The 221,291-nt window shown below is 38.7% G+C and overlaps 7 protein-coding genes across 7 annotated transcripts; 6 read left to right on the forward strand and 1 right to left on the reverse strand.

The window, feature by feature from the left end:
• The first annotated feature begins 1,209 nt into the window (after positions 1–1,209).
• On the forward strand, positions 1,210–15,209 carry c2h10orf90 (chromosome 2 C10orf90 homolog). Its single transcript, XM_087782972.1, has 12 exons — positions 1,210–1,269; positions 1,334–2,015; positions 4,391–4,457; positions 6,542–6,633; positions 7,504–8,575; positions 9,318–9,492; positions 9,562–9,593; positions 9,676–9,794; positions 11,064–11,217; positions 12,152–12,209; positions 12,772–12,856; positions 15,125–15,209. Exons 2-12 carry the CDS (start codon positions 1,449–1,451, stop codon positions 15,161–15,163), a joined length of 2,460 nt encoding a protein of 819 aa, XP_087639098.1. The 5' UTR covers positions 1,210–1,269; positions 1,334–1,448; the 3' UTR covers positions 15,164–15,209.
• Positions 15,210–17,824: 2,615 nt separating this feature from the next.
• On the forward strand, positions 17,825–118,381 carry adam12a (ADAM metallopeptidase domain 12a). Its single transcript, XM_087784250.1, has 23 exons — positions 17,825–17,940; positions 34,741–34,856; positions 37,895–37,968; positions 67,498–67,576; positions 72,588–72,664; positions 77,632–77,818; positions 83,852–83,917; positions 85,995–86,066; positions 86,444–86,613; positions 88,121–88,205; positions 91,674–91,822; positions 98,556–98,733; positions 101,666–101,755; positions 102,734–102,929; positions 102,992–103,100; positions 103,430–103,628; positions 105,121–105,198; positions 109,507–109,615; positions 109,727–109,862; positions 109,933–110,098; positions 112,990–113,244; positions 115,793–115,953; positions 116,448–118,381. The coding sequence occupies exons 1-23, from the start codon at positions 17,847–17,849 to the stop codon at positions 116,515–116,517; spliced, it is 2,916 nt and encodes a 971-aa protein (XP_087640376.1). The 5' UTR covers positions 17,825–17,846; the 3' UTR covers positions 116,518–118,381.
• A 1,236-nt stretch (positions 118,382–119,617) lies between these two features.
• Positions 119,618–126,588, forward strand: dhx32a (DEAH (Asp-Glu-Ala-His) box polypeptide 32a). The gene is made up of 11 exons (XM_087782974.1): positions 119,618–119,905; positions 121,046–121,239; positions 122,039–122,414; positions 122,475–122,714; positions 122,790–122,883; positions 123,822–123,971; positions 124,896–125,087; positions 125,186–125,326; positions 125,554–125,744; positions 126,032–126,222; positions 126,300–126,588. Exons 1-11 carry the CDS (start codon positions 119,618–119,620, stop codon positions 126,478–126,480), a joined length of 2,238 nt encoding a protein of 745 aa, XP_087639100.1. The 3' UTR covers positions 126,481–126,588.
• A 212-nt stretch (positions 126,589–126,800) lies between these two features.
• Positions 126,801–129,357, reverse strand: bccip (BRCA2 and CDKN1A interacting protein). The gene is made up of 7 exons (XM_087784244.1): positions 129,190–129,357; positions 128,589–128,663; positions 128,441–128,521; positions 128,282–128,368; positions 128,021–128,205; positions 127,579–127,741; positions 126,801–127,497 (listed from the first exon to the last, which is right to left on the reverse strand). The coding sequence occupies exons 1-7, from the start codon at positions 129,328–129,330 to the stop codon at positions 127,327–127,329; spliced, it is 903 nt and encodes a 300-aa protein (XP_087640370.1). The 5' UTR covers positions 129,331–129,357; the 3' UTR covers positions 126,801–127,326.
• Positions 129,358–130,668: 1,311 nt separating this feature from the next.
• On the forward strand, positions 130,669–132,173 carry LOC148086079 (uroporphyrinogen-III synthase-like). Its single transcript, XM_087782849.1, has 9 exons — positions 130,669–130,731; positions 130,802–130,885; positions 130,955–131,051; positions 131,125–131,199; positions 131,385–131,459; positions 131,529–131,612; positions 131,744–131,829; positions 131,888–131,986; positions 132,051–132,173. The coding sequence occupies exons 1-9, from the start codon at positions 130,669–130,671 to the stop codon at positions 132,171–132,173; spliced, it is 786 nt and encodes a 261-aa protein (XP_087638975.1).
• A 588-nt stretch (positions 132,174–132,761) lies between these two features.
• LOC148086080 (uroporphyrinogen-III synthase-like) lies at positions 132,762–135,701 on the forward strand. The gene is made up of 10 exons (XM_087782848.1): positions 132,762–132,894; positions 133,000–133,076; positions 133,141–133,224; positions 133,285–133,381; positions 133,446–133,520; positions 134,059–134,133; positions 134,203–134,286; positions 134,428–134,513; positions 134,595–134,693; positions 135,390–135,701. The coding sequence occupies exons 2-10, from the start codon at positions 133,011–133,013 to the stop codon at positions 135,510–135,512; spliced, it is 789 nt and encodes a 262-aa protein (XP_087638974.1). The 5' UTR covers positions 132,762–132,894; positions 133,000–133,010; the 3' UTR covers positions 135,513–135,701.
• A 220-nt stretch (positions 135,702–135,921) lies between these two features.
• Positions 135,922–140,113, forward strand: mmp21 (matrix metallopeptidase 21). The gene is made up of 7 exons (XM_087782847.1): positions 135,922–136,055; positions 136,146–136,954; positions 137,535–137,674; positions 137,886–138,027; positions 139,176–139,433; positions 139,496–139,668; positions 139,781–140,113. Exons 1-7 carry the CDS (start codon positions 135,922–135,924, stop codon positions 140,084–140,086), a joined length of 1,962 nt encoding a protein of 653 aa, XP_087638973.1. The 3' UTR covers positions 140,087–140,113.
• Positions 140,114–221,291: the final 81,178 nt, after the last annotated feature.

Raw genomic sequence — 221,291 nt, forward strand, 5'->3', positions numbered from 1 at the left:
GGGGAAATTCAAAGACAAAATAAAAAAAATTACCCTTAAAATAATGTTCATGTGATTTTTCTCGCTGACACTGAAACTTGATGAGTTTGCTCAATGGCCCTTGAATTTGACACGCTTTAAAACGAAACTCAGATTAATGATTGACTTGATAATGATGTATTGACATGATAAACAAAAAAAAAACATTTTGTCAAAAAGTTAAAATAAAATCAATATATGGGATTAATATGTCTAAATTGGTGAAAAAGGTTTTTTTTTTTTACCTTACTTAGTTCCTGTATAGTATTAGAATAGGATTTATGTTTCTCTTTAAGTAGCACCCACTGTTAGCATATTAGTTGATCCTTTTTAGATCACTTTGAATGGACAACTACTACCCTGACAAAAAAAAAATCAAAACTTGCTATTTGTTGGTCAAAGTAGCAGGCTGTCATTTTTGGCTGATGATGTTGATGTCAAGCCACCAGAGGACTCTGTTGCATCAAATCATATCGTTTTTATGTAGCATGCGCTGTGTCAGTAATTTCATATTGCAATTATTATATCGCAATAACTAAGTTATCTCACAGAAGAAAAAAAAATGAGGAGTCCTGGAAAGTGCTTTCATAAGTACATCTGTGTTCATTTCTAAAGTGTAAAGACGATTCAATTAAACCATTAACTGAACTGAATATGTTTATATTTTTGTCAACACCATAATCACGTTTAAAAATAATCCTCTATGGATGTGTGAGGTCATGCTGTACATTCACGAATTCCACCCAGTTTTCTATACGACCAGTCTCCGCTGATGTCACATGGCCCCAGCAGACAGACGTCATCATCAGGCATGAACCACGAGATCACAGGGGAAGAACAACACGAGGCCTTCAACAAAGAGCATCTCATCGTAGCACTGAGCTAATCAGCTCATTAGTTCCGCTTTTTAAATTCCCCAAATTAGATTTTCCATTGACAAAGTGTTGCTTAAGCGCTACAGATTGAGTCATATACTAATTAAATGGAGTTTTCAAAAATACACACAGGCCTAAAAAAAAAAAAGGTTATCCTTCAACTTTTTTCTTGGAGGTCCACCCCCATCTCCTCCCTACTGTATCGCTCAATCCCTCCCTGCTTTGGATGATCATCCCTTGTGCTCAGTAAGTTCTTTGTTCAAGCATCCCTCACATTGCTTTATGCCTGAGTGGCGACAGAGCCAACAAGCACCAAGTGAAAATGAAGACTTGTTTAAAACACTAAAAGTGATTTATGGATGAAAGTGACGTTTTGGTAAGTTACTATCATAACTTATCCTTTCTTGATCTCGTCTACTAATTTTTTCTCTCTGCTTTAGGTCCTTGTGTATTGCACCGGTGCTTAATTCTTACCTTATTGGAATTTAGTCCTGTTGAAGGAACCTTTTTGTTTCAGACTGAAACTAGAGAACTGGTTATCTGAGCTGAAGAAGGATGGCGCTCCGAAGGCCAGCTGCCCACCTACGAAGGCCTTCTGCCATGAGGCTGTCAGGAGACCAGTCTTATTGGGACAGCCTTATGTCTGAAGGGGAGCCGGACCATACACGGCGTCCTCCTCGCACAAACAGGCCCCAAAGTGCCATCGAAGGAGGCCAGTTGGACGGTTGGCTGGAGCAACTTTACAGGATGCAGGGCAATAAGATTTCAGGGCTCAGCAGTCGGACCTCCTCCACAACCACCCTTGACAGAGAGCCAAGTGGATTTAACTCCAGACAACCGATGACCTCTTCGGTCAAAAGGGGCTCCTATTCATGTGGTACCCCGAGTCAGTGTGCGAGTTCGTTGGGCAGCCAGGAGTCCCTCCAAACTGGGTTAAGCTCCTCATCACATCGCAGAGGCAGCTGGGAGAGAGCTCGCATTGAGGAGGCCCCGACCAAGGAGCAGACTCAGCTCAGTGATCTGTCCCCGGTGAAGATCGGTTGGCTGCCAATCCAGAGACGAGTGATGAAGGTGTCTGACGCTACCGGACAAAACAAACCTTCGGATCTCCCTTCTAATCAGGTAACATTGTCACTGCCAGTCAACGAAAGCGTTACAAACAGACGGATATAAAGCCAGTTGTTTGAGTTAAAGTTAGCATAAGATTAAATTAGTGAAGACATGATGAGGGTTAAAGTGTTGAGCTAAGAGTTGAGGTTGCAAAAATAGAAAAATGCTGAAGAAAGGTTAGGGTCTGACAAAAAGTGTTTACCGAGTGTTATTAGAACTGATTATACATTTTTCTTGTTTTTAATATAATAGCAATTCAAGTTTTTACTTCAACAATTATGACATCACTGATCTGATCCAGCCTTATACCCCAGCTTGGGCTCTGAGGTCTGTGGATCAGAATCTACTTATGGTTCCTCGCACACGGTTCAGGACCAGAGGAGAGAAATCCTTCCAGGCTGTTGCTCCTAAGCTTTGGAACGATCTTCCTCTCTCTTTGCGCTTGATGGATCTACTGACTCCTTCAAGAAACATCTTAAGATGTTTCTATTTGTTCAGGCTTTTCCTTGATTTTCTGGAACTCCTGTTGTGTTATCAGTTTTATCTTGATCTTTAAAATATATACTTTATTGAATATTGTTTTGATTGTTTAAGCGCTTTGTGACCCTGGTCTGGAAAAGCGCTCTATAAATATAAATTACTTACTTACTTACTTACTTACTTTTACATTTTAGTGACAGTACTCTGTTAGTCACATGATACAAACAGCAGTTACAACATTTGATAACTATCAACTAATCAAAGCTGCAATAATCAGTTCCATATATTTATAAGCCGCAGTTTCCAAATTATTTTTAAGACTCCAAAGGGAAATTAAGTAAAATATTGGTGTCTCCTAATACTACAAGACAATAACTCTATCCTTGCGTGTGAAACCTCAGGCCCAGGCAGGGAACACACTTTGTCTTCTTTGAATCTTCCATCTTCTGAAGCTGTGCTTTTCATGGAGTCCAGAGACAGATTAGGGTTTAACAGAAAAGTGTTTTGTAACAGAAGTGATGTTAAAGCCAGACAGCCATTTGCTGTCAAGTCTCAGCTGCTGAGGGAGAAAGTGAAGCTGCTGCACAGTCTTTTAAAAAGAAAAAAGGCCTTACACTGCAGAAACTCACTACACATTTTCCAAATGGTTTACGACTCATTTGGAACTGTAACAACAGAGATTGAGCATCAGGCCTGAAAGTAATGCATTACAATATAGTGCCAAATTCATTGGACTGGGTTATCGAGTGAGAACTAATGATATAACTTCACAATCGATTGGTCACTGTAAGCTGCAGGCTGAATGGACAATGCTCACCGGGACACGAGGGACACAGGCATTGTTTTGGTCGTGCAACTCCAGCTCAGGATGAAATTCCTATGGGAAAGAGATGAAAGATTGTTTTACTTTCCTTTAAATGAGAAAGAAGACTATAGTAAATGACAACCGGACCTTTTTTTTAATGGAAATACAAATAAAACCTGTGGTGGTGGTTTGGAACAAAATTCATTATATGTTATTACTTGTTACCACAAGCTTCATTGTTTCGCAAGTGGAAAATTGAAAAGTTAAAATTTAATATTTGGTGGACAGAAATAACAGGTACATACTTCTATGTGCACATGGACGTGGAAGTAAGACAGTTTACCACTGTATTCATAAAAAGTTCCACTTTATTTATATTGCTTGATAGCTGAACATTTCTGCTATAATGACATGAAAAGATTGAATCACCTTGTATAATTTTAGCATTTGAAAGGGATGTCAAAATGATTCAATATAATGCGTACTTATTGACAAGTGCAAACTAGTTTACAGGCTACTAACATTGTGCTATGATCTTCCTCTCCCTCTGTGTTCGATGGACTCTTTCAAGAAACATCTAAAGACCTTTTTATTTGTTCAGGCTTTCCCCTGATTCTCTGGGACTCCTGTGTTTGTCTTATGTGTATCGGCCTTTTAAAGTTTATGTTTTAACTGTGTATTGTTTTTGATTGTTAAAGCGCTTCCTGAACAAGGTCTGAGAAAGGTGCTTTACAAATAACCATACTTATCACTTACTTACCAATGCTTAGCTAAACTGTGCAAATGGGAGAAAAGTGCTTATTTATTGGCACAAATTATAGAATCTTGTGAATATTGTAACATAAATAGACCTTGTTTAATTTTATATCCTTCTCATTTTGCCATTTTCTTTATAATTTAAGTGAATTTTTTGCTGTGACCTAGCCACAAGGGCAGCAATTGTAGCCACGGATAGTTAACAGTTACTCTCCGGGACTTAGGTAAATGATTAGCTGTGTGTCTTTTAATATTTATGTAATATGTTTGTCTAATATTTACTTTGACCAATAACTACTCAAGACCCCACTTTCAAAACATTGATTCAATGTATTCATGTTAACAGGTGAAACTGAAGCAACCAATCGCTCCTACATTACAGCGGGGATGTCCAACGAACAGCATCTATCAAGGTTGGTACATAAAAGATCAATCATTTAATTTAAACCTAACTGGAGTATATTTTGATAATATGGATCAGATGACAGGTAGTGGAGGTTTTTCCACAAAAACCAAATTGCACAAAGGTTGTATTGGCCTTGGGTAGAACAACAAACATCCTCTGGGGGGGAAGAGAGTGTGAATAAAAACTAATTTCAAGGATGACAGGCCGCACGTGTTTACCTGTCTCTAATCAACCCATTGCAGCAGTGTTGTCCTTGTACTCCAGCAAACACTGCCTGTCTCCACGAGCCAATCACAAAACCTCACATTTCACAATAGCTGACCTTTACTTTTGGCCCCGGCAGAATTAGAGGTGAAATCAAATTTTTGAGAAGCGAAGCAACTACTGTTTGGAGTAGAGGAGATCAAACATGGGTGTTTTCACATATCTGCTCAACACTAATCGAAAGTATGACCAATGATCAACGTCTTTGTTAATAGTGAATTTCCACTTTTCCGTAATTCCAGTTCAACTTGGTTTTGCTCAGTTTGTCGATTTTTCAACCGTTGGTTTCGAAGGCAGTCCGTTTATACAGATCAAAGTCAGAGAGTAGAACCATATCGTTGAAATATTGAGACATGTAACTTTTTGAAAGTGATAGGATGTGTGAGAACAAACCATTCATCCAGCAGCACGATAGAGATGATTCTGTGCTCCGTGGTGGTTGAAACCGAAACCCAAAAGAACTACAAACGTATAAAACCATGAGATAAGACTCTAAAATTAAGGTAATAAAATAATTTTAAGAATTATGAGCAGTTGTTTGGATAAAAGCCAAAGAGTAAAAAAGTGTGTTTAAAGATTTGTTTTCAGTCTCACCAATTCAACACCCTCCGTCCACACGTATATAAGTGTAAAGTAAATGAATCAACATTCTATATTCTTGATTAAAACAGCACTATGGCAGATTGAACAAGTTTGTTTGTGGCTCCCCCTAGTGTAAGAAAAGTATAATTGTACTGTTATGACAGCTATAGTGGATCAAAATTTGTTTACAAAACAAGAGAAAGCGTCTTGTTTGGTCTTTTTCCTGTTTTATCTCCCTGGTAACTTAAAAATAGTCATATCAGTACTATTTTGGAAATGAATGCAAACTCTGTCTCTGACCCACTACCTTGAAGCAGTTTGTTGGTCATGAGGGCGACTTTCTGGGTCACCAAGTCAAAGTTTCATTGTGAAGAGCAACATCAAGATAATAGCTCAAGTCATGTCTGTTCAAAACTAAACTAATTATCAAAAATTTTATCACTCCAGGTTTCGGCAATTTTACCAAAAATAAGCATGAAGAACAACTTGAATTAATAGGGCACATTCCTGGTTGATTTAGAAGTCTTAATGTGACCTTTGATAATTCCTCTCAACAAAAAAGTATAAATCTTATCTGGTTAGAGTCATGGTTGTGCACAGATTACGCTTCAAATTAGTAGTTCTTAGGTACATACTTTGGCTGGATGATGATAAATTACGGATGCACAAAAATCGGTCACTTAAAAACTTTTAAGTTTTTTATTACTCCAGACTTGTCGAAGTACAATTCCTTTTTAGCACATCCCTTAATATGATGTGGCAAAACTTTTTTGTCTCACAGCTTCTTCAATGCAAACATGCACCTCAATTTTTATTCAGCTCACACCAATCCTTTGCCAAACCATGAATCTGTTTTCGTAGAAATGCATCCAGCATCTCTGGATAGGCATTTTGGTGTTTTTCAGTATTAGGAACCAATTTGCAAAGTGGTGTTATTTTCAGCTGCCTTGTTTTTGCTCTTAAAAACACCTTGTATCACTAAGTGACGGACCTGTTGTCCTGGAAACAGCAGCAGGTGAAAATTCAGCCTTGCTTGATTTATAGTGGGGACACAGTCAGAAACTATTGGGGTGACAAGTGTTTCTTGACCATTTTGTGAAATAGCTTCGAGGCCTTTTTACAAAGTCACATGTCAACATCCGTTATTGACATTGTCAATATTGCCATACTGTCAAACACAGTTTGTACGAAAGAGAGGAGGTTTTTACAAGAATGTGACGTTGATTGTTTTGGCTTGATACATAGGTAGTGAGGCGGAGAGAAGTCACTCCAGACAAAGTACCGCTGGGAGAAGCACATGGCAGACACCGGATCAAGGATCTACGAAAAATCCACAGGTACATTTCTGCACCCTTTCTCTTTTACTTAATCTTTATCTGTTATCTTGTAAAATATGTTTGTCATTTATTTATTTACCAACACACTCTTTGATATTAAGGTTGCGTTATAATCAAAGTTGCACTGAGAAATGCTAGTTTGAAAAACAGAAATCTTGTAGTTCATGGGAATCTTTCATTACCAGAATGAAAATTAACTAAATCCTCAACATCAGTCTGTGAGTTTTGTGAAGGCGTTTAACTTGGTAACACCTGATGATAACATTTTAACAACTTAAACAATAACGCAATCTCGAGTAAGAGAAAAAAACGTCAAATTCTTATTTTGGAAAACGTACTCTGTCTTTTTTGAAAGAATCTTCAAGTTTCAAATATTTTTTTTGTTTTATTGAAGGTTGTGCTTTTATAGAGGGTAACATCTGGTCCAAAAGTTATTCTTTTTGAATGCTTAATAAAAACATCCTGCTGAAGGATATGCAGTGTTTGCGCTTTTACGCCCGTTGTTTGAGACGGAGAAAGAGCCTCATTGTTATTCTGTGAGGGATCAGTCAAGCTATGTGCTGGATCTTCCCCCATCGAGGCCTTTGGCATTGCTAAAGCATCTACAGGGTCGCGCATAAGGGAAATCATCTGACTTAAGAAAAAACCGCGAGGCCTTAAGGGACAAATGTCATCTGACCTCAGACAGATGTAACACCCATGAATATCTAGTTCCCATTCGTCTCGTAATAATGAAGTGGTTGACAGAATTAAGTGCAGGAATTAATAGCTGAACACGTCGACTTGAGACATTAGCGACAACACAAGGGCGCGATAAAGTTCACATGCATAATTAAGGCCATTTATCACTTTGAATCTGTTTGTCCACAGGTGCCAGAGAAACAATGCGCTGCTAACCATGAAGTCAACAAACCTGTGGGTTGGCAGGCTCTAAGGAGAGGCTGGAGATTTAACCAGCAGCCGAGTGTCCCTGCAGCGAGTCCATCCAACTCGGACCAGCAACAGGTGCTGCAGCATACACCTGAACCCAACAAGCAGCAAATGAGCCAGGATTCGTGGGCTTCTATCTCTAGGGCAAGAAGTGGTCAGCCTTTAAAAGCAACAGGTCCAGTTGGTGCTTTTAACAGTGGCTCATCCGTGACTACAATTGTCCCCCAAAGCAAAGGGAGCTTCTCCTCCATTACCATCAGCTCGAGAAGGGTCAGCCGATCTGCCAGTTTACCCGGATCAGACGACTGTCATTATACAAACTCAGATTCTAATGCCGGGAAGTTCACCATGCGGAGAAACGCAACAATTGTTAAAGTGACGGAGCAAAGGACCATCGAAGAACGGGTTCCCCCACTGAATTCTTTGGACGGAATTGTACAGAGAAGAAAGGCAACCATTATTAAAGTGACTGAACACAGAGAGAGCTACAGACCAGCCACCACTGGAACTGGTACCAGGCACCCAGTCTACAGACACAGCTATACAGGAGGCAGTCAAGACAATATGTGGGGTAGTTCCGAACATAGAACAGTTCCATACCATAGGGCCGATTCGGCAGAGTCAAGTGATGCACCAAACAATTCAGGGCTGGTCAAAAATGGCGATCGACTCCACACGTCCACCATTAGAGTTTTTGTGAACCCAACTCCAGCAATAGCTGCACCAGCAAGAGAAGTTACTCCAAAGAGATCCCCAAGGCCTGTGAGCTGCTACGCTAATGTGTTCGAGCCAAAGACTGAGACTATCGAACATCCTCCTGTCTGGAAATGGAGCACTGAAAACCTAAATGGCACTAACAGCAGCCCGGGAAGAAGTTTTATCAGACCTGGATCAGTTGGTCCTGTTGTGACGAAGCCAACTATCAATCATAAAAGCGACAAACCAATCTTACCTCAAACTAATGAGGTGTTGAAGAGATCATCCTCAAACCTGACACTTTTCAAGGAATCAGGTACGCCCTCTGAAACTCTTGTGTACACAAGGCACTGTCCCAACAATCTTCCTGTTTGTTCTAACACAGTAAGGTCATTCAATAACTCTTTTAACTTGGTCTTTGCTGGTCACAAGTTGCTTGCACAGAAGCAAAGCAAAATGCATCTCAAACTTGAAAAGGATTGAAATCAATATTTACTTTTAAGATTTAAAATGTTATTGATTTAGCTCAATGGGACACAAGTGTCAGTTGTGTAGTTGAGCGAAAGTCTTGGCCTAAATACTTTAGAAATAGTGAGTTTCAGATGAATGAATGCACTGAGCTGTTAGGACTGACCTCTCAGAGCTAACTTTTCCTTTTTACAACAAAAGCACTATTTGAAAGCCGCAGAGAGATTTTAAGAACAAAATAAACTCTTTTGTTGAAAACTTTAGCACTTTTCGTCAGATTCTGCCACGTCCATCCGTCCCTTATCACAAGTCAACAACAAATTTTCTACTATCACCGCTCAAAAAAACTTGTATCAAAACTACCGAGGAAGAAGTGAAAGCAAATCTATGAAAGGATTTATTGAAGCCTCTGATTGTGTGTTTGATAAGTTGACAGAAACACTTTGTGTTTGTCGATGACTCATCTCTCGCTGTGTCAATCACATTCATTAGCAGTGTCATTATAAATCACCGGCTGCATCACTTTAACTTGGATTGACGGATCCGCTTTATAAAGAAGTGTTGGAGTCTAAAATGATTATCTCTTTCAGATCCCCAAACACCTCAGTCTCCAGAGGAGGTTCTGGCCCTCAACGCCGCAGCTGTCATCGCTAGCATCAAACAGCTCAGCAGTCAGAGGAAGAAAACAAACGGCTCTTCAGAGAGGGACTCAAACGCACCATCAAGGGGAAATATTGGTATTGTTGCTCCAACGTTCCCTCAGAAGTCCCATTAACCATATTCACGACAGAGCCCCTCGCATGATCTTCCTCATCTCTCACTGATTCAATAAAGATTGTCAAATTACTCCTGCATGCTGAGCCTCTGTGTGTGAGAGTGTCGTGTGTCTGCAGGCATGCTAAACCAAAATCAGGTGCCAGTGATTCAAGAGATTTGATTTCCCCTTAGTGACACATGAGGGGAAATGTGTGAAGATCCAGCAAAGACCCATCCAGAACCAACGTTCGCCTCATGCTGTGTTTCTACCATTGTACCCTGAACGTTCAGGTGAAGGCGTTTCTCTCCAGGTGAGTCTGAGGTTTTGAAAAATAACATGGTCAATATATAATTGTTTGTGGAAATATAATAGAAATTAATACATGAAATAAAAAAATCCAATGTTATTAAGCCACATTACCTGGCTCAAGGTTCTGGACATGTTCCCCTCAAGAAGCCTCTGGTTGCAGTTGGGTTTTAGAATAAAGGGTAGGGGTGTGTACAAAGCAATGGTAAATTATTTCAAGAGCAGCAGCTTGTGACTAAAGGCAGAAACATCTTCAACTTTTTTATAAACAACTTTATACTGAGACTGTGTTGGAGGGTCCGGAGCTCACCGGATTCTTCGTCTCAAGATCCTTATCTACAGTCACCTTCCACCTCGACTATTGTAACTCCCTCCTCTTAGGCCTACCTACACAGTCCCTCCATAAACTCCACCTCGTCCAACTGCCGCCCCTATAATCACTAAAACACCCTCATCAAACCATATCACCCTCATCCTCCAGCAGCTTCACTGGTTCCCATCAATCCGTGCATCATTTACAAACTTCACCTCTACACCTTCAAGTCCATCCAACCTCGCCCCTCCCTACCTGGCTGACCTCATGCCCATCAATACCTGTGCCTTCTGCTCGCCTCAGCACCGTGGGGCACCTTCAGTCTCTCTGCTCCCAAACTTTGGGACTCTCTTCCACCAGACTTCCGCAACTGTGACTCTCTTCCCTTCTTCGAATCTAATCTAAAAATCCAAATGTTCCTCACTGCCTACCCCTCTTAACCCCTCTATCACCACCTTGTCTTACTATGATGTTTTTATTCTCCACCCCCTGGTTTTATTGTATTGTGTGATTTTATTGTTGGTCTCTGTGAAGCAACCTTGAGTTTTCTGAAAGGTGCCTTTAAATAAAATGGATTATTATTATTTATTAAGATCAGATCGGTCAACTAATAACATGTACAGTTAGGAGTACGAGTTATAAGTTTGACGCCTCTAGTTAAGATTGGTCAATAAAGCAATTGAAAATGTACGTCATCACATCTTAAAGTTATCCACAAACTGTCTTATGTTTTAGACAGTGGTAGGAAATCTTAGATGCCTCAAACTGTTTTGAAACCCCCCCCCCCCCCCGGTGCTGCCAGTGTTAGTAGTTAACACAACTGGGTAATAAAGAGATTACAGCAGCAGCAGTTCAGCATCAGGACAAGATGTTCTTCTGACATAATAACTCCGGAGTGTGACCCACTCGGCTTGGCTTGGCTCATCAATATTTTGGCAATATTTCTTTTGTGGTCGACAGGAAGCTCTGAGGAGGTCCAGGCCTCAGTTCATAACCCGCTCTCAGACCAGGGTGCAGAAGGTGGCGAGACGGGCACGAGAGAGGAGGGAGCGAGCCAAGACCATGAACCCTCAAAGGAAGAGGGACGGCCCCGCCAGGACCACCGCCCTCCAAGGTACTGAGGGAGGAAGTCATGTGGCTGGTCTGAGCTCTCCGCCCAAGTATTCATCCTAATTTCCAAGAAGGACAACACATGACATCAAATACACAACCTCAAATGTCATTTTATCGAGGATCAAAGAGAAAACAAAAGCAAAACAAAGCCTCTGGAATTGATTATTCAATTGTGAAGTGTATTTTTAAAATGCCACAACATAAGAGAGAGATAAAGGGACATTTAATTGAAAATGTTAATCGATTAAAAAATGTAAATACTAAACAAAGGAAAGTTTTCAATTTACTAGGAATATTCTTTATTTTGTAAATGACATTAACTAAATAAAATGACAAAAATGCTATTGAAAAAGTGGTTGATCACAACCAGTCGTCTATAGAACAAACAGAGATCTAAATAATTAAATCAGATGTTAATGAAAATGAAAGCACACAGGACGTGACGTTAGAAAAAAAACTGACCTTTAATTTAAGCATTTACTCGCTGCCAAAACCACATAGAATAAAAGCAATGAGAACCTCGGGTGTCATGGAACTCTTCAAGTTTCTTACCCAGCTCACGACTTCACAATTTGTAGCTCACTCTGGCCCCTACTGGCTATTTGCGGTACTGCTTTAACAGCACAGGGAAACGCTTTTACACAGGCTGTACCAGTGGTTATAGTCATGTCAATTTAAATGAAATTAATTTGCCCTTTTAATAAAAATACATACATTATTTTCTGCAATACGGAATAAGCGCTTACTGCTGCAATTATTTGCGAAACCTTGTTTTTCCTAACTCTAACCATAACCCAAACCCTAACTCTAACCCTAACCCTAACCCTAACCCTAACCCTAACCCTAACCCTAACTCCAACCCTAATCAAATATTTATGTTCAGGATATGAGAACAAAACTAGAAACTTAATTAACATTCTGTGTGTTTATTGCAGCTAAAGTCTTTAAGCCCATTGAAGCAAGTATAAAACCTGTCCACTTCACATCCACTTGGTAAGTTTCATCTCAAATTCTGTGTTCTGCCATCAATGTTGTTACGTACTTCACTGTACTTCACTGTACTGTTAGAAGAATTCCGAATAAGTCCATCATCATGCTGTTGAAATCAGGCGCTGAAGAGGTTATTTGCACTTCTGAGTGCGGCCTTTGATAAACAGGAAGATAAACGCCCTCGTTCTGAAGAGACACGACATGAAGAATGAGCGCATGTGTTGGGAAATGTCACAAGAAGAAGATGTTGTCTTTTGTGTGCACTAACTTTCTGGTTCAATTTATCAGAGTGGAAGCACCTTTCCCTCTAGTCAAACATATCTAATCTAAGACATGGCGCGCTCAGACACATCTGCTTCTATATCTGACATCTCCACTGAGGAAAGGCTCTTTTTCTCCACTTTGTTTTGCTCCTGCACTCCGGGCTTGTTTTTTCCTTCACACAGATCCTCTTATTGATTAAGTCAAAATGAAAGCAGAAGAAAAGGTTTTGAGAAACGCATCCCAGCGTTAGGGTTCTTCTCAGGAGCGTTTTATATGGTTTGAAGGCAATCAAATGTTTCAGGACACATGACGACGTGAAGTCAGAGGAGAAGAAGAAGAACGAGCCTCTTCTGACCAGCAGACAACGAATAGAGTCCTTCAAGAAGGTGATTTTGTTTTTTCTCTCTATCGTGTCGTACCTAATATATAATATTCTCGCCTTCATCTCTGAACTATTTCACCTAACCCTGACCTCATTTTGGAGTCATGACATAACTATGATGGTAAATTAAATTGAATTATTATCAATAAATAATATATATATATATATAACATTTGAAATCTATTTATTATTTGCAGAAGAGAATTAAGCAAAATGAGAAATACTGGACAAACAAGGATATAGCGGGGGTCAAGATGTTGTTATTATATTTAATGGCATCATTTGAATGTTTTCATGAAAACTGAAAATGTTATTCACCACACATGACTTGTTAAGGACAAGGATCCTTCAGAGATGTAGTGTAAACCCTCAAGCACCAGTTTAATTTGAGACACTGTGTAGTCATTAAGGAGAAAAATGTCCTCTTTTCCAGAACTCCTCTATGAAAACACAAAAACATTTTATACTAAATAGAAAACTCTTGATCCATACTGTGTCAACATTAAATTATTTAGATGATAATATTGAATAGTAGCTGGAGTACATATTACTTAAAATAATCAAAAAGCTGAGGGATTTAAAATAGATTTTACGTTCTTTATGTAGCATCATATTTAAGACGATATTTAGTACAAATGCATAATATAACCTGAAATTTAAATGACATGTCAGACGGGACAGGCGAGACATTTTTAAAGTCAACATCATAAGGAACATAAACATTTAGTAAAGCAATATTAACAGGAATAACTGGAAATATTATTTCAAATACACAAATTCACAGTAATTCTTCTGAGTTCTATATTTTCAATACATACATACAAGAAATTACAAAAAATAGAACATCATTCGAAGTGAACGTTTTCCATTTTTTAATTTATCAACAATGCCTTGGAACCACTTTAAAGTCCCCGAACTATAGTTATTTTACAAATATGTATCAGCATCAAATCATCAAAATTAAATGATAGTTATGAAATAAATAGATAAAACCTGTTATATTTTAAGCCAGAAGTGATGTTGTTTTAGTTCATCCAATGTTCAAATTGATAATAAATGATAAAGATATAGATCAGAAAATCGACCCAAGTGAACATTATAATACACTTAATGTAAATTATAATAAACTGTGAGTTCATGAAGTGAATTTTAACACAAAATAATTACACACTTTCCTCCTCACTGACCATTATGTCCACAAAGGTTGTAGCAAATAAGGGTCAAGTCAGGGCAGCAATTTTCCTCTCCACAGCAGAGCTGATATTTCAGAGAGTGTTTGAGAGCTGTCTGGGTATTCACAGCCACCGAGGACAAATAACACTTATTTGGTTGTCATGGTCACTAGAAAGTTGCAGTTAGAGACATTTTTGTATATATTGTAAATATGAACAATCTTCTTGTCTTAAAATGAGGTTGATGTTGAAAAAGTAATTTGAGTTATTCTTTTAATAATGTGTTATATTTAGTGGTATTTAGTGGCTCTAGTTGTGTTTCATAGACTTTCTTTAACCTGTAGATTTTTGGTTTTATTGGATTTAATTTGTTTTTAATGTGAATGTGATTTTATTTTTTACTTTTATCTGTTCAGGGTGCTTGTCTGTCCTGCAAGTCACTATTAAATATAATTAATTAATCATCATTATTATTATTATTTTTATTATTATTATTATTATTGAATAAATAATTATAGGTCGGCTTTGATTTCCGAGGTTCCTTGAATTCGATCTTCGACAAAATAGCGCTTGTAGAAGAAGTTAAAAAATATATATATAATCGTTGCAAAAATATTGAAAAAAAGTCGTGCAACTGTCTTCGGATTATTTATTATCTTTGACAATAGGATTCTCTTTGCCTGTAATATCATTCCCAGTTCCACCACTAGAGGGTAGTATTGTCAAATGTTTGAGTTGAGTGAAACGCAGCGCTAAGACTATGAGATAACTTTTGTTTCATAAGGAAGATTCTGCTTTAAATGACGTCTGTATATCGAATTTATTTTTGAATTATTTAGGTATTTTACCATCTCACTGCTGCACTGCTCGGCCTGTCCCTGCGAGTGTGAAGTGTGAGTGACGTGTGTGAGACAGAGACGAGCCTGTGGCTGAACAAAAGGCCTTCAGTGTGAGAGATGCACTCGTGAACACTCAGATGCTCTGTCCATGCTTCTGCCGTGACCCCAGGAAGACCGGGGCCACAGCCCTGCAGACAACAACGTCTAGCAGGATCTCTGCAGACCTACAAGCCTGTTCACTGATTTGTTTGTTTATTACAGAGACTGTGGGATCAGCTGCTCCAAAGAAGCAACAAGTAAACAACCGTTGAAGACTTTTTAACCTGTGACTTAAAGACACGTTTTGATCTTATTTCCAAACTAGAAAAACACTTTCTCTCCATGTTTATTTATCCTGCTGGACCCTCACGTCGAGAAGAATCTTCACCACGTCTTTCTCATTACTCTGGGAAAGACCAGAGTTGCCAAATAGTCTTTTGTCTCCAGTAATGTCTTGTTAATGAACGCTGGCAGAGTCCATTAATCCAAGCCCGATAATCACACTCAGGAAACGATCGCTCGGCTTCACTGAGCGTATATACCAAGGTGTGGGAAAATGTCCTTCCATCGAAACAAACTGCTAAACTCACCATCTGACTATTTTGAGTAAGGAATTGAGAAACAAATCAACCAGGAAGCCCCTTGATGCAACAAATCATAACATTGAAAATATTGTTTCTGGCTCCCCCCATTGTCAGAACAGAGTAACTGCAATGTACTTTGTTACTGGGTTGTTTTATCTTTCTGGTGATTTAAAAATACGATCTCAGTAATAATTGACTCTGATTTACTTTTGTAAAGCAGTTTGGTGGTGATGTATGTCCTGGTAAGGATTGTCGAGATCATGGCTTGATAATTCATTATGTTAAAAAAATGACAGAATATACTGTATGGAAAATGTATAAAGAGAAAAAATGCTACCTGTTAGTGCTTTAGTAAAGAAAAAATAAAATACAATGATTAAAGCAAACATGTCCAGGGAATTATGTGGGGAAAACTGTACAGTCATTAAAATATCTTCTATTGTACGACACAATGAGTAGAGTTTTACTAATAATGTTTTCTCACGTTTCGTCCCTCGACTACGTGCTGGGTTGCATCTGACTACTGAAATAAAATGTTTCATCAGAGGCAGGACTGAATGTGCTCTTTGTGTTTGGTCTATTCACTGGAGGAGGATCTGGCGGCTCTGGGTTGATGCTGGATGAACGTGGTGTTTGTGAACGTGGTGCTAATTGTGCGTCAGGAGCACAAGTTGTTACATTTATGAGGATCATTGTGTGTTACTTTTATTATGAGACTGATTAAAAAACAAACATGGATGTTCACGCCCAAGATCTGAGTGGACTGATGAACTCAATCTTACAGTGACTAAAACATTAATATTATGTTGTAATATCTTTTGTACAAAGGTTGTCAAAGCACATGTGCAGTGCATTCGAATCTATAGTGAAAGACATGGAGGAGAAAAAAGAGGAGCTGGAACATCAGGGAACAGCAGACATCTGGCAGTTGGCCAGCAGGCAGACGTGTGACACAGAATGAAAAAAAATAAATAAAAAAATTCAGAACAAAGTCAAACACACATTGTATTTTTTTTTAATCTCCAATCCAAACAGCAGCTGTCATGTCTGCGGGTCATCTCCTCCAACTGCACATTTCTGTTTGTGTACATCTGAACATATGTGCTGCAAATTGAATGAGTCAAGTTGACTGTATCAAGGCGGAAAGTATATTTTAGAAACAATTTAAGATTTTGTTAAATATCAAGGACTTAAATGAAAATAACTAATATTGCATAAAATGTAATCTCACTTGATTTTCCAGCTAGAAAAAGGATCAATAAGAAAAATACCCTTTGTTGAAGTTTCGCCTTGTACAGGAGACTTATTCCTATAGTTTAAGGAGATTAAAAATATAGTGTCGACGTACAAACCTGTGTATTTCTTCTTAATCATTTAGATTTAGATTTCCTTTATTAGTCCCACGAGGGGACATTTTAGTAACAGCATTATCAGGGGAAAAAAGAATACAATAAGTGAAGCACACACTTAGGCACACAAAAAATATATATATTTTAAATAAAATACTTAAATACGAGTACAATATTAATAAATTCTAGATTTAAATACTTGTCAAGTTCACAAATACACAAAAATGACCATATATACAAAAATCCCTGTTGTTATTTCCTGTTACGAGAACTTTGTCGTGGTGAAGAGCTGAGCCAAAAGGCAAGGCTTTGTAGACCTTGGGGAAAGCAGCACCATTTTCCCAGAAGAACTAGAAGAGGTTTCTGTCGAGGACAACAACACAACGTAAGGTAGGTTTAGAGATATTATTATTTATTTGAATTGTCATTTATTACATGACAAAGGATGAAAAAAGCTGATTTTAGTGTAGTTATTGATCTGGTGCTTGGGTGTTTCCCTCCCATAAAAAACATAGAGGTTTAATTGAATACTTATTTGTTAGCAGGTGTGTTTCCAAATAAAAGTATTCAAGCAAACCAACTTGTTTTATAAGGAAGGTTTGTGAAGGAAGTTGAACTTTTCTGCAGCCGTCCATGACGAAACATGACGGGCTCTAGGACCCAGCGGGCCTGCACGCTGAAGCACATGGTCGTCAGTCAGAAGACAACAGTTCTTCAGTCATAGTCCAGAACCACAGTCACACCAGGCTGGGCGACACTTTCTCTGGACCCTCGGTGTGTGACCCCCCACAGCATTGAACACTTTTTCTCCCCCCTCTTTCACGTCCGCACACTTTTCTACCCATCCCTCCCTCCAGTCCTCGGACAGAGGTCTTTGAATGGGGATCGGAGTCAAGTGTGGTCGGGGTCTCCTCAGAGCCGGCGTGTGATCTTATCACAGGAAAGACATTTTCTATATGTTTTTTTTCACCCGTCAGCTGGTGTACGATGGTGGAGCCGCAGTGAAGCATCATGAGCCCTGGAAGTGTCAAGCTGACTCTTGTGCTCCAGGCTCTGTGGGTCTCGACGTGCGCGTGCGAGGATGTCCTGTCCGGACCTCCAGCAGGTAAACATCTCACCATTCTGATGTTTACGAGAACTTCCTGAAACATTCATGTGGACAAGAGACGAGAGAGTGTTTACATGACCCGCGATTTGTTTGCGAAACCCCCGAGAGAGTGAATGAATTGTTGATGATGTTTCTGCTCAAGTTCAGTAGAAACGAGTCATTTATTATCATAAGTACATTTTCTTATGTTGCTTTTTTCATATTCATTCATCACCTGTTTAGATCTGATCTATAGCTGTACTGTATCTATTTAGATCAACTATTTTTGCTTATTTAAATTATATTAAATTGAAATTTAACAAATGGTTTTTCATTTAATATTTATAAACCTTGTGAAAATAAGTAATGCTAAAAGATGTATAAATCTGCCTTTTTAAAACATTTTAAAATGGTATTTAACAGATTAAAATGGAGTGCTTTATATGGGTATTTTATAAATGACTAACTGTCCTGTTTTTTTTATGGTTATTTTCAGCTAACTCTAAACTATACAAATAAAATGGTTGTTATCGTTGTGAAAGTGCAGATTTAAAAATGTCTCTTTGGCTCTGTGATGATATTATAAAATTAAGTAAGTAAGTAAGTAAGTATTTTTTATTTATATAGTGTTTTTCCAGTCCAGGGTCACAAAGCGCTTAAACAATCTAAACAATATTCAATAAAGTATATATTTAAAGAAATCAAGATAAAACTGATAACACAACAGGAGTTCCAGAAAATCAATGAAAAACCTGAACAAATAAAAACGTTTAAAGCTATAATAATTGCATATATCTATCCAAAACATATCCACAATTCTTAAGGTGTATTCATGTAATAAATCAATCTAGTTCAAATCTAACATTTCTGTTATTTAAAAGTCTGTAAGCTCACACTAAACTTACCTTGTTCTTTTGCTATTTAAAAAAAAGAAATATTGAACGTAACTCAACCACAATATCGGTCTTACTGCTCATCTTAGTTTCAAAGCTCAGCAGGTCGTAGATCAGCATCAGCACTTCATAATTCTCTGTGTTAATTCCATGCCAGTGCGGGGCTGGTCTGGTTAAAAAAAACATTTCCATCTTCGTTCATCGTCAGTATTGACACAGACTCGGAATCCTGGGAATTAATTACGAGCCGAGGCGAGTCAGTATCAGTGTGACTGAAGCTCGTGGAGGTTATTCATTTATTCATCAACAGTGCCGCGTCATAAGAGGAGAAGGATGCCTTGATGTGTCCTCCCCACGGGCTCGCACACTCGTCAAAAGTCTTCAGTTCACAGACAAAACCCGAAGCGAATTTCTGTGTTGGAGGATTTATTTACCTTCTCGGGGAAGATTCGGCCCAACGGTTACTATAAAAAAAAATGGCTGAAAAATCTCCTAAACCTCTTAAGTGTGGCACTGTTGTGACCTTTTGAACCAGGATGCTGGTCAATATAATGTTCACTAGTTATTTGCAGTTTATTTCCAATTAAAGCAAAATAGTAAAATCGTGTTGACAGGATCAATCAATTTTCACTGAGATTATGTTAGAAAGTAGTTAAATTGTTTGAAAAGAAAGTGTTCATCACTAATATATCCATTTGTATAAATAATATTATAAATTAAACCTGAGATTATATTAAATGTGTGGAGATATTTGACTATTCTATAGATCAGACCTTTTTAAACCTAGTGTTATCTCAGGGTCAAGGTGACCCACAGGCCCGATAAACAAACGTGTTCATGGTATACCTTGTGTTATCTCTGGGTCAAGGTGAACGACCTCCACCACTGCATATGTATTTAAGGAAGTCAGGGAGGTCGTTCATCTTGACCCAGAGACAACACAAAACAATTGCAATTGTTTTTATGCCTCTGGGTCACTTTGACCCTGAGATAACACAAAGTTTTATGCGCGAAAAGTAGTGATGGTTTGATGAAGTTTCATGAAGCGGTATCATTTTGTTTGTCCTTTGTTTTAAACAACTGTTCTAATGAAACATCATTTTTAAACTGATGGCGCCACCTACTGAGCTCTAAACAACATGACACTGCTTCATGAAGCTTCACCAGCCCATCACTACCGAAAATGACGCTTTCCTGTATTTGTACCTCAGATTCAAGAGTAGCATTGTACGTTTTTGGCCTGAATGTGGACGAGCTGTTCAGCATTGGTAGGACATACTGTAGCTCCATCAATTAACTTGTGTTTTGTCGACTTCTGTGGAAGTGAACCATGTTTATCTAGGAATCGTGGAGGTCAGAAATCCTTTACTTTCAAGGACAGGAATAGGCCAGGCAAAAGGGCAGCTTTTGCACAAGATTGGTTTTAGCCTATTGTAGTGAAATTGGGTTGGAGGTCACCTCGTCCAAGATGTAGACCTTGATTCTGAGTTGTAAATGGGTACAATGTCCAAGGTTGTTGAAGGTATGAAGAAGAAAGTGTCTTTCAAGAGTCGATTCGGAGTGAGGGATTGATGATTGAATTATAAGGAAGCTGAGTCGCAAGTATGATCCTACCCACACCAGCATTGAGAAAGAGATTGTGGTCAAAATAGTTTTTTTTACCCAGAGATAAGGTGAATAGCACATGCACATAAACTCGTTTCCCTTGTCTTTCTGTGAAAAGGGGAGCTTCCAAAGTAGAACTACCAGACTGACGAAAACATTCTATTGAAACGTGGTCCTTGTCTGTAGACACATTATTTATTACTAGTACCACCGACGAGTAGATTCATGAATATAGTTACTTTATTATTTTAATTACCATAAGGGCATATGATCTATTTGTCCGGGGCAATATCTCTCCATTCCTGGTGAATTAAATCTAAAAAAAAAAAAAAATCTTCATATCCTCGAATTTGGGTTAACCAAAGTTAAGTTAAGTTAACCCTTGTGTTATCTCTGGGTCAAAGTGGCCTGAAATCCCGATAAACAAATATATTTGTGGTATCCCTTGTGTTGACTCTGGGTCATGGTGAACGACCTTCACCACTGCATATGTATTTATGGAAGCCAGGGAGGTCGTTCACCTTGACACATATATTTTCGGGCCTTCGGGTCACATTGACCCTGAGATAACATAAGAGTTAAGTAAAACATCTAGCTCAAAGAAGGCCAACTGGGATTTTCTAATTAGTTTATCAATTTGAAAAAACAATTAAATAGAAGATATAAAAATGTTGTCCAAGGTTTTCTTTTTAGTAAAATGAGTGAATCAACTGGCTGAATGTTCTCCAGATCCAAATCTGGCAAACATGCTCTGCAAGTGAGTGAGAAGAACGAGTCGGTCGGAGTAATGAGTGGGAATCATTAAGTGCCCACTTTCATGAGCTCGGAGCTTCGTCTCCTGGCTGTCAGGAATCCAAGGCTGTGGAGGTGAAGATGGAGCTCTGCTGCCCCATGCGAGGCATGTTTGCGAAACATATTTCACGACACAGGTTCTTGACTTTTATCGCCTAATCGGACCAGCACCACGCCCCCTCCATGTTTCTGTCCTCGCCAGGGCTCATTTGCGAACAATTTCCTCTAATGGTTGACACGTTGAGTGTCGGTCGGTGTTTTACTAGCCGGCTGCCGAGGCTTGCGTGCGCTGTGCTCTCGCACAAATGAAAGTTGAGCCCGAGAATGTATTTTTGTGCTGCGGTGGAAGATTCCTCAAGTGTCACCCATGTCATGTCAGAGGAGTGTCGTCCCCTGTGAGGTTCGACTCGCTTTTTCCAGATGAGATGTATTTTAGAGAAGCCTGTCAGATGCGATTTGAAATGTTTGGATAGAAGGAACGTTTTGCTCTCCCTCTTCTGGGATCCCGCACTAGGACAGCAGTCATTCCTCTCGGCGGCGAATTGGACTCGTATGAACCTTCCAACAACCTCCCTGCAAGAAACCTGATGCTGGCTCTGGCTATTCTCCCTGGATGTTCACACCCAGACAAGTCAGAGCTGAGGTCAGTGTGCTTCTCCCCGAGTGTCTTCAGTGGGCTGAAATACTTCCATACACCCCCCCACACCCCGAATCTGTCAGAGTCATTTTCACATCATCATAATCCAGGTTTTGACTTATCGTCTGCTTGTTGAGGCTTATTTTAAGGCGTGCAAGCAGAGGTCGGTTATGGAACAAAAAATAAATTGTATTGAATATTATATTTATATGTAACATAATCACCAGTTCATATGAGAGGTTCATGGCTTTTCCATCCAAGCCAGGTGGTCTTGATGATGATGATCTTGAAGTGGTTCAGTAATTGTATAAACTTGTTAAAATGAATGTCTGGTACAAGTAAAGGTACATTAGGTTGTACAAATATAACAATAAGAGGAAAAATAGTTTAATTTAAGAGCTGATATCTGAACATTTTCCATGTTCCTACATTAATAGCTGTGACATTTCACTGACAAAAGCATTATTCATCTGACTTTATGGAAAGAGGAAGAACATCGGTTCACCTCAACAGTGGAGATGATTGTTATTGTGTTTATTTTAGGCTGTACTACTTCACAGTACTAAGTGAAGACAATTTATGTTAGCTGAACATGGTGTACCACCCTTGAGCGTCACAAGACTCTCTACATAGAAAAAAAAAATGATGCCAGTGGACATGAAAATTGTTGCTTAAATACACTAAATTATAGTTAGAAGGTTGCAAAGAATGTTCTTTTTTTCTCGAGTCTTGTCTTGCCTTGAACACTGGACTACACACTGCAGAGGAAGAATAAGGCAGATTGAATGGATGGTCAACAACAGGATGCAAATTGGAATGTTTGCAGGATCTTAGGTAAAAAAAATGAAGACAGTTGATGAGTCAAACATTTCTGTTTGGAAAAGATCATAAATCAACTGTCACTATAAGTCGACGAGTTGAACTGAAATAGTTTTTCATTGGTTGATGATGTTCTTACACGTTAGCCGATGAGGAATCGATAAACTTGTGTACTGTGGTCGATTACTTCTGCCCTCTACCAGTCTCAACAATAGAGGTTGGCTTTAAAATGGGTATTGGATTTCAATTATGGCTTCCATTGATTACGAAAACAAGATAATCAGCAGTAAAAGATAGTTTTGCTTCTAACACCCTGTTCTTGTTCTGTGCTGCGTCCACTGACACTAATGGTACTGTTTATTTAAGAGAATACGTTTCTTTAGCCCAAAGTAAGGTCTTGTGAGAAAGACTGTGAATGTTGTTAAGAAACTTAAAGAATTGAGAGATTACGTAACTATAATTTGTATTTAATTCATCTAATTAATTTGATGCTTAAGATCTGCCAACAAGGCTGAGTTATTTTGTTCAAATCAATGTTTAGGTTGTGTAAGTAAACACAACAATAAAAAGATTTTAAGTTTCACCAGATGAAACAAAGTCCAATTCATGGTGTGACTGACCAAGAACTCAAGCACAAGAAGACTAACACACAAAACCAAAAACGTTAACAAAAAGTCAACATTCGAAAAGAACGAGTAAAGTCTGACGACTGAAAAATAGATGAGATAAAAAAAAACACTATTTTTTTTAATCCAACTCGTATTTGATACCTGTAAAATGAAAAATGAGACCCGAAAAACAGAAAAGTAACAACTTATTACTCAATTCACATTCAATACAGGTATACATTTTATTGGTTTACTGTTCACGATCAAGGTTGCGAGTTTGCTTCCAGCTTGTACAGCTTGCTTTCACTCTAAATTGTCAGAAGTTGTGTGTGATTGGTTGTGTGTGTGTGTGTGTGTGTGTGTGTGTGTGTGTGTGTGTGTATGTGTGTGTGTGTGTGTGTGTGTGTGTGTGTCCTCGCCCTCCCCTGCAGTGGTCGGTGAATCAGTGGTTCTCAAATGAATGAATGAACGTTTACGATCAAAGTCTGTTACAAGTTCATTACCTCATAGGTAATTATGCTTCATTTTAATGTGCATAGATGTTATTATGATCTATTCTTTCCCAGTTTATTCTTGAATAAAGTTCGGTAATCATTTAGGAGGAGTAATTGGAATAGGAATGGAATGTAAATATACATATAATGAGCTGCGAGCCTGCCGAGCCTTTTTGTTTTATTGATGTTTCATCTCTTCTTTGAAGTGCCTTCCTAGAAGTGGACCCACCATGGGCTTTATTTGAATTCTATAACGCATATTCTGATTCGAGCGGGCACAAATTGTAGGGTTGAGCTCATGAATTATACAGAATCACTATAATCATGAGCTATTTAGCAGCTTTGCTCTGCTGCCTGAAGGAGATAATCATTTCATAGATTATACATCGCCTGCTGACCTCAACTTTTTCTCCACTTCTCCTCGCTCCGCTCCAGCATTTTTATGTTCTGAAAACTGCCGGCAGACTTCTGATATCCGAAGGGGGTTCCGTGAGGCCGTAAATGAAATCCATCATTCTGACCAATTAAAAGGGCTTCATACCAACCCGCTCCAGAAGAGACTTTGACCTCTGTCGCCGAGACAGACTTCACGCCGGGCGGCGAGAGTCGTATCCACGGGCGCTCGTAACGGTGTCACCTACCAGTCGGTGCAATAACGCCGTGAACATTAACCTCCTGCTGAGAAGGGGGTGGATTTTGCCGCAGGGTCATTTATTTCTCGCGCACTAATTATGTGCTGACATCCACTTTCTAAATGAGTGGTGCTGGATGTGACAACAAATGAAAGCATTAACTAATTGTCCTCCATTTTTGAATTGGACTCCTGTTCTAACCGTGTCACTCAAAGGTCACGGGGACTTTCGGTGGAGCCCTCAGGCGTGTTGACACAATGTCTCGGTAATGGTCCTTATGTTTATTGTGGAGCCGAGCCAAGATTACCGGGCACTTTTCACCTCTGCTCTCTAATCCTTGTGCACCGTGAACAGTGGCTCAGGTAACAAATGACATCCAGCCAAGGTTGAAGTTCCTGAATGGTTATTCATACAAAAAGGTGATTGAATTTGATGGGACAATAAACCATATTTTATCAGAAAATTCTTGGAAAAATTCAAGGAGAAAGGGACGAATGAATGAAGTGAATAACAAAAAAAAAATCATTATAATTCTTTCCTTCAGGCACAATGGATGTTCCCTTTTTTTTCGATTTTCAGAGAACACTGCTGTGTGCTGACTGTTTTTCAGCTCCTGCTGTCCTTCCCAAGGTTCCAAAGAAAATGTTTTATCTTTTCCGATTTGCTTCTTCATCTTCTGCGACTGTGGTCACCTTAGTGTTTAAAGATTTATTTTACTTTAAGTTGTAGCTATTCGGTTGAAAAGTGTAGATATCATTTTAAAGTGATGAATGTAGGGAGGCGGTTTGAGCTTTATAAAGATTGAACCTTTTGCGTAATTGGTCTTAAATATGGATGCAGTATCTCTTGCGTCACTGGTTTATTAGTAACCATGGTTTTCAAACCATTTGGGAAATGTAGTCTTCCGATTTAGGCAGACTCCAGTCAAGAGGCAGAGTTTGGTTGGACTAAATTATTACTGGGCAATGAAGCCACACCCATTTTTGTAAAGAAAAAATAGTCCCAGATAGTGAAATTAGTATTTAAAGACCAAGACTTTTTTTTAACCATTTGGACACTACATGAAATGCAGCCCTCTGTATATTGTCTTTACTATTTAAAAACCCTGATGCTGCACCTTAGTCTTCCATAATAAATTCATATAAAACAGGATTTAAAACTAGCGTTCTGTTGGAATGTTACCAGTCAATCATTCTTACTGATAAAGACCTTCTGTAATTCATTGATGAAGCAACTATTTAGCCCCCAAACGTTCATTGATCTGGTTCCAAGATACCTTGATTAAAGACTTCTGTCTAGATGAAAGATCATGAGGTCATTCATGTTCAAAATGCTAAGACATGCTTTTCGTTTTAGTTTGCTGTGTCTGTCGTCTAAGCCCTGGAAAGGGACAATCATCACTTTGTCCTAATTCAATCCGTGTGCTGTTTCTTGGAAAATCCCATTTTTTTGATTTGAGATTGTGTTTCTGGGATCACATCTGCTTCATTTGTTTGGAGTGTTCAATATTTTTTGGATGTAAAAAAGTGTCCTTCAGGCTCACTTTCATCCTTGTTCAGAGTTTAACCATTAAAAAAATCCCTTTTAAAATAAATTGGGTAAATAAAACTGTTGACCGATGTGCAGTGGAATATGTTTAATCTCTGGTAAACCTCTCACTTTTTGAAGGGCCGTCAATCCAAATGAAAAAAGGGACGATAATAATAATAATAATAATAATAATTGATAGGTTTTATATAGCGCTTTTTTGGAGGTCACTCAAAGACGCTTTACATTGCATAGAATATACATAAAAGAAAATAAAAAACACGAAAACAAATTCAAAATAGAGTCAGGTATGGTATGGGTGGAGTCAGGGGTCGTATGCTTTCTTGAAGAGGTGAGTTTTGAGTTGGCTTTTGAATGAGTTTATGGAGTCTGAGTTTCGGATGTTTGGGGGGAGGGAGTTCCAGAGGGTTGGGGCAGAAATGGCAAAAGCTCTGATGTTCATCTCATGATGAAAAAGAGCTTCATAATAATTATAATGGAATAAAAAATATATAATACATAGACCCAGTGCCATTATGACATTCTTCTGATTCTTTTCTTTATACTATTTATAATATTTTACTTTGTATACATTGTATTTATAAATGTGGTTGCATGTTTTTTCCCCACAATGACCTTTTGATATTCTTTTAAGTTATTTTGATAGCCAATAAATACTCAAAAGTAGAAAATAATACATTTAAAGAAGAAGAAGAGTTATAAAGTCCTAAAACTAATTATTGATTATATTTATTGTTAAAATAGTAACGAATAGTAAAAATGCAAACTGTCAAGGACCGGATGTGGTCCCTAGGGTCATACTTTGTGAAGGTATGAGCAACAAGAGGCAACTATGGTTCCTTCAATTGCCAAGTTTGTGCGTACATTTTGAATACCTGACTCAAATAAAATTATATTTTCAAAAAAAGTAAGTTAAAAAATATGGCTGCAGTTAGTACCGACTGGCTCTTCTTCATCCCTTCATCTGTTTCCTCAAAGACTATCCATAAATGGCTCAAATGTTCTGATATCACTCACAACTTCATCTGCTTCACTTGTTGTTTAAATCTGGGCTTCATGTGAACTAAACATTAGAATTATCATGGTGTAATGCATTGTAGTTTATTGATATTGTCAGCACAGAATAAAAACAGTAATTCTTTTTTTTAAAAAATGAGAATAATGTTTTAGAGGAAGCATGCGACCGCAAAAGAGGTTTAAATGAATTTCAGGATCAATAATCCCTCATGATCACATTTCAGTAACCGAGAGGATTTCCAGTCCCGCAATCCTTTCACCTCGGTTTTATTGCAGCAGTATAGAAAGCGCTCCTTGTGTCCACCGGGGCGTGAAGTGAGCTGATCTGGGCCAGGACTTTGCTTTATTAGAACTTGTGTTTACACTCAGCTTTATTGAACTTATAAATAACATGTTGGTCCGGGTGCCACTTTTACCGCTCCCTTACTACTGCTGGTGCCTCGCACAAAAGCCACGTCCACATATCACTATGGATATGACCAAATGTCACACGCATGTGGAAAAGAAATGAGCCTTTTCCACTAATATAATTCCATTTATAAGCTAAATTAGACCTCAATAGAAAACCACATTAACAAAGCGGTTATTCACGTTTGAAGTTGTAGAACTAAATGATGTATGGTTGTGAAGTAAGTCTTTAAAATTGACGTGGTAAGTTCTTTATTGAAGGCGATGGCCATTCCAGCTGCGAGTGTTAACTTCATAATCCAGGAATACTGTGTGGTTTGCTGCCGTGCTGACTCTGAATGTATATCATGGGCTGGTTCAATTATGCAGGTGTCACAGTGTATCATCGTTGTGTTAACATCTGTGCATTCAAATGGCTCTTTTACTGTTCTTTAAGTACAGCTCACGTGTCATGTTCGCCGAGAATGAAAGTCTTTATAATTCATAGAGGTTTCTGACAAAACAACGATAAACCTTAATCTACGATTTACAGATAGTTGGAAACATCGACCATCTGGTCAGGTGAGTTCATAGATCCAGGCTTCTTATGGATGTAGGACATTACTAAAGTGTTTATCGTCTATTGTTGATAAGACGCTTATATGGAGGTCGTTCCTGTGGTATCTTTTTTAAATATTCATCTAGGACGAATAGTATTTTAATTTATTCATATTATGTAAGACACATAAAGACATGTAGAGAAAGGTTATAGCAGCCTTGTTTTCTTCAGTTTATTGTACATTTGCATGTCTGGTTCAACTAAAGGTTCATTTGTTTGTACAAATATAATGAGAAGAAGAAAAATAGATCAGAGGAGTTTGAGTTTGAGAAGTGATAGTTACAGATTTTACATGTTTTTTCTTAATAATAACCACTTCTTACATCAATACTTTTAACATTGTCCTGACAAAAACAGCGCTTTTAGGCATTCCATATTTAATTTACCGTCATGATACACATAGGAGTAACTACCATTGTTTTATTATCTTTTTCTTTTACAAGTCCTACAAAAATATGAAATTATCTTTCATACAGGAGATACATTTTTTTCTTGTTCTTTAGAAAAAATGTTTACATTTATTTCCCTTCTTCATTTTCCTCTCGTAACATATCCACAATCTTAAAACCGTTCTTTTGTTATTTAATTGGACGTTTACAAAATGTAGATGTTAATCTTGAAAGTGACAAAGACATAAACGGGGACGATTTATCGTTGTCTCCAGGCGCTCAGTAGAGCAGACTATAGAGGAGGCTGTTTTTCAAAAACTACCTTACCTTCCTGCAGCCTTATCACAATGACCCTTTGGGGTACATCCTAATCTAGATGATGGGTGAGTGCTGTGGTTGACTTGGGGTTGGGGGGAATTTCAAGACTTTGGTGCACCATAGTAGCGTCTCATGTCAAACCAGAGGTTACCTGATTCATAAACTCATAATATAAAGTATCGTTATCCTCATCCAGTCCAAGTTAATTTGTCGAAAATTCACTTTCCCCTTTAAATATATGTTCCTGTCATTTGTGACCTTTCTGGGAATCTCTTCGCCATATTCCCAAAACACATTTTTCCAGATTGAGCGATTTCTATGCGTGTGGTAGAATCCTTTCTTTCTTTCTTTGCCTTCGTCTGCTTCTCATCATCACGCTAACACTAGGTGACGAATGCTGAGCTGGTCAACTTTGGCTCTCCACTATCAGTGGTGGTAGCTTTGTGATGAACTCCAGACTGGGGGGTTTTTCGGAGAAGAGGACCAAAACACGGCTCAGCTGGGGGTGTTTGACCCCGGTTAATAACGCCGGATAATAAGCAGACTCAGCAATTTTGGCTGGGTGACGCATGCATCCTCAGACACATGTGAACCTTGAAGAAAAACCTCCAGGGTGCCTGTGATAATAACATTAATCTGGGATGAGTTTGTTTGACTTCAGAGTTCAACCTTGCAGTCCAAACAGAAATGAATGGACCTCTCCCATCACTGGATGCTATTTGCTTTGTGAAGATATCCAAGTGTGCTAATATTTACAAGTAAATGTTTGTTTCATGTACTTTACTTTTCATTTTTTTTTTAAATCTTGGCTTCTCAAGTCCTTTCCTTTGAGTTATTACAGGGCTAAATGAATGAAACTGCTACTGACGGTGTTTTATCACGACTAATTCTGATAATGTGAAGTTATTAAATACTTCACTGCGTGCCACTGGACTAGAAAGGCAAAAAAGGAAGTTCAGAAATCACATTAAATTTAAAAAAGTTTGTTGACAAACCCCCCAAAGTATGACTCTGTTTCCCTACTGTTTAGAAACACTCAATTGAGCATCCTCGGAATAAAGCACGGAATAAGCAAAGATTTGATTTAGGAAGTTTGCATGAGAACAAATGAGGCGAAATAACTCCAGCTGTGTCAGGAAGGGACCAGAGCTGCCAAATGGTCTCCCTGCTGTGTCAGCCTGATTGCTGTGACTTAGTTTGGCTTTCCTGACTGTTTATGATGCACTTTGTCTTTCCACCTCGGGGAGGTTGTTTTCATTGGCATTTATTTGATTGACTGGTTGAAGCATTGCACACAAACAACACAAATTGGTTCGCATGCATCAAGCCTTGATATATCGGAACGAGCTCTGGGACATTGTTTCATAACAATGTGTCCAGAATCAAAATGCTTTATTAAGCACGACTAGCTAATAATAATGTTCAGCTCAGTTGTCTTTGTCTTTATCCTTGTCCAAAAACACAACTTTAAAAACATCCAAATACCTATTATAACGATAGCAAGGGATGCAAACGGGAACAACTCCAGGTAAATATCGCAAGACAGTATTTACTGAGAGTACTTCCTGTTTGTATCCCTCGCTATTCTATAAACTTCTGCTACAAACTAGCTTAAAATATACATGTATTTTTCGGAACAATTCCTCTTGTCGAGGTTCAATACAAGATGGACGTTACAGAAGACCAGTATGGAATGGAAGTATATCGGTGCCAACAGAATATTGAAAGGTTGATTCAGTATATTTCAATTATTCAAAACTTTTCATTCGTAGGCTTTAAAATTCAATACTAAACAACTGGAAGCCTTTTAAATTCAAAAAAAAAAATCAAAGCCTTGCAAATTCAACATAAATTCAGATCTACTTGATCGTACTTTCAGTCAATCATACATAAACGATCAGGTGACAACATTGAAGCACTGTCGCGTAAATTTAGGTATTTTTCCTGAAAAAGTGTCAACTTTGTTTTAACGTCTTAAGTTCAAACATCATACACAACATCTCACGCTCAATCGGTGGTTTCTGGGGTCAAAAGATTTAAGCAGGAACAATGTTCACGCTGACGGACAGATCCTTCTGTATAAGACGGTTTGTAGAAGCCCCGCCCACAATGTCTGTAGCTCAGTCAGTTAATGTGTCCAGACATTAGTCTTCTGGAGTTGGGGGTTCGAAACCTGCTCTCAAACTTTTTTCAAGTGATGTCATGTTTCAGAATTATCTGGTGAGGCAGACTCTTGATAACGCTTGTTCTGCGAAAAAAGGTACTTTCGTTAAATGAATCACGATGATTTTCCTCTTCGCGATCAGAAAAAAAATGCAATGAAATCATCCATTTCGACTGTATTAACAGTTTATATTCGTTAATTTGAAACATTTCTGACATGGATCACACTGATGTTAATGAAGACGAGCTCCGGTGTAAATGTTAATATTTTAAATACATTAACACAAATACTTTATTTACAGATACGATTTGGGGCTTGATTGAAACATCTTGAGAGGAAGTTCAACAGAAATAAAAACATGTTTTCGATATCCATCTTGCACGTGCCAATATCAGGATATCGATATTTTTTTGATATATCGTGCTGCCTTAGATCTGAGCAGTAAATATGTGGGACACCTTCAAACCTGTCAGGATGTTCACACATTTTCATTCTCTTTTTATTCTCTTTCAACGTTGACAAGTAAAACCACTCGTGCACGCTCTCTTAGTACATGAGGCTCCGGCTTCATTTTGGCTGCGACTCTAAATGAACAAAGTTTCGGTGCATTAACTGAGCTAAACAGTCGAAGCGGGGCTTCAACAAATGGTCTTACCGAGAAGGATCTGACCGTCATAGAAAACTATCGTTTCTGTTAAAATACTTTGATGTCAAAATCTACTGATTGATCATGAGATGTAGTTTAAGATGTTGAAACTCTAGACGTTAAAACAAAGTTATACTTTGTCAGGAAAATACCTAAACTGATGTGGCAGTGATGACATCTGATTGTTTAGCACTGTAGACCTGCTTTTATGTTGAATTTGCAAGGCTTCGAAAAATGTTAATATTGAATTTAAAAGGCTTTGAATTAAAAATATTGAAAAATTAAAATCGAAATACAACAAATTCAACCTTTCATCATTTGAAATATTAAATTCAACCATTCAATATTCTGATGGCACTGATATATTTCAATAGCAGGGAGATATTTGGATGTTATTTAAGTGTCTTTTTGGAGGAAGGTGAAGACAAAGACCACTAAGCTCCAGTCGCTAATAAAATGAACATACATTTTTTCCTATAACATTAAAAGAAAACAGAATATACTGAAAATAACCCCAACCCTTAGTCGACTTGAGTAGAAGTGAGTGAGTTTTGGCTAAACTATCACTTTATGACCTCCATACCTATTGTCTCAAACAAAATCAGTTTGTCATTTTTTGGTCCTGATGGGCCACCGTAGTTCAATTTGGTCACCAGCGATCTTTCACCTCTGTTGGGCTTTTACTTTTTTTTACAATTCAATCTGTTGATATGAGTTAATTTATAACATACTTGGTATGATACGGTTTTGGGACTGGGGCAACAGTGTGTGTTTTAAGGTCCAGTTTTTATTGGACTTGCCCAATACCAGAGATATCTTTAGAGATATCTCCAAGAAAAAACACGAGTGATTCCACTCTGATGTTTAAATACGACTTACTGTTGTCTGACTTTGTTCTGGCAGAAAATATGGATGCAATCTTTAGGTATTCCTGATCCAGAAATAATGTATTTAACATCGTTCAGGATCACCTCTGGTCTTTCTAACATATGCTACAAGTATTAGATAACATACCTACGTTAAGCCAAGACAGCCCTACCAGAGAAGCAGTAGCTCCGACAATAATCTTAGATGTAAGCTTAAGCACCTCTGTCTTTGTTTTTGAGTAGATAACATCCCTATGTTCCCTGGCTGAAATATAGGGCCTTCAAAAATGCATGCCTGGAGGAAATGTCGACCCAGAAATAGGAACGTTGACTTGGAAACGGAGTGAATGGACACAATGAACTCTTAATGCCATCAATAGTTATGACATTGTACTGACAGAAACAGTGTTTTTTTTTTTCTTCTGTCTGTGAAGATTGTATACATTTATGTTATCAGTTTCCCCAAGACTGTAGATGACTATCGTACTGAGCATGGAGCTTTGAAACCCATTGTACGATGTTCCAGGAAGTAATACACAGTCCTTTGAGGAAGTCCTTACTCTTTGATTGAAATATATTTCACTTTCTGTCACAATTCTCCTCTCTGTTCTCCGTCAGCTTAACTCCACTTTACGCATGTATGGGGACAATATCGCATTTTCCTGAATTAAACGTATCCAATTGTGTCCATTCTGGACCGTGTTAGAACTCTGTCAGAACAGACTGAGCACAGATAATGGCGCACTGGGAACAATTCCCTGGAGCTCTGCCTAATCCCTCGTCGCATCCTGGACACTTGCCTTGTGCTGTGTGTTATCATGTCAGCAGCAGCTCCTCTCGGCTCCTCGTGCTTCATTGCCGGGAAAAGAAGATGGAAGTGGGGCTTGGGAGGGGGTGGTTCCGGCTCGTCCGCGAGCTACCGGCTCACATTGCTCGAGAGTACCGATTAGCTCTATTCATGTCGTTATGGCAGAGGCTCAATTTCACCAGGGGTTGATGAAAAGAAGGCGGACAAGTGCTGGAGTGGAGTGCTCTGATGAAACGACTGGATACTGAGGGACAATTTAAAACACGGGGCTTCACATCACAGTTCTCTAACTCGGCAAAAGAGAAGCACCGTCTCTGAATATGATTTTTGGGGCGCTGGAAAAAGTGATGATTGTCACAGCTAATGGTGAACGTTTTCCTTCAGTCACAAGTTCCGTTAGTTCAATTGGTAAATTGAAAGTTTGAGTTTCGCCGGTTCAATTCTCGCTCTCGACATTTTAATTTTACTTGAGTTTTTTTAATTTTATTTTATAAAAACATTTTTTTTTAAGTGTATTTGTGTGTGTTTGTGATAATTGAGTAGAAAGTATCTCTGATGTCAGATGACAGGTTGTTAATATCTTTAGTTTTTAAATCATTTGGATTATTCTGTATGATATACAGTATGTGACGGCATATTTAAAATGTGTTTTCATTTGTTTCTAAAGAAGGAGCAATGCAATGTTATATGCAGAAAAATGTACTGGAAAAGAGCCTCACCCGGAATATTTTTCACCAGCCGCCACTGCATGTGGGCCCTGCTTGACTTCACTGCATCATTTGCTCCCTTTAGAATTTACTTTTGACAACTGTGTTCTCCACTAAATTTATTCCATCACGTTTAACATCAACCAAAACTGTTGTTATCTTAGAGGTAAGGTGAGAAAATAGGTCTTTAAATGATGTGAAAAATTACAAAAATATTCAAGTAGTAGATGCAAGGATGCCTTTCTTTAGTAAAGCATTATATTTAATTATATCAATATTTTAAGTTAAGGTAAGATAGAACTTAAATTGTTTCCAACTAGCCACAGCAAATAAAGCAATTAAAAAAAACAATTAAAAAAACAACAAAAATAACATAAGAACAAGAACAAAGAGAAATAAAGAGAAAGAACAAGATGATACAATCTAAGGCTAAAGATAAAGATACATAATAATAATAATTTACACCACCATTTAAAGCATTTCATTTAAAAAGATTTAAACACAATCAATTTTTATTTCTGACCTCATGTTGTTAACATAATTACAAGCAAATCCTGTCTGGAATCAAGCAATCACTGTGTTTCTATAAGAATGAAAATAGTTGTGGATAATACTCTTAAACCCTGAGACCAAATCAAGATAAACCCAAGAGACAGAGACCAGGGAAAAAAAGATCATCAATGGCAAATAAAATCTCAAGAGAACTGAAAAGTAGTAGAATATTGAGATCAAAACAAGATCAAGTAAAATGACTGCCCCAGTATATATATATATTTGATCTAAATATATCCACCTTTTAAGTAACTTCTCTCTCCTTCATCAATCAGTATGTGTTAGTTGAGTTAAGGGTTCTCACTTGTCCTCCACAGGAAAACCTCTGAGTGATTATCACCGACCAACAGTGAAGCAGAGGCACTATGGGACAACTGTTCCTCTTCAGTTCACCGGACAAGACTGGAAACCCTTCACCTGGTTGGACTCGCAGGTAAAGCATAATTTCATCTGAACTCTTGACCATTTCTAGTCGGTACACTTTACAAATGTTCTCCTCAAATAGAAATAATTGATCTCTCTTCACAAGTTCACCTTTGTAATCCCATCAACTAAATATATACAATTTTATTTTTATTATTCTTGTAAACTTTTTGAAGTTCAAGTAAAGTCGTCTTTTTGTTGGCGAGTGTCACGTCTTCATCACCATCAACATCATTCTCAATCATCCTCTAGTCTTTGTGATGTAACCTTTGTCATTTTCCACGCGTCATTTACTCTGTTGAATCTCATTTATATGCCCACATCTAAATATTTCATCCTGGACTGAATGTAAGACAAGTTTTACTGGTTTGAACTTTTATAGAGCGTGTTGAGGTGGCACAAAATTTAGCTGTGTGAAATCAGCTTTTTCGCTGATTCAGCTTTTGACTCACCTCATTTATTTCCTCTCCCTTCATATCTCCTTTGGCTTTATGAGCGCAAACACCACATGGTACGACCAGAGATGGCTCTTATTTCTACATTGACCCAGTACCCTTGATTATATTATGATTTGATGATATATTATATATGTATAGGATTTTATATACCTAAATAATCAATAACCGTAATTGCATTTTGCATTTTCTGAGGAAAAACAAAGAAAACAATAAAAATATCAGTAAATAAGAAATCATTTTGAATCAAATTTTGGTACCCCCTCCTCAAAAAAAGTTAAAACAGACGACCTTGAAAACTGAGTTTAAGTAACAAAACATTTTACATTTCTCTTTATTTATGTCTTCCCATTAATTGCCATTCATCTTGGTTGAAATATTTAATATAACTATATATATATTTTTTAAATATAAAAAATACATTGAGAAGGTCCAAAGATGAAGATGATACTAATAATTATTACAATATTTATTTCTATCTTGGTAATAGGTGGTCAATGTATCTATACATGTAGTTATTTGTATTTAAGAATGCTAAAATACAGGTATTTCATTTAAATTAATAAAACTTAATACAACTTTAAATTTGTTCAATATAAATAATACATTTGTCCTGATACAGCAAATAATTGTATATATTTAAGATACAAAATGTATTTTACTGATTTACTGATTTGTTGCTTTTTAATTATTAAAATGACTCATTTTATTTTGATATTAATTTAATGTAATAACTTTTGTGTTTTCCAAATGTTGCTATATACTGTATGTATAAAATGAGTTATTAATAACATTTAAGTAAGTAAGTAAGTAAGTAATTTTATTTGTATAGCGCTTTTCCAGACCAGGGTCACAAAGCGCTTAAACTGTTTTTATCATCAAAACTCTTCATGCTGACTATCATCCTCAATTGGTTTTTTAGCAGTTGCATCCTGTTCTACGTTTATCATCACAGATAATCATTAATCTTTGAAGGAAACAAAGAAAATAGTTTGTGTCACCGTTAACTCTGACCACCGAAGAAGAAAGGTGAGACTGCAGAGGGAAATAAAAGACTGATCAAGGACTACAAAAGAAACATGTCCACATTTTGAACCTCTGTCTGTCGCTCATTGTGCAGCGTTAAGTGAGTCATTTTATGATCCATCAGCATACTATGTGGAGATGGATGGCACCTTGACCCCTGACGTCCCCGCTGACCACAGCTGACCCAGATTGAAGTGTGCGATGTGGTCGAGTGTGATCGCCGGTGGACATGAGTGTGATGATTGATATTGAGCCAGAGAGAAGTCCAGGGAGGAGGAGGTGTGGAGTTTGTCCTCTGGAAGAAAACACAACCACTTCAAAACCACTTCGATATGAAGTGACGTGAGATTTGGCTAGATTTACATATTCCTTAAAGGTCAACTAATGTGAAAACTCTCCTGACTCACTCACATGTTTCAAATGTTGAAGTCTTCCTCTCCAAGATGCAGTAAGTCTCTCACCATGACCATGTTTTGAACTTTGAAACATGATCAGCTGGTCCTGGTTCTGTAACATTACTTTATAAATTTCTCCCCCGTATGAAATCTCTGCAAACAAGAGGTTACGAGAGTGGAGTCCATTATGACATAATGATGGCTTCAGTCCTCATTATCAGCTCCTCCATCCAGCTTTAATCACACCCGCTTTGTTTTTACAACAAGTCCCTTAGAGGTGGAGACTTCCTGGATTGATGACCGGCGACATAAAAACTTCGAAACATTTTCTAGTGTTAATTTTTCAATGAAAAAATAGTTTTGTACAAACAGACACATACAGAATCAGGTCCACGATCCAGTTAAAAGGCGATTAAATCAAGACATTAGTTGACCTTTAAATACTTTTAATTTTTGGAAGGTTTGCTCTTTTAACAAATTTGTCGCGAGGCTAGGTTCACCTATCTTCTTATGGGTCCTATGCACATCAAACTTGACAATGCAGTTGTGTGTATGTGTTTTATTACTCAGAATTTGTACTTTTGTACCACACAATGTTGTGTTTATACTTTTGTTTATGATATTTCTGAAGCTTATACATCTGTAAGTGCCTGAACTTAAGGTCCGCCATGACTTCCCGGTGCAGCCTCGTAGTCAGCAATAATCACGTTTGACTTTTCAGTCGAAAACTACATTTAAAATTAATCAATTCATCGAAGAAAATCACCAGAGTCAAATTTGCATTTTTTCCAATGGATCAGAAGCAACTCATGGGAGAATTGTGGACTTTGGTTTATGGGCTGAACCGGTACTTTTCAATTCAGATCGCTAATCTAATATGAGATTTCTAAATGACTTGACTTCTTCAAAACCACTCACTGTGACGCATTAATAAAACATTTCTATTTTTTTTAAACCTCTGGTGGAATTAACCAACATACATAGGTTTTTTTTCTACTCCTTGATTTTCCTTCCAGTGTTAATCTTCTCGCGTCACTGTGTTTGGCTGAATGTTCCACGTTTTTTCCCGTTCTGGCTGGAGCTTCACATGTTTAATGGGAAGCACTCGAGCGTAATGATCTCCCTTTAATCAAACCTCTTCCTCCTCTCAGCCTTCTATGTTATCTCCACAGCATCACCCCAAGTCACTGAGGCTCTTGATTGAAGTGGATCGCGATCAGCTGGTCCTGGTTCTGGAAAAAAACGAGTGAGTACCCTCCTGTCCTATTTATGGATTTCTTTTGCAAGCGAGAGGTCTCCGGACTATAATTATGACAACAGATGTCGCGTCGAGGCTTGACTTTGGCGACGAGGACGAGTCATTTTCCTTCTCCTCGTGTTCGCTTGTCGCGGCTCGAGACTTGAAAGACTCGAAGTTGTGCATACATCAGTGAGACGTTGATGAATACCGACGTGCTCCCTCTTCTTGTTCCTTTGTCTTCTTTATTTGATCTGTTGGAGGAACACATGGGAGAAGGCGGCTTTGTTGGAGCGCCGCTCGCGGGCTGCTCTCCGAGTGTTAAGATACTGTCAACAGAGTGTCAGTCAAAGAGACTCTTAAGAAAGGAAGCAAAGCTAGAAGGAAGACTTTGTCTGACATCGATCCATTTAAAGTATAAACTGGATACATTATTAAAAAAACTAATTAAAATAACAATGTGGCTAGATGGGGAAAAAAAAGGAGAAAAGTATTTTTAAGATTGACACCATCGATGAAGTACAAACACATCTTCTCCAACATCAAATATGAAGTGATATATAATATTATAGAAAACAACCAATTACTACTAAGAATAATGACACAGAATGACAATTCAAAGCTCCTGGACTACTGAAACAATAGTTCGGGAGCTTCCAGGTGTAAAAGAAAACTATGTATATTGTTCCATCTTATTTGTCTTTTTTGTTTGATCCTTATCCTCATGTATACATTGATAGATGCATTGTCCTCATGGACTGTCACTCCGGATCCAGAGCCATCTTGAAGCCTTTTCCGCTGCTTCAGTGATGTTCTTGACGCTCTGGTCCTGGCTCCACCTGATGCCCACTACACTGAGGGATCTGTAGAGTGACTGGCCCACAGAACCTCTGCAGCCTTCCTCAATTGGCATGCATGTTGCCTTCCAGCCCTGCTCTCGACAGCCAATGAGCAGATGTTCATATTTGGTCCTCTTACTCTCATGGGCCTCACCCCGGTGGTCCTTAGATTTGTCATTACTTTATTCTTAAATAGATGTTGAATGTTTGTATCAGTGGGAACATCATCTAAATGAATAGGAAGAACTAAAATCTGCATAATTTCTGTTCTGGTTACTGTACATCAGTACATTAGAACATTAGCCTTGTTACTGTACATCATTCTGTACAGTACATTGTGCATTAATTTGGTTACTGTACATTATTCTGTACAGTACATTAGTACATTAGTTTGGTTACTGTACATTATTCTGTACAGTACATTAGTACATTAGTTTGGTTACTGTACATTATTCTGTACAGTACATTTGTACATTAGTTTGGTAACTGTACATTATTCTGTACACTACATTAGTACATTAGCCTTGTTACTGTACATCATTCTGTATAGTACATTAGTACATTAGTTTGGTTACTGTACATTATTCTGTACAGTACATTAGTACATTAGCCTGGTTACTGTACATCATTCTGTACAGTACATTAGTACATTAGTCTGGTTACTGTACATTATTCTGTACAGTACATTGTGCATTAGTCTGGTTGCTGTACATTATTCTGTACAGTACATTAGTACATTGTCCTGGTTACTGTACATTATTCTGTTCAGTACATTAGTCTGGTTACTGTACATTATTCTGTACAGTACATTAGCCTTGTTACTGTACATCATTCTGTATAGTACATTAGTACATTAGCCTTGTTACTGTACATTATTCTGTACAGTGCATTAGAACATTAGCCTGGTTACTGTACATCATTCTGTACAGTACATTAGTACATTAGCCTTGTTACTGTACATTATTCTGTACAGTACATTGTGCATTAGTCTGGTTGCTGTACATTATTCTGTACAGTACATTAGTACATTAGCCTTGTTACTGTACATTATTCTGTACAGTACATTGTGCATTAGTCTGGTTGCTGTACATTATTCTGTACAGTACATTAGTACATTAGCCTTGTTACTGTACATTATTCTGTACAGTACATTGTGCATTAGTCTGGTTGCTGTACATTATTCTGTACAGTACATTAGTACATTAGCCTTGTTACTGTACATTATTCTGTACAGTACATTGTGCATTAGTCTGGTTACTGTACATCATTCTGTATAGTACATTAGTACATTAGTCTGGTTACTGTACATCATTCTGTACAGTACATTAGTACATTAGCCTTGTTACTGTACATTATTCTGTACAGTACATTAGTACATTAGACTGGTTGCTGTACATTATTCTGTACAGTACATTAGTACATTAGACTGGTTGCTGTACATTATTCTGTACAGAGCATTAGTACATTAGACTGGTTACTGTACATTATTCTGTACAGTACATTAGTACATTAGACTGGTTGCTGTACATTATTCTGTACAGTACATTAGTACATCAGCCTGGTGACTGTACATTATTCTGTACAGTACATTAGTACATCAGCCTGGTGACTGTACCGACTATCATCACTCTGGTTTACATGTCAAGTCAAATGCTCTCTGTGATTCTTTGAGGCAGTGGGTGATTCTTATGACAGATACAAAAACAAACACTGAAGTTGAGAAATCTGAACAAGTTGTTCCACGTTAACCATCAGAGACCAGATGTTACAATGACATACGCAGGGCGGGACGATTCCACAAGAATAAGACAGAGCGGAATTTTTCTTTTTTTTAAATTAAGATCGGCCATTTTGACTCTCCGATGACATTAGACCCCAACAGAATGATCTACTTTAGCATATCGTCAAGGTCAACATTCATGCAATTCAACGGATATATGCCTTTCCATACTAAGAGATTCATTATAAACCAATGATAAGGGTTACTTGAAAAAAATAAAAATCAACTGCTGTGTTCTCTTCCCCGTCATAAAAGTCACACATGTTCCCTGTGAAGAACAATCTGCGGTTTTAAAGTGTGTTTGTAATCACAGAAACTGGCTAACTAAATGTGTCTCTGGTTTGAGTCACTGATGTTGTTAAGAAGAACCTGATTTGATTGATGGAGCAATATGTTTTCCATCCACTTCTCCGGCCACACATGAGCAGCCAAGCAACCAGCCAGTGTAATAGAAGGAACAGAGAGAGACAGCGGATGTGTTTCAGAGCCAGACTCAGCACAAACCCCACTTCTTTCCTTAAGTTAATATATGTAAATTCCAGCCGCAGACAAAGCTTTCAACACCAGCTGCTGCAATTTAACGTCTGGGAGAATATTTGGAAACTCGTGGCTCGGGTCTGTCAAGGTACATGTTCCTGCTTTTGCACAGGTATTCGAGCAAAGCCGACTCACCGATATGTGTCAAAATTCTACTTGCGCGGCGGACTAGACTAGAGGGTCGGATAAACAGCTGAAATCATGTTTTAATAGCACTTATTTCCAGTGGATTGTCACAGGTGCAAAAGCACCGTGCCATTACAGCTGCTTTAAATCCACTCTGGCTGTCGTCTCTCAACCATCGTGTTGGATCTAAAGTCCACATATCACCGCCGGAGCCAAGAAGAACATAGGTGATGGATTGAGCTGGTGGAGTCCAATGAGCCTGAACACCTTTTGTGCCAACCTTTGGGCTCCTTTCTTGAAGGACACCGATGAATGAAAAACGCTCCCTGCAGAAAGTACAGTACTGTTGTTCAACTTATGTAATCCATATCGCCATCATACACATTTATGAAGGGTATTTTGGTAAAGAAATACTGTTTGCTTTCAGACTTTAGTTCTTATTTGACTACAATAGCTTTAGATCTGTTCTTGAGCTCCTTGGCCTGTTCCACATCTGTTAAACTCAAGGCCCGGGGGACAAATACGGGCCACCTGATTCATTTTACGTGGCCCCTGAGATGGTCGGCTCAAAATCAAAGTACAAAAATGTTCCTGTTGACTTATTGATCTATAAATATGTGTGTTTAAGATGATATGAGATTGATGTCAACAATTATAGATGTTCATTAAGAGTTAACCCGAAAACAAATGTGTTTGTGGTATCCCTTGGGTCGTCTCTGGGTCAAGGTGAACGACCTTCATCACTGCGTATGTAATTATGGAAGCCAGGGAGGTCCGGGTCACCTTGACCCAGACACAACACAAGGGATAAAACAATGAATTTGTTTTTGAGCCTTCGGATCACCTTGACCCTTAGATTCCACACGGTTTTACATATTTTGATATATATTATATTATATATTTATTTAGCTTATTCTGTAGGATCAGTTTCTTAAAAGATGATATCACAATCAGACCCGTACTTAATTTCAAAGACACTAATTTTTGTTCTTCCCTTGATCTAAAACTGCAAATTGATTGTTGCCCCTTTCGGCCTATTCTCTCAACGTCAGTCATGAGAAGTCAGTGCTTACACAAGGCATTCTGTTTCTACAACATGCCGAGTAACGGTGTGATCCTCTGCTTCACACAGCCATAGAAACCTATATACCTAACCTATAGTAGAAGAGCGTTCAGGTAGAAAGTCAGACGTTGAAAAGCAATCTGGTATGTTTTAATCAAGAACTATGTGTTTTGTAATGGATTAACATTACGTCAGGCACCAGACTGTTAGGCGAACGATGATCTCGGTAGACAACCGTTGCCAGGGACGATGATGAGAAGGTGATCAAATGAAGAGCAATCATGTGTCCATGGCTTAAGGGTGGATCAGAGACGGGCTGTTGTCACAAAGTAAATAAATCCATTCTTTCAGCCCAAGATACGGTGCTGTTGTTGAATGGCTTTTAAAGCGTTTAAAGCTCTACAGGGTCATTTGTTTTGTTAGACACCTGCCATTTCTTTTCTGGTTGCTTTGTACTGATATTACAATCATGACCACCAAGAAAAGTGCCTGCTTAGAACTAAAAGATACATCAATAGACATTGTTCAGTATACAATTTACAAATACAACATTTGCTATTATGTGTTTTCCGTGACTATTATTGCAGTTTAACGTTCATCTCATTGACATTAATGTGTATCTAAAGACACGTTTTAACATATACACATAAGCCTTGATTTCCATTGTGGTTCCTGCTGGGAGTAAAACGAACTAAATCTATTTTAATTTTTCAATTAAGCCCAGCCGTACTACATTTAACCCTCTGATGAATTATGATTGATCACAGAGCCGTCTGAAAATGTTAATAAGTGCTCACTGCCCGCGGCTGAAGGGCCACGCATGCTTGACAAGATGGATGACAAGTGGGACGAGGATCTGAAGAAGGTTCTGTTGTGCTTGGTGGGTGTGTTCTGTGGATCCAGAACCCAAAACCCGCTGTGCCGACATTCAGCGAGAGCTCTTGTCAGGCCGGCTGGCTGTGTGCCATTGATGGAATCCAGTTGTTCAAACACAGACAACATCTGCAGAGGGAGGGAAAGAAGACATTAAGAGCCAGAGTGAAATGATTTAAATTAAACCTCTTGGATTTGTTTTCTCTGGGTCTGTTAATATGCATCGCCTGCCATGATTGGTTGCTGAACTGAAGTGAACCTTGTTGGTGTCCTCGATTTATGACGAACACTTAAATGTTGTTGCGGCCTCAGAGGCCAAGTAAGTAAGTAAGTAATGTTTGTAGAGCGCTTTTCTAGACCAGGGTGTAATTGTTCTGTTGTTTTGATTGACCTTTTCACATTTTTCAATTTTAACTATAACAATTATAATTTTATTATGTCCTCATTAAATCAGGACTAAAAATTATCATCTTCTAATGAAAAAATGGCAAGCTTTTCAATAAAACATTTTTAATTAAATATTTTGGATGTTTTTTAACCTTTTCTGTCACTTTATAATACCTTGTCTCTTTAATTTTCTCTGAATTAGAGTTGGGCAGAGTTAAGCTGGCGACTGATGCAGAGAGACTCGAAAAGAAAAGTTAGAAAGCTAGGTTACATTAGAAATGCTAACAGTTGTATGTATTATAATCATTTGAAAACATTGATACATTGATATATCGCATTTTTTCCCCCACAATAGTGTATCGATATAGGCATCAATTTCGATTTTTTTGGTTTTCAAATGATATATTTTTTATATACTGTATATTTACATATATTTATATTTTTTTCCTTTATTTTTTATGGTTTATATGTAAATAAAGTTTCTGTAAAATAAAATATGTCATTTTTTAAAATGTAAAATTAACATGCAAGAATCACGGCATTTATTCATTTTCGTGTTTCAATTAAACTTTCGGCCTCTTGGAGGCAGCAGTCATTACGTCCTCCATAGCTAAAGGAAACACCGCAAGATCTCAGGGATTACTGAGGACGAGAGGATACAGTGGACTCAGGCAGCTTTTAAAACTGATTTATTTTTATATATTTTGATTTAAAAGAAGATGTAAGCAGTTACGACTTCGTCAAGAGTCATGTGGTCTGTAAATTCTGCAACACCAGAGTCAAGTACTCGGACAATACTACAAATATATCCTTGTTACTACAGTATATCGCAACATATCACAATAAAGCATATCGTGTCACTGAAGCGGTCATGTTTATTACGTAAAAATGAACACCAGTGTCATCACGTACTGTCAAAGTATTTGAAGCTGTTCAGAGGGATCTGTCAGAGTAATATTGGAAACGACCTCCTGAAGGTGGCTTCGATCTAGTTTTCTATAGAAGCTTTCTATATATTTTTCACCTGCTATAGTACCTGAGCAAAGTCACCCCTGCTTCTATCAAAAAAAGAAAGTGTGGTTTCTTTCCTTATGAGGCTTTTGTTCTTTCTGTGGACCGTTTCCAAGCATGTCCAACTTGCAGGAGACCCTGAGGCCGACGGTGAGGAAGATTAAGTGTTTTATACTCTCACCGTCTTACACTTGCAGCTTGGCTTGGAAAATAGATTTGAAGGGATAATGAGGGCTCTTTTACACATCTATACATGGTGCAGGATTCCCTCTTTCTCCCATTCATCTTTATACATGAGCAGCTGGGATTCATACAAGATTCATTTTCAGTTTGAAACTGCAGGTGGGCTGGAACTACCATTTTCAAAATCCCATTTATTCAATTAACGTTTCTTGTGGTAATGCAGTATGTTTCTGCTAATTGGTTCTTAATTTAATTATGTTTTAATAACATAATAGCAATAATTATTATTATATTATTAAACTGAATTAATTATTATTAAACTGAATTAATCCAAACTATTGTTACCATTTTTTTTGGTTAACGTACAGTAAACTGTATTTACTTGATCTTCATCTCAGATATCATGCATCATATTTGGTTATTTATGCTTAAAATTACATTATATACCTAAAAAAAACCGTCGCTGGTTCATACATGGTGTTTGTTTGGTTTTGTGGTGGAAAATGTGTCAACATAAAGTACAGATCAATATGTTTATAGACGTTGATTTTGTTGGATTGAAGGCAGACTTCCGTGTCGTCTTTATGTGAAAACTACGTGTCACTATTGTCATGTGACAAAGATATGATTATTTCATGAAGTGAATAATAAGTCGGGGTGTCTTGAGAAGCCGGGATAGGCTTCAGCCACCTGTGACCTGTACTTGGAATAAATGGAAGAAAATAAGTGAATGAATATATACTGTAGATAGACAATGTTTTATTCAAAGAAATACATAAATCTTACGATGCACGGGCAACCTGTGCCTGTGTTGGTAGTTATAGGCTGCAGCCCCTGGTGACCGCTGCATCCTGGAACAAATGAATGAATGATGCATAAACAAAGAGGCGAACAGGACGAACTCACATCAGCTGGGAAAGTTGGATGTCTTGTGGTGAGACGTGGAAGGCATTTAATATTTAGAATTGAATACGAGGAAGATTTTCTGGCTTTATATTTCCAAAACTATTGCTACATGGTGTTAATATAATGGTTTGAAAATTATTTTCTGTTCGGTTGAATAGTCATGTGTTTATATTATTGTTTATTTGTGACCGATATTATTCATTCCTATACAGTGTTCATCAGCGCAGCCTTGTCAACAATGGTTGTCAATCAAGTAGGATGTATCCGACAGAAAGAAAAGTACATGGAATACCAAAAAGCGTTTTGTGTCAGTAAAATCTCATAACTATTGATGTAAGAACTTGTCAGTTGTATTATTCTCAAGAAAAAATAGAAAATGTCATCAGTTCTTAAATGTAACTTTTCTATTTTTCAAATATTGTTATATTTGCACAAACAAATGAATATTTAGTTAAACAAAACATTAAAATCAAGTAGTAATTAAAGATGCAATTATCAGTTTTTAAAATGAATGTATTACTAAAATGTCACTTTCATCCTGTATATAGTGAGGCTACTTATGCTCTTGCATCTGTTGCTTCTTCCTGTCCTTATATATAATGCCTTGAGGAATATAAAGAACCAGAGACGCCGCACATCCTCCATCTCCTGCACTAATGGAGTGTAGGATCTGTGAGTGAGGCCCCAGGCTCCTCCTCCAGTCACATAGAGGATGTCCTCAGCTTTATGTGCTTGGTTTTCACTCCACTCAACGTGATGTTTAGTCTTGATGGTCCTTAAGGGTGGGCCATCCATCTCCCGAAGTCCTTTGTTGTTGCTGGATAAACAGAGTGAAGTGAACTCTCACAGATGCACACTCTTCTGGTCTTTCCTCCAGACAAGAGGGCGAGCAGCGGTTACGTTTCCTGAATGACAAGACTGACTCCAAGCTTTGTGTCTCTGGATATGATCCAATCACACCGCCTGTATTTGTGTATTGGAGATCCGTCTGGTCTGCTGCAGCGGAGACATCCTTTGGTCTCATTGAAAGCCGCTGCTGGGAGAGTGAACGAGTACAAGGCAATAAAAGCTGCTCAAATAATCAACCTTATCTTGGTTAAAAACAGATCAGTGTGAGCTCATTTAAAAATATATGGCTTCACAACCACAGATAAAACCATTAAATAACCCAGGTGGTCATGTGTGTACAATACTTTCTCCTCATTTAAAGCCAGGTTTGTGTATTAAAAGGAACTAAAGTTGTATTAATAAATAAGAGTAAACAACAGTTTCTTAAAGTAACTCAAAAAGTTACCTGAGACCTATATATGTAATGAATAACACACAAGAATGATGATTAAAATACATTTTAATAGTTTTTATTTAATTCCGCTTGGTCATCAGATGGTTGAGACAGATTTTAAGGGGGGACTCTAGACATTTATTCCTATTACAAAAAAAAATTTCAATCGATATTTAAGGACGATGGTTTCTTTTTTTTTTGCTGTTGTGTAAAATGTCATTCATCTTTTGAAATCGGGCCAATCGTTCAGACAGTATAAAGGAAATGAATGATAACAAGGATAAAGGTAAATATAGAATATTTGTGCATATCTACAAATATAGCAGGTTATTTTAATGTTATTCCAATTATTGGTCAATGTTTGTCTTTTTTTTCCAACTTATTATAGGCTCCACACAACGTTTTTAAAGAATAATGTGGAAGCAGAATGTAAATCAAGGAGGTTTTGTAAAGGAGTTGGCAATGAAACAATATAAAGCGTAACACGGTGGTTTTCCTTCCATCAGAGCAGCGATTACATCGACTGTCTTTGCTTCTTGGATCTTGATTTCTTATCTGTTGCAAACTGGTCATACATCTCTTGTCGGCCGATAATCGGACTATTAGACACACGTTTCGAGATAAAGAAAGACGTATTGACAGCGAGATAGTGGCGGGAGAAGTCTGCTGCGGACGCTTTGTAAATATCAAACCTAAAACAATTCCGCCAGCCTTCTGATTAAAATCTTAAGCCAATAACCTGCGGTAACAGTTACACTTTTAACCCGGCAGCCAGTGCTGTGTTGAGCAGACACTGACAAACTAATACCAACAGATGCTTCATCCATTAAACACTCTGCTTATTGTGTTCTTAAAATGCTTATGGTAAGTTTTAGACTCGATCCATTGATTGCTCATAAGAAATCATTAGTTTGGACGAATCTCTCTCTATGAAGGCAGCATTTACATTCCCGTACAATAATAAGCTCGAGCTGCTTATATTGCTTCAAGCGTGAACTATTTTCTCTGATGTCTTTCTTCATACCTCGAATTTAATTACTTTCCTGGTGATGCTTGCATGTCATTGTTACTCTGCAGCGCTACATCTCTACTCGAGCAGCAGCACCTCACTACTGTTTACTGCCGCGCCTTCTCTGCGGATGTGTCGCTGTGCTCACGTATTCCCTCTTTTCACCACCTTCCTTTTATCCCGAATACCTCTCTTGAGCAAGACATACTAGCATATTTTTGAAATTCGCTCAGAACCTCCTGAACGTTATATCCCATTAAAGGATACACAAAGGTTACTTGAAGTCTTTGTACCTTCCTTCATGCGCTTCCGGCTGCAAGACCATGATACACTATGATTCATTAATTTCAAAGAAACAGGCCTGTCTTACCTTCGTAAGCTCCTACAACAACTACCTTCAAAGGTGTTTTTTTTTTTTTTGGATGGTTCCTCTAGTGGGAAGCGCCAATTATTTTAGAGCTCACAGCAGTAATTAAGAAGTTGGACAATCCTCTTCTTGTGTCTAAGCCGAGGAAACATCTTTTTTAAGAGTCGAGCGTGTTCTAGATATTTTTCTTAAAAACAAAATTCTGTTGTTTTGTAACCTTCTTATGGTAACAGTACAGTGAGTGTGACAAAGACGGACACACGGCCTTTAAGATAAAAATGATATACAAATATGGAGGCAGGTTTTTTTAAGAAATCTTTTCCACTGCTTTTTCCAGCCTCCAGCTGGTACATCTATTCTGCAGCTTCCTTCCGTAACACACAGCCAAGTGAATCGTAGTGTACGCTGCAGCAGGATCTCTCGGGAGAGGACATGCAATCACTCACTCACCTGACTTCACTCGACAGTGCCTGGTCTCACTGATAAAAAAGACTGCTGGGAAATTGTCATCCGGCTAAATGATCGCCATATTTATTATACTTGTCATGTAAACACAGATTTCTTTCAGCTAGTGTCGGTCCTCCTGACTATGTCTGGCCGTAACAGTTTCTTTTATTGCTTCTGATAGGTGTGTGGGCTTATCCCGATCAGATCTCCGTATTGTTTTACCGTTGGAACATGTCTTCTGAGGTTCATTGGTTCTCCATCCATCCAAAGTGGATGCAATCTCCACGTCTGCTCGATAGTTTTCTGTCAAATGTTTAGAGAGAAGTAACTGCCGGGGTCTTTGACCGTTCTTGCAGTGAACTGCAAGGATAATAATTCCAGGCTCACACTTGTTGTCTTGACGGACGTGCCCGTACGGAGGGAAGTCTTTGGCGTTCCGTTCCGTCCATTTCCACACTCCGTCAGCCGTCTTCTGCGAGCTGGGTCGTTGACCGGGTGGCAAGACTTGCACACGGTCATTAATCAGAGGGTGACAGAAACGTTTCCTTTTTGGAATATGAACGTTAGCATGTGCTCCTTTTTGAGCGGCTCAGCAAAACCGGAACTGTTGAATGTTGACTTTGTTGGCCTAATAGAGCTGAGGGAAATCATTTATCTCGGAGGAAAACATGGGAAACTTACCCCCGAAAAACTTGTAGCATATGGGCGACTCGCACCGAAAGCAGTTTTCTGTCCACAGAGTGATGAGGCTGTACCTGTCATCCATTATTCCTGTAAGATAAAGCATTCCTGTCCTTTGTGCTTTGTCTTTTACTTAATGACATTAATGCGAGTACCTTTATAGGTTTATTCTCTATCAATATACATTGTCATTGAATCAATGTTTGTGTAGTTCCAGCTGATTGGACCAGACTTCTACTAGTTACAAAATGAACCAATAGGCCACTAGCTTTATAAAAAGGTTATTTTTTTTCTCCATTATTCAATTACCTGCTCAAATTTCCCTCATTTCCTGCCTCAATCCTATCAACATTGCAGCAGCAACATGACGCAAGTAGAATAGAAGTTAATCCTTTTTTTGCGACAGCTTTTGGAGGCTCCGTTGTAACTGTGTTAAATGATTACAACTAGAAAAGCACAGACGCTATGCACACCGCTGCATTTCTCATGTCTTTAAAGAGTAAAACATTGTGAATTATTCAAGGTTCATATTTGGGAACAAAATTAAACATGAATGTTGAATGAATACTAACAGCACTCACAAGCAATGACAAAAGATACAAATAGAATTACAAAACCAGACCAAGACCAAGTTTTTTTTTCATCTGTTCCTTGTTCTCTCAATCCAGGGAGTAAATGTAAAGATACGAGTGATAGAAATACAACTGATAGAATAATAATGTATTTTGTAGAGGATTTTGTAAGATTCTAGTCATTCCAATTTCCTTTGAAAAGTGTTAAATTAGTTTCCGTGTTCGGACAATGACAGCAATACAACAGGATAACAAACAATGTAAAACATGAACAAAAATAAGGAGTAGGTTGGCAGAAGTCCTGAAAGTTGGAATCCCTCAGCACAGAAGAGCCGTGAGGCATCAATCTGTTCAGTGTTGGGTCTTGGAATGATGCGCTTTTTCACAAAATTCAGATCCCATCGAGCCTGGAATGTAGTTCTTAGCCGGAAAATGGTGAATTTTCCTCTCCTGGCTGTAGGTGAGGAAATGGATTGTATTGAACATAATTTAGGGGAGGAGATCCTGGGGCAGACCCAGTACACAAAGGAAGTTGATCTGCAACTTATAATTAAAAGAAGATGGATAGATAAGCAAAATTCACAATTCTTAAAAATAATCAGAATGAAAATGTTATTTATATTTTAATTATATCATATATACATACCATATTTTCCGCACTATTAGGCGCACCGTATTATAAGGCGTACCTCGAATGAATGGCCTATTTTAGAACTGTTTTCGTAAACAGTTTGCACCGGATTATAAGGCGCATAGAATAAAAGATACGTTGACTGGGGTTGCGTTATGCATTCACTAGATAAAGCTGTGATAAATGGAATGTCAACAAAACAGTCAGATAAAGTCAAACTTTATTAAGAGTTCTGACAACTCCGTTCACTCCCATGGTAACGATGTTCAAATGATGTTTAAAAGGCTCCAAGCAGCAGCGCGTGAGACTGGTGTTGTGAGCAGACAAATATTGAGCGAGCAGCAGTGAAGTTGAGCGCATGTATGACAACTAGAGCGCGCTTGTATGACATATTGAACGCATGTGTATGGCTGGTTGAGCACACAGCAAAGTGATTTTGAGTGTACAACAACCAAGACACTCTTGCTCAAACGGGTGGCGGTAATATCACTCCATAGTCGTCCACCATGATGTGAAGTGCGTCGTAAATCCCACCCGTGATGGCGCAATGACGTAATCACAGAGTCATGCGAGTGCTTGTAAACAAGTCACCCACCAGGTAATGTTTATATATAAGACACTCCTGATTATAAGGCGCACTGTCGTGTTTTGAGAAAATTAAAGGCTTTTAAGTGCTCCTTGAAGTGCGGAAAATACAGTACATAAGAGGAATTTGTTTAGCATCAAAATTGCCCTCACATAACTATGAGCGTGGTAACAGACAGGCTATCGCAGTAAAATGAAGGACCAAAGAAACATTGGACTTAATTTGTGTCAAAGAAGATCAGAAAGTCTACATTATGTTGAGGCAACTTTCCGAGAAATGGTCTGGCCTGGAACAGTGAGTCCCGGTCTGACCTAATAAAACAAAGAAGAAAAAAAAAAAAAGCCGTGTCTCCTCTGATGAACCTCTCAGACGAACCTCTCGGACAGAACATTTGTCATCTTTATTTTCCCTCCTTATATCCTGCCTTTGCCTCATTTAATATACCGACTGGATGGGAATCCGGTGTTGGAGCCTGACACTTCTTTCGTCGCTAAATTTAGTTTTGTGATAAACACCAATGGTGCAGAGCAAGGAGCGACCAAGCGGAGTCTTATTTCTCTGAGTCATGGAGAAAGCAGATGCTTTGTTTCTCCTTCCTCACTCCCCGGTGCCGAGAGATGGACACACAGGGAGCACAATGCGACCGAGGAAGGTGGTTTTTGGTGTTGCGCTTCATCAGATGAGGCGTGAACCGAGCCCCCCTGATCTTTTGTCCACCTGACCTCTTGTCCTCCCCGCACTTATTTCCTCCCTGTCAGCAGCTTGTAATAACTCCCTGATGGGGTATTGGACATGGCGGGGTCTCCTCTCGCTGGCCGTCTTGCTGCTTCCTCACTCATACTCACCTCATTCCTCCGGTTCTGGGGACAGCAGTGGGCGGCCAACAACAATAGGAACTGCCAGGGTTTGATGAAGCAAGTCTGGACTATAGTATGGAGCAGAAGCTAGTGTAATCTAGGTCAGGGCATAAATCATCAGATTGGTTTTAAGGCAGGTTATATTCAGGTTAGAAAACAAAGGCCCACATTTATTAACCTCCTGCATTCAAGTGGTAAATTAAGTGTGAGAAAAAAAAGTTCCAACCTTAGTAACAGATCTTGAGAAAGTAACAATGTTCTGTAGAAGTGGCAGAAAGTTACACTTGTTTTACTTTTAGAATTTTTCCCCCACTTTCCAGTGCTGAACTAGTTTTTCTCTGGCATTTGAAACGTGAATTACAGCAACTCTTTTTGCCTTTGTTTTAGCCTCTTTTGTGTGTGTTTTCCAGGCACGTCATGCAGGCCAGACAGATTACCAAATAAAGTCATTCCAGTGCTCGGTTTCACCAAAAGCTTTTGGCTGAAAGTTGGTTGTATAAACTCTCATTTGCAGCTAAAGTTATTTTTATTAACCGTCATCCATTATGTGTGTTGGTCACATGATACACGCAGGAGTTACTACTTGAAAACAAGGCTGTAATCATTTTTTCAAATGACTGTATGTATCCTCTTGAACCGTTTTTTTTTTCCATCAATTTCTTTGATTATTTTCAAACATTGATTAACAAACACAAGTTCATGATAAAGACACAATCAAAAAGGACACAGAAAAATAATACAAAAAGAAGGATAAAAAAACATACAAAATGAGAGTGAAATAACAATTCCATGAATAAATTAAAGTCCAAGAATATATTATATGAAAAATAGTTATAATCCAAAACTTTAGTCACAATTAACAGCAATCACACTTCATCAGGTCACGATACGTCTTCCTCAGGTACGTCCATCATGTGAGAGATGTCATTATATGTAAGGAACCCACAGAAGGGGGCTAAGTTTGACTAGTGTCATATAAGTGCACATTAGAAAATTGTATTGCAACAATTTAAGGCATGTGTTCACAGTTTGTGACTGAGCTTTTGTGCAGGCCCGTTCCCATCTGAGATAATGACCTTAAGGTCTTCTCTCCAAGAATTGAGTCTGCTTGTTGATGATTCTGGTGACTGACCAACCAGTTCACCATATAGTTTTGATATTAACCCTCTTCCTTGGGCATCCTTTAACATCATTTCTTCCACAGCAGTTCATTTAGGGATTGATAATGACTGTTTTTGTTGAGATCTTATAAAGTCTCTTATTTGATTTTTTTTTTAAAGAAGTGGCTGTGAGCTGTTTTGTAGAAGTTTACAGCTTTTTATATATATATTCACTCTGCTGTGTTTTTTAATGGTTGCCAAGCAACGAAATTTCGTTGCCAGTTTCACTGCTGTGTTTTCTGTGCAATGACAATAAAAGAAAGTCTAAAGTCTAAAGTTGTTTGTCATCTGGGCTATAAAGATCTCCCACTGTTTATAGACCCTTTTTTCAGCCCAAATGTCAAAACCTCCCTCACTATTTCCTGGGGGGAAGTGGTCATTTCCCCATATTGGACTGAAAAGCGAAAGCGAGTCCCCTTCTTTTTAACTTGAGCCCATACGTTAATAATGTTTTTTTTACCGCAGGATTATTTGTATGCGTTTTTAATCTTTTAGAGTTAGCTGAATACAAAAACATGGGGAAGGGCAGTTTTAATGAACTTCCCTCCATTACCCTCCACAACGGCACATTATCTTTTGGCACTCATTGGACTTTAATTAACCCAACTTTGATGAGCCCATTTGTGATCTCAATAAGAGAAGAACAACAACATCAAAGTAGAAATATTAGTCAAGTTGGAATATTAACCACCATATTATAATAACCATCTGCGTAGAAATATGAAACATGTGACTTACAGAAAATGAACGTAAACTTGCATGACCGAGTAGTTTTCACCTTAGATTTGATGATGAGCTTCAGTTAATTTCACCTCTCGTTTCGACTTGACAGCACGCATCACCAATTCTTTTATCCCCTCTGCTCAGAAACCTCATTATGAGCGTTCGACAGGTGGATTTGGTTGATGATTATGGTCCGTGTCTGTGTTCTCTCTCCACTGCCAAACCTCTGCGTACAAGTCTTCAATAGGTGCGCCTCGATCTGGTCTCCAGGTCAAGCAGTTGTTCTTCAAGTCCTTTATTTTTGTTTTCGAGAACTCTGACTTTCGTTTGAAGAGACGACACGTCGTCCTCAACTGACGAGATTCTTGTCTCCGCCTCCGTCACCCGCGCCCAACAGTCAATGATGTCTTGAAGTAAACTTTCAATAGAGGACAAAACTCCATCAAACCTGGACGAAAACTTCAGTTTTCATGTCCATGATCACCGTCAGAATCGCCGTAGATACCGAGCCTGTTTCTTCCGCTGTTCCATTCGTGGAGATAGCTGGAAGTTTCTTGCTAGGCATCGTGTAGTCCGGTAATTTTCGGTTGAGTTTTTCCTCGCCGCCCTTGATTCGCTTTTAGAGACATTACTACATGCTCATATTCGTTTTTAGCATCGATGAAACAACCTCAAACCTGTTAAAAAAAACTGATCCACGTGTTTAATGATAAGAAATCATATGTTTGGATGTAAATTGACACTTTAAATAAAAAAATATCAATCAAATATTACATTTTATTTAATATAATATAATAATTTAAAGTCAATATTTGCGTAAATCATTATTACTTTGAAATCCATCTCCTCGTATATTGAGATACTCGCGTCCAGCCGCTGACAATTGAAACAACGGAATATTATTTCTTGCCTAATAAGCTTGACAACCTAATTGATTTTGCTCTGTTACATGTTTGAAAAATGTAACGCCTCAGTCCCGTCTCTCCTGGTCGCACTGAACATCCTTTATTGGCAGTCTTTCATTTCAGATCTTGTGTCCGAGAGACTGCGTATATAAATCACTTTCCTCAAGAAAGCGGGAAGACACCTCACTGGCGGACGCAATCACTGTTAAAAAGACATGGACTATAATTATTTGATTTCCCTGAAGGCAAATACAGACACTTTTAATTAATTGAAACGCTGCTTTGTGTGCGTCCATTTACCTTGTAAAGAAAACGATAGTCTCGGAGCTCCCTAGTCACTCATTAAAGCTAGCACGCCGTTGCAGTGAATATAGATGCATTAGCTTTGTGCCGGGAGCCGGTTCTGTGTGGAACATTGAAATGAGTGCGGAGACTTGGAACTCATTGATGATGAGTCTGTATTCTGACCTCCCGGGGTTCCACTTCAGTGTCTGACTAACCCGTGAATAGGGATTTGACGTAAAACAAATAAACCTTTGTCGAGAGATTCTTTGTGTAAATTCGTCTCCTGACAAGAGTTCTGAATATCCTTGAATTCTCCAATAGCAATTATACGAGGGGGAAAAGCTACATTAGCAGATTGGTGACTGAGCCGATGTATTCAGGAGACACCCACTGTACGATCTTCAGCTCATAACTGAACTTGGCAGACGGATTCTCCGGAGGACATCGGCCTGGTGCACTGCAGCATGGAGATAAAAGACCAGATCAAAGCAATGTGGAAGGAAAAAAACATTGCTCATGGATACAGAAGACAGGTGAGCAGGCTAGCTTGCAAGGGAAGCTGGATGATAGCAGTCCAATAATTCCACCAACATGCCATGATTAGCCATATGATGGATAACCGCTTTCTGTGTTGACTGAAGCCTACTTTAGGACTAGAACAGTGCTACTCTGATCTTCAATGTTTTAACTATCCACCGAATTAACACCCAATTCGTGCACACGCATCCATTCATTTTCTACCGCTTTATCCCGTTATGGGGGTCGCGGATAGACTGGATCCTATCCCAGTTTCATTGGGCGAGAGGCAAGGGACACCCTGGACAGGACGCCAGTCTGTCGCAGGACACACAGACAACCATTCACTCTCATTCCTATGGACAATTTCCGCAAGTTCTCAATCAATCTCTGTATGTTTTTGGACTGAGGGAGGAAACCGGAGTAACCGGCGTAAACCCACGCAAAACGGAGAATATACGAACTCCACACAGAAAGGTCACAAGTTGGCTCGGCCTGGAAGCGACCGCACTAACCACTGCGCCACCGTTCGCCCGCACACAAACACAATACAGGCTAAAAGTTTGGACACACCTAACTGGCTCATTCAAAGTTTTAGCTAATTTCTGGACTGACTGATTTTGTCATAGCGGCCACTCATTTCTCTTTGCTTAGCTGATTGGTTTTTTTCATAAAATGAATTATAAAGTTGTACAATAGGGTTGTAACACCACTATTGGTCATAACCCCATTAAAAATGCAGAACAGATAACCCTGGAAGGAAACACCTGTGAATTAAAAACTATTTCACGTGACTATATTTTGAAGTTCGTCAAAAGAATGACAAAAGTTTTCTCACTTTTTTTTTCACGTACATAATTCCATGTGTGTTCATTCATATTTTTTATGCATTCAGTAAGATTCTATGTTGTTAATAATCATGACAAAAATCATTGAATAAGAAGGTGTGTCCAACATTTTGGCCTGTACTGTAGATCACTCACTTCAACTGGGGTAAACATTCCCGATTTTTCAACCATACATGCAGTACTTAGTTTTGTTGGATAAACTAAACCTAGGCTAAACAAGAGTTTGTATAGCCAGTGTTCTCAGTAGTAGAGGGACTTTTTTAATTCATATACTGTATATATATTTGATTTTCCTCAAGTCTTTGAAAAGTGCAGTAAAACCAAATAAATTTGCGCTGAATCCTGACCATGGAGGCGCTGATCCTCATCCCTGCTACATCTAACTCACCTACAACCGACAGAAAGTGAACAAACAGACACACATCTCCACCCAGAAACAAAGGCGTTACAAATCAAACATGCATCAGTGTGAATGAGAAGAACGGGGGGGGGGGGTGTGTAACTGTCCAGATCACAGCAAACACGATCTGCAACATTCGACAATTGTCGACCGACGGACGAGCTCCCGCGCGGAGAAGCATAAATCACGGCCGAACTGCCGGCATATGTGATCCGTCCGCACCACGAGCCGGGCCACACTCTAGCCTTCCCACGTTGCCGCACAATGACACGCAAGCGAGGCTGTCCAGAGGGAGATGGAAGGCAGAGCAGAAACCCTGCAGGCACATGAGGGAAGAGAGCAGAATGAAGGCTCTTCCCTTCAGGGATCCACGGCAACAAAGGGCGATTTCAGCATCCGGCATAATTATTTCAACACAAACAACACCGTCTCTGTGCCTTACCGTGAAAATAAGGTGGAATACATTCCTAACAAATGTTTAGCTTAAGAGTTCATGCGGCGCTGATCCACCTTTATGAGCTTCTCTGACTGCGTTTGATCCGACGGGGCCTGAAAAAACATGATCAAATAGGTCTCTTAGAAGAAGAGACCACGATGCTGACACAATTGATCCATGTATTGAACGCCTGTTGGCGGCGTGTCCGAGTGGAAAACATCACATGAAAGCCTCATGTGATGTTTTTGAACTCGTAAGACTTCAAACCGCTAAAACAAGTTTTTCATTTCAATCTTTAATGATCCGCTGCACTCCTAGAAGATTATTCATAAAAACCGGCAGGTCATTAAAGTTCTCGTAAACATTGTTTTTATTGCGACATTACGGATTCATTGTTGGGGATTTATTGTTGAGGCCACGATGGACCGCGAAAAGTCACGCTGCGCCGCTCGCAATTAGTCTCGGAATCCTGATGCTGGAAGAGATACTATCGCAACAACGATGAGAAATAAAAAGTATTGTTCACTGACTTGGTGTTTCTCATCGGGAAGGTTCAAACTGTTGGATGGGGAAAAGGTTTAAGAGTGAATGTTTAACGCCTCGCACAAGAATCACTCTCTAAATAGTAATCAATAAATCATGTGTGAGCTTGAAAGATATTCATCTCGTCTCATCCCTTAATCGAACGTATCAAACTTTAAATACAACACGCCAACTGGTTTTACGTGGCCTTTGCCATTCCTGGTTTCTGTCGGCGAAGATCTCAAATGTTCACGATGAATCTGGAAACTTTTAAAAGCCTTTAAAAATGGATGCACATGGAAAGGATTTCAATAAAAGATGGAAAAACAGAGGCACTTTGAAGGGAAAAAAAACAAGTGAGTTCTGTATTATGAAGGGCGGGTCAGTGAAGAACAATGATCACTTTCAGATTGTGGTACAAACCGTAGAGATGCTTTAGATACTAAAATCTTTCAAGGTCAACTAATAGAAGATACATTTAAGTGACACTTAAATCAACCTATTGTATCATCAGTAGGTGTCGGTTTGATTGATTGATTGAAATATTTACATTACAAAATGTGCTTAAGCCCCGCCCACTGAAAACACTTTGTTTATCTGGAGATTAAATTTTGTTAAACATAACACACCCACTCTGCTGTGATTGGTCAAACATTGAGGCTCGTCACCACAGGCTCCAGCTCCAAGGGACCCATTGTACAAACAAAGCAGGGCGTGATCATAGCTGGTTGGAGGAGGAGTGAAGCCATTATTACATCATAATGGACTCCGCTCTCGTAACCTCTCGTTCGCTGAGATTTCAGACGGGGTAGAACTTTATAAAGTAATCAGTTCAAAACATGGTCATGATGAGAGACTTACTGTGTCTTGGAGAGGAAGACTTCAACATTTGAAATATGTGAGTGAGTCAGGAGAGTTGGGTTTTCACATTAGTTGCCCTTTAATACATTTGTTTTTTTAGTTGAACACACTTTGCAGCAATGTGACCAAACAGATGGTACTGCTCCGAGCACATACCACTACATTTCGAATCATCGTGTGAACAATCTTTTCCAGCGTATTCGCTTAGTTAGTCAGAAGAGTTTGAGAGAAAACGAACGTGCTTGGCTTCCAATCTCTCCTCTTTGTAAGTCATTTTTTTGCACGTCAGAGCCAACACACATTTCAGATTGATAGACTTATATGTTTACCAGTATAGTCAACAGCATCATGGTCACGCTTAATCAAATCTACACGTCGGATCTCCTTCCCGTCCTGTATTAGCTCATCCATTGTCGACGTGTTGTTCATCATGCCGTCAGTGTAATTGGGCGCCGACGGAGTCATCCATCTCGCAGACAGTGTGGAGAGATGACACTCTATTGATTTCATAGTGCATTCCTGCGCTTCACCGCATCAATCTCTCGGTGACAGCCACAGCTATAATTGCGTGACACCGCCGCTAATGGCTGTTCTGTTTGACCATCACGCCGACCGGTTAACCACAATGTAGGTTCGTCGCATTATAAAGACTGAAGGTTTCATAACCCCTACTTTAGTTTCCAAGGAATTCCCGACATATTTCATGTACAGGAGGTTCTCTGCATTTGATTGGATGCTGGCAAATTATTTTAAGGAGACATTTTCAGTTTGACTGTTGGCCTCTTTTTTTCGTCTAAACCATGTCAAGGTGTGAGAGCTCCTTGGGTGTAGAAAGTAGGTTGAACACATGAGTCACGAGCGTCTGACTCTTTTTGTTCCTTCGTGCACTTGTGTAGAAATCATTTGTCTGGCAATGCTCTAACGGCTGCGTTCGCGACGTGCCTGGTGGAAGACTTGCGTGGAGATGAGGGGAAGCAAAAGGGGAATTCTGCTTCTCTGCTCTACTTGGCGGCCGACTGATGTCAGGCAGATCACAGCCAGGCAGCCTGGCCCTCTTCCCTCGCTTCTGGAAAATGTTTTAAACTTGGAAAGCTTTTATCCCTGAGATTTGTGAGTGATCACTGTTGCCTGTTGCACATGACTATGTTTCTTCCGTCCGCCGCATGGAAATCAAAGACAGTCGGGACAGTATTATTACTCACGTACTGCATCACAATCATCCCAAATGAACTCATCAGGAACCTTGATTAAATCACGTTTTAATGTTGGGTTTGGTTTTAATGCCATCAGGAAACACCTGGCTCCTCAGATTCCTAGGCCTGTCTCGTATATCATGGTTAACGTAAGGATTTCTTCGGATTAGCTTGTTTGAATCTAATGAGATGTATCGGGAACCTGTGACAGAGAGATCCATGAGCATTGATTCCACTTGTATTTGGAAGCTGTCACTAAAGAGGCTTCTGTGGCAAAAGGGGTCAATGAGTCGATCAATTATGCAGCCAGTGTTCTCCGGGAACAGTCAGGTTATTGTTAAACGCTCAAAGAACTGTACAGTCCTTTTAAACCTTGATTGAGTGAAAGAAAGGTCCAACTTTTGCACGGCACAAAGGACATCTTTTGAAATAAGAACACTGCAACCAAATCATTAACTAAAATGTTTCTGTCAAGGTTGTCAGACGGAACAATTATTCGCACACCTTTCTCCTCAACAAATTCCTTTTACTTTCCTTCCAAATTTGAAACGTTTTTTAGAATGTATTTTTAATGGTTTGGTTTGCCGTGCATTGTTAACAATTGATCGTTGTGGATGGAACAAAGAGGATGCAAACACACACACACACACACACACACACACACACACACACTGGTGACAAATGTCAGCGTGCACGACCTGTCGACAACAATAAGAATCTATACCAACTTCGAACAACTTTCACATTCTTATGCTACAAACTTTCAGAACAACTGTCACTCAAAGGAATAACACCTTTTAAACTTTGATTATTGTAACATTCCACGAACTCGCGATAAAAACCTTCCATGATCTAAGATTCCAAACACGATCGCAGATGGTGGCAGAATAAGAACTGATTGTTAAAGAGGATGAAGTAGTCATGTGATAAAGATTCAGAGCAGCTTTGTAAATCAAAAACAATAGCCGTAACACCTGTGTGTATCAAAGAAAATAAAACGTTATAGATGCCTAAATGCACAGTTTTAATATATTTTATTTTAATAATATTATAATATTTTATTATCACTATTGATGTAAGAACTGAAGCGGTTATTATTAAGAAATGTATACAGATCAGTTCTTAAATTAAACTCTTATGATATATTTTTCTCATTATTATTATATTTGTATAAAAGGTTGAGCCTTACGTGTAACAGACATTCAAATCAACGAGAAACTTACATCATTTGTTTGACACAACTGTAATAAAAGTGTTTCACAGGTAAACCACGTTAATATTTTAGATATAAGTTAATGTATTTGACCTCATTTAAGTCCAATGTTTCATCTGAAATCACAGTCGTGTTTCGCCGTTTGCTCTGTGTTCAATACATAGAGTGTGTGTCTTTCAGGTGATCTTCTTCCAGGTCATTCCAGGACTCATTAATTACAACCTCCCGAACGATTAGTCACGACTCCATCAAGGCTGGTGCTCCGATGTCCCGGACACACCTCTCCACTTAGTCTCTCGTACAGGCAGAACAAACTCGGCAATTAAGCCCACGCGAAATGGAAAGATGTTGTCGTATTAAAATGTTGTCGTATTAAAATGGATTAATCTTCGGAGGTCAATGCATCTGGATCCTGTCAATTAGCTCGGAATCTGATGAGCTTCATGCTGCATGTATCTGCATTATTTTCACAAATACATGTATCCAGACGAGTTTGAGGATCTGGGTGTCGTTCTGTCTGTCTAGCAAATCCAAAGTTCCTGAAATATCTTGAAAAGATCTCTCCCAGGATGTAGACGAGGTGTCGAGGTGTCAACCCAAACGACACCAGGGCTTATTTATCATATTTAAAGCACTGAAACATGTCTAAGAATACGTCGTCGGCAGATGATATTTGGGATGATCAAGATCTCGTCATTTTAGAGGTTGAACTTAATTAAAGTCTGTATCTGATTCATGTCATCTATATATGTGAAAATGTAATACTGAATGGAAGAAAATAAAGATTTAATTTGATATTTTAGGAAGGAATTAAAGTAAAACTAGAGCCCTTTTTCCGCAGTTCCCTTTCGCTAAATCCTTCATAGACCTCCTGGACCCAGATTACCACCTAAAATTGGTAATATTTACTGTTCCTAAAAAGTTTCTTTGGAATCAGCTCATGAATTTAATTCATTTTATTCCTTCATTTTGAAGAAGATCACAAGCCAGCCTGGTGAAGATAACAATAGTATATATATTTACACAAGCATACCTGTACAATACAATCTTCAAAGGTTTCATCATAAAGTTTTAATTCATATTTTTAACCAAATTAATGAGGCTTGTTGTTATAAATACGGTTAAGAAAACCAATTTCTAAAGCTTGATTTGTTTGTATAAATTGATTAAAAAGAATAAACATAAATTATCCACGTTTAATTGAATGTTCTCTTGATAATCACGTAAAAACGTGAGTTCTTACAACAATAGTTATAACATTGTACTGACAAAAACAGTGCTTTTAGGCATTCCATGTTTTCTGTTCGGTCTGTTAGTCACATGACACACACAGCACATACCAGTGTTTGAAAAAACAAATCTGATCTAATGATTTGAAATTGATGTCAAACAAATAGAGCAATCATAATAAATAGTATTTTCAGCCTTATAGACAAAGGCTTGTTGGTTTAAACGAGGTAGAGAAAGAGGAAAAACAAAGAGGCTTGTGGGAAAAGAACCTTGACTGAGTGGACAGGTGAAGCAAACGAAAACTGCCACAGAAATCAGCATCATTAAAATATGCCTCTCCTCAGCTGTCAACTCTTTTGAAGCGGCTTGTGCGGGTCTCAGCAGGACCGTGACATCTTGTTGTTGACTAATGATCTCCTTCAGCAACGCTGACTTCCTGTCAGCCCCGACTCTGTGGGAGGCAATCTTCGTAATGTCGTTTGGACGGGCCCGTGTCAACCCTTGTCCATCACACCCCATTAGTGGGTCAATAAACGGAGAAGGTCAACTCCCAGGTCAGCAGCCGACTGGTGGGTCAAGTGTAATCTCTGCGGTTTCCTTACATCTTTATCAGCAGAGCTCACGTCTTCCCTCCCTCGCAGTACGTTGGTAAACATCACCGTGATCTCTTTCAAATCCCTCTGCTGGCCTGTTTTTCAAAAACTTGCTTTTTTCTCTGCTCATTATACTTTTTCTCAATCTTGCCCAGAGTCGGCCGTATCCTGCTTTTAGTGTGTGTTCTATCAGTTGTTTCATGGTCTAAAGTTTAACCACATAATGAGCCGCGAGTGTCTTTCCAAGACCGTATTTGAACTTGTTCGCAGCAACATTCACTCGAACGCAGCCGGAGCTGTTATTGTTCCGTACGAATGCAGAAAGCGTCGACAAAGCTTTCTTGGAACATTCTTGTGTTTGGTTACCAAAGCGTTTAGGATTTTTCATGAGAGTCTGATCTTTTGTACGCTGCACTTACGATCGAGCCGCGGCGCAGCTGTTTCAGTTTGTCATTATTTCAATATTCATTTGGAAAGCTGCTTTTCTTTAAAGTGTATTATCCAAGTTGACAAGTGCTTTCTGGTGCTGTGCATTCATTCAGCATTAAAAGGCTTGAATACACATAAAACGTTTTTTTTTTATTTTGTTGTTGGCACAAAGTGAGTACATTTGTACATTTGTTCGGAAAATATAATGATAAGAATAAACTCAGACCATGAAAGTTTAATTTTAAAAAATAACTGATGTCTAGACTTTTTCCATGTTTTCTTGATGATCACTTAAATCAAGGTCTGCTAACAGTTTTTATATAACTATATAAACCTAGCTTTACTTCTGTAAATCCTCCTGTTATTTTTCAAGGTGACAGATCACCAGACGACTCTTTCACTGGTAAATCAATTGAGCCTTTAATGCTGCAGAAGGTTGAATTAGTCACAGAACACCTACAGGCAAGTTCAAAGACGAATGTGCGTTTTAATATTACGAGGCGACATACATGTGACCCCATTAACCCTTTAATGTCATAATTATCTTCAGTCCATTCATGTTTTGCAAGTCATTAGAAGGTAAATATAACTGTTAATGGCAGAAAACAAGTATTTTGGATGAGTTTTAAATGCAAATTTGCAGGAAACGTTTATCTCGGTACAAAGAATAGATGATATATTTTTAAACTGTTCTTTAGTTCCATCTGGACCCATTTTTTTTAACATATCTACACTCATTAAGTGTTTTTCAATTTTATCTTTTGTTCTTAAAAACCCATCCAAAAAAACAATCGTTAGAATTTGTTCTCGATTGTAATTTCATATAATTAATTGTTTGCTAAAGATCTGATCGGGACAAATCTCTCGGCATCTCATTAGTTTGTTTTACTAACACATCTGAAGCCACAGTTTGTTGCCAAAGCCATGAGAGGAAATAATGCATGCAGCGATTAAAACGTTGTTCCACTCTTAATGAGGGAGACGCATTTTACTTGACATGCAGACGCCATTCCAGCGCGTCTAAGAAATAATACAACCCAAGAGGAGTCGGAAACAGAGGAACAACACAACTTCACCTTGTCCTTGTGTACATTTTTTTATCGTATTCCCAAAATATCTCATTATAGAGTAAGAAAGCTTTCGTCTAAAGTACTTTTTAGATGTTTTTGCTTAGAAGTGAAATCACACTCGCATGAGCGAACTTTTATTTGATTGACATGTAACACAGTTTCCATCTTTTTAATCATTTACGTGTGAAGGTGTCGAGCATTTTTTTTTCAAATTAAGATTAGTTTGAAATTCATCATCACTCCACGATGCCGTCAAGCTCATTTATTCAATTAGGCTTAAATAAACTGTCACATCACAGTCTTGTTTGTAGCAAGAAATCCACTGGAATTACTTTTCAACGCCCTGAATTTTTCCAGATAAATCCCTTTTTCCCCTGAAATATTTACTAATCGTTGGCATATAACCTGGAATATGTACAACTAATTAAAAGATTATTTAACTCATTATGTCTGTAAAACGTTGTCGCTTACTGGAATAATATTTGAGCTTTTTTTTTTTTACTCATATCTTTTCTTTCTCTCCTGGAGGTCGCGCTGCCATGTGGCAACGGGTAAGTGGTTGTGTCTGTTCCTGCGTCAGCGATTACATCCATGAGCTTCGAGGTCGACAAAACAAAGCGAATGTCCATTACGAGCAGATGTTGTGGTTGTGTATCCAATAGTCCAGCAATGCTAATTAAAAACCCCAGAATCACATCATTTTATTTGGCGCCCTCGACATCCCTGGCCGGGGCTTTGATCCGGTAATCAGGACCACTCTTGAGCTCCTCGGAGAAAGGCGAGGGTGGGGAAGCATCTTGTGTCACGCTGACAGCTCCGAAGCAAAATAACCCCCGTCTATGGATTTAAACAGCTGACACTCCCAGCTGTGTTGTCAGCGCTGATGTAAGTAAAAGAATCCAGCTGTGGATTGTTCTCTCACCGGATTAGCACCATCCAACATCTGCCGATGTCGAGGAGCCTCCACATGCATCCTGGAAAGTTACATTCTTACTAGTACAAATCATAACACAACGGTCCAGGATGCTATCATTTTATAGATCTTTTTTTTTCCTCCTCCATCTTTTGATCTCCCTGCTGTTGATCTTCTGTTCTCTCCCGCGGAGTGCTGTTGGTCTGGTTGGAACACTTTAGATCATATTTCCAAGGACACATGAAAAACGACCTGTTGCAGACGGGAAATAAACCCGATGAATCTATCGTGTCTTCAAAGAACCTCAAAGTTTTCGACAGTTCATTCATAGTCTTAATGTTTGTATATATTCATGCTTTTTGGTCACTTTATCTTTCCTTGGGTCTGCTGTTGTTGATGCTGTTGTTGGCTTTTTATTCAATCAGGGATCAGTTATCAGCACATTAAAGGACCACATATACACCAACCTTTGACCAAAGAACAGAAAACTGTAGTGATTTTACTTTTTTCCTAACACACAACTCTCTTAACTTTTAACGTTTCTATCTTACTGTTGTTGCTTTTTATGGTGTAGTTGAAATGCATTTTGATTTATACATATATTTAAGATTTAATAATTTATAATTAATGATTAACATTGCATAACTGTAACAAAGTTTGTGGAAGCCTACACTGACAACTACAATAAAAAAAAATCTGATTCTGGTGAGTGCTGTGAAAAGATGCCTTATAATGATTTAATTAATTAATTAATATTATTACTATTAAAACCCAATTTTGCTGCTTGTATCCTTCATGACCTCCTGTCATTTTGTGAAGTGTCCCAGCTGACCAGGGATGAGGGTGTGAAATATGATTGATCAATCACAACAAAGAGACATGGCAACAGTACAATGAGAGCTAGTATTTGTTTAAGCTTAAATCTCACATTGAGAATTAAATCAAAAATAGTTATTGGTAGACATACACAATAGCTTCGTATCCGACACTTCTTCTCTAGCTGTCTATTATGTTTCTCTGGTAATTTGAATTACACTTGCAGGAACTCTTGCAGTTTCCAGGAGCCCTGTTGCACTCAAGTGTTGTTGGAACATTTGATTCTTTCTTAAACGTCCTTAAAATATCAAAAGTATACAAGGCCATTTTTTATCCACATTCACATGAAAGTATTTTTATTAATTTAATCAGAATCTACTGATGGTTCCTGAACACGCTTCAGACTGTTGCTCCTAAGCTTTGGAACGATCTTCCTCTCTCTCTGTGTTTGATGATCTACTGACTCCTTCAAGAAACATCTTAAGACATTTTTATTTGTTCAGGCTTTTAACTTGATTCTCTGGGACTCCTGTGTTTGTCTTATGTGTCTTGACCTTTTAAAATATATATTTTAACTGTATTTTTTGATTGTTAAAGTGCTTTGTGACCCTGGTTTGAGAAACAAATAATAATTAAATACTTACTGTGTGTTTTATAAAGTACCATGTTTAGTTTTTTGTCCAGAGCATGACATGATATTGCCACTTTGCCTTGACAAAAATATATTCAGGAAATAAGTATCTGACCTTTGTGTTATTTCCTAATAATAGAAAAATGTAATCTTTCATATTATGATTAACAAACACAGAAAAATGAACACTTTTTGTAGATGTAACTACTATAGTGAGTTTGAGTCTTCTCTGAATATATTCAAATGTATTAAAAGTATGATTTAACTTTTTCAGTTGTGTAATATACACATACATTTCTTAAAAACCTACAGGAGAAGACCTTCAGTTAGTTCTGTTCAAAACATCTCACGAGGACACATGGGTGATGATATTTATTCTTTTATCTGACTTTAACATTTGTCACATCGTCAATCAGTCCATCTACATGATTTATTGTGTCACATTGAACACAAATTGATCCGTTTATATCTTTCCTTAGATATTCATTCTCACAACAATTCCTGCTCTACAGTCGCTGGGTTTTCTTTGAAGTGACTATTTGTCTTCCACGCAGGGCTGACTGGAGTGGATTGATTTCTTTGTCTTGTTTTCTTTAACTTACTTTTGATTAAGTCCCTTAAGGTAACTCTGGATCTTCTCCTGTCGTGTCTTTCCAGGGGACTGTTTGCGAGCAACTATAGAGAAACTCATTACCTGGAGGACGGCCGTGAGGTCACGGGATCACACAACGTTACGGTCGGTACTTCTTATTTTCCTGTGTTTTAAGGAGGTGTGTATGATGTCTTCACTACTTACCCGTCAACTCCTTCCGTGAGCCATCGTGTGCCTTTAGGAAATCACGGACGACAAAGAGTAGAATCGTGGTTGGGTTTAAACCACCTGGAGTAGAACGTGCGCTGCAGTCGTGTGAAAGGAAAGTGTATTATTGTATGTGAGTAGAGCCATTTTTACGCTCTGCTTCCTGCCTGCACCAGCAGATTTATATTTGATGGAATAAAAGGTTGCCAGGAGTCAAAGAACGGGCTCATTTTGAGAGAACAGCTCAAGTCCTCTATTATGGATAAATTTAACACTAACCAAAAATTGCTTTGTTAGATGAATTTTAAAAGAAGGTTTTACGAACAGCATGACTAAGACGTCTTCAGGTCCAAGTCATACTAAAAGAAAATCTTATTTGTCATACCCTGAACACAACACACACTTGATAACACAACAATTGAACGCCAATATAAAAAACGGCAATACTTGTTTTTGGCTGTTTCTAACGTTTATTTTGAGTGCATGTCTTCACTTCGTTGATTTCACACTCATGGGATTGCTTCTCCACATTTTCTACAGTAGACTTTAAGATATAACCGAATATTCCCCGAGTTTTATTCATAGCTTCCCCCTGAGATTCAGTCTCCATAGAAGTTATATTAGAGTCAAGCTAAAATGCATGTGGTCGCCCTTATGATAACGAAAGTTTAAGAATGAAAGGTATAGAATTAAACAGAAAAGTAATCCTGTTTAGTTCACTTTATGATGTCTTTTACCTCTCTGCTATATCAAGTTAACGGGTTAAAGCAGCAATAACTAGGAATGAAAAGATGGCTTCAGGCCCCTCCCAGTGTCAGGAAGGTGAGCCTCTGTTGCCAAATACAGCATGTACTGTACTTTAGCACTATTGTCTGGCTTTTATCTTAAATATATATAATATATATATCGTAAATTCCAAAAGTCTGGTGGTGACATGACACTCACGGACTGTCCAGGTGGGTCGTCCAGATAAAGTTGTGTAGTGAAGAGCATTATTAAAATGATAGCCAAAGAGTTCTAGAGTAATGAGTGTTTTTAAATTAAATGGTTACAGAAAATATTAAGACAATTTCAAAATGTTGCCAAAATAGGTTTATTGAATCATTTCTAGATTAGATTAGAACAGTGCAAGTCAGACATTTCATACTTCTCTTGAAAACAGCACTCATTTCTAAAAGGGTTGACATGACCATTATCTACACTCTATATTTAAGTGTGTCTTAAATATATGTTGGACTCTATTGTTCTCATCAGTATGTGTCTGTTTGTACAAAACTCTCTTTTCGTTGAAATATTTACATTACAAAATGTGCTTAAGCCACGCCCACTGAAAACAGTTTGCTTTTCTTAAGCTAAAATCTAATTTACAGTAACTACACCTGCTGTCATTGGTCAAACGTTGAGTCTCCACCTCCAAGGGACTCGTCGAGATTTCTGACGAGAGAGAATTTTAAAGTAATAAGTTCAAAACATGGTCATGATGAGAGACTTACTGCATCTTGGAGAGAAAGACTTCAACATTTGAAACATGTGAGTGAGTCAGGAGAGTTGGTTCTTCAAATTAGTTGTCTTTTAAATAAAAACAAAGCATCTAAGGGTTGCTACTTTTACATCAGAGGGTTTCTTACAGAATGTACTTTACTTTCCTCAAATAAATACTATAATTGGTCAATTAAAACCGTTTAATTACAGAAAATATTTGCTGAACGACCATTAAAGAAAGTATTTAAAACACTACGTAGACAAATTGGTGTAATGTAGCCAGTATTTCCCTTCTGCTTTGAGATTCAGGAATTTAATCTTTTGTTGGGAAGCAATTATAGTTTTTTCTTTCCCCCCTTTATCCCACATGAATGATGATATTCTGCCTGTGAAGTCAGTGTTGAGAACGCCTGGCCTACTTATGGCTAAAAGGCACAACACTGGAGATTAATGTAATTCAGTAATGTCTGACCCACACAGGAAGATGAGCAATATTTTCCATACCAGAATTCTGCGCGACCTAATCGTGGCCGTTAATGGTTTGACTTGGCCGACTTCTCTGGATTTCTGTAATTCCTAAGTGAGAAGACAATGAATAAGCTGTAGTGGGTCGTCTGCTAGCAAGGCTCTGGTGAAATAGACTTTTCATGCATGGTAATGACAAATAAGTCTCACAGGCCTGAGCGTACACTCGCATACACACACACATGATAACAGAAACACAACCTGAATTTCACCATTTTATTTAGACAATTTAATGCCAATTCATTTATTAGTTTCTTAGGCACCACAATGAAAACCTACAGAATTCTCTCTGAAGGTCAAGTCATGATACATTTAGAAACTTGATGTATCTGGATGCTTGTGCTGTGTCAAACATGCCTTAAGATTGATCTTGCAAGTTATTTTAAATACAAATGAAAGTAAATGTATCTGTAAGTTAAAGACTGGAGATTTAGCAACATTTGGTGGCTAAAAAAAACACAAACTTTTTAAGAAGCATGAAAAACGAGAACTGCAACATACAGCTGACAATCGTGAATTACTATAAACTAGCTTAAACTTGAACACGGTTTTCAAACGTTGTATTTATGATTACAAATAACTGTTACTTACTTCCTGGGTAACTTTACCTGGTGATGAAACAAAGAGAGGGCGGGAGAGGTGGGAGATACATTGATTCATTGATGTGCACTTCTGACTCCTGATGCAGATATTTTATACAAACATGACGTAATTGAACTACTTTCTATTGTTCCCTTGGGAACCCAACACATGTTTTTTTCGGATAGCAATAAAAATCCCTAAAGATATCATTACATCGTCAACATACAGTCGTGTAAAAAAAATAAGATCCATCAATGTTTTCTTCAATCAACCATTGTAGTAGTCAAGTTAGTCTAGTAACTTCTGTGTGTATCATGTGACTAACAACTTTTATTATCAAGAAAACATGGAATATGTCTAGAGATCAGTTCTTAAGTGAAACTCTAATTATCTTCTTTTCTTCTTATCATTTTAGTTGTACAAACAGATGTAGCTTTCGTTGAACCAGACTGAAAGCTCATTTAATCATATTTTCGTGATTGTATTTGACAACCCAGCTTTATGTTTTAGAATTCAGGATTCATTTCTTTTACAATCCTTGGCCCACCACTTTGGTCCTTGGTTGGGGCCCCTCATATATTGCCTGCTCCTTGTCATGGCCTCATGAGGAGTCGTCCCACCGCTGCTCTCCGAAGTATTAAACGAGAAGAGCCTCTCCCACCCTGGACTTGAACCCCACCATATTGCTAATTAACCCATCGACACCTTTTAGAATCCATCCAAGCTTTTGTTCCGTTCTATTACAACCATCTGGCAGTTCTGGTCGGCGCTTGTTTTCTTGGAAACGCACGGATCCTGTGAGACTGACCTGTAGTTATTATGTTTGTCCTGCCAGCAGGGAGGAGCAGCACAATGATCTCCGAGCGAGGGTTTTCAAAAGTTCAGCTGCGTGTCACAGCCGTCCTTCGCTCCTCCTATAGGTCCGAGTCATTGTTTTTTCAATACCGAATCCAGTCAATCTAGAAGACAATAAATAATTATTAGCGGTAATGAAATCCATTTACTGGGAATATGAATCACTGGCAGGGCCCGGCAAGCGTTAACTGGGAATAATAAACAAGTTCACGCCTACACTAATCCTGGTATCAGATATTAATCTTTCAGAATTCATACATGCAGGCGTAAGCACTTTCCTCGCTCATTTATCTTTGGAGAAAAAAAGTCTATTCATATCCAGAATATCTATGCATCACAGTCATGATCTCATCAAAGAAACATGAGGCGATAGGATTAACTCTCGGCACTAAACTCTCCGGCTCCTCCCTATTACACAAAAATGTCTCACTGCCTTGAACGTGTCTCCTGTCTTGCAACCTTTTACCTGAAGGTAATGGAGTGTTCTCTCTGCCGACATGTCCGGAGGCTTTCAAGCCACAAAAGTAAGAGGTATTTTAGCATAAATTAGTTCTTCTCTAGGACTAGCATATGAAGCTGTATCTGGGAAGAGATGAGTGATGACCTGTTTGGGTCAGAGACATAAAGGTTTGATTTTTCAGTATTCTTGTATGATAAAACCCTCAAATTATTAGATTTATTTTTTTAAATCTCACTCACTGTTTTCCATTATCACATGCTTTCCCTATTATAAAGTAGTTCACTGAACTGATGGTCTAAATTTAAAATCTGTTTTTTTTTCTCTGGACAAATATAATATCAATTTTTAGAGTTTAGGAGAACATGAAGTGGGCTGCAGAAACACGGTTAGATTTCAAATGCGAGATGAACCATTTGGATCTCGGAGCGTTAAAGCCGCGGAGAACATGACTTATGATAATTGAAATGCAGAATTAATGCGAGTTGAGGTGGTGTGATGCAACGCACGGCAAGACTCCCCATTAAACCGACTTTCTACATTCTAAATCCCACGTTCGCAGAGGAAGTTTGACATTTAAGTTTGCTATTTTTGGGCAGCAGGTGGGTTTTCCAGCACCGGCGGTGAAGTGTGGTGCGCGACAAGCCTCACCTGAGTCCCGGCAGGCAGCTGTGGCCGTGGAACTGTTTTCACAATAAACCAGACATTTCCTCCCCGCCCTGCTTCTGCCAGGGACGTTTCTATAAACATGGGCTTAATTCACTTTCTACACTCCCTGTGGCGGCTTGACAGGTGGTCCATGTAACTGAGCACCTGGGACAGCTGCAGCAGAAGCAAGATGGTGATGGGAAGATGGATTTCAGCATGTATTAGCTGTTGTTGATGAGTGTGAATGACTCCCGCTGACCCCCGAGGAATATGTATCACACGGACGCCCGGGCTGTCTAACTTAAGTGAAACTGAAAGGGTTTATATTTTCACCAAAAACGAGGATTAAACAAGCCTTTGATTTTAAATGGTCTTGTCTTCTCACTCTTGCTCCCTCAGGCCAACTGTTACTACCACGGGGAAGTAGAGCATCACGAAGACTCGGACGTCAGCCTCAGTACCTGTGCTGGGATCAAGTGAGTGTTTGTAACAGCCTCCTGTGTGCTTCTGTAACTCTTGTCCGTCAAGCCAAAAAAACATACAATGAATTGAGAGTCAAGGGGGGCGGGGGGGGGCGGCAGTCCCCCTTTAAGAATTTACAATTCAATCAGAAAATTTAAAATATAGATTTTAAAGATTTTATTTAATTTTTTTACCCTTAAATCCTAAGGAAAGACTTATATATGCTCTTGGATTAACCACTATTCTTATAAATTTATAAATGTCATATGCTTTATTTGAAAGGTCAACTAATGTAAAAACATGATGTGAAACTGAAAACATTCCTGACTCACTCACATGTTTCAAATGTTAAACTCTTCCTCTCCAAGATGCAGTAAGTCTCTCATCATGACTTATAACTTTATAAAGTTCTCCCCCGTCTGAAATCTCAGCAAATGAAAGGTTATGAGAGCGGAGTCCATTATGACGTAATAATGGTCTACACTCCTCCTCCAGTCAGACGTAATCACACCCCACTTTATACAGTTTATACAACGAGTCCCTTGGAAGTGGAGACTTCCAGGATGGATGACACGCAGTGACAAGCCTTGATGTTTGACCAATCAGAGCCTAGTGGGTGTGGTTATGGTAAACATTATTTAATCACCAAAAAAAAGAAATGTTTTCAGTGGGCGTCACTTAATTTTCTAATGTCAATATTTCAATGAGAGTTTTGTAAAAACAGACACATATTGATGATATATTGATCCCTTTTCAAAAAACTCCCTCCTGGTTATTTTTCCTTGCATTAGCCCCTTTTATTATAACATTATATAAATATCATTAAGTTTATTTAAATGTCATGGCTGTAAAATTGTATTTTTTTTCCAAGCACTACTGTGTGTTTATAGTGTGTAAGAACAGATGAATAAGACAATAAATCATGATAAATAACTCTGAAATGACATGAATAAGCAAGCCTGGTTCTCTGTTGTCTGATGGTAAGAGACAAGGTGCATGTTTGCAGGATCAGGGTTGTATAAGTAGAGTTTTAGAGGCACTTTACACAGACAAGGAAGTAACTGAATGTGTCGTGTCTCAAGCCAGTTGTAGTGTTCGTCTACACACTGAGGAATAAAGGTATAATCATCATCATAACACAAACGGGTTCCTAAATGGAAACCGTGGTTTTCATCATCCAGGCACTCATCTGGAAACAGGACCGACGCTGAGGAGTTTATACATTTCAACCATACGTACTTGCATCGATTCATCCCATCACAACAACATTAGACGGACAGAGAAACTGCACAGCTTCTTCTTTTCTTTCCCTGTTGTCTGATGATCTGGTGTCGCACATCTTTACGTTAACCCCCCAAAAATGCACTGCCACTCAATGGCCAGGCATAGCTACTGCAACAACTGACCCTCAAGTCTGGGGTAACTGTCCTGGACTGAAAACACCAGGATACGATTGTTCAACAATAACAGACGTATCAACAAGTCTGGCTGCCCTGGTGTGTAAAGTTAGCAAACAAGCTATTGCTAACGTCAGTTATCTGTCAGTTGTCTGCACAAATCCTGCCTCGATCGTAGTTTATCAGCTGCTTAGCTAAACCCTAGAGTGACTTAAGTGCTCCGCTGAGTTTGTGTTTTCCATATGTGTCAGGATTCAATCATAATCTCATTATTCTCTTGTAATCCAGTATTCTTCACTAAAGCAGGCTTCAAGCTTGTACCTTTCCCTTCACCTGTGTTCTGAACGACGGCGCTGGATCAACGCCGTCATCCTCAGGAGGTCGTCATAAATACGCCAACGCCATTAGTAACATCCTATCTGGCGAGCACCGATGCAGTGTGACTCACGGACTCAGACAGCAGCCTCGCAGAGAGAGATGCAGTCAGACGTCCACTCACCTGCCTGTACTTACGTTCAATTGCCCTTTTTCAAACTCTTATTAATTAGAGTGTCTTTTTCCAGATGCTTTCGTTTAACCAGCCATCTGGTCGCACGCCGGCTTTTGTTCCTCTTCCAGGATGATTTGATTGTTAGACGCAGTCGTCGCCTCTGGCTCTGTTGTGACTCAACGATAATAGCATCCGTCCACCTTTAGGATAAAAGGAAGGAACGTGCTGAACAAGCTGGACCGAAGAAATAATGAGGCAGTTGACAAGGATCTCTGCAGATGTCCAAGTTAAAATGAATTCCCAATGTTCAGAGCAACAGTGTCCAACAATGTTCAAAGAGAATGAAGCGAGTCAATGTTGTGTATCTAAATAGTGTTTGTACTGGTCACGCTGTTGGCGTCCTAACCAGGGCTTTGACCCAAGAGTTTGCAATTTGCTTTTGAACAGATGAATAATGTGTCAATCAATTGTAATTTCTAGGTTGTTATGAATGTTGTCATGCAGAGTTGCAACCGTCAGACGACTCAATTTTCACTGAACATTTGTTCGCTTACTGTAAAGCTGCCAAAAACGGTTACTAGTGTGCCTATTGGACGAAGTCCTGACACCAAAATCAAATGCTATTTTGTTTTAACACAGTACCTCTAATAATTGAGTATTAAAAAAAGCTTTAATGTTCTCGACTTACATTCATTTGATAAATATTATTAGATCATTTTTTAGCATTTGAAATTTTATTTCCTAAATGGTGGGATTCTAATGACTTCAGTGGGACAGCAGTTGGCAGCAGCCTTCTGGATCTTGCTCACGCAACCCTCTAGATACAAAGGAAGATGCAGTCTAATAATAATCATTTCAATAATGCAGAACATTCTTCCAATAAGCCTCTCATATTTATATATTCTCCTTACACAATATTATTGGCCTGCCTTTATTCTAAACTAATGTTTTTTTTTTCAACATTATATGTGAAACTTGCCAATTTAAAGCCTTTATATATATATATATTTTAATTGTCAGGAAAATTAAAATATATATATATTGAAACGCCAAAACAACAACCACAAGATCAATAAAAGCTGTAACAATGGGAAAAAATATCAAAAAAAATTCAAGATTGAAAACTGATAAATTAAGAATATAGGAATGTGTCTGAATACTATCTTTTCACTAATAATTTTTTCAGTATTTAATAAATAAAAAGATTTAATATATTTACCTTTTGGTATATGGTATCTTTTGGAGAATGTTTTAAAGGAAAACTACTGTGAAAACTCAACTCTCCTGACTCACATGTTTCAAATGTTAAAGTCTTTCTCTCCAAGATACAGTAAGTCTCTCATCATGACCATGTTTTCAACTTATTACTTTATAAAGTTCTCCCCCGTCTGAAATCTCAGCGAACAAGAGGTTATGAGAGCGGACTCTATTATGACATAATAATGGTTTCACTCCTCCTAACTTAACTTTTAATGCAAATAAAAAGCAACAATGCAAATGAGTGACATTCACAACAGAAAAAACCTCTACTAAAATCAATAATGAATATTTTTCTCAAGTCTCCTTTGAGATGCATTTAAGTGTTGGAATTGGACACCAGGATAAGCAAGAAGACCAGATGTTTTCTTTTAAAAAAAACAAACATTTTAAGATAAAAAAGAATCCCCCAAAGAAAGATGACGATAAAGAAAGATGTTTCAATCCGGTCATTTATCTGGACTCTTTCACAAAAATGTTCAAACTAGGCCAGTTTTGGATAAATCATCTGCTGGAGAGCTGACAGAGCGGCGTAAGATGAGTGCAACATGCTTATGGAATTCCTTAAAGATGCATTTGTTCCTGATTTGGACAGTTCTGCTGATGCTTCGGGGAGGGCGTTTAACGCGAGTTCATTCGGTTTGAACATTGTGCAACGTTTAGTGAATCTTGCCGTTGCTCCAGGAACAGCCATTTCCAATCAAGAGAGGGGGGCAAAGATAATACTTGAGGAAAGAGTTATAAGGAGCTAGGTTGGAATTAAGAGATCTAATGGAGACTTGCTGTTTATCTGCGTGTTATTGGAGCGGTTGAGATGATTACTATCAGGTGTGGTTTGAATTAACTAGCATGTGACTTGTGTTGTTTTTTTTCACTTCATTGTTAAAGAGTTATTTGGTTTGTTTTCCCCCTCTTAAATATTCTAGTTTGCAAAAACATCAGCACATTGTTAGTGCATCTTGTGTTAGCCTCTTCAGTAATTGGTTTCTTTTTTTAGATGCAGAAATAAATCCACACTTGTGACTTTAGCAATTCTCCTGGCGATTGGGCTTAAAAATAAGAATCATTTGTGGATCCCTAATCCACTACAAGGGCCTCTAAAGGGTTTAAGCCAGGGGGGGAAGGAAATGCATGAAATCATTTTGGCTAGCCAACGAGAGATGTAGAAGGTAATGAGGATGTTGCTGCTCTGTGGTGTTTTTTTTTTTATTCAATTATAATTATTAACAAGCATAGGTCTAAAAATGGAGTTGGCGTGCATCAATGGAGACTCAAGTAAACCCATCGGTGGCTCAATCCACAGCTGATGATTCATAAGCGGTTGAGCCAAGGTTCATAAAGAGAAATGTATATATTTAATCAAATCCGGACCGGAGTGACCCCTTATGATGACAACGTCAATTCCAAAACTGATAACTGTGAAAGTGTTTCTGACAACTTTTGAAAAATGATCTATTTCTACTTAAATTTCAGTGTCATTCCTTAAAACTATTTTCGTTTTCCATCTTTCAAATTGTCTTTCTTGTTGGTGTTTCTTATCCCTCAGAATACATTTAAAAATATAGGTTGAAATTAAGTGTTCATTTCATTAGGGTTTTAAATAACTATATTGAATTTAATTATATAACTATAAATATTAATTCAAGCTTTATTATGTGATTATCATCACTTTTGGAGTTCCTCTTTCTTAAGTATTTCCCCTTATCATACCACGTAAATTGTGGCCCTTAGTCCCAAACTAATACTTAGTTATGCAGTTGACATGAGATGATACATTGTTGATATGTACAATCATCACTGACGCCTCCGTCGTTGTGTCTTCCTCTCCTCTCTGCAGGGGTCTTGTGTTTCTCAAAAACACATCTTATATCCTGGAACCATCCACCGATCACACGGACGGAACTCACTGGATCTACACAACCGAACACCTCAACCTCACTGCGGGAACATGTGGCCATGATTTCAACATATCGCACCCATTCGAGAACTTGGCCAGCAGTCCTTTCATGGCTTTCAACACAAGGGTAAGAACACTGACGTCAAGTTAAAGCATATTTAAATCATTTCATAGGGTTCGAGTGCCAGTTTAATAATGAGGAATGGACTGGAAATAATGCAGAAAACGTTGCAGGATTTGGCTCTTGTTCTCTTCTTTGACCTCTGGAGAGTCATATGTCTTTGGTTATTGACATGTCACCCACTTGAAGAGTTGAAACTGTTTATTTTATAGTTTTCACTTCAGTGGTGAGATGACATGTGCTCGTTGCATATCTTGCAGAGCAGCCTGTTGTCATTTGAAGGTGACATTAGTATTGATGAGAGAAGAGAGCTGGGACACTTTAACAACAGTTAGCAGCCCTTTAGAAACCAGAAAAAAAGAATAAAAATGATCATTTAGGATTTTTTTCAGAAACTAATCACTAGTTCAACTAAAAATATTTTAACAATAACCATCTTTTATTCATCATTATTTTGTCAGTATTTCTTCAAAGTTAAAAAAAGATTTTACATTTTATTTGCCTTTTGATATATAGAATGTTTAAATGGCAACTAATGTGAAGAACCAACTCTCCTGACTCACATGTTTCAAATGTTAAAGTCTTTCTCTCCAAGATGCAGTAAGTCTCTCATCATGACCATGTTTTGAACTTGTAACTTTATAAAGTTCTCCCCCGTCTGAAATCTCAGTGAATGAGTCCATTATGACGTAATAATGGCTTAAATCCTCCTCCAGCCAGCTTTAATCACGTGCGGTGACAAACCTTGATGTTTGAACAATCACAACCGAGTGGGCGTGGTTATGTTCAACAAGATATCATCTCCAGAAAAACCATTCCAAAAAAAAAGTTTTCAAGTCAAGCACATTTTCTAATGTAGATATTTAAATGAAAAGAGAGTTGTGTATGTGTCTTGGCCTTTAATAGTATAAAGTTTTAACTGTGTATTGTTTTTGTGTGTTTTTGCGCTTTGTGACGCTGGTCTAGAAAGACACTTTACAAATAACCATTTCTTACTTAATAACTTACATGATGAGTACAATAGAGGTAAAAAATCTATTTAAGACACACTTAAATCCACAGATTCAAATAAAACAAACTTAAAATGAAATCTTAAATGATAAACTAAAAAAAAAATATTTTATGTTTTCCCATCATGTAAAGACTCCTTTTCTCTTTCACAGTATGTATAATGTCTGCAACGTAATGGGAATAGAAGAACATGCACGTAAATCTGTATTTTAAGGGAAGATTTGAGATATTTTCACTCCTCTCTCCACATCATGCATGTCTGTGCAGAATAAAACAAACTGCTGATTTCAGACTCCCTATCTGGCGAGCAACACCTGGTCCCTCGCTTCTTTTGCTAAACAGATAAATCATCATGGTACTGGAGAGTCTCTGGGATGGGATTGAGCAGGACTTTGCAGATTATCACAGTGATGGTTGGAAAACAGACTGTGGGGATTGTTATCCGGTGTGAAGTGAAGGATGAAGAAGTGGAATAGCTATGGTACATCATGTGCAGTTGAAAACATGAGGTTGTTAATCCTTTAAAAGATACATTTTTTACACATAATTCAGCATCAACGTGTTTGTAGCTGTACCACATTTAATAAAGGAGGATCTCTAAATGTATTTTAACAAGACATTATCTTTATTGTAATTATTAATCAACATGAAACTTGTTTGATTAGTTCACAAATCATCTAAAATACGGGCGGCGTAAATGAGTTCCAAGTTGGACTGGATATCGGCGTCTTGTATTTGGGTGTGTTGTACGACGGCAGGAACACGGCTGCACTCGCCAAGTACTTTTGAGGCAATAACCATATAAATTAGATGTTTTACAAGCACACATGGTAGAATCCGAAAACAAAAGAAGGGATGATTTATTGGCCCTGAAGCAACAGATGAGAATGAGATCACCAAGACTTGATGATTCATGCCAGTGTGGGGGGGGGGAATATGGTTTTATTTTCATGCATGGAAATGTTTTGATCCGATCCCTCAGATATCTGCAGACTCCACCTAGAGCACTGATAGATTAGAGAGTTGCAGGGGAAAACCTTTTGTCTAAGTGAAGACAGATGGCTTGTGTGATGGATTGCAAATACACATGATTTAGCATGAAAATGAAAGCAGGGGGGAGTTTAACAGGGAAGTCGACGCTGCAGAAATGTTTCCCCCGGTTCTGGTGGCGTTCAGTCTTCATTGGCATGTGACACTCGGGCACAGCGGAGTTCAGATAAGCTGGGATGTGTCACAACCTCCGGCTCTGGAGATAAAGAGCGGTGCTGGCGGAGCGCCTCTGGACCAGGAGAGTCCGACGTTCGGGAGGAAGTTTGGGAGAGATAGGATGGTCCGGTGACGCAAGCTGCACAGCAACAACCTCAGTGGCCGCTAATCTTTGGCAGTTTAGTACTAAACTGCAGCAATATTGCAGGATAAGTTTAATTGGTATTGACTAGATGGTCTCGCTGTACCTCGGCTGTTTTACTCTGGGAACCTTGATTTACAACAGTCCGAATACAGAGGTTTCATTGTGTGTGTGTGTGTGTGGTTTTGTGTCTGTGTGTCCCCTGAGACAGGGCTGCAACCTATTCAGGGTGTTGTCTGCCTCTTTCCCTAAATAGCTGGGACAGGCTCCAAGCCCCCATGACCCCGATAAGGGACTCAGTGGTAGAAAATGGAAAGAGAGAAAAGAATCAGTTCAATTATATACTGTAGTTGGTTGTAGGTGATGAGATGGTGAAGCTAGCAGACCAGTTACTCTGGTGTTCACCAGCTCACGTATTGAGCGTCTCTCACATGTCTCCTCTCCTGGAGACATTGACTTTTCCTTCACTGGATGAGCGTCTAAACTTTAACCCCGTAAGAAACCTCATTCTTGTGTTTGATTCTAAGGTTCCTCAAACTACAACTGCAACCTTTGCTTTCTTGTTTCAGGATCTTTCACTATGTGACAAATGGTGTGAAAATTATTATCGTCACCCTAAGATCTCAATGTGAAGTAGTTGTGAGTCTGTGCATGTGTACATGACAAGCCGGCAGCGACCGAAACCGCCTTCCAAAGTGGGGAAGTTTGGTCCCAGAATCTGGATCTGGAAACGGTGCCAGCGCCGATGAGATCGTCAATGACACAGAATTGGTGTATACGCCAGATTCATCATAACAACAGTGACTGCAGCGGTTGTTAGAATCACAAATTGTTAGTGGGGTGTGTTGTATTGAGAAGACCACAAATTACTAAATACACCAGCTTCTGAACAGTGCTTGTCATTCAGAATTCTGAATTTGTGGCATTTTTGGACAAAAAACATAGTAAAGCGTCAGGAGGGACAGCATTGAAAATGAATCAAAATGGAGAATTCTTATTAACAGCTTAATATTTAATAGAAATGTTCGAACGATGTTTTGGTCGGATAGATAGTCAGCAGAAGGTGTTCTTCTTTAAGATACATGTTCCCCTGATCCCCATATGTAGGTACTACGACAATATAAGCCATTTTTGCCCGGATTGATAAACGACTATGGTTCTTTGTCAGGGGTCTCTAACTCAACTGGCCCGGGGAGGTCAATTCTTGTGGGCCACGGGCAAGCAGGACCTTCTGTAGTTTTTCAGATTTTTAATGTTTTATTGATATATTTGTATGGTTAATTTTGAATTTGGTCCATTATTTTATATTTTGTTAATTACGATGGCTCTTTGATATTTTAGCTTGGACATTTATTTATAATTTTGTCTTAAAATCCCCTTCAATCCCAGAGTGCAACAATTATTTTAACACTTTAACATTGAAACCAAAAAAAAAATGTAGTCACTCGTGGTAGATAGTGTATTAAAATCATTGTTCGACCATTTTAAACTATGCAGTGACGGACAAAAGAGCATGAATCCTGCACAGGTTTGGAGATGTTTTTCTTTTCATACAAAGTGGTTAAAAGAAATTAAAAAAAAATTGTTTAAGAGCAAAGAAAATATCTTACAGAATCAAAATGCAAGCTAGCGATTAGCTTATCAGAACCTCTTGACATTTTGGAAATAATTATGAACTTGGCAACAAAGTACTATAAACCTTAAAACTCCAATCATACATGACAATGAAATGTTTTAAAGATCAGTTTAGCAACATTACATGAGATAGAAAAGTGCTGATAGTACACAAGTGCTCTCAGTATTTGTAGACAAAGCTTTAAACCATAACAATTTTATTTTTTAGCTTAAATGCTCGTACATTTAATTTACCAAGAAAGCTTAAGTGATGATGTGTTGACCCAGTAGCTTTACTAACTTCAACTAAACTTAAACTAAAATAACTATTATTGAATACTGATATTAACGTCTAAACATCCTGTGTGAAAAGCAATAAATTAACGTTGAATTTAGAAAGTTGGTCGAAAATTCTTTTTGTTTTTTCGTCTGCTCCTAAAGAAGAGATAGTCACCGCAGGCTTCATTTCCAGCAAGCTGGCCTGTTCTAGCTTATCTATGGAGGCGACTGATAAGAGAAGAGGACCAGGGTCTGCCAGGCCAGCGAGGATAAAGAGCCTCAGGTTGAATCAGGGCCATGATGTGAAGGCGAAACACTCGCCAGCAGGAGAGCGGCAGATCTCTGCATGTCGGAGAGGATGAAGTAGTCCAAGTGTGTGTTTCCCCCCCGATGTTAAACACTACTACCCGACTGTTGCAAAAATAGTTTGTTTTGTGAAAGTTAATCAGTGATTTAAAGAAAACCTTTACCCACAGCGATTCTGCCTCTGTCTGTTTTTTTAAACGGACAAAAGTACTGAGCCTTTAGTGCCTTTAAGCTCAAAATGTTCCAATTATCAAACACTTTTTTCCACAATAAATCCTAATTATTTACTTAATTTAAAAAAAAATGTTTTTATTATATTTGGTAAATAATGATTTGATGTTATTGAGATGATAATATATATGTGGCTCATTGGATTGTTGTCTTAAAATCCAAGTAGATTCATGTTTATGTTGCTATGGTGACCTAAAATAACAGTGTCTAAAGGGCAACTAATGTGTTGATTTAAGTGTGTCTTAAATATATCGCGGATCTCAATTGTATCATCAGTATGTGTCTGAACTCTCTTTTCATTGAAATATTGACATTAGAAAATGTCCTTAAGCTCCGCCCACTGAAAACACTAACATTTCATCTACCATATCATCACCCACTCTGCTGTGATTGGTCAAACATCAAGGTTTTTCACCACACGGCATCAATCCTGGAAGTCTCCCCCTCCAAGGGACTCGTTGTATAAACAAAGCGGGGTGTTATTACAGCTGGATGGAGGAGGAGTGAAGCCATTATTATGTCATAATGGACTCTGCTCTCGTAACCTCTTGTTTGCTGAGATTTTAGACGGGGGAGACATTTATAAAGTAATAAGTTCAAAACATGGTCATGATGAGGAACTTACTGCATCTTGGAGAGGAAGACTTTAATGTTTAAAACATGCGAGTGAGTCAGGAGAGTTGAGTTTTCAGTTCATTAGTTGACCTTTAACATAAGATAAGAAACAGAGATTATGGATGTCAACAATTACACAGAGGCTTCCAATAAGAGTTAAAATGATGCTAAAGAAAAGGATTTTGATGGTCGTGTTTGTTGAAGGTTTGACACAGATTATAGAACATAACCAAAGTCATGTTGAAAAGAATGCAAATCTTCTAAAAGGTTGTTTTCTTTCATAAACAATTCAATACCCAGTGTTATAACATATAAAACGATCACATATAATCTCATGAACTAAAGCTGTATTTGCTAATATTGAATGCGTCTGTGCCCGGCAGTGATTTATTAGTTAATAACCAGAAGTTTCCAGCCGGATGTTATCGGCGACTGGCCATGTGACCTCAGCGGCTCTGACTGGGTCAGTGTAGCTGAAGGCTCCTCATTCCTGCCACCTCACAAGTGGAGCTGAGGTTAAAAGCCAACTGGAACGGCCGGCTGCTATATTTAGGGCGCGACAGGATGTGATTACGACTCGCCTGGTAATGACGTTTTCTCTTGTCCTCCCTTCTCTGTCACTTCTTTTTCTGCAGCACAAGCGTCATGTGCAGGCGACGACCAAGTATGTGGAGCTGATCATCGTGGCTGACAACAGAGAAGTGAGTCGAGGTCAAAGCAGCTCAGTGTACACATGACGCCATATTCTTCTAATCGTTTAGTCTCGATACATAAGGTTTTACACTGGTAACTCCTGTGTGTATCATGTGACTCACAGAGAGTAAAACAAACATGGAATGACTAAAAGCATTGTTTTTGTCAGTACAATATCATAGCTATCGATGTAAAAACTTGAGTGTTTTTATCAAGAAAACATTAAAAATGTCTAGATATCAGTTCTTAAATTAAATTCTTGTGATCGATTTTTATTTCTATCATTATATTTGTACAAACAAAATGAACCTTTAGTTGAACCAGACGTTAAAATCAACTAGAAAATGTCGAAAACAAGGCCGATCAAGTTACTACATGATTGTATCAGCATTATGTGTTACGTATAACATATACTGTAGTTAGGTACGTGTCCTAGCATTCTGTGGTTTCCTTCAGTGTATTTCACCTTCACAACAAGGACACATCAGCTCTTGGAAAGAGTATAATTGTGTGGACATATTAAGCACATTTGTGCGGAGCCATGATGAGTACATTCACCGGCCAGGGTCGTAGGTGGATTGTCAAGAGAACTGCCTCAGAGCAGCTATAGACGTGCAGTCAGAACATTTTGAACAAAAGTCTACCGAACCTTTCAACTGATCCATTGATGGAAGTGGAAACAGCTCAGTGAACAATATAATTGTTGCACACTGTACCTTGAACATTGTACTATGATTACATGTGAGTCTTTTTTCACATGCTTATAACTTCCAATGTACTCATTTTTAACTGGATTTTTTTCTTTTATTATGTAACCGTAAGTGTCTGTTACTGAGAAAAAAAAAGGGATAATAATGTATTGTATAATGCCATATTCGGCTTATACCACGTAATATAGCATTTCATTATGATGTATATCTGTTTACTGTCCATTTGACATGAACTATTAGCACATGTTTTAAGCGTCACATAAGCCAAATCAATAGTTTACCTATTGTATATTGTAGTAGAATTTATTATGTTTCATTTTTATAATTTTTTGTCTGCACTTGACGAGAGAGACTTGCACACCAAAGTAAATTTTATTATACATAGAGACTGGACACAACAAAAGTTATTTAACAATTTACTTTATTTACTTAACTGTGTATATCTATTTACACACATACAAAGAACAACAAAATATTCAACAACAAATAAAAGCAAGGGAATTTAGGAACCCAGAGAATATGCCTGAACCAAAATTGGGAGAAAACCTAAACATACTTAAAAAAGAAACCACACAGAGACGGTATGAAGTAAAAGACACAAAAAATAAATAAATAACATTGATGTCAACAGACGTGTACAACAGAGGAACAGTAAAGCTTACACAGAAAAATCCATGATAAAAAAAACAAACACCTGGAGAAATCTAGAAAAGCTTGACGGCACTGGGGAAATACAGGCGAACAAACAGGAGAACACCAGAGGTCAACTTTAGTTTGTAGGATCCGACAAGCTGGCTGGAACCAGGAGGCTTTAGTATCGACTACAGGAGCCATGATTGGTTCGGGCCGTGTGTAACAAAATACTTGTCAAGAGAGAACGACGAGAAAAGACACGGAAGGTAGTGGACAAAATAAAACACATGAAACATGTTTTGCTCATTCAGATATTTTTCACTGCTAAAAAAAATGTCATGAGAGTAAAAGCACTTTCATGGGAGATGTAGTATCACATCGACCTGATGTGGCAGCCTTTACTGAGCTTTTAAGAACCATTGACTTATTGTTGGTTCACTAGGTTCTCGTAAACCTTTAGGAAGGAAATATTAGGAGTATTTCTGGTCATTATGAGGTTGTGTTTATGGTGGAGATAGGCTGACCTTCCTACCCTCAGATCTCTGAGTGGAAAAGGGTCACTCATGATGCTAATGTCATGCTCTCTAGTGAGTCCCAGAGGGAAAGCTGTATTTGGCCAGAGCCCCCCCCCCCCGGGGAGCTTTGGCAACGACGCGTGGAAGTGTGAACGTTGTCGATGTCTCTCTTTCTATCAGGGCTTTTTAAACATGCTCATCAGCTTTTCTCATCTTGTGATGCTCAGTTCCAGAAACAAGGCAAGGACATGGAGAAGGTCAAGCAGCGACTGGCCGAGATCGCCAATTACGTGGACAAGGTAACAAAGGATGGTGGGGGGGGGGGGGGGGGGGGGTTACGCAGCGGTGAAACGTGATTTATTAGAGGTCACGTCGAGCCTGCTGAGAATTAACCGGCCCGTGAGCAGAGGCTGATTGGATTATATAAGGATGATCAATTCCATAACTCCGCGCGGAGATGTTGTAGGGGAAAATAAAAAGCGCCGCGGGGGGGTGCTTTAATCAAACGCTCGCTGATTTATTCATCTGGATAGTGGAAGTCTGATAAATGCATATGGATTTTTTTTTTCAAAGCCGTGTTTCACGCTGACTTTTACGAGAAGTATTGTGCTGTCAGATGTGGATTTTAGGCCAGCGTGAGGTTTTTAACTGACATCATCTCTCTCTGCTCGCTCAGTTCTACAGGGCTCTGAACATCCGCGTGGCCCTGGTGGGCCTGGAGGTCTGGAGCGACGTCGACAAGTGTCCCATCACCCAGGACCCCTTCACCACCCTGCACGAGTTCCTGGACTGGAGGAAGGTCAAGCTGCTGCCGCAGAAGCCTCACGACAACGCCCAGCTCATCAGGTGAGATGATCCTGTCTGAAGGAGTAGTCGTTACACAGAACCATAATAATGAACAAACGCTAATAATGATATTTAGTAGGAAATAAACCGAACTGAAAATAGAAACACTTTAATCAACACAAGAAAACGGCTAAAACAGACTGTTGTGATGACGCAAAAGCGAATCCTGTATTAATGTTAAAGAAAACTGATGCAGATGTTTAGTTTAGAAGCGATTCTTTCCTGTGGTCTTCTTGCATTAATACAATAAATCATAATAAATACAAACTGTAATCTTAGGTGATGGAAACACTCGAAGAAACACAATGTCTGTCTTTCTGTTTGAGATTTCTAACTTCTATGATGATTTTATTTTTCTGCTAATTGTTTATTTTTTAACATTTTATTTGTCAATTACTGTCCATTATTTATTATTATTATTTTATATGTTTAATTAATATATACATTTATAATAAAATCCCACAAAACTTTCTGATATGTCAGGCAGACATAGTGTCTTGTGTTATCTAGGGGTCAAGGCGAACGACCTCACTAGCTTCCACAAATACATATGCAGTAGTAGAGGTCGCTCACCTTGACCCTGAGATAACACAAGGGTTCACTGATCAGCTTCTCTTTCATCAGCAGTTGAACTAGTTCTGAAAGCACTTTGTTGGAGTAATTCTATACATTATTGTTAAAATACACTTTTGAAGTAACTTATATTTTTTAAATGTCAGTGCCAAATAAATATTTTTTATAATTTTCTAATTGAGGTAAGGTAAGGTAAAACTTTATTAGCAAATGTTTTTTTTTCCAATAGCCACAGAAAATACAGCAATTTTTCATAAAAAATAAATCAAAATAAAATAAGAACAAGAACATAAAGAGAAAGAACAAGATGATACAATCTAAGTCTAAAGATAAAGAACATAGATCAAAGAAAAATAACAAAGACAAAGTATACAAAGAACAGAACATCCAGATACTTTCACTCCACTCCTGCCCCCGAACTCAGAATTGTACAATTTAATAGCCCGAGGAATGAATGAGTCCCTGAGTCTATTTGTTTTGCACCTGGGAAGGAGCATTCATGCACTCATTCTGCTTCTCTGCTCACTGATGACAGTGTTGAGAGGATGACTGTCATCATCCATGATGGACAGTAGTTTGTTCAATGATCTCCTCTCAGCAACTGATTTACCATTTGAAGTATTTGAAGCTATTATAATGCCTCAATTTCAGTAAAGTACACACTAATACCCATAAGTTAAATGGTACCAATAATAAGCATAATAATGAATGTTATTTCAATATTTCCAGTTTTTTTTTTGTTGTTACCCGATTTCGGGAAAAGATTTAATTTTGCTGCATCCCTTATATTTAGAGCATTAAAAGATCTGAGTTTAAAACAGACAAATCAAGTCAGAAATGTAATTTAAACTTAAGGAAATACAGTTTTCTGCTGCTGTTGTGTTGTTGAAAGTAAGTTTGTTCAATGGTGTCAATACCCGTGTGTTCCCTCCAGCGGCGTGTACTTCCAGGGCACCACCATCGGCATGGCGCCCATCATGAGCATGTGCACGGCGGAGCAGTCGGGCGGGATCGTGATGGTAGGTTCGTGCTGCAGTTAAACAGTTGAGATGCAGTGGATTGTCTCGTGGTGCTCGGTCTGGATTCATCAACGTTAATTACAAACACACAACAAATGGCAAGAGGCGTAGAAGACATCAGAGCCTGAACAAAAGCCACTAGCGTCGATGATTTCTCGTCCTCCCTCCCTGCAGACAGTTATCTATTCTCTCCAAGAATACGGCGGTTTGTCTTGAGTCTGCTCTGGTTTGGCAGGTTAACACTTTTTCTCCAGATGGTTCCTAATTCATGTTCGTCTCTCGCGTGATCGTAACGAGGAGCCTGAGCCGCAAATGTCGGGAAAACAGTGATAACTTCATTTCTTACTTATTTAATGGAGTGCATGGTCGCGCTTTATCTCCTTAGACGGAGAAAATGAGGGCTCCGCAGGTTAACTGGTGTTTCAGCCGTTTTTTCTTCACACGTTCAGCCCTGAAGTAGCTCAACCACAATGATTTAGTAAGATTATATCTGCAAATCCACATCAGCCAAGTGGAAAATAAAGACCCTTTTAAGAGTCTGTGACATGAATTTCAATAAGACATTGTTAGAAAGAAGAACGTCTCTTTTACTTATTCTGTGTTCACTAAAGCAAGTACAATTATTTTCTTTTCATAAATTGTAGCAGATTATTGTGATGTTTGCTTGTCGTAATTTGGTAAAACACTTGTGTCATTCAGTGATGAGTTGGACATGTTTTATTGGAGGCATGTCGGAGTTTATTCATAACCACAAGTAGCATTTTTATAACAAAACAAAAAAACTTCTCTCCACTAATGTTGTCCTCAAAACTTTCCTCTCTTTTCTGTCCTGGGTCAAACTAACCTGCGTTCCTGCCTGTGTCAGGTCTGTATGAAAACCATCGACCAATGACTAGGCTACCCTTTGGTCAGAAGCTTTCCTATTGGTTGACCATTTAACATACATTTTCTGAGAGACACAGAAATACATAAAGTGTATTCTCGACTTAACTGGTGTTGACGTCACATAATGAATAAAATGACTCAGAGACTGCAGACCTTCTCAAACCTGCTCACTCAATATTTTCCCCCTTCTTTTATTTTATCCATATATTTATTCAGATTTGAAATATCAATATCATTATTTATGCAATTTAAACAAGCTGATTCGCCCAGTTCCTTGTCATGTAATCAATTTATCTGTTTTATCTAAATACGTTTTTTTGAGTTCAGTCTTATTTTTCATTTGATCTAGATATTAGAGGTGTAACAAAATATGTATACATCTAAATATCGCAATTTTTTTTCTCTATAGCACTTATATATCAACAACAGTGTATCCCTTTATTTTAATTTTATTTTCATGTTGCAATTAAACTTCCAGCAGCTAGATGGCAGCAGTCATTACCTCTATTGTAGCTAAAGGAACGATGTATGCAATAGCCTCTCGATGACTGAGGACGAGAGGATACAGTCGACTCCAGCAGCTTTTAAAGCTTATGTTTGGACATATTTTTGGTTTCATAACAAATGGAAGCAGTTACGACTTCGCAAAGAGGCATATGGTCTGTAAATTCTTTAACACCAGAGTCAAGTACTCGGACGACGCGACAAACAAATCAATCAAATAAATTTAAATCATCTCTATAGAGAAATCTCACAGAGAAATTAACAGATTATTGTTGCCTCTGTATCGTGATACGTATCACAGGATTCTTGCCAATACACACCCTTGCTAGATATGATGCTGGAAATTTAAGTTGAATCTGAATCTGAACAAGCTCTCGCCAGGATTTAAGTTTGAACCTGAACCAGGAAGGTGCTCTGGCCTGCGACCACGCTGGGAAACAGAACATATTTGAAGGAGCTCTTTCACACCAGCTAAGCTGTTGTTGCTGACACTTGATGGCCGTTGTTTTCTCAAGCCCCCAGCGGAGCTGTTGATCAGTCTGAGCTCTGGCACGACTGAATAATGTACTGTGACGAGAGAACCCGAAGGCGAGGCACTCTGGCGCACAACTCGCCGCCGCCGCTGCATTATTCATCCCGCCTCTTGATGTGTTCATGTTTTACACACCTAGCAGGAAATCACAGATCTTCAGCCAGCAGCGGCTTTCATTTGGTGTGTCACTTAATCTTTCATTGCATCTTCTCATGCTGTTTATGGCTATTTCTCTTCTCCAGCGGCTGATGTGGAGTTCCTCTAGTTAGTCTGGGAGCGTAGGTGGAGAGAAATATCAAATGAATCCGATTAATGTGTTATAGGTGGAATAACTGAAGTAACAAAAGAGAAGCTTGAAGTAAAAAAAGTAAAGTCACTAAAAACTTTAACCTTTGTCACCCTTTAGCTAACATGGTTCCGGGTTCACCTTAAACTTCAGTCGTTTTCTACTCACCCTCATGCCGACTAAAAGTTGGGATCAGAGTAATTTGTTCCTTTTTAGAGATAAAGACAAAAATGTTTGTTCATTTTAATGTAGCGACTGGAGCTCAGTTGTCTTCATCTTCGTCCAAAAAGACACTTAAAAACATCCAAATCCCTCCATACTGCTCGTCTGTAACAACCATATTGTATTGAAGCCTCAACATGGAATTGTTTGGAAAAACTAAGTTTTTGTTTTACGTTCGTCCAAGGCCATCAGCACTGACGCTTGCAATGTGTTTCAAAGAGAATTAACTTGTAGTTGGAGCTGATTGACTGAGACCTTCAGCTACAAACAAACTTATAATATTCAAATTATTTTGAGATTTTTCCTTGTGTCAATACAAGATGGACGTTCGAGACGAGCAGTATATGGAGGTATTTGGATGTTTTTAAGTGTCTTTTTGGACAAAGACTAAGAGAACTGAGCTCCAGTCACTTCATTAAAATTAACCAACATTTTTGACGTCCAAACAGTACTCACGGCTAAAAAGAAGTAAATAAAAGACAGCTAAAATAAAATGGATCTTTCCCCAGCCTTGACCTGCATATCCACAAAACACAGATTTATTTTTCACATGTATTCAAGCAATTATATCATTGTTGACCTAAAATTACAACTTTAATTAAATCATTAAATCATAGAATTAGTTCTGGAGAAATGAAAGGTGAAGATGTAAAAATCTCACTAAATAACTGTTAGTTTCACAGAGAGGGTTGTTTGTTCTGTTTGTTTTCAGCTTGTAAATACATCAAAACCAATTCAACTGTAAATGTGTAAATATAATATAATTTCGGATGGTTTAATGGCACTTGTTATGAGAAACATTGTACCATTGGGTTTAATTTGGCAGGCGTTGCAATATTTCATCACGTTCCATGAGTTGGTAATTAGACACTTTAGATTCTAATTAGCTCATTCCCTGGTTCTGCTGCAGGACTGCACACGTATCTTATCCAGGCACATTGTTCCCTGAAGAATTCTCATTTGGGAACATGCACAATCCAACGAACTGTTGTCGAAGATTAAAAAAACGCAATTGAAAAATTCTCCTCTTTTGTTGAAGGACCACTCCGACAACCCGCTGGGAGCGGCCGTCACGTTGGCCCACGAGCTGGGACACAACTTCGGAATGAACCACGACACGCCGGAGAGAGGGTGTGGGTGCAGGGCCACGGTGGACCGGGGCGGCTGCATCATGACGCCCTCCACAGGGTGAGTCACCGCTTCTGTCCCACTCCAACGGTTTAAGGCTTCACTGGCACAAATCACCGTAGAAGCAGCGTTTTATATCTCATTACAAAACATCTTTTTTTTTGTCTGCTTTCATTGTGTTTTCTGGTGTAAAAGTTCATTGCATCGCATGATTGATGTGAGGGTCGATAGAAGTCAGCACGGGATTCCAACTGCCAGACAAACTGGAGTCCAGTGGCAAACAAGTGGTCATAATGATATGGCTGCTTACTTTTTTAGTTCTAACTATTCATAAAATTGCATTCAGAATCAATTTCTAATTACTTAGTGAGTAGAAATACCTGGGCAAAGTGCGGCCCTTTTGTAGTGTATTTATGTGGCCCTCATGAGGTCAAAGGTCATGCAGAAACTAACAATTTTAATTTGTATTTATTTCTCTTATTTATTAGTACTTCAACCCAAGTAAGTGTTTACATTTTAGGACCTTTGTTCTATGTCTTTGTCATTTTTGTGATTATTTATTATAAGTAATAGGAATATGAAGATGGATTTTATTGGATTTCTTTCTTACTATTTATTTGAATTTTATTCCCCATAATATTTACGCGTTTTACTCATTGATGTTTTGCATGATGGCCCCTGACAACAGTCATTGTATAAAATGTGGCCCTTGAAGAAATTGCCCAGCACTGAAGAAGCGCATATGAGCTAAATTGGCATCATGTTAAAAATAACTAAAAACAATTGCTGTACAAACACAAAGTCACACATGGATCACACACAGGCTTTATTGTGTCTTTTTATTGTCACATGTGATTTGTTTTTATGTAGCTTGTGTTGTTGTGCGATCCTCGTTCACAGCCAATTGTCTCGTCCACGTCTCCCTCCCTCGCGTTGGCTCGTGATTATTATCATTTGGATGCACCAACGTTCACGATTATATCTTCATGACAAACTCAAACAGGGACAGACAGTGGGTCAAGGTAGTGGCCGCTCGGTGTGTGCGTCAGCTTTCAAAACACATTTGGATTTTCATCATCTGCCTCCAAACTATTAGAATCACACAGATTATATATTTCTTTATTTTCTCTGAATCTAAACTCATGTATTGACATCTTCTTAGTTCATCTTAATAGAGAGGCTATCATCTACAGTATATTTGTGTGTGTGTGTGTGTGTGTTTATGTCTGTGTGTGTGTGTGTGTCCACCTTATCCTAATTTTTCCAACTACTTTAAAAATGTTCGTGTAAAGTCGACCACTGAACTGAAGTTTTTTTTTGGGGGGGAGCTTGTAGTAAGTAGTAAAACGACTCTAATTTAACATACCTGTACATGTTGACTGTATGTAATAAGTAATGCTACTCATCTCTTATTATGACCACTATTGCATGCATTTACTGTTTTTTCACTACACATGCTTTTTCCATTTTTATTTTCAATACTCTAGTAATAGTTGTTATTAATACTGATACTAGATCTGGTTCCTTATTGAGCCAAAAAAGAAAAATACTATAAAAGGACAAGAAAAAACTGTTAACTCAACACAGTAATACAATGTTTTTTGGACATTTTCCATGAAAACCGGCGTAAAAAACTACTGTATATAACTGAAGATTAATTTATCAGACTGGTACTCGCCCGATCTGAAGCAAGTTGTGATGAGTAATAAAATGTCCAAATGACGAGCCCCGGTAATGGAAACCCTGCTGAGGACCCGGAACCCTCTAGTAAGACGTCTCTAATGAGGTCCTCTGGGAAATCAGCGTGAGAACGTTCTTCACTGTCTACCATGTAGCATAGACTGACTGGCACCGAGGGCCGCGGCAGATCATATCACGGAAATGTCGTGGCCTGAAGCAGAGGAAGCCGTTAATTTGTCGTTAATGAATTGTTTGGCGAGGGAAGGTCAATTAGAACTGACGTGGAATGTTAAAAGCCAATAACCTTCACTGGGTTTTACGACAATTTTGATTTAAAAAAAGCGAGCCGTCGGATGTCGCTGCGATGTCCCGATAGATTGATACTTCCTTCCGTTAATGAGTCATAATTAAGTCATGTTTCACAGAAAAAGACGGACAGAAAGATGACACCAGCTGCCTGATCGTGCTGGTTTGAATGTTAAAAACCCCAAAATTTAAATTCCACCTCTCCAATGCCGTCGTTCACAGTTTTCCATCCTGACTCCGACAAAGACGCATCTGAAGTTCGCACAGACTGTAATCACATTTGTGTTTGCCCCGCAGTGTTGCACTAACACAGTTAACTGTAATCAAAATGAGGCACATCATTCACGGGGGTGACGCTCCGAGAGCTCTGGCTTCAGGCATCACTGGCGCTGAAAGTGATCCAGCGTCGGACCACCAGCGTTACTCCACCACCTCAATGTCCGCTTGAGGGGATTTTCGGAGGCCTCTGCGTGGCAAAGCTGCCACGGGATGAGGTGATGCTCCTCACTTCACGTTTGGCTACGATTACTGCCTCTCAAGAACTGGGATCAGACCTGGATGTCGGCATTAAAAGAGCAACATAAAGTGACGCGTGTGAAGACTCGTCTTCTACACGGTAATGCACATGACAAGAACGAAGAGGAAGTTGTGAGTAATATCAGAGATTTGCGGGTAGTTTTTGAGGAAGAGGATGGATTGATGAAGAAGAACCAGTTAATACTAAGGAGCGACTGCGGCCATTTTTATGTGATGAAAACATCCTGAAAGTGATGATGAGTCACAGTGAGGAGACGGACGCCTTCAAAACACTCAGCAATAACATACCAATGTAAACTCTTACTCCCAAAATCTAAACCTGCTCCTGAGCATGTGTAGCTTTTTACTATTGAAAATGTATATTTCAATCCGTTCCGCGCTTTTTCTATGTTAACGATACAAAGATGCTTTTGGAAAAACGTGTTTTGAAGATAACAAAAATAAAATAAATCACGTTTAGTGATTAAATTAGTTGACGTTAGCAGGTCTAAAATCCAGATTTTGTTCATCAGTGTGAACTATGGATTTAAATCGACTTCATATATTACACATTGTTTCTATATTTAGGAATAATAATAATAATAGGAATTTATGCTCAAAATAGGCTAAAATATAAAAATATGTAAACAATCGTCAGGTATGTTTCCTAAGTAATGCAAGTGATGCTCTCTTTAGCAGGTGATATTTTCCTGTGACTCAAGTCTTTCTTTTGTGTGTTTATTTACCTTTAGTTTCATGTCAATCACTTAAGTTTCTCCTGCGATATGTAGGAAAAAGCTAACGGACCACAGTGAAGTTAGTTTACTATTGACTATTCGCTCCAGAACCAGTCTTTCGTCCTCTAAACCCGAAGTTAGACGGCGATCACAGCCGTTAAAATGCTGTTTAGCTACAGCGATTTATCTGTTGGGGATTTAATTGGATTGTTTATATAGGAGACCCATATGTGAAAGTCTATGCAGGGATTTACTCGCTCTTCATGTATGAGACCCTTTGAGTGGCTTGCTTCATGTTTTCAAAAGATATTTTGGGGTGATGAGAACAGGCCTGTACAGTCACAGCATTTCTTGAATTGAAGTCTAAATCGTGTTCACGTTGACATCGTATGAATTTGCTGAAAGGAAGGATATCTCGTAGTGCGATACTGTAGTCAATTCCCTACTAAAAAGTTTTTCATGTATTCAGTGTTTGAACTCGACAGAAGCAAATTTGATGATGATATAAGATCATTTCATATTAAAAAAGAAACTCAAGGTTTCCTTCCTCTACTCAGAAAAATACCATCATAGTGAATTCTTCTTTTCTATGTTTCCTTTTATGTTCAGTGAAAGTCCTTCACACATTTATTGATAGTTCTGCTCCGATGTATTTTATACAAAACATTGGGTTTTTTTTCTCCTCAACCGGGGCTTGTGTTGTATCTGAGCGAGATTCTTTCCACCAGTCGGGCAATGACAGAAACACGTTTGGCTCTTGCTCAGTGACAGCGATCTCTCGATGCACCTCACGGATCAACGGCAGGACCTCAGGCTGCTGGATCGATGTGTGGCGGAGACGATGGAGACGAGATATCGGTGCGACCGTTATGAGTCTCAGCGATGAAGGAGACAGAAGCTCCCGCTGTTTTCTTCACCGACACTGGCCGCGACACCTCCGCTGGTCACAAAGATTAATGCTGAGAAATCTTGATGGCTGTTCATCATGTCAGGCGCCCCCCGAGGTGCGGTGAGGAGTCGAAGGGTTTCTTAAGTCAGCTGTTATTTCCTATCGTCACATCTTCCCTCTGATCTCTGGCTTGAACTCAACATGTCCGACGATCAACTTCCTCGATCTCCAAGCTCACCCGGTTTAACCTTCCAGCCGTATTGATGTTGGAGAGCTGGAGGCTGTGCTTGAAGAGTGCCAGGAAGCTGATGTAAGCCCCCAAATCAAAGGCAATGAGAGAACGAGGTCGAGTCGAAGCATTCCCCTCTTGTTCTGTCATGACACATTTAGAGCCGGGGGAACGTGTTTTAAAAGCTCATCAGAGATCTATGAAAGGGCTTCTGACATTAAGTCGCCCCAAAAAAAAAAAATCTCCTGAAATTGAAATAATTAAAAAATGAAAACCCAATTTTCCAGTTTCTTTCTCCAGTAGATGAGTGTTCAAGGCTGCAGACCAACCGATGGTTGCGTCACGTTTAAAAGAGTTGCCTGCAGTGATGTTTTTTAAAAGGCTTTGAGAAATTTCCAGTCCGTCAAGGGAAGTGAAAGTCGTACATAAATGAGACTTCATTACCTAAACCTGTTTATGTCGCTGGCCAGGAATGGTCGGGGCCCAGTCCTTCTTTTTAAAGCATTTAAATAAGAGGTAAAAGACACCTAGATGTGTTTGCAATAAGGTATACCTTTTAGTATCTAAGAAAACCTGCTGTATGTATGTGTCGTTATTGCGTCTTCTGTGGCTAAAATGCTGGAACAATGTTTTCTTGAATATCTTTTGTATTCTTGGCATCATATGCCTACGTTTATATTGTAGGACATCGAAGACAAGATCAAAGTCTCAGGATCTTCAGATATAAATCCTTCAAGGTCTTAGACGCTGCTGTTTGTGGTCGATAACATCAAAGTTCAATAGTTAAAAGTCAGCTTTACCGTCAATTTTCTTTAACTATACCAGACATGCAAAGGAAATTGAGAAAACTTTTCCCATCATCCCGCAATGAATAGATAAGGACAACAGATACAGTAAAACCAATAAAGAACACCTACTGATCCTAATAATAAAATAAAAAAATATAAATATAATGAAAAAATATATGTAAAATCTCCTCCCCAGATGCAACACTAATAGACTCAGGGACTCATTCATTCCTTGTGCTATTAGACTATAATTCTGAGTTTGGGGGCAGGAGTGGAGTGAAAAGAAGATGTTATTCTATGTCAATCTCTGTATCCTTGTAAATGTATTCACATTTTTTAGATCCTAAAAATATATATTTTAGATACATTTTATTTTAATTATAATATCTTCTGTCTGGTTGAGGATATCAAATGGAAGTTTTGAATGAGATAACTCTTGGTTACTATACATTTGGCCCTCGATTCGAATGTGGCCCTCCTCAAAAAACATTTGGACAGCTCCGTCTTGTACCAATTGAAGTGTTCATTCATTTTCAGCATTATCCCATCATGCTTTGCATCAATTTTAGAATGGGTTTTAAATTAAACAATGCCAGTGATGCCCAAAGATTATCCTCGATGAACTAATCTGTACATTAATGTTCGCCTGGATACATTATAGGATTGAACTGAAATGTTTGCTGCTGAAATCACATTTAAAGTGTCTTCAAATAAGATTGTCAAATGTGCGACTAACATGGTGGGATTTGATTAAAGCAGAAAAAAAAAAAAAAACCTTCTCATCTTGTGTTTTGTTCGTCGCAACCCTCATCACACACATGCATAATCTAATACACAGTGCAGTATCATCACAGAAGAAGAGTTCAATAAAACCACATGAGGTTTGTTAAGAAGCTTTTGGCAGATGGAGGCAGCGAGACGGCCTCTCTGTCCAAAAAAACAATATCAAAAAACAAACCATCTCCCAATCCTCTCCGCGAGGAACGTTTCTCTGGGATTTGCAATCTCATAAAATATATGTTATTAGAGCCAAAGAACACATTGTCGGGCGACGACGGAACACGCTTCATATGTTGTGATGAGGTACAAGGTTTTCTGATTACATCCGAATGATAAGAGCCTCCGGGGGGCGGGGGGGCGGGGGATCACAAGACGGGGTCACTGCGGGGTGACCAAGAAAACAATTTATCATATAGATTATTCCTGTACATTTTGATACCTCTCTCTTTAAAAATAGTTAGTACAAGCTCTATGGGTTTTTAACATGAGTAGTTATTTCATATTGTACTGATTGTGAATTATAGAAAAAGTATAATAATGACATAGTGATTTATACACCTTTTATGTCAGAGTCAATTCACAGTGTAAGAATTTAAAGTATTAGCATTATTAGCTACGTTTGGTTGGTGAGACCTGCTGTAGGGTTTTAAGACAGTAGCTCTGACAATGAAAACAAGAATCAGAGAAAGAGCCACATACACTGTTAAATACAAGGTAGAGATTTATTTCAATGATTGTGGCAGTTTTTAAATAAAATGCGTGACTGGAATCAAGTCGGAGACCTTCAATTGTGTGTTGAAAACCCACCGCTTGAGCAGTGGAGCTTGTATTACATGCGGTGAATAATAATAATGTTCTCCATCAACAGGTATCCGTTTCCAACCGTGTTCAGCAGCTGCAGCAAGAAAGACCTGGCGGCCAGTTTTGAAAAGGGCGTGGGGATGTGTCTCTTCAACATGCCCGAGGTCAAAGTGCTCTACGGCGGACAGAAGTGTGGCAACGGCTACGTGGAGGAGGGAGAGGAGTGCGACTGTGGCGAGCCTGAGGTGAGACGACTGCAGGCTGCTACGCTGAAATCTGCAGACCTTTTCGAATGTGTTCCCTTCTCTTGCCAACAATTAAATAACGTCCTCGGCTGTCGGCTATAAATCACTATTATGTCGAGCACTTTTGTGAAATGAAGAAAGCCGTTTCTTTGGATTTCCAGACGGATGCATCATACGAAGTTTTTTTTACGGATGGAATAGTTTGTTTTGGCTTTATTTGCCGTGGCAGCTCTTCAGAATCAGGTTTATTTATTTAGCCTGTGCAGCGTGGACCTGAGGTCAGAGGAAGACTTGTAGTAGAGATGAGGATCAGCACTTCCAGGTCATGTTCTTGATGGGAAACAGATGGGATTTAAGTCCAAGTAGCCGCTCTATGTTTGGTTCTTGGAGACTGAAACGGTGACAAAAGTGGGGATGAGCTCAGAGCTCCCTTTGATTTTTGACTTCCTCACTTTTACGGACATTATAATTAAGTCTAATAATAAAGTATGTCGACTACTAACAAGGTCCATGTGGTATATTAGTGCTGGACTTTCTTAATTCATGAATGTATCAGCGTATGTGTTGCCACATGGGAAGAAATCAAATCTGGAAAAGGGTTACTAGTACTCACATCTCTCTGTTGAACACTGTAGACATGATCACTGGTTTTGAACAATGATAGACTTCCTGGCTGTTAACCAACGTCAGATTTTCTTTCTTTTTTTGAGCTTTTTTATTATTACATTTTCCCAGGGAAGTATTGGACGTTGATATCTGTATTTTATGTGTATCTATCGATCTAAAATGTTATCAGATGTCTTGCTTAGATCCTTTTTTTCATTTGGAAGAGCGATAAAAATAGAGTATTCTGGGTATTTCTTTTGTTAAATGAGTTCATTCATTTTAACACTACGATGTTGAAACTTTGGTTTTGTTAATTGCTAATTTGAATACTTGTTTTGGATGATTCTGTTCGTCTGAAGGTTGTTCACTTCTTTTTCCTGGTTATTGCTCCAAAAGTGAAGAAGAAGTGACGACATTGACCTCATTAGTCCTTCTTTTAAGTGTGGAAAACCAAGACGTCAAAAAGACACAATTTAGTCAAAGAACTGCTCAGACAGGAACACTTAAAAATTCAAACTTTACTCATTTTCTCCTCACCCTCATGTCGACTAAGGGTTGGGATTATTTTTAGAGTAATTTGTTCCTTTTTAGAGTTCAGATCTTCGTCTTTATCTTCCTCTAAAAAGACAAACTTAAAAACATCCAAATACTTCAACGGTGCTCGTCTGTAACGTCCATCTTGTATTGAAGCCTCGACATAAGGAATTGTTCTGGAAAAACGTATACAAGTCTATATTTTGAGCTTGTTTTAAGTTTATATTAAAGAAAAACAAGCAATACAGACAGGAATTACTCTAATATTGCAAGTGCTTCCAGAGCGCATACATTTAAAGTGTCATTTTTGACGAAGACAACTGAGCATCATTCGCTACATTAAAATGAACAAACATTTTTGTTTAAATCTCTAAAAAGGAACAGATTACTCTAAAAATTAAATGACATTCAGAATAATGTCTAATAAATGTGTTTATAACAAACAATAGCAAAATCTGCCCGAGATCCTGGTTGAGCCACACTCTGGACTGGTCGGGCCGGATCAGTAGAACTCGGACAAACTTCCATGATATGTTATTAAAACTCTAGGACGAGATGAAAGAAAGGCTCGTTGTGTGGTGTTTACACATGCTGAGCCAGCAGAGCTTCAGCGAGCTGCTCACTCGTTGGACTGGAAATGCAAAATTTCCTCAACAAAGCGGCGACATGAGCCGCGGTGGCCGGAGCCGACCGCGATAATGAAGCTCGCCACCGAGTCGAGCAGCGCCACGCCAGCTCTGAGCGACGCTCTCTTGTGGAGACCCTCATTAAAAAAGTCCCATTGTGCTCAATCACGGTCCACTTCTCTGTTTCGTCGCCTCCCCTTCATTTGGCCGTGTGGACCATGGGAACGAGCCGGTCTGTTTCTCTGGTTGTGGCTAAAAAGCAAGATGGTGGTCGGGGGGGTCCTGATGTCCCACGAGCCCACAGGTGCATGCAGTCATCTGGTGCGTGCTGGATCCTTATCAGTGCGTTGATTGGTGGGAGCCATGAATCACGATAAGAGCCGACATGAAGCAGATGGTGGAATAAAGAGATGTACAACCGCTGACTCTTGGCTTGGTTTGACTGCATCATGAAAGCAGACGTCATGTCGGAATCATCTTTGATAAGGAATCTCGTTCTTCATCAAGAACCTGCTTTATCAGCATCAGTGAACGACATGGAGCTAAATTAAACACTTTCTTAAACTAGTTTTCAACATGACCAAGACATTATATATGATATACAGTCACGTAAAATATATGATTATAGCATCTGGTTTTTGTCAATTTCCTGTTGATTTGTAATGTCTGGTTCAACTAAAGGTTAATTTGTTTGAACAAATATAAGGATAAGAAGAAAAATGGGTCGTAAGAGTTTAATTTAGGAACTGATGTCTAGACATTTTCCATGTTTTCTTGATAATAACACTTCTTACATAGTTCTTACATCAATATCTATGACATTGTACTGACAAAAACAGAGCTTTTAGTCATTCCGTGTTTTCTTTTCTGTCTGTTAGTCACATGATACACACCGAAGTTACTAACTGATGATGAACTTTGTTTGAAGAGAACATAATTAATTCATTACATGAATGTAAAAATCAAATAAAATACATTTAATTAACTTGCAACATTATAAAAATGATTACACCACGGATGTGCATTCCAATAAAAAACCTCTTCACTCAAGCAGAATGTTACATATTGTTTATTATTTTAAGATCACAAATAGTATTTGGCAAGACTTCCTTTGATACAGTGTTTCAAAAGTGCTCACTGACATCATTTTGTCTTCACGTCTGCAGGAGTGTTTGAACCCGTGCTGCAACGCCACCACCTGCTCTCTGAAGGGAGACGCTGTTTGTGCTCATGGACAGTGTTGTCAGGATTGCCAAGTACGTTTGTTACCCAAAGGTTCAACTTTGCAGGACAGTCTTGAACTGATGTTTGCTCGACCTTTTTATTGCTTGTCATGTCTGTTCAACTACAAGTAGATCCTTTTAAATATGCTCACTTTTCTGATGGCGGCTTGTCTCAGTTTCTTCAAAGTTATTTTCAAATATCATAGTTTTGTGTTTCTGATTCTAGTTTGAATGTTGTGGCACATGAGTCACATTTATACACCATCAAGGAGTAGAAATATTAGGGTCTTTTAAAATATCAAACATATAAAATATGAATTGAAATTCTGATTTTACTCCAGTACAATTTTTTTTTTAATTCACAACTAAACCAATTTTATTTGTTGTTTGTAGAAAAATACTACATTTGCCTTTGTCACTTCTACTCTCCCATGTTTTATTGTTTAATTAATATAGTTTACTTATTAGTTCATGACTATTGTTTAATTAAATGATGTAATGTAATGTATTACATTTTTAAATAATTCTTCATTGTTTATTTTTATGGCATTTTATGTTAACGTCTCTTATTTTATTTTTAATTGATTCTGTTTTATTTCATTCATAATATTTATAATTTCTAAAGCCACCACAACAACACTGTTTATAAACGTTTTCTGATTCTGATATTATTGTTTAAAAATATATATTTTACAGATTGTTTTTTTAAATGGCCTTTTTTTATCTTTGTATTTAATCTTTTTCCCAAAATATTTCCTTATTAGTAAAATAAGCCCCTCACGATAATGCCTGTATTTGAAAAGGCTCCTGGAAATATAACCACTGTATAATTATCTTTTCATGTGTTATTATTAATTCAATGATTCATTTTTTAATGAACACAGAAACTCTTCAAACAACACGCTTGAGGATTTATCTTAGAAACAGTGTGAGGTTAAGCAAACATTTAATATCAATAGAATTATATGATAAATATTTAAAAACAGTTCCTGCCTTGTTGTCGCTCCACAGCTGAAGCTGGCGGGTATTCCGTGCCGCGAGTCCGGCAACTCCTGCGACCTGCCGGAGTTCTGCACCGGCACCGGTCCTCACTGCCCCGCCAACGTCTACCTGCACGACGGCCACGCCTGCCACAATGTGGACGGCTACTGCTACAACGGCATCTGCCAGACTCACGAGCAGCAGTGCATCACGCTGTGGGGCGCAGGTTGGTGTTGGTTTGATCGCCGTCGCCAGCTTTCTCACCGCCTCTGTCTGTGGGTGTCGCAGGAGCCAAGGCCGCCCCGGGCATCTGCTTCGAGCGGGTCAACTCGGCCGGAGACCCCTACGGCAACTGTGGCAAGGACTCCAAAGGCTCTTTCGCCAAATGTGAACCGCGGTGAGACTTGATGAAGATTGAATAGAAGATCGTTTTGGCATTTGAGTGGATCGTCGATGTCATTGTGTATCAAATCCCTTCAACATATTTTCCAACCTGCATGTTTTTAGAACCATAACAACCCATTATCGCATTGCGTCTCAATCCTTAAATGTCACAAACACACTCTTCTGCAGCTCCACTAATTGCTGGGAAATTCAGTTTGTGTAGAGAGAAATAATTGCAAAATATATATATATATATATATATATACGCATGTGTTTGTGGAAAACCACTGTTGCGTGAGATTTAATCACCATATTGTTATTCTCGCTCCGTTGTGTTTGCAGAGACGCTAAGTGTGGAAAGATCCAGTGTCAAGGAGGCGCTAACCGGCCGGTAATTGGCACCAATGCCGTTTCCATAGAAACCAACATCCCCCTGCAGGAAGGCGGGAGGATCCTCTGCCGAGGCACTCATGTGTACTTGGGCGACGACATGCCCGATCCCGGGCTGGTCCTGACCGGAACCAAGTGCGGGTATGGAATGGTGAGTGCCAGTCGTACGAGAACAGCAGATATTGTTGAACTGAAGCTGCAGCTCTGGTGTGCAGTGGTCGTTGCTTTTCTAAATATCCCGGAGGCCCACGTTATATACCGTGACTGTTGTGAAGGCCTGTCAGGAAAGCGACAAGACTAATGGCCTTTAGATGATGGGGAAAGTTTCACAAAAGTCCTGAAGTAACAAGAAAACTTGGAAAGAAAAAATAAAATTTGAAGCTGAGATTTTTAAAAAGTCTAATTATGCAATAGAATTATATAAATAAACTCAACTTGTATTTTTGATGTACCGTTGATTACGTTTGAAATTTTTCTGACGCCTTTTTATCTATTTATTTTAACAAAAACTAATACAGATAAGACACAAAAGAAGAGAAAGATTTGTATGCATTGTGAAATAATCACATTAGAGCATGTGAGGAACTGAAAATGAGACACAACATCCCAGGCAAACACTTTCTCAAGTATCTACAGTGCATTTCTTTTTTTTGGGGGGGGGTAGGACTGGTTTGTCAGATGGAGATTTCTGTCTGAATGTTTTGTAAGAACCTTAAAAAGTCTCAATAAAAATGTAAAAAAAACAATAGTAGAAAATGTGTTATTTAATTTAGCTGTCAGAAACATTTCCAAATGTTTTATAGTTTTATTATGACATTAAAAGGGCCACATAAATACAGGCATAGCGGCCAAATTTGGCCTTTAGGTCGCACTCTGGCAACGTATGGTTCTGTGACTCCTTCTCAATCTTACAAAAAAGGCATTTGCTGTGGATTAGAGGGTCACAGGTTCAAATTTTGATGAGAGCAGACGTAGATGCTATTGTTGAACCTTAGGCAAGACCCTATAAAAGTTATGCCTGTTTTATTTCGGTGCTATACAAGTCAGATTTGTATGAAAGTTGATGGATGAGTCACATGCAAGTTGAATTAATTTTTATTTTGTGTAAACTATAGATTCAGTGCAGGTATTTGATTCTCTATTTGGCTGAAACGATTCCATCCACTGTCAGATTCCTGCCTGTTATCAACCACCTGCTACTTACTGAGGGCGCTCCAGGTCCTTTTCCCGGGTCTTTGTCTTAACACACAATCAAATCACCATTATTCCCTCGGTTCGGCCTCTTTAAGAAGTCATTCATTTTGCCATCAGTCACTACAGTGAAACATGGACTCCATTTAGTGTGATTTACCTCTTTCCAAACCTCCACTCTTCCCGAGGATCCGGCCTCCGCTGTCATCTGTTAAGCATTTTGGCATTAGCTGCTCGCCGCTCTCCACTGCCAGGCACATCTTCATTTCCTACTGGAATATTCCTGGACGCCCACTGGCCCATCATAATGTATTTATGTTTCATTTTATTTCATGCCGCGCTTTTATGTCTGCTGCAATTTAAAAACGCTCCATCATTTGTTCTCTTCTTGACATTCAGTGCTTTGTTCATGAAATACACACTCCTGTGTTCTCTCTCTCTCTCCCTGCTAGATGTGTCTGAATCGTCAGTGCCAGAATGTCAGCGTTTTCGGTGTTCTGGAGTGTGTGGCCAAGTGTAATGGCCGAGGGGTGAGTACACAACTGATGCAGCAGATCTACAAAACATGTCATGTTTCAAATGTTGAAGTCTTTCTCTCCAAGATGCAGTTAGTCTCTCATCATGACCATGTTTTGAACTTATTACTTTATAAAGTTCTCCCCCGTCTGAAATCTCAGCGAACGAGAGGTTACGAGAGAGGAGTCCATTATGATGTAATAATGGCTAAACTCCTCCTCCAGCCAGCTGTATGCCCTGCTTTGTTTATACAACGAGTCCCTTGGAGGTGGAGACTTCCAGGATTGATTATGTGCGGTGACAAACCCTAATTCTTAACCAATCACAGCAGAGTGGGTGTGGTTATAGTAAACAAGATTTTTGCTAAAGAAAAGCATTTTTAGTGTGCGGAGCTTAATCACATTTTGTAATGTAAATATTTCATTAAAAAGAGAGTTTTGTACAAACAGACACATACTGATGATACAATAGAAGATCCATTGAAGACACACTTACATCGACACATTAGTTGCCATTTAAAACGAATAACAAGATGTTAATGGGTTAGATTAGATTGGATTGAACTTTATTGATCCAACAGCGAGGAACTTGACTTGTGCAGTAGAAAACATGTAACAGGGACATAAACAGAACACTTAAAGAAACAAACAAGAACAGAAATAAAATCCAACCTACTATGTACACAATGAACGCTGTGCATTTTGATGTGTACAGTACCCACAATACAATAAATAAATGATATGAAGCTTACATTAACAAAAGCGCCTTATGCTACTGATCATTGCACAGGAATTAATTATTGCCCGAGGATAACTTGCACTGAAAGCGGAGAAAGTTAAGCACAGCAGTTAAAACAGGTTATTGTACAGTCTGACGGCAGTCTGTTCCACCTCAATGGAACAGTATTTAAATGTCAATGTGTGCTTCTCTGCTCACTGATACTGTATATTTATGTATTAACAAGTCTTTAAATTTAGAATTATATTTGTATTGTATTCTTATTTAAGTATTTGATTTGATTTTTGTTGTGTGCTCTTGCTTATTGTATTGTTTTTCCCTGATGCTGCTTTAAACTAAAATGTCCCCTTGTGGGACTAATAATGGAAAATCTAATCTAATGTTGTTGCTTCAAGACATTATACTCGTAGATTTACGATGCATGCGAACATTGCTGTGAAGTTTCTTAAGGATATAAATATCAGCCACAGTCACAGGTTTATTCAAATATGTTCTATATTTCCACAATATTGTGGGCCAGACCTGCAATGCTGTTGTAATCCATCACGTGACACTGAAAGGTTCAGTCAATTAGCTTTAATGGTTTCATTTATGCTCTGCCACAAGTGCCATTCATCAAGCATCCCTGGAGGTTTGTCCTTGTCCCCAAAACTATTCATAATCCAAAGTTCTGGATCCACCTCAGCAGCTGTGGCGGGAATTGAAGTTCAGTGGAATAAATATTTGATGCTTCTTTAATGTCACCGTGGATGTTTTTTACAGTGAACGCTGAACGTTCAGGGTTATTTCGTTTGGCTATGATTTGTTGTTGAGACAGCTGCAGATTTTCATCGTCATTTAGAACTACAAAAGCACTGAGACAGTGCATAGCCCTGCTAAGGAGCTTATTTTGCATGGCTCTTTAAAACACTGAACACAATCAAATCAATTACCTTAACTTCCATTATTTAAGGTTTAAAAAAAACAGTGCATAGAATTTGATTAATTTAAGTGATTTTATGTTATACTTTTTTTTTCAGAATGAGCAGGTGCAGCAAGAAGCCAAATGAAGTGAAAGATTAAACTTAAAATTATCTTCCTAACATCATTACTTCTGAACAATCCTGAAAATGAAAATCCATCTATGTTGTTATGCAAAGAAAAGGGGAAAATACAACCTCCATGGCAGGAGTAATTATGAAAACATTTATGGTGCTGAAATGAAATAGACACGACATGCAACTTTGTAAAAGCTCATTGTTTAAACCATAACACATTCAAAGTCATTTATAAACACCTTCATTAAATTCTCCCACCTTTTCTGATCACAGGAATTCTCCTGCCCAGACCAGGGTTTGAACCAAAATGTTATGAAACCATCAAATTATTTTTCATGACTCACGACTCATTAGCTTTAAGAGTCAAAAACATAGATCATTTGCGGCGACTCTGTCACTTTAAGAAACATCAAACACGTCATTCATGAAGTAGAAGTTGGCCGAGAGACTCAAGAGGAAGTGTCTCCTGGAGGCCTGAGCGCTCCCCTGCATTCTCCGATTAGATCAAGATGTTTCCCTGGATGGTTGCCCTCACCTGCTTCACATTATCATGTTGGGGAATCCTCTCAGACTTTCTTCCACTCGGCATGACAGGAAGAGGAGTGAAAGATTATAAAAGTGTGGTTTGGAGCGACGGCTGTGCTGTGGTTTTTATACCAGACATCTTTACCATGTGGACTTAAGCTGCGGTGGCGGCGTGCGGTGAACTCCGCCTCATGCGTGCATCGTGGGTATTTGTCTGACTCTGGCTCTAATGCGTCATCGGGCTCTATTCAGAACTTCAAAGATGATTATTGTTGAAAATGAATTTGAGAAATTAAGATGCAAAATTGAAAATTTTGTTGCGTATTCCCAGAGTGTCTTTTTATCCTGTGTTCGTCAACACCTCTGTCATTCAGCGCGGCAGTGTGTTGACTTTAATATGATGTGTTCAGCTAATAACATCACTACAGTCTCCAGAGGAACATTCTGTTTTGGCAAAAATCTCTTGTAGGCCGACCAGTTTATTACAACTTTTTTCATTTATTATTCATCAAGGAAAGGAAAAAACATTGATATTATGATGATAATTGTGTTCGCTTATTTAGAAATTAACATAATAGTGAGGAAAGATTATAATGTACAGTTAGTATCCAACAGGCGACAACTACTGTACATATGTTTTTGCTCTTGTGTGTATCATGTGACTAACAGAAAAGAAAATATGGAATGCCTAAAAGCATTTTTGTCAGTACAATGTCATAACTACTGATGTTGGAACTTGAAAAAGTGTCTAGATATCAGTTCTTAAATGTAAAAATCATCTATTTTTCTCATTATATTTGTACGCACAAATGTACCTTTAGATGTTGCAGACAAGAAATTCAAGAAAGGCTTATCTTTTATTTATAACTTAAGCAAAAAAAGTACTCTCCCACAATGCATTGCAACATTCACTCTCAGTCATTTCCTCTTTATTCCTGATCTTGAACCGTATTTTGTTTGTTCTTGTTTGACATCTCCGCTCATTATCCATCATATATATTGATCTAATGCCATCATATTTTCAACAGATGTATAAAAGATGCTCTTATTTTATTAGGGTCAACGGTGTTTGCTGGGTTTGATGTTTCACTTGAGCTTAAACTCCAGTAGATCTCTAAAGAATGCAATAAAATGAATGGAAAAAATCTGATTCGGTTCAGTACGTTTATCGTATTAAAGTGATCAGTTCAGTCCTTTATTGTCATTGCAATGAGAAAAAGGTGTCAAATTTAAATAGATAGCATATCAGGATGGAGATCTCGTTCGGGAAATTTGGTATAAATAAAACAAAAAACATGTTGCGACCTTGATTATTATTAAACTGCACATAACAGTGATAAAAACTCCATTAATAAATAAATAGAAAATAAAAACAGTCCCAGTAAATCCAATAAAACATACGCATATCACCCTTTATTCTGTCCCATTATTATATTATATTGCACGGTCCCACCGTATATTATTGTGTTAAGAGTTTTTTATGGCATTGATGATTGTTATTGTTTGTGAAGTTGGTTGTAAAGTATTGACCAACAGAAAGACTTCTTCATATCGGATCCAATCTTGAGAGCGTTAACACACAATTGTCCTGCTTTTCTTTGCTCATTTCAATCTTCAGAGTATTGATAATACCACTTGTATTTGAGCAGGGTGAGAGTAATGGATGTGTTTGTGTGTCTTTAAGTCAATATTCATTTCAAATGGGTCGAACTGATCAGCCTTCTAATAACTAGGGCATCAGTCGATCCCTCTCAACACTCACGCCATCTATTGATCCCCACGTCCTGTTTCCATAGGTAGAAAACACTATGAAATTAAACCCAAACGCTCATATACCATGGTAGAAAAACAATTTACGCGTTAATAGTCACACGTATGGACTACCTTTACTGACATTAGCAATAATGGCCTTTGTTACATTTATTAGCCATGAGTTAAATGAACATTTTTTGTTTCTGAACTGAATCAAAGACACCTGAGTTTACATAGAGTTCCTCAAGTTTTTTGTTTTTTTTCGTCTAGGTCTGCAACAACAACAAGAACTGCCACTGTGAAGCACACAGTGCCCCCCCTTTCTGTGACAAGACAGGCTTCGGGGGGAGTTTAGACAGTGGTCCAATCAGATTAGCAGGTAACTACACTCTTTTATTCATTCCAAGTGCCAGCACAGACACCTTTAATGTTTGAAGGAAGAAGCTAGTTTTAGATTTGTACGTCTGACTAAACTATCTCTTGCGGACAGACACTGGGGGTCTCACGGTGGGCATCCTGGTGGTGCTTCTGTTTGTCCTGGGTGTTGGACTGGTCGTCTGCCTCAAGAGGAAGACCCTCCTCAGCCTTCTCTCCACCAGTAAAAAGAACCAGATCAAGAAGCTCAGGTACTTTCTATCGACCAATGAAAGCTCAAGTGTTTCATGACGTTTCTTAATCGATCATATTTTAAATTAGATCCGTGAGCGCCACAGTGAGCAGAACGTCCAGTCCACCGACACAGACCTTCAGCGCAGCATCTCCATCTAGAACCACGTCTCCATCCAGAACCACGGCTCCATCTAGAACCAAGCCTCCATCTCCGCCTGCACCACCACTGGTGAAACCTGTCGCCGCCCTCAAGGTTTTTACATTTCCTGACCTTTTTTTCTGCATGTTTTCAAAGCTCTTATTGTGGGAATTAATGCAGTACACTGTAAAACAGTGCACTTACTTGCGCAGTGCTCAAATTTCGACAGGGTAGTTCTGTCTCAAATCAAACACTGCTACACACTTACCGGAAATTACTTGACAGCTTCTTCTTCTACTTCTTTTTAACGGTTATTGCAACCAGCTGTTGGAATCATATCACCGACACTTGACAGCACTTTTCACCAATTGTAACTTGAGATGTGTTTCATTGTGTGATTACTGTTGTTGTGTTGTTTTGTGGTAAAACGAGTGTTTTCTCTAAACTTTTACGCCAGTATCTTCTCCGAGGACGTGTCGCCAGTGACGTGTCTTCCATTTAGCATCATCTACGCCACTAAGATGGCGCCTTTAAGGGTGGAAAGTGTTCATCGATCCACACTCAATTCTCTGGTCATTTGAGTGCGTCAATTGAGTGCTAATTGTGCACTACGTTTTTACACACTGCTCATCGGGACACACTTGTACACTCTAAATATTAAGTGTAAGTGATCCTGCCGGGCCCATGAAAATGACTTTGAGGGTCAAGATTTTTACTTGTGGGCCTTGAGTTTTACTGGAAAAAAAGGCCAAAGCCTTCAAAGCGTTGCTGCCTTAAAGTCAGTGATTTAGTTTAGTGTAAGTAGGTCTACTATTAGTTTAGATGATAACCATAGAGATAACAACAGAAAGAGAAACAACTCCATCCCTTAGTAATTGCTCTCCTCAGGATTGTGTACTGAGCCCCCTTCTGTTCACCCTGATGTCATGAGGTTTTCAGACAACACGGCTGTGGTTGGATGCAACAATGACAGCGATGAGTCAGAGAGATGTCGACACACCTGGAGATTTGGTTTAGAACAAAGAACTTTTTATATCACGAACATCTCAAAGAACGTTCCAGTCTCAAACCACAAGTACAAAAAAAAGCTGCTCTGTGAACTAAAGCGAATCAATGAAGAAGTAAACTGGATATATTAAGAACACTCGCCACTCCATCAAGAGAAAGACGCTTTGTTGTTCTAGTGTCATTATTCTCTCGGGGTATTACATGATATATTGTCAAAATCTAAACAAGTCTTTTAAGAAGTTACTTTTAAATGTTTATCCCACTGAGTTGTAATGTAAAGTCATGTATGTAACAGGAATACGAGCAGGAGTCGTGTTTACATCTCCACCGCCTGTTTCAACTTCTCCACCACGGCCCCGGACATGCTCGCTAATACGAAGTGACCCGTGATCGATGGTGTTTGGAGCTCAGAAATACGATAGGATGTGTCAGAATGGACATTTGTGCTGCAGGGTGGCACACGCACCGGCAGAGCTGCGCCGCATTAGCCTGAGATCCGTGTTTCCAGTTAGGAACATGTGTTCTTCATTTGTGGTAAGAAGAGAAAGGTTGCAGCACTGTTTGATGTAAGAACAGTGCAGGTGAGGTCATTTTCCAGTGGTTCTGTGTGTGTGTGTTATAGCGAGTGTGTGTTTGTGTTGCTCACATCTGGCTGAGTTTAAATTTCTGGATCTCACGTTTCTTACTGTGTGTAATACCTGGTAGCTCCGTCCAAGTCAAGTGCCACAGAAGAGAAGTTGTGTTACGGTGATTGGAACAGTACCGTCAAACTCCAAGTCGTTTCATGCGGTCGGCAAGAGCTTTATATTATAATTATGATATATATTCTGGAATATTTTGATGTTCACCAAAATATAAATCATGTGTTGCTTTATGGGCTTGTTTGCGGAATTTCGTTGCCAGTTTCACTGCTGTGTTTTCTGTGCAATGACAATAAAAGAAAGTGTAAAGTCTAAAGGAATAGATTAATAAAAACTTAATAAATAGAATATATTTAATTATTAAAATGGTATCGAGGAGAAAAAAACATTTGTCTTGTTTAATATTATAATTATGATAAATATTCTGGAATAATTTGATGTTCACCAAAATATAAATCATGTGTTGCTTTTACGGGGCTTGTTTTTCAGTTGGAATAGATTAATACAACTTAATAAATGGAATTTATTTAATTATTAAAAGGGTATCAAAGAGAAAAAAAGGTTTTGTCTTGTTTTATATTATCTATTAAAATTTCTCTGTGAAGCAGGGACTCTCAACTGTTTATTTATCTATTTCTAAACTCCTCTAAATTTTTACTTGTGATGGCCAAATTGATTATTTTTTCTTTCATATATTCTTTTAAAAGCCTTCATTTATTTGATGATTTATGACACCCACAACTTGTCATTTTGGAGTCACTATGGGACCCAAATCCTGAGCAGTTGAGAACCACTGCTGTAAAGTGTTCACTTGAAAACACACTCATGTAATTCTCATTAAGGATTTGTCATATTTTCAGACCAACATAGGAGTTCCTGGTTTTCTATTGTTCTTGAATGCAGAGATCTAATGAGAAAATTGTGTTTAAAAAAAAAAGGCCAATTGCCATAAATTCTAACTACTACCTTGATTATTTGGGTTGGATTAGTGTTGTTAAATGCCAGCGTGGAGCTGAGAGGCTTCCATGAAACATCTCTGGCAGAAGCATGTGAACAACACAAACACACACTGTGTTTGTGTTGTTCACATGTGGCTAAGTTTAGATAGCAAGAGCTCTTCGCTGAAGTGTGTGTGGGCTCCTTCGCTCGGAGCCACTCGTGAGCGAGACCAGATGGGTTCTGATGAGCTGGGCGGGATGTTCTCGCTGATAAGTTACCTGAGAGGGGACGGGCGGGCGGGTCAGGGGCGGGAAATTGATTCCTACATCTTGGAGTTGCACGGAGGTTAATGTGATTCTTGATATGAAGCAGACTCCTTCTTCACTGACTCTTCTTCCTTTCATCTCCCTGCTGCAGCCTCCTCACCGGGGGTCGGAGACCCCGCTCCCGCCGCCCCCCTACCCGTCCCACAGTCTGCACCGGTTGCCCCAGTGCCCCCCGGTTCACCTCAGACATACAGTTCCCGTGTCGCTCACCTTGTCCCTATCGGCTCGACCGCTGCAGCCCAGGATGCCGGTGCCGCCGCCTCATCGCGCCCCCCCTCCTCACATCCAGGTGGCGTCACGGGGGGCGTCGTTCGCGCCTCGTCATCCGTCCTGCAGAATGGTCTTGGTGAGTTTCTCACACCTTTGTCTCCCTTAGATCCTGCACAATTACAGCGAATAAGTACATTGTAAATATGTCATTGTGCCATAATTAATATTAACACCATTTAGTGAGTGTATTAGAAACGTATCACGATACCGGGGCATTGACACCATATATTGTGATACTGTAGTAACAAGGATATATTTGTAGTATTGTCAGATGAATCGACTCTGGTGTTGTATAATTTACAGACCTTATGGCTTTTTAATTTGGAACCGAAATATGCTAAAAAACATCAGCTTTATAAGCTGTATCCTCTTGTCCTCAGTCATCGCTGGGATTCTGCGGTATTTCATTTTCCCTTTAGCTTTAGAGGACGTAATGACTGATGCCATCTAGTGGCACAAAGTTTAATTGCAATTCAAAAACGACAACATATACCATAAATATTTGAATGTTAATTCAAACTACAAATAATCATATTTTATTTAAATAAAGAAATATAAACCTTATAAGAACTTTGATACAATAAAAGGCAAATAAAGAAAGGAAATTAAATGTAAAAAATAGATTTAATTGTTTTTGAAATAACTATAAAGTGCTTGTATATTCATGCAGTATCGTAAAAATCTTTGCGATATCTAAGTGTATCGATATTTCCTGGCAGTTCTACTCCCACTGTGGGTTATGTTTCTCATCACATGATGTTCTCATGGTTGGTTCTGTATGAACATTGACAGCTACTTCCCTTAAAATTAAGTTAATCCAGAAGCAAGCCAGATTCTGACCCTTAAATACGATTAAAGAACTGATAGAAGCCAGTCTGGGAGACCAAAAGTGAGTAAGCAAATTTCACAGAGAAGGCAAATGGACGCCTTTTTTTATCCTGTGGATTTAGGTTGTCGAGATGTTGTCCGTCAACGCCAAGTGTAGAAGTTGCTTGTGTTGAAGCTTTCTTACTCAATGCTTCTAAAAGACTGTTCATGTGGTTGGAGTGGAGCGAGGGATGAAAGGGATGAATGTGGAATTTGTTGGAAATAATGAGTGAGAAGTCGTTAGACGCTAGCAACACACACACTTATTAAAATCTATGTTTCTTTCTATATTCATTATAAAGTCTGTAGATACCAGTGAATCCTGCTGAGCCCGACATTGTCAAAGGACCAGGGACGAGTGTATTACCCCCCCCCCCCATCTTTCTTTTCACCACCTCGACTGTCACTGATGGCGACCCCCACCCGATTATTCAATACGCAAATAAATAATAGATGCTTTCCCACACAGGAGAAATGGCTGTAAAATAAAGACATAATTGATTTGGAGGAATAACCTGCGGAGATCATTTCCGTTTTGACTCCATCACTAGCTGGAGATCTGCAGTCACTTCGGAGCAACAGCATCAAACAATTAGAGGTTCACTCATCAATAGTGATATTTAAGAGTCATCCAGATTAGCAGAGGGTCAGAGAAGGATCTGATTCAAAAATATTAATGAGGAGAAATACATTTTCTGTTGGTCTTATACTGTTTTATTTTTAATGCTTATTTTTCATACTGTTATTTATTCTATTTCAAATATTCATGATTCATTGTTTGATTCGTGTTTTAAATGTAACTGCTGTGTTGTTCTCAGTATTATCTTGACCTTTAAAGTAAATATTTTATTGGGTATTGTTTTGATTGTTTAAGCGCTTTGTGACCCTGGTCTGCGAAAGGCGCTCTATGAATACAAATTACTTATTACTTACTTACTTACTTACTTACTTACTCCTGTTTAAAATAAAATACTTTCATTGTTCTTTCACTTACATCACTTTTAATAAGTTGAATTGTTTCAAAATTAATATATATATATATATGGTCGACATTAGATACATTATGTTGTAATCAATAACTTTAGTCTCATAAATATCGATTTTAGTTCGTTTTATTGAACATTTAATGTGATTTTCCTCGTTCAAATCACTCTGTTTTGACATGTTGAGCCCAATTACACGGGTTAAGTCTTAGGTTTGGCTCTTCTCTGAATGTTCACCAGATGAGACCAGAGGAGTTGCTCTTCATCATGACCTCACTGAGAGAATTAAAACCTCATGATTGTGCTCACTGGCCGCAGAAAGAACACTTTCTACCAGCGAGTGCCACCTAGTGGACTGTCCGAGACAAAACCTTAAAAATATAGACGATTTCAGACTTATAATGAGTATATCGTTTTATACATAGTACTTTTGTAATTAACTATAGTATAATAAATGTTTTATGAGTTAATTTTTAAATGTCGTGTTAATTATTATTAAATAACTCCTCTGGTGTTTCACCACAAGGGGACGCAATTCCTCTGACACCTCGTTCAGTGATGTGTTCGGGGACAATGAACTGGTTTTGTGTTAGATTTCAAATAATAATTACATTTTTTTATATTTTGTATAATCTACAATGTAGAAATATTAACCCTGCATTCAAAAGTGCCTCATAAATGAGAACATCTATGTTGATTTGGTACATTAAATGCGGTGCAACTTGGCCAGACTAAAGAAATCCCTCTTTAATCGTTCTATGTGGTTTTTGTCAGGAGTTGGAGAAGCCCAGTCCGCCTCAGAAGCCTCTGCCTGCAGACCCGCGGAACTTACGTCTGGGAAGAAGTCCGCCCGGGGTGAAGGTTCAGAGTAAAGCTCCAATTGTACCCAATCATGGAGCACCCAGACCCATCTGTGGCGCCCTGTACCCCGAAAGGTGAGTGTGGAAACTTAATAAAAAATGCAGGAAGTGACATCATCACTAGGAAACATCCTTACATATAAACATAAGGATGAAAATGTAATGAAAACAGACTTTAATCTCATGTATGCGCCTGTGACAGTCAATATTTAATATGTTTCTCTTTAATAAATAGTGTTTTTTAATTTAGTTTTTCTTCATTCATCAGTTCCGTTGAGTCATTGAAGCAGCAATAGATGAGAGTTAAACATTGTTTGTAGCTCCTCCCAGTGTCAGAACAGTGCAACTGCAATGTCGTGAAGCCTCTGTTGCCACATAATGCATTTGTTTCTTACACAAGATAAAAGCTCTTGTTTTCAAAATATTACATAGTGCTTCTTTAAAAGACATTATCTTTTAAAAAAAACATTTAATTTTTCTTGAAGAAGTTAAAGTCGAATGATCGACCATCACCACCAACTATTAGCCCAACTGGACGTAATAACTTTTTTTTTCCTCTGTCTTCTCAGACCCAGTCCCAAACAGCCGCCGACGCTACCAAAGCCTTGTATCATTACCAATGTCAAGTACAGCAGATGAGACTTTGACAGCCGAGGGACGTTGAAAAATAGTAACTAAAAAGTTGTTTGCACTACAGAAACTCTGAAACCTTAAACAGATGGTGGCCTCTCTGAGTTTCCAACCCTGAAGATCGTGTCCCTTTGGTGCTTCGGTCTCGCTATGGTGCTATGAGTCTGAGCTCAGGTACATGTACATTATTTATAATGTGTATTTATTGCCATGCCGAGCACTGTGCCACATTTTTCTACACAATTTAGAATTTAGAATTTTTTCGCATCTGTGTCCATCCATCAAGAAGTCAGACATACGTAGAATTTGCACCGTTACATGTCTGCCTCAGCATATCATTACGACCAGCTGCCATTTTGACATTAAAAACCATAAGAAATAAATGTTAAAAATGAGATTATGAATGATATGATCCGGTCAGTGACATTTGCTGTATGTGACTTTTCTTTACAGATATAATTCTATTACACTTTTTTTTTTTATCAGATGTATTGTGAAATGTCACTCGTGGACTCACCTTGACACTCGGATGTTTCAGGAGTTGATAAAATCATCTTTATTTTCTTCAAATTCTTGTAGATTTTAATGTTTGGTTCAACTCAACATTTATTTGTTCGTACAACTATAATGATCTGTAGAAACATGGATCATTTGAGTTTATTTTAAGAACTGATATCTAGACATTTCTTGATAATAACACTTATGTTTCTACATCAATAGTTATGACGTTGTACTGACAAAACAGAAGTTTTAGTCATTCCATGTTTTCTTTACTGTCTGTTAGTCACGTGATTATTGATTGATAAGTTTTGTTTGAAGAAAACAAGGATGATCTAATCAGTTTTTACATCACTGATAATCAGTAGGGAGTTATTGTTTTGTTTGAGAGAAAGGAAAATAGGTTTTTAAAGACACTAATTCTTTTTTTTTTATCGAACCAGTTTATTGTTTGGGATGAATGAAGTCAATCCTCGTTTACTTTTAACAGTCAAAATTTGATTTTGAAAAATCTGATTATTGAGAACTGATGAAGCAAAAAGGAACATTATTCAACCATTGAAATGTCCAAGATTTTGCAGTTTCAATAAAACAATGTTTGTTTAATTGAAACAATAATTATAATGAGTTTTGCTTTGAGCCATCAACAAATAAGGTTTTCCCTTTTTGTTAACTAAAATAATGTATTTTTAATAATTTATTAATAACATATTTTAACAATAAAATGTAAGAGAATAAACCAATTCTCTGGTTTACTCCTTTACTTTATTCAATTTCCTCCAAATCATAAATTCATTGAAAAAGCTAAATGTTTTCCGGAAAAGAAAACAATATCTTTTACTGAATAAAATCATTTCTGTATCCTCTGAATGATTTTCCCACTTATTTAAACAAAACATTATTTTTCCTCAAGTGAATGCAAATTAGGTTCTCATGTAATATAAAGGCTAAATGGCACATTTAAACAGAGACATGGTTTCAAACTCTTAGTTAAAATCCATTTCATCTGTGCTTTTTTTTTCTGTCGTGCGGCTCTGTTTTATGAAATCAACCTTGTCAAAATAAAATACACAATTTATTTTTAGGTTGTTTTTTTTACAAATGTATTTTCATTTACACTGAGCAGCATTTCTATCTTACACTATTCTGACTTTGTCATAATTCTTTTTCAGTAACGATGCACTAATTTTACACTCTTGTTGTTTTGCTTTTTTTGTATTGTTCCGTGTAAACTTGCTAAAGACGGTGTTGGTTCATCTGTTCTGTCCTTACTTGTTGTGCGTTGTGTTACAGGTGAACACATGTCAATGGTGAATGCTTTTTTTCTACAATGACTGTTTGATACATCATATGTGAAGTAAACACTACAATTGTCTGTGTCGTCTGCTGTTATTTTCATCCTGGGAATGATTTTATTTGGTGAAGATAAAGATGAATCACATGTTCTAGTTCTTCGGAATCAGAAACTTATATGTATTGTCAGTGTTGTGAACACAACATAGGATTTGTTGTGGTATCAGTACATAATTAAATAATTAAAACAAGATCATACATAAAATAAGCAACTGAAAATTGACCTGAGTTATAGATAAGTTCTTAAATATAAAGTTCTTAAAACTATTTATGGGCAACAAATATATATTTTATTTATAGTAATAATAATAATAATCATGTGTGGGGGCGTCATAGCTCAGATGGTAGAGTGGTTGCCTGTCCAAAAGGTTGCAGGTTCAATCCCAGCTCCAGACAAGCTTGTGTCGTTCCCTGAGCAAGACACTTTACCCTGATTGCTCCTGATGGTAGACTTGGCGCAGGTGTGCAGCCTACTCCCATCAGTATGTGTGAATGGCTGTCAAAAGCACTACCAAATTTCCCCTCGCGGGACAAATAAGGGATTCTAAAAAAAATAATAATAATAAATAAATAAAAAATAATAATCTATTGCATTTGTTGTTGCATTGAAAATAATTAAACAAATACAAATGCGCTTTGTGACCCTGGTCTAGAAAGGCGCTATATAAAAAGACATTATTATTATTATTATTATTATAAATACATGAACAAAATGTGGGCTGTGTCAGCCCCAGACTGTAAATACATTTATTTTAAGTAAAGTTTTGTTTCTTCTTCCATTTTTAATCGTCAGATTTACAGATATACGCTTAACTAAAGGAAAATTATTTTTTTATGGTAGTTTTTTGTTTCAGTATTTATTTTTTATCGTTTTATCTTTATTTATCATCATTTCTTTATTTATTATAGCCTAAAAAAAAACTTTAAACTCAAAACATTTCTCTGAATACTTCCACCCATTATTGTAGTCCAACTACTGAGGATCTTTGGTCACGTGATAAGATATGGACGTAAAAACATGAGACAACTGAGGGAGTCAAATCACGCGTGATAAGGTCACGCGCGCGGGAATTGCACTGTCTTTCTGCACACGGCACTGCTGGGACAGCACGAGCGCGAGTGGACGCCGCACAGGTGCACTGACGTCAAACTCTCACTTAATCTCAAAATTATACTTTTTTTTATTTAATTTTGATTTGGTTACTTTAGTTAATACATTCGGTTTTTAGCATGTGTTTGGACTGAAGACGAGCGCGTCATGGCGGAGGTTTTTGCGAGGCGGGACGGCGAGGACGGTTCGGGGGCAGAAGAGACTCCAGGGTTCGGAACAGAGACTCCAGGGTTCGGAGAAGAGACTCCAGGGTTCGGAGAAGACCTGGAGTTGAACCAGTTCGACAGCCTTCCCTTCTCGTCCCGCTACTACAAACTCCTGAAGGAAAGGAAGTCGCTACCAGTGTGGAAGGTGAGGAGAGAGTTCGAAGATGCTCTGGTCCACAACCAGCTGGTCCTGGTGTCCGGCTCAGCCAGGACTGGAAGAAGTACACAGGTCAGTACTCGAGGCTGGAAAAGTCTTTCTCTCCTTTAAAGAACAAATATAAATCTACTGCCAAATCTTCAACCAGTGACATCAAATATTGACATGAAAATGATCAAATATTTAAGGTCATATAAATTATCAACGACACCTTTTTTTTTTTTGTAAGCCATTGTTGTTCCTACTTTTTAGTACCAGCTGAACGAATCGTCTGTAAATGTAGTTTAAAATCAACAACTTTTAATAATAAACCTAATATATTATGATGAAGTGCAAAACAAACAAAAGAAAGAAGAAATACTCGTAAAATACAAATAATTTAAGACTAAATACAATGTATTGGGGAGAAAGATGTAGTTAGATTAATAAGATTGTGATCGATTATTAGTATTAAATGTTTTTTTTCATACTTTAAAATATATATATATATTTTGGCTATTGTGCTTTGCTTTTGCAAACCATGTCTTCTGCTTGTCAAAAACATCGATCCTATGCATTCCTTTTTTGTCATTCCAAACATTATTATTTTTATTAGTCTTAATGTTCTTTTAACACGTATATTAATAAGGGAATCAAACATGGGTAAGATAAGCTTTTGGTGTGACTGCTTTTATTCTTAAAAATAAATAATTACTTGTTTGTATATGTTTACTTAAGTACTTGTGTTGTGTATGTTTACTTGCTCAGAATTTACATTTTTATTGTAGTTTAAAGATTTGTCTAAAATATATAAAGAATGGGAAACACATTAAGTGAGGATACATTTGTATTCCATGTAAATCAAAATCTATGTTGTTTGTGTGAATTGAAAATACTTCAGTAGCATTTCTACACTGGAGTCACTCCCTCCGAGTTGGATGTCATGTAGTGTTATGTGAACATGTTGTCAAGCTCAGCAGATGCAGCACAAAAGCCTGGACAGAACCCTCGACCGCCTGCTGCTGATCCACTGGAGCCGCCACATGCTGCCAAAGCAAATTCTGTATTATGAGTGATAATAGCAAAAGATATCTGCTGCCACTGTGTGTTAGCCTGATTCCACAAAAGCTATGGCTACAAGTTGGAGAGGACGTCAACCTCTGAAAAGAAAATGACGTCAAATAAATGAACTGAACCTTAAAATGATTGACAATGGTTGTTTTGTTGGTCCAGATTCCTCAGTGGTGTGCAGAGCACTGTCTCTCCGCTCAGTACCAGCACGGCATGGTGGTCTGCACTCAGACCGACGGGCAGCAGGCGGTGGAGCTGGCCCTGCGCGTGGCTGATGAAATGGACGTCAACATTGGTCATGAGGTGGGCTACAGTATTCGTCTGGAGACATGCTGCTCACATGATACCGTCCTGAGGTCAGTGGAAACAGGAATGGACCGATATCTCTCTGCCTTGTTGTTGTGTGTGTGGTGGATCTCGCACAACATATTTGCTCAAGACTGGTCTCAAAAAGTCAAAGTTAAAATATCAAAGACAATCACTTTCAATCAAACTTTATTAACTTCACCAAACAAAAAAAAAATGTTGTTTTCTACTAGTACGGAAACTCTATAATGTAATGCTTGATTTCCCATCTGCTTTGTTTCGTCCACATATTGACAAAACACGTTCATGATTCAGATTGTCCTACTGCTATTCTGTTTTTTATTGTTTCCTTTGGGAATAATATCGATGTCTTAATCAATGATAATCCTATCTTTGGGAATAATATATTGTTGTCATGTACCTTTACTTTGTTTTTATAATACAAAGAATCTAAAATGTTTACGACGACACAAATCTCCCACAAAAGTTTAACTGTGTACAATAAACTGTCACATAAAATAAATGGATGGATAGATGTGAAATAGTTTACAACTGCTTAGTTAGTACTCCTTATTTATATTTCAACACAGTATTTATGTGTGCGTTAATTGATATTGTCTAATGTAAAATTGTATCACTTTCTCTTGCAGTTAATTAAATTATATTCATTTTAAATTATTTTTTATTTGTTGAAATACTCCTCGTTTGTTATTTGAAGCATGTTTGAATTTTTTAAGGATGAATCCAAACTGCAAACTACTTTAAAAAGAATCCTGCCTTTTTACAGCCTTGTAATTATCATGTCATTTATTTATAAACACGATGAATAAATGGTGTTTGTTAACTTAGATACTGCACTGACCACATCTTGCTGAGGGAGATGATGTCGGACCCTTTCCTGGAGCAGTACGGCGTCATCATCATGGACCAGGCTCATGAGAGGACAGTAAGCACGGACATTCTGCTCGGTCTCCTCAAAGACATCTTGTTGCCGAGACCAGAGCTCAGAGTGGTGATCCTTACGGTTCCACCTATGACAGAAAAGCTTCTGGTCCACTTTGGTGACGTCCCAATCATCAGTGTGGAGGTCTCGTGTCCCCCTGAGGTTGTCTATAGCAACTGCAGCAACAACAAGGAATACTTCTACTCCGCGCTGAGGCTCGTTCTTGAGATCCATCGAACCAAAGAGGAGGGGGACATTGTGGTGTTTCTTGCATCTGAGGAGGTAAATATATTGTCTTTATTCATGTTCTGGAGTCTGACAACTTTCACTCTGCTCCTGCAGGAGGTCCATTGTGCCCACAGGATCCTTCAGATAGAGGGAACTAGATTGGGAGCAGATCTAGGCCAGATGGTGCCGGTTATCCTCTGTGTTCATCAGGGTGCGGCTGTAGCCTCACCAGGGGGGCAGGCGCTCACCAAGAGATCTAGAATGGTATTCCTGTCTACGCAGCAGGGCGAGGATTTGTGGTGGTCAGTGGCATCTGTCAATTTCGTCGTCGACACAGGACTCCAGAAGAAGATGGTGAGTCGATGTCAATGAACTTAAATTAAAATTAATTTGTATGTTTTTATTAAATATGGTAATTTGGCTTTGAAGGTTTACAAAACTAGAATTCAAGCAAAATCTGAGGTGCTTCAGAACATCAGTCAGAGCCAAGCTGACTTACGGAAGCAGCTGTGTGGACCAACAGGTGAGCCTTGCTATATAACGTCCATGGCCGTTTGAATAGCTAGTTTTAGCAAATGCATGGTTTCTACTATCCAAGGCTCAAAAGTCAAAACAAGTTGTCATGAAAATAAAAGTTCCTCCTTAAAGGTCAAATAATGTGAAAACTCAACTCTCCTGACTCACATGTTTCAAATGTTCAAAGTCTTTCTCTCCAAGTTAGTTCCTCATCATGACCATGTTTTGAACTTAGTCACGCCCCGCTTTGTTTATACAATAAGTCCCTTGGAGGTGAAGTCTTCTGGGATGGATGACACATGGTGATAAACATTGATGATTGACCAATCACAGCAGAGTGGGTGTGGTTACTGTGAACCGGATGTATCATAGATGGGCGGGGCTTGAGTACACTTTCTAATGTAATGTTTTGTACAAACAGACGCATACTGATATGTACAATAGAGGTCCAAGATATATTTAAGGGACACTTAAATCAACACATTAGTTTAAGTGAAGTTTCTGCATTAATTGCCAGTAGGGGGCGCCACTCTTAGAGATCATGTCAATTCTTTGTAGAGCCACTGCCTCTTTGCATAGTTGTATATCAACTACATTTAAAAAATGATTTTATTTGAAAACTATAATGTGGTTTTATTAAGATGATCATGTTACATTAATGTATTTTACTTTTTCATTGCTACTTTAAGGAAAGATTGGGGGGCTGTTGTGTGGGGCGTGCTGAGGGACGGGTGGAAGTGTTGTTTTTGTATTCACCAATGGAAAATGTAACATCACTATATCTACGAATATTTGATAAAATATTGAAGGTAAAAAAGTAATAATAATGTGCTTGATTATAGCGTTATAATTAGTTACAGTTCTAAATGATAGTGATAAAGACGAGGCTGTTTAGTGTGAAATATTAAATATTCATATATATATATATTTTTTTACCCTCTTCAGGTAAATGTTTCCGCTTGTATCCAGAGGACAGGAAACTTCCGGCAGATAGAACGGCTCAGATTTTAGAGACCAACATCACATCGATGGTGCTGTTCCTCAAAAGGATGGAGATCGGTGGCCTGAGACACTGTCGTTTCATAGAAAGACCAGGTACGGTATCTTGGAGAGAGCTTGAAGCTTTTTGTCCAGCCTCTCCATTTTTGGGAGCTTTTTAATTTCCCACGCAAATCACATTTTGGCGCGGGGGCAAATCTCTTCCGTGTGTTTGGACTCAGCCAGTCGTGATTTAGCTGAGCTGACGGGAGTCTGCTACTCCCCATTGTCACGGAGCAACAGTCCGGGGACAAAGGGGCCGGCTCATTAATGGTTACACAACTAGTCTCGTTAGTGCAGCACCAGACCAGATCACTTGAGATTAATGACACGCCCAATGTGCCAAAATATGTCTGCAAGCTTTCGCAGTCCTGCTAGGACATCCATCGTTATATTAGGAGCTCCAGATTTAAAAAAAATAGATTGTTGTCTGGTTACCATCTGATCATAATTCAAGCTCCTGCTCATACATTATGACAAAAAGCCTAGCAGAACATTAGACCGTTCATGTATACGATATGACTTAAACAAAAAGGGCAAGTGAGGAAGGATATACAGTATAGCAGGAGCATCTCGGTGTACTGTAGTGTACAAATTAAACAGAAAGGTGATGTACATAATGCAACAAATCATGAGTAATTAATAAAAGAATACATTTAAAAATGATAAAATACATCTCCTAAACTTGTCTCAACTTGTCAAATGAATCATAAAAGTTTGAACATAAATATCCACTCAGACTCTTACACATTCACCTTATGTCACCATCATCTAAATACAGATATGTTACAGAATAAATATCAAGTTTAATGTCATAATTTGAAATGTGTTCTGTAGTGGCAGAACAGAACTGTGTGGCCTCAAGTGTATGACTATTAACTGCACGTAATATTGTCATTAGTAGGTCATGAAACATTAAAGTTATAGGCTTATGTTTAACTTTATATTATTATTCTTCATTTGTTTTTCATCCCATTGTAGATCCAGAAGGTCTCATGCAGGCCCTGGAGGAGCTGGATTATCTAGCGGCTTTAGACAATGATGGAAATCTATCCGAGATTGGGATCATAATGTCTGAAATCCCCCTGGAGCCACAACTGGCCAAATCCCTGCTGGCATCCTGCGAGTTTGACTGTGTGAGCGAGATGTTGACCATCGCAGCGATGCTATCAGGTATCAAGAGTGATCGCTTATCCTTCGCTACAGATGTAGCTTCTTAGACTCCCCCAGGTGGATGTTTGTAATGATCAGGTCCAAATCTCTGCTCACAGCACCGAGCTGCTTCCTGGATCCACCGGCTGGACTGAACCACGAGGTGGCCCAGTGTCATAGGAGGTTCCAGCATCCAGATGGCGATCACTTCACCCTCATAAACATCTACAATGCCTTCAAACAGAGCCAGAGAGAACAATGTACGTGATACAAATGTTGTTGTTTTTTTTTTTTCTGGACTGGTAAGAGCAAAAGTTGGGAATGTTCACTTTGGCAATAACTTAGCTTGGGGAAGCAACTCTGTTGTGTAAGTAGTATAACATTTAAATACAACTATAGATGTCAGTTTTAGGTATTTAAATGTTCGATCATTAAAGAAATGTCCGAGGTGCTAAGCTAACTACGATGCTAATATTTACTGGCTCAGACTTCACCTCTGAGAAGTGGTGTCAGGACTATTACCTGGACCATTCTGCCCTCAAGCACGCTGAAGCCATCAGATGCGACCTGATCGACACCCTGAACAGAATCGAGCTCCCCGTCTCCGAGCCATCCTTCGGTACCAGGTCCAATACGCTCAACATCAAACGAGCCCTGCTGGCTGGGTTCTTTATGCAGGTACTGTATATTCTGGCCGCCACAACCACGTGAAATACAATACTGTTATCACTAAGTACTATTAAGTTTCTTTTGAGAAGTGTTAGTTTTCTAAAATAAATTGTATTCGATTAATAATGGTTGTCCTGCAGTGCCACCTGCTGCTTGAAAAGGGGTCCACGAGAATCAGTTCTTGCTACTATAAAAATCATGTTTTTTTTTAATGAGGCAGCTTAATAAACAAATTGGTTCAGTTTAACATCAAAGGAAACCACGGATTATGGAATTGATCAGTTGTTGTCTTGCAGATGGCTCGTGACGTGGACGGGTCAGGCAACTATTTCATCTTGACTCATAAGCACATGGCACAAGTTCATCCTCTCTCCTGCTATGGGGCTCAGTCCCACAAGCTGGGTCTGCCCGAGTGGGTGGTTTTCCACGAGTACACCCTGTCGGAGAAGAACTGCATGAGGACAGTGACGGAGATCTCCCCTCAAGTGTAAGCCTGACCCTTCTGTCACATTCTTAAAAGAGCCAGAAGATAAACTCCACCATTCTCCCCCCCGCCCCATGTAGGTTTGTCCAAATGGCACCGATGTACTTCTTTTACAATCTGCCCACCAGTGAGAGCAAAGACATCCTGCAGCACATGTTGGAGCCAGATGGATCCAGGAACTGTATAGACGACAAATCCACAAATGACAGTAGTACCTGCACAGCTGACACACAAACCTATGACCGATGTGTCGTTCAATGAGATGGAAAACCTTTTTTCTATTTAATTTGGTATTGCTGAGCTCACACTGGATTATCCTTCACTTGTGTAGTAGCACATAACAGGAAAACACCTTTTGTATGTTCACAAGATGATTGTGTTTACACTTTTGCTAATAAACTACATGAGTTCCCATCACAAGTGTATCCATTGATTGTGACTTTCTGTGTGAACCTTCGTTTTGTCCAGAGGGTTGCATGGTGCTGGAAGTTGCTGTGGAAGGTGAGCGACACAAGCGTCATCCAACTCTTGAACTTTTATTTAATTAATGTGGATGCATATGAGCGGAAAACAAGAGACCATTCTTTGTATACACAATTATATTTATTCTTGATCAAATGTAGCTTTTAAAAAAAACATTTTAGCTTACATCGATTTTCTTTTATCCATTTGTTATAAACATTGGTCTACATGTTTTTATCTCCAACTTTTACCTTGTTTTTAAATGTAAAATCCTTATTTCCATTTCTTCACTGTACGATGTTTGTCTTTTCTTTAAATGTTCTTTGTATATGTACAGTTTGATAATTATATTCCAAATTTCTAGATACAAAATTTCTTGATAGCGATAAAACTCAGAGACAAAAGCACCTCAATTAAGTTTTACTTGTTTTTAAATAACCTTTTAGAAGTACTGCTGTACAACCTACTCTGAGCTGGTTGCTAGTTTTACTTGAAGTTTAGAACTTATTTAGGTTTTTGACTTAAAATGCACAAATGCTTTGGCTTAACTCATTTGCTGAATGACATGTAATGCATTAGAGACGTAGACAAGAGGAAAATGCTACTGTCTGACCGTTGTGTTTTTTCATAGATTTAATTGTGAAATCACAGAGTCAGATGTTCCTTGAGTTTGTCCATGATGGTAGGAAATCTGTCTGCTGGGATCAACATGACAGTCCTGAATGGCTTCATGGGAACGTCATCGAAAGACCAGCGACCGCTCAGGCACGAGTCCGTCTCATCCTGGACTGAGAAGTGGAACTTGATGGATGCTTGCTGTAACAAGAATAAGGTGGTAAGATTTAGAATCCAGTGGAACAGAAACGATCGCACACGGGTTCATTCATCTTTTTTTACCTCGTAGAAAAACTCTTCCTCTGCATTGACGAACATGTATTCTTCTTTGGCTCCTCTGGCTGGAATGCTCTTGTTGGCTTCCCTGCAGGTCTTGCTGATCATGAGACAGTTGCTGCACTTTCCACTGGGTTTGTTTGTCCTCTGAGCTTCCAAGATTTCCTCCCTGGAAATACAATTGACAGTGTAAAAGTACTTTTCGAAAAATATTTGTTAGCTAGATCTGTTCAATTTCCAACAACCGAAACATTAATGCAGATTGTTGTGCTAGTGCTGATGCATCGGAATTAAGTAATATATTATATATATATATATATTTTTTTTTTATGAGATTGCAGAAAACATTTTGTTTATTTCATTGCAAAGACCTAGATTCAAATCTTCTGCTCAACATAAGTCACTATCACCATCTTGAATTCATTTATTTTTAAAACATTGGACTTACTGGAGCTGCTTGTGCAGTGGAAGTGCAATCTGTGGAGGGACGTTTATGAATCGCTCACTCAGCAAAAATCCAACAGGACTACTGGTGTCATTTAGGATCTTCTCCAGCTCTTCCACTTGACTGGGAGAGTTCTTCTCACACTGGTCTATAATCAGCTCCCTCACGTCCTCCAAACACTTCACGTCCTGACACATACACAAAAGAAATTCACTTAAGAAATAATATGGATGTATATTTTTCTATTTGCAGCATAATCTTCACCTTTCTCTCCGTTAAGTTCAGCATCGTGATGAAGCCAAAAACCTCGTCCGGGTCTTCATCGTCGCTGTCCTCTGGCACCTCAGCTTGCTACAGGTAACAACATAAAACAAGGTTTTTTTTAAAAACCGATACAATGTACAAAGTATTTCACAAACAAACCTTGACGACACTTCCGATGTGATTTTGCTGGACGATGATGTCGGTCATCTCTGACATGTCCACACGGGCCTTCAGAAACAGCTAAGAGAGACAGCATGTATATAGTCATGGATACCAATAATGAAATGACACCATCGCGGAGACAAACCTGCTGCAGGAGTTTTTTGATGCCGTTGTGGTCATTGTGTGAAATGGCGTGGGCTTCAAAGTCCACCATCACCTCCTGAGGGAACCAAAATATTGTCAACTGAAGCACAACTTTATATTACCTTTTTTTTTTATTTCTACCAGACTGATTATGTTTTATCAGATCTACAGATTTAGGAAGAAAACTTCTGGCTCATTGCTGAAAATGTTAAGCGCTTCAACTGTTGCAGTGCAACTTGGATTATTTTTAACTATGGGATCACGATCTCAAAATAGAAGTTGTAAAACTAGGTTACTTGCACACCATATTGTGACCACAATTGCTCAGCTGTTAAAATATACTTTAAAAGTGTTCAGTGTTGGTTACAGGTGATAAAAAAGTGAATAAATAGTAAACAAAAAAGAAAAAGGAGAAATGTATTAAAAATTAGACATAATCATGTTTGTAGTTTGTGAATTCCACACTTCAAGAATGTTTTTTTAGACTTCTGATTTGCGTGCACGTCATTTTATAGTGAGATCCCTCAAAAGCTGCGCGACTTGTGTTTAGTTTCCTGTTAGCATGCGTTAGCATCGAGGCCACTTCAGTGATCCTCCGTTACCTCGTTGATCTCCTCCTCCGATCCCTCGCTGCCCTCCTCTCCGGAATCGCCCTCATCGCTCAGGTCGTCTTCGGAACTGTTATCGTCCTGGTTTGGGTCTTTACCTAAACCGACGGCTCGTCTCTTCGCTGAGGAAGCCATGCTGGAAACGTGCAGCACGCGTTGACATCGACGTAGGAGGGGCTTAGGATCCACATACTGGCTGTACTTGAAACTGAGCATCGATCGTCGCCATTTTGGCTCTTACTGTATGTATTTCAGTCGCCTGTAGAGCCGCAATGGCTGTCATAGATAGTGCGGTGACAGGGAACGAACCGAGTAAACACACCAGAAACTGCAAAAATATGCAGTAAGAAGAAGAAGAATGACTGACTAGTGTTTTCCCTTTCTTTTCTGCACTGAAGTTTGTATGATTTATTATTGACTCATAAATATAAATCTTTACAAAACACTTTTATCATGTTTTTACAATAGTTTTAAGTATTTGCAGTGAATATGTTATGTTTGTTTACAAGTGTAATTAGAGTAACTAAATAAACCTTCTCCCTTTACTTTAAGGTTTGCTTAATTTGCCTTTATCATAAAAAATACTCAATAACTTTATCTTGAGAATCAATAGAGAAATGAATTTTAATGTAAAGTTAATCATTTATTGTATTATATAAAAGAAAAGTGCATAAAAGAGGACATTGAAAAATTAATCGCAATCGCAATATTTCGGAAAATAATCGTAATTATATATTTTTTCAATAATCGTTCAGCGTGTTTGGTCATACATCTGAACGAGAAGCATAGTCAAAAAAATTTCACTCCCATTGTCAGTCAGTACTGCACTTCCGTACAATATAATATAAAGTGTAAGAAATTTGGTGTAAAAAGAATCTGTGCTATTATCCGGGCAACTGAGGAGAATCGTGATGCTGCTTTGGTGCGTCTGTTTAATTTATTTATGTTAACAAATTTCTTACACAGAAGGTATTTTCATTTAAATAATTCACATTTTTACATTGAATTGATTGCATTGTATTTTTTGCACATTGAATTTTACACTGAAATTCGTTATCAATTAAAAAAGATAAAGAGATAAACACTTTAAAATTAAAAGTGTTTGAAATTTGATGGTTTTTACAATTTAAAGTCTTATTTTGATGCAATTCCTTGTTACAAATTCATATTTAAAGTCTGATGGCACACATTTATTTCCATAGTTGTGAATGTACTGTTCACTATTAAATGATGCATGAGTTCGACAACAGTTAAAACAAGCTAAATAATTGACATTTCATTATTTCAACTATTTTTAATGAATTAATACCTGGTATATGTTTGATTCCGACAACATCATTCACCAAAGAATGATAGCGTTATCACTTGTCTACACATAACTGAAGTTGGGTGTAGCCTGCTTCAAAACCGTGCTTACTATAAGGATGCATCTTCAGTTCACAATCTTAGCCATCTTTTTCTGCACATGCCAACATGAATGTCCTGCTTCTGAAGGAACCAAGAGATGCTGAATCTGGGAGCGATCCATACATAACGGTAGGTTTAAAAAATATCCCCATTATCCAGCTTTGATTTTTTGGGATGGGTGTTTTATTCCCTCTTTTAGGAACTGAACTCTATTGGTGTCGAAGCCACGTTGATACCTGTGCTGTCATTCAGATTTCTCCCCTGGAAGACTTTGTCAGCGAAGGCAAATATAGTTCATCAGAATATTCTCTAAACCAGTGACACCAGACTCAGACTCTCCTGCTTGATACAGCTGTTTCAGCCGGAACAACATGGGGGGCTTATATTTACAAGTCCCAGATCTGTGGAGGCAGTGAAAGCATGCTTAGAAACCAGTGGTCTCACAGCAGGTGAGTTCTTTCTTATAATACCTTTGTTTGCATATTGACACTCTATTTTGTCATTTTATTCAAACTATCAAAGAATGGAACCAGTCTGTGAGAAGCAAGTGGAATAAAAAGTCCATCTATGTTATTGGTAAATCAACAGCTGCATTAGGTGAGTTGCTTTTACAACCATTAATACATGAAACCCAATGTTTAAAACAGTTTGAATGATCTCGTCAATTTTTTCATGAACCCCTGATTTGCAATATTAACTCTCTTCTCTGGCTCGATCATTCAATTCGATAGTAGTCTACACTCTTGACGTGCTATTGTGCACACGTTGTTTATCCTGCACAGTACGAGATCTTGGACTGGAGCCTCGTGGTGAGGATAGTGGCACAGCAGAGACCTTATCACGTACTATCATTCAAAGTAAGCAGCCTTTTTTAACAAGCACTGACACTATTATTTACACCCACTGTGTTCTTGAATCCGTCACAGGAGAGGGAGTTCATATTGCACCGCTGTTTGTCCCCTGCGGTCCAAGCAAACAAGAGCTCCTGCAGAAGGAATTGACTAGATACGGTCAGCTATTGCTGCTTTTATTTTCTAACTATTGCTGGTGTTTCAATTGTCTTCTGAATCTCGAGATTGTTTTTGCGTTACTTGATGCATTGGTTAGCACGTATTATTGTTTCCTGCTTTTGTATTTACAGGAGTTCCATTCGATGCTATGACTGTCTATGAAACTGCAAAACATCCTCACATGAAGGACAATCTAACAACCTATTTTGCAGAAAAGGTGAGGTTTCCGACCCGGTCCGTGGCTGGTGAAAATGCTTTCATCGTTGTGTCTTCAGGGAACACCGGCATGTATTGCCTTCTTCAGTCCTTCAGGAGTGAAGCATTCGCTCCACCTGGTTGAGAGGCTGACTGTCGGAAATCTAACGGACATCAATGTATGTTGGACATAAACGAATGGTGATGTCAACATGTCAACTTTGAACCCTTTTATCATCACAGTTTGCAGCCATCGGTCCCACCACACGCGACGCAATGATCGCAGAAGGTTTAAATGTGGCCTGCACCGCTGAGAAGCCGACCGCCGCAAAACTGGCGGCAGCGATAGTCAAAGTTCTGAAATAACTGCTACTAATATATTGTTTATGCATGTTTTTGCATGATTGTTTTTGTATTCTGTTGTATTTTACCCAATTAAACAAAAAGTTTCCATTTCTTTTGTGATTTGTTTGTTTCTTCATGCTGTTTCTAAAAACCTACACGGCAGATAAATAACTACTTCGTGTTCATTTTTCACATTGTATCAGTATGTATATCTATTAATAATAATAACTGACAATACTTTCCATTGTGTATAATAATAATACAACTTTGGTAAGTTTTACATGATGTTCGCGGAAAGTTTATTTTTAGTGAAACTAGTTCACCTTCGTCGCCATTTTGGCTCCACTCTCATGTATGTTGGTTGGGGCTCGGAGCCGGAATGTCTGCTTATGGGCACGGAGCAAACCATTACGCAAAGATGGGTTAAATAACTTTTGATAGCGTCTTGATATCAAAGAACTCAGTCTTATGGGACGTCTTACATTTGAATTTTCCGAATTTTATCATTTTATCATTCCATCAACGTTTTTAAAAATGTGTTAAAGAAAAGAAAAAAAAAGTACCCTGCAAAATAGTACGTTCCCTATAACAGGAAGTAGTTGTGTTTATGCGAACACTAAAGCTGTCACAACACATAAATAGTCTATATGTCTAGACAGTAAACATATCTACGTCCATACTAGTGACATAAAGCGATAAAGTCTCTATGGCAACAAGCCCGCGTCAGCTGCTGCTATCACACGTGAACAATACTTTTGAGTTGTTATCTGCAGGCTCCATGTTTAGGGTGTCGCTTCTTTCCCGTATATCGTGGTTGCGTTATTTTATCTGAACTCTTCTATTCCAGTAACCACCACCATGAACGTGCTGCTATTAAAAGAAGAAAAACTACTGGAAGATGCTGGACCCGATCCTTACATAAAGGTATATGTTTATTTAACCTTCACACTATTATTATTATTATTATTAAACATTTTTTATCGGTTAGGAGTTGGATTCTCGCGGTCTGGAAGCGACGATGATTCCCGCGCTTTCCTTTGAATTTGTCTCTTTAAACGCCTTGACAGAAAAGGTAAACGATTCTATTGTTGATGAAATGACTCTGTGGTTCTAAACTAGTTTTTCATTGTAGATCTTTCACCCTGATAAACTCGGAGGACTCATCTTTACCAGCCCTCGAGCAGTGGAGGCTGTTAAAATGTGTCTGGACACAGAAGACAACAGATCAGGTGAGGATTAAAAACAGTAACTTGGATGATTCAACTCATGCTGTGTCACTTTTATTATTTTAAGAATGGTTCAAGTCAGTGAAGGACGGATGGAACAAAAAGTCCATCTATGTTGTTGGAAAGGCAACTGCTACATTAGGTGAGTCCATTGTCAAAGTCAATGATTTGAAAAAAAAAGTCTCTCAATTGCCTTTTTTGTAGTAGTAAGTGTGTTAACATAGCACCTGGTGCTGTCACACACTTGTCAAGTGTTGTACACAAGTGACGGTTTGCTGTGAAAGTAAACCTCTTAAAAGGAGCGACAGGTGTTTGAGGTTTTATATGTAATTACTCAAGATTTCTTTTATAAAGCCGTAACGATACTAAATTCTATTTAAATTAAAAGATTTAAATTGCTTAAATAAATAATATCTAATACACTTTTGTAACATTTAACTGTTAGTATAAAGGTGTTATTTAAATAAACAACATTGGCATTAAACAACAGTAATATAAATAAAAACTATTTATACTTCTGTAGTAGAAAGTGCTCATTCAAATAACCTGATTACTGTAGATGCGACAGATATATCTTAATTTAAAAACCTGTTCATACCAATAAAGATGTTAAGCTACGTGTTTTCTTTTGTGAATAAAATGTTTGTATTTAATCCAAATTTCCCATTCTGCCCGCACAGTACAAAGTCTCGGGCTGAAAACCGTTGGTGAAGATACTGGCACCGCGGACGTCTTGTCCCGTGTTATCATTGAAAGTACGTTTTAATCAATTCTATTTACAGCCACAACTTATCACTCAAACATCTTTGTTTTCCATCTCACAGGAGAGGACTCCAGTAGTCTACCGCTGTTCTTCCCGTGTGGCTCCATCAAACGAGAAGTCTTGTCCACCGCTTTGAGGGAAAGCGGTAAGTTTCATATTTAATCTGACTTTTTCTTTTTTACATAACATATGGAAATTTGCCAACGGTTCGAACCACACCTCCTTCTCCACCGCCTCTCTTTTAATCTTTTTGTTGTCGTAACAACTGTGGTCGCCTGCTTTCCAGGAGTTCCTCACGAGAGCCTGACTGTTTATAAAACGTCTGGACATCCAGATGTGGCAGAAAACCTTAGAAATTATTTTGCCAAAAAGGTGATTTAAAATGAATGTATATATTTTTTTGAAGCTTCAAAAAGTGAGCGAAAGAGTGCATCATTTTTTCGTACATTTCAGGGAGTTCCAGCCTGTGTGGCTTTCTTCAGTCCATCGGGGGTTAAGTTTTGCCTCGATGAAATTCGGAAGCTGCCGGATGAACAGTTTACACAAATAAAGGTGTGTATCAGAATCAGGAACTTTTACGGCCAGTGTTATAAACACAACGTTTAGGTTTTTTTTTACATCCAAAGTGACAACATCCTTGTGTTTGGTAATAAAGTATTTGGATTCTCTCTAAAGTGACGAGTACTGTCGTCCAAGAGAGGCTCATTGCAGAACAGCTGCTTTACATAGCGATACATATCAGTTCAGGTCACTTTGGGTTCTTAGAATATATTTTTAACTGTGTATTGTTTTTATTCCGTTTGATTGTTACAGCGCTTTGTGACCCTGGTCTAGTAAGGGGTCTTACACGTACAACATACATACAACTATACTTACTAAGTTAACCAGAAACTGTTTCCTTCAACTGAGAAAAATCTCTAAATTTAGGAAAAAGATGTAACAACAGTATCTGGAACTTCATCCATGCATTTGTTTCTTCTTGTTTAGACTATTGTAACAGTTTATTTTGGTGTCTAAATAAGAAGGAGCTGTCTTCCCTGCAGCAAGAATTCTGACCCGCTCAAGTAGAAGAACTTGCCGACCTCCGATCCTTAAATCTCTTCACTGGCTGCCAGTTTCTTTCAGGATCAATTTTAAAATTCCGGTTGTTACTTTCAGATCTATTCAGAAGACGTAGCATATAAATTATATCAAACAGATGGTGAAGATTGATGTTTTAAATACTTACAGAAAAACTTCTCATTGCAGTTTGCAGCTATAGGTCCGACCACGCGCGACGCACTGATGGCCGAGGGACAGCATGTCAGCTGCACTGCAGAAAAGCCGACACCGGAGGACCTGGCAGCGGCCATAGCAGAAGCACTCAAGTAGACCAGAAACCATCTTATTTATGTTCGTGGGTTTTGTTATTTTTGCTTTGTGAGAGACTCTTGATCAGTCTTGAGTTACATTTCGAAACGGATGCTACTGTGTGGCCAGTGTAGCTTCACCCAAGTTGTGTTGTAAACCTTGTTTTTTAATGTATTTTTTGAGCTATGAAATAAACGTTGCACTTTGAAACTGTGTGTGTGTGTCATTCGTAGCAGGTGTAGACTATTGTTCTGACCCACATGAAAGCCAGGCGAGCAGCGAGGCGCAGAGAACAGCACTTTCATACAATGCAGACGGATGCAGCCGTAAAGTGTCATTTACTCTTCACACCGGGCTGGAGAAAGTGTACCTTCCTCTCTCAGGGCTCTATATAAGGACATGCGACGGTTCAGAGTCGACTCACATCACGATGCTGACTTTCATCCAGCTGATTATCTCGCTTCCTTGCACAAGCATCGGCTCAGCAGGTGCAGAAAAACTTTTCCACAGTCGCGATCATTCCGACCTCCAAACTTTGAATCCGGCTCAGCTGATAACAGACCAGCGCTCGGCGGAGGTAAGTGTGGTTTCTTCTCCCCTAAAGATCCGAAGCCACTGTTGCTGAATCCGTCTTTGTCAGGCTTTTCTCTCCAGGTTCGGCTTCTTCAAGGCTGTGATTTGGGAAGAGATTCCGTCGGAAGACCCCGGAACCTCTGCCGACGGTGACTACCTGGAGGACCTGGCCGGCCTGGTGCAGGAGGGGATCTCCGAGTCCACCTCCAGGGAAAGACTTCACGACCAGGCCGACGGCGAGACGGATCGACCCGAGTTCGTGTCGGCGCTGAAAGACTTCCAGAGAGTTTCGGGTCTCCCGGTCACGGGCGTGTTCGACGAGGCCACCAAGTCGGCCATGAACAAACCGAGGTGCGGCGTCCCCGATCAGGAGCCGGACCGCCCGAACCCTCCACTTGAAAACAAAATCTCCTTTAACATTGAAAGTGGACTGAGTGACACTGAGAGTAACCAAACTTCCAACGTTGCCGTGGAGACCACGAACGACATGTTCGACCTAAACGACACAATGTTTCTCATTTCAAATGACACAAACTCAAACTTCACCGGTAGTTACGACGCACAACTCAACAGCTCCTCCAACACAACCCACACTGTTGTGAACGTGACCTTCAGCCTCGGTGAAGAGTTGCTACAAACACATCCTGGTGTTCCAGCGCCGAGGAGGAGGAGGAGGGATGTCAGTGCCGCAGGTCACATGGCCTTTTCCAACTCTCTGCTGAGGTGGAGGCTGATCGGAGAAGGTTACAGTAGTCAGCTGACGGTGGAGGAGCAGAGGTACATCCTCAGACTGGCCTTCAGGATGTGGAGCGAGGTGTCGCCGCTGGACTTCATCGAGGACACGAGATCACCTCTGGAAGAGATCGACATCAGACTCGGCTTCGGAACTGGTGAGACCATGAAGCACAAAAACCAGATTCCTTTTCTTCTACATCATCTTTGCTCTTATTTACGTCTCTGTATAACAATCCATTATCTCTGTTCCTTATCTTATCTTAAACCCTGGCATCATTTTAATTCATCGGGAGGACCACGTAAAATGACTTGGCTGTCTGGATTTAGATATTCAAGATTTTTCCAAGACTTTATTTTTTATTGGATTTGTTTTTAAATTCTAAATGTTTGGTAAAAGGTGAAGCAGAATTCTTCTTTTGGTCCAGAACAAGATGCAACAAACACTGTCAGGAATATTAAAACACTTGGACACAAGAAGCCCATAGAAGTCAACTCCTTCTTTTTGATAATCCACAATTAGCATTCCTGATCCTCATCCCAACTGCTCCGTACTGTAACTCAAACTGATTGAGGGAAAAATCTTGTGAAACTGACAGAAATAAAACTTCCATCTTTAGACTCACTTTCTTCCCTCTGTAGGATTCACACACTTATCCTTCCTAACATAGATCTTTGGAGCAACTAGAAAGTTTTTTTTTTTTTAATGAAACCATTAAATGTATGTTTGGTCTTCAGGCCGACACCTGGGCTGCAATCAGAGGTTTGATGGAACCGGTCAGGAGTTTGCTCACGCCTGGTTCCTGGGTGATGTTCACTTCGATGACGACGAACACTTCACAGGTCCAAACGCAGGAAGTGGCATCAGTCTTCTGAAAGTAAGTATCAACAACACATGCAGCAACTGTAGGACAGTGTGTCGTGGTGCAGACTTTTACACTTTCATGCAGTGTGTTCTGTCCCAAAACAGATGAATGATGACTGTATATGTAAGTTGTTGTTGATCTTCATGCATCAAGTGACCAACAATAATGTTCCTTAGTAGCCGAACAAGGATGAAGCTCATGGTTTTTTTTTTTTATCTTCTAGGTAGCGGTTCATGAGATCGGTCATGTTTTGGGTCTACCTCACATCTACAGGGCCGGGTCTATAATGCAGCCCAGCTACCTGCCCCAGCAGTCGGTCTTCGAGGTGGACTGGATGGACAGGAAAGCCATCCAGCAGCTCTACGGTAAGCAGAAGAAGCGCCACCTAGTGGACAACATAACCAAATTCACATGCCGCAGACCGTTCAGGTGTGAAATAAAATATACAATTATATTTTAGTGTCTTAAAGTGAGGTGCCACAGACAACTCTCGTGATATCTAGCTCAACCAGTGCAGAATCTATTTGAACTACTTTCAATGGAAATTATTTTTAAATGTAATTTTATTTAAATAGCAACTAACGTGAAAACTCAACTCTCCTGACTCACTCTCATGTTTCAAATGTCTTTCTCTCCAAGATGCAGTAAGTCTCTCATCATGACCATTTTTTGAACTTATTACTAATTATAAAGTTCTGCCTCGTCTAAAATCTCAGCGAACAAGAGGTTACAAGAGGTTACAAGAGGGGAGCCTAGTTTCAGTTTAAGATCATTTTCTAATGTAAATATTTCAATGAAAAGAGTTTGATGATACAATAGAGCTCAAAGATCTATTTAAGACACACTTAAATCAACACATTAATTTCCTTTTGAACATTTTTTACTTTTTACTGTTAAAATGGACACCTATAACCAGCACTAAGTATTAAAACTATTTTACTTCAACATAAATTTTAATTTATATCTCTTTTGAACTGATTACTCTTCTGGTATAGCCTGATGGAACTATTATACCAACATTGTTTTTATTGAATTTAAAGAGCTATGTATTAAAAATATTGAATTCAAAAAAGAAATCTTTAGAAAAAATATATTTTATTTGTATTCAATATTAAAATGATTGTATTCATTTACAGTATTTAAATGAAAACAATTCAACAGTTTCAATATGTAAATTATTATATGTCAATATTATTATAAAACATCTGTAATATAAAATAATTAAAAAAAATAATAATATATAAATAAAAGACATCAGATGATATAACTTGAATAGCTAGTCGATAACTGTTGTCATTCTAAGGGGAGATTTTGCCCTTGCAATATTTATTTTTTGGAAAATCAAAATCAACCGTTGGATAAAAAGCCTCAAGGAAAGGAATACAATGTTTTATAATAATTTAATGCATTCAATGGATTAGATGAGTTTTTCTAATGATTCATGAATCTGAAGGTTTTATTCCAAATCCATCTATTATAAATTTTATATCAAAGCTGACATCCCTGCCACCAGGGGGCTGCGTGGGTCGCTTCAACACTGTATTCGACTGGATCCGGAGGGAGAAGACGTCGTACGGGGAGGTGGTGATTCGCTTCAACACCTACTTCATGAGGGACGGCTGGTACTGGCTGTACGAGAACCGCAGCAATAGAACCCGGTATGGTGATCCGGTCGCACTTCATATAGGTTGGCGAGGACTTCCTGTGGACGGCGTGGATGCGTACGTGCACGTGTGGTCCAGGAAAAGAGACGCCGTGTACTTCTTCAAAGGTAGTTTGTGTAGATGCATTTTTAAAAGATTCACTTGCTGAAGGGTTGCGATCTTTTCAAAGGGATCCAGTTCTGGAGGTACGACACCGATCGGGATCAGGTGTTCCGGCAGGATCCTGAGGGTCACAGCTATCCCAGGATGATCTCTGAAGGCTTCCCTGGTATCTCAGGCCCCGTCGACACTGCTGTGTACGACAGACGAGACGCTCACATCTACTTCTTCAGGAACACTCTGGTAGGAAATAATTAATAAATAATAAAAATATATTAACTTTATTTGATGTGATTTAAAAGTGTGTTCGTGCAGCAAAGCCAATATTTAATGAGAGTCTCTTCTCTTCAAACAGGTTTATGCCTTCAATGTGGAGACGAACAGAGTAGCCAGAGGTTTCCCCAGACACATCAAAGACGTCTTTCCTCCCGTTGCCAGCGGCGACCATCCCGAAGGAAACGTCGACGCCGCCTACTTCTCCTACGCTCACAACGCCATCTTCCTCCTGCAGGGCGGTCGCTTCTGGCAGGTGGCGAGCAGTCGAGAGCGCCGGCGACGACCGTTCCTTCCCCGGAACGCTCTGCTGCCGCACAGGGAGGTGGACCAGCAGTGGTTCGACATCTGCAACGTGCACCCCTCGGCCCTCAAGCTCAGACGCTGACCTCCATGACCTCCTTCAGTCTGTTAACATGACCCTTACAGTGCCAAGATACCCCGACGTATTCTACTTTACTGATGAATCCGTCTCTTCATTTTCAACTTGCTCAGACAAAGACATGTATAATGTGTTGGCTTTTTTGTATTTGTTAACTTATGGTTTTATCTATTTGATTATTGACTCACTAAATTTATAGAAGTGACTTCTTGCTGTTGCATGTTTTTATTGCATTTTATTATTAATTAAAACGTTATATTTAATTATAATTTGTGTTATCATTGGTCACATCGACGTCATATTACCGTGATTCATCAAATCATTAAAAAGATTTCACTACTGTACATGCAAAAATGGAGGTAAATTTATTAATTTATTTTTAGTAAAAAAACGTTTTAACTTCCCCCCCAAAAAACGACTATACTTTATTGAATATTGTTTTGATTGTTTAAGCGCTTTTTGACCCTGGTCTGGAAAAGCACTATACAAATAAAAATTACTTTCTTACTTAAAAAGGTTTCACTCTAATAAAAAAAGACTTTAATACATCTGAGTATTAGGGCTGCTCAAAAAAAAAAGTTTTAGTCAAGATTAAAATCGTAGGAAAATACTTTATTACAAGATTTAAGTCGTAGGAAAATACTTTATGTTTTTAAAGTCGTAGGAAAATACTTGATGTGAGATTAAAGTCTTAGGAAGATACTTTATTATGAGATTAAAGGCATAAGAAAATACTTTATTGTGTGATTATAATCGTAGGAAAATACTTTATTGTGGGATTAAAATCGTAGGAAAATACTTTAATACATGATTAAAGTCAAGTCATAGGAAAATACTTTATAACGTGATTAAAGTTGTAGGAAAATACTTTAATACATGATTAAAGTCAAGTAGGAAAATACTTTATAATGTGATTAAAGTTGTAGGAAAATACTTTAATACGTGATTTAATTTAAGTCGTAGGAAAATACTTTATAACGTGATTAAAGTTGTAGGAAAATACTTTAATACATGATTAAAATCAAGTCGTAGGAAAATACTTTATAACGTGATTAAAGTTGTAGGAAAATACTTTAATACATGATTAAAGTCAAGTCGTAGGAAAAACTTTATAACGTGATTAAAGTTGTAGGAAAATACTTTATAAAGTGATTAAAGTTGTAGGAAAATACTTTATTACGAAATGTAAGTGGTAAGAAAGTACTTTATGATTAGATTAATCGCTCTAATGAAAAAGTATTTTTTGATTGAAGCAACCTTTTTAAAAGTGAATAATGGAGACACAAATGTACTACACAAAAACAATAACTTTAATCAAAGTTTTTTTTTTTTTTTAAATATATATTATATTTTAAATCAACTTTTTTTGTTGACTGTGGCCACTTTATTTTTGACTGTCGATTTTTTATTTAATAAAGAAAATAATCTGCCCCAATATTTTGTGCGACTCTAAAATCACGCAAACGCCATAAGGTTCTGCTCTTCCTCCTCTGGCCTGTAGGTGGCGCAGTGATAGAAGCTAAATTCACTTCTCTGGTGAAACATTTTGTTTAAATAATATACACTTAAAAATCGTTTGAAAGTGAAATTGTTTGCATGAGTGGTTTCAAGAAGAGAAGAGAGTTTAAACCACACATGCTAGCTAGCATGCTAGTCACAACATGTCAGCTAGTCTGTAAGTATTGCCTCCTTTTATTCCTAACGTCCTGATGAAGTGTACATTTTACGTTTTTTCTCTCGTTTATTTCCATGTTTATTTAATGTTTTAATTCGTTTACATTCATTTCAACAATCATGGAAGAATTATGAACCACTACAATATCCTGCTACTTTCTTCACAGAAATGTATTTTGGGACTTATAAAAGCTTCCAGAAATAGTTAGAATCGATCCTTCACTAGAATACGAGTCTTAAACAAATACTGTGACTATTTTGATGTATTATATGTTCTGTGAATCTTCTGTTTTTGTTTCTGTTCCGCTCTGTGGACGATATAAACACACGAGTCCTTGTTGTAGCACAAGACGGCCGCTAGAGGGAAACCACAGTCCATAGAAGCCTCTTCACGTCTGCTGTGAGTTATTTTTTTGATCTTCCAGTGATATTAACGTTCTCGAGTGATTCTATATTTGTTGCTCTGATGCAAGCAGATGAAGATTTCTCTGCAAACTTGCTCAAATTGAAGAGCTTGTGTACGTCGCCTGGGACAATTTTGAACATTTATTTTGATGCATTTGGCTTTGAATTGTCCATAACTGTGTGAGTGTTTTCTCTGATTGACAGATAGCGATAGATAAATAAACTTTATTTATCAGTTTTGAATGAAACCACATAAGTCAACCTTTCCCCAACTTGTGTGAATGAGTGTTGCTTTGACCCTGATGCCAGTTTTCCTCTCCTTCTCTAGAGTGGCCCCCGACAAGGAGACTCACAAGAGTTCCAGTTGAGGGAGGAAACTACACTTCCTGGTGAGTAAGACGGACATCGTGACACGAGGAACTCGGTTTGAAACTTGGAGGTGTTGAATCCGTCCCGGCCGTCACTCCTCCCGCTCACTCGGCACTGGCACGTTCACATCTCAGTCTGAGAGCAGAGGTGGCAGCCGGGCATCCATCCTGGGTGGCCATGCATGCGACAGCTTCCGTCCCCCCCCCCCCCCTTTGACCCGCAGCTGCCACTCAAACTGACATCCCTGTTTTGTCTCCGAAAGTCCTCTTTTAGACAAAGGTCAAGGTTCAGTGTGCGGCTGCTGAGAAACCCGACTGCAGAATTAGTCTGCAGACAACTAAACACCCCCCCCTCCTCACTTTGTTTATCAGGTATTAAGGTGTTGCATAATTCATGAGGCTGAAGAACTCTTAATTAAACGTGGTTCAAATAAGCTTGTTTGATGAATATTCTCAAGAGCAGTCATGTAATCACTGCGCTGTTCCTTAACTTGTGTTTACACGTCGACGCCGAGGAACAGAACGTTAAACATCCCTCCCTTGAAACGCATCTCTTACCAGCAAACAAACAAAGTCATTTTAATACACAATAACAACTGAGACTAATTTAAAGTGATGGTTAACCCACATTTCTACCGTCATGCCGACTAAGGGTTGGAATTATTTAAAGAGTAATGCGAGTTATAGGTAAAAATGTACGTTTATTTCAATGTTGCCACTTGTGCTCAGGTGTCGTCTTCATCCTCGTCCAAAAAGACACTTAAAAACATCCAAACACCTCCACACTGCTCGTCCGTAACCTTCATCTTGTATCAAGAGGAATTGTTTTGAAAAAACTGAAATAAGTTGGCAGCCAGTCTAGCAGCGTCTGCTTAAAACAAGCTTCAAATATAAACTTGTCTTATTGAAGAATCCCTGTTGTCGAGGCTTCAATGCAAGGTGGACGTTACAGACGAGCACCACCGAGGTTTTTAACTGTATGTTTATGGACAAAGATGGCATCAGTTGTTACATTAAAATGGACATTTTCATCTATAACTCTAAGGATCAGAATACTCTGAACAGTACGGACCTGATATTGTCTTAAAACTGTATACAGTATGTTTAATTACGGTTACAATGTTTTCTTCCGTTTCTTGTTATACAGCAATTATAATGATAGAAGGAAGATTTTATCAACATTCTCAACCTAAGGACACTACAAGTGGCGAGAAAGTCTGCTACGAAACCATCTAATTAAGATGAATCAACACTGTAATTAAAGCAACTTAAAGGCATGAATCTTCATCGGCTCAGCAGAAGCCTCGGTTTACCCCCCTGGAAACAGTTTGACCATTCCTTTGCTTAGAGTCGGCAGTAATTGGGAACCCCTGTCTTGGAATCAGCTTCACGCGGCCAGCAAATTCCGCTTCTTTCATGTAAGGTTATTCCATTTATGATGTTGGAAGAATTCTCTGTTGCTGCCGAAGACAGGACTCTCCGGTTCAAACGATGCTTTTATTCAAGATTTTAATTAGTCTGAGTGATCCCTCAGAGTGCTGATGTGACTTCCAAGTGATTTTGTGACTAGAAAGTACACTCTGTCGATTCAAATCTTTTATCACATTTTGCTTTTTTTCAGCTCTTCCTTCTCACCTCACAGACCAACAGATGGTTTAAACAAGTATGAAAGACAGGATTTGTGAGGTAACCTTGTGAATTGTGCCTATTTTTATTAAAAAACTCTTGCATCTTCTTGCTCGGTTCACTCTCACCTCCGACAGATTTAATGATGCTAAACTTCCTGTGATTTCTCCAAGTTTTGACACATTTTTCCTGCCAAAAAAAAAAAAGGGAAAACATTTCCGTATGATGAAACTGTGCTGCAATATCAAGTATCTGCTCAAGTATTTGGCGGTACATTGTCCAAAAAATGATTTCCTTCCCTCCAGCATCTGTATGGAATGTATAAATTAAGATTATTTTTTTTAAAGAAGCGTCAGAATCCTTGTTCGGCAGCAGCACATCTATGCTCGACCACTGAGATGTCATTTTTACATACAGCTGACATTATTCATGAACGTCAGCGGAGAATATATTTCTCATGTCAGTGTCAAACAGATTATTTTACACCGTACGAGCTACGGCTGGCGATGTTTCTGTTTGAATGCAACCGACACTGCATGGCTGACATAGATATTTCTCATGCTCTTCACCTTGTATATATATTATATTTGAACTCAATTATAGCTGCGTAGTATATAGTTTATCTATTGTAGGAACTTAAGTGGGTATTATTAAGAAAACATGGTAAATATCTAGATATGAGTCCATTATATTTGTACAAATAAATGTACCTTTAGTTGTACCAGACCTTGTACCAATACAATGTATTGAAGAAAACGAAGATGCTATAATTATTTTTCCTTTAACGGGAGATAAATTCTCAGAGATTAATGCAACCCAAACCGTAGTACAGTTTGAGTTCTGAGCTTTTGGTTTGTTGGCAATGCTAGCGTAGCGATGCAAATGCGAGAGACGTGGCGACGTAGACGACCACCCACGTTTAAAAATAAATGCTGTCTGTTGTGTTTATTGTGTAAAACATGTGTAGCATATAAGCAGCTAATTTGAGAGTAGCTCGCCAGTCGTTCTCATTCGAGACGTTTGTGACATCATCCTTAAGGTTTAAATATGTTTCTATTTGTACATGTAAACCATTTAGAAGATCTATCATCGTGAAGTAAATTATCACACGTCAACTTTAATAACTCACAAATGTCAAAATGAAACCAGTTGGGACTTGTGTCTCTTCTCATAATGTTCTCAGTGTTACATCCCAGAATACTCTGTCGGCAGGAATCTTGCTGTGAGCTGCCTTTTTAGTGCTGGCTCTCTTCCAAATAGGTCACACCTTATTATGAAAAATTGTTGAAAAAAGTTCTGTGACTCCCTGTTTGGAGCTCGAGCTGGAGGTCTATTGTGAGCCGTGTGTGTCACAGACTTTAAATTGTAACGTTTCACCTCCTTTTCTGGGACGATTTGTTTGATCTAAATGAGAATTGGGTAGAAAGTGGAGCAGTACTGTGAAGGAGTGGTGAGAAATTGAGAGTGACGTTGCCACCTCATCGCTCCGAAATAGTGCGGAGTAGTGGTGCCAATGTCTTTGTGTGGAGATTAATGTTGCGTCAGTCACATTCTTTATAATGAGGGACAGTAGCCAAACCGCATGGTGAAATCTAGCAACATCAAATACAGCCTTTTCTCCGGCATGAGAAAACAGGAGAGCAGCATTTGGAGAGAATCATAAATTTATCTGACACCCGTGGCTTCCTGCTGTTTTGAGCTATTGATATTCTGCCAGTCAAAGCTTGCCGTTCATGGCATCATCAACCTCTGTGTTTCAAAGTTGTGGGATTGTATGTGGGTGGAACGTTGCTGGGTAATGCAGTTCTGAATTAGGGGGCCCCTCGGTTTTTCTTCGCCCTTTTTTTTTTTTTCCCGTTCTCCTGCAGGCTTTGCTCAGGGGCATGACACATTTCTGAGGGGCTTTGGATCCCCTGGCCTGATAATTCCCTCAATTATTCAATGGTTAGCTGGCAGATGAAGTGAGGTCATGAATAAAGCAAATCTGAGGGCATCTGAACACCGATAATACCAACATCCTATCACCAGCTGTTTCCAAGAGCCCATTCGCTCCAAACTACACTCAGAGGTGAAAACCCTACAATGTTTTCAAAGCTTCCTGCCTGAATCATGTCTGCCTGTGTCCTTGAGCCCCAGTTGCCCTGGTTTAAGGGCTCAATAAGTTGTTACATTGTTATGCACTTCCTGCAGATAGCCAGGGTCGCTGGTAGTTCGATCAAACAGTTGTATCCAGAACAACTGAAGAGGTCAACCTGGCTTATTAAAGTCCTGCTGAGTACAACTGTCTAAACCAGGGGTGGGCAATTAAAATTCTTCAAGGGCCACATTAAATTCTGTGAATGTTGTTAGGGGCCGTCAAGCAAAAAGAAAGATGAAAAAATCCCTAAAAAAAAGGACATGCGTCATTTGGCCATGACATTTATTAAGCTAAATAAGATGCAATTTTATTCTTGTATAGATACGTTTTTTTCAAAACATTTCTTTAATTAATAAAAAAAAAATGTTTTGAGGGATTAATATATACACAAAAAATTACACACAGGAGGGAAGTGTTAAAGTCAGGCAGTGCAGTAAAAAAAGGTTATTGCTGCTTCTTCATAGCATTGAGGGGTCAGTGTTTGAACTTGAAGCCACCCCTAGTTACACATCTTGGTCCAACTGGTTTCATTCCGGTCGACGACCACAGCATCTAGAGGTAAACAACATGAATGCTCATCAAAACTTGGTTATACAATTTTATTTCTAAAGAATGCAGCTCATCTAAACATACAGTATAGTCATCTGCATACAAGAGTTGATCTCGGTCTAACTCATGCAGTACCTAGGGGTATATTTGCAGAGCTGCACCACACAATACCCAGATTTACCACCCTGCTTCACCATATGGACAGTCTTGGCATGTGCCTACAGGCATAGACCCTCCATGATCTAAAAATCACCCCCTCCCCACACTCTTGATGATTTTCCAGTTTGAAATATCAGTGTTCCAAAAGCGTCTCTTATGAAGATGTGTACACATCTTCACAAAGGTTTGCTGTGTGTATTGTGTGACTTACAGACAGAAAACAAAACATGTAATGCCTGAAAGCACTGTCATAGGTGATGCATTATGTTTTTTTGTAGTCCCCCCCCCCCCAAAGGAAACATCTGTTTAAATTAATTTGCATTGCATAAGCAAACTTTAAAATAATTACAATAATTCTTGAAGCAGCTTTAACCCTGGAGTCTGTAATCTACTGTTTCAACTCTAGTTTATGGTGTGGGAAGAATCTTTGCCTAATTTTCATGACGTTGACGCTGTTAAATCAGCCCCAAAATGTAAATGAATGGTATTACTATATATCTATTACCTACCACTACAAGTATTGTCTTTTGGTCAATTGCATTGTGGTCAAATATTACTACTTGATCCTCATATTCGTCTTCTTACACTTATCTCGGGTTGGGTCACTGTGGCAGCAGCTTTAGCAAGGAGGCCTAGACTCCCCTTCCCCAGGTATACTGTCTAGCTCTACCCAGGCCAGGCCAGCTCAGAGACAAAAGTGTCCTGAGTCTCACTGTGGTTTCCCACCGGCGGGACATGCCCTGAACACCTCATCAGCCAGGAGACGACCTTGCTTTGTACCTTGCTTCGGGCTATTCAATTCTACAATTCTGAGTTCGGGGGCAGGAGTGGAGTGAAAGTATCTGGATGTTCTGTTCTATGTTAGTCTTTGTATCCTTTGTCTTTGTTGTTTTTCTTTGATCTATGTTCTTTTTTCTTTATCTTTAGACTTAGATTGTGTAATTGTGTTCTTTCTCTTTATTTCTCTTGTTCTTATTTTATTTTGATTTATTTTTTATTTTTTATAAAAAATTGCTGTATGTATTGGCTATTGGAAAAAAAACAATTTCATGAGATCAATAAAAGTTTTACCTTACCTTACCTTACCTTACCTTATCTTTAAGGGAGTGTTGTACCCTCGATCTTTCCGTCACTACCCAGCGTTCATGACCATATGGGAGGATATGGACGTAGATCGACCACACAGAGAGCTTTTCGGGTTTTGTTGAGCCCACCACAAACCCAGTGCACAAGTTTGGTGTCCGCCAGACCCCTGATGCCGAATAATATAATTTGACAATAAGTGGAAAACCTTCCTTGTATTAACTTTATTGCACCGTGTCTGAGCTGAGCCACGACCCTGGTCCCTCTGGTGAAAAGTGCAGTCAAGTGTCAGACCCGAGCAAACGGAGGGTTGCTGCTCTCCGGCCTAATGAAGTCGTAGGTCTTTTCCCTTGCGCACTGTTGGAGAGACCAAAATAATCACAACCGTAGCAGGCACAGACGGCCATAACAGAGGGACCAGGTGCTTTGTCTTTCTTTTCTTCTTTCCTTTCTATTTTTTCCTGCAAGCACCTGCCTTTAACCATCTGCACCTGCTGTCTTGGAAGAAAAGAGTGCGACTCACAGCAGCACAGCGGCCTCGATCGTGACGACACCTCGGAGCATCGCTCTCCTCTTCCCGCTCATCCATAAATCCTACCGCATGACGGGCATAAAAAAAACCCAGATGACTCAACGCCGACCTTCTGTGTCGGCCCCGGTGCGAGCGTGTCACAACAGTGGCATATATGGACTCTCGCATGCATGGGAAGATTCAACCTCCCCCGTGTTCTCGCCGGACGGACACACGGCTTCGAGCCTCGCTGATTTTAGGAATGTGTGGCTGTTTCCACTCCTGCCGTGCTCCATTGTTGCCTGATCTGAGTCTCCTCTTGTGATGGATTTGGTTCACTGGGAGGTCAAGGACGAGTCAAAAACTCCGCCCTCACCCCCTCAACAACGCAGGAAACATAACTCTGAGCTGCCACGCCCCCCCAACCCTCGTGAGCATCGAACCCTTTCAATTCAGCGGAAAAAAAAAGCTTCTTAAAAACCAGGGCTAAGTCATGAGTCATTTACTGTGGTTTTTCATTGAATGGTAATTATTTCAGTGTGTTTGTACTGCTGTGGTTAGACGATAGAGTTAATAGATATGTGTTCGGTAATATGACGTTATCGCTCATGATGGATCTGTGTGCTTCACAATTTTGTCTGGAATCATTTGTCAAGCTGTTCCTGAAACTAGGCCTTCAAATTCCTTTGGTTGAAATAACATTTTTGGATGCATGTGCCGCCCTCTTTTTCTTTTTTTTAAGACAAGTGAAGATTAGTCTGTATATTCCACTTCAGTCTTTCACTCCCCCACATTCTTTGGCGCACCTTTGATGAGAATCAAAGTGCTCTAGTCGTGGACACGGTGTATTGTTGGCGCCCGAGATTCTCTCCACCTTTGCTTGTGCTGCCAGTGTTGCCACTCCAGCCTCTGCTCGTCCAGATAAACAAATGCAAAACAAATTTCTCTTTGTGAAACCTGCGTCCAATGCTGCATGATAATGAAGGCTGGTGCTGGCAGAGCATGTGTCCAGCCAGTAATGATCCTCCTGTCTGAGAATGTATTTATACGGACCCACCGTCTACATCTCCGGTCTGCTCTCCCTCCTGCACTGCGTTGGCGTTAATCCATCCCTGTAAACTAAACTGTCCAGGAGCTCATAGAAATGATCCTTGAACATAGATGATGCTGGAATGCAGCCCAGGGCACCCTGTCTCAGCGCTCTTTTTTAATTTTCTTTTACCGGGGTGCTGAGAATTCCCGTCGTCTCGCTCAGAGGAAGATTTCTTTAATCAGCCGAGTCAGATCTAGAAATGACACATGGCCTTGTTCACTCGAGGAAGTTGCAACGCAAATGCTAGCAGCGAAAATTGTCGTGTCGGTCCCATCCACGGGTAAAGAACGCTTACTCCTGCTCGAGGAGAGTCACGACTCGCTCTCACTTCCAAACATTAAAGAAGCTCACTTGAGCAGAGCTGCTGCTAAAGTGATCTGAAGTGATCACGATTAGTTAATACTAAAGTTTTGAAGGATAAAATCAATGAAACTAATTAGTTTTGGTTGTTATCTACTGGAAGAACATCATTGATCTTATTCATAAAATATTTTGATTTAATGATGTTTTTTTTTCAGTGTTGACTTAAGTTTGAGTCATTTATGTCATTTAATTGATCAACTTTCTATAAAAATATGAGTCAAATCTAATTGCACTTGTGTAGCAAAGAAATAAAGATACATATGATATTATTTATTTAGTTTTTAGAACTTGGAATGTGTGGTCAGTATTATACTTAGTGCTGGAAGTTTTAAAGGGGTGAAACGCCCACTATCGCAAACTAATTGTAACAAAGAGAAGAGGAAGTTTGACACAAGAAAGATGCAGCTTTGATGCTGACTGTATCTGTTTTGTTTGTGTGTTTTAGTGTGTAGATTTCTTTGTTTTGCTCAACAAACAACCCCAATTCTAATAGACAAATACCATTAATCTGTTTCAATAATACACAAGAAAATAACCATCCATCAAATTCAAATGGTAATAAATAAAAGTAAATATAAAAATATACTAAACTACAGCAACTCATGGGCAAAGCAAGTACACATGTCTGACATTTTCAACCAGAGAAAGTAGCTCAGGTAGAAACGTTGATGTTGAAGTCAATCCAGAATTTCCCAATCGAGATGAGTTACATGCAAATAATACTGTGAATTCCTGGATAATTGTTAGATAATGTGTTTGTTCTTGACTTCAAATCACACATGTTGCTCACTTTTCTCATCCATTGAAACCTCTGCTGAAATCACTACTTCATAAAAAAGATCTCATTTGATGCACGACCGATACATCCTCGGGCAGTTCATCTACATTCGAGTTCCTTTTGTGTTTTCATCGATGAGTTTTCTTAGCCTAACAAAACACATCATAAGTGTTTTGATATGATACTGTACGACAGGCAAAGCATGGCTGCAGAGATTGTAGTCATTAAAAGCATTAGAGCCGAGAGAAAGCAACTCTAAACGCTACTTGATAAGATGGTTGAGTCGCATCAGCATTTTCACCCTGACTTTTCTCCAAGAGATATAATTACATGCAATGCCACTTTATTATTCTCATCCTGGTTGGGAAGAGAAGCATTTCTGCTATCCTCAGTGGACTCTGCCTAATTATGCGGGGAAGATGTCTTTGGGCTGCAGAGAGGGGGAGGGAGGTGAGAAAGGCTGCTTAATGTTGGACTTTTTTTTTTTGTGTGGCATGAGTGCCGCGGCTAAAGGCAGCCAAAAAAAAAAAAAAAACTCTTTGATACCTGGCAGCTGGAGCTTCTCCACACAGATTGAAATAACTCTCAGAGTATCACGCGTCATTATGAGCCACAAATGTTCAAGATCATAAGGTCAGGAGCGCTAACAAGGACAGGCTGACACGGCGATGTGTGGATTCACATGTATTTACTTCACATAGAAGAAAATCTTCTTTTTTTTTTGCAGGGCAGCACTCTCCAGAGGTCAAATCCCATCATAGCAAAATGAATGCAGGGTCCAAGTGTTATTTTCCAATGATGGAAATACAATTTCCTCTTTTAATGTTTTTGATATTAAAGCTGACACAGAGTGCATTTATCTTCAGTCTATGATACCCCCGACCTTTGGGGCAACACATGAGTCAGTTTATAAATATTACCTGGTCTTCTTCGTTTCTTTGAGGTAAACATCATTCCATGCCACCATGTTATCCTACTCTTCTCTTTATTTTTTGTTATAAAATGTATTATATGATCATAAGAGTTCAATTTAAGCAATAAAATCTAAACATTTTTTAATATTTTCTTGATAATAATACATTCTTTTATCAATAGTTATGCCATTGTAGTGACAACAGTCACATGATACACACAGGAGTTACTACTTACTTAGAACAAGGTTGATCTAATCTGTTTTAAATGACTGTATATGTGATTGAAGGTGTTCTTGGAAAGAATGTGGTACAAGTAAAAAAAGATAATTGAAAAATCTGCCTATAAATGAGACATTTTCGTCTGGCCACGTTCATTTTCTTTTTCAATTTTTGGCTTTGAGCTTCTAGTTTTGATCCTCCGTCAGGAGAAGCTAAACCTGTCCTGCATTTTGGCTATAAAAGAAGGAACTGTGTTCCTAATGAGATGATGCCAGCCAAATACAAGACAGAAAGCTACGCTTCTCTGTGTATTTGGCTCATTTCCCATCATCTACTCATTGTATCCTTTCATGATAGGGGCCTCCGTCAGCTGAGTCAATCCAAAGGGACAATCTTTTGCTGAATTTTCGGGTCACATGTGATAGGTCCATGCCATTACCTGGGGCTGTACCAGATGAAATCCAAAGGTATACCTGATCCCATGAGACATAACTAAAATTAATAAAATGAATGATTCTTGTATGGTGAAAAACACGAATCTGTGTAATCTGGAGATTTGACCGACTATTCCAGCTACATATGAACATGGTAATTTAGATTACTTTGAGCTTACAATAGTTCTACATTCTTTGATGAAATCTTGAGCAATAAAACGGATCTACCCCCCGATCTGGTTTTCCTGACCTGCACCTTCAAATGAAAGCTGTTTCCTTACTGACTGCAGAGTAAATCTACCTTTAAGTACAAAGAAAATCACTGAACTGTGCTTTAGGATTGAGCTAAACTGCCACTTAGCTGTCATTGTTCTTGTTTTTGAGTGACATGGATTATAGAAACGGGTTCTGGTCTGAGTACAATCATTCACTACCATTATAAATCTCAGCCCAGCTGCTGCTGAATTGACAGACACTCGGATACATTTGTTGTTGCTGAATCTTGCTCCGGTAATGAAGTTGCGACTGTTATGTTTCTCTCATTACCTTTTCATTAAAGATATGACTAGGAAATAGGGTTTCCATGGCGATGGCTCCAATGGAGTCTCAGAGCTGTTATGCAGAGAAGCATTGTTGACTCTTTTCTTTTCTAACCAGGACTGCTGCTTAATAGTTGTTTTTTCTGTCACCGCACTGATGAACAAAATCAATGACGGCTGTTTTCTAACACCCACAGGATTCATTAGCTGTCTTATTTCATCCAAATGACAACTCTGTAAGAGCAGCTCTTTTTAAGGCGGTAATGTAAAAAGAGGAGATAAAAACTAAATGGCATGTTTTTATAAAGGACGAATCAAGCATTATGTTTGCTACTCAACTTGCTTACAATAACGCTCCTGCTGCTTAGAATTGAAAACAGATACTGTTGAGCATCTGCAGATACAAAGGTTGTAATTTTTTTAAATTTTATTATTTAAACGATAACCTCTTTTTAATCAACACGATATGCTAGCAAGAAGAACCAAGACAAACACATCAGGGATGATCTTGCAAAGGTCCATTCATTGAGGAAGAAGACATTCATGTGCTAAATATTGTAGCTTCCTTTAAGTGGAGATAAGTTTCACTTAAGTTGGAATTGCAGCCAAATCTTTGGGAATAAACACAGGCGTACATAAGAGACACTCCCAAGGACAGCTAACAGCTGTTACTGAAGCGAGGAAGATCGCCCATAATAAGTCTGAACTGTGTTGTTACGGTGTCTAGGCTGATCCCAAACGCATCAACAATGACTGACTATGCTTCTCCCGTACAATATGACCTTTGAACCCTTGTGTCATAAGACCTTAAGAAAAGGCATCACGATTCAAAAGTATTCATAAATACTGATCTTGTGTAAAAACTAGCTCCTGAACAGAGCGGAAGAAAAAACATCTGTTTCTTAGCTTGAGGAAGATTTTATTGAACTAAAGTATGTTATTATTCTCTTCTACAGTAAACAGGTATAAAGTTGGCATCAGGGTAGAGACAGATGAGATGGCTTGGGAATTTAATAAGGATACCTTCTGGGGATGTCGTTGGTGATGTGTTTGTGGATTGTCCCACTGGTTGGAGACGGACCCTGAGGGAAGATCGAGGACACGTGAAGGGACAATGTCATGGTTTTGAGTGATCCATTGTTTATTAACTTTGGTATTTGTGGTAATATGGTGGATTTCCTTCCGTTCAATTAACCAGTTGTAGTGAAAGCTTCAATGATTTGAACAATGGTCGTGATCCAGATTTCCATCTGGATCCACAAATCTTCTAGAGAATTTGTCATTCTCCGTCAAGAGCCGCGGCATCTGTGTTGTTGCTGCAAGTTCAGGAACCCTACTGCCACCTACTGTCCAAATAAGTGTGTTGGCAGAGGTCTGTCATCTCGTATTGCTTTTCTTGTTTGGTATTTGATTTGAGGGAACATTTTTTGTTTAGAATTTAAGATTGGAAAAATGGTGAACTAACTATACCTGCACATTCCAATCGGTCGTATATCCAGCGGATGGTTTGCAATTGCAATTATACATGAGCATTAACTAATGGGCACGATGCCTGAGCGGATGATAAATAAATGAGATCTGCAAACTTTTCTCTTCATTCATCAGCTGCATTTTTCCGAACCATTAACTCTGTCATTGCTTCCTGTACTCTCCGTGTCTGCTCGTCGGCTTCACCCTCACTACTGTGATTAGTTCAAGCAGGAAGCTGCTCATCGATTTTGCTCGGCTGGGTGTTAGTTAACCCTGCGCCAGCCTTTAATTGCTTCTCTTGACTGTTACAGCAGCATCTGTCTCTTCCAGTCGCCGCGTTGTGTTTGCTTGTTTTTTTTCGATGAGACATCAGTCTCAGATGCATTCAGTTCTGTCCCTGACATCAAGGGATAGATATGTTTTGCTTGTTTCGGGGATGGAGGTGCTTAATTGTATCTGTTTCCTGCTGGCAGGGCTACAACCAGACGCAGAGGAGGCATGTGAGATGGAAAATGTGTTGTTTTTTTTTCTCTTTGTTTTGTAGTGTGGTTTGGTTTTCTCTCAATGACACAGAGAGACGAGCAGTGTAAAATGTTTGTTTGGATTAAACATCGAGTCATTTAGGCATCCTTGAGGTACAAGGTAGTTCAGACCTACATTAGGAAGAACGCCATGTTTATTATTTATGTTAAAACTATATCCTTATGTTGCTTTAGGATATGATTGAAAGACATGTCTGAATCAACATGCCAGCGATGAATTATGGTACTTCGGCAGATGCTCTGTCATTAGCAGAGATGAAAATATTAGTCGTAACAAGGGATGATTTACGTGTTTTTATATTGAGAGTGAATGCCGCAGGACATTCGACCTGACAAAGTGTTCTCTCGCGGGAGAAAATGGGAGAAATCATTTGCAGCAGCGGGCGCTAATGTTTACTGGTGGATTAAATTTAGCAACTCCTGGCACAAACAATCATTTCTAATGCGTCAATATTTGCATGGAAACAACACCTTCTCCGGGTAGAAAACACATGTAAATGAGACTAATGGGTTTTATCTACATGTCGACAGTTAGTCCAGATTCTAGCGATGGGAGACTCATTGAAGGCAGCCGAGCAAAACTTTCCTCAACGCCTTCTTGGTTTCGATGTTTTTTTCGCTGTTGTTATTGAAGGCTCTAATTTGCAATAAAAAGCCATGCCCTTGTTCAAGTTAATTTACAATGCAGATGCACAAATGTGATGAAGGCTCACAAAATGTCTATTATGCAGCACGATCAACATTAACTGGAAAGCCATTTAGTTTAACAGAGCATGTTATAAAAGAAGACATTAAGCGCTGAGCAATCAGTGCTGAGGAAAAAAAGAATATGAAGTTACCGCTGCACTTTTATTGTTTGTATTCGTCTCCATGTTGAGCTTTATTTGAACATATTCACAATTTTGCCTCACATGATGGCATAATGAGATGGAACGCTATATTGAAGCAATAGAACATTTTGAAAAAAAAAATCAGTAATAACCATCTGCCTATAATGTCACATTCTAACAGGAAAGGTCAGGAACTTTTAAAATTGCCAGTTAAATCTATCTGCCTGTTTGTCTGTTGGCAGCCAATACTCTCCTAATGTTTTTTAATCTATTTATTTCCCAAACCTTTCTCAGGCAATGATAGGCCTTAATGTACTCGTCCCAACTTTCCTTTTTCTGACTCCTTGTCAGCCATGACCTCCAGAGATTGAGGTCGTGATTTCAAAGGAAAAAAAACATGGCTCCCTATCCAGGTTGACTACTGTCCCTGGAGGATGGACCACTTCTTCTGGCTGGTTCCATGTCACCTCTGCCGGATTGGTGGCTGAGACCTCGATGGCTTATTTTCTAAGCCTGAGTCTACAGGCTTGTGAAAACCTCAGGTTTAGGGCATGGCAGTGATGCAGTTTTGTCTCCAGGACAACAGGTTAAGGTTTCTGGTACTTGAGAGGTTGAGGAACCTCAGCTTTTCTTGTGGCATTTTTTACAAGTGACAATTTATCACACCCCAAAATAATTAATCTTCAATTATAATGACACTAAATGAGACAATGTTTTCTGTTTCTTCACTTCGAAATGAAGTGGTTGTTGCATATTAAAGAAAAATGTAAAAAAGTATTTAGTTTTATATCTGGAAAGATAGTTGGCTTCTGCTTTTTCAAGTGGCTGGCAGCTTTTCACTGTGAAGCATTCTGCTGAACTAAGAATATTAAATTATGCCTGGTATTAAAATATGTTCTTTGATAGCAACGCTTAATGTGGAAAGTTTTTCTTTAATTATACATTTCAATACTCGTGCACCAAAAATATTTAAACTGCGGACACTGATTAAAAGGCAGCTTCATGAGTAACAGATTGGAACCCTATCCTGGCCCTTCAGGGGTTTTTTTTCCCTACACAGAGGGGTCTTAAAAGTAGGTTATGATGCTGGGGGCATATGTCGCCAGCCCCTCTGCTCTAGGCAATAGCAAAAGATATATGGGGCACTTCAAGTTTCTCTTACTTCTTTGAGACTTGAATTATAAGCTCAGGATGTTGAACTTGTTTTCTTTTACTTAAAACCACATACTTAACCATGGTACTGTTATTCAAATATTAATGGATTATCACAGTAACTAAAGCCACATAAATTATAAAGCGCTTGCCTTCAATAGATAAACCAAATAGAATGCAAATGGAATTGATACAAAGCTAATTCTTTCTTTCCACTTGTCTAACTTTAGTGGAAAACATGATGAGACCGAGATATAAAAGATGTTCTCAATGAATCCAAATAATTATTTAAGAAAACAGAAACTTGCATTTGTATGAAGTCATATGGCAGTAATATCTTCCTCATGCTCTGTTCTTTCCATTTATCAACTCGTCTGCCAAGATTATTAGAGGATCATAAGACCCAGTATGTCCAAGACGAAATAGCGAAAGCTGCCTCCACACTTGAAGCGTCTAATTGAACGTGTTTTCCACCAGCATTGTCACGTACAGCATCTTAATTTGGACGGTTCAAGAGCACAAGGTGACACGTGGAAATCTGCAAAGGGGTGTTAAGTTTCAGTAAAAAGTAGGGTAATTATTATTTTACTGCCTCTAATTGTCGGTCCACATTCCAGGCAAGCCGTGACCAGGCTGAGCCGCACGTGACTCACCACAGGGACTGGATCTGATTTCATCGTTAGCGCCAGTTGGAGTGGCTTAGACCTCTTATGTTCCATGAATCCTTCACCGCTGGGTGGCTGGAGTTAATGACTGCAGCTCATAATGCCTCAGACTTCACCCAAAGACCCACCGAGTGCTACAGAACAACTTGCTCCAATTTGCAAAACCTCGAATGATTGGCATTTGGATTTGGCAAGTTTTTTTTTTCCCGTTGTTTTAAAGGGAATTGTTCTTTTTTTCTTCTTGTTTTTTAAAAAGAAACAACCTTTTTAACCCAGATCTGAATGAGCTTGTTGACGACAGGTTACGCTTTATTTCACAAGAAGTCCTTGAAACAAGGTTCACTAGAGAATAACGTCTACTCTGTGTGATAAAAGCACAGTAGGCTTTTTTTGTTATAGATTATTTAAAACTTGGTCCATTATGCGATTAGTTTTGAAGTCTCCTTGGCTTAACTACTGAGGTAAATTATGATGAAAATGTAAAGTATTACAGGATTTATGACACTACTGCACACCTAGGGGCCAGTCTGGTCAGGACTGCTGAAGGGTCCTGGAAAAGTGCACCTCTATTATGAGCATTGCCACACAATATTAAGGGGTTTATGGGATCTTTGGTGTTTCCGCTTTTAAGTCTCTTTACTAAGACATGATTTTGCATGTTTAAGTGAAGGCATTTGGGAGTAGTTGTCCAAGTGTAGTGTTAAAGTTGTGAGCTCCAGTGCTCAAGTTCTTAGTTGTGTGTTTGGATTTGTTTTGTGGGTCTTGCTAAGTGTCCATCCTAATTTCTAAATACAGAAAACTTCAAACTTTAATAGTAAATCTGGCACTATGGCGATATGTCATTCTTTCCAATATATTTTTCCATGATACTGTGTCGACATTCAGCAGCAATAACATTATTTAAAACAAAACTAAATGGCTTGCAAATAATATATATAATGTGTTACCACATTTTTTATGGATTCTCATTGAATATTGTGTGTGTGAAACAAAATAATTCAATTTTTTCTACAATTCATATTCACAAAATACTCACGCCGTTGTTCATTTTTGTGTTTCAATAAAACTTCCGGACACTAGATAGCATCAGCCATTACGTCCTCTGCAGCTAAATGAACACTGAAATTCCACAGAATCCTCTCTTTGACTGAGGTCGAGAGGATACAGTCTACCCTAGCAGCTTATAAACTGAACGTATGTACGTATTTTGGCTTCAAAACAGATAAAAGCAGTTAAACCTTTGTCAAGAGTCATGTGGTCTGTAAACACCAAAGAAAAGTACTCAGACAATACTTCATATACATCGTTGTTCCTACAGTATATCAATATATCTTATATTGCCCCTATCAGCCCTAGTTCCGACATCCCAGGTCAAGATGTTTCAATGTTTTTGGCGTCTGCTTCTTGCTTTTGCTGCTTGCTCAACTGTCAGAGCGAGTTTTGCTACTATAGTGTGTATTCTGATGTAGGGTGTTCGCAGGTGCGTTTAGATGATGCCTATAATTGTGTATCAAGGGTAGTTGCAGACTGTTTGTGTCAATGTTTGCATTCAGAGATGGTTTACTGTGACCATTAACGGGGGTGTGTGTCTTGGCACAGATTTGATGGTGTGTTTGGTTTAGTTGTGTAGCAGTGTGAGAGTTGTTACGACCCAAGACGCTCGTATTGAGAAGCATTGAATTAACTTCCCATCTTTAGGCTTAGCTTTCTCACATCATACAGCATAAGGTATGTTTCCAGTGGGGAATGTTTGACTACATGTGTGGGTTAGAACTTGATGGTGAAACTTGAGACGATGCCTCACTTCACGCTGTCTTTCTAAAACCCCTTCTCTCTTGAGTATCCACTTCATGAGTCCACTGACTCCCACTGGAGGCTCTTCACCACGTCTCTGTGGCCAAATATAACGGTTCTTCAATACTGTCACAATCTCTCACACACAGCCGCAATAATAGCCGAGCTAATCCAACTTTAAATTCTATACACTACATTTGTACGCACACGTTTATCCATTAGGATTACATAAGTGCGACAGGGGTTGTTTCTATAACGACCGTTCATCACAGTAAGCCAGAGATCTCGGTTAATTAAACAGCACGTATGGAGTTATTGAAGTCGTTCTATTCATCCGTCATATAGCTTTTATTTTAATTACAAGCTCGGAAAGGTCAGCGTGAGTCCTTTGATGGAGGCCAGTAACATTAACAAGTGGGAATGATTGGCAACATCAACTCTTTTGTTTGTCATCGAGTTAACATTCGTTGTCGTTTCTAAACGTCTAAGATGTCGACTCGACGTTGAGAAGAAACCTCGTGACAGAAGAGCTAACGATGTTTAAAACGCTGACAGAAAAGCGGCGATAAAACCAACGTAAAGTCATCATGGCTGGAATAATTGAAAGTGGACACCGATCATTAAATGTAGTGACTCTGTGAGGTTGATTCTGGTCCTATCTTTTTGGCAGCAGTGTAAGTTATAAATGGTGCAATAACAGTAGACAAGCGCAAGCAAAGAGGATTGTCTTCTCGCTCTTGTGTAATGATTTCCACAGATGGGAAGGCTGCCCACTCTCAGTGCAGTATCTCGTTTTCAAATGGATTGACACAGAGGAAGTTCAACTCTGTCAGCCGGGCTAATTGGCTTATATCCTCTGGACTTGGTGCTAACAATATTACCAGTGATATGTCAAAGCCTGCTGTCATTTTTCATGTGTTGTTTACATAAAATAAATCCTGTCTGTTATTATAAATAGTACATCTCCTCTTTGTGGTGGTTATACTATAAAGTATCAGATGATTTTGCAAGCTGTTTTATGAACATAAATAACATTATTCTTTGCATTATGTTTCCTCAATATACATCTACTTACTTGATATAATAAGTACAAGTTCAATAAGAAATTGAAAAGTGAAGAAAATAATCAGTGCATCAATACAGCAGAGATATTATTTCATAATAGATAGATTGATAGATGGAACTTCATTCATCCCACAGGAGGTCTCCGTCGGAAAATTGTTTTTCCAAATAGCAGTACACAGTAATACAGACGATAATTCATAAAAATAAAAATAAGAACAAGAACAAAGTTTCTATAAAAAGAAAGTACAAGATGACACAATTTAAGTCTAAAATAAAGAACATAGATCAAAGACAAGACAAAGGATACAAAGATTAACATGGAATAGAATGTCATGATACTTTATACTTTCGCTATTGTGCCTCCAGAGAAGGACAAGCGATTTCAGTGTTGTCAGAATAATTTGTTTTTTATTTTCTTAGATTATGGTGGTAAAGCACTCACAGACGGTACAGTGCGACTGCGAGAACACTCGTAGCATTGTGTAGTTTTGCTACATGCTTTAATTCAATTTATTGATGTTAATCATTATATCTTTCTTCTTCTAGTAAGCTCGAGTATGGGTGTGGATATGTCGTTGAGATAAACCCCCTGAGACAAACGCTATTGATGCTACTGTCAAATCAGTTGGAAACTAAAGGATTATGTGGAAAATCCCATGAAAATGACAATAGCATGAAGCTGGTTTATTAAAGCGGGCGATAATGAAAGCGTACAGCATGTACATAAGCACTGGTGATTAAATTATTGATACAGGATCTGCGCCACTTTATTGCTTTGTTCCTCTGTCCCTGCACCAGTTGCTAGTTTTGTTCATTCTTAGTCATCTCTGCAAAGAGGTGAGAATTTAGAACGTGGATCTTGTGTTAAGTGTTAGGAGTTCCTTGTTGTGTGTGTTAATATTTAAGGTGATTGCTTGTGTAACTATGAAGCAAAAATATTGCTGTGCTGTCACTGCAGTGTCAAATTGGCACTGCGGGAGAATTCTTGCTGACTTTGCCAAACATGCTGCTCAAAAAGAACTTGCAGAAAAACTCAGACACAGATTTTTCAACTCGAATATATATACATTTAAACATCGGTTGTTAAATATTTATGTACGACATGGTGCTTGTTAAGATTCACCAAACGAACAAGGCAATTAAACCGAGACACTCAGATGAGAAACGTCCCTCTCGAGAACTAAAAAGAGCCACTGTCGAAAAATCAATGATCCTCAAATTCAAGTCAGTGCAATTCAGTGTGTGATCACTCCGCAGGCTCCTGCAGCAGATCAATACTGGAGTGTGTTGCTCAAAGGAGCGGAAAGATCATTCCTTGCTGCTCAGTCAGGAGCATGTATACCATATATATATATATATATATATATGTTTTAATATGCCTTGTGTGTATATGTATGCTTATGAATGCAGTGTATGTATATATATATATATATATATATATATATATATATATATTTATATATAAGCACTTACATTTTCCAGCAAAGTTGGTGAATATTTGGATTATTTTACTTGTTTCAATATTTAAAAAACAGACCAGTGGCTTAAAGCAATTACGGCTAAAGTGCAGTTTTTCTTCAAATCCTGTAAATCATTATGCAGATTGGTTTTAGCGCTCACAGTTTAGCATATTTCTCCGTTAAATACACTGTGACACCGACTCACTTTGGCTTATTTGTTTTTTAAGTCCTGCAGACTTCGATATGGCCTGTAATCTCATCCGGTCTATTTGCAGATTCAAATTCTAAATTATCAGCAAAGCTTGAGTCTGTCTTGTGTTTGGTAATATTCCACTCCTCTAATTGGATGAATGAAATTATTTTGTTTTTTGGAACAAGCAGAGGAGGCTCCTGTTTCAACTCTGTGGGGTTTCTGGTCCAGCCTCAGCACCCACTCGCCAGATTGAAAATGGAATCAATGAAGTTTGGTAGTTCTGCTGGACCAAGGAGATGATCTGTCTCCATGCAGGTGGACTAGGTCTGGCCAATGCAACAACTAAACAGTTTCCAAAAACTTCTACTGACTGAAGAAGTCAGGTGGGAGGGTTCATCTACCATTTTAATGTGTAGTGTGGAATACAGTGAAAAAAAAAAGATTCCAAAAAGAATCGGATGTCCAAATTGTAATGGTGTTTTTTTTAGTCGTCACCCTTTTAAAAAAACAGTCCTATCAGTAGCACAACATACACAAACAAAGACAAAAAGTGACAGAAAGACACATTATGAACACTTCAGTAGTTGTGAAACATCGTGTGTTTGGTCAGATCGTCTCCATGAGTTCATCAGGAAACTGTGACACACACGAGACACACCAGCCATACTTCCAACGGGATGGTGATAAAACCTTCTAGGAACGTTAAAGACGACTCACTTACTACTCAGCAGGAAGTGCTTGGGGCTCCTTTTACATCTGACATCCACCACAAGGCCCAGTCTGAACACATTCAAATATTTGAGTGTTGATATATTTGGAGGCTAAAATGATGATAGAATGAATCAGAAAATATAATAGGTTATTGCGAGTGTTGCTTATTAATGAAGTGGGTGCAGCAGGAAAAGGGTCCATCAGTAACTGTCTACCTGTAAATGTGACAGTTTAGCAGATAATAAGGCAGGATGATTGTTGAAGTCGTCATCGTGGTTCTTCGTACGGAGGGTCAAGAATGCCTCGTCTGTCATAGGAAAGATGCATGACACACACACTGTCCATGGCAGCCTTATCACTCCAGTCCAAGAGGGCGGTGAGATGTCGCTGGAAAGAATGATTCATCTCAAAGTTTGTGTAAATCAGGGAGACTTTAAATAAAATGTTTAAAACTGCTGCCACTGCCCTGTTTCGCTGTCTGGGTTGACATAAAAATGAGGATGACCTCATCGTCCTTGCTGCCAAATCGTCTTGATATTGACTCCGCCAGACAGCTTTATTATATTTTGGGGGGCTTAGTTCTCCATTTAGTCCGTGGTTCTGTTTCCTTGTTATCTGGCCAAGCAGGCGAGAGAAACATGGCAGTAATTCATACCCGGCCACGCCGGAGGCAGAACTCTTTCTCCCGTCTACCCAGAACCTCAGGACCAGACTGTCTCAGCGGGGCGCTCTTCTCTGAAGAGCTGAGGTTAAGGGAGGACCCCTTCTGGATTATGTCGGCGCCACCCGTCTTCTGCTGCATTCCACTCCACTCCCAGGAAAACTTGTAACAAGATGGCAGCCTTGAAGTGTATCGCTGGGGAGGTGCAGTCTAAAATAAGCTCTGACCAAAATAAGTGGAAGAAACTGATAGAGAAAGTTTACTGAAAAGGTTTGGTTTTGTAAAACGGAACAAGTAGAATTCCTATTCTATCACGACACCACTCTAATATTACAACTTCACCCTACCTAATAATTCAATTTGATCAAGATCTTTATACTACATCTTTAATAAATATTTGGGAAAACACATCTGCACATTAATCAGATGTTCAAACTAAGATTGGCACGTATTGGTCTCAAGTGGCACAAGCTATGTATTACATTCTTCACTCAAGGATTTACAGATGGTAGATATTGTAACACTTTTCCTAAGGGGCTACATTTTTTACTGCAACAGTTGTAAGGGGCCTTCAAGCCAAACTTACAAATTGAGGAAGAAAAATAAGCTGAAATGAAAACATGTGTATAAAATGTATATAGATTGATGAGAAAAAGATAAACAATGGGTTTTTTTTGATTTGGGTTGGCATTAAAGAATACTTTTTTTAAAGAGAAAAAGACCAGAAGTCCTTAAACATTTAACTTCAACAAGTGTATTATTATTTACATTTAGAGTTGAACTAGTTATTGAACTACTACTATGAATAAATAAAAAATAAAAAAAACTCCAACTATACAATATACGAATATACAAAATCTAAACAACCTGTAAGAGTTTGTATTTACTCTCTGTTTGCCTGGTCTTACTCTGGCAACTCTGATTTCCTCCCACAATCCTCTGCAATAGGTATCTGCCAAATAAATACATTTTTAGCTGTTACAAACATTTTCATTTTGTAGTTGTACTCTGTCTGGCTGGACTTTGCCCAAGTCTTTAGTAAAGAAACAACAGTTAAAACCTACCTCAAGAACCACGTATACACACTTATATGCATTGTAGCTTCACTTATTCTGGTTGTGCACTGCGATCCTATTCCAACCAAATTTAAGTGAAGAGCAATGTCTCTGAAAAAGATGGAATGATAAAATTGTAGACATTTAAGACATGATAATGAGGTCCCTAATTGGCCTTTTCATAAAGTGTCAGGCCACTTTCAGTCTGACTGTCAAATTGTATTTGTCGCCAATAAAGAGCCAGGTTGTGTTGTACGGTTTTGTTCGCTTCCCATCAGTGAATATGTGTTTGATTCAGTCATCAAGGAAGAAAGTGTCTGCTTAAACAAGCAAGAGGCAATTGAGTCTTCTCATTGTTGAAATGACATTGCTCTAAATTGGATGTACGACACCATTGTGCTGTAAAAACACTCATTTCAACGTTGAGTTTCTGAGACTGTGCGCTCACTGTTTGGCAATTGTGAACATCAAATCTTCTGCTCCCAGTTTTAATCATTTTCTCAACGGGAATCATTCAGCGTGTACGTATAATTGACGTTTTATAGTTTCCAGAATGTGTGGAGAAGGTGCAACATATTTATTTGACTTTCATAAGATTCACGTTTTTTAAAATTAACCTTTGAGCTCAACAGTGAGAGAATGTATTTGTTGCCACTTCTGTTTTATTGGCAATATCTTTCCACTGCTTTGAATTTCATAACAGCCCGTCATTCCAACTAAGGTGGGAATGGATCCATAAATTTCCAGGCTAAAATATTCCTGATTGAAAACTTTCAATTACAAGCCTGTTGTTTTTTTTCCCCGTGCCGGAGAGGATTTGCGTCAAAGCCAAGATGCTCGGATGTTTGTGAGTTTGCCCTATTTTGATGGAATATTGCCACAAGACCTAATTTGCTCCCCTGGCATGCGTTCGAGTTCATTTTTTTTATCTTGATTTTGACATGTTGTTCATGAGGAGAGCAAAAGAATCTCCCATTAACAGCCTCTCGTCTATCTCCCAACATAAATCACTGACAAGACAATGAAACTGTTCTGACAGAAAGGGAGATGGATGGAGGAATATAAATGCAAACATTACACACACATTCATCCCTTCCTCTCCTCCTACCTCATTTCGCATAACGACACTCAAGCAATTGGAACAACTTCTGAATAGACAATTAGGAAGTCTGAAATTATTTTTGAGGAGAAGAAAAGACATCTGCTTCACTTGTTTTCAGGGAATAACAGCCTCGACGAAGACATGAAGACCTTGTCGTGGTTGATTGTTTGTTAGAGGGTGATGGATTCCTGATTACCTTGAAGATGCTTTGGAAATTTTAATCGTCTCTGTTTCGGCATACTTTGGCTTCTGTCAAAACCTTCAAAGGAGTTCGGTTCCTCAAAAGGATATGATGGTGGTATCTGTCACCCTCATTTCGGGGGTTGTGGCCATCTTGGAAATGCAGTCGTCTGGTTTTGCCAGACTTCGGTCAAAAGGTGGAGTTCAGGTGGGCTGTTTAGATGGGAATCTGAATTCAGGAATACGGGATATAATCCAAAGGGAGAGTTTTATGTTCTAAAATCATTTTTTTTAAATGTCTTCCGGGCACAGCCTCAAGTGGACACTCAATAAACAGGGTTTTTGCACTTCCGCCCTATCTTAAACTTTAAAAAAAATGATGTTGCCACATGGTTACTCATGTTTTTTAAGTGAAAATGCAGCAGGTACATTTGCGTTTTGAGGTCCACTAAACATAACACTATGTAATATTCCTACTAATTCAGGATTTTTTCACCTTTTCTGTAATGATGAGTCCGATAATGAGCTGATTCGGGTGTTTTTTGGAAACTGCTGCATTAGTCAAATAGCAACGCTTCTGTCCAGGTCCTTGCAGTAGTTGATTGAGAAACTCTTGAACGTGCAGGACTGTCTAAAAAACGGATTCTCTGCTTGTCTGAACCCCTCTTTGATCTTTTTCAAAGGTTTTGACGAGAGCATGTAATTCATTTTTTATTCATTTTCTGAATTCCTGTTAGAGATGCTTTTGATCAGTGGCTGGGTTTTTGACTAGAGCAAAAAGCCAAATGACCGCCAGCCAACAAGAACGACACAAACAAGCAACTCTGGCGACTCATTTGCGGTAGCTACACAGATGCCACTTAAACACGGGATTAAGTAAGTTTTCCTCAGAGAAATCAACTTCCACATAATGCGGAGATAAAATGAAGTTGCAGAATAACAAGCCTGTCTATTCAGACGGTTTAGCCGTGTATTAAAAATCATAGCGTTAAGCTTCCCGACAGATGCTAATGAAGTGATGTTTACATTTTTGATTCACTGCCTAAACAAAGATAAGACATGCTCCCGGAAAACAACAAGCACCCAAATCCAAACACATCCATTGAGCCTGTCACCAAAGACATGACAGCTTTCTTCCCAACTCACAACAATAAGCAGCTCATTTCCATATTAATGAAAGGCAAGGAAGGCGAGTGGATGGGAGGGTGGGCAGCGAGCGTGGAGGGGGGGTCCGCGTTGACTCCTGTTGTCTTGGCACCTTCTGACAACCTCGACAACAACCTCTAATTGTGTAATAACCACATCTACATGTAAGTTTCGCGAATCATGTCGGCCATCTTCATGTCGAGCTTCGAGGAAACTTACCTACACATCTCATTAAGTGGAACCAATAATAGCTTGTGCTGTTTTTTTTTTAAAGCTAATGTTTGCACGCTTTTCTTTCATCCTAGTTTGCTCATCAAAGAGACTTGAGATTTTGTTCTCATTTCATTAATAGAAGATCAAACCCCCAGACATCGTCTCCTGGTTAACAGGGAGTGTTATTAGCTTCCTCAATTACAGACATCATTAGGAGAATTGATACAGCTTAGCCTCTTCTGCGGGCTTCCTCCCGCCGCTGTGTAACAGAGGCTCTTTTCCGATGAAGTGTCAATCTTATTTCACGAGTTCAAGCATCGCTGTTCAACCCTTCTTTGTGCGCAGTGAGGCCATGTGTCCTCATTAGCCGAGAAGACCGGACCGAGTGTGTAGCCGCCATGCATGTTAGGCATGTAGCGGGGAAGGCATTGTGGCACACTGACCTCCACGTCAACCCTCGGAGCCGCCAACACTGAATAGCCCACCGCTGGGGATCAGTCTGAGAACTCTTGGACTCTTTTGTGTTCAGAGAGAAACTCACCGCAGTGTCGCTGACGACTAAAAATAGTGTTTTCTTGAGCTGAAATATAATCCTAATGTTAGCTCTTCTTTAGGTGCTGAGAAGTCAGTTATTGGCTTACATTTTCATGGTATAAGAGTATATTATTTTTCGAATACTATATTTGTAACCAGAGTTTTATCTGGTTTATCTGGTTCAGAATACAGAATAGTTCAGCAGTCCAAAATACCTAGACCAGGTAACCTCTCATTGGTTCCTCAGATGTTGATCCTGCTGACAGTTTCTTGGAGAAAAGTTTAATTTGCAAAGTTGATTACTATTGACACCCCTGCCATCTGGCTAAATGTTGTATTAGACCTGACCTGATGTTTTAAAAAATGGAATCCTTAAAGCAGCAAATCTTAAGGCTCTCTGGGCAGGTCGTCCAAAATTGAACTAATCATTATAAAAAATATGAACAAATATGTTACATTGTGCTGCTTGAATAACTGGAATCTATTAAATTCAACTGATATTTACCGAGCATTAATGTTCTACCCTAAATAACGCACTTCTCAAAATATGCATCACCATTTTGAGCCTTAAGGATCAGTACTTTTTTCTCATTTGCACCACACAAAAACACAATGACTTCTCAAGGGAGGTCAGGCCTTGCTCTTAAAGGAGCCTCGTCTTTTTAAAAATGTATGGTGGGCTCCCGATGACTCGTACCAAAAAATACCCCAGAGGCTCATGACAAATCACTTCCTGTCTACAACCCCTTCCATCTTAGGAGCAAAAAATCATCCCCGGTGTCTTTAACCCCTAAATGGTGATGTCCCACCCGGAATCCATCTGGTTTGTTTTCAGTTTGGAAGGGAATAAATGTTGTTTTTGTAAATTTCAAACAGCTTTAAGTCCGTTTTTTCTGCAAATCTAAACAACCCCTTGACTCGTATAAGTCCATCCTGCATTGAAAACAGTTTGTTTGCTGCGTCTTTAATAATTCATAGAAAGATTGATAGATGCTCGTCTCAGGAGACCCCAGACCGTGGATGGTATGCTGTCTCTCTGTCGAGACTCACTTGGAATTTGTGAGTATGGAGATTGGGGTCAGAGTTCAACATAAAAAGGTCTGCAAGGGTCCCACATTGAAGCCATGGCTCTGTATAAAGTATAGAGCAGCGGAGCAGCGGAACATTCGCTCATTGTTAAGAGTGCACTTCATCTCCACTGAGATATTTAATGTTTTCGCAGCGCAGGGTTGAAGGTTGAGTGAGGATCGCTTGAGTTTTGCCTCTGCATGTTAATTAAAAATGCACAATCTTGGAACTTTCTTCTCTGGAAAGTATTTTTCTTCTAAATTCAAGACGTTATGATCAATTTTTTTGTAAAAAAGTATAAGAGCATTGGGCAGTGTTCCATTTTCATATGCAGTCAATAAATAAGAAACAAAGATGAAACTTTTAACAATAATAAATATCATCAGATGCAGAAAATAACAGGCCTTCATAAATTAAGCCCTTAATCTGTTAGGGGAGCATATCCCCGAGATTTATAGACACCAGACAAGTCTCAATTCACAGATGGGCCTTCAAGGTATGGCAGATAAATACAATGTACTGATTACTGTCTGCATATCTTTGTTTCTGCGAACAATATAAATCCATTTGCACGCACCCATGTTCTGACGGACAACCCCTGATGGACGGATCAATACCGCAGCATGTGGAGGCCAGGCTATAGGGTATAGGATTGAAAAGTAGGAAAAATAGATATGGATTGCTGCTTCAAACAATGTGCTGCCGTTTACCTCGCCGTGAAGGACAGAACATCAGATCCAGACACTTGAGATGTTGACTATAAAGATTTCCTTTCTTTTTTTTTCTTCAATCCCCAAGATCAAGTGGGTAACTTTGAAAGAAGGATTTATGCAAATAGGGAGCAGTGGCCATCACATGTTTCAGCACACATGTTGGATTATGTGTGCATGGTTGCCTCCGGCACAAAGAAGTCAAACGCCGGCTGAAGTCTCACAGTCAATCATTATTGCCTCAGCGTCAGAGTCAAAGAACCACTTCTCTATAGAATACATATGATCTTATGATGGCTGATTTAAAGTCAAGAGAACTAATTTGATGAATAAAAGTGTTGATTCAGCAGGTTTGGATTCAAGAGCTGTCTGATTCCATTTTATTATAGATAAGCCTAGTTCTAGTTTTTTAATTATCATGGCCGGTTTTGCCTTTTTTGTCTTTTTTAACAACAGTATCTCGGCTGTTTATCGGCCCATATTAACATCCTTTATCTCACGTGTGTCAAAGGCCCTATGGCCAAATCTTGCCCGCCAACTTATTTTAAATGATGGTGACGGTTAAAATCAAAGTGGATAAAAGTTCAGGTTGATATGGTGAAGTTATTAGTGTTGAAGATACAATAAGATAAGAAGAAACGTAGGTTACGGATGTCAATGAGAAACAAAGAGAACAAACTAATAAAAATAATAATAATTCAGGTAGATTGAACCTCTAAGATTGAAAAGACATTAATAAGACTCTCCACTTCCTGTTAAAGCATTTTGTAAATATACGTTTGGTTTGTCCCTTAACCTGTTAAAAAGTTCAAAACCCTTACTTTACCTTGACAACCCTGAAGTTGTTGACCTGAACTTGTGTGATTTATTTTTATTTACAAATCCTCCAGGTATAGTTTATAACTAAACTTTAGTTTAAACTGACAATTTATTGTTTGTCACAATTTTTTTTTCTCAAAAAATAAAACCCCTAAAAGTGGCTTCAATGAATATGGTCAGCTTTTACAGACAGCATCAATGGATTGTTGTTAAAATAATCACTAGTTACAATATGAGGATGGCGCTGGTGCGACTCTGGTGTGATCATTCCCTCCATCAGTACCATTCACATGTCCATTTTTGTGCTATTTATTTTTCTTGTTCGAGGGATTTTCACACTAAATCCTACAATTCACCTTCATGTTAAAGGTAAAGTGAGACATAAGTTTGAGCCCTAGTTGATTTAAATGTATCATGTATGTGACAGTAAAGATGGTACCAAGCTTGTGTTTAGAGTACACAAATATAAACACACCATTAGCTTCGCTGCTAGTTATTTATCGTGTAGAAGGGGCGTTACCATTGTTTTTATGCTAGAGCCAACTAGTGTTTGTTTTTATAGCGACATTTGAAGGTTTTTGATCTTGAACTCGCAGAGCAAAAACACACACACAGTTCAAATCCTTTACCAAATCCTTGATTTCACAGGAAGAGACGACCATTTATCAATGCTCTGTGGTGCCAAGATGTCTCCCACTTGCAGCTGTGACACTCCTACTACTACCACACACCATCTATCGGTGCCAGTGACGCCGGCCAGGTGTGAGTTCTGGGATGGCATCAGGGGGGTATAATGGCAAGAATCTGGCGAGACAATATCACGATACAGGGGGCAACGATACAATATATTGAGATACTGTAGGAACAAGGATATATTTTGTGGTATTGCACGAGTACTTGAATCTGGCGTTGCATAATTCACAGACCACACGACTCTTGTCGAAGTCGTAACTGCTTTCATGTGTTTTGAATCTGAAATATGTCAAAACATCTACTTTAAAGTAAAAACTCTGGGTAAAGGTGACCTGAAAAAAAATGTGTTTGAGGTATCCCTTGTGTTGCCTCAGTGGGTCAAGGTGAAGGACCTCCTTGACTTCCAAAAATACATATGCAGTGGTGGAGGTTGTTCATCTTGACCCAGAGACAACACAGGGGTTCAAAGCTGCTGGAGTCGTATCCTCTTGTCCTCAGTCGTTGCAGGATCCTGCAGCAAAAAGTTAAATCCAGTGAATATATGCACGTTAATTATAAATAAATATAATAATATATATAATATTTGTTTTTCACACATTATATTAAAAAATATCAACCAAAAAATTATACAAATAAAAAACAATTTGAAAGATAAAAACATTTTTGGTACTGCCACGCCCCAGCAGATTTCACTTCCCCTGCAGACAACCTGGCAAAGTTAGAACATATTTTGTCTGGCTCGTCCAGTTCCCCTTTCCATAATGTCTTATTATCTGATAAAACTTCATCAGATCGTTATTAAAGTAATCTTGTCAGCAGGTCCAAACCAAAGCCAGTTGAACTGAGGTGTTCTTAGAGGAAGCTCTTGAGTGTGAGGGCAGTAGGTGTGTGGCGGGAGGAGGGCTGGACTGGATTCTTCATTGGTCCACACGACCCAAGACCCCGCCTTGATGGACAAGAAGAGTTCTACATAGTGAGACTCAGGAGAGAGAGAGAGAGAGAGAGAGAGGAGAGAGAGAGAGAGAGGCGGAGAGAGGAGAGAAAAATAAGCCTGGAAAACACTTCACACACTCGTCGTTTTTACGCTGTTTCTCCAAACACCGCCCGCTCTCGCGCACTCTCACGTCGATCTGCAGGAGGAACAGCGGCGTGTTTTTCTCGCGCACGGAGGAATAACAAGGTGGATCTGAATTACTCCAGAATCTTGAGCAGACTCCGGAACACGGATGATGCTGCTGCTGCCTCTCAGCCAAGCCTGAGGAACCTCCAAAGACACGCCAAAGTCCCCGGATCTCGCTTCGTCCAGGTAAGACTGCGACCCGGATCCGAGTTGAGGGAAAAGTGTTGGACCATGTGTGTGTGAGTCCAGCTCACTGCGTCACTGAGATGACATGGACGCATCTCACTGGATCTTAGTCTTCCTCACTTTTACACAAACCACTGCTGCTCTGCGTCTGATCCTGGAGGAGTGGAAGTTCTCTGGTGTGTGTTTGTTGGAGATCCTTTAAGACACACTTAGACCCGCATGACTGAGGGGAGCTGGACTAGTATTGTCAAAGGTCCTGAGTAATCTCAGAGGCCCCCCCTCCCCAAAAAATAAAGACGATGAAACTTTAGGTAGAAAAGAAGGTAGAAAATTATTTATTTCGTTTTTTAAAAGCTTTTTCAAAAGTTGCATTCTAGAGAGTCCAGATTTAAAACTTATAGTAGATACAAATAAAACAGTTTCCAGTGATACATGTACATCCAAACATCAGATTAGTTTCACAATTTTCTTTAATTTATTTAATAATTAAAATGATTTCAGTTAATTTAAAAAATGAAGTTTAAACTGAGCACACGTATTTTAATATTACCTTGGCCAATAGCAATGTTAAATACTGACAGGATTTTAAGAATTCAGCATTTGTTTTCTATATATGATGGCAATGATTTCTAGATAAAAAGATAATCTGAACCACAATTTAAAAAACTGGGAAACTATGTCAAACTCTTTTTTTTTTTAAAGTAGTACACATTAAAAATCATCTTTATGAACAAATACATAAGAAAGTAAGAAAAACATGATATAAGAGTGTGACATAACAACTTGAGATTGACTTGTTTTATTACAAAATGGAATGTATTCATGTGTTTCCTTGCTATTTAAATACACAATTATGACAAAAAAAAATGGAGTTGATCAAAATCTGACCATGCCTTACAAGCATGCTTCAGTGGTTATTCATTATCTTGAATGTTTCTCTGCACAATCCTTCTTAATTTCTAACTTGTAATGTATTGTGGAAAGTATTTTTGTTACACAATACACTGTGCCACAATATAACAAATAATACAATTGGACATAATGTTTGAAGAAGTCTTGTATTTCCTTGTTACAAAAACAAACGATAGACAACAACACAAGTTAAATAATTGTTTTAGCTATGTATTTATTATATATTTACCAAGTACCACAGAAATACTGGGGGTTGATATTCCTTAGTTAGTCCATTCATGAACTATCGTGCATTTCAAGGAACTCTTTGTACATGAGCGAAACTTGTGCTAATGTCCTTTTTTGACAACTTGTAAATGACATGCTACACATTATATACAGCGATCACACTCAAATATGACAGCGGAACACATGTTTCTCTCAGGTCAGGTTACAATGTTGTGCTCTCGCCCAAGCACCCGGATTCTGTTGAGGCAAAGTTCTGGACATTAACACGTAGTTTCTGACCATAGTGTGACCTTGGTTGAAAGCAGCCCTTTGTCTGTCCCTAGTGTGTCTGTGTACATATTGAATGGGGTGTGTGTGCGCCTGAAGGAATATAAGGCTGGTACAGATGTGTGCAGCCTGGACATCTGCTCTGTGGCCTGCCATTGTCGGGCAGGGCTGTTAAGATGGTGGGGCTGCTCGGCACAACAGAACCCCCTTGTCAGTATGTTCTCGTAAACTGCTGCCGTCAGGAAAAAGTGTCCTCCTTCCTCCGTACTCCCGTACATTTGCAACCATGACTGTTGTGTATTAGATTACAGTTTTACACCGGGGTACTGTGTCCGCTGACCCTGAGAGGGGAAAAAATGCTGAGCTACGATATTTGCTAACTTGCATTTAAATTGAATTACATGTCGATCAGTCCTTTGTATAAACCCCCCATTCAAGACAGTTTCCAAATTAGATGGGGAAAAAAAACGCTGAAAAAGATGTGCTCTGAAGATAAAACTGCAAATATATTGTGAAGCTTTTTGTCAACAATTAACAAAATATATTCAATACACCAGTATCAATTATTTACAGTTGATCCACATCGTTCAAAACTGAAATATGTTTGACATTTTCTCAAATTTCAAGAGCTTACATGCTCTAAATTCGAGTGATTCTGTGATTAGATTCTTTCTTTTCTTTTTAATATTTTATTTCTGGGTGTTTTTATTTTTCTTCTGGTATATTTGTTGATGCTTATGTGTCATCTTTGTTATAATAGCCTACATTTGATTCAGATTTAAATATAAACTGTAGGCTAAAGGGGGTTAATGGAGACCCCACATTTTTTGAGATACTTGCTTTATTTGTATCATTTTTGATCGACAAGCGATAGTTGCACCAGGGTGAGTGTTACTTTCACCTTCTCCTCCTGTGTGCCGAGCATCATCCTATCACTCAAGGCAATTGAATGTCTCCGAGGGGACGTCTGTAAGCCCCCTGCAATATTTATTACCATTCATCATCCTGAGGCTTCTTTCTATACGGCCGGGTAACACCACAGCTAACTTCAGTGTTAAAAAAAGTTCCCTCGCCGACGACCATTAGCAGGGATTTATGTTAGCGGCTACCCTGGAAGTGCTGCGGAAGCGAGACGAGGCATGGTTCGGAGTCATTCACCCAGTGGGCTGCACTCTCAAATATGTCACGGATAAACCTCCCCAATATTACCTCTGTGTGCATGATGGAGACGCCTGTCTCGCTCTCTCTCGTGCGACGTGTTTCCTTGGCAGTTTTTGTTTCAGATTGGACAATTTATTGATCATTTAAAATAGTTTAAGATACCAGTTTGAAGGTCTGGGGGGATTTATTGCGTGTCTTGGTTTTATGTCTGTGTGACTATATTGATCGTAGCAGTTGGAGTGCTGCAGAGGAGATCAGTCAATCTGGAAATGACGCTGAAAGTAAATGTCTTACTATAGTGTTAATGTTCAGCTGTCAGTTTCCCCTGAGATGTTGCCATTTATTTATGTTCTATGATGTATGAGGCAGAATCCAGGTTGTATCTAAAATGCATACAGTCACGTGAAAATGACAAGATTAGCTTCAGCTTCAACCTGATTCCTGTGTGTATCATGTGACTAACAGACAGAAAGAAAACATGGAATACCTGAAAGCTCTGTTTTTGTTAGTACATTACAGTACATGTCCTAGCTACTGGCTAAGAACATAACTGTTTTTTATCAAGGAAACAATGTCTTGATATCAGACATTTATAAACTATGTTCTTGTTCAAACACTTTAAGTTGTTCCAGACATTCAAATAAAAACAGTAGAAAACTAAGCTGATATAATAATGTTTTTAGTTTCCGATGACATTCTTTTACTCAATTGTCCTTCAAATAAAAAATATAAAGTACAAGGTTTAAAAGAAGAGTATTTAAATGTGTAGGATTTATTCCATTACTATCTTTAAATTAACTTTAAATGCAGATCACTGCAAATTAATTTTTAAAAACATTTTACTCTCCTGTGGAATGTTCAGTACTGTATGAGCTTCATTCAATCATCTAAACTGACCAGTTTGAAAGTGATCAGATGATGATATGTCTAATAAACTCAACTCTCATTACCTTTCTGCTCTCGCTCAGTCCCACTGCGATGAGTCAAAGTTGGCAAGTCAATGTTGACTTGGGGTATCAAACTTCAGTTATTTTGTGTCACTGACAGAAATGCTTCAGTATCGAAACATGCTTCGTCTTTAAGTGCAGTAGTCAGTACTTGCTAATGTGATTTTTCTAAAGAACTGATAAGTGACTTAGACAGTGAAAATCAGATTAATTTGTCACTTGTTAGCGAGTGTTCTTTTGCACTTATTTGTCGTCTATTTTTTCTTTAAGAAAACAGCACATGCTGGAAATTTACCAAAGTTGAATAGTTTAACTTAAGTAATTTTCTTTTTGTTTAGAATTGATATTAAAACTGGCATTGAAAAAATCTGTATGTATATCTGTGCCAGTTCTGGAAATATTAGATTGATACCCAGCCATCAGGGGGAGAACTTATTTAGTAATTATGACAAGGATATGTAAAAATATTGTCCTGAATTTAGAATTGCGTGAAGATTGTCTTTTATTTCATTTCTTATCCATTACCAATGTCCATGGTCATGTGACCTCAAACCTCCAAAAGCAAATACCCTCCAATTGTTTTATTAGATTTCTGATTCTAAATGTAAATGATGATTCTATCAGCGACATAATGAAAACCTAGTCAGTTTATTTTATTTGTTATGACGTACACTTGGTACCACAGAGAGTGACGATCTAATATTCCCTCTAGTCTCTAATAAGGTTCATCTCATGTATGCACAGCTGCTCAGTGAGTAAATCCACCTCCTCCGAATCAGCGCGGGAGCATGTTGTTTAAAATGAGTATATACACTTCAGCTGTGCGCGCTCGCTACTTCTGCCGGTTTGATCCTGCCAAGATGACACATATTATTTTATTTCTACATTCCAGGGTTGTTTGTTTGTTGTCATAGCTGGGAAACAATCTGGATGATTCCAGCCGACAACAAAGCAGTTGGGATGCGGGATAGCGGGTAAAAAAAAAAAGTGACTTTCTGAGCTCCTTTTGGGTCAGTTTGAGTATGTATTTTAATTAGTCTCTGAAGGCAAAGACTTCTCTACTGCCTTTAAGTGTCTGCGTGATGTGACTGCGCTCGGCTGAGGAGCCTCGGAGCCACGGTGTTCATTTGAAGCCTGGGAGAACGTGCTCATTATCTCGGAGTAAAAAGGCAAGATTGATTTAGCTGAAAGCTGGGGTAATTTAAAAAAAAAAACTGGGGAAGGTAGAGCTGCAAATTATCATGAAGCTACATCTCCTGTGAAAATGTTTTAGCCACTGCAAATAGATTTAAAATGGAGTATTTACCCCAGTTGTTGCTAGCTTAGTTGAGATGTTTGGCTCGTCCTCCAGTAGAGAATCATGAGAAACCCATTAGAGCTGCTTGGTTTTCTTCAAACAATGGTTATCAATCCAATGGAAACTTCTGTCATGTCACGGTAATTCAAGCACTTTTTTTATCATAGCTATGGATTTTATTATCAAGAAAACGTGAAAATTGTCTAAAATTAATTAATTTATTATGTTCCTTTTTATTGTTATCATTATATTTGTACAAACAAATGTACATGTAGTTGTACCAGGAACTAGAGGGCACAACAAAAATGAGCTAAATTAGCTTTTACCCTTTCACATACTTTAGGTAAGCTCTACTTTTCTTAGTAGTCTTTAGCGCTCACTTCAGATGAAAGGTTGTATTGCTCCACCGTAGTTACTCGCTCATGGTTTCAAACTCCTCCTGACCTTTCAGAAGAGGTTTATTAAAAGATAGCTCAGGCAAACATTATACTTGTCGGTCCAATTCTCCCAAGGAGCTTTCACCTTCCACTGCAGAGATGTTTGTTATTGGAGGTTATGGCTCTCGTCGTTGTAATTCACTGACAGTGGCACTGGTTATACTCTCTTCACGAGCGCAGAGGATAATTGGAGTCTTTTTCATGGCGACTGTGGAACCCAGAGCCGGCGCTGTTCTCCGCTTCATACAAAAGGGACCAAGATCCGATGATAGTGCTCGCATAAGAGATCCACAGTATTCTCTAACACAAACAAATGTGCTTTATTCAGTCTTAAAACCATCAGAGCCTCTTGTGGGCACAGCGTTGACTAGCAAATGGGAATTCTTCTCTGGGTATTAGATTGCTCTCTTATCATGTAGCACTACGCTAATATATGGGGAGGGTAAGGTCGTCGACATAACAAAGTGGAAATGCTTTGTCTTTCAGGCATGGAAAAGGTCACGTTCCGCTTGTATTGCATTGACTCTCCTGCTAGCGCTGAGGTACCATCATCCGGCGAAAGCGGCGGCACTCAATTTAGAGTTATTAATTATTTCCCTACAACTTAATATGCTTTCATTTAATGCATATTAATAGATGTGCTCCCGAATCTGTTCTGGCGTAATCCACCCAGGGTTTCTCAAAGGCAAGCACAAAAGGCTTTTATTATCTAAAGGAGAAAGTGGTCTTCTGGGATGTAAGGGCCCCCGCTCAATTGTGTATTACATCACCAAGCAGGCGTAAGTGAAATGAAATTACAAGGTATCTTCGGCACGGTAAAGGATCCTGTTTAATAATTACCTCAGCAGAGCCATTGTTGTAATGCCAGACTTCTTCTGTGTTTTCTTAGCCTCTTTTTGTGATTGTCATCCAAAAAAAAAAAAGATTTTCAAGGGTAAATTGTTCAAGTGTTTAAAGAAAGAAGGATTAATTTCATGCCCCTTAATTGTGATTCTGGAAAGCTCCTCCCCGCCTGCTCTTGGTTTAGTCGGTGAAGCCTGATATTATCAGAAAGTTTCTGGCTGGTCTTTGTCTTATTCCTCGCACAAAGGCTGAGTTATTTTTGAAATAATCATCTCTTTGAGTGTCTTTTAATCTAACATTTGGATAGCAATTGAACCTGCAATAATGCTTTAAAATGCCCATCACTGAAGAGAAATGAATAAATAATTATTTGTATTCTGGACCTTTAATGAAATAAAGTCATTGAGCTCAGCCTCGCTTCTTTGAACTCTACCAATGTCAAGGCATTATTGCAGTAAGTGTTTTACATTTGTTGATGAGACCGTGGCGTAAATGCCTCAAGTTGAATTCAAACCTGCAAAACTTGTTTGTGGCTGCAATAAATCGCTGTTCTACTCTGTAACATGATGTGATAAAAACAACTGTCAACATGACCAAACTCTGAGTTAGGTTGGAGTGAATTCCAATTTCCATTGACCAAGATCACAATCCGTCTGCATTATTGATGGACTCAGTTCGAAGCCTTAATAGTAAAGAAAATACGAGCCTAAAATAATATTGTTATATATATAATTTTGTTTTGGTCTTTGCAATGTTTCATAATAATATTTCACACCCTATTTTAAGTCTTTGTATTAATATCTATTGCAATTCCAGGTTAATAAGGAATATTTTATATCAATATCTTAAAGTTAACTAGGCATCACTCAACTATTGCTGATGGATGTCTGAATTCCAAGATCTAGGACCACAAGAGGAGTAAGAAAAGCATCTGTAGCACTCGATTTAGCCTTCGATGTCTGCATTCATGACTCTATCGCATCATCTGCTGCTTATCTCTTCGCATCTGCATGTCGGTCGACTTAATAGAGCTGTAAGGAAATATTTGCACAGAGATTTAATACCAACATGGATCAACTCAATTCTGGCTAGTTAGCTGTGACAAAAGAGTATTTTTACGCACATACAGTGTTTTGTTATCTTAGTTGTTCTTTTCTATGGCATATTCCCTGAATAAAGTGAACAATAAAAAACAAAAAAAAAGCATCTTCATATATCCTGGCATATTTACATGTTTATGAACATTTATTGTCACTTCAAAAAAAAAGAGCCACATGCTCAAAGTTTTTGTTTTAAAAACAACTTTAGAAGAACTAATTAACAAAGTGGAATGTCATTTGTTGAATGGTTTAATAAAGCAAGGTCCATAAAACATTCTTCTGTCTCTAGTTACTGATGATCACATCAATGGAGTAAATTCCATTGAAGAGACTTCTCTTTCAACATTCCTAGCTACCTCAGCCACAACATTCTTGCTTTCTTTCTGGCAAGAATGACACACCCACCTTTTCCCAGACATGTGTGGTGCATTTCCTGTGAAATTGACTCTCTGGATCCTCTTCGCAGAATGCGGTTTGTTTTTAACTTTCATACCGTTTTTTTGGTCTTTGGACACTTGGGAATCTTCTTCTGAGTTTGTGTGGTGACCTTGCTGGTGGCGCAACAGGTCAATGAAGGTCTTTAGATGTTATGCTGAATATATAACTTAATAAATCAACATTTTTATTCTCTTTACTGGTTCAAAAATTAGCATGAGGGTCATCCCGAACATTGTAATGTTTTGTGGTGTCACCTTCTCCTTGGACACCAAGTTGAGGCACAATAGTAAAGTAGTTTTTCCTTAACGCCGTTTTATGTGGGATTGTATGTAGCAGTGTGACTGTCAGCTACTTCAGATCACACTTGTTTTGCCTTGAGAACAGTCGTCAGGGCAGTTGTGATGTCATGATGATGTTGGGTACATAGACGCATGCCTTTTTGTCTGTTGGTAGTCAACAAAGCCATCGTTGCCTCCTTAAATTTTCCGGACTACAAAACTTGTCTCATATTACCTTGAGGCAAACCAATGTTATTTATATGCAAAACTCAATCATTTGGCTGGAATGGTTCTTAGCTTGGAAATGAAGGGATACCAATAACTTTTCCCAAAAGAAATTAGATAATTCCAGCTGACCGAAATGCTTCGGTAGTACAGAGTATTGAAACATGCTTCATATTTTGGTGCCAGTCATTGGTACCCAGGCTTGATTTTAACTTGATATTGTGTGGATTTTTCTGAAGTAAAACTTATAAGTGACAAAGGAAAAAAACATCAAGATTGGTTTGTTTATGTTAGCAAATGTACTTTAACACCCAAAACATTGTCTTAAGTATTATTTTAGAACCGGTATTTAAGTTAAGGTATTTAAATCTAAGTTCTGGTATCAAACATTTTTTATCTATACCCAGCCTTAATACCAACATTATTTAGTCAGTGCACTTATTATGGGGAGATAAAAAGCAGAAACTAGCTTCTTAAAGTTAACGCCCAAATTATTTTACTGGGCAATATGTTTTTTTTGAAATAGGTATCGCTTACAAGTTACCTTTTTGTAACAATGTTCTGTTAGTGTTTACTACGGTTCATTTGTGTATGTTTATGTGATTTGTGACTCAGTTCAGAGATAAAGTATTTGTTGGAAATAAACTTGGAGTTCTCTTTATAAAAAGTAGCGATAGAAAATATTTGTGCTTTACTGTTTTATTCTTCAGTTACTCAATCTATCAAAGTCTAGTTTTTTATTAGCCAGCCTTAACATATATTAATATTTGTACTATTATGACAAACAATTTTCTGATCATGTCGAATGTGGTTCCACTTACCCTTTAACATAACCGAACATCCGTCTGCATCAGATTTAAAGAGGTATTATTATGTTAACACACAATAAAAACACTTTTTTTTTTCTATCTGATGATGTCTTAAACATCATCATATAAAACATCATTGAGCCTTCAAATACGCCCACTTGAAATCCATTTGCTTCTATTTGTTATGTTTCTATAGATCGTCACTGAACAAGTGTTTTCTGACTCTGATTTCTTGCAGCAGCCATTCGTGTTAATAACAGCTTTCCATTTTCAGCCAATCATTGACCATTATTCCACGTTGATTAAAGATCGTATGAAGTGTATCTAACAGCAGCACTTGTAGCCGCTCTCTCACTCATGGTTTTGCTCCAAGATATATTTCTATCTTTAACCAGTCCAGCTGCCTGCCTGAACCTTTCCACGGCTCTATCTCTATTCCCTCTGCACTCTCCTGAAGGTCTCGCTGCTTATGTAACATCTCTAAACATTTGTGCAGCATTAGAGGAAGTCAGGCATGCCAAAACTGTGCAAAACGTCCCTCTGTGCGCCCCATCGAGGTGGGACAGATGGCGACCCTCATTCTCAGCCTTGTAAAGTGTCTGTGACAGGAGAGATGGCGCATTCACAGCCGAACTAGGCCAACGCTAACTCAGACCGTGAGAGGCGCTCGATGTGTCCGCATAGTTTGCTGCTTTCTACTTGTTCTCCAGAGACAAAACAAGTGGAGTTTGTACGGAGAGATAGAATCCTGTCTTTTTTTTACGAGGAAAACGGCTTCTGGACAATTAGCTTAACAAATATCATGTTAGTTCACAAGGTTGTTTTCATTGTGTTGCAATGAAATGATGCAAATATACATCAGTAACTTACAAAATAAAACAAAATAAGCATATTAATTATATACTATTAGTAAATTATATGATGTATCTGTGTTACATAGAGAATTGAATTGAATTTTGTGTATATTGTGTACTGTTCCATCGTTATATGCTATTTTTGAATCTTCGTATGGAAATTATAACATTTATCCATTTGAATTCATTATCGATTACAATTTCAGCGTTTATTATTTGAGACGTCAGAATTATTTCACGATGACCTCATTTTTTCAGTTTCATTCTATGGCATGGTAACCTATAAAGAAGTCAGTGTTTAAGATAAGATGAGAAACAGATATTAGGGATGTCAACCATTAGAGAGATATTTCCTATTAGGATCAAAGTGATGTTGAAAATAATGTAATGGTAGTTTTTGGAGGACAAACAAAGATAATATTCAGACTCATACCTCCTGTTAAAGAAGACCATATCCATGTGGCCCTCATGAGCTCAAAGATCACTAATAATTATAATTTTACATTATGAATTTCTACTACCCAACTATGACTATAGGGTTTATGTTTTAGTGGCTGTTGGGGAGTATATACAGTAAATATATTTAACAAAATATATCTGGAGAAAAATGGATTTTACAACAGATTTTTCTTTTACTAAAAGTCGTATAAAATACAATACATTTTAACCATATTTTGCCTAATTTTTATCCTTTACCCTCCCCCCCTTTTTTTTTTAGCTTGATGGCCCTTCACACCAGCCACTGTATAGAATGTGACCCTTGAAGGAATATATTTGCCCACCCTTGTGATGGTTAATATTAATTTTGTGAGTATATTTTGGCAAACTTGAATTATGGCATCAAGGTTGTTTAGAATTGTGTGTTTTGTTATGCGTCTTTGTTTTTGGTTTTATTCTGTCCCCCTTCTTCTGTTGTTAAAATATACAATTCTTAATGATGATTTTAATTTAGTTGCGACCGTGTTTGATTTTCAAAGGCCAATACAGGACTGTTGTACGCACAACAGCAACAAAAGTGAAGCTCCATCCATCATGATGCAAACGAAGGTGACCCCGAGTTGCGGTGTAACTCCGTCGTTAATCACCTCCACCGCTGAATGTCGGCCACTTTCACTTTGTTCCTCTTTAACAACTCTCTGGGCAGAGTCCATTACTGCGTAAACACACAGAGGCTCGCGAAGATGCCCGGCACACAATCCCCAAAGGTGAGATCAAATGGCCGGCGCGGTGATGATGAGGGATGTTTATGGCTGGCACTCTATTAAGGAGCAGCTCTTCCCTGCTGGCACATAATGAACACGCACCTCCTGAAATGGAAGTTCTGAAGCTGTTTCCCTACAAAGAGTTGCCATCATTTTCATCAAAATGAGCCCTTATTGCTCTCTGCAGCGAGAGGGGACTGAGAGGGATTTTAAGGGTAACCCAGCAAGGTTATATAGCAACGTTAGCCATGTTGACTTGAATGTATTTTTCACAGATCCTCGTCCATTTTTGCATGTTGTTTTCTCTGAGGGTAGAAATCTACTTTTCTCAGTGTAACGCCTTCTCCAGATGTCCCCCACTGCGGGAGGCGGTCATTGGAGGGGCTTACAGCCACAGATCACCTCCTCAGGAAAAAAGGGGGGCAGTGGGGGGGGGGTGATAAGGGGGCTTCCTCCACTGACCTGTAACAAAAGTAGACCGTATGGCTCGAGCGCAGCAATTGCACATTGGCGCTTGAATATTGCTGGCACTGGGCTTCCTGGAAGAAAAACATCTCAGGAAGGAGAATGTTTTCGAAGGAGCACAGATAATGTACCATCTGCCCCTGGCGGGGGGTAAGAGCGACACCGGACTCACTGCTGCGAGGAACTATTTCATTGTTATTAAATGGCTGTTGCCTCACTGGCAGCCATGTTTAAGCCTCAGATCCTCTGCCTGATGCAAGCGAGAGGAGAGAGAAAGGCGGGAAAGGGTCCAAAATCTGCCTGCCCTTCTGGTCACTGTGACAAGTTGTGCAGCTGTAGCAGGACAGATTATTGGACTTGAAAATGAGGATGCTTCTGTGATCATCTTTCGCTCCCTCTCGCAATATCTCCCTTCACCTGCAATACTAAGAGGCTGAAGACTGCACAATAGTGATTAACAGTAATGAATAATATGTAACCAATTACCATTCATTAAAAGACAAGTACATTTAACCTTTTTTCTATGACTAATAAATAATTTTAAATGTAAGATTAATGTCCAATAAAGAAAGGATTATCTAATGATTTTAAATCGAGTTGTTTGTATTCAGTTGAAAAAATATAATTATAATTAAGAGATTCATTGTGATCTGTACTTAGTTGATCTGATAAATCTAAAAATGAAAAAATGCTTCATTTAAATTCATTATCCTGAGAGAAAAAAAATGATGTATAAGAAAATGTTGTCTGCATAAAGTAATTTATTGTTTTTAACTTGAACAGATGCTGTTCTAGTCATTTACATTTGCCTGCAACCTTTAGTTTTCACCAGCAGGGCTGGATAGTGCTGTGTTCTTTTGTCTAAATCATTAGAAACACTAAAACATCAGGATCTCAGTGCTTTGAATTAACAATCATTTTAAGATTCGCCCGACCATCAATGTTCAATTCAGCGTGTGACTAACTATAGGAGAAAATTCTTAAAGCAACTTGGAAACGATAATATTAATAAAAAAAAAAAGATTAATTTAGTTAAAAAATGAAGCAATAATGTAATTAATTAATCACATGCTATGATGACTTTATGAATGAGGTTTCTTTACTTAATACTGTTTACTAGTTCATTATAAGGGAAGAATAAACATGCATCAATTATTCAAACTAAATATATATTAAGTTGAGCAGAGATTTGCCGACAAAATATCCTACATTTCTGAGTCACGTGGAGGTTTAACTGTTTATCTTGTTGCAGAACCGGTTGGATTTCAAGCACTGCAAGTTGAGACAGCATTGTTGTGAGGATGTAGGGAAGGATTGCTGGACTGATATGTGCAACAACAAAAAAAAGTCTGTATTTTCCTATTAAGTGACGCCTGAGTGGCTGTCAGATAAACCGTAAGTCCTTTCTCGACTCCATTCAAGGGGAGAAAGCCCATAAATATGCATGCGCTTTTAACTCCGGTGTTTTTCTGACAAAAACTTTCTCCAGGCCCTGAGTTTTTTTTAGAGGCCATCATCCTGCTTGCTTGACAGAACCTGACATTTGGAAAGGTCTGTGAGGAGGATTTGTTTGTGACAGCTTCAAATTACAGTGGCACAGAGAGAACGGCAGCACAGTGAGGGAAGGAGGGATCGGGAAGAAAATAGCTCCTGCCTTCGACAAGGTGCATAAGCTCTCCTTAAAAAAAACATTACACTTCTTGTGAGCATTTCTCACCATGAAAACACTCGCTGCCACATTCTATCCGCTCAGTGCCTGTCTCCTGTCTGGATCTGTATGTTGGCACAGATATTGGCAGCAGACTTTAAGCCCTCAGCAGCTCTGCCAGCGTCTTGACAGTCACCACCACCATGTAGTTGTTTGTTATGTGTAGGTTGAGGCTGAGGGACAGATCGCCCAGGTCTCTCATGGATACTGGACTGGATATAGACTCTTTTAAAAAGCACATAAACATCAGAAAAAGTCTGGCCCGGAGTACAATCTGAGGGAGGAAATGGATCAGAGAAATACATCCAAAATAACTGTCTATCTATCCAGCGGATATTCATTATAGTTCCATAAACAGACTCAAAGATTTCCCACAATCCCTCCTTCTCAGGTGTCTGTTTGACTGTTTAACTGAAAATAAAACTATCAACTGATTCTAGTTTTTTTCTATCATGTGACAAACAGACAGAAAAGAAAACATGGAATACTGAAAAGTACTGTTTTTGTCAGTACAATGTCATCGTTATTGATGTTTTCTTGATGATAACATTAAAGTTCTAACATCAGTTTTAAATGAAACTAAATCAAACATAAGATTGCATTTTGTTTAAATTATATGATCAGTTTGTGTTATTATTCCTTTATTTCCTCACGTAGCTTGCAGAAGTCGACTGTTATCTGCTAGTTGAAATTCAAGAGCTAACTTGTTTAAGAAGATTTTCTATACCTAAAGTGAGACTATATTGGATATAGTTCATAGTGTTGACTCTACTTAATGTTCCTGTGTGAAGAACAATCAGGAATTATTTTCTATAAAAAAGGTTAAAAAAAGAAGTATTTCTTCAACAAGATTTCGTCATATATAAAGTAAAAAAAAAAATTATATTTATCTTAATCTTTATTAGTTTGAGCATATCTTCACTGGCTCTCGAAGTGGACATGGTCAATGTCTTAGTTTTGTGGGCAAAAATCCATCATGGTGGTTGGTGAATGGAATGAGTTTCACACTCAAAGACCAATTTCCTTATTTATCTCGCTTTGTTAATTTAACTTCAGGTAAAATTAGCTCGGTGGCTTTTACGTCCTGACGGAATGTTTCTCGGTTCAAGCCGGTTACACTTGCTTTCATTGTTGTGCAGGAAGTATTTAATCCTATTAATTTGTGGATGTGGGTTTGAAGTGCAAGCTAAGCAAACGGCCTCTGTGCCCTCTTTATGAATAGCATTAGCTGCTACATTACATGGATATTACAGATCAAACACAATTTCTCTTTTTAATTAAAGAAAACACACAATATCTTCTTTATCAGAAATTCTACTCAAACTCTGTTTCATAAATGTCAAGCAGAATTACTTTATTTGTTCACAGTACATTTTCATGTAATTCATCATCAGAAACATGATTATTGCCGGTGATCTATAAACTAAACAGACTTTTTTTTGGGTGTTAACTTATAATTAGGGATGAATTTAGGCTTAATTTGACTCTGGTGCCTTTTGAAACTCCAAAAAACAAAAATAAACAAACAGACAGTGTCTAAAAACTGTAATAAAAAATATCTCCTATTCCAAATAATAAACTTTGAACTTTGAATATGTTGCAAAGTTATACACTGAGTTATGTGTATTTCAAGTTCTTCTTAGAGTTACATTTATTGAGTAGTAACATTCTGAGTTACTGTTCTGTCAGTATTATTTTGGGGCTTTTGCGGGTGAGTTCTGATGCAAAGTGAGGGTGTTGCATAGGAGAAGTAAGTGAAAGTGCCAAGCAGTTAAAAAACGGTCAAGAGCTTCAGTATCAGTGCAATAGAGTGCATGTTTTCCGATCCATTTATTATCCAATATAATCTGTTTATTTTCCTAAATAATGATTTACTCTGCAACCATGGAGTCACAAGATTAAATCCGTCCAACGTGGTGATATCGGCATGTTGTCGCTACTTTATTTTTAGTGATATCCCACCGTCCAAAGACCTGTTCTGTTACTTATTAAAAGAAATTCTGATAAGAATTGTTTCCAACATGTGAGTCAGTGAGACAGTCTGGCCACGTAAACGTCTGAATTTAGGAGTTTTTGTGAGTTCATTATACAGGAAATGTATCAAAACCTTGTGAAAATAGCTTGACAGGAACTTGGTATTTGTTTGTTCCAAAATGTAAGTTGAACTACATTGTAGAGTAGCTCCTGACTACTGCTAGCATGTTGCTTTAGAAACATTGTGCTATAGAGAAAACCCTTTTACACTTGCTGTTCAGCCACCTTTTGCCATTTCCCCCCCTGACTGTCACGAGTCATCTGCGTAAGGAAATGTGTCTGAGTCAAGAGACTTCTGGGGCTTTGCATCATCAATCAGCATCTCATGTTCAGCTTATGAGCTTGTTGAGACGCTGTAAACACGACAGCATAATGGCAGAAATATTGAAGTAAAACAGCGGCGTGGTTTTGGATGAATACTAATTATGAATCTGTTCATGATGGATAAATTGTCCTGGGGTTTGTTTTTGCTAATTCGACACGAGGAGACTTCTATCACCACATGTTTCCCACACGGGTTGGTAGATACGAGGTCTACTGCGACACGAGTCGACGCTCCCCTGCTATGAAAGATTACAGGTTGACAAGTCTTTCACGTCAGTTCCTGATGAAAAGGAGGGCCAGAAAAAGACAGCAGAGGATGACATTTGGTGACTGAGATTCGACATAATCTTCTTGTAATCTTCTTTTCTTGGATCTCAGAAAATATAATATTCTCTAACATCAGCTTAGCGCTGGCGCTGTAACAAAGGATTATTTCAATTATCGCTCCGGTGCTGAAACATTGTTCACACGGTTTAAACTGAATCTACAGTAATGTCCTCTGTGCCCCCAAAACATTTTTTGCTAAAATATTGATCCAATTAATTAAATAAAGTCTTACCAAGTCAAATAATGATGTGAGCCTCTTACATACACACCAGCCTTGAAATGGTCCAGTTAAAATTGATTTATTTGAATTTAAAAATGATGAATAGTTTTAATAGCTGTGGAAAAATAAAAACTCTTAATGCGTGTGCAAGTCTTAAAGTGTTGTTTTTCATCTACACTCTTCTCTGTATTGCTTAATATCTGCTTCGTAGCGCTGTTGCAGTCGGTTAATTAAATGGCGCAACACAAAAATAAACAGTTTTACCACCTGTGGTCACGGTAAGTACGGTTAAAAAAAGATTAAAATGATGGGATTGTAAGATGTCAATCAAACCGGCCTCCCCTCCCTCTCTGCTGTGTAATACATAGTTGTTTGTTGTTAGTGCTGCACAACACACTGGTTCAATGTCAGCATCATTTTCACAAACAAGCCTTCAAGATGAAAAATAAAATGTCAGGTCAGCGACTGAATTAATGGTTTTGTTTATCTTATACAAGATACTTACTTGTAACATGTGACCTGTATTATTATTCTGTATGTGATCAACGCAGCAATAAAACACTTTTCTTGTGTTTATATACTCAGTTGCTGTCCCTCTAAGTTCTTAAAAAATATACATATATATTTTAATCAAGTGTGAATGAAAGTATGAAGCTGTTTTTGAACACTTTTCGTTCTTGAACCCAGACTCAACTCCCTCCGTGTCTTTGTCTCTTCAACTTGAGATCACAAAGCAAAACGATTTAACCTAGCGACTCATTTTCAAACAAACTAGCTGTTGTCTCAGGTGTTGTCATGTACAAACACAGAACGAGGTGATGGATTGAACTGGATAAACAACAGTTGTTTTTTTTTCAGATACAAAACAAAAACATTCTGAGCTTTTTTTTTCTATGATCCAGAGAAGTTAACATTGGCTGAACCTCTCTCGTCATAAGAGTCGGTGAGAGCAGCTCTTGACTAAAGAGATCTTGTTTTCGACCTTGTGTCATTACTTTATCTCATTAGTAAGTCTTTTTTAATAACAGGACAGGGTGAAATAATTGTAAAAACAAGTCAGTGAGTCCAATTTCAGTGCATAAAATGAGCCAACTTTTAATGTTGCGTATGGTACTCCAACTCTTGTTGTTGAAGGTGACATCATAGCTCATCTTAAGCAAGAACACGTGTGAGGCGTCTCTGCAGAACGAGGGTTAATTGTAGAAGTAAGTTTTAATTGGGTTGCTCCTTCGCCCGACTTACACAAGCAAACAACTTTCCTGGATATTCTCTCCCTCCATGAGTTCAGCGCACAGATAATACAGCATTGTGTGTGGATTATTTGGATGCTGTATTAGTCCCGTACGAGCACTGGACCTTCTTTGTCCGTGTGATTGACAACCATTATTTTTTCAGCTTGTGTTTTGCCGGCTGCAGTTGTGTTTCCATTAGATGTGGTTCATTTGAAGTTCAGTCTGCAAGTTCATTTTCTGAGGTAAACAAACCAGACAGCCGCGAACTGAAAACTGTTACCTGCTTATTTCCGATAAAAAATAATAAGTTTCCCTCATAGTGTGAAATCTCTCTTAGTGTTTTTCTCAAGGTGTTTGTCTGCTCCGAGATAAGTGTGAAGAAAATGTACACCGGCAGCTTGTAAACATTTTTGTTAGCACCTTTATGAGGACACAATCGTTGTAAAAGAAAAACAGAAATCTGTGTTTAATATTCAAATCCTTGCTGTAGTGGATAAAAACACTATTCTTTTTCCCGGGTAGGAGTTGGCGACGACTGTTAATTGTCTTGTCCAAAAAGTAAACAAAAGAAATATTAATATCACAAGTTACATTTATTTCCATAATAGAGGTGAAGACATTTTTTTTAAAGCAGCCGCGTCAGTGAAAGCTGCAGAGGTTTTATATGAATATTGTTCCGTCAGGTGACTCCACAACACGAGAAAAATGGGCAACAACATCGGTCTGCCTTGAATTTCACGCTGATTAAATGTAAAATTCCTGAATATAAAACTCTTTCAAATATACTGATGAATTCAGAAATCCTCATTGATTGACGGTGCTTGTTAATCTATGGTGCTGTTGTTAGCACCATAGTATGGTATATAAGGTCCACTAGAGGCCATAAATTCACACACCTAACAGGCTTTTTGCCATTTTCCGGCTTCTTCTTCTGGCATTTCTTCAAGTAATATTATATATATTATATAATACGTTTGTTCAATAAGGCTGTTCGGCTGTTTTCTAACCTGACTTCTGTGCAACAAATAAACCATATAGTTTCCATGTGAAATCCATGTCAGATGACTACCTCTTGAATACATTATAAAACGTGGCTAATTTGAAAAAGCTCTTTAGACATGTTTTCAGTTTTGATGCCTTAAGTTATAATCCAAAATCTAAAAAGTCATTCAAATAAAGAAAACACATGGAATAAAACGGTGTGTCTTGTACTGTATTTGAACCTACAAGTGGAGATGAAAGTCTCTTCTCTCTTAGAGTAGGTTTTAAGTGATCAAACACGGATTCTTTATTTGTTTTATTTTGAAAATGAGCCTATAATTCCTACACATTTCTTTTTTTAATGATGTGTCATAGCTAATAAAAACAGATGGTAAAAGATGATCGTGTGGGTATAATCACACGTATTACTTTTCGAAATGAGAAACATATTTTTAAGTTATGTGAATGCTTTTTTTAAAATTCCTTTTGATTACATTTTGATGTGCACGATTCGACATGACCACTTAGTGTCACCAAATGGTAACAGAAGCCGATACATGCGTACGACTGCTCTGATGTTTAAGACATGTTTCATTTTTTTTATGCATCTGAACTCGTTTTTTGTGGTCTTCCCAAAACACCATCAACTACAGATACCCTTGTACTCTCTGTTTCATGACCTTTTATCGCAGGTGATATGATCACCTCTTAAATGCTTAGAATGAAAAGGGTCTTAAAGGGGAATTCCACCTGCAATAACTGTCACATTCAAGGCTTCTCTGTGGACTAAAAATCTGTTCATATTTTGTCAAAAGCAGCATAAGAGGGGCTCCTGTACCGCTGCTGTGTTTCTTCCAAGCAGTCTTCCTAATTTACTAGAATAAAGATAGAAATATCTCGGAAAAAAAACTGTTTTTATCGTTGCTCCTAATGTGAATTTCTGAGTTTATTTCAAAGAAATGTTTTTTTTTCCAGAACATTTCTCTGGCAGTGCTGGCGCGGATGTGAAAAAAGAAACTGTTCCGTTTGCCCCCCGGATAGATGCTATAAATGCAGCGTTGGCGTATCAACTGTCTTTATGAGTCATTTAATGATTTTATAGAGCAGTATTTGTTACGGAGGCTGGAGGTTTTAAAGCCCCCAAAGTCTTTAGTTTGTATGTTAGAGAATGATCCTCTGTGTCCTCGTGCTGCCTACAACACAGCAAGCTTTGGCTCATTATCAGGCCTCTGGGACTCGGGCCACCAGCCTTGTTTTTGCTCTGCTGGTCCTGTTGTGAAATGTGATCAGTCAGCTCCATTCGGGCTTGGACCCGATGCCGTGCACAGTCCCACCCAGGAGCTCATCTCCAGGGACGGGTCGAAATACCGAGGAGCTGCATTCATTTTCACGGTGTTGTTCTCTGGGGAAGGTGTTGTCTCAAGCATTTTGGGAATATATCCTGGAGCACAAAGACTCTTTTTTTATACCATTTGTTGCAATTTATCTGACAGTTTTATGTATTTATTTTGTTCTTCTTCTAAATGGTTTGTTCGATATACGTATATAAAATGCAGCTGGGTTTTACCATTTCTCCTGTAAACATATAAACTTGTTCCATTTCCCGAAAGATGACATTATTTTTAAAATAAGGATCACTTCTACCCTTCTTAAATCATTTCACTGTGTGTGCGACTCAGCTAGAAAAAGCCAGAAAGACAGTAGTTTATGGAAGAGTTGTATTTTTTGGTTTTGAGTTTCTTTAAAAAAATGAATATAGCAGAAAATGTCTTTCAGTTATTTCTATGGACTGGGGACTCACCAGGAATGAGTCCAACCAGCCTGCAGAGCTTCTGCACAGTGCCTTGTTATAAAGGCGTCGCATATAAATGTATCGTTTTTCATGTATTTAGCCGTCAAATTACTTGGCATTCGAGGACTAAAACACAGACTGTGAGCGTTCCAGTTATTCCCCATGTTAGCGATGGTTGTTATCTGCGGTTGACCCTCCGCGAATAGATTCTCTTTTGTTAAATGCTTGCGATTCTGTTCATGGAGCGTTGATAAATGTCACCTCTGTGGTCTGAGGAACCGATAAGAGCCAACACAAAAGCCTTTTGCCCAATTCTGCATTGTGTTTATCAGCGTAAGACGAGGTGACACCCAGAGATAATACCTGCCTGAGTCTTCACGTGAAGATAAACTCTGCCTCCAAAAAGGTTGATCTGGTTTAGATCCACAGCCGTTGCCATGTATCTGTGGAACATTTACAACCATATTTTCCACCTTCTTGTGTTATCTCCGCTCGCTTCCCACGTGCCGCTCTGTAATTAACTCATCGAAACCCAACAGGAGAGACCTTCCAAAGGCTTCATTAACCTGCGCTCAAGAGGTGGCCATTGTCCAACCGCTCCCGTGACCTGCACTTAACCACCGCCATCCTTCACTGGCCTTCTCCGCCACTGTTGAAACTGCCAGAGAAATAACTCACCTGCCGGGGAGCTGTATAATGAATGCTGCTGGACCCGTGATTATTGTCCTGCCAATTTCTCACACCGTTTTAAACGTGACATATACAATTCTTCCTTCATTATGGCCGGTCTTATCTCCCAGAAACCAGAGCAGAAAGTGAGAGTTAATCATTTATAAACCATTTCTGGACGCTTTAAACACATTTCTATTGTATTACAACCATTTCCTCAAATCTTTTTAGTGAAACCGTGCATTGTTTTTTTTTATTGTGTTTCTATTCTTCTCTTACTGTTGTTTTTTTTAAAGGCAATATTTTTTAGTTCATCCAAAATTGAAACTTAACTCATTTTCTACTCACCCTCATCTCATGTCAACGAAGAGTTTGGATTATTTTCAGAGTAATTTGTTCCTTTAGAGAATAATAGACAAAAATGTATCTTCATTGTAATGTAAACTAGAGGAATTGTTCTGGTAACACGCCATATAAACCGGAAGTGGGGTAAATATTGCGGGCGCTTCCAGTGTACACAGTACTCATGGAAGTACTCACAATATTTACCCGGGGTATATTCTGTCTGTATCACTTATTTACTTTAAACTTCTACTACAAACAAACATAAAATAAAGCCTTATTTAAGTTTTTCCAGAACAATTCCTAATATTGAGGCTTCAATACAAGATGGACGTTACGTTACAGACGAGCAGTATGGAGGGATTTGGATGTTTTTTAATGTCTTTCTGGACAAAGATGAAGACGAAGACAACTGAGCTCCAGTCGCTACATTAAAATTTATTTACATTTTGTCTATGACTCTAAAAAGGAACAGATTACTCTGAAAATAATCGCACTAAAATGGTCACCAGCCTTCTGCAAGTCACACAGAGACACACAACTCACACTATATACAATTTACAGTACTCAATCCACCCCTGTATGTATTTGGACAGTAGCAGGAAACCAAGGTTACCTTGTCTAATCCACTCAAGCAAGGGTAGAACTTAAACATTTTGTAATATTCTGTTACCAATCAGTTTTCAATGTGTCCAGAAGTATCCACCCTTTTTATGATTTACCACATCAGTAATTTGATGTGGCCTTTTTCCAAACTTACGAACAAAAGAGTTTAAAGTGTGTGTTTGTTTCCACATTAGTTTTGGCAGGCGTAGAGAACAAAGTGACATCATCCTGTCTTAAAACCCAAAAGGTTGATATCACAAGGCAGATGTGCAACAATCCAAGCCAGGAATGGAGCACAACATGAGTTGTATCTTCACGTCTACAAGTGTGTTTGCGTGAGGTTTTTATTGACAATAACATTCTCCCAGAATCAGCAGAAGTGTGTGAGTGTGCGGAGGCCCGTGAGGCAGAGTCCTAGTCCACCAGATAAGTCTGTATGTGTGTCATTTCTGAAAGCAACACCAGCTTGGCCCACTTCTGCCTGACCGACTAGACTGAGGCTCATCTGGGCTCGGCGCTCTTGTCTCTTTGTATCTCGCTCTCTCCTGCCTGTGTGAGGTCCAGTTCTCATGTCTCCACTGGGCTGAGCAGAACAAAGCTCACAGAGTTAGATACGTTGGGTTTTTTTTCCACCGCAACTGGGATATGGATTTGTGAAGATTTTGTAAAATAAGCGGACATCATGTCTAGATGTTCTCAGTTTATCTACGGTTTTTGTTTCAGTTTCTTCTGAACTGCTTCGTGATCAATTAGTGAATGAGAATCACGGAGTAGGTCTAGACTTTATACCAAACCCCGCAAACCACAAAAGATATAAATATTTATTAAGACAAATTTTCCTGAAAATGCAACAGAATTTTCTAACCCGCCACAATTCCACTCTACTACAGGAATACTCCAGAGAAGTTTAAATGACCGTAAAGTTACCGCATTATGGAAATATACATTATATACATATACACTAACATGAGCCCCATAAATGATCCATTGACACCCTTTCCACATGGAAGGTTCACATGACATTAATAATGTTGTATATGTGGATCTGGGGATCCATGTGCGTAAAATAAAAGGTCTTCTTAAAAAGTATGAGTTCTTTAATGAGTCTCTAAAACACAACATTTTTCAAAAGTCGATGCGAAAAAACTCCAGAGTGGAAACGTCCAACAGGAAAACCAAAACTTGAAGGGGAACAAAGGAGGAAAAAAATACAAAAAACCAAATCAGCGACTAAGAAGGCTGTAACAAAAAGCACTGGCAATGCCAGGAGAATCCAAGAAATACGATAAATATCCAAGAAGCGATGGAACGATCTGGGTACAAACTTTACCAGGTGTCGCGATCCTTTGGCGATGCGTTCACAGGCCGTGGGACTTTTCCGCGTCGTTCCTTGATTTCCCAATGGCCTGCAGCTGGTGATTCCTCCTTTAAAACAATAAGCAAAAAGTACAACAGGAAAATAAATCCAGAACTATGACAAATACATGATAATATGATATAAGTTTTGATCGAAGACATGGATAAAGACAGCATCATGTGTCATAAAAAAATGAATAAACAACATAATAAAAGGCTGAAATAATAAGACATTTTCTTGTTTCTTGAGTTAACGTTGTTCGATTACAGATGAAAACTTGGTTTCAGTTTATACAGTTGGTCGAGGGACAGAAAATAATTTTTTATTTGAATTTTGCAACGTTCAGTTCACCAAACATAAAATAAACTAGTTCAGTTTGTCGTTTTTTAGTTCTATATGTTCAAAAGTTCACGGCTCCAAGACAAAGAACGAGTTCCCAGTTTTTTTTTTAATCTTCATATTATTACTACAAGCTCTTATTTTTCAGGATAATAAAAATATAGAACCAAGTTCAGAAATTATTAAATCAGTTTTAACATTAAAAATACATGGCAACGATTGCTGCTTTAGACGTTTGATTGTAGTAAAAAAGTTAATTCAATGTTCATTTAAATATGGTATCACATACAAATATATAATGAGTAAAACACATTGTATATTAAATTCCCCATAATTGAGGTAAGATGGCTGATTTCTTTATAATATAAAAAAGTTGCAAGAAAACTAAAACAATGATAACAATAATAGCTAAGAGCAAATGATGCTTATATTCAAAGGGCCCGACATGAGGACTAACTTTCTATCTATAAATGGTCTATTTTGGTGTCAGGATCACTGTATGAACCATATTCTTATCTCCATAATTAAGTCTATATTCAAGCATGTGTGTGGATTTACAGATGCATAGTTCAGGCACCAGATGTTGTCGAGCGAGCAGGGTGATGACAAATACTCTCACAGGACAATAAGAAGAAGATGAGATGCGTCTCCTGTCATTCTTTCCTCGGGTGTGTCTGCTAAGGTTCTTCTATAATAAAAATCTCTGAAAACGTTTATGACATCAAAGAGACCTTTTTTTTAAAGACGGAGCTCAGGAAAAAAAAGAAAAGCTTTCAAATTTCAGAGACCTTTTTCAGAACACAATGAACTCCATGAAGGGTTTTGAAAATTCAGAGCTGACATTTCTGAAAGATTTCAAGGCGATGTTAAAGGATAGAAAAATGCTGCTTTATCGGAGATTTAAAGACTGTGATCTGTATATTTGGACGGATGAACTCCTGTGAATGAGATTTTCAAAAAAAATAGACGTGGGAAGGTTATCGAAACAAGAGCCATGTCTTCTTTTCTCTTTTTTTTTATAAAGTTTAAAACTCAACTTCTAAACCTGAATAGGTCACTAATTAATAAAAGAAACAATCCTCGGACCGCTCATGTTTACTTCAAGCATAAAACATGATATGTAATCTTAACCGATGATACAATGCTATAAAGGCCATGTCAGATCATTCTTTTTTCAGTGTGTACGTGTGTTTTCATATGGCTGTGCGTCTGTGTGTGTGTTTGTGTCGGGGTGTGTTTCAGTGCTGGTGTGACCACAATACCGCTTGTGTGTGTCTGTTTGCATGGTTTTGTGTGTTTTTACTTGCGTTTTCCTGTTTGTATGTTTTACTTGTGTGCGCGTGTGTGTGTGTGTGTGTGTGTGTGTGTGTATGTTTTACTTGTGTGCGCGCGTGTGTGTGTGTGTGTGTGTGGGGGGGTGTGTGTGTGTGTGTGTGTGTGCTTGTGTGTGTGTGTGTGTGTGTGTGCTTGTGTGTGTGTGTGTGTGTGCTTGTGTGTGTGTGTGTGTGTGTGTGTGTGTGTGTGTGTGTGCTTGTGTGTGTGTGTGTGTGTGTGTGTCTGTGGGGGGGGGGGGGTGTGTGCGTGTGTGTGTGTGAACACTTGCTGTCGTAGGCTCATTATGCCATTAGCTGCCTCAGGCTCAGTCCATTTGCTGGTCAGTGAGTGTGACGGAGCCCTTTTCACAGGGGTCACCCCTCTCTCTGGAGGTCAGTCAGCTGAGAAATGTGTGTGCGACAGAGAGACAGTGTATTCACTTCACACCCTCACAATGTATTTGACACTAATCATGATGTAGCGCGCCACATCAGCTGACTCAGTCTGGTTAATACACAATACATGGACTGTGTTGCTCTGCATTGTCATCATTCTTTGCTCCGCAGAAACAATCACAAGTTATTTGCTTCAAAATCTGATTCTGAAGAAGGTGTTAAACTTGAGTTTAAGTCTCTCTACTCTGTTGTTCGCTATTGTTAGCTAATGCAGTGTGAAGGAATCTCACCTTATATATATTGTTCTTTAATTATGAATCGCGTATTTGAAAATACATTTCTATTGAACACATTATCTTTAATTAGCTTCAGTCCAAAATAAATAATTCAGTTAATGAATCCGTTTTAAAATGAGTCATTGAATAATCTTTTAACGTGTGGATCATTAAATAATTATTAGAGCTACTTAATAGATTTTAGATTTTCTTAAATACATTCTAAATAATGATATACTTTTGAATTACACTTGTTTTTGTTTGGTGAGTTTACTCACATACAATCTTAACTAATCTTAACTCTACAATCAAATATTTTCAGCTAGTCTAGTCAATCAAATATTTATTCAGAGTTAAAAAGGAGCAGCAAGTGTAGCTTTTAACATCTTATCCTGCTATCCTTTACTTTTTACTTGTGTATATTGGTAAGAATATGATGATGCAATGCGTATCACGATACAGGGACAATATAATATATTGCAATTTTGAAGGAACAAGGATATATTTATAGTATTTTCTGAGCACTTGACTCTATTGTTGCAGCCTTTACAGACAGCATGACTCTTATCTGGCTGTATCCTCTCGTACTCGGACATCGACGGGATCTTGCAGGATTTCATTCCCTTAGACGCGCAGGAAGTAATGACTGAGGTTTAATTACAACAGAAAAATGCACAAATGCAGTAAATATTCTCATCTTAATGTAAATAGAAAATCAAATTATTTTATTTAAAAAATATTTTATTGAACCGTAAACCATTGAAGAACTATGGTAAAAAAAAAAGAGAAGTGATTTGAAGCCAGAAAAGAAGAGAAAAAACTAATCACAATATTGTTTTTTTTTCCACCAGCTACTTACAGTTACTTTTATGTTCAACTTTGTTTATCTTTCTATACACTCCCTTAATGCAATAGTTCTTCACTCATTTCTACTCACCCTCATGTCGACTAAGAGTTGGGATTATTTTCAGAGTAATCTGTTCCCTTTTTAGAGTTCTAGACAGAAATGTATGTTCATTTTAATGTAGCGGCCGTAGCCCAGGGACGAACTTCCTCCAAAAAGACTCTTAAAATATTCATATGTCTTCCTACTGCTCTGCACTTCCCGAGTACTGTGTCTCCACTTTAATACGTACTATTGTTGTAGCTCAGTTCATTTAACATCCAGTTCCTATGTCCTGTGTCAACCATCTTTAATCAACTTTAAATCAATTGTTCTTTGAAATTACATGTATTTTTTTTAAATATAAAACTTTTTGTTTAGTTCATGCAACGCCTTTAGTGAAGAATATTACAGAAATTGATGCTAAATGTACATTTGTTTGTACAAAGGTTTAATTATGGAACTGATATCTAGACATTTTCCATGTTTTCTTCATAATAACACTTCAATAGTAATGACATTGTTCAGACATAAACTGTTTAATTTTCTACGTGACTACCAGACAGAAAGCAACAGCCATGCACTACCCAGACACGCAGGTATACACAGGTTATGCTAAAGGAATTAGCGAACGTGCCCCCCCGCCTTCTTGTCCCTGTCCTTTCCCAAATAAGAAGCTGCTTTGATCATGCGGGCTCTTTGAACTGATCCAAGGGGGATGGAGGTGAGGAGGTGCAGGCTAAAGCCAGACAGACGGGGACAGGAAGTGCCCCACCTCCTCGCCGGTAGACGGGGAAACATCACAGGTGAGCGTGCAGGAGGAGGGACGCTCGCTAAAGAGGGAAGTTTGCTAAGTTAAGCTTGTTGGATAAGCAGGAAGGAGGTGGTGGGGGTTGTTGTGTGGGAGCAGCAGAGGAGCTGCTGGGGATAGATTAGTTCCCTTTAACCCTCCTGATGAATGGGCTGACAGATGTTTCTTCCTCTCTCTGATCCAAAAGCAACTTGGTCTTTCCATGTGTATGAATTTCTCAATTTTCTACGGTCGAGCAGGGAGATGACGACTCGGGAAGTCGCGGCGATCGATCGTGGATGGATTGATAGACGTCTGGATAATGAGACGGGCGAGGAAACCAGTGTCGGCAACGCATTGGTCGACGCCTTGTTTGCGTTACAAGATTCATTAGTTGCCCCTGTGTGGAGGATCGGAGGTCTGCGGAGCGGCCCGGCACAAGTCAAGCGTGTCAAATTAAGAGGGAAAAAATCAAACCGCTGCTACTGAGACTCATTAGAACTTAAACAAACACAACAATGTGATGTGTGTGGGTTCTGCGATGAGCTCATACTCATAAAAGGCAAGAGTATTGTGTGGTTTTTAGTTATTTTCAGCGAAGCAGTTTGTTTTGTTACAAATATCTCTTAATAAAAAAGTGAAGCTGTGATGCAGTTGTTGACGCAGGACGAGGGGAAGATAAAAAGAATGAATGAAGAAAACACTGGCCTGAAAGGATCCAGCCTCATATCGACTCCATCAAACGTGACTGGAGACGTTAACTTAAAAAAAAAAGAAAAAGAAAAAAGTTTTTATTTAAAGGTTAATGGACCAAAACACTTCTTGAAAACATCTGTTTCCACATCTGCTCCACCATAAGACACATCAGTTGATTGACGTCCATCCCTTTGATTCACTGAAATGACATTTTATTTCTGTGAAAGAGAAGACGTACTATAACTGTGTAGTCGTTTAACCACTCAGATGCTGGTGGACGCACCGCGCTGCCGAAGTGTCGCCACAATTGTGGTCAATTAAAGTGTTTTTACAAGAAGAGACGAATCTCTGAAGATTCCTAGAAGTGCTTTGCTGGAAATCCACCAGCCTTTTTTTTTTTTTTCTTTTCTCAATTAGAATTCCCGTCTATCCACAGCAGAACATTTGGACAGGAAGTGAGATGAATTGTATCTGGTAAATGATTAATAAAAACACTTTTGCACCGTAGAATCAAACTAAAACAAGGAGTTCTCATTTGTGTTTGCAGAGATTTAAAGTTAAGTATAGACAACTATATCACTTTTCTTACTAATACTATATTGCTTTGTTACCGTGATTAACTGCATAGGCAAATATTTCCAAATTAACACTTATTGTCTCCTTTTAATTGGTGCTAAGTTGTATTGCAATTATTAGTGATCAAGTGAGAACTGAAGACATTTTAACACTTGGAAAATCACTTCAATGAACAAATGAACGTAACAACAATTGCAATTTGCAAAAAGTTGGAGGAATTTTTGTTTAATTTAACACTTTTGAGGTTTGTATTGTTATTTATTTTACTTTTAAGTGTTCATTATACAGTGTTGTTTAGTTTAATTGTTGTAACTTAATAGTTTTCTCTTTTAGTTTTAGTCCGTTCAAGTTTCTAGGGGGGAAAAGAAAATGGGCAAAAATCGGTATCGGTTTGTTAAGACTTTAGAAATTCGGCAATCAGTATTGGCCACAAAAATGACCATCGTGCTCCCATAACCACGACACCATGTCACGTCAGTGACCAGTGTGTCAGATTTCAAGCTTTGAGGACCAACCTCTGCTGAAGCTTGTTGGTGGGACAGAATCTAGACGTGTATACTGTTTTGTGTTGTGATTATAAACGCACGTTACACAAATTACCTGTTGTTATCTTTATCTGTGAGATAAAGAACCTCCTTGCATGGATGTAGTCGACGATACAGGCGTGTGTTGAAGACATGTATGTTCAGTGCACATTTGGTTTCATGGGACCAGACGAAGAATTTTTTTTAATTTTTTTTTTTTTAGAATCCCTTATTAGTCCCGCGAGGGGAAATTCAACCATTCACACATACTGATGGGAGTAGGCATGCACACTTGCGCCAAGTTCACCATCAGGAGCAATCAGGGTGAAGTGTCTTGCTCAGGGACACAACGACCCTCCTGACTGACTTTTGTCACTTTTGATTGTCCTTTGTTTTCCCCTGGATGATGTGACAAGATGACCTTCTCACCTCCAATCAGCTCAAAGCTGGTGTGCTGTGACTCGACACCACTGTTGCATTGTTGTCCCAGTCCCATGCATTATTGACCTGCCCGTCTTAGAGAAATCATGGGTTCCTTCCTTCCATACGTCGTGGCCTGGGGAAGGTACATGAGAACAATACAGTGACCCCCCCCCACACTCAACTCTCTGTAGACCGTCCATGTTGTCTCTGGCCATAATTGATTCGGACCTCAGAAGATGGTCAATCGTCCACCATTTTTATAGGGTAATAAAGTCCCTCCACACCAGCTGTGCTCGTCTTCCTCAAAACTATATTAAATAAGTCCGAGTGAACACCTGCACCCAGATTAGATGACAGAAGCTCAATCACCCCTTTTTTTTTACAAGCACAGGTTCATCTGACGCTGCTCTCTTCAAGTTATGATGGTGTTCACGGCTCCTGACAAGCAGCGCTGCAGGATGTTGCGACGCAGTTGTTTCCTGCTATATTTTCTCAGTCTGAGCGCTTGATAGTCGTGTTCTGCACTCCTGCACTTAGTTTCCAACCTTTATTTATAATAGCTCTCTGAACAGAACAGCTGAGTGGGTGGAGAGCAGTAGGAGGATCTTTTTTTGTTTAATAAAACCCTTATATCATCAGGGAGCTGGGATGTGTCAACAAACTTTTATTTTAAAAACACAGATGAACATTTTCATGATCTAGTTCATCTAGTAACTTGGTAAACTCAAAGGTATACATTCGTCCCACCGTTGGGTCATATGCTAATCCCTTCCCAAGACTAAAGGAGTCTTGCTGTTCTTCTGGCTAAAAAATGTTTTGGTTAACACAACTACTATTGTTTCAACAAATAAAAACAACAAAACATTCAATCATGCTGTATTTTTTCCTCCATTGAAGCCTTCTTACTTGAACTTTTGTGCACAAACATACCAACAAACCACGGAATTCAGTAATTTTACTTTTATAAATGCTTTCTTTTTCTTAGCTGGGTCTTGTTTCCTACTTTGTTTTCATCATCAGAACAAATCGAAAGAGTTATTGGTTCCTAAATTCAGTTTCTTGTTTTTTCATTAAAAGTTGATTTAACTCTCAAAGATAATTCTTTTTACTTAGCTCTTACCTTATAAATATTAAACTATCCAGGTTGTACAAAAGAAGCCTGCTGTATTAAAATGAAGGAAAATCTACGTTTATTATCGTATTAGTTAACTTATCAAAAAATAATCTGTGACTTGTGATTATTAAAATATAAGATAGAAATAATACCATAATAGTAAACCTTTCCTCTGCATTCTTTTCTAGTTTACCAACTTTACCTAAAAATCTCTATTTGTATGTCATTCCTTTAATTAAAAGTTCTAATTTCACTCATTTTCTCCTCACCCTCATGTAGGCTAATGGTTGGTAATATTTTCAGAGTAATCTGTTACTTTTTAGAGTTATAGACAAAAATCCAAGTATATAACTTGAGCGCTTACAGTGTTGACAGTTTATTTTCCTGGAGTACTTTTACTATATATCGCTTGATATTCTTTAAACATCTTCCTCAAAAAATCCTAAAACACAGACTTATTTAATCCATTTGGGAACAATTCTTCTCGTTGAGGCTTCACTACAAGACGCATGTTATAGACGAGCAGTATGGAGGGATTTGGATGTTTTTAGGCGTCTTTTTGGACGCAGATGAACAAACATTTCTGTCTATAACTCTAAAAAAGTAACAGATTACTATGAAAATAATCCAAACCCTTAGTCGACATGAGGTTGAGTAGAAAATGAGTGAAGTTTGGGTGATCTATCATTGTTTTCTCACTAAAGTTTTGTAAACAATCGTACCAACAAACCAGAAATACAGATTTTACTAATAAAAATGCTTGTATTTCATTAAAGAAGTCATTTGAACATATATTTTGTTGTTGACTGTAGTTATTTAGTGAAAATATCAGCAGTTTTGTTGTGAATCCTTCTTGATACATGGAACAAAAGCTCATGTAATAGCAGGAAAATGATCTCCTCCATTCAGGCTTCATTCTTTTGTGCGAGTTTGTTAATTACATCCCGTCTGTCTCAAAAAACGCTATAATTACTCCACCGTGCATCTTCCTCCTGGCTTTTTTTTTTCATGCAGCCCTGCGTTATTAAGGAATTGTGCATTAACGGGAGTCAGCGGTTTTGGATGCTGCAATCTCATTACATTTACTGGGAAAAGGATGGAGCGCAACAAAAAAATTAATTGGAGGCGTGCGATAGTTGGGACAGAAGCTCGGGCGAGGGCAGAATAAATCAGCGGTCGGCTCGACAGCTTTATGGCTCTGGAGAGGGAAGAGTGGTTAACTTTAATGGGAGCAGATAGAAATGTTGAGTTACTTTATATTTTTCCTTTGCTCTGTGCCGCTCATCCCCCTTCCCCCCCTCGCCGGCTCCCAGGCACGGCCCCTCACCCCTGAACTGTTTGGACTCGCCTTGATATATAGAGTTAATTCAGCTCACCCTGCGCAATAATTCATGCGTTTAATGCCGTGCAGACGCAGCACGGTGTGGAATTGCTAATTCTCCATGCTGGGATTGTAAACTCCCTCCTGATATTGTAACGCCTCTGTCCCGCCCGTCATCCCAACATCCCCCCCTTTATGCTTTCTTACCTGTCAGACTAAATGTTTCACGTTGTATTTCAGTTCAACTACCAGTATTTATTTTCCAGTCATTCCTGCACAGTTGCTTTTTCTTGTTCGTTGGATGAAGTGACCTTCAAGCAATTTGGTAGTTGAATTCTAGCTCTGATTTTGGAAGAAAAAAAAACACTGAGAAATCAGTCGGAACATTAAATGTAAAAATACTCTACCCTCTACTTTACTCTAGACCAGCATGCTTATTTGTGAGGCAGGTTTCAGATGTGCAATTTTTTTGTTTTGCTCTTTTACTCTTTGTATTTTCCTGTGGAGAATTCTTTTTTTTTTCTCTATGCTAAACTTTGTCAGAACTATAGGGACTTGTATGACGGTTTAATCGTCAGTGCCTTTTTGTTTCAAATTTTTTTTAAATATTGGTAGATCTAATGCATTGCCTTTAAAAAATAGTAACAATAATTATATATTTAAAAAAAAGAATACATAATATACCATAACAATAGACCTGTGCACCCCATTCTGTTCTTCTACTACTAAGACAATTGGGGATTGTTTATTTTTCTTAATTGTTTATTTCAATTGCATCTTTTCTTTTACATTGTTTTACAATAGATTTGTACATTTAAGACAATCATACACTTCAGATCATACTGAATTGTCGTGTTGTTAACAAAATACACATACAATTTTTACGATTTTTTAAAATGGAATGAAACCATCTTTCACTGTAATAAAACCACTTTCAACTGATCAAAAAATGCTCGGCTTTAATCAAACAATTTTAAACTAATCAAATAATTTCAGAGACTTTTTTCGTCAAACCAACACAGAACTCGAAATAGCCGCAGTTCATTGTTCAGTGTCCACTGAAGGCTAGCACAGAAAGATAGGAAGTCATGTACAGACTCAAAACAGACTTTAAAGATTACAACTTTGTTCGATAATATAGTGAAAATGTGTATCCATTGTATTTCTGCGATCGATAAGAGGAAGAAACAAAAACCTGTTGTCTATAATGTAACCTAAGTAAAGATTCTTTGGAAACACTGTTTACTGTTATTCGATCAATGATGGTTCAGAACTGATGGTGGTTTTTTCAAAGACTTCCCACTAGAATTGACAACAACATTATCGTTGTATGAATGTCTGAGTGAAGTCGCAGTCGTACTTCCTGACGTCTGTTCCTCACGTTAGACCCGCACGGTCATGGCTGCCCCTTTGAAAACACGCGTTTTCTCACTTAACATCTGAGGCTAAACCCTTTAGCCCCGAAGGTCTAGAGTGACCCTCACCTCCGGGGACCTCCAGTCTCAAACCACCCTCGCCCCCTCGTTAAGGTCACCCCCTCGAGGGGGCCACCCCCAACGTCTCTCCTGACTTGAGCCTTGTGCTCGTATAATTGGGGGGAAACGCCGGCTAGTAAAGCAGACATTGAAGTGGCTTCTGCGGGATAACGGGGGGCCCTGCTCTCCATGCACTTGATTTAATCCGGGTGGACCTCTGTGTGTGGTGAGGGGGTCGGTGTGTGTGTGTGTGTGTGTGTGTTCTGGGATTGTTTACCCCTGTGGTAGCAGATGGAAGGGGTCACACCTCAGAACACATTATGAGTTTTGTTTGCATATTGCACGCTGGAGTTCAGCAAACTAAAGTGCAGGGCAGCCGAGATCAATGAAGGATTTACATAATAGATTCAATATTGATCATCATATGTATCAAGCAATCATTTCTGCACAAATAGCTTTTCTCAATGCAGCATTGTTACATTGTTTTATGCATCAGAAGATTGAGGTATAAAGATATTCTGTTGAGAAAATCACCCAATATTTATTTTTAAGCGACCCATTGTTGCGACCTCACTTTAATTAAAATGTATTCAGGGACCAGTATCAGTAACCCCGGGGTCCACTGCCACCATGTTCCCGAGCATAATGGATGAAATGCTAATGTAGCTGGAATGCTTAGACGTCTGGAATGGTAATTCCGGCGTTTCACATGCACACATGAAACCTACATCGCAGCAATTTTGATGCCAAGATCATATTAGCACATGCGAAGTTAGCTTCTTGTGTAATTGTATGGGATTCAACCACATCAAGAAACAGTTTTACACTTTAAAGCAAAAGTCACCTAGCGTTAGCCATAGCTCCTCCACACACCAAACCATCAATGACGCTCAAAGTTGCAGTATACCATTCTCATTTAGATATTTGGAAAAAATGTCAGTTTTTGACCCCTACTGAGACTCTGTTTGGCTGCCTTTCCGCTCTTTATGCTTGGATAGCTCAATGACATATTAGAAATAACATATAAGAAGTAACAAATACCTTGTTTAAGCAGAACATAGTACGTTAATATCAAAGACATAACCGATGCAAATCTTTTTTTTCAACATACTCATTTAAGTGTGGTATGAAAAAGGCTGAGTTTGTGACAAATCTAGCTAATTTGTTCTGACAGCTCATATTTTTAAACTCAATTGATACTAATATTTAACAGATGTAAATAATGATTAATAGAAAATGCACTTCTATTTTTTTTTTAAACATTGGGAAATGCATATATTTTTTTCCTGATTATTTGAATAAATGCATATAGTTATTTTGAATCAAACACTCAATTGAACAATGATATACATATAGTATTTCAGTGTATAGTTTATAGAATAATAGAGACGGCTAGTTCTTGTAAGAAATGGTATCTAAACTTTTATTTTACACATTCTTAGGTTGTTGTTCAAAGCTGCCGCACATTTCCTGCAGGTTTCTGTGGCCTCCATTGACACCAGCTAAAGATAAATATTTTCCCCGAGGCCTGGAATAAAACTAAGCGAAGAGTTCTAGACGACACCTGAACCCGAACAACTTTTCAAGAAGAAGTTTGCAGGAAAAAAAAAGAAAGAAGCTGTTTGGGTGGATGAAGGTTGTTTCTTTTATATCACAAGACAAGGTTAAGGTGAGGAAACTTTTGCATCGGGAGGAAGAAGAAAAAAAAAAATCTCTTCTTTGCCGCACAAGCGATTGTGACAGAGGCTTTTCTTTTCTCTTTAAAAAGGCACGGGGACCTCTGCGACCTCTGAAGGTTGAAACCGAGGCCACTGGGAGTTCTCATGCCCCCGGTTTGGTGGAAGCAATTTCAGGAAGTGCGTTCACAAATAAAGAGGAACGTTTTATTTTTTTTCCAAGGATTTACAGAGTGGATGTTGTGTGTCGTAAGTGTCAGTTGCAGACAAAACTATAAACTCTAACCCTGTGGCGGTCAGAGTGCTCTTGTGAGAATGCAATCCCATGATTCATCCTGTTTCCCTGCATGGAGCCTTGTGTACTGTCAGGAGGGGGAAATGGGAGAGTAATGGAGCTGCTTCTGCGAACATATCTGCGCTCCGCTCCCATCTGATGCATTTAAATTACACATCTAGTGAAGTTGTTCTGCTGCAGATAACACTGATGACACTATATACATATTAATGGATTAAATTGTCGCTTCCGATGTGATGATGGCTTCATTGTGTGCGCAGCGAAGATGTGGAATCATTCGACGATGGTGTTGTCGCTGGATTTTTACATTTTTTTGTTTAACATATTCTTTACATTACAGCTCCCAGAGTAGTTCAATATCTCTGTTGCAATGATGAGCACAATAAAACCTCATCTTCTGAAGTCAGATAACAGAAGATTCTTCGCAGGAAAAACAACCAAAACACGATTCATCTAAAGCTGAGAAAGTCATCACTGACGCTGAATATATATTTATCTAAATATATCGGAGCATCTGACTCTTCTCAGTCAGTCAGACTGAGTTTCCATTTTAATCCGATCCACAGCGTTTAATTAGAAAAACACAGATGTGTGTGCAGTTCATGGTAGCGAGAGATCCTCCTCAAAAGCTGGAGGAGCAAGAGGTGAGTTAATTTTTATGCAGATGGCCTCAATTTGTTTCCCCCAAGTTCCCAGAAAAATGCAGGCTCAGCAGAAATACGACGCAGCTGCATAGTTGATCATCTTCCCCAAAATACACTGACAAGAGAGGAGAAAAATGAGTGTTGTGAACACATTGTGATGAGCTTCAGCGCTGAGGGGACGCTGGAAAGCACTTCATCTTTTTGGTAGAAGAGTTTAATGTCGGGAACAGTTGTCTGTCATAGTGGTTGAATTACACCAGGAGTGTGTTTGGGAAGATTAATGCTGCGTTTGGTAGCTTTTTTTTCTGGTTTGTCAGCATTTCTTCTTTATATAATCCAGCAACTCGTCTGCAGATTCTGTTTTTTTTGCTGCTTGTGTGTGCGTTTTTTTCATTCCAAGGGACCCCCGAGCCCAAGAGAGGACCACTGACCAAAGAATCAAAAGCTATAATGCTGACTTGAACAATTCAGTGTTTTTTGAAGGGTGGCTTTAAATGAAGAAAACAAAACAGATGTAATTCCAAGCAATAAAAAAAACTTACAATTTACACAGGACTGAACTAAAGCAGCAATATCACACTGAAAATCGGTATCAGGAATTATAAGTCTGATTATTGTCTTTTTATTCTTGAAAGTTCAATGAATCTATATTTATCTGTGTTTCTCCTCCTCCAAACACTTCCATCAAATTATGTTTCACTTTTACTCTCATTGAAATTATCTATATAACTGTTGACATCTCTATTCCTGATCTTATTTTAAACACTGATACGATAACTTTATATGTCATATCATCATTATTCTACGTAGATGTTGGAACAACCATCCAGTGGACCACATTTGGTGAGCTGGATTTGGCCCATGGGCCTTCAGTACAGATTCGATTTTCCACATTTCAACACGTCATTTCTAGCAGTCCCATAATGCACTGCAACAGTTAAAGCTACATAAAGTAGGGATATAAGCATCAAATACTAACTTGATATCTTTTAATCTGATTAAACATTCAAACAAATTGAATTATATCATCCTTTTTGATCTAAAGTTTTTTATTACGATGGTAGTTTTGACTAAAGTAGTTCAAAGATATATGTTGTTTTATCCTGTTTTCTCTTTTGATGTGGTCGTCCAAAGAAGCTCTGGCTCTAAACTGAGTCACAAATGACATTGCTCTTATCTTAACCTTTTCTTATTGTGTTAGTTAACTCTGTTGCTGTCAGTCGTGACCCAGCGTTCATGGTCAATTTCAAAGACAACATACTGACAGAATAAATCCAGAAATAGGAACGTTTGTTTTCTGGCTCATCTTATTGTTTTCACAATAAAGCTTATTTCTTAAGGCTAGATCTGAGTGTTTCCACTTGAGAACCAGGTTCCCTGACTTGATGAAGCTTGTTTAATAGTCTAAATCTAAGTGTATAGATTAATTTAACTCATTTTTGAACATGTAAGATCATGAAATACAAGTACAATTTCTACAGATCTAAATAAGAATATCCCAGTATGCTCTTAAAATGTCACATAAACTTTTTACTATATTGACCATTCAAGTTATGAATGAAGCGGTGCTAGTGAAGTAGGTTATCACCTTTCATCAGAGGACTTCTGAGCGTACGCTGCTTTCCTTTGTTCTCGACTTCCACAGTTGCACAAGAGCAGAATCAGTCAAAAATATTTTGGTGAATCACAAAGAGTTTCAGTTACAAAGCTCACTTTTATCAGATTCTTGTCATGTTGCAGCGTTTTGTTATCCCGCAGCTGCAAAAACAAGTTATTACCCACTTTTCCTGTTGTTCCGACGTTAAAATGTCCACAATGAACCGCACAATGAATAATGACCTGAAAGTGCAAGTGTGCGTCTCACTCCCAACACAAGTCCAGCCTGTTCGGCGTGGAAGTCGTCTGAGTCGTCCAGGATTTGTTGTTTTTCCAGGAAACATCTGTTACGTAAGATTTGTTACGGAAGGTAAATGAGAAGCCTTCGGATCGTTTGTACGAGCTCAAGAGGCTTTGTTTTCTTAAGAAAAAAAGAAAAAAATCTCCCTCAAAAGAGATTCTCATTCATATGTGCGATAAATGTTGAATGACATGATCTTGTTTGTGTTGCACAACAGTGTTGATACGATGATTGTCATGAAATACTGATGAATACTAGAAATATATCATTTATATAAAGAATAAAAGAATGAATTAGGACGACACAAAATAAGCAGTAGAAGAAACAGAACCAAGCATATACTATATATTATTGAAACATGTTATTTACTGGAACTAGGATATTCTGGGCCACAGTGTCTTCTGGAGCAGAAAATAAATGATTGAATGAATAGGACGTAACAAAGACGAGCTACTAATCCATCATTAATGTTGTTACATGAATGTTAAAATAAAAAATATTATGGCTATTTGATATATTACTTAACAAGAACTTCTTCCTCACCGTGTGTAGTCGGTTCACATCACCTTGTTATATTCTATTTTCCATGCTAATTTTTTCAAACAAAGGCTCTAAGCATCCTTGCGATGGCATTGATTCCACCTCCACTCCCGACATGTAGTCCACCGCAAGTACTGGCGAGCTCCTCCTCCTTCTCGTCCCAGCACGCCGGAGCGGCTCGCTGTCCTCCTGAGGTCTGTTCTACATACTGCCTACAAGCAGCGCCAAAGCCTGTTGAGACTCCACACCATTTATCTCACAGCTGCAAGGTTGGGCCCGCGCTAATTGACTGAGCTGAACGTGTGTGTGTGTGTGTGTGTGTGTGTGTGTGTGTGTGGGTGTGTGTGTGTGTGTGTTGTGTCCCTTGAAGCGAGTGCATTAGTGGAGCTGGAGATGATAGGATGTGGTTAAGAGTGTGAGACAGGCCAATCTTGTGCTGAGAGCCCATCAGACGCTGCTGAGATAAAACGCTCTTTTGTAAAGTTAGTTACTGGCTCTGCTTCAGTAAAACACGACCAGTTCAACTGTGTTGAAGGAAGGAAGATAAAAAACATGCTAATCTTAAACGCTTACTACTTAAATTTTTTCCCCACCCCAAGAGGAGCATCAATAAGGAGTAAACATCTCTTTTATACGAGTAATCCTGCAGCGAAAGTGCGCCTCACTTCAGTGTAGTGTGTAGTGGAAATATCGAGGTGTTATTGTTTCCCTCATAAATTCAACTTTTGACCTTTATGCGACAGTCGTGTCCCGTAATAATAGTAATGCACACTTAAATAGTGATCTATTCTCAGGTTTAATGTACTTTGAAAATAGTGACAGTAAGAAGTTGTCACGTGTTCTGAGGAATCCTTTGAAAGCGCTCATGACTAATGGAGTATTTCGGTGATAATGATTAAAAGATGGGGCTGGAGATGCTCGATAACCGATGAATGATTCAAGAACAGGGTTCTAACAGCGATTCACGCTTCTCTCAGGCGAGTATGAAACATTCAGTTCTCTTTTCATTTTCAAGGTGCAGCTTACCTGGACAGAGCCTTGCAGAATACCAAATTTATGTTTTGAATCCAAAGAATGCCAGCGTGCACTTATGAAAGAAGGGAAATGATCTGCTTTAAGGTGCAGCGACTAGAAATTATAGCAAATTAATTACGTTTTCCTGCACATTTTATTATGAATTCTTATATCGTGCCACCCCGCATCCTATTACATAGTCTCTCCGGTGTGTTCTGGGTCTTTCCTAATGTTCTACCAAAAGACATCCAGGAGGCATCTTGATCAGAGGTACCAAGTTGCCTCATTTGATTCCTGTCAAGTGGCTCTTCTCCTGGATGGCCAAACTCCGATTGGCCGCCCTTCCTACCCACTGCTCTTTCAAGTGTGTATTAGCAAAGGATCTGGCGATACGATACGTGCCACGATACAGGTGAAATGATACAATAAGTCGCGATAAATTGCAGTACTGTAGGAGCAACGAAATATATTGGGTTTATTTTAAAGAATGCGATTGCAGGACAACGCTCTTAGCATAGTGAACATGTAATGCTGCTGAATGCTTAACATTGGTAAAGTGCTGTCGAATATCGATACAGTATCGTGAAAATAAATATTGCAATGTTTGAGTTTATCAATATTTTCATACAACCCTACTGCTCGTTCTAGTCAATAGGCCTTTTATTGTTACACAATGTTTTTTACTGCATTAGATAATCAGTCTAGTGCACACGTTTTAGACTGAGGTCTACACACGAGTTTTACGTTACATACGTGTGGATATCATGACCATTTTGTACATTGCTGTTCAACAGTCGGTGGTAAAAGAGTATACCTTTTTTGATGAGGTCTTTGATTCTTGAATAATTAAAATAAGAGACTGACATTTCCTACTGTTTAAAATAAAGTTTAAAATTTTGGCTACTCGCAATTCCTTGGGTAGTGCTGGGAAACCAGGACAGGTAAAAAAAAGAAACAGCCTAAAGGTTGAATCAAAGATCATTAAACAACACTATGGTCAAGGCTAAAGTTTGTGCGTCGTGGCACTTATTGTTGCAGTGGCGTCATGATGGAATCAAACGGTCGCCGCCAGTGTTTCGGTTACACGATGGTCAGAAGGATGAGAACAAAACCAACAGTGTAATAACCAGGAATTAATGTGTAAGTGTTCCCGGCTGTGCGAGTCCCCCTCCTCGTGTTGCTCTCACCGCACAGCTCTGGACTTTATCAGCTCATTGTTTGACTTGGCCTCGGCCCAATGTAAGCCCAACTGCAGCTCCGGGCCGGCCGTCTCACCTTCTGCAGGGAGACGGGTTCACGGCGTGGTGTGTGATTGTGGGTACATTCCGGCGGGTGGATGCCCCTCTTTCCCCCCCCCCGAGAGAGAGGAAGCTCCGATTCCCCCTTCTTCCTGGACGGAGAGCAGAGATGAACGGTCTGGACTCAGACTAGAACTTGGCCCCTCGCTGACACCGAGCTGGTCTGGCTCTCACTTCATGACAGACCACGCCTTCCTTCTGTTCAGCCCGTTTGGACGATGTTTCCCTGCGCCGCTGCACTCGCAACCTCCACAACTTGGGTAAATAGCAACACGGTTGTTCACTGGTTCATGTTGATGGTGGATTTCATCGTTTCAATATTGGATGTTAGGAAGCAAAGAGTTGAGTTTCCGTTGCTTGGCTCAGTGTTCTGGACTGTATTCAACACCGGGGACCAAATCCTTAAATGTGGCCCACTAGAGGGTTGTTTCAAATTAAAAATTAAGTTAAGATAAGATGAGGAAAATGGGTGTCAACAATTCTATAGTGACTTAGAATAAGGGGAACTCCATCATTGAAGAATAAATCCCTGGTTTTGAAGTGTTAAGCTGGGAAGTTGCTCAGAGCATTTGGACCATAACGGCAGGGGTGTCAAATTCAATCACACTCGGGGCCAAAGTCTTTTAACAGTTGAAGTTCCGGGCTTAATATAGTATATAGAAGATAAAATGTATATTTAGCAAACTTTCTGTAAAAGTAAGTATAAGTCATAAAAATTGACTTCAATCTAGGAGGGCTAGTTTAGCTTTATAATGTCTGTGTTTCTTGTGTGTCTTGCATCAAATCCATTTTCTTCAACATTAATTTGACTTATTTAAGCCTCTGTATAATTGTTCACACTCACATCTGTTCCTTATCTTATCTTAAGCGCTGACATTTTTACATATCAACATGATCGTTAACCTGCTTTTGACTTCAGACAATAAAAAATAAAATGAGATGGCGGGTCTGATTTGAGCCAACATCTCATTTTATTTGAAAGGTTGGATTTGATTCTGACTTGAGTATTGTGAAATAAGATGAAACTCTGTTTGTACTCGACAGGTTCCTGTAGTTCAATTGTTCGCAGTACCAAATAAATCCAGTTTCTTTAACGATAAACTGAATATTAGAGTTGAAAGTAATCATATTTGGAGTTTGGAAAGCAATGTATAAAAGAGAGGTTTAAATAACAAATGTAATGTTAATAATACTATATGACACTTAACTGGTTAGAAAGTATTCCAGTATTACTTGAACCCTCATATTATCTCTGGGTCAAGGTGACCCGAAAGCCTGGAAACAAATGTGTTTGTGGTATCCCTTGTGTCTGACCCAGAGAGAACACAAGGGATATCACAAATACATTTATTTTCGTGGCCTTCGGTTCACCTTGACCGTGAGATAACACAATAAATAATAATGGTCATAAATGTATGGAGGATAAATAAACTAATGATGCAACCAAACAATTGTGTCATGGCAAATAATAAGAAAGTAAGTAAGTAATTTGTACTTATATAGTGCTTTTCCAGACCAGGGTCACAAAGCGCTTAAACAATCAAAACAATATTCAATAAATTATATACTTTAAAGGTCAAAATAAAACTGATAACACAACAGGAGTCTCAGAAAATCAAGGAGAAGCCTGAACAAATAAAATAAAATAAGTCAAGTTTATACTTTAATCCACAATCTACCTTAAATGTCCGAGACAAAGCATTTTTTAGATTTTCTCGGAAGAACCAAATCCAATATTTAACACTCAAATCAAAAAGAAAAAAACAAACGTGCCAGTCATGTCATGCGTGGTACGCTGAGCACTGTGACGACCAACTGTGTGGATTCTCTCAGCAAGAGATACAAAGCAGTGAAGTTAAAAGAGTCCGTTGTAAATTATAGAAGGCTGATAGCTCCTCTTTCCTGTTTCTTTGTTTTGGCTCAGTATTGACAGATTTACTCTGGTGGAACTCACATGTGAGAGCTCACTATTGTTCAGCTCCAGTGGAAAAGAAAACAAAGGCCACTGGAAGAGAAAAGTGCGGTTATAACCGAACATGATATCGAGCTTGCCACCGAATCTGCTGTTGTTTCTAAAAAGGACATGAAGAGGAAGTTGTTTTGTTTCCAGCTGAACTTGTGCAGGCTCGAGCGTGCTCTTGTCGACTTGAAAGAGAATCAGCTGTACGAGATTCACATGTGTTGTTTTTTGCGGATCCACAGTCTGGCTCAAAAACTCCTCACATATCTTTCTCCTCAAACTCCAGAGGGAAATTAAGCCAAGAGAGGAATCTTCCCGACGTGTCAGACTCATTCTGAAAAGTGAGCGCTTTATGTTTTTTTTTTACTGTCATGACAAGAATCTCAGAACTGGCTGAGATGAAAGGTTTCTAGCCTGAGAGATAAAAAGGGTGTGTAAAGTGAATGAAAATGATCTCTGTTGGTCTTAGCCCCGCAGTCAGTTACTCATGTGGAAGCTTCAACCCTCCATGTTTGATGACTTGAAGATCGTTACACACTAGATTGTTTTATTCAGGTGGTTGTGTTTGGAACGTTCCCGGACACATCTCGCAAAACTCGTGGACGTCCTGATCCTGCCAGTGTGCTTTCCTGATATGTAGTTGTTGGGAGGTTGAGAGAGAGCTAATGGTGATTTAAATGTATGACTGAAGACTGATCTGTTGATGTTACGCTCCTTCCTTCCCTCACTCATGAACAAGAGCTCAAGATTCAAGCAACTTTCCTCCCGTCTGGACATTCTGCCCTTTTAACAGCTTTTTAAAATTCATTTTGCAACATGAAACTCTGATATTATCAGATGATATATCTGTGTAACTATAAAGGACACCATTTATTATTATTACAGTTTGAATGAACTGATTAAAGCCAAATCCAAATATTTATAAATATCCGATAAAATATAATAATAATAATATAATATCAGAAACCTTTATTGAAAGTTTTCCAAACACAACATAGGAGTTGTTTTTTGTGTCAGTACTTTTGATTTATGTGTGAGATCTGAAAGACCGGATTATGTGTATACACTTAAATATACCAATATATATTTTTAAAAGACTGTATATATTTTGGCTTTCAAATCATATTTTTTCAAAATAAATTGTGATTTAATCCTAATTATTTTAGTGTTTAGATTTCAATTAAGTTTGTATAATTGTTTATATTTGTTTTAGTTACAATTAACATGCAAATATTCTGGGATATTCATTTTTGTTCAATTTCTAAATCAAATCAAAACTGATTTCAGGTATAGAACTGTCAACTTATAACAAGTAAAAGTGAGTATATGATACTCTTCATGAGGCAAAATAAATAAAGGAAAAAATGGATTTTTACTGTACAGTGGGGGTCTTTTAAAAACTGATAAAAGACCCCCCACTCAGTGGCTCAGGGTTGTAGCAAAGCTTCCATTTCTACAGTTGAACACAATAATAATTGAGTAATAATTAAGTGTATTCCTGTGAGAATCTTGATCAAAATGTTGTGACTCTTGTGTCATCATCTGAATATGAGAACAAGAGTCTTCAGGAGCATCTTTACATCACTAGAGGTGGAGAGACGTGTGGATTCATGTCAGCCAATCAAAGATGGTACAGATAATACACATTCACCCAATTAGTTCACCAAGGATCTCTCCCTGGACCAGCCTCTTTCTTCCTGTGTGTGTGTGTGTGTGTGTGTGTGTGTGTGTGTATGTGTGGTGTCACAGCCAGTAGGTACTCTGACCTTTTTAATTATTCAGTCGCACCAACTCCTCCGCGCACATGAAGTCAAAGCATTCCGTTTCCAGATTGAACGCCGAGCCTTCTGTCCAAACATATTTCCATCTGTCTCCAGCGAACGAGAGCAGCTTCTTCTCGCTCCTCTTTCCTCGACGTCTTCATGACGCAACAGAAGACTCCTCGGATCAACCGCCATGTGTTGATGAAACGACTAATCATTGCTTTTAATGAGGCGCGGTGGGGTGGGCTCATGTTTACTGAGTTGTGTCTTCACTCCAGTCCATGAATCACACTGAAGACCATTAAGTGGCTCAGTTTGAAGACGAGGATTTGAGTTGTTGACTCATAATAGTATGTTGTCATTATTTCTCATTCATCTTTAAGGGCAACTAAAACTCATCTCTCCTGACTCACTCACGTGTTTCAAATGTTGAAGTCTTCCTCACCAAGATGCAGTAAGTCTCTCATCATGACCATGTTTTGAATCAATGACTTACTTACTTATTACTGCAAACGAGAGGTTACGAGAGCAGAGTCCATTATGAAGTAATAATAGCTTCACTTCTCCTCCAGCCAGCTGTCACCACGGCACACTTTGTTTATACAAAAAATCCCTCAAAGGTGTAGACTTCCAGGATTCACGACACGCGGTGACAAACCTCAATGCTTGACTAATTGGTGGGGCTTGAGCAAATGATTTTTCCAGTGTAAATATTTAAATCAAAATAGTTTTAAAATTACTAGACTTAACATTTTCACTATTATTGAATTTAATATCTTATGGATCCACATTATTTTATTATGATTTGACCACAGAAAAGCACCTAAAAGCCAAGATTATATCTTAATATTTTGATGAGTTTTTTAAGCGTTTGAAATAGCACTAGCCCTTTATAACACAAACATGTTGATTTTAAAACAGGAGTTACCAGCCTTTGATTAGGAGCTTGAATAATTGTGTTAAATGTTGGTGATTTTGGGTCCATAGGTAGAGCTACAAGGAGCCCAGACATCAATTAAGAAAATGATTACTTAGAACAAAAAAATAGTCAAAAGACTTGATAAACTGAAGTCAATAGTTGTTGTTTAATGTTGAATAAGAGGCAGACATAAGAAATATATTGCTGATTTCATCCTTGATTATGGTTCCACTCGACAATTGTGTATGTTAACTATACATAAACTGATCAAATCAAAAATAAATAATTTTTAAAATAAAAAAACATGATGCTAATTTCATAATTTAATCTCTGTGTGAAACAATTGTTAATATTGAATTAAATAATTAAAATCAAACACATATTTACCACAGTCGTGGATGAACGAGTGTAATGACAAGTTACAGGTGAACACAGTAGATGTTAAGTTCCCCCTGTTGGCCTCAATGTGTCATTACACGTCAGTCTGTCGCCCTTCAGGTGCAGCACATCTGTTCAGGGGCTGTTTTTGGAACGTTCGAGTCGTGTCGGGACTCGGATCGACTCGCTCCTGCTGGTGCGAGAGATCAGAGTCTAAGCGAGCGTGTCGCTGTAGATCAATAAGAGAGCGTTTCATGTGACTTCTGGAAAACTCTTCAAACGGGAGGAAAGTAGAGCTTTTACTCATGCAGTCTTTGTCACTTCCACAGCAAACAGTTCAACTCCAACTCTGTGTGTGTCTGTGTCAGAGTGTGTCTGTGTCAGAGTGTGTGTCGGTGTGAGAGTGTGTGTCAGAGTGTGTCTGTGTCAGAGTGTGTGTCGGTGTGAGAGTGTGTGTCAGAGTGTGTGTCTGTGTCAGAGTGTGTGTCTGTGTCAGAGTGTGTGTCTGTCTCAGAGTGTGTGTCTGTGTCAGAGTGTGTGTCTGTCTCAGAGTGTGTGTCTGTGTCAGAGTGTGTGTCTGTGTCAGAGTGTGTGTCGGTGTGAGTGTGTCTGTGTCAGAGTGTGTGTCGGTGTGAGTGTGTCTGTGTCAGAGTGTGTGTCTGTGTGAGTGTGTGTATCTGTTTAAGAGTGTGTGTCTGTGTTAGTATGTGTGTGTCAGAGTGTGTGTCTGTGTGAGTATGTGTCTGTGTCAGAGTGTGTGTCTGTGTCAGAGTGTGTGTCTGTGTGAGTGTGTGTGTCTGTTTCAGAGAGTGTCTGTGTGAGTATGTGTCTGTGTCAGAGTGTGTGTCTGTGTCAGAGTGTGTGTCTGTGTGTGTCTGTTTAAGAGTGTGTTTCTGTGTGAGTGTGTGTCTGTGTCTGTGTGAGTGTGTGTTGGTGTCAGAGTGTGTGTCAGAGTGTGTGTACGTCTTTGAGTTAGTGTGTTTTCTCTACAGCAACATTTTTTAGCAGTCAATGGCTCCTTAACATGATTTCTAAGTTTATTTTAGTGAGGCAGTGATTCAAGCACAATTCCATGTCTGCTTAAGAGATGTGTGAATACTTATGTCTTTGCATTAAGAAGTTAAAAGGCAGTGAATGGAAGCATGAAGTGATTTAAAAAAAAAAACCTCCGGCTGTGTGTTTGCAAGCGTCTCACCTGCTCTCCCCCCTCGCAGGTGTATGTGCCGAGGCGTTATGCCCCGGGGAGCCGTGCCCACCGTGCACTAGGCGTCTGAAGCGTGTCAGTGTTGGTCAGCGAGGAGGCGGCTGAGGAGGAGGAGGAGGAGGAGGAGGAGGAGGACGAGGGTCTGGTCTCCCTGCTGCGCCGAAGCCATCCTGAGCCGAGCCACGTCCATCGACATGTCCCTGACGGACAAACACAAAGTGAAGAGGCAGCGACTGGACCGGATCTGTGAAGGTGAAACCTCTTGTGTTCTGTCAAGCAGAGGAAAGAATGATGATGATGATGATGATGATGATGATGAGGATGAACACTTTTCAACACCGTATACTTTTCACTTTCCTTCCTACTCCCTTTTCACTTGTTTTATTCTGGATTTTCTTTTATTTAGCCAACGTTACTGACTAATGGTTGCCCCCCCCCCCCCTCTCGTCTGGATCAGTACTGCCCTCCCAAATCTTACTCATGGACTCAAAGTCAGCCCAGACAACAAGTCTTAGCGTGGGCGTTAAATCCGTCTGAGGCTCTGTGCGCTTTTCAAACCCACTTGTTCCGACTCCGCCGACAGAGAGTGTGTGTTTGTTTGCGACTACCCGACTGTGTCCTGAGGTAAAACGGTTCGCCTCGTCCCCCCCCCAAGAGCCTTGTTAAGCCGCCGGGTCCTCCTGGAGCCGCGGCAGACATAAGTGCGGAGCTGGAAAATGAAGCGCGACGCACCATTACCTCCGGTGCCGGCGTATTTGTTTTTGCTGCAATGATGTAAGCAAGCTCTCTCCGTCTCGTGAATTAATACGAAGGACAGATGCCGCCTTCCTGTGACAGCACGTTATTACGCGGACCGCGGTCTGATCCGAGGTCCTCCATCATCCCGCCGAGCTGGAGCGGCGCAGAGAGATCCCACTCATTATGGAGGACGGTGGAAAGTTGGCCTTGAGATTGAACATCTTGATGAGATTAAAACACATGGATATGGAGGAGCTGTATGTCTACAGTGTGTCAACACGCTTAGACTTTACTTTGCTTGTTGCAGCTCTTTATAGATGCCTTCATGCAGGTCATGTGACTTATATCAGCTCAAACTGACTCCTTAAAGGAAGCAGAATGAGATAAATATCTGATTGATCAAAGTGACAAGTAGTGATGGATATAATTTCTTATCAAATACTACCATTAACGTTGCCGGTCTTTAAAACTGAGCTAAAGGAATAAAAACATTCAAATATCCAAAAAAAAACCTTGAGGAAAAATTATATTTTAAACATAATAATTAGTCAACTATTGGTGCGTCTCTAATGTAGTATAATTAGATAAATGATAATATTACTTTGGAACAACATATTGTCATGACAGACTTTAAGCATAGACTGATTTAAAGTCAACCATGACCCTTATAATGTAAATTCAGGGAAGTGATAAATGGGAATATAATCAAGAGGGAGAAAAATTCCCCCTTTTTACGGTGGGTCTTATTCATGAAGCAGGTTTTCTGCTGGTAAACACGTGATTATTTGATGAATCCAAAAGTGAGAGCAGATCAAGGTAGTGAGTATAAATCTCCGCCCACGGATGACCGTATAAGGAGGTGATGATCATGATGCTGTCCACCTGTCAATCACAAACAAATAAAGAGAGAAACAAGAAACTAGAACAAAGAAGAAGAGATCCAAATCATTTTTGGTAGAACAAATAGTTTTTTTCAACATTAGTTCTTGAGTTTAAAAAAAAAGGGATGTGACAGATGTTTTTAATTATTTGTTAACTGTTATATCAGACGATTGATATATACACAAATAAATGTAAAAAAAGAGTATTTTGGAAGTTGGATCGACTGATCGCTAGGGTGTAGCAGATGAAGGAAGGATCTGGAGCAAACATCAAATATCAGACTAACTTTACCTTTAGAAAGAATGTTTAATCTATCGAGTCCATTTCAAATCAATCATGATTTTTAATCCTGCTACTGTCAACTAATTTAACTGATGGATTGTTTTTATTTTTTATCTTCAAATCACGTTCTTTAGCAGGCATTTCCGTACTTTTAAATTCCCAATAATGACAAACATTATTTTAGTGCATTCTTGAATTTACACAAATATCTCAGGAGCAGGTCTGGAGTATACTATACTATACTATACTATACTATACTATACTATACTATACTATACTATTGTAAGTATCTAACACAAGATCAGAGCTACTAAAATATT

This window comes from Callionymus lyra, chromosome 2 (assembly GCF_982586985.1).
Source record: "Callionymus lyra chromosome 2, fCalLyr1.hap1.1, whole genome shotgun sequence".
In the NCBI taxonomy this organism is placed as follows: Eukaryota; Metazoa; Chordata; class Actinopteri; order Syngnathiformes; family Callionymidae; genus Callionymus; species Callionymus lyra.

Bases quoted from the DNA above. Each gene is read 5' to 3' on its own strand.
- bccip (XM_087784244.1), bottom strand. From the start codon at position 129,330: ATGGCTTCCTCAGCGAAGAGACGAGCCGTCGGTTTAGGTAAAGACCCA. The intron at 128,664-129,189 runs GTAACGGAGGAT...TGGTTCCCTCAG, and splicing joins CGGAGGAGGAGATCAACGAG to GAGGTGATGGTGGACTTTGA. The intron at 127,498-127,578 runs GTAAAAAAAGAT...TTCTTGTTACAG, and splicing joins AGGAAGAGTTTTTCTACGAG to CAAGCATCCATCAAGTTCCA.
- adam12a (XM_087784250.1), top strand. From the start codon at position 17,847: ATGAGCCCTGGAAGTGTCAAGCTGACTCTTGTGCTCCAGGCTCTGTGG. The intron at 77,819-83,851 runs GTAAGAACACTG...CTTTTTCTGCAG, and splicing joins TCATGGCTTTCAACACAAGG to CACAAGCGTCATGTGCAGGC. The intron at 115,954-116,447 runs GTGAGTGTGGAA...CTGTCTTCTCAG, and splicing joins GGCGCCCTGTACCCCGAAAG to ACCCAGTCCCAAACAGCCGC.
- mmp21 (XM_087782847.1), top strand. From the start codon at position 135,922: ATGCTGACTTTCATCCAGCTGATTATCTCGCTTCCTTGCACAAGCATC. The intron at 137,675-137,885 runs GTAAGTATCAAC...TTTATCTTCTAG, and splicing joins GTGGCATCAGTCTTCTGAAA to GTAGCGGTTCATGAGATCGG. The intron at 138,028-139,175 runs GTAAGCAGAAGA...CCCTGCCACCAG, and splicing joins AGCCATCCAGCAGCTCTACG to GGGGCTGCGTGGGTCGCTTC.
- dhx32a (XM_087782974.1), top strand. From the start codon at position 119,618: ATGGCGGAGGTTTTTGCGAGGCGGGACGGCGAGGACGGTTCGGGGGCA. The intron at 122,715-122,789 runs GTGAGTCGATGT...TTGGCTTTGAAG, and splicing joins CAGGACTCCAGAAGAAGATG to GTTTACAAAACTAGAATTCA. The intron at 125,088-125,185 runs GTATCAAGAGTG...CTCTGCTCACAG, and splicing joins CATCGCAGCGATGCTATCAG to CACCGAGCTGCTTCCTGGAT.
- LOC148086080 (XM_087782848.1), top strand. From the start codon at position 133,011: ATGAACGTGCTGCTATTAAAAGAAGAAAAACTACTGGAAGATGCTGGA. The intron at 133,077-133,140 runs GTATATGTTTAT...TTTATCGGTTAG, and splicing joins GACCCGATCCTTACATAAAG to GAGTTGGATTCTCGCGGTCT. The intron at 133,521-134,058 runs GTGAGTCCATTG...CTGCCCGCACAG, and splicing joins AAAGGCAACTGCTACATTAG to TACAAAGTCTCGGGCTGAAA.
- c2h10orf90 (XM_087782972.1), top strand. From the start codon at position 1,449: ATGGCGCTCCGAAGGCCAGCTGCCCACCTACGAAGGCCTTCTGCCATG. The intron at 8,576-9,317 runs GTACGCCCTCTG...TATCTCTTTCAG, and splicing joins GACACTTTTCAAGGAATCAG to ATCCCCAAACACCTCAGTCT. The intron at 11,218-12,151 runs GTACTGAGGGAG...TGTTTATTGCAG, and splicing joins CAGGACCACCGCCCTCCAAG to CTAAAGTCTTTAAGCCCATT.
- LOC148086079 (XM_087782849.1), top strand. From the start codon at position 130,669: ATGAATGTCCTGCTTCTGAAGGAACCAAGAGATGCTGAATCTGGGAGC. The intron at 131,830-131,887 runs GTGAGGTTTCCG...TTGTGTCTTCAG, and splicing joins CAACCTATTTTGCAGAAAAG to GGAACACCGGCATGTATTGC. The intron at 131,987-132,050 runs GTATGTTGGACA...TTATCATCACAG, and splicing joins GAAATCTAACGGACATCAAT to TTTGCAGCCATCGGTCCCAC.